Source organism: Poecilia reticulata, chromosome 11 (assembly GCF_904066995.2).
Source record: "Poecilia reticulata chromosome 11, P_reticulata-male-v2, whole genome shotgun sequence".
In the NCBI taxonomy this organism is placed as follows: Eukaryota; Metazoa; Chordata; class Actinopteri; order Cyprinodontiformes; family Poeciliidae; genus Poecilia; species Poecilia reticulata.
Window position 1 is genome coordinate 4,432,876 of NC_088840.1, and position 206,508 is coordinate 4,639,383.

General features: G+C 38.8%; 2 protein-coding genes and 1 long non-coding RNA gene across 5 annotated transcripts in view; 2 read left to right on the plus strand and 1 right to left on the minus strand.

Annotated features, from left to right (window-relative positions):
- Nucleotides 1–2,131: 2,131 nt before the first annotated feature.
- khdrbs3 (KH domain containing, RNA binding, signal transduction associated 3) lies at nucleotides 2,132–160,041 on the minus strand. 2 transcript variants are annotated; one of them, XM_081612273.1, is made up of 11 exons: nucleotides 159,552–160,041; nucleotides 93,102–93,220; nucleotides 77,206–77,322; nucleotides 66,623–66,769; nucleotides 63,651–63,790; nucleotides 55,235–55,415; nucleotides 38,917–38,999; nucleotides 16,957–17,009; nucleotides 12,149–12,291; nucleotides 7,889–7,943; nucleotides 2,132–5,932 (listed from the first exon to the last, which is right to left on the minus strand). In XM_081612273.1, the coding sequence occupies exons 1-9, from the start codon at nucleotides 159,640–159,642 to the stop codon at nucleotides 12,200–12,202; spliced, it is 1,023 nt and encodes a 340-aa protein (XP_081468399.1). In that variant the 5' UTR covers nucleotides 159,643–160,041; the 3' UTR covers nucleotides 2,132–5,932; nucleotides 7,889–7,943; nucleotides 12,149–12,199. The 2 variants fall into 2 exon arrangements, with proteins under 2 accessions (XP_081468399.1, XP_008419576.1); XM_008421354.3 differs by having other exon boundaries at nucleotides 8,263–12,291.
- Nucleotides 81,893–88,984, plus strand: LOC145553602 (uncharacterized). Its single transcript, XR_014089653.1, has 3 exons — nucleotides 81,893–83,754; nucleotides 84,636–84,737; nucleotides 88,847–88,984. It is a non-coding gene; the product is annotated as an uncharacterized LOC145553602 (long non-coding RNA).
- Nucleotides 160,042–199,120: 39,079 nt separating the features above from the next.
- The window catches only part of LOC103472013 (CMP-N-acetylneuraminate-beta-galactosamide-alpha-2,3-sialyltransferase 1-like), a 7,736-nt gene continuing 348 nt past the window's right edge, over nucleotides 199,121–206,508 (plus strand). Inside the window, exons 1-8 of one of the 2 annotated variants that reach the window (XM_081612641.1) lie at nucleotides 199,121–199,280; nucleotides 204,085–204,144; nucleotides 204,280–204,724; nucleotides 204,814–205,010; nucleotides 205,103–205,282; nucleotides 205,819–205,864; nucleotides 205,951–206,070; nucleotides 206,325–206,508. The exon at nucleotides 206,325–206,508 is cut by the window's right edge and continues 348 nt beyond it. In XM_081612641.1, coding sequence (XP_081468767.1) covers nucleotides 204,107–204,144; nucleotides 204,280–204,724; nucleotides 204,814–205,010; nucleotides 205,103–205,282; nucleotides 205,819–205,864; nucleotides 205,951–206,070; nucleotides 206,325–206,492 — 1,194 coding nt within the window. In that variant the 5' untranslated portion in view covers nucleotides 199,121–199,280; nucleotides 204,085–204,106 and the 3' untranslated portion in view covers nucleotides 206,493–206,508. Of the gene's footprint in view, nucleotides 199,281–199,305; nucleotides 199,575–204,084; nucleotides 204,145–204,279; nucleotides 204,725–204,813; nucleotides 205,011–205,102; nucleotides 205,283–205,818; nucleotides 205,865–205,950; nucleotides 206,071–206,324 lie in introns of those variants that run through there. The other variant, XM_081612642.1, reaches the window with a different exon arrangement.

The following is a 206,508-nucleotide window of genomic DNA, read 5'->3' on the forward strand; positions in this document are numbered from 1 at the left end:
GCGTTCTGAGGGGAGTATTCAGTGCTGGTTGGACGATGCTCTCCTCATCCGATATGAGCTGCTCCTTATTGGGATCGGAGATCTGCCAACCCTCTTCAGCTCCTTGGCCAGCATTAAACCTACTGTTCTGACCATTTATCACCTTTTAACATTGAACTGAGGCTGTGCGCCTACGCTGAGCTACTACTGGGCACAACAACAAGTCACTAAGGCCGGTCCATTCAAACTGTGTCATTATGTTGATATTGTAAGTGGCAGTAATAGGTAGGCTCTGGGTTGTTAGTTGGAGTGTTTCATGTAATTCACTGCTCCTGCTTTTATTCTCTCTTCTCTTTAGCCTGCTCAGGTTCATACCCTGCTTAAAAGCCAACATGAGGTGTTTTTCTCAGATATCTTTAGTTTGTTTCCAACCAAATCTACCTCGTGTATGTTGGCCAAAAGCTCTCAGCCTTATTCGGCCAAAGCACATTACTGTAGCAGTAGGACGACAGCAGTCTTCACACTTTCTTGTTCTTGATTTGAGGATGGCAGTGTGCTGAAAGTAGAGAGCGCCAACAGATTTGTCCGTGTGTTCACATATCGCTAATCTTCTAACATCAATAAAAGAATCTCAATCAAAATTAGAGCTTTTATATTTACTAAAAAATGGGCAGTTCTTTAATTTGCTCATGTCCACACTAAGATCTGTTCCAAACTAAGATTTTTCTTTTGAATTTCCACCTTGTGTCCACATGCAGTCAGAATATCTGGCAAATGAATTTATATTTTTAAAGGAAATCTGTTAATGTGTTTACATGCCAACTGGATATCAGGAGATATTTTTTAAAACAGATTCAAAAGGTTATAGGCCCATTTAGGACAAGCCAACACCAACTGTAGGGCATTTTTTTATCCTATATTTCACACTTGATTCATTTATTCCTGATTCTGTTTCCAATAAATGTCATTGTAAGATGAAGAAGTTAAGCAAGTGTAAAGAGAATCAAGCTACAGCTGTTTTTGGACAATCATTGCCTAGAACTACTTTGGCCATGCTGTCTATCTTCTTTCTTTGAATTTAAATGCAGCTGGACTTGAAGCTATCACCATGTCGTATCTATGCAAAGCCTTTCTGTATCAGCATAGCTATTCCTATTTAGAAATACTGAGAAAAATATTGTTTATAAAAAATGTCTGGACCTGGTGCTTAAATTTAAAGGTAAATGATGGCTAAAAGTCGACCAGAAGAAATTCCCACATACCAGTTCAAAATCATGGTTAACAATTCTGGTGAGTTTTTTAATGTGCACACCTTCTGTGGTGGGATGTAAAGCCGACTGGCTCTGTTTCACAGAAAGCCCTACAACTCTGCTTTTATGACTGGAATAAAGAGCAAACTGTACCCAGCTTTTCTTCTTAACACATCAGAACATCAACTCGGCTCGTAAGTGCTTATTGAGCCTCAGAGAAGCTTCAGCACAAGAATATAGCAAGTTATACCCCCACTTGAGATCTACAATCCGAAGGTAAGCCTTTACGAGCCCAGAGGTCTGTTTACAGTGTTTAAGAGCTGGAGAACAAAAGCCGACTGAAGCCGTGCCGTTTCCCGAGCCGTTAAAGAGCCGAAACAGGTGAAATCAAGTTATCCAGCGGCTTCAAAATGTAAATAAATCCTTAATTTCTAAGTCAGTCCTAACTGCTTTCTCTAGCAAAAACAAAACAACACTTTTTGTGTCTGTTTTTGTTTATATCTGCGTACGTATCGGCGGCGGGGGCTCCGACAGACGGACTTTAATCTTGAATTTCACACGGCCGACGGAAAAAAAAAACATCAAAGCGGAACGGCCTGGAGGATGGAAGCAGAGAGAGAAGAAGAAAAGCCCGAAGACGTAAAGAAACGGCAGCATTTACATGAGGAGAGAACCGCATCCAAGACTGCGGCGGCGGGCGGAGGGAGAACATGCAATATTTAAAAGGTTGGAGACGGAGGCAGCTTCAGCTACGCAAACTCATTTGATCTGCAACTATTATTCCAAGGGCGTATCAAGGTAAATAATATCAATGCAGCTGAGGGGGTTTGAAGTGAAGGAAAACACATCGACTGCCGTTATATTTAGTGCAGACTTTGTTAAGAAGTGTCAGAGCCCAATAATTCAATACACAGGAAAAATGTTTATTATTATTATTATTATTTGCTCCCCATTGTGACACACCGTTATCAGAACAATGTTACTTTTTAATCAGCGGGCATGGAAACTTTATTACTGCAAAAATGTATTTTCAAAGCTCAGACAACACATTATATGAACGGTTCAGAGATATCTAATCATAGACTTGGCATACAGTTTTATTGTAATAACGTCTCTATTCTGATACATTTATATTCATTTTCTGCACTTTTTTGATTTGAGCTGTGGAGAAAAAAAAATCAATTTCCCAGAAAAATCAGGAATTGTTCAATGGTATCAAATATGAGCTGGACAGATATCTGTGTTCTGTGCTGCTGCCATTGATCGGGCCTGTTGACTAGAAGTCCCGTAGTGATCGATCCCTCTCAATCTCAGCAGCCACTTTGGAGGTGGCGCAGGCTGACCTGTGCTCACGTTAGCACCGGCTTTCAACAAGGATTCACCATCGATTACCCATGTTTGAATCTCAGCCTGATGAACAGATTTCTGGTTAATTACGGCCCAAAAAGCAGGAGGTGTCTGCTTTAGAGCCTGACTCAAAGGAAAAGTCAAAGAATTAAAATACAGCAGTGGTTTGTTTTTTTGTCTTATCCACTTCGACTTGCAGTCTCTCCCTGTACACATTAATAATGATCTGGAAACAAAAAAATAATATTACTAAATGAATTAATGTAATAATCATGCATTAATGTGCACCCACACAATCTTGTTTGTTGCCATGGATTTGAGAGTGTGTGTGATTTGAGAGGTGTTAACCTGGATGAACCTCAACTTTCTATCTTTATGACATAATGATGTACTTTTACAACAAAAAACAGAAAAATTGGCACTTTTAAGGAAATTTTATTTCCCCATGAAAGTAGGACCTTTAAAATGTTCATGTCAGAAAAACGTGAACATTTGATCATAAATCAAATATGGCCGCCATGCGTTTAATGCACTCTGTGGCTGAAAGTGCCAAAAATGAAATGTTTTTTTGTATTTCTGATGGTTTGGGTCTATTGGCTACACCTATAAGTTTAGTATTACATTTATCTACGAACATTAGAGGTGTAACGATACCTAAAACTCACAAGACAAGACACGATATTGAGTTCAAGAGAACAAGACAGAACAAGATGTCTGTCTTTTTATGATTTATTTTTATCTCTTCAGAACTTGTACGGCATGGTTTTCAGAACAACATTTACCAGTTACTACTGACAATGTTCTCTGTGATCGTGACGTATCTCCATGTACTGCTAGATGTCCCACCATTGGCTGTTACGGTGTTGCTTTCTGCTTCCTTCAGCGTCTGAACAACTTGTGCCACTAATATATTGTTCATGTCTTGTTTGTCTGTCTGTTCCCATTAATCGTTCCTACTGGGAACCTAAAATGCTGCCAAGCAAATGATTTCAGAGTAGTTTGGGCAACTTCTACTAAAACATCAGGCGAATGGTTATTGCTAACAAGATAGCATTTACCTCGACGAGAAATACTGTCATGTTTTAATATCATGAGTCTTGTTACATCCCCAATCAGCATTTTCCATTTGTGTTTAAAACATGAATAAAAATGTAATTTCCTATTGTTTATAAAAGTGAGCCTGGCAACAACTGGAACATGTTGTTTGGGGAATGATGTCATATAAGTTACAGCTTCAGAGGCTAATACAGCACAATATTATTATACATGATTATTTTTCATGTGTACACAAACTTAAATGTAGCCGATAAAATAATGATAGATAATTAGGTATTTATATCTCTGGAATCAGGGCTGACCTTTCCTGTTGTACAAGTCTAAGGTCAGGAGAAAGGAAGCTTAAATACCTACAGAGCCCACACATCCTGGACACAAACTGTTTAAACTTTAACCTTCATTTTGGCACTATTTGCAAAAACTAGCAGCCACAGGGACAGTTTCTTCCCCCAGGCTGGCTCTGTGATGAACACAATAAAGACCTTTCAGCCTGACCAGTCCAGCTTTTCAGGTGTCACTGACTTCCTGTTGGGGTGGAGTTTCAGAAAGACCACAAGTTTCTTAAAGAGACAGAGGCCCAACTTCAAGGCATTGAAATACAAAGTTAAATTTCTTTTAAGTAATTTTTGATACATAAAGCATATTTATAAAAACTGACGTTAACATTATTTGATTGTGCTATAAAATGGCATTATATGCCTGGAAAATAGATAACACTACCACTTTAATGGTTGAACAGTTTGCTTTTATGTGGTTTTATCAGTACATTTTTCAATAATTTGAAGTTATTTGTGATCTAGATATGGCCCAAAATGAAATCCTGCAGTAGAGGAACCTAATGGAACCTAGCAACTGGAGGATTATGTATCTGTTAAAGCGAGTCAGATTAATTGTTATTCAGCAATTATACCAGCTGAAGATGGCCCTTATAAACATCTTACTTCATGTGGCAATGGGGAAGTAAAGATGAGTTCATATCTGACTCACAACTGTAAAGAAAACAAGCAAACACCATCACAACAGGGCAGTGTAACATCTTCAGCAAAAGTTGTCCCTTATTCATCAAGTTCACCACTGCTTTAGCATTTTACCTCAGTCTAATTTCAATGCTGAGCTAAGCAGTCTTATGGTCTGTTAGAGACACATTGATTTGTACTCTGGAGCTGAAATTGACTCGTCTCCTAGCCACAGATCACTACATCCTCCTTTGTATGCATTCTTAATCAAATAAGCTGTTCTTTCTCTATTAACTCGGACAAGTTACTTCAGATAAGCCTGTGTCTTTAAGCCACTTCAGAGTGGGAATCAGCCCCTGGAGGAGATGAGAGTTGACTCCGGCAGGCCGACATGTGAGCTTTGGGTCGCCGTGTTATTGTCTGAGGCTGCGCCCGGGGCTCCGCCGACAATCGCTTCCTCTAATGGAAAACTATTGTCTGCCTTTGAGAACTTACAAGTGTGTGGAATAGGGATGAGTCCGTCTGGACTTACAGAGCTCTCTCTGTATCGGCGGAAAAGCTATTTCAGAATTGGAATATCCACCGAAGTGGAGCGTGATTAAGCGATGCGTCTGGAACGGGGCGCCGTCTTCTGTGAGGACGGGAAGGAATCTCCAACATCGTGGTGACACTCAGTAGAAAAGAAAACAGTTAGCTAGTCTGGCAGCTGAACTTTAGCTCAAAAATGTCTAAAACTGTCACAGAAAGGCACTTTTTGAGCTGTTAATTCATTTGGGCACACCGGATTGAAATTATTGACAACAATGAGACAAAAACAGAAAATCCCTTTAGGTTGACGACGCTCCTCCCTTGGCATGCTGCATTATTCATGAACTCATCCATCCAGGCAGGCAACAGTTAACGTCTACCATAAAAGGTTCACACATCTTCTCTACCGCAAACAGGAGAGACGGGTTCAGGCTCGCAGTCGATCCAGAACAGTTCTGCGTGTGTGAAGAAGTTACGCAGAGTCAATGATGCTCTGAAAGAATTTTTCTTCTCTGACTCCCGGAGGACGCTGAAGTCCATTCACAGCTTTTTTTTGCTCCTTTCTCCAGAGAACGAAGAGGTGTGATTCATGTGATGTAGCTTCCAACCCTGTTGTCTGTGTCTCCAAACAAGTCGCTCTCCATCTTTCTTTGAAGCCATGAAGTAATGACCACCGTCCACTTTATAAATGTTTAAAAAATAAAACAAACAAAAAAAACAACAAAAAAATGTTGGTCAAGCAAAGATCTTCTGTGGATTAGGACGCCGATTCGATCGGACAATGCTTCTAGAAAGACGCGTCCGTTGTTCTTAATCCTGTAAGACAAAGACAAAACAAAGAGAGAGAACGTTGTGAGACATTTTTGTTCATGTTTTTAGCTAATGCAATCAGTCAGGCATTGCATTTCTTCACTTAATGTAAGCGGAGGGTGTCATCTTCACAATGTAAAGAAGTTGGAGACCCTGTTGTGGTTCAGATAACACAGAATGTTCTCACACAGTAATTGCATTTGCACAAAGAGGCAGAGAGTCCAGAATCCCCCTGAGGACATTGTGGAAAGCTACGGTGGGGGAGGGGGGGGGGGGGGGGGGAGGAGGGGGGATGAAGGTTGAGCTTCGGAAAGATTTCAAAAGTTGTGGGAAAATATTTCTAAGCTTTAAACATCAATTTGGAAAATGCCAGGTCGCCTCAAAGTCACATTAATATTTTATTTGTTGTATTTAGCACTCTTAAGGTTGCTAAATGGAATATATCACTGTATTAGATCCTTATCTGTGATGTTTTACAAACATACTTTAAACTGTTTATGGAAAAAAAAAATCCTCCCTTATTTCCTTGATTAAACTCCATATAGTTTATATTAAATCTCTAGGTGACAGTTGAAGTTATAGCTCATTTCATCTCTGAAACTTTTAAAGGAGTCTTACTTTGAAGATCAAAACATTATTTTTTTTGCCTTCATTTCACACCAATTTAACTTCCAGTACATCATCAAAAGAAGTTAACATGAAGTGCACAGGAACAAAATGTCCGTAGACTCACTCCGATGTGCATCCTGTTTAAATTCCAAAGAACTGCCTCGATTTTCTCCATAGTAGGTCTATAAGGGACAGTTTGGATATTTTGAATTGAGGTCCATCAAAGTTAGTATCAATAAAAGCTTACATGTACAAAGAACAGATGTCATTTCTATGTTAAAATTTGTAGAATTGAAATCAATTCAGACTAAATATGTTATGATACATCAGTGTGTTTCTGAATATTAACTGTCTGCAGATGAGATGCTCGCTCAGTTTGTTGCTACTTTCTCAGTCAAACCATGTTCATATCTCTGCTCTAAAGTTACAATGCATGAGGCTGTCGACTGCAGCTATGGACGATGTTCAGCTCATCCAACATTATGTGAATGTGTAAAGGTTTATTATCTGCTAATATGACACTGCATCCCATGGAGGTGATCATCATATCAGGTTTTTTTTCTTTAGCGATGCACCGATCTGATATTGATATCTGTATCAGTCCTGATATTTAAAAAAAATTCTCGATCACGTATTGGTGACAATGTCCATTCAGTCTAATTCTAAACTTTGTGCTCTGAGTTACGTAAAGATTTATTATTTATTTTACATTATATTTAGGATTCCTAGTAGCACTTTCTGAATCATTTGAAAGAAGTTTGTTGCAGTTTATTTTTTACACCATTAACCAAAGTAGTCAACCTATTGTCTTTAGTTTCAATTTTACTTATTTTAAGTTGGCTGTTCTACTACTAATTGCACAGACTGAACAAATGAAAGTTGTTTTTGCATGTCTGACCAAGCTTGTGAAGCTATTGGTGTGTTTATGCTGTACTGGTGCTGAGTTACTAAAAGCATTTATCATTTCGTACATTTATGACTGTGTTCAAAAATAAAGCATTTTAAATCAATTCAACTGTTTTCTGTATCGGATCTATATCGGCTGATACTAAACCTCAGATATCAGTATCGAAAGTGAAAAAAGTGATTGGTACATCCAGTTTTTTAAAATAATTTTTCTCCTGACTGCTTAGAAATATAGGACACCTCTGTAACCAAATAGGGAACTATTGAGGACAGTAAGCTCACAGAACCTTCTTCTACCAATGGGTAATTAATTTGATTTATTTCATTTTTTTTCTTTTCATACTGTAACACAGAGACACTGGGCTATGTTAGCTAAAAGGTCTTATATCACCAGAGTTTATACCAGCCCAAACCCACACATGATGCACAGTGCAGCTAACAACGCACCTTCGGCAGTAGGAACGTGTTTGGACAGACAGCGGTGTTCAGCTGTGACCTCAGCCTGGAAGGAAAAAAATAAACACCATGAGCAATATTGTTTTCAGCCAACATCAGAAAACACAAGCCATGTTTTTAGTCCAGTTAACAAAAAAATGCGTGTTTTATTAAAATCTTAGAACAAAATGATTTCACAGTTTGTTGAGATATTAAAGCTATTTAACATTTTTTAGCTTTGTTTTTTTCAGAAATCTAATTAATTCTAGCTTCGTGGCTGGATGACGAACTTCAAAGTTACAGGAAAACATTTCATTGAAGTTTAGAATTTGTTTATGAGTAACTATGTTGAGGGGGGTGAGGTTAAACTGGGTTAGGGTGTTTACCTTGTGGGGCGGCGGTCTTTTTAAACAGCTACTGCCATCCTCTCTCTGCGGAGGTCAGCTGGGGTTCAATTTAACGTGCGGGGTAAAGGCAGGATCTTTAAAGCGACTGGGAGAGGGTCACATGAGCAGGAAGAGCAAAAACAGGAAAACAAGAAAGAGAGAGAAAAAACTCTACCCCACCAATCCTCCATTTTTTTTTTTTGCGCTGAAGCCAACGTGGCAAGTCGGGCAGGCTTTAGATGAGCCGTGTCTGTCGGGGAGTAAACACTCAGAAACGTTATTGTGTGTTTACTGATGATGCGTGACGCGATCAGGCGCATCAAATCGTATCAGCAAATACGAGTTTGAAGAGTTGTTATCGCTTAAATCCTCTCGGTGGAAGACGACGCTATGAAAATGTTTGAAAAACGTTATCAGATGACCAAGACCATCTGCAAGGTCGCCAGCGGCCATTTTGTGTTTGTTTGGACTTCTGGTCATGCCATCTTGATATTTGTGTTAAATTCAAAATCTGGAAAATGTGACGCTTTAAGCTCTTGTAATGTTATCAAGGTGTAAAAGAGCCGCTTAGTTCATTTTGAGCTTTTCTGTGGTGCGAATGTTTCAAACATCAGGGGTTTTCGTTGGTTTTAGTTTAAATTATAAAGCGCATTTAGCAGTGTGTAATTATTCTCCTCAACACAAAGGTTTTCTTTCAAAATGTTTATTAGCATCAACAAAGAAAGAATTATTAAAGGGCTTACATAAGCTCACAATCCATAGAGTTGAACATATCTCCAGAAGGATAGGTGGAAAGGTGGATGATGAGATTGAAACTCAAAAACAAGTGTGGAGAAAGGTAACGGTAAAGTTCTGGTCAAAGGTTTACACACACCGATTACGTACATGAATGTCGTAATTGTGATTACTTTTGCCTGCTGAGGATAATTGCAACTTCACTCAGTTTTGAGAAGGATTGGGAGCGAGCACAAATATAAATTTCCCTCATCCACGTGTGATTAAAGTTACCCATAAAAGCTTAATTATGTCCATACACTCCCATTAGATTTGGTTAAATGTGTCATAGCAAGTGGAAGAGAAACTACACAGTTTCGTGACCAAGCTTCTGGCATAATTCTGCCTAAATTGGTTGAATTCATTCTGATTGCCCTCATTGCCCTGCCCTGCCCCGGCTTTTAAGCACATTACATAAATCCGTCAATGTGGCAAAGGTTGGGGCCAATACAAAGCTTAATAGCTGTTTGGGTTATTGTCCTGTTCCAACAACCAACTATGACCAGGTTTCAAGCATGTAGCAGCCAAGATGAAACTGAAGAACTTGTCAGTTGTGTTTAGTCGTCATTATTCCAATAGTCTGTACAACAGTTTGTGAAGTTTTCTTTGTTTTGAATGAATCACATTGACTCTTATTATTAACCATGAAACATTTCTCTAGACAGCCTTTGTCTTGTCCATATGGCCAACTGTGAAGAGATTCTTCTAAGTCCATGATAGAATTGCCTTCATTGTGGACATTAAGGTTCCATCACATTATACTGCATTATTAGCTTCATAATGTTCTTGGACATCCAAATTAACATTCTTCCATCTGACGGGAGCTGCTTGGCTCAGGTGGTTAAAACTTAGACATGCTGTTGGTTCATTACTTATTAAGATATAGGGTGCATTCAAACTAGCTCTGATTAATCTGCATTAATCGAATTCTAGTTTGTTTGCCCAGAAAGTCGGGTTCATTTGGGGAGGTGGGAATGGGTAATTGAACTCTGATGTGGACCAAAAAAGCAAACAAACTCAGGTCTTCCTACAAACCTGGGTCTCTGTTCAGTTTGAATGCATATGTGAATACCAAGTGAACCAAAGACTGCTTCAAAAGCAGGAAGAGGACTATAACACAGGGCATTCTGGGTAAATACAACCAAAGCAAATGTGTGAGTCTAACGCTTGGGGGAGAAATGGTTTGTGTTCTTTCGCCAAAGACAAAAATAGAAATCTTACAACCATTAAAATCTCCTGCCACTCCATTTTTGTTTACATTTCTTGAAGAAAGCAGTTGTACTCGGTGTCTTCTTCAGAGCTTTTCATGTCGTTTGCCTCAGTGGTTCTCGGTGCAGTACCACCACAGGTGAGGAGGGGACCAGGTTTTTCAATTGGTTTGGATTGTTTGACACAAAGCAGTGTGAAAAAATATCATCAGCTGAAAATGGAACAAATGTTGCAACTTTGGTCCCCAATCAAGACAAATCTACCAGTCTATTGGGTGTTTTGCTGAACCAAACCTCACAGAGTCAATCAGCACAGCAGAACAAATCTCCAAAAGTCAGGAAATTACACAAACCTTTTTGCAGTTTACTAATCAGATCTTGGTATTGTGAACATCAGATATTGTACAAAGAGTCTGAACTGTTCTTGTTTGCTACATAGACAATATCTGTTGTCAGGAGTCAGGTCCTGTAATTAGGTTTTTGACATTAGCTGAGATAAGAAGAATTTTCTTGTGCCTTGTGAAGAAAACACATCTTACAATCTAGCAGCTGCTCTAAAATCCATATATGCTGTGTTTTTCTTGCACAACATCATGTTCCAGCAGGTCAATGAACCCAAACACACATCAAAACATATTTTGGAGCTGATAAAGCAGGCTAACATGTCCCTGACTTTTCCCTATTCAAGAATTGCGGACTGTGCTTGAAAGCCAGGTCAGTCCCAAGAAACCTATCAAGTTTTTTCTTTTCTTTTTTGGTGGCACTAATGACCTTTACTTGTAGTAATCAAACAGGAAATGGGCAGAGAGAGAAAGGGAAGAAGACATGCAGTAAAGGTCACAAGGTCAGCCAGTGTATATGGGCCCCCAGTGTACCACTACCTCATGTGCCAGAAACAAGTTCAGGCAGAATCGTGGCAGAACATCTATAGGTTCTTTACCACCTGTAAATCTAAATGTAACCAAATTACATGAAGTATCTGTAACCATCTGAGCCTGGATATAATTTAGGACATTTATGCCTAAGATGAGGGAATGTAAACTTTTTACCAGCAATGTATCACGTTTCATATTCTCTAAAAGCATAAAAACGAGGAGCATCACAAATGCTCAGCAGGAGCATCTAAAAAGAAAGGCAGACATTTGAAAGCTCCCAAAGCTTTTGGTAGCTACGGTGGATCAGCATACAAAAAGCAGGCGCAGCTATTTCTGAATGGACTTAAGGAGATGTTTGGGGGCAAAACCAATGATCACAACTACACAGGCTTCTTTAAACAGCTGGTAACGTCCGCAGTTGCACACCATGCTTCTATAAGCCCTTTAACACCAACTGGACTGTTATTTTACATTAAAAAAGAGGAAGAAACAGCAATACAATGTGTATACAGAATGACTTATCTCTTCTTTTTTTTCAGTTTGCAAATGTTTAATTTACAAGGGACACAAAGTTCACCAATTATCCTTCAGGAGAAAGTATCTACAGTACTGCACTTTCCTAGAAACTAATCTACTAACATTTCAGAGGTCTAAAGAATAGAGGGTGATAAATTAAGTTGCACTGTCAGCTGTGTGGAAGCATTGTATCCAACAGCTTACAGTGGCTCACTAATCATTACCAAGTAAAATAGCCTGATACAATGACATTCTTCACAATCACATAGCTGAGAGAGAAACTTAATGTACTATGGAGTCTTTTTTTTTTTTTTAGCCTTAACTTTCTGTCGATTCTACTGCAGAGAGGGCGAATAGCTTACCTAAACTGCTTTAAGGTTTTTTTCTTTTCCAAGTCAAGAGTATGATTTTCAAGTTATAATACTTTCAGTTCAGAGTTTTGTTTGTCTGTTACGTCGCAGATTCGGTTTTCAATTCTAAAAAGATGGGAGCGTCCATAAAAAAATCCATTACTTGGGTTGAAACCGCCATGAGGCATCGGGGGGTGCGGCTCGTAAAAACAGTTCAGTATCTGGAGTATGGCTGATCCCTGTACGCTCCCTTGGCCGTCCGCGCCGACGGAGCCTTGCCGCGACTGTTTGCCCACTCTTCCTGACCTGATCAGGGGAGAACACAGGATAAAAAGACAGAGAGCGATTAGAGACGCCACACTTTAATTGAAACGACACATGCAGACGCAGCAAATACTTCCTAAATATTTTTCCATGTAAAAATTCCGTGCAATGCAAAAAAACACAATCTAACCAAGCATCTACTTTCTAGTAATATACTTGAAATAAGACAAATGTCACATTTTTCCTCACTACTAAATAATTAAATCAGATAAAAACTTTTCCAAACTTTCCCTGTTGTTCAGTAAATGTTCTCCCTCTGCTGATGTTGAAGCAGGAATTTGGATCTGCCTGTAAAAACAAAACGCTCCCGCTCCGTCAGAGCTTTCACCTGGAAGAATCCATCCAGGTTAATTGAATGTGAGGATCAAATGGCTACTTGAAAAGGGCCCGTTTAGCGACTCCCAGAGAAAAAGGTCACAATTACCATTAGCTCAAATCAGGTCTTGCTCGCCACCCCCTGCTAGTATCAATGTGAAAGTGCTGCTATTGACGGCACCCTTTGTCTGATCTCCAGCCAGTGCTGAGACTTCCCCGGAGCTGGAGCTAACAAAGGCTGGTTCTCTCTCTTTTTCTTTTTTTCCCCCAGTGTGGAGGCTCTCTGTTGCCAGCACATAGCCAATACCCCTTAATTAAACCTGTCACCCTTCCACTGACACTCACTTTGAAGAAACACACCAAGGTAACCTTGTGTTTTGAGAACAAGAAAGCCCATCAGTGTTGTTTATCTGCTTTCTCTGAGCTGTTGCCTTCCTGTCTGTGTAACCCGCGCAGCATGATGATGATGATTATTATTATCATTATTAGCGTTTCATGTTCACAGGTCGGCATCAGTCTAATAAGTGGAGGGTGCTTATTTCTTTCACTGGCACAGTCAGAAAAGTTTAGAAAGTTTTAATGGGTTTGACTTGCCTCTGAAAGCACGTTCGTGGAACAAACGCGTGAAAAGCAAAAACGAATACGCGTCATGGATCACTGCCGGTTTTACCCGGCTAACGCTGAGCTAAGGTGGAGGTCGGCTTTTGGTGTCATTACTCTGTTTGTCAGCAGGCTTACAGCCAAACATACAAAGGGCGAATTTCAACAAACCTCCAGCAGAAGCTCAACCCAATTAAAGGAGATTCCGTAAAGTTGGAAGTGAATTCCACTGTCCTCTCCAGGTTCACTTCCAGCTTCTCAGCTAAACAAATACACAACCAAATACATACGCTCTGTTGCTATATACAACACCTTTCTAATGTATTCATGTCCTGTTACAATTAACATAAAGAAGATTGTAACTGGTAGGTGGACATAAAATTCAAAATTTATATTTTATAAATTAGTATGTATGTCCCTAAGAGTCTCATTAAAAGCACTTTTTAAAATTCACCTTAAAGCAAGTATTAAACATACTGTTATGAAGCCCACATTTCTGTTTTTTTTAAATAGTTTTTTATTGGTCTCATGTAATATCCTAATTTTTAATTGTGTATTCATTAGATGTAAGTAGAAAGTCATCATCATAATAAGGAGAAATTATGTATCCATTTTCTCTTTTCTCTATACCAAAAACTAGAAGTTTTCAGTCTGGTACTATGGTCTCAACCTTTACTGAAGGACAGTTTTGTTTACAGAGACTTAAGAATTTATTATATTAATTATTTTTGATGTTTCATTTTTATTTTTTAATTTTTAAGACGTCTTCCAGTTCCAGTGTAAAATTTTACTGGAATTTAAGGTTTATTGATCTTTGAGAATGTGTCCTTGCATTATCATGCCTTTACCATTACATACTTTAAAATGTTCTCAAAACAGCAAAATTATTGTTTATCGCAATAACTTCTGGCACAACAAAATTTGTTATAACAGGTCTGTGCAAACTTTGTAGACTTTGTGCTGTAAATTACGTTTGTTGTTTGTGCTTTGATTTTAGTGTAGATCTACATGTTTCAGATTGCTAATCTGACAGGTTTCCCCCAGAGAGGGACAATTTTATTCTAAGAGTGGCTTTGTGTTGGTCTGTCACATAAAGTTTAAATAACATGTATTGAAAATTTGTTGTAATGAGAAAAAAAATTGAAGGGGTATGAATACTTTTGGAAGGAACTATGTATTAAAAACTTCACTATAATTCAATGCAGCATTATTTTCCACCATCCTACCATTTTTTTTAAATTAAACTTAGCCACGTAGGTTTTGTCTAATCCTGCTGACACTGAAAGCATCCCTCCGCCTTGGCATCTGTTTAATTGAAACATTTGTCTTTTTTGCATCCCATATCATGAATAATACATTTCAATAATCCAGTTTAAGAGCTGGATCAGGACGGAACGTCAACACGGCGTTGCTATAATGCAGTATTAGAGAATTAGGCTGCACTCACTACAAGCAGCTTCCAAAACAAGTCAAGTTCACACTAAGGCCAGATGTACAGCACAACATAAAAGATGCATCGACCTGCTGCTCCACAGCTGCGCGGTTACAGCGATGTAATTCCGCTGTCATATGGATGCAGTCGGCAGCAAATCTGACCTTGGCCCGCATCTTACCGATCATGTCAGAAAGCTGACATAGGTTTGCTGAACACTGCCTCGGGGAGGTTGAGCTCTGCCAGAACTTTGCAGAAAGTGCAGCTGGTCCAAACTCGCTTCTGATTTGATTGTTCCAAATCAAAAGCAAGAAGAAGTTCATTAAAGTATTCATTTTGTCCAGCAAATTAGGTTGAAACCGGCGTCACGGTAATGAAGTGATATTTATGTTTTTGGCTGGGAACATTGGGGAATGTAAATGGCATTGAAGCAGAATCAGCTTTGCATAAAATAAGGGACAAAAGTTGTCCACATAAAACAAATATTGGCCTTTGGCCCCCCACAGGCCAAATCTGGCACTTTAGTTGTGTTCGACCAGTCAACGTCCAAAATGTGTACCAAACACGCAAAAAGTTAATACTGTCCTGAAGCCATGTTAAATTAGTTTAATATTCAGAATCCACATATAGTAATTAAAGCTACATTATGCAGCTTTTATTAAAAACTATTTTTTACATATTTGTTAAAATTATCATCACATTGGGACAAGATAAGACAGATAATCTGTGAAAACAATTAAATCCTGCCTTCTCCCATTGCTAACTACATAAATACATCGCTCAGTCAGAAGAAACCAATCAGAGCCAGGAGGCGGGTCTTAGCTCTGCCAATCACTCTTGTGTTCACAGAGTCACACTTGTTCTCTGCTAAACTACAGCCGGTTTACCACAACATAGCCTGCCACAAATGCTGCAGAAATGACAGTTCAATAAAAATATTTAACAGAAGATATTTTTTTCCATCTTTAAAGTGACTGATTTAATTCAACAGAGGTCCAGTCAGTTGGTGCTACTTGTCTCATTATGAGTATAGATCACCTGAGTGATCTATACTGAGTGATCTATACTCATCACTCAAATTTTTCCTATTTTAGCTTCGCTTCATTGTTAAATCCAGAACAGAACTTTAAATTCTCCTGCTCACATCTAAACCGGCTGACCTATTTCTAGGTCAGCTGGTAGAAATTAGTAGAAGCTAATTTCTACTGTGTTGATAGAAATTAGCTTAACTTTGACCATTTTTTTTCTTTTGTCAAAAAAAAGGAAAAAAAAAATCATGATAAAAATAATAAAAAGGGTAAAACATCCAAAGAGGTGAATATTTTCTATAGGAACTGCATAACAGAACGGCGGAGACCAAAATATGTCCACGTATTTAAGTGGTTCAGTCAAAGACCAGAAATAAATCAGCAGACAGGCTTGAATTTAATAACACTCTCTATCCAATCGAACTGAGCTGGAGTTGTTTTACACAGAAAATTAGGTGAAATCTTCATTTTTTAAGAATTGCCAGAATGATACAGACCTATATATACAAAAGCATAAATAAACACTTGAAGTTGAATTCGAAGTGGAAGTAGTTTTGCAAACACATTGACTAGGAAATAAAACTTCTACACCCCACACTTTTCAGTTTTTGTACTCATAGAAGAAAATACTCCAACATGACTAAATATAAAAAAAGCCCAATTTGTAAAAATCGTTTTGCAAATAAATATAAAGACCTTCTAGAAACCAGTAAACTCTGCTCCTTTATTTCCTCCTGTAGCTGCAGAAGGATTAGGGATGATGTAAAGGTTATCCTCTATTTTTGTTTTGTTTTGACGTTTTTCTCTACAGAGCTGAGAAAAAAAAAAATCAGCATTTAACCCCCGGAAATCTTCTGCAGGTAAGAGAAGTGATTTGGCCTTATCTCACATGTTTACCCCCAAAACAATTCTCAAAAGAGATGCTGGAGTGATGCAAGAAATGTCAGTCAATATTTACAACGCTGCAGTTATAAATATACACTCCTGCACCTTAAGCCTCCACTCTTGGTAATTGTTTTTAATTTCGAGCAACACTGCTTCCACCTAATTATCTAAATGAGCTGAAGAGGTTCTGATTAGTGACAAATGACTTTTAAACACGCTCAGTCTGAATGTGTCTGAAACAGCACTCTATTAGCCAGGTGCTATGGCAACTGAGATAAAGCCAGCAGACTCAAGTGAGGAAATGAAAAGAGATATTGTTCTGACAATTGACACTCTATATATATTTGTTATGCATATATGCAGTGGAAAAGGAGATCTGCGACTCACCGTACGACTCATATGACTCCCCGCTGTGTCCATATTCATAGTAGTCATCTGAGCTGGAAGCAGACAGGAAATGGAGGTGAATATCAGGAAATAGGGCACAGAACAAATGTAATATATTGCAATTTACAAATAATTTTCATCTTCCCTTACTATGAGGATAATTAATTGTGCAGCTGCATAAAAAAAACCCAACTACTTTACGTCACTTAAAACTTTGTAAACGTACAAGAGAATTTCCTCCCCATAAGCTTCTACTTCCATATTGCTACTTATGGAGACGTATGAGGCGTGGCAACATTAATATAAAGTAAAAAAAAAGAGATGGGGCACGAGTTGCATAGTGGTTTATTTCTCTGCTTGTTTATTTTATATTTTCATTTTTGCGGTCGTCGGTGAGGCGGTGACAGAACAATCCTGCGTCAACATCACTCGGTAACAGCGCTATCATTCAGGAGAGGCAATTCATCATAAGGCTGCCACTGAGCCGACAGCAGCCATCACAGCTGGGTCCTCTCCGCCTGCCTGTCAGTCACACTGTCAGCGATAGCAGCACCTCTCTGCTCCCCAGATTAGAGAGCTGAAAGCGTCATTCAAACCCCCAACCCCCCAAACGCCAAGTCGACACCGGCTGACTGCTGAGGGCAAAGAGGTGACAGCTGTGACACCGCAGAACTAACAAATTATTATTATTTTTCCCTTCCTCCACGGTTAAGTAGCTGTTTTTAGGACTGTGAACCTGAAAGGCCAAACGGCAATAAGAGGCTGAAGAGAAGCTGCTTTTCTCCTGCAGGTTTTTTTTTTTAAATTGGGAAATACATGTGTGAGAATTGAACGTCATCTGTACGTCATAAGTGAAATATATAATACACAGGCCAACCAATTTGTCGGCCCAGATTTCCTTAATTTTGGGAGATCAATGATCAGCCGATGCTTACACGTGAAGCCGATCCGATCTTTTCCACCGATCTTATCTACATCAGCAAATGTCTAAAAATCAACCACTGTCCTTTATTGCTCTGCTGTGAGAAAGGTTAACAATAGTCACCCAACTGTTAGCATCTCAGTGGGTGAGTTAGCAACATTCCAGACAAAAGAAATTAGAGTCGGCCAAAATCAGAATCGGCAGGTCAGGCGTTTTAAAAATTGAAAATTGGCAATGGGCAAGAAAATTTCAACTGGTGTACCCCTAGTATTTGACAAAACATAAGACCAGTTATTTACATTTTCTAATGAATGAACCACAAAGTGAAGGCATTTTTCACAACAGCCGTGTTTCATATGTTGGTATTTGAGTAAATATGTAATTGAAAATTTTTTTTTGGAACCGCCATTTAGCTCATATAAAGTTTATTGACTCAAAATGAATCCAACTTACTTAGCTCATCAATAAATTATTGAATTTATGTATTAAAAATTACATTTTACAGTTGAACAAACACTAAGTGCTGGACATTTTGTACTTTTGCAATTTAAGTATTTTTTGTATCCAGCTTTGTGGGACACATTGGAGCCGTCAGCCACAGGATATTTCTTGCTCACTAAATGTTAATTGTTACCTGACTGTGGGACGTTTTGTTCACCTTTTTAATGCCAGTCTTTTGTTTCTGTTTGCTAACAGACTGCTGAACTGAAATGCAGTCGTGTGACTTGAATAACTTAAATCTACCAACAGGAGTTACTTCTGTGCAATCCGGGGTCATTTTTTCAAACTAGACAAGAGCTAACTAGTCCAAACAGGCATCAGAATCACAATCAACTAAGTGTAATATAAATTAATGATATACAATTTAATTCAACACATATATAAATACTTTATTAATTCCAAAGGGGAAATTAAATGTTGCTGTAAGTCATGTTATTGAATTTTCTTAGAATTTTTGTAGATTCTCATGTCTGTGGGCAGCAGCAAGGCTTTCCTGTAGCATCCAATGTTACAGCGGTTCTGAAGAAGCCTCTGACTGACACACTGTATAACAGTCTCATGAAGAGGATTGTCAGTAATATTTTTCATTTGGAAAAAATCTTCATAGTTTCCAGAGCAGTGTCCAGAACAAAACCAGCCTTCATTAGCAGATTGTGAAGCTTCTTTTAGTCATTTGTTCTGATGCTGCTACCTCATTAAATCACATATGAGATTTGAGCATTTCATTTTAATTTACCATCATTATTCATAAAATAGAGACAAAGGTATACCCAAAGCTCCAGTACATGAGTTCATAGGTTCAAGACGAATTAAGATGGAATAAAATGGCAGCAGCGGGAACCAAATGAGGGCAAAATCACCACATTGGTTCCAACATTTGTTTGGCTAAACAAAAACAAGCTCAGCACCAAATAACACCATAAAACAGCAGGGTTTTTCATCATCTTTCAACTTATAATGCAAGATCCTACATAGGTCACTGAACTCAATAACTAATGATGTGAATCAAGTAAAAACAGTGCTGTTCTCCTGCCAAGGTATCATCGTAAAAAACAAGACCAGCTCCCGAGGCTCCTTCAAGAGACAGGAGAGGAAGAGATGGAGAAACATGCAAATGTGTGTTTCAGCTCATCACGCTGCTCACCCAGAGAGGAGACCTGACAGGATGCTCAACAATTAGATCTCACATTCAGCTAAAATGGAGTAAATTCCAGAGTAGTCATTAAAATGAGCATCATCTTCATGAGCGACAGTAAATCAATTTGTTGCAATTCACAGGTGCTTGCACACATGTATTGGAGAATTCTCAGCTTTCCTCTATACTACACCTCTGTCACATTCTATAAAGCTATAATATAGAGATCCAGATTTGGCAATCCAAACCAAGATGCTGCACCACACTGCCATTTGTACATCATTTATGTTGCCGTGTTTAGAAATGGAGCCTAACTTCCTGTGAGGAAATGATTTTTTTCGGCCTGCATGTTGAAATGTCAGTAATGGCTGTGCTGGGAGCTTCATGCCTGGACGTATTCTAACCGTCAAGAAAGTGAACAGCAGAAGCTGTTAGGCCCCTCTAATTTCTGAGGTGACATTTTGTCAATATTGCAACATAACTTCTCGCCGTAGCAACTTTCTCCTTTCAATTACAAGTTGTGAGGTGAATCCTGAAGATCAAGGAGTCCTGGAAAATCCTGTTTTGGGAAGCTAAAAGCTTACAGTCTAATTTGAGAACCTGCTCACTTAGCTGCTCAAACCATATCAGTTGTTTCCGCTTAGAAAAGTATGTTTTGTCGTTCCCTTTGTGTATGATGCTATTTTAATTTTAAAATGGTTGATAAAAATGTAAATACATTTCACTTTGAGATAGGCCGCAGAGAGACACAGCAAAACAGCAAGTTAATATAGCTAGGCAAGCTAATTCAGCTTCATCATTTGTCTGAGAACCCGAGGCAAACTGGGTTATCCTCTCCACTTAACTCTTTATTTACATGTTTGAGTTTAGCTACCCTATGTCGAAAGCTCTTGTATCTGTGATCTTGTTCTTTCAGTCATAAGCTAATGACTTATGATGTCTTATGTGAGGTCTAAAACAGACAGATTGGTAAATCAAGAACTTCACCAATTGATTCTGTTCTCTCTTCACCATGCTAGACCTGTTGACAGAAGACAGTCCTTCATTTTTCTGCTCAGTCCTACTATCACTCACAATGAACTTGTGATGAGTTCCTCCTTTGCAAACTCAAAGTCATCTGCGTAAACGTTTAGTTTTGCTGTTTGTCTGTTGAAAGAAACTACTGCCAGAACACCTGACCATCTCTCGTCAACAATCCACTGGCAAAAAATACTCTGGCACAAATAACCTCGACAAGCAAAACAAACTAGGAAATATGTGTACATACCCACAAACTGTGAAAAACTTAAAGAAATAAATAGTCTTGACCACCTAAATGTCTCACTCTCATACAGCACACAAGTATAGATGAATTAACATGTAAGTTAAGGGAGTACAGCCGGCAGCACGGACTTGTCTGAGGAGAGACGCCTGTGGTGGATCTCAGGAGAGATATCATCCTGTCATAGGTGTGAAAGAGCTTTGCCTTTCTAAATAGGTCAGCTTTTGATTTGACATTCATTACCAGAAGGAGTCTGCTGCTTTGTGTCTCCCCAGGCCAAGAAAAAGAAAAAAAGATTGGTCAAAGCCAGCACGACGAATAAAAATCTGACACCTATTAGAAATGTGTGTCTCCTTTATCAGACGTGTTAAGTCCAGGCCAACTTTTCCTCAGGTAACGCATCTGTCATCCGGGTAAATGCTTCATCTGAAGCCCTGATGTTGCTGTTGGAGGGCGCCACGAAACAGATGGCGGTGTTAAATCTGAATGATGTAGAGCACATCCCTTACGGACTTTGCTTTCTAACATCCTCATTACTCTTCCAGTCCTCTGTGAGAAATCTGAAGAAATCTAGCAGGACATTTACGGGAGGCTTCAGGTGTAATGTAGGATTGGTCTAACACGGCGAGAGCAGCTTCTATTTTGTTAACCCATTTTCTGCATTTTTACAAACTTTACCTCTTCATCCCCATGAATCCCAAAGCCAAAAATATCTCCTTGACTGTGTGATCGTATTTTTTTCCCCCTCTATTCATTCTCGGCAGAAATATTGGAGAAGTAAAATGCTGATGAAAACTGCCCCACACTGAATGCTCTGATTATACCAGCTCAGTGATTTCTGCCACAGATAACATTACAATGGGAAATAGAAAAAGGCAAAAGAAAGAAAGAATGCTACAGTTTATTCCCCTTCACAATTTTGCCTGAAATGAAGCGCATGTAATTTCCAAAGATAACCTTCGTTATGGATACACTGGTGATTGCTCAGTGTGCTTGCTGATTGCCGGCATGTCTCCAGCGCTGACCCCCTACTGGAGAGACACAAAGAGGGACAAAATGGCCCATTGCAAATGAATTGACTTTCCAAAATAAGTCTCCCTTCCAGCTTTGTCTAGAAGAATTGTGTAATTTCAAGTTTTTTTTGGAAACTTAATGAAATCCACTCTGAAGGGGGGAAAAAAAGACTCCCTCTGCCAATGAATCTGCAAGATCAGGGGACTCATCTTGTTTTCCATGCAGATTTAATTTACAGAGTTATGTACATCTGTTCCCATCACCTCAGATTGGCTAATTACCCCCACACAACACCCATCATTCATCTTTATGAGCTGTCTACCTTGAAAACACAATGTGTGTGAAGGCACCACGAGGCCTTCAGAAGCAAGATTGAAAAGGTTCATCTTAAAATGACAAGATTGAGAAAAAAAGCAAAACGATTAAACTGTGTTATTGATGCCGCAGTAAAACACTACAAAGACTTCAGTTGTTTTATCACTGACATTTCTGTTCTGTGTCTGAGTGACAGGAAAAGCCTCAAACCGGAGACATTAGTGAGAGGTCCTTTGATGCAACATTAAAACAAAAGGAGAGAATAAACTTTAAAATACATCTAACAGGGAGTATCAGTTTTTTTAATAAAATGTTGTCCTTGTGGATAATGATTGATTACTACAAAACATCCTACTTTTTGGGTGCTTTCTGTATTGAGAACAGAGAGGTACAAAATGGCCAAAACAGCAAAAGGGCGAAAGAACGAAATGACTGGAACCGTTTTGAAAATATAGAAAAGTGCAGGAATCCCACAGACCTGCAAACCCACCAATACAACTGCATATCCTGCTGAACATCATAAAACAAAGAAAGCAATACGTATACAAGACGGATCATGCTCTTCACCTCAGATCCTCTGCTTTCAGAAAAACGTATTATCACCCGCTCTGTTCGGAACAGCAGGAAGGAAAAAACGACATTATGGGAGCTTTGTTTTGGCAACGCTGCTTATTTTGGAGGTGATTCCAATGTGCTACATGATGAAAGTTAGGAAACCATGCCACTCCCCTCTACGCACGTCTCCTGCACCAGGGTTTACTAATGCCTCTGCATGTTTCATCTTTCTTTTATAAAACATTGCCTGTGGACCTCTGAGATGCAGCCTGCAGGGTAACATCGCAAAGCAAGATCAACGAGGAACCTTTTAAAGCGTCATTTACGAAATAATGCTTTGATCTCCTCATCTTGACCTCTCCAAGTGTCCTTTGCTGCTGCTGCCTCCCTACAGAGGCATCCTCCCTTCATCTTTGCTAATAAAATTAAGGACGCTCTCTACACCAGAGACCACCCTCCAGCCTGCTTGACCTTAGAACCTGATTGGTTACGCCAAACCGAAACTCTCCGCTGCCTCTCCCAAATATACGGCTTTCGTCTATGAGCACAGCGAGATGAGGATGCGATGTGGAAGCTCTTGGTCTGCCTGCCATGGCTGTCACGCCGAGGTAACGTTCTGAGAGATTCCCCAAGGCGCCTGGCGCTCTTCTGAAAAATGGAAATGTCGTGAAATGTCTTTAGGACGTCTAAAAGGAGCCTGTAAGCTCAAGTCTCATGTCTTAATGTTGCGAGGGCCTTATTTGCCTTTCAGATTTAATTACGTCTAAATGACTCAAGCTTAGCTGTTCTGTTTGACACCATGTGTACAGTACAGTGCATACTTTGTCTCGTTTCATTTGTCAGGGTTTGTTCTTTATGCCTCTTCAGACAGTGAGGTGTCATAGAACGTTTTGTAAATGTTAAAAGCAGAAGATATAATTGTACCATTATCGCAGTTGGAAAACGTGCAATAGACGTGCTGTATGACAGACACTGTACACATGATGAACCACATACAAGATACATTCCAGGTCTGTTGTGAGAAGGGATTCTACAGACAGGAGTGTTTATTTATTGGAAAATTCATAGGATGTTTATTTCACAAGAGTGTGACACTTTTAGATATAAATATTGATGGAGGTATTTGAAAGGAAATGGAATATTTTAAAGGTGTTGACTCAATTTCTTGAGGTCTTACTGTAATGTCTGAAGGCTGGTCAGTCCTTTTATTTATTTTTCCCCCTAAAGAAAATTCATAAAAAACTGGATGTTGCTAGACAACAGGTCCTATGCTTATACATTCATACATCAGTAGACATCTTTCTGTGGGTGTTTTCTTGAAACACCATTTCACATGCTTTGAAAGAACCCAACACAATGCACATAGGACATAAATTAGCTCATGGCGATACTTCTCTCAAATAAAACAATCACAACACCAAACCAAAATCATATCCACTGCCCTGCAGACGACTGATCTTCATATTAGGCTTTTAGAGTGCAGCTTATTAGAGTGCTGAACAACTTCTAACCTGATTTTGTAGGTTATAAGAATGCAAAAATCCTATAATTTATTCTAATCCACAACCAAAAATATGTCCTAAATGAGCAAGTGACAGAGGAAACAATCGAAACGTATTGTGCTTCAAAAGTTGACATCCTGCAGGACTAAAGGCATTTAAATAGTGACTCCTACTGTTTGGGAGGAGAACTGGAGTTTGTCAAGTAGAAGCAAATCACATTAAATAAGAGTTTGCAGGTTAAATACAGTTGAGACCAGAAATTGACATCCAACGAATAAAAGACACATCCACCTTTTTGTTTCATTGCTGGAGCAAAATCAGCAAAATACAACAAAGTCAATGTTTTGGTGTATGTGAGCAAGTTCTGTCATGAGAACTGGACCAGAACCCCAGCAAACTACTGGTCAGAAGATTGTGGAAAAAAATTCAAAACCTTTGACCAAAATCATACTGTTCTAAGGCAATGCTACAAAATACTGAGAAAATGTGTTTAAACTTTGTATTGTGAAGACATTCATAAAGAAATCTCTGACATATTCTAAATACTGCTCTATTTCCTTCTTCTCCCCTTAGCCCTGAGTCACTAAGTATTTTTTATTATATACTGTAGTTTCCTGTTTGTGACTGTGACTACAATGTGAGCAAAAGTAACATTTCCTGTTTGTGCCCATAAACTTAATGAATAAAGTTGGTTCTATTTCTTTCTTTCATTATTGCGGTATTTTGCAAACAGAAATATTATTGGTAATTTTAACTGATCTTAGACAAGAGAAATTTGACCTGTTCTAATTTCAGTCAGTGAGAAAAAAAGGTAAAACTTCTAATTTCAGCTGTATTTTTAGTGAATAATAATAATAATAATAATAATAATAATAATAATAATAATAATAATAATAATAATAATAATAAACATTGACACAGCTTTGACTCCAATGCAATGGCTGGTGGGTGAGACAACAGCCAGGCCCATGCTATTATTTTCATTTCATAGACTGGCTCCATAAACTCTAAACTTGATTGTAAGAACATCCATTTAGAAGCTAATCAGCTAATTCAGAAGCTAATTTCATAAAAAGTTGCTTTCATGCTCATTTTAAAAATCAGATTTCTAAAATGAGCATGGTAGACAATTAAACTTTCTATTCTTCCACTGGGGAAAAAAACCCACTGAGCAAATATCGACGTTAAATTATGTTTTATAGTTGTGAATAGGTAATGCTAAAGGGTTGTAGCTCCTTTCTGATATAAAATAAAGATAAAGTTAAATCTTCCAGTGAACTAAATGAGATCAAGAAAAAAACCTTTACATTTCTGATGTACATTGAGCAAAGCAAAATCTGCTGAAAACTGAAGAAGTTATTAGTCTATTTACCGTATGCAGAAAAAGTGATATACATTATTGTGGTAACAAATCAGTAAATTTGAGGTAATTCAAACTAGTTGCCAACACTTCTGGAATTTTCTTTTCCGGATTTTTCAAAGCTGTCAAACCCTAAAAAAATTCAAATTTTGTATATGTTTGATAGTTTGCTTTTAATTTGTAATCTGTTAATCAAACAAAATTAATATATACACAAAACAAAAAATAAATCAGGTTGTTACAAAATGTATTAGGTATATTTCATTCCCAGAGTGAAAACGATCAGATGAGCACCAAGCACCAACAATGTGTGTGGAAAGCAAGGAATCAGTTGTCGACATTTTTAGGCACAATAGTGGATAAAAATCAATAAAATGCATTTCTGCTACGCTGAATCAATAGATCTAAGAAGATAATGCCTCACCGTATGTAGCAGGATTGTACTGAAGATCTGCAAGTGAACGACACATCACCCTTCTGCAGCTGCTTTCCTTACATCAACACAAATGTTTTTCCAGTTAATTATCGTATCTGGTGCGGCATCAAAACCAGTTGGGGAGCCTGCGAGCCTTCAGCCTTCTCCTTTTTCCTTCCTGCTCACAAAAGGCAGGCCTGCTCCTGGCGGGAGCCACCAGGGTAATACCATGACAGAGAGACTGTAAATTGTTCAGCTTGTTATCCTGCGGCAAGTGAAATCCTGCCACGCAGTCGGGAGCTCAGGCTGGTGACTGGGAGCTCCTTAGGCTGCCAGAAACATTGTTAGGAGACTTCAAGTCCACATACGTATACACAAACACACTCGCCTACACACACAAATACACACACACACACGCACACGCACGCCCACGCACACACACACACGCGCACGCACACACACGCGCACGCACACACACACACACACACCCACACACACCCACACACACATATATATTTATATACTCTCCTCTGGGCCCTGCTGCAGATGGGACCTGCTATGACTGTGCTTGGGCTTGGAGAGAAAATGACGTCTATCTTTGTCCGTTGCAAAGTTAAAAACAGCTGTGAATATATAACTGCATCTACTATAGGGATTCAAAGTTTTCTTTTTAATAGACTTAAAGACAAAAACACCATTTCCATAAAGTATACTGACATGAAAATGCAAATTCTCACTCTTATATTGTGCTATGTCTTGACTAGGGATGCACCGATCCACTTTTTTCACTTCCGATATCTGAGGTTTAGCATCGGCTGACACTGATCCAATGCAGAAAAACAGATGAAGAGAGTTAAATGTTTCTTTTTAAAATACGGAGACTTGTACTGAATTACAAATTAATCTGATAACTCAGCACCAGTACAGCACTTCAATACACCAACAGCTTCACGAGCTTGGTCACACATGTAAAAGCAACTTTAATTTGTTCAGTTTGTGCAATTATTAGTAGAACAGCCAAGGTTAAATCAATAATAAAGAAATAGACAAAAACAAGAGGTTGACTATATTGGTCAAACATGAAAATAAACTGCAACAAACCTTCTTTCAAATGGTTCAGAAAATGCAATTAATAATAATAATAATAATAATAATAATAATAATAATAATAATAATAATAATCAATTTAATTTATACCGCACTTTTCATTAATAAAAATCTCAAAGTGCTACGTGGTGCAGCTAAAAACAGATAAAATCAGCAATCAAAAACAATAAAAAAGACAGTCATTTAAAAGTGGAGTAGGCTTGTCTAAAAAGAAAAGTTTTCAAGCCAGTTTTAAAATCAGACAATAATTGCGGGGCTCTCAAATAGTCCGGGAGAGAGTTCCATAGACGAGGAGCAGCCACAGCAAATGCTCAATCACCCATAGTCCTTAGTCTTGATCGAGGAAGGTGGAGAAGATTACAGGCTTGGGATTGTAAGGGTCTAGAAGTTGAATGTGAAGTAAGGAGGTCCTTCAGGTAATCCGGTGAGGTTCCATATAGACAGTGATGGGTGATAAGTGCTATTTTATACTGAATCCTATAAGTTACAGGAAGCCAGTGAAGCTCGTAAAGAGTAGGTGTGATGTGATCAAATTTACGAGCTCTCACTAGGATCCTGGCAGCACTGTTTTGAATGTACTGAAGCCTCTGAAGGTGTTTTCTGTGGACTCCAATAAACAGCGAGTTACAGTAGTCGAGCTTGGAGGAGACAAAGGCGTGGATGAGGGTCTCAGCATCAGAACGGGAGAAAGATGAACGAATTTTGGAAATATTGCAAAGATGAAAAAAACTGGTTTTAAACAGGTGCTTAATGTGATTTTCAAATGTGAGATGGGAGTCCATTTGAACTCCAAGATTTGTAACAACGGAGGAAATGGGAATGTCTTGTCCAGAGAATGAAAAACTCGTCAGAGTCGAGGATTGAACCTGATGAGGCATTCCGATCAGTATGGCCTCGGTTTTGGAACAGTTCAACTGAAGAAAGTTATGGTTCATCCAAGTCTTAATCTCCTCCAGGCAGGACGTTAGCGCAGTAAGTGGAGGTGAAGTAGAAGATGATCCCATTCTAATGTAAAGTTGCAAATGGTCCGCATAACAGTGAAATGAAATGTTATGCCAATTAATGATTTTACCTAAAGGCAGCAAGTAAAGAGAGAAAAGCATAGGCCCTAGAACTGACCCCTGCGGGACACCACAGGACACACTAACGGCCTGGGACTTGGAGTTGCCGAGGCAGACCCATTTAGGAATTCTAAATATAAGATACAGATATTAATATCAGATTGGTGCATCTCCACTCCAATCCAGTAGATGGATGGCCTTGTTCACGTTTTCCTTTTCTTTTTCTTTTTTTGCCCCATTTTAAAAGATTGTTCAAAATTCGCCTGACTATTGGACGGGAACATAGCTACTGACTTCAGTTAAGGTCAGTATTTTTAATTTAGCAATGACAAAAAATAGAAGTCAAAAGTGGCGCATGTGTGAAAATTCATGTGAAAATTACTCCAGTTCAAACAGATCTCAAAGGTCAACATCTTAATGATTTCTAAGAGTTTCAGGAAAATCTCCAGTGCTTTGACAAGACAGAAGTAGAACTTTTGAGAGGCGAAAAAACATAAAATCAGCAGTCAAACATGGTGGTGGTGTAATGGTGAACTACTTTGCGCCTTCGGGATCTGTACAACTTGAGATAATTGATAATTCCCTGTTCAAACCCTGGGAAAGGAAATCTGTCCATGAATTAGTGACCTCAAGCTTAGACACAGTTGGGTTAATGCAGTCGGACAACAATCTGAAACACTCCAGAAAGTGAACGGCTCAAAAACACAGAAGGAACTATGTAGTGTCGTAGTTACCTTTTTCCACACAAATCAAAGTTAGTTTAGACAGGTTTGTGCTTTTAATAAATCAAATCATTATTCAAAAACAGCTTTTCAAAATTGATTTTGGGGTATTTTTTTAAAATCAAATATAAATACAAAATCAGAAGAAACCTGTCAGGGAGCAAATACTCTCTTTACGTTCCTGTACGGCATACTAGCATGTTTTACAATGTTAATAAATGGCACTGCTCATAGGTTTAGAAATGCCTTGTGTTCATGGGTAAACAAAGGTAATGTGATCACTCCATCTCGACTCATCAAAACTGCATGAAGCCTCCGACGCGCACATGCTCAATGTCAGCCCGCAGTAACAGTAGCTTTCCAAGCAAATCCAAGATAAAGGACACAAATAAGAGAAGAAGTAAGTGAATCAGTCGTTTCTGGAGGCAAAAGCTTCTATGTCTGGGCCCTATTAGTCGCTTCGTCTCCCGCCAGACAACAGACATGAAAATCTCTTTAAGTCCACCCAGCCTCCAGCATCTACATGACAGACTCTCTCTTTTTTTCTTTTTTCCCTCCCGCGCTCTCACCCAACCTGGCAACCGAGGCAGTGCCCGTCGTTATTCACGGGGTCGCTTTTTAAAAAGGAAAATAGCCGCCGACTCCCGAGGCAGAACCGAGTTCTCCATCTACACCCTAACCCAGCACCGACACTTCTGAGATAAAAAAAAAACTTTTGCCGATTGGGGAGGCGGAAGGCTGCATGTGTGTGTGTGTGTGTGTGTGTGTGTGCGTGCGTGCGTGGGGGTGTGTGCGCGTGTGTGATATTGACCAGAAGAAAAAAAAGAGAGATGGCAGAAAAGATGGATGAAGCCTGGGTGACATACAACCTGACACCTCTACAAAAGCAAACATCGACCACCCTCCTCAACAAAAGCCAGAGGGACAGAATGATGTTGCCGTTTTCCTCCTGGAGACATTTTTCTTTTCTTTTTTAAAACCAGCTGCTGCCAATTCAGGTGGATTTTTTTTATTTTATTTTTTTAACATAGTAAATGTGGCAACAAGCATTCTTCTCTTTGACGTCCTATAGACTGGCATGCGTTAATGTCCAGCACATTGTGTGCTGATAGAATACAGTAAGAGACAAAAGCCTCTGACCTTGTGCGGCTTGGAGAGTGTGATAGCTGCATGGTTATAAGACAGATCGATATTCTGCTTTTAGCTGCGCACGGCTCTGTGTTAAAAGCAACCGCATCCCATTGTGGTAGTTTATTTCACAATGACATGCCAAACACAGTAAGCACAATGCAACTCAAGTCGGATCATTTAAATGTGATCCAAGTTAGGATATTTTCATCACAGTGAGAAGGAGCCGTGACCACATCACTGACTTAGATTTTTTATTTAAATTCAAATTTTAGCTTTTTGGAAGCAACAAGGCTCAACTTTTTGAACCTCTTTCTTTCTCAGATATGTGAGGTGACAATGTAAAATTAAATTTTTTATTGAAAGATAAAATCTGTGACCGACTTGCCCCTAAAACAAGGATTTCTGATTTGACTAGGACTTCGGCTCTGGGACTTGAGTCCAATGAACAATCTTTATCTCGCGTAATCAGGGGTGAAAGTGAGCTGCTAAGTGTTGATTATCTGACTAGATGATTAATGTTTCCCTATTTAAGTCACTGTAGGGTATACTAATGACTGGTTGTCACAGTAACAATATGCAAGTATGGGTTTTCCGTAATGTTTCTTGACAGATCCTCCCTGTTCTCCAAAAATAAAACCAGGATTAACTGATTTTAAGTTAATCTATAATTTTTCTTTGAAGGTAAATAAATATGAACGTTTTTAGTGGTTTCAATGACATATTGTATTAATTTTTGCACATAATTTAGAGAAGTTATTTAAATATCCAGAATAAAAAAAAATCTAAAGTGTTTATTGGCAAATTAAGGCTAAAGAAAAAATAAAGTGTTCAGCAGCAGTGCAGTGTCATAAATCCAATTTTAGAATGTTTTTAAAAGACTTGAGACTTGACTTGCACTTCTCTCTCAAAGACTTAAGAACTTGTGAACATCTATTTTGTGAGTTGATGAAAACAAATAACTAAAACTCCTAATAACTTCACCTAAAAGGACACATATGTAGTTCCTGTGCGTCACCAACTGACTTCTATTGTTTTCTTTTTTTTAACAGTCTTGAAACTATATTTAAAATATCAACGTTACGTGATCATTGTTATTCACTCGAGGCTAAATGCCATGAATGAATAAAGCTCCCTGCCCTAAACTGATCTGCAATGAAACACTTCATCCTTTGAGACACATACGTATACCGGAATGAGGATTCAGTGCGCGCCTTTAGGCTGTTTAGAAACTCTTTAAGACTGAAGTTAATGCACAGAAGGAAAAAAACAAAACAAAAAATAACCTCATATAAAATCAGAATGGAAAAAAAACAACCATGAATTTAGGAAATCCAAATCTGCTGGACGTGGGGTTATGTGGTTCTTAGCAGAATTAGCTATGCCCTTTTAATGTTTCACATTTTGTCACATTACAATCATAAACTTCAATACATTTAATTGGGGTTTTATGTGACAGATTAGAGGACAAAATATGACTTCTGGATACGGTTAAAGACTTAGGGATGATTAAATCTGTTTACAGCCTACAAGCAAAACGTATAGCAACATATGCTAGTAAGGAGTGGCATGAATGAGGCCATAAAAAGTTTTGTTTGCGGTTTTCCAGAAGAAACTGCACTTAAAGATGTTTACTTAGGGAGGGTTAAAACAAATGGATGGCATATGTAAATTTTCGTTTTTATAAGCAAAAGAATTTCAAAACCATCTTATTTCTTCCACTTCACAACAATGCAGTAAATTCTTAAGGAAATACAACAATGTATGTGACTTTAATGTGAAAAAATGTGAAAAAGTTAAAGCCATTTCTTTTAAAAAGCAAAATATACAGACCATGACACAAAATCAGCAATAGACGTCAGGTTTTGGTGGCAGAAGGATAGAAGGTTTCTGGTTCACATTTTGGCTGGGACTTTGACTGTACAAACCTATCAACATTCAAATCACATCTAAAAACACACAACAACTTTTCTGTCCTCCATTTATGACTGTTTGGTTTATTTGGTGTTCTGTTTCTAATTGTACTTGATTCTTGTAAAGTGTCTGAGTGTTTAGGAAAGCTATACAAATTAAATGTATTATTATTATTATTGCTATTATTAGCTGGAATACCTCAGATAACTGTTGTTTTTGGCAGCGGAGCACCAGGTGTGATACAAGCTGACAGTAACAGCAGTGAGAAATGTTGTGTCTCAATAAAGCCAAATATTTTTCAGGTGAAAGTCAAGAAGACTTTAAAGGTGACTTTAAAGTCTTTTTTTTTATTTACCTTTTCTTTTTGTAATCTGCACTGCGGCTGGCAGGCAAAAAGTGCTTCAGCATTGACTGGAAGAAACCGTGATTTAGATTTCCAATTTTAAATCCTTTTTAACAGCCTCATAACTTTGACAGACTATTTTATTGTATAGTTTGGCTGCCAGATTTCTTATGTTTTCTTTCTAGCATATAAAAGCCAGTTTTCATTTCCATTCTTTGCTCTGAAATTACATGAATCTGTCAATGTGTTGTGCAGCTAAAATACTTCTTTTGCAAGATGCCTTTGCAGGTAAAATGTTCTATAGTTGAAGTCATGTTAACTAAATAGATGTCAAACAAGTTATCTGATATTTGATGTGGGACTTTTAAAGAAATACAGAGATTTAAGGAAGGAATTTTAACATTTTGGAGCTGACCCAGTTGGATTCTTTACTTGAACCTGATTAGGGTGATGGCAAAGAGTCCTTCCAGCCTCCTAAAGCTGATCACCAAAGCTAAGATCATTAATATACCATTTAAAACATGAATACAAGCTATTCAGAAAAGGTTTGACTACTGTAGAGTTTTCAATTAAGTATTAAAGAGGGTAAAAATGACTGTTGATATGCCATTCTCAATACAGTATAAGCTTTTTTTTAAATTTAAGCTCCTTTTTGTCATGTCGGTTTTAAGGTTGCGAACCCACATGCAAGAACACAGTCAGACAGAGCGAGTCAGAAACAATAATGTTTATTGAAGGATCAGGGAGCTGGTGGCGAAGCCGAATCGGCGGACCGGTTCTTCTACTGCCAACGGGAAAAAGCAGGGTTAGCGAGAACTCAGCGGAGTTTCTCCAGGAAATGACTGAGGTGAGCTTACTTGGCGTGGAGGTATTAGGGGCGAAGCGGAGCGCGAGCCGAGTGTCCGTTGACGAGCGATGCTTAGCTCTGATGTCGGGCACGGCCTGGAGCCTGATCCGTCCAGGCGGTCCTCCGGGAAGTTCGGGCGTGGGCCTCCTGGCCCGTAGCGTCCCGAAGGGGAAATCCCGGGGAGGGATCGACGAGGGGAGATCACGCACACACACACAGGGAGTGGCGTCTGACCGGGAACACCGGCAGCGTCGGGAAATCACACAGGAGGGAGGTGATCCACAGCGGGGAGACAGACTTACACGAATGCGGGGGCAGCTGGTTTCCGGGAAACAACTAGAAGACGGCGGGAGAATCGTGGTAGGCAAACACTCAGGCGGTGAGACGGAGTGTAGCTGCTGCTTATATCGCAGGTCCACGCCCTCTAAACCAGCTGCAGGTGTGTGTCCGGGTTGAACCAGGACACTTCTCAGGGGTGGAGCATGGGTGACATCTGCTGGATGTCTTGAGAAGTGGTGGTTCCAGGGACAGGTGGAAATAAAACTAAGGAAAACAAACTAAGAAACTAGGAAAAGGGGAGGACAAACAGACCCTGACAGTACCCCCCCCTCAACGGACGCCACCTGGCGGCCGAACAGAGGACGGGGTCTGGGAGTCCCTAAAGTCTCTAATAAGGGAGGGGTCTAAAATGAATGATCCCGGAACCCAGGAACGTTCCTCAGGACCATAACCCTCCCAGTCGACAAGGAACTGGTGACCCCGACCTCGTCGCCGAGTGGCGACAATCCGGCGGACGGAGAAGGCCGGATGGCCATCGATGACCCGGGCGGGTGGAGGGGGTTCGGCCGGAGGGCAAAGTTCACTGGAGAGCACTGGCTTAATTTGGGAAACGTGGAAGGTTGGGTGGACACGCAGAGACGGGGGAAGGCGGAGGCGTACAGCTGAGGGGCTAATGACTGCCAGCACTTCAAAGGGGCCAATGAACCTTGGAGACAACTTTCTAGACATAGACTTGAGGGGAATGTTGTGTGTGGACAACCATACCTTTTGTCCCACTATATAAGCAGGTGCAGGGGTTCTACGACGGTCAGCCAGGCGTTTATTGGTAGCGGAGGTGTTGTTGAGGGCAGTGATAGTGTCCTTCCAAATCTTATGGCTTCGTCGGATGTGGTGTTGTACCGACGTGATCGAGAGGTTCTCCTCGTCAGAGGGGAGGAGTGGTGGTTGGTAACCCAGGACCACTTCAAACGGAGAGAGACCTGTGGCTGCAGAAATGTGGCTGTTATGTGCATACTCGACCCATGGGAGGTATTGGGCCCAATCGTTGGGGTTCGTGGAGGTCAGGCATCGCAGAGTCGTCTCTAGCTCTTGGTTCATACGTTCTGTCTGGCCATTGGTTTGTGGATGGTAGCCAGAAGTGAGGGATACCTTAGCCCCCAGAGCCGAGCAGAACTGACGCCAGACCTGTGATATGAACTGGGGGCCGCGATCCGAGAGGATTTCCTGCGGGATGCCATGTAGTTTAAAGACATGTTTAATTAATAACAGGGCAGTCTGGGCAGCCGTGGGCAGCTTACGTAGGGGAACAAGGTGACATGCCTTGGAGAAACGGTCGACGATGGTGAGGATGGTGGTCATACCTTTACTGGTTGGGAGTCCGGTAACGAAATCTATGGCCACGTGGGACCAAGGGCGCTTAGGTATGGGTAGTGGTTGTAGGAGTCCTGCGGGGGGTTGATTGGATGACTTGTTCCGGGCACAGATTGGGCAGGCTGAAACAAACTCCTTGACATCCTTGTGTACGGAGGCCCACCAAAACCGTCTGTTTATTAGCCCAATCGTGCGGCTAACGCCGGGGTGACCTGAGAACTTAGAATTGTGTATCCACTGGAGAAAACGGGATCGGACAGAGGACGGAACATACACCTTACCCGGTGGGCAGGACTCTGGGGCTGGTTCTGTTTGCTGAGCTTGATGGACGATGTCTTCGATCTCCCAGGTGACCATTCCCACGGTGCAACTGGGAGGCAGGATGGGAGCTGGGACCACCTCAGCGTCATCTGGGGAATAGACTCGAGATAGAGCATCGGGTTTAACATTCCTTGAACCTGGGCGAAATGTGATAGATAGGTTAAATCGAGAAAAGAACAGAGACCAACGAGACTGGCGGGGATTGGATTTCTTGGCTGCTTGCAAGTATGTCAGGTTCTTGTGATCGGTCCAGACCAGTACGGGGTGTTCGGCGCCCTCCAGCCAGTGGCGCCACTCCTCCAAGGCGAGTTTAATCGCGAGAAGCTCTCTGTCGCCCACGTCATAATTCCTCTCAGCTGGTGAGAGTCTACGGGAAAAGAAGGCGCATGGATGGAGCTTATGGTCGTGGGTAGACATCTGGGAAAGAACCGCGCCGACCCCGGTGTCGGAGGCGTCAACTTCCAGAATGAATTGCTTCTTGGGGTCAGGCTGGACCAGAATGGGAGCGTGTGCAAACCGGGACTTGAGCTCCTCGAAGGCGGCCTCCGCTTGAGGGGTCCAGACGTATTCTCTCTTGCTGGAAGTGAGAGCGGTGAGGGGTGAAGCAGTCTGACTGTAATTGCGTATGAACCTCCTGTAGAAGTTTGCAAACCCCAAAAAGCGCTGTAGTTGTTTGCGGTTTTCGGGTTTAGGCCAGTCGAGTACTGCCTTGATCTTGTCCTCGGATGCTCTAACCTGTCCTTTTCGAGGATGTACCCTAGGAAGGTTACTGAAGGGCGGTGAAACTCACACTTTTCCGCTTTTACATACAGCTTATTCTCCAGAAGGCGTTGGAGAACCAGACGGACATGTTGTTTGTGCTCCGCGAGGGATTTGGAATATATCAGGATATCATCCAGGTAGACGAACACAAAGACATTGATGAGATCCCTCAGGACGTCGTTCACCAGGGCCTGGAAGAAAGCAGGTGCGTTAGACAACCCAAACGGCATGACCAAATATTCATAGTGGCCCATGGGGGTTTTAAACGCCGTCTTCCACTCATCACCCTCCCTTATGCGAAGGAGGTGGTAAGCGTTCCTGAGATCTAGTTTTGTGAATATGGTTGCTTCTTGGACGGGCTCAAAGGCTGAGGATAATAATGGCAACGGGTACTTATTCTTGATGGTGATCTGGTTGAGTCCACGGTAGTCAATACAGGGCCGGAGAGAGCCATCCTTTTTCCCCACGAAGAAGAACCCTGCTCCGAGGGGAGAGGATGAGGTGCGGATAATCCCTGCAGCTAGAGACTTGTTTATGTACTCCTCCATGGTTTGCCTTTCTGCTCTAGAAATGTTATATAGCTTACTGTTGGGTAATGGGGCGCCAGGCAGTAGATCGATGGCACAGTCATACGGTCTGTGGGGTGGCAGAGACAGGGCTTTGTCCTTACTGAAAACAGGAGCTAGATCATGGTACTCACGGGGAATGGAGGAGACGTCAGATGGGTCGATCTCAGCTGGCTCTGTAGGCGTAGTGACGACTGGAAAGGCGGAATGAAGGCAGGTACTGTGACACTTTGTGGACCACGACTCAATCTTGGTCTCGGCCCAGTCTATGTGCGGGTTGTGCTTGTATAACCAGTCGAAACCAAGGATGATGGAGGCACTGGCGGCAGGAAACACGAGGAAAGTAATCTCTTCTGTGTGATTACCTGAAGTGAGTAGACGCACTGGCTTGGTTTGATGGGTGATCTGTGGCAGGTTCCCTCCGTCGAGGGCTGATACCCGGAGAGGAACTGGAAGCGGCTCGATTTCAATAGACAGTTGCTCGACGATGTCTGAATTAATGAGGTTCTGTTCACACCCTGAGTCAATGAGGGCTGATAAAGAATATGGTTCGTTAATGATTATGGAGACAGGGATGATTAAGCGAGATCTTACTGCTGTAGTCTCCGGCAGTCTCCCCGTCCTTACTGCCGGACCTGCGGGTTTAAACGTATTGGACAGTTAGCGATTACATGATTGGGTTCACCACAGTAAAGGCAAAGCCGGGAGCGCATCCTCCTCTGCCGCTCCTCTGGGGTTAGCTTAGCGTGTCCCAGTTGCATGGGTTCTGGTCCTGTAGATGAGGGAAAGGTGGGTGGAGGTTGGACAGTCGACTGGTTACTGACCTGTGCGGAGCACGGAAGGGCGGTGCGGCGGGATCGCTCACTCATCCTTGACCGAATCCGGTTGTCTAATCTTATGGCCAAGTTAATAAATTCATCCAGAGACTCTGGTTCATCTAGAGTAGCCAGTTGGTCCTTTATCTGCTCATTTAACCCATGAAAGAATGCGCTTTTAAGCGCAGCAGGGTTCCAGCCTGAAGCAGCGGCCAAGATTCTAAAATCGATGGCAAAGTCTGACACAGTCTTCTGGCCTTGCTTCAATCCGTGTAGTTCACGGGAGGCTGAAGTCTTCTCAGCCTCTTGACAAAACACCTGCTGTAACTCCTTCAAAAACTCGGGGAAGGTACACCCATAGTTAGAGGCTGAAGAAAACCGGGCTTCGGCCCACTCTAGGGCTCGGCCCGTCAACAGGGATAACACGTAGGAAATCTTAGCACTGTCATGCAAAAAACTCTGCGGTGAATGATTAAAGATGATATTGCATTGGAGAATAAACCCTTGACCTTCCGGACGTCACCTGAAAATTTCTCTGGCGCTGAGGGTCGGACGTCCGAAAACATGGAGCGGGCTGGTGGATCCGGAGCCACTGTCGGGGAAGGTTGAGAGCTGGGAGCCTGCTGAACTGAATTCCGTAGGAAAGTGGTTAATTCTGTTAGTTTATCGTTAGTCTCGGCTTGACGACTAGCTAACTCCCGTAATGCGGAGTCATGTGACTGGACTAGCGCGTGTTGTTCGGACAGCGCCCGTCTGATAGCGTCTGCTGAGGTTCCGAACTGGCCTGAGTGTTCTGTCATGTCGGTTTTAAGGTTGCGAACCCACATGCAAGAACACAGTCAGACAGAGCGAGTCAGAAACAATAATGTTTATTGAAGGATCAGGGAGCTGGTGGCGAAGCCGAATCGGCGGACCGGTTCTTCTACTGCCAACGGGAAAAAGCAGGGTTAGCGAGAACTCAGCGGAGTTTCTCCAGGAAATGACTGAGGTGAGCTTACTTGGCGTGGAGGTATTAGGGGCGAAGCGGAGCGCGAGCCGAGTGTCCGTTGACGAGCGATGCTTAGCTCTGATGTCGGGCACGGCCTGGAGCCTGATCCGTCCAGGCGGTCCTCCGGGAAGTTCGGGCGTGGGCCTCCTGGCCCGTAGCGTCCCGAAGGGGAAATCCCGGGGAGGGATCGACGAGGGGAGATCACGCACACACACACAGGGAGTGGCGTCTGACCGGGAACACCGGCAGCGTCGGGAAATCACACAGGAGGGAGGTGATCCACAGCGGGGAGACAGACTTACACGAATGCGGGGGCAGCTGGTTTCCGGGAAACAACTAGAAGACGGCGGGAGAATCGTGGTAGGCAAACACTCAGGCGGTGAGACGGAGTGTAGCTGCTGCTTATATCGCAGGTCCACGCCCTCTAAACCAGCTGCAGGTGTGTGTCCGGGTTGAACCAGGACACTTCTCAGGGGTGGAGCATGGGTGACATCTGCTGGATGTCTTGAGAAGTGGTGGTTCCAGGGACAGGTGGAAATAAAACTAAGGAAAACAAACTAAGAAACTAGGAAAAGGGGAGGACAAACAGACCCTGACACTTTTGCAACTTTTTTTGTCTAATTTCCTTTCAGATACAAACCTCTTTGTTGAATAAATCAAAATCCACCAGAAGTGTGAATAATTTTGGACGTAACTGTACATCCTGAGAACAAATTATAATGAAGATAATTTGATTTAAAAAATGCAGCAACTTACTTTTGTCCTTGATTACTGTAGCTGTTGTCATAAGACTCGTACCCTTGGTCATCGTAAGCGGTTCCGTAGCCGTCGTCATAATCCTGAGGTAACAGAAACAATATTGACCTAGTTAGAAAAAAACAGCAACCTGGATTTGAAAAGAAGCTCAAATCTCCATCTGAGTGAAAAGAAGTGACAGCAGTGGTACATATACAGCTTTGTCACTTTGCATCTAATTCTACTTTTAATGCAACACTGACATATCTTAGGATTCTACCTTCAATTAAAATTACGGCTAATAAATAATTTAATTGCATTTTTAATTCATTTATAGATACTGGTATCTATAAAAAATATTATTGCAAAAATATTAATAATAATTCTTGGTTTTCACTTTTTTTCCCTCCACAAATCAGTTATTCAAAATCTGAAAATTGTGCAGAGCACTAAAGTTCACCCCCTTCATTAGTAAACAGAGTCTGTTTGTGTGTGACTTAATCTCATTATAAGCCCAGCTGTTCTGTGAAGGTGTTGGAGGCTTTTTGGAGAACACTTGTGAACAAAACACATCATGAAGCAACGCAGCAGACAGGTCAGGAATAAAGTTGTGGAGAATCTGAAGGCAAGGGTTATGTGTGTGAAACAACGTGACACACGCAGGAGTAGGCACTCTGCTCCAAAATTCTACTTTTGCTCTGAATATTTGGTATTTGGTGAAAATGTAACTGAACAACGCCACCACCAATTGGTGAAACACGGCGGTGGTAACATCATGCTGTGGGGATGCTTTTTCTATTTCTTCACCAGGGGTTTTACATTGTTAGATTGTTAGAGCTAATTACCTGGAAATCGGGAAAGAATGAGTCTGAATCTGACCTGGGCTACAATAGAATGGACAAAGTAATGGATAAATAAAATATCTTTGCTCATTAGCAACCCATATCCAAATTTTTCACAACAGTCTGAATTCCGATCTTTTCACCCCCCATAAAACTCACTCTGATCATTTTCAAAGTGTCTGAACAGTGATGTAAAATTTTATTCAACTTTTATGTTGTTGACATGAGACATACATCATGACTCTGCACCAGAAAAAGCCCGGCAGGAAGTGAACGTTGACTAAAATAAAATCATGACTACGACATTATGAATGTAGTCAGTTTCACAGACGTGTATCACATCACAATCCCACCACTCATGGCTCTGATTTTAGCAAGAAGTTGGAATTGAGAAGCTGCTGTGTCAACGCGGTCTAATAGAGAATCATTGGGAAGAGTTGTTGATTAAGGAATGAATGAAAGGCTGTTCTACAAAGTATTGACTAGGGCTGAAACGATTCCTCGAGTGATTCGAGTACCTCGATTATTAAAATTCCATGAGGAAAATTTCTCTGCCTCGAAGCTTCATTAAATTATGTTTTATTATGTAGCGCACCATGTCATGTCTGGATCGTCACTTGTGGAGGGCAGCACTCTTACTTCCGCCTATGAGTTGTTGTGAAGTCCTAGCAGCATGATGTTGAATTGTGCAGTGTTTTGTCAGAGTTTGGGGGACAAATAAGGATTGTTGAACTTTGTGGTGCGATGGTTGGACTACGACAGCTTTTCTGGCGTTGGAATCGCCTCATCACGGTTTTGGAGCAAACGGTGAGCGAGAAAGAGACACAGAGAGAGAGAGAGATCCGATTCCTCGGATAATGGTAAAAATATTCTATAGCGTACTCGATTACTAAAATATTCTTTTACAACAGCCCTAATATTGACGCATTGAAACTGAATTTCTTTTCCTTCCACTTATACATAAAGCATTGTTAGAAAAACTGTCAGTGTCCCTGGGTCTACGTTACACCAACACCTCAAAAGACAAGCCTTAAACATCTGCTTGGGGTTTTTACAGTCACCCTCATCCCTTTGCACTCCAACAAGAAGAGCATCAAAGTAAGTCAGCCATGCGCCTGCCGTAATTTGGGATAAATGGGACTTATGTTCCACAAAAAGACATCGACCCCTAGTGACACATTTCTCATACCCCACCCCGCTCTCATTTCTAGGCTAATTCATCTGCCCCTTATTTGTATCCTCAAAGCAAATATCTATAAGATTTAGCGAGAAGGAGAAACTGTTCATCACTCACTTATTACAAAAGGTTCTAATTCCTGATTAGAAGCATGCACTTGGCAAATGAAGGCATTTGAATCCAGTCTTTTATCATTAATCCTCTAAAAATTGAGAGTGTGGAACCCGGATGTAGTGTGACTTGGTTCAACAGTTGCTCAGATATTGTTTTTCAAATTGGAGAAAAACAATATCTGAGGAGTGCTCTCCTCGTGTAGTCTGTTACCTAGAAACCAGCTTAAACGACCTGGCAGTCGTACTGAAAGTTTGCTTTCGGAAGTCACTAGATGATTTATTTATGTCTTTTTTTTTTGCTGTTGCAATGTACATAATTACAAATACCTTTACCAAATAGCTGTGTGTTATTCTTTGTCAGAAAAAAAGAAGTTTAATCAAACATTTGGTCAACATATTGTGATCACCATTTTGAACTAAACAACTTCTTCAGAGTTTACTGAAACTGTTCCTCAAAATAAAACAAGAAATAAGATGATGCCGTATAACAATATCAATGTCAACAGGCTGTGTTAATGAAGCTTGTTCTCACTAGAGAATGAGTTTGTTCTATTAAGCTAACATTCACCTTTTACATACCAAGTAGTTTGTTAAAGCTAATGTTAGCTATATGTAAAGTTTTCATTTTGACTAAAGAGTTGGTCATAAAGTCAACATTTACAAATCATACTTCTAAACTGTATTAAAGTTGAGTGTGAACTTCCTTTTTCAATTTCTTGATGATGATAATTGAGATTTTTCTAAAACTGAATGATTTTTATGTTCAGAACCTTATCCATTGAACTATGACCAGGGCTGAAAGTAAGGGGGTACGGCAGGGTACTGCGTACCCCTAAAAGATTTAGCAGGGGTGCGCAGTACCTGCAAGAGAGGGGAGAGGCTGTCTACTGTAAAACATGAATGGGTTCACTGTGCAGCCGTGAGTGATTAGTTTTTCAAGAACAATCTAAAACACGACTTAATCAGTTAATAAATACCTTTTTTCTCATTTCATATTGTTTCTGAACTGTTCGTGCTTTGCTAGAGCAGCGGTGCAACACGTCGATCACAGAAGGTTTTGAGTCGATCTCGGCATTAGGTGACAAACTGAACGCAGCCAGGACGATGAGACCAGCTCGTCCTCCTCTGACTCGCTTAAAACGTTCGTAACTTTATGAAAGAACAACAACAAAAATCAACAAAATGTGTTCAAATTAATGACCCAACAACAATAATAATCTCAGTAATTATTGTTTCAACAAGGTGTTGCGCAATTCTGTGCGTTTCGGTTCCATTATCAAAATAACCAGCAGAGCAGGAGTTTAAAATTATAATCAACCACCGCTGTGTTCATGAGAGGCTTATTAATGATTGCAAAATAAATATCAAGCCTGAAAACCTGATATCGTAACGGACTGAATGTTATGTTTTTAATATAATATCGGGTCGGCTTGTGGAGCGCAGGAAGTTGCCATGGCAACGGGTGTGCTTAAATGACAGAGAGAGACGGAGAGTAAAAAGGTGCGAGTGGTTTAGTCTTGATCACCTGTTTGTGTTGTTTTACCTTTTTTACCTTTGTCTTGGTGCATCACAGCTGCTGTAGTTTCTGAACATTGAATAAACAACAAACTTGGACTAATTACCTCGTTCTTTGAGGATATGTCATTTACAACAAACATCAAACACGGTAAATATGTCTCATTAGGTCAGAAAATGTGATTTTCTGGATTTTTTTCTATCATTAAGTGGGAGAACTTGCACAATTGGTGGCTGACTAAATACTTTTTTGCCCCACTATATATATATATATATATATATATATATATATATATTTTTTTTTTTTTTTTTTTTTTTTTTCTTTTTGTCATAGTACCCCCAAGAATTTAAAACTACTTTCACCCCTGACTATGGCTTTGAAGTATTCAAACACATACTTTAACCATGTTGTCTTAGAACAGCTTAGTGTTGGATGGGTCAAAATAAAGGCTTGCATGAGGTTTCATATGGGTCATTTCGAGAGCCTTTGAATAGAATAGAATAGAATTCTATTCTATTCTATTGGTAGATGTGCCAGTGTATATTTTCTCTACAAAAAGTCTATCTGGAGATTGTGTGATTGGCGGCTTTATTAAATCCAGAATCAAAGTAGGCAGGCTAAATTGATATAATAATAACCTGTTTTTATATGACCTTCACCCACTTCGATTATTTGTTTGTTGTGTGTGTGTCTGTTTGTATTTGATTCTAACTGTACAGTATGAACTACAGTTGAGGCTGTGAAGAACAACACCATAAATGTGCCAAAATGCATGTTAAATCAAGACCATCAATAATCCTCATCCCATATCTGAAATCGACTTAAGATGCATTAAGTTTGCAGAAGTAGAGGTAACAGCAGATATTCATGATGCAAAAATTATAACAAAATGCTACAAAATATCAAACTGAAAAATGGTTCAAACTGTTGTCTCGTGTCACAAATGTAATTCCATGTGGAATTAAAATGTGTGTTTTTGTCAAAGGTATGCCTGGTGTTATTTATCTCCTTTAAAAAGTGCCTTGTTTCAATCTATTTTATTAAGTCAGCTCTATTATACAATACCTTTTGCAGCCTGGAACCAACAAGCATGGCTGTGAATACTGAAAGATAGGAATCACAGAGGTTGAATCAAAAGTAAGGTTGTGTTACTGTAGGCGTATTTTATTTTTTAATTACATTTTCCAGACAAAGGAGCCGATTCTGAATGTCTCTGTGCCTTTAACGTAAAAAACAAAAATGTAAAAACTAGAGTCTCTAGCTGTGGCAATATTACAGAGGACAAACATAATCAACAACCTAACAAAAAACAACTCTCTTCCTAAAATAGTGCTAATCCATTATCACTATTTTAGGAAGGGAGTTAAAAAATAAGAATTTTAAAACTTCCATGAGTCATTGTTTCAAAAACATTTGTATCAAGCAAGAGGCCCATCACTATTCTATATTTATTTAGAGGCATAAAATAGTCACTAGTGTCTGCTAAATAAGCAAGTCAGTGAATAACTAGCACATAAGATCACTCACAATTGACCAGCGAGCCTTGAGAAGTATGCTGCATGGCCAAAGCTCTGTATAGAAATAGACTACTTTTAAAAAATGCAACAGTAATGTCAAGTTTCTACAGCTCATTAGATGTAAAAGTTTTTCTGCTTCATTACCTTATCCTTACATAAAGAGGCTTTAAGACAGACAATTAGTGACAACATATGAAGTTTCCAGTCTGTCCAAACAATAAGTGAGAGCAAACTTTACAAAGACAATCGCAAAGTTTAACATCCATGCTTCTTGGCTGCAGATGTACGTCAGTTGATGTGTTAAACTCAACATCAAACGTCTGATTGTATTTAAAAGTCAGCGTTCGGGTGCTTAATGACGCTCTGTCATAAAAACGGACGAGCTGAAAAGGTGGGGCTAATTAAAAATAATGAGCTGCGTGGGCTGAAGTCAGTCCACCAACCTGAGCCACTCGTATCAGGAACCTTCATCTCTGCTCTAATGGCAAGCTATTTCAAGTTTGTGGTCCGAGTATCAGGTCATCGGCGGGGATCCAGCAGGGGTCCTGCGACAAAGGTAGTGTTTCTACGCCTTCAAACTGCCGGCTTTCATTTGATTTTAAATTGGATGCGATGAAATCAATTTCCCACAGCAGCAGAAAAAAAACACAAACCTAATCAAATGTGACTGTTTCATACGTGCATTATTACATTCCTGTGCAGCGAGCAATGTCTTTGTAATTTACTGAAATAGTGTGTATTGTCACAACACAAACTTCTCTTGTTTCGTCTAATGACAGCATCATTAAGAGAAAAATGTTTAAAGGAAAGATAAAAGGAAAAAAAACACCATTTTCGCTCATATTTGTGTTAACCTTTCAGTACTCGATTTCTATAATGTACTATATAGAAGAGTTCCTTTCTTGCAATATGACACATCACAGCTACAAACTTTAGTTTAATTAGATTTTTTTTACAGACCACCACAAAGTAGCAGACAACTTTTAAGTGAAAAACAATACAGGTCAGTGCGGTGACCAAGAACCCAAAGGTCACTCTGTCAGACCTCTGGCTTTCCTTCGCAGAGAGAGGAGAATCTTCCAGAAGGACAACCAATGCACCACCTGTATGGTAGAGTGGCCAGATGGAAGACACTCCCTAATAAAAGGCCCATAACAAACCATCTGGAGTTTGTCTTGAAGGATTTTCAGACCAGGAGAAACAAGATACTTTGGACTGATGAGACAAAGATTGAATTCTTTGACGTCATGTCTGGAGGAAACCAGGCAAGGCTCACTGCCAGGCCAATATCATCCCCACAGTGAAGCACGATGGTGACAGTTCATGATATGGGGATTTTTTACAGGAACTGGAAGTCGGTATAGAAGGAAAGCTGGATGCAATAGCATCCTAGATTAAAACCTGCCACTGTACATTCTTGACCTCCAACAGGGGCGATGGTTAATTTTTTATCCGGACAATGACCCAAACACATGACCAAGATCTCAAGGGAGTGGTTTCAGAACCACTCTAAATATTCAGTTCAAGTTGCAAAGACTAATACTTGTTTTTACACCAACTTTATGAAGACCAAAATTGTACTAAAAGTATGGCATCTAGAAATGATTAACATTGACTAAAACTAAAAGGTATTTTTCATCCAAAACACTAAGACTGAGTCTAAAACTCAAATGGCTGCCAAAAAACAACATCTTGACGTCAAAACAATCAAACTTTCCCCACATTGTCATACAGAAGTATTTGTGTGTAGAATTTTGAGGAAATGTTAATTGAATAAAATTTGGAGTAAGGCTGCAACATTACAAAATATGGAAAAAGGGAAGTAAATGGACTGAACTTATATAGCATTTTTCAATCATTTTGACCACTCGAAGCGCTTTACACTAGAGTAGCGGTTCTCAACGAGGGCTGATGACGTTGCTGTGATTCACTTTGTCTGGTATTTTTGTACATATGTCAAAGCAGCAAAGGTGTTTTATTTCCGTTTGAAAGCTGCAGCTTCCATTGAAGGCTAACAGAAAATTGCTCTTATAAACATGTAATTACTAAAATGACGATACCCTCACTTTGTATCCCTTTGAAAAATGAACCCATTTAAATAAAGAAATCCCTCCACGGGTGATACCACGATAGAGAGCGTTCATTTTATAGTGTTAACACCGGTGCTGTAAGTGGTCCGGTATGAAACGGGTGTGATGGAACAACGGTACCACAGCACTTTTAAATTTCAATAATCGGAATACCGCAATTGTTTCCGTTGTTTTAAAAAGTTTATGTCAGTCTGCCTTTTCCCTGTCGATACGTTTCCTGACCGCTGCACACCATAGGGAGTTAAAAAAAACAACTAAAAACGAGGCGCACATTGCGCAAAACTCTGAAACAGGAGAAGTGGGACATAAAACAGAGCGATGAACTAGATGTGAATTATGGCATAAAAACAGAGAATCCGACGCTGAACAGTGAAAAATCAACACGCGTGACGATTAGGAGTCGCAGCAGGTGCTGAGTGAAGATTACTGATGGTGAGCGTCATTAAACGATCAAATAGATCTAGCAAAAGGAAAGAACAAACCAGATTTCTTATTTGTAATGTCTGTCCAGTAAAACTATTAATCTATAAATCAATAGACAGGTCTATATAAAGATATAATCCATGTTTCTGTCTCATATTTGTATGGCATTAAAAGGACCTGGAACTTTTGTTTTTCCACTGAAAGCTCTGGTTTGCACAATAAATGCCATGTGGGTGAAGTTTTATGGATGATGCTCTGATGTCCCATTCTCCTGAAGGCAGCACAGAGCTGCACCACCAGAAACCGACAGAAACATTGAAGAAAAGAAGAGTTATGATTAATGTAGTTACAGTTCTATCCATGATTTAATGTTGCAGAGCTCAGTCATTTTACAAATGGTTCAAAGTTTAAACTGGCATTGCTGCACATCTTTTATCTGCTCATTTTGTGGAATATTTAACAACTAGAAAATGGCAAAGAACAACAATATTTTTTCCACTGATTGACTGCTGTTAGTCCTACCAATTTTAAGTTGAATGTCCAGTCATTACATTTTTCTTAGACACCTGTGAAAATAATTTCTATTTCCATGGCTTTTTTGTTCTCTGGGAAATAATTTTTGATGATAAATACAGAAACAAGCATAAAAATCAAAACATCTACAATAGTGATAGTAATATTAATGATAAAATAATAGTCAGTGCAAAGTAGCCTACAAATTCTTTGGTGGGGGGCGGTGAGGGACCTGGATAAAGGCTAGGGGGCGCTGGGCTGAAAAAAGGTTGAGAAACACTGCACTAGAGTCACATTCACCCATTCACACTCACAAACACTCACACTTATACGCCGATACGCAGATCGGTAGGCAGTTTGGGATTAAGTGCCTTGCCCAGGAGCACACCAACATGTGGAAGCTGGAATCGAACCTACTTTACCCACAGAGCTTTCCAGATGCATGATACATTGAAATTTGTCACTGCAAAGTGACAAAATGAGAAAGTTTAAGGGGTGTAAATACTTTTTGCAAGTTTTAATTCATAATGAAGGGATTTTTGCAACTTAATCTTGACATTTCAAATTATTTTATTTACTTATAGCCATGTTCTACAATTGATTAAGCATATGTTTCTCCTTAGAAGTGAGTGTTAGGGAATTTCTTCTATTCAGAATAAGCTGCAATGTATTTATGTAGGGCTTTTACACAAAGAGCATTTAGATTAGCATTTCATTTATACATTCAGTGACACGCTTACTGTGTTTGGTGGCAAGCAGCCACACACAACACTGCAGAAGCCCCGGGTTATTGAGGTTCGCCGTTTTTCTCAAGGACACTTTGACATGAGGACAGGAGCAGGGATTAAGATGGCAAACATCATCCGCTCGCTTTCATGTGTGCGTCTAGGTTTTATGAGTTTAGTCTGGGTGTCACATCAACAGCCGCAGAGGTGCAAGCACACATCTTCATAGCTGGGTATCAGAACATGAGCAAATCAGAATCACTTACACATGACACAACAACAACAAAAAAAGGTTTTTACTGCTACAGGGAGAATTTATATTTCATAACAAGCCACAGTCCAGAATTTTGACATGAGTTTAGTTAACATTACAAGATGAGAATATGATTTTATCTCAACATTAGCAAAGCATTTTGGTAGTAAAAGACATCCACATTTCCAACTGGTAGACGTGACCCATTAATGTTTTTTATTCTTTACATTCCTACAGTCGTTTATAAGGCCTTCTTTTTTAGGTCTGGTTGGGATTTATAGTTTAATTTACCTCCTGTAAGGTTGTTAGCACCTTAAAAGTCAATGAGGCCATATGTGTCATTGACTTACCCAGCCACCATGTGTGAGTGATAGAACCTCCATTGTCCGGATTCAGTCAACTTCTAATATCAGTGTTGAAGCGAGGCTTTTACAAATGTGTCATATTTTACTCAAAAGCAGTAAAATAAATAAAAAAGAAAAGCACAAGTCAGCTGAGCTCAGGTCACCGTTTCACTAATGTTTGTCAAAGAAGAGGAATGCATGAATTCTACCATACGGCGCATTGCAAAAGAATTCACACTGCATGACAGTTTTCGACGTTGACGCAACCACAAACTTCAACATAAGTTTGAGTTATTATCCTGTGACTCGCCTACAAAAAAAGCCAGACTTGAAGTGATTGGAGTGTCTCTGAAAGCCATTTTGTTAGTCTTGCCACTGATCCACAATTAACAACTATGGTTTTGCTAAGATGGTTTCCACTGTGTGAATATATGCATATTAAAATGTATTTGGTGTTTTAACTATGAAAACAGGCAGGTTTTAGAGGAAGTCTCAAGTATGGAGAATTTAACTATTTATGAGCTTTGTGGATTCTAACCTCCACAAATACTGAGAGTCCACAGTAGTATATACACAAGAAGGTTTCTATCGGGATTAGTCTGCCACTGTCTAGTGGCCAAAGTGTGAACAACACTTGGTTGGGATTTTTCCACTGTTATCCCAACACATGGGACGCGATGGCAACAAAAGTTGAATATATTGTCATCAATGAAATAATTTATGTCTTTGAGACTGTATGGTTTGTTTACTTACCGTTATGCCCATATGCCAATTTTTAACATGCCTAACTTTTTATTTTTATTTTATAAAAGCATAAATGACTTCAGGCTGTAAGGGATTAAGATTTATTTTAACAATATTGTATTGTAGTATAATAGTATATTGTCATATTCCTCAATGCATATGCCATTTAAACATGGCCGACACAAACTATTCAAGTGTTGGTTAGGCAGGTAGACATCCTAATAAATTTTTAGTGCAAGCCAAGGTTCATTACTTGTATCCAAGCGCTCTTTTCGTCTCACTGGTTACTCAATCCGAGTTCTGTCCAGTTGCATTGGAAGAGGGTAGCTTGCATTCAGTGCCACATTAAACTTTAACAATGGCATGTTATTGCCATTTGTGTGAGCAGCTACTCTATAATTGAGTTACAAGCAAGCTGAGTAGAGACACATGGCTGGTTTATAAATCACAGTGGCACATTCAAAGTTTTTCTTTCGCCTTTCCACAGCATGGAAAAAACCCGTTTTAAAATAGAGTGCAGACAGCAGCCGCGGCGCGAGCCGAGCTATTATAACATCTGATGTGTTTGCATTGGGACACCATTTACTCAAAATATCTCGGAGCAACAGCAATGTGTTTCCAGCACTAAAGAGGATTATTGTGACAGTGAGAGGGGTTGAGGGGAGGGGTTGATGAGACAGAGAGGGGAGAAGGAGAGCAGCCCCTAAGTGACTCTTTCATTTGTATGCCAGTGCATGGCTGAGAGGCGTGTTGTTAAAAGATAAGGACTGGCCTCTGAGGCCGCTGAAGACTAGCAGAGGGTCTGGCACCGCATGTTACAACAGCAGTATCACAGCCGCTCCACTGTGCTCTACAATACCGCTGTAACAGATAGGATGCCACTGACACTCGGCGCGGGGTTTTCAGGCACCGGATTTGCTCCCTGTAGCCTGTGCTAAATCCAAATGAGTTCAGCAACTCACTGTCCTCACATCATAGATGTATTATTATGAATCGTACACGCTTGGTAGTCGGTGATAAAAGCTCAAAAACGGAAGACGGGGGGTTCAATTGCAAACAAAGTGAGCAAATTAATCAAATGAAAAGGAGAAGGAGAGAGCTGTACGTCCCAGATGACTAAATAATGACACCATCTGCGCAAAGAGAAATGTCTTAACTCGCTACAGCTCTGCTAAACAGAGCTCTTAGCTACTTAAGGACAAGGGCAGGACAACCCCCATGAGATGCTGCTCTGTGGAGAACAAATAATCCAGCAGTTTCTTGCCTCAGCCATCAATCTTGATCTACATTTTCCCCATAGTAGCTACGTGTCATTTATTCGGCTCGTCTTGCCAATGTATTTCAAAAAGCTGAACAGGCTGGAATTTGCTTGAGCTTTTCTGCTGTAGGGGTAGAAATAATACCCACGCCAAGAGACCGCGGAGGCCAAAAAGCCGGCCCCATGTATCAAGCTGAAATATCGCTTCCCCGCGTAATGCTTGACAAATGTCTTTTCTCCTGCTATTTTACTGCCTTTTGCTTTTGATGTTAGCTAGGTTGTAAATAAAGTCTCCTGATGTCTGCCAAGTATTAATCCATGTCATTAATGAATTAGCCCTGCGGAAACGCATCTGCACACTGAAAGGCATCAATCATCACCTTCTGTCTTGCATTGTGAATCTTTAGGGAGGCCTGGGGGCTAGCCAAGCTGACATAGTCAATGAGGAAAGAGCATTCCCACCAACACCTGTGCATAGATTACATTTGGCAGTTGGAAGAAGAATTATAAAGTTTGAAAGGGTGTAACGATTACAAATAAGGCTGGAGTAGGACCCTAGGTCTTGGGGTCTCTATGACAGCTATTAGACATGTTTCTGCCAGGAAAGTAGTGTCTAATCGGAAACTGTAGCTTGTCAAGATTTAGGAGCTTTATCTAGAACTACACTGTGGTGTGATGAGATCAAAAGTCTTTTAGATCATACTTGTCAATCTGTGAGGCACATTTTTTATAGAACCAACACTGATTGGTAGTGAGGGGGTTTAGCAAGACCTTTTAGTTTTCTGATTCCTCCTCAGCCGCTCGTTACACACTCGTAACAAGCATAAAGCCAAGGGCAAGGAGGGATTTGCTGAACATACACAGCAAAGACAGCAGGAGCAAAAGCACAGTCCGCAGGTGCAAGGAGAGCAGAACCACCTGATGAGCTTTCAGGGTCGGTCTAATCTGGGAAATAGGTTATCTGCCAGACCCTGATGCAGATAACAACATGCTGAGGATGGCAGACAACTTTTCTTGTATTTTAGTAAAATACTCAGGCCTATGCAGAACCTAATGGCAGGAGGGTCTATTAATTCTGATTGTTGGGGCAAAGGTGTGTCTAAAAGTTGCAGTTCATTGAATCTTGAGAACTAGAGTTAGATAAACCTGATCTAGTCAGTGTCCAGACTGCCCAGAGTTTTCTAGCATTAAGAAAGTAATTTAACATTGGGGTTGATTGCATGAATCAAACTCTTGCTTATATTAGTCTGTAGAAGAGCAATGTCCTTTTTTTGGACAAAAATTGTCATAGTTCGTAGTTTTTCTCACCAAATGTAGCATAGCAAAAAGTTAGACAGATCTCTGTAGGAGATTATATTGCCTTCATCTTTGACTTTCTTTCAACAGTCTGAACTAAGGTAGCCACCATGTTGGTTCCAAGTCAGTCTCTAATTATGAACAATTAACTTTCATTTCACTAGTAAATAAATAGGTGTTTGGTCAAGAAAACTGGCCAAGAGTCCAATCTAGAAATGGCTTACCCCAACAGGATCACAGAGAGAAGTCTTGTGACCTAAGAAGAACAATTATTAGGCCAACTAAAGCCATTTACAATGGTTTCTGCACTTTGGAACAGAGGAGCAGCTGATCAATGAGTCTCACACAAGCAGTCACATGGGTAGAAAGTGTAAAATACAATTTGGAGGCAGGCAAGATAAATATTAAACTGTCTGGCATCCAAAGTGAGGTCAGGGTTAGGTCAATAAGGGTAAAGATTTATCACATGTATAAAGAAAATGTATATTTCAACTTGTTTTTTATTAAAATTTAGGTTATCATTACTTACTCCTGGAGTGAAACTGAAAATTCTGAGAATATCCTTTCACATTTCATGGCTGATTCATCAACATGACTTTGAAAGGTTGTACTAAAAAGATCTGTAATGGAAGCATTAGCAAATTGTTGAAGTGACTAAGCTCTAGTAGAAAATCCTGATAAAAATAATTAATTCCTTTCAGCAGTTTTTACAAATCACCAGCTTTTGTCCATTTTAAAAAGGTTTAAGTCTTATCTTCACTGGCAGGTCTTGCTCCCACACCCACTGGCTGCAGCTTCTTCATTTCGCTATCTAACATATTTTCCTAACCATTACATCCAATATAGATTAAAATGACGTCAAGAACAATGTCGCTGAGAGATGAATTCAATTAACAATGTTGAGATCTGTACAAAACAGAAGCATTGGTGGGAAGAGCTTCAGGGGTAGTAATGGATTTATGCCCCAACGTCAAGCACATTCTCACAACTCTTACAGAGGATTACCATATCTGGAGGATTTAGCATAAACAATTGCAGCCCACGTGCGTCACACACTTCTCAGTTTTCTCACTCTGAGGAATTAACCTTCCATGTGAACAAAAACAAACAAAAAAACAAATTACACCTACTCTATTACAGATAGCCTCTGCTCCTGCTATGAAGCTCCCTTACGTCGTGTCCCATATTGACAGTTGTACAGGTAATATGTCATGCAGCCTAATTTCCAAAATGAGAATTACATCATGTTTAATCCTTCTTCAACAGGATTAGCAGCAGGTAAGACAGAGATCTCAAGCACCTAATGAATTATATTAAATGAGATTTGGCTGCACTCACGGTTAACCACTGTAGACTCACAGGAGCCTCCAAGTCTGGATCACAGAATAATAACATCTGACTGAGTTTAAGTGAATTAATAAACTCAAACCCATCCAAAATGTGTACCAAAAATATTCACCCAACATGATGTTTTTGTTGCATTTATGCTTCACATTTTCTTTGAATTTTACCAACACAACATAAATAAATCTCTTTTCTCAAGCAGGATGGCTTAATAAATTACACAACTATATCTACTCACTTTCTTCTTTCTAAAAGCAGGAGCTGCTTCATCTCCACCCAGTGCAGGAATGCATCGCTCAGTCAGAAACAACCAATCAGAGCGAGGAAGAGAGTCAATTATGCTCGAGTATGCTTCTCAATGTGCTAATGGAAGAGAAACGGCTTAAACAGTTTATTAGCCGTCACTGGTGGCTATGCTAACTGGCTTTAGCATTCATGGTACGCTATGTTGTGGTGAACCAGCTGTAGCTCAGCAGACAGGAAGAGGGAGGGTGTGAGAACCGTGTAAGAAACAATTTTTTTTAATAAAGGTCACATACTGCAGCTTTAAGAGGAAAAAGGCACTTCCACATGATTATGAGAATTTGGATTTGATGACACTGTGCAGGAAAAAAAACAAAAAAGAATGACAGCAATAAGTATGAGAGCAGCTATTAGGCTTTGACAAATCAAGGATGGAAGGGGGAATAAAGCAGCATCTCAGGAAGAGTCTATTTGTCTTCATATGATGGAGAGCCCTTGTCCTCAGATAGTGATGTATTCATACAGCACAAAACAACTCATTCAGCAAGTAATTTGCAGTGATGTGGTGAGATTTATCATGTGGCAGATGTTTTGGGGGACGGCGGGGTCTGCCCCTCCCCCCAAGCAGACACACAGGTGCAGGTGTCAGGGGGATGCAGTTTACAACTGTGACAATGATGGCAAACAGCTGGTCCTGGAGTCGTTCCCTATGACCTCTACGCATTTGAATCACAACCCTTTGAATAAACCTGTCACATGTGGTTAGGTTTGGGCTGCCGGGGCAATTTCCCAGCGCCGGCCACCTCCTCTCTCCCTCCTGTCTGCTAAATGTGCTGCGCTGGTGCCGGTTTCTCCAGGGAACTTGTCCTGACAGTGCAGCGGGAGACTGTTCGTGTTGCTGACGGGTTCACAGTTGAGTGCAGGTGAGGTGAAAGGCCGCATTGCCACGGCGGCTACAAAAACCACCGACACGTTCTTTATGCAACACGTTTTACCTAACAGGACAATAAGTGAAATATGGTGATGAGTTTGGGGGCACGCGCCTTTAAAATTGACCTCTGTCTGGCTCATAATAGATAACCTACAGAAAACCTTTCACCCACAATATACAGACATAGTTCCTCATAATGAGTTGTATGTAGTACGGTAGTTTCCACAATAAATCACCTCCAGCATCAAAATTATCAGCAAAGTAACAAACTAATGCTTTGGTTCAATCACATGACACTGCAATGATGCCATGTCAAGAAAGAGCAGCTAAACACATCTTTACATATGTGTACAATATGAAAATGATTATGTTGACTGTAACATCTCTCTGTTGGTGCCCAAAAAGAGGTTTTTGAAAATCTTTTAACAGCAATGGAACAAGTATGACAGCATAAAAGAGCCATTGTAGAGAGAGAAAAAAAGCAGTTAATTTCTGCCAAGAAACTCTAACCCCTAATTTGAAAAAATTCTGAGTTTGACTAGATTAAATTTTGCTGGAGAAACAAAAACTCTGAAATGTCTTATTTTAACATAAAATCTTTCCAGAAAAAAACTGGGAAATTTCTGAGTTTGAAACGTCAATAACTTTACAGGCTTCCAAGATTTTTCTGGAAAGTTTTTGAGGTTAATCTCAAAATTTCAGGGTTTTTTTTCTAAAAAGTTTGTGACTTTTGAAATCCATACATTTTCAAGATTTTTCTAAAGAATTTCTGAGATTAATTTCAAAACATCTGAGTTTTTTCTTGCAAATTTTCAACTTTTGGAGCTCAGAAATTTCTGGGGTTTTTTGGCCGAAATTCACTCCCTATTTTTCTATCTACAATGGCTCTAATTTGTTGTCATAAATAACAAATTGTCTCATCTCTACTTTAGAGATGAGTGATGGCACTAAAGTAGAACTAGCTGCTGTTTCCCAAAATCAGAGCTTATTTTGGCTGTCAGAATACTTACATATTCACCGTATGTGTCCTGCACTATGGGTGGAGCTGCCCTGTAGCCAGCAGCTGGTGGGGCGCCTCTGGCTCTTTGGACTCCTCTTCCTCTAGAGGATGGGGCCCGGCTGGGCGGAGATCCTCGGGGCGCTGCTCCTCGGGGAACTGCTGCATGCAGCGGTGGAACTCCTCCACGACTCCTGACAAGACAGGCAGAAACCTCCATGTTTGAATAAAGAAATTAAAGATGTCAGATCAGAGAGATGATATACTCTGAACTACTGGAGAGAGGAGGAAGCAAACAGAAGCTTCCACATTAATCTGCAGCACCTTGGTGAATTCCTCTTCTAAAGCAGTGGCACAAACATTCAACCTTTACTCAGAAAAACAAAATAATCTCATATTAGGAGTGAATTGTTTTAAACAAATTACAAGTGGCACGACTATTAATGTTCCTAACAAGACTGTGGGAAAGTAATCTTAGATTCTAGCAAGTCCAGGAAACAGCAACAATATGTTTTTAAAAATTTTACTTAATTCTTTTACCAGGACGTTTCTTGAGATGTTTATTTTTCAAAGGAGACCTGCCCAAGAAGCACATCAATGTATATTGTATAAAACAATAATAAAAACATATTTATTAGTCATTTGAAATGGAAATTATTATTGAAATAACATTTTACATATTAGCCTTACATATATATGCTTACTTTGACTTTCTAATAAAGAGCTACAGGAAAATTTAGAATAAAACATGCTAAATTTAGTAGTTTTAAACTTTAGATGTTTATTGGGTTATTATTTAGGCTATCCGCACTAGCCCGAAACGTACAGCTTAACAGAAATGGGCTTGTAATGTGTCAACTTTATTTCAAAATTTTGTGAAATGGAAGCTTTAAAGCGTAAATTTAAGCTCGGAAGACTCCAATCAACTCGCCGGCCTCTTCCATTACCACGCCCACGCTTCAATCAACAGCACTGGAGCGCAGCCACTCAAGCCAATCACCTCACAAGAGTTCCTTCAAAAGCGCCAACAAAGATGGGCTCTCCAGCCTTTCAGCCGCGCTTCGACCCACCTCCTCCCCATCTCCACCTCCATCCGTACAAGCACCTGTGTTCCCTCCTTCCTAGGCTCTTCTCCACCACCAGTGTCCAGACCTGGGGGAGAAGACCACCCCGAGCTCCGGGCCGAGCCGATCATCAAATCGCTTGATGATGCTCAGCACAAACATCTTCAGCCAGGCCCGAGCGCCAAAAAAGAACGCAGTCTAATAAATCTTTCTAACTGATGGTTTTTCTCTGTGTGAGTTTCTCCAGATTGAAATGATGTTGATGCCCTTGGAACTATTTCCAAAGAGCCAAACTTGTCTTTTTTATATCGAGAAACATGTATTTGTCTTCTTCTGTAGCTCAGCAACATGTGAGGGAGGAGAAGCAGCTTCATTATGTCTAACAGTTTTGAAGCTATATTCCAAATTTAGGTACTTCTTTTAGTACTTTGTATAAATTCGTCAGATGAGACTAAATTTTAGCTCCGGATGGATCTTTCTTTAAACAAAAAGATGTTGACATGAAAATTTAAGGCCAATCTCAAACATGATGGGTGACATAAGATGCTTTGGGTTGGTTTCACTTCCAAAGTTCCCAGGACCTTTATTTGTGCGTTTGACATCAATAACTCATTGAAATGCTGGTAAATTTTATAAAACATCTGCTGGCTTCTGCAGTAAACCTAAGGTTGGTCACAACTGAGTCAAAAGGATAATGACCCACAATATTTGGGTCTGAAAAACAAATATTTCTTGCCGGATTTTTTCCCCCCCTCACTAAATAAATACACTAAATAAAAAAATTGGTTTTCTGTCAGAATGCACTACCGCCTTGAGGAAAACATTTATTTCAAGACTGTTTACACGTCTTTACCAGAGGTGTCAATGATTCGAAGGGATCTTAACATGGTATCCAAGGCATTAAAAGTTATAGTTATAATTAGCGCATATTCAAAATGAAATACCCACTGCGTCCCACATATTCTCAAGGACATTCTATAATTTATCTATTCTGCTGTCTTTGCTGCCTCCTCTACTTCCACTCGTGTTAGTGATTTCCTGCTTTGGCCGGAACGACTCGACTAAATCCAGAAGCGATGAATATGATACGGTCGGCAGGCAGGTTATAGGTGTAGGAGGAGAGAAAGGAACAGCGCAGGCGGAGGGCATGTTCCTCCAGTCGAGAAAAAGTGAGTCATATCCATTACTCAAAAGCCGCCATGTCTTGTGGCTGAACTGCTTTCCTGTCTATTAAGAAAAATGTAGATGGGGAAAAAAACTGTTATTTCTATATGCTTTATGTTCGGTCCTTTTTCTCTGCATCTCATGTAAAAAGTGAAGCCTTCAGGGTTGGAAAGTAATTTAAAAAGGCATCAATATCAGCACTAATTAATGCTTCATATATTCAAATACAATACTATAAATGAGAATATGGTCTTTTTTACATTCCCTCTTTTGTTGATTTTGTGTATTTTTCTGGACATTTTGTCTTAAATTCAAAATATCAGACAAATTAGAAATATAAGACAAAGATAGATCAAGTAAATATAGAGAGCAGTTTTAACATAATGTCATTTATTAATAATAACAAAAATAAAATGTAATAAACCTGACTGTGAAAAAGTAATTTATCTATGTCAAATCCTTAATTAATTTCAACTAACCTAATTTTTGAGGAAATTGAGTTCAATTTCACAACCCTCAGATTACTGCCCGACCTGGTGAATAAAGAAACCATCTTAAGCAGAACCTGTATGATAACATAAAGCAGGTTTAAATATTGCTAAAAGCACCACATCTTGATGATCCAGGACTTTTGTAAAAGTCTTCTGTGGACTGATGAGATACAACGGGAACTGTTCCATTATACTTGGAGAAAAACTGACACTTGATCGATGGCATAATGGCTTGTTGCTGTATTAGCTTTAGCAGTGTTGGTATGAAGGTTTCCACTGTGCGTACTTATGCATACTAAGGTATACTGGGTGTCTGAACTATTAAAATAGGCAGTTCTAAGCATTTCAGAGAGGGTCTCAAGTAAAATACAGTTGGGCATGGACTCTAACTTTTCTTTTCCCCTTTAAAAACAAAAGGCAATTTTCTAATGATTTTATTTATACTCATTTCATTTTTGTCTGATGTTTAATTTGTTTGATGACCTGGACGATCTAAGTATCAAAAAAGCAAAAACAAAAGACAAATCTGTAAGGGGGTGAATTATTTATTATTAATATTAATATTAATGTTATTATTATTTATTTTTTTCTGTCTTCATTATTTTAGTGAACAAAATAATGTCACTCTTGAGCACAGTCTTTTAATGAAGAGAACAGCAAATGCAAACTGCTCTGTTCGGGAATCAAAGGACTCCTGACCTTGTGGTTTATTAAAACGTTGCATGAGCTCTTCGCCTCAGCTGTCTTTTGAAAGCAATCGTCTGATCTGAAGCAGCAGCAGAAAACCACCAAGGTTGCCATCTAGACAAATTGCTTTCTATGTTTTCAGCTGCTCTCCATGCGTCTGCGGTGAAAGATCCCAGATTTGGCCTAGGAGGAGCTACATTGAGAAAGAGAGAAACTCTGATGTAATGTCTGATGGGGACGGCAGGAGATGTGGTTAAGAAAAGCAGCAGCTCCTCTTTAAAAGGAAGGACTTCCCTTTCAGTCACAGCCCCGGAAAGAAGGGCAGAGATGAGAAAGTCTGCATTCAGAGCTCTTGTCTTGATCAAAATCGTGCATTAGTGAGCGTGAAAACTTCCTGCGTGGGAGCCTGCAGGACCACAGAGTTATAACACTTAAATTAGGCATGGTAAATGGTAATTACAGCATAATTCAAAACACTGCCAATTATGCTGTAACTCAGAGCGGGACGAGCACTCCGTCTTATGACCTTGTTTATCTCTAAATCATATGAGGGAGAAGTTTCTTTCATAACCAAGGAGAGTAAACAAACCCTTCTTTTTACTTTTTTTACTTCTTCAAAGCACAGCAGCAACACAGACAGCAGAAAAATTGTTAGACTGCTTACAGAATCCGGAATTACCATGGATACATTAAGATGTGAGAGGGTGAAAACCCACAGAGAACTGTTTTGAATTCATGCAAATGCAGGATAGTTTTCTAACTTTGTATAATCAGCTGTTTATTAAGATTTATTTTTATGAATTTTTAACTAAAACATGATATTTACAGGATATCGATAACAAATTGTGATGATTAGTAAACATCAGTGATACAAACTGATGCAAAGCCAGTAGTCCTGCTCCGTCAATTGTTACTTTACTAATTTTAACACATTTTTCTTTTATTTTATAAAACCGACACAAAGTGGTGCATAATTGTAAAGTAGAAGGAAAACACACAGACACACACACGTATATATATATATATATATATATATATATATATATTTCTTTTTTTATTATTATTATTTTTCCATTTCTTTAATGGTAAAACTATAAAGTCTAATCTTCTTTAAATTGATTTTGAAATATTGTGCCACCCTATTGTACAGTTTTGGAAGAAACTAAGAGACCACTGCAAATTTATCAGTTTTGCAGTGGTTTTACTTTTTATAGATATATGTTTGAGTAAAATTAACATTGTTCTTTTATTCTATGAACTACTGACAATATGTCTCCAAAATTACAATTCCAATTCTGCATTTATTTGCAGAAAATAATAAATGGTTAAAATAACAAAAAGATGCAGTGCTTTCAGACCATAAGTAATGCAAAGAAAACAAGTTCATATTCATTTAGAAACAACAACACTAGTGTTTTAACTCAGGAAGAGTTCAGAAATCAATATTTGGTGGAATAACCAGGAGGCTTAGGGTTCAGTGTAGTGGGTTGAAAGAGCTGCATAGTATATTTTAAGGGTAATAAGGTATAAAGGGTTGAACATTTATAAAAATTCATACCTTTCAGGTTATTTGTGGAAAAAAAGTCACTATACAATAATGCACAGCATAGAAAAATGTATACTTTTACAAATAAGCATAGTTGGGAAGACATCCCAGGAATGTTGACATTTTGACTTTACATTGAGTCTAGTTTTGAAGGAGGTGACGGTTGGATGCCAAAACACATAGGAAGAGTGAATCATTTCTCACACATACAAAACCTCCCACATGACGGAAGATTGTTAAATTAATCTGCCCACTCAAGTCATCGAGAACTTTGCAGTATCTATTTCAGTGTTACTGTTCATAGTTCTGTTCCAGATTATGGTTTTATAGCTCCTGTTGCCAACAAGCCAGTGTTTTGTTTGTTGCTGTGTCTATGATTAATTGATACAGTAGGTAAGTAAACAGAAATCATTAAACTGTGGTGTTTGGTGAGGGGAAACACATTACCAGATATCCCCAACAGAAAGGAGAGCGCAATCAATCAACCAAGCAGTCAAACATACCATCCCTTATTTTGAAAATACCAACTCTTTGTTAAGAATCACAGCAAAAAACAAAATCAAGCACCTGGCAAACTGTTCAGTATTTTAAAATTAGACATTTTTTGGCAAATCCTTTCTCAATAAGATATACATTTCAGTGTTTTAATTTCTTTAATTTGGATTAGTGAAACTCTTTTGATCACTTGTGCCTCGTTTCCTTTGATTTTGTCTAAAGAAACGGGTGTGAAAATGTCTAAAGCATAGAAATGGACCAACTCTGTTGGTCCATTCTACATGGACCAACAGAGAAACACAACAAGCTGGACCTGAACATTAGCACTTTGCTCTGGATTTGAAACTTTCTGACTTTGAGATCACAAAGTCACCCTGAAATGTAAAGAACATCTCCAACTCCGTCAATCTGAGCATTGGGGTCCCTCAAGGTTCTGTCCTCGGACAACTGCTGTTCATACTACGAGGGAAACCCTCTATGCAATTTTTTCATTTGTTTACACAATGGAAAAAACTGTGTAAACAAGTACTTGAAGAAAACATTTTTATTGCTTTACTTTAATACAATTGTCATATTTAAAAGTTTATGTACAGATATTGGATATGAGCGGAGACCAAAATTAATTATTTGATTATTTTTTTGTGATTAATGTGATTTTTGTGAAAGTCAATGCAACAGCCTCATAAAATAGTTTGACAATAAAAGTATTTGTAGGCTAGTTCTGCTCATGCATTCGTGCCTCTTCTCTTATTTTTCTTTAGCGTAGTAACTGAAAGAAGATCAGCAGCAGGAGAAATCTTAGATGTAGCGTGTTCAACAGCTGACCACAGCAGGGACCTGAAATTAATAATCTCAGGGTCACATACAGCTTGTTAAGGAAAGCTGCTTTCACTCCCACTTTTATGTAAAACCATATGTTCAGGGTTTATTCAGAACAGAACTCATTGCCTGAATTTATTAAATAATAAATTTAATGAAGTAGCACCAATGAGAAACGCGTCACAGTCCAGTTTAAATGTTAGCAGCAGAGCTTTTGTTTTGAATGCGTGCCAGTCATCTCTGCCCCATACCTCCTCTTTGTGAATCCTGCTGAAGTCTGCACCCAGTCAGCACAGTCTGAAACAACACCACTCATCTTTCTGCCTTTCAGAGGAAGCCGTTTGATGTCATTCATTATTGTAATATATGCGAAACTGCTTCTAACATTGCTCTAAACAGACAACCCTTTGTCTCAATGTTTTTTTAGCCGCTTTTTCCAATTAAAGGAGTTATGACACACTTCTTTCTCAATTTAGACTGACAGTATTGATAGCTTGGTATAGGGATCACGGAGTCATTTTTAAAATAGCCATTATGAACTTGCAGAGATCAAATTATTTCATATTCACAGAAACACAACAAGTCAAATGTCAGAAAATCAGAAATGTAGATGAACAGAGTTATTATTTTACACAAGAACTTGGAGGGTATTTTCACAACGGGTCTCCACATAATGCATATGCATTGGTGAAACAAAGACTAAATGCGTTGTCTGTCAGACTGATGAATATTGGTATGTTCAGACAGGAAATGTACAAAAATAGTTTATGGGAATCACAGACTGTCTATGAGAACATAAATATTCCTCATTCTGTTACCTTTTATAAAAATAAATAAATAAATAATATATATATATATATGTGTGTATGTGAGGGAGGGGGGCGGGGGGGTTGCGTGTGTGTGTGCCCTTGTAGAAATAAAGAAAATCAGATGTAATTGGGGGAAAAAAATCTGTGAGTAAAATTTTGGAAATTTTATGCAAAGGAAGGCTGGAAGGCAAAAACTTGTTTCCTTGATGACAGCCGTACCTTTGCTTTTATTACTGCCCCAGTAAAACAAAGATATCCAAACAATTACAACAATTCCAGAAATCTAGTACAGCTAGATCTTAAGTAAGGGAGTGAGGACACAGGAATGAGCTTAAATCCAAGATTTATAAATTTCTTTAAAAAATACTTTTCATAATCTTGATTATTTCTAAATCTGGGACTCATTTTACATCAAAATAAAACAGAAAAAAACATTTGTACAACATTGCCTTTTGGTGCCCAGCAAATGTATTCACACTTCCAATGACATAATTTTAGTGGGATTTCTTGTGGCACAACAATGCAATGTAACACATAAGTATGAAGTGGGAGGAAAATATTTTGTATTTTTTCCACAACATTTAGCAAATAATAAAAAAAAATGTGGCATCCATTAATACTCAACTTCCTGAAGTCAATACTTTGTAGATCCACCATTTAATTGCTTTCCTGTTTCTGTCATGATCCGTGTTTCTGTGTGTTTATTTTTGAGTTTTTCTTTGTGGTCCTGTTCCCTGTGAGTCCTGTCTCTGCGTCTTCCCCGTTGATTGTCTCCCAGGCGTGTCTCGTTCCTTTAATTACCCCGTGTGTATTTAGTCTCACCTGTTGTCTGTGTTCTTCGTCGGATCCTTGTCTAAGTTTCTGTAACATACGCCCACGTCGTCTTTGTTAGTCAGTCTGCCCGCACAGTTGAACTGTGAAGTCCTATGCTGGCATTAGCTCATCGTGTCAGTCTTTGTTGTCAGGGCTACCGGTATTTAGCTGCATGCTACTTCTGTGCTGTGCCGCCTGTTTTTGGACTGTTTGAGCATCTTTATCATTAAACATCTTCATCATCCTACCTGGGTCTCAGCGTCATCTCCTCACCATCAACCACACCTCCATGACAGTTTCTGTCCTCAGGAAGTCAAAAATGATTCAGCCAAATGATTTAATGTATGTTCAGATTTACAACGTAATAGATTCATACACAACTTATGAAAGAATGTATGTACAGATCATTTCAGATACTTTTCATAGTTTTTACATTTACATCAACTCTTGTTTCCCAGTAGCTCCTTAATGGTAAATAAAACACATTTCCTAGCTGAAGCTAGGAGAACATGCATCCAGATGCACATTTGGAACAGGTTACCTTGGAAGCCCTGGAACAGGTGTCCCCCTGCCACGGGCTGCCGACTTGCCCCTGACCGATGGCACCTTGGCATCCTCGGAGCCACCGTTCAGGTATGTGAGCTCCTGCAGCTGGGCTTGTCTGATCTCATCATTGTAGTCCTGCACACACAAGAGAACCACACATAAACACACGCACACACACAGCAACGGCAACAGACTCGCTTTCAATTACACTGTATTAAATTACGTCCTTTATCTCCAGGGCTACAGCTCTGGGAATATCTAATTAATGTACTTTACAGTACTGCCGTGACTGCTGTTCCTGAAGCAGCAAAACATTCAGATCTCCTGCTGATAAAACCTTAGGACCCCATTTAGCTTCATCTTTTCACGCTGTTGTTTTTCCCCTCTAAACTAGAACACATTAATTAATATTAAAATAGGTCTTTAATCACAAAATACAGTTGTCATTTTTCAATGGATGGGATTTTTTTTGGGAGCAGAGACAGGCAGCAACAGAGGATGGGTCGTTGGTGGGGTCTGCAGGATAATAAATGAAGGTATGCAAATTATTATAGCTCTGAGCATGAGAGACATCATCAATAATAAATAGAGGAAGAGTAAATAAGTTCCATTCTGAGGTGGCTGCCGAAGAGAGGTTGTCCCAGGAAAAGAGGTTCCCTCCTGCCCTCTGAGTCTTACATCTGCACTGCACTGACGATCTTTCCTGACGCCAATTCTCTGTCTCCATGGCAATCCTCTAGTGACACAATGTGTTTATTAGGTCCCTATGCTAACTTGGCTAATTTACCAAGTGAATACCTAATGATCATCAATCAATAAGCTGATCTTGAAACCATGAAATTAGGAATGAGACAATACATTCAGCTTATGAAAAGTTTGCTTAGGTCATATCTTCGTGTTCTCATGTCTGTCTAAATTCTTTTTTTTTTTTTTAAGTATGAATAAATGAAATTTTTGATTGCAGGTTTGAAATTTCAAACTGTGCAGTTAAGGTTTGGCCAGTCTGTGTTTCGGATTTGAATTTGATGTAATTACATGCAGGTAAGATTACTTAGCATTCATTTGCAACAAGTAGTTCCAAAGATGATAAAATATTTTGTAGTGTGTGTATGTGTACTTATGTTGTCAATTTAGGACATTTTCTTATAAATTTACACACCGTCTAAATATGAATATGCCTCATCAGGGACAAAGTAATCTTTCAATGCAGTCCCCATTTTTTGAGTTGAGTGTAAGAGCTCAGTTAAACTTAAGATTAGGTTAGAGTTAGCAATAAACTGATAATAATTTGGGGTAAAAGAAGTTGTAGGGTTAGGCATAAATGGAGTAACTTAAATGGATGGAAATCAATGCAATCTCACATTGTGTGTGTGTGTCTAACTTTACAGTTTTTGTGGCAGAATTGCTCCACCCAAAAGTGAGAAAATGTGATATTCATCCATTTTGCTACAGAATTAACTTCTTAACAACCATGCAAGCAGCAATTAAGACAGGTAATAATAATAACGAGGCAAAAAAGACAAAAGATAGACCGGAATAAAGGGCAAAGGCAACCAGGTAACAAATAATGATTAATGAACAAAACAAAAATTTTATAAAACTTGATTTCATAAATGTGTTAATACATCAGGAAAATAACTTTGCACTGTGAAAATTGACACACCAGTCTCTGTAGTTCCAGGTCAGTTTTACGCCCATTTACTACTCATTACCATTTTGTCCTTTTCTACATTCATGTTGAACCATTTTGTACCCATGTACTAATTTTTTTTTGTAGGTCAAGGGTTTTTATGAATTATGGAATTAATTTATCATAGAAAGGACAAAAATCACTTAACTGAATGTATTATGGCCTATTTGTATTCATTTGCCTTTGATCCATATTTGGGTCAGTTACTGTGACGAAAAACATCGTTATGGCCCAGAACCAAACCAAAATAGCTCTTTAGTTCATGGATGCTTATTGCAGCCATGAAAACCTATTTTGTTACAGAAGAGCATGAATAAATAATAATACATAACTATAAAATCAATAGTAGCAACAGCTGTGAAATGTCCCAGGGTGTTCATTTGGTACTGGAAGAAGTTAGGTATGAATAAACCAACATGGCAAAGGAACAAAATGACCATCACTCGGGGTTAGAGCTCTGCCAGCATTTACAAGCCATTAATATTCAGTCGTTTTTTTCCTTCCATGTAACCAAAATGCAGATACACCAATTAAAAGTGGTAGATATTAATTATAGACAGAGTATTATAATCTAGCTAGAACAAAGGTTGTTTTTAGTCAACATAACAATTCAGCTGAAGAACTACTTCCTGTCTTACTTTAAACAAAAGGCTTAAACAGACACATTGTACAGGGACAAAGGATTCACTAGGGAATCACAATAGCTGCTTAAACCTTATTTGAAAAGACAAAGTCACTTGGTGACAGCTACTAGACAGCTCTTCATGAGGCAGATTTCACCTCAACAAGAGATATGATGACACGTAATATCATAAAATTTTGTACTGTGAAATTTTGTTACACTCAAATTTAAAAGCCACTATGAAAACATCAGGACTGGCATTTTGTCCCCATGTTTATGAGAGGCCCCTATAATGCATTCTCAGGAGTTGCATTATATCTTAGTAAGATTTTGTGTTTTTGCAGTGTTAAATTTCAAAGGGTACTCCCTCAAGTTACTGCAAAATTTGTGTTTTATTATAAGGTGATATATATGTAACTAAAAAAAGTTAAATTAAGTAAATAATTTTATCCCCATCATGAATAAAAACAAGAACATGTACACACAAGGACAAAGTGAAAAAAATCATTCAAATCAATCGACTGCAAATTAGTTAATTGGAGCCTAAAGGAGATTGTTGACAAGAGGAGAAATAAAAAGAGAAGTGTGTTTAATGTGTGTGTGTGTGTGCGTGCGTGCGTGTGTGTGTGTTTTAGACATCGTGATGAGAACATACTGGAATGAGAAACTTCTTGATCTCCTCTAGAGCGTGGCCCATCCTGGCGTAGGCCTCAGCTGGCGGAGCGAATACCTCGATGAGGACATGTAAGTCTTCATTCAGATGGTGATATTTGGCCTCGCCGCTCTGCCTTAGCTCTTCTTCCTGATGGAACATGACATTATTTAGTGTAAAAAGTAATGTTAAAAAAGGATTTAATGGAACAAATTCTTGGACTTAAGAACAGTATGTAAAAAGTGTCACACGGAAATATTTATATAAAAGGATCTACGGCAGATTTTCTGTAATAAGACTTGATGCGTTGCAGTTACATGAGCAACAGCAAAAATACTGATGTGTGTTGTGGCAAAATTCTGCAAACAGGCAGTCCTTAACAGCTTTTCAATTGCATCTGTCATGTTTAACTGATCGCTGTCGTCGCCACAAAGCTGCCTCGCCTCATAATGGATCGTGGCGAGGAGGTAAAGTACATGCTTGCATACCCTTCACCAAGATATCTGCTCTGTTTGCTGCATTTCAGCCCATCTCTCTTTGAAATCGCTCAAACTTCATTAAAATAAATTAAGTCGCTCTGTGAGAAAAGGAATGTACTGATTTAAATATACTAGGCTACAATATTGATTCTTACCCCCCAAAAATCAGTGTCTTAAGACAGGTGATGATAATAATAACGAGGCAAAAATAACAAAAGATAGACCGGAATAAAGGTCTATCTTTATTAGGCACGACATGACTACTCGTGCATGTCGAGTAGTCATTTAAAAAAATCCTTAACGCGGAAAAGAAAGAGCTGTTGCTGCTTTGTTTTGTTTCCTGAGACAGTTTGAATGAATGCGGTCTCATGGGAGTTTGGCTTAAACAGTCAAAAGTAGCTTATTGATCCCTAAATTAAAGGTAGACAGGGTTACATAATTTACAGTGATGTCCAGATGTGATCTTGCATCTTTTATAGATTTCATCATATAACTATTACAAACAATATATTTTTTTAGAATTTTGAATGGGAGATAACAACAATTAGTGTATAATTATAAAGTGGTAGAAAATCCTTAAATAGTTTTCAAATGTTAGATAGAAATATGGCTAAATTTGTTTATTTACAGTGTGACAAGTGTTCTCCCCCCAGGAACGCTGATCAAAGTTTAAGGGAGAATGGATTGAGTTAAACGTAGACAACTCTAAACATACAGAGTCTGAAAATAAAGTCTCTGGCAAAAGATTTGATGAAGGTCAAATCGATAGAGCAATGGAAAATATCATGAACAAAAATGTAATTCTCAAAATGTGTGACTCATATGCAAAAAGACTTGTATCTGTGCCTGCAGTAAAAGGTGGTTCTACAAAGTATTCACTCAATACAAATGCACTTATTTGTGCCGCCTTTAGAAAACTTCTGTCATTTTCCTTCTACTTTAAAAATAATCCACTGCTTTGTGTTGCATAACACCCCAATAAGCAAAATGTTTGATTTCATGTGGCAACATGATAAAATGTAACTGCAAAAACTTAAACTCTTACCAAGTATTTTTAGACTGGTTTCTAGTTCAAACATCTTAGTACACTTGAAATAATACAAAACTAATTTACAAGTAGCATTTGAGCAAAATAAAGGAGCTTGTTTTAAGTAAATCATTCTGTAATATTAATGAAAAAGTACTAGCACCACTAAATTCACTTTACAAAAGCTCTTATCTATTGCTGAAAAGTTACTTGTTAATTAGTCTTGTCTAATTTCAAGTGTAGTAACATATTTGCACTAGAAACCAGACCAAAAATACTTGGTTAGATTTTGTGTTTTTGCACTGTCAAATTTCAAAGGGTACTCCCTCAAGGTACTGCAAAATTTGTGTTTTATTATAAGGTAATACATTTGTAACTAAAAAAAGTTAAATTACGTAAATAGGTCATTTTGTGTGGCTAAAAAAACCCACAAATAAATTCAGATTTGATCCTTTGAGATGACTTTAAGCTGTAACATGGTGGGTCTCCACAGGTCACTCAAGCTCACCAGATGCAGTCCTTTGTTATGTTGTTGATGGTGAGAAATAGGACAGCAAAAAGCCCTCCATCACACAAATGAAACAGGTTTGCTGTCCCAGTTTCTCCATTTTTAACAAAAAAAGGGAAAGAGTCTTCTCTGGGGTCTTTCCGGTGGCAGCAAGTTCCCTTTCCCCTCCCTCCCATCCACCAGCATGCTAACCCGTATCTCTGATGTCACCTAATTATAAATAACCTTCTTTTCAGAGAGCCGGTGGTATGTTAATGATATGTTAATTCCCCCCATAAATCTGTGCTTTTACGAATGCAAGGCTCCTCTGCGCTGTAGCCGTGCATGTCGGTGTGGAACGGGGAGTGTGAGCACGGTGCTGGAAAGAGACAACTGCTCAGAAATCTGTCTCATCTCTTCCCTTTTATGTTTTTTTTTGTAATCTGTGCTGCATTTGCATGAACAAATATAGGAAAAGCAATCTTTATCAAGTTCTTTCAACTAGAAAATATACATATGAGGACAATTGAGGAATTTAACGGCTTTTTATTTCACCCAATGTTTCGTTTATACTGTCTGAACGTGTGGTTCAGTGATCAGCAAAGTGGAATATTGGGGATAAAACAAAATGTGCCAATATTATTTACATGTTATTCTGTAAGAAGATTTCATACATGCTGTGGACTCTCTCGGTTCTGATAAGAGTGATCCATCATCCAGTGTCCAGAGCTAAGCAGCCTATGGGAAGGGATTACAGCTGTCTATTTTTCTTATCTACTGGCAGCATCTTCCTTCTGTTTACTTTTTTTTCTCTGTAAATCTGCTTATGAAAAGCTGTTCACCCTGGAAACGGGGCAGCAGAGCGCTCTGGATGCACTGCAGAGCTCCGGTAGCCAGAGCTTTGAGGAAATGAATCATGTTACGCTTTAAGGATTTAACTGGAATTTAATGATGGATATTTTTATTACCATGACCGTGATAGACGATAGTCCTACTGCAAACCTACCGTACTGATCCAAGTTATTCAAGATCAAGTGCATAGAATACATAGGATTTATTTTCTGGTTTTTTTTTTGGTCCTGGTAAAGTTTTCCAAGTCAAATCAAGTTCAAGTTGAAATCAGTTCAAAATACTTTAACCCTTGTGCGTGCGAGGACTGAGGCAAACGTACGAGGACTAAGGAAAATGATACAAGTGATACGGGTGTGGGGTCAGTTAGACCCCATTTGTAAACACAAGGGTTAAGTCATAAACACATAACACAATAACCAATTATGAAACAATAAATCAATGAAAATTACATTTGATCAAATCCCATAATCAAAATAATCAAGCAAATACACATCACATATATTGATAAATGTTCCAGTTATGAATAAATGACAACTCTAAGCAGGTGGGTTTTTAGCCTTGATGTAAAGGAACTCAGTGTTTCAGCTGTTGTGCGGTTTTTCTGGAAGTTTGTTCCAGATTTGTGGTGCATAAAAGATGAATGCTCCTTCTCCATGTTTGGTTCTGGGGATGCTGAGCAGAACCAGAACCAGTAGATCTGAGTGGTCTGGAAGCTTGGTACAACATCAGTGGTTCTTTATCTTGGTAATAAAATAACATTTATTATAACTGTAAAATGACAAAAATTAAAATAATACCAAATAAATAAACTGTGAGGAGATTTAAAAGACTTCAAAACCCGATCAATCAAAACTGCCCTCATCAGATCTTTTTCATAGGCTTCAGTTTGGAGTGTGCAGCTGTGCCACTATGTTGTCAGACTTTCTTTGAATACTTTAAAGCACTCTTTTTCAGCTGCATTCTTTTTATTAGTGATTTCAGCTATTGCTGATCCAACAAGAGTGTAGAGCCACAGGGATTTGTTGCAAAAAGTCTCCACACACATTTCTGGTTTGTACAATTAGGGTCAGAGGGGAATAAAGCATTAAGCATAAAGAACAAAGCATTAAAACATGTTTACATGCATTTGTTTCTTTGCACTGGACCTAAACATTGGATTGAAAATACACGAGCAGAAAACTCAATCGAGAACAGATCTGATATGCAGATGAGAAACTTTGACAGGCGTGAAGAAGTAATTTTGCACAGATGGCAAAATAAATGACAGACAAATGACGAATATTTTCAGCTGCAATCATTTATATGACAACTGATTGTCTTTCTCAATCACAGCAGACCTGGTAGCAGCTTTAACGTCTACAAATTTAATTCAGCTTCAATTGTAGCGTAAAAATCACATCAAACCTAAGCAAAGTAACTCAGAGCTTCAAATCTGACATTTAATTTACTTGGAAAAGGAAAAAAAAGACATCAACTTATAAGATGGTGTCTGCGCCATTTTTATTTAACTCCAGTGATTTGTGGTCACATCAAATAACCAAACATGCAGTTTCAAATGGAAAAATTAAATCGGAGTTGAAAATACATAATCTACAATAAACAAATCATGTGAATTTTTAATTCAACAAATCCATTCAAATTATGCCAGACCTAAAACATTAAAATGGTTTCCCCATTTTTCTTGTTAAAAGACAGACATCCAATGTCCTTTGAAAAAAAAATGAAGTGTTTATTTTCAGTGATAAAAATGGGATTTGGGTCAACATCTTTCACTGAAAATGCTAAATTAAGCCAGTTTTTTTTACTCATGTTAGAAGTGAAATAATCTGTGAGTGGAATAAGATTTTTCATCGATATTCAGTTGTTACTGACTCAAAAGAAGCTCTTATGCCTGACAGAAAAGTTACTTCTATGTTTGTTATTGTCTTATTTACAGTGTAATGAGATATTTGCATGAGAAACTAGACAAAAATACTTGGTAAGATTTTATATTTTATGTGGTGTGAATAGGTAGAAATTTTATTTACAATGAACTTAAAAAGAGATACAAAGGTGCGTAAATTTTTGTTGCACCTACTACTTTTTATTGGAAGACTAAGTTGTCGGTGATAATTTTGAACTAAAATAAAATAAAGTTTCCATTTGCATCAAATACTGGTGCTGGGGGATTTGCTTTATTCAGTCTCAAATTGCAGTCAAATCCAGCCTCACTCTTGTCACCCCTGATGTAGTGAATGATGTGATTGAGTCTTTTAACTTGCTTGGATCAGTAATGAGTTCCCATTACTGGTCTGAAGGCCAGCACACCCAGGGCTTAGACGTGTCACGGTGACATGATGTCATAGCGACTCCAGTCACACTGCACGGATATGCCAGATTGTCTGATTTTGTTGCTGCAGAAAAATCATAGCAGAGAGATTTGACAGAGATATCAGTCCAACAATAAGTGGATGTTGGTGCGATTATTACTGGAGTCAAACTGAAGAGAGAGAAAGAAGGAGGATAAGAAGAGAGGTCTGTGCTTGCAGCCATCACAAAGTTTTACTAGTAAGTGTTTGGCATTATTTTATATTTGTTGGAAGTTGTGTTTGGTGGTAACAGAGCTCAGTTAGGTGTCATTGTAACTGTCACACTCACTGACCGCAGACCATCACTGTAAGCTTGTAAGATTTTCTTCCATGATGAAAGATTTAGCAAAGTGCATGTAAACATGGCTTGACAAAGGAAACATGAAATGGTGGACTTAACGGTATAAATAGGCCTGGAACAATAGCAAATTGTCCAAGTAATTATTGCGATAAATGATAATACTGTTGCTTTGAGACCATTTTCAAGTAGTGTATTGATAATGTCATAACAATCAAAGTTTGCCTTCTCAAAGATTAAGAAAGTTTAATTTTGTGAAGTACACTTTACACTGGAACTGGAAAATATTTTGAATATCCCAAATAAAACACAACAACCAAAAACAATACATAAAATGGAAATAAAAGACACACACAACCAAAACCCTAAATAAAATGCTGTCTTTAAAAAATGGTCCAACCAAGTACTGGGTTTGCAAATTAGCAGGTTAACAGTTGTTTTGTTTTCAGCATGTAACATTGTTTAACGTGCTGTTGTTTATTAAATACATTTAAACTGAAAAAGTATCATAATGTCTTTGTAAACAAACTTGCCCTTCAAAAAAATATTAATAATCAGAATGGAAATTATCACGCTTATTTTAATTTATCATTCAATTATTTAGATTAGTAGTCCCCAACCCTCGGTCCGTGGACCAATTGGTACCGGGCCGCGCAAGAAATAGTGAAATAGTTCCGTTTTATGTATTATTTGATTCTGGAGGATCTTTTATTTTGAAAATCCTTTAACCGGATTCTCTCGGTTACCAACACTGAGGCCACAAGCAGCAAAATGAGTAAGAAACAGATCAGATGTCTTTGGAAAGTTTCTTTGCAAAGGGGAAAAGGCCCAGAGAAGAGACAGGAGAATGGATTTATCCCGGACCGGTAGGTGAGGCCCACATTACAAGCCCTCTCTGCGTAACATGCGGCGACCGGCTGCTAATGAGGCAATGAAGCTTCAAGCTGCTTCGCCAGGTAGAGACCAAGCAGGCTGTGCATATAAGCAACACTTCGGGTGTTATTGTCTCTCATCATCACTCCCAGATGGGACCGTCTCGTTGCAGAGAAACAAGCTCAGGGCTCCCGTTAGTCATTATCGTGAGTTAAAATTTTCACGAAAGTAAAATGTTCATTTTTGTGGCGCTTCTGTATCTTATTTTGAAGGGATATATAAACGTTATCATAGCGACCAGAGTCAGAGCGTTTGGGCTGCGTCTTAAGTCTTAAGTCTGGTTTAGACGGAAAGATTTAAGAATTGTCGGCCGATTCTCCAAACCTCTGTGACCACAGAGCTGATAAAAGTCCAACAGGTTCGATCGGTTTGTGTGTCCAAGGCAGGAGCAGCACGAACCGATTCCAGTCACGAACGTCCCGATTCCAGAGGATAATCCAGTAAAACCCCCAACATAGCGGGAATTTAGAATAAGCAAACACGGATGACGATGCAGAAGCAACAGTGATAGTTTGTGGAGTCATTTTAAGAGATAAAGCGGTGGATGAAAGAGACGGGAGCAGCCGTTCTATTTGCTGCACTATGATTTGGAGGTGAATATGTTTTTTCATAGTTAACATTTTTAACTGAATAAACATAATAATGACCTTTAAATTCAATAATAAACATTTCCACATATCATCTCCGATATCCACCGGACTCAGTTTGCGCGATATGTCAGCTGTTAAGGATTCCCCTCTGTTTTTACGTCACCGCGCTTTATGATTGGCTACCTGTCACATTCAGCAGGTTGTATTCTCGTTCCCAGACAGGAAAAACCCCACAGGTTGTGATAGAAACTCCAAGACAACCCAAATTGGGTATATTCAGGATTTAGCGGGAACACAAAGACACCCCCCCCACCCCCCACCCCCGGGCCGCAGCAAAATTTTCCAAGTCTTGACCGGTCCGCAGTAATAAAAAGGTTGGGGACCACTGATTTAGATAACTGCTCATTTTCTACAGGCTTATGTGTAATCATACAATAATGAGACATCCGTACAGTGTTAATAATAGTATAGTTAAGAGCTAGTTACTACGAATTTCTACGGTACATTTTACATATGTTCATCATGTCATTCCTTTAAAGTCCTTCTAAAGTCCTCAGCTTGTTGGGCTCCTAGTGTTCATGTCTGAAATGTATAGCTGAAAACAGTCTAAACAACTATGAATAAGTGTGGTGAGTTTATTCCAGATTTTATGCTAAAGAACAAAAAAAGAAACTGTCTTCCTGTTGTGTATGACTCTAACCTGGAAAATCCCATGAGTTGTCAAATGATAAACTGAATTAGTTTTTATTTGACACCAAACGGTGCACAGCACGACTCCCTCTGATTTCTGGGACACTTCTACCAAACGCAGGAAGTAATTCTCCAAAAGAAACACCTTGCAAATTAAACCTGATGCAGGACTTGCTAAAAATGAAACAAAGAAATTTAATTGTTTTATCTTTCCAGGGGAAATTAAAGAGGGAGCACAGCTCCCGAGGAAGGGGAAACGGACGAGTTAATCATGTTTCTAACGAGCGAGCCGTTATATTACCCTGCTCTGGAAGTGGCAGCACTATCGAGCCGCCATAACCCGGCGGGGAGACTGCGTCTACGAGCCGTTAGACCTCGGCGTGCCGCCGCACCTACAAGGTCTCTCAGCGGTAAATATTTGCGCAATTATATCGAGCAATTGTCTTTGGCATGTAAGAGCTCAAAAGGGAATGTGCAGAACAATACAGTGCTGTGCCTTTAAAGGAGTCAGACTGCAATTATATTTCCTCCTAATGGGATTCACAGGATGAAAACTGTCATTTAGCTCTTTTCAACCAGTCAATAACAACCAAGAAAAGTGGTAGACTCTTAAGAATTTATAATTAAAGTATATAAGTCAGGAGAAACTTAGAAAGCAACAGTCTTGCTTAGGTATTCTGCACTTTCAGATGGCCTTGCATCTAAAAAAGCCTTTCAGTGCTTCCTTTGCTCTGCAGTGGCCCAGTTTCCTAACCTCAGCTGGAAGTGGTACAAGCTGAAAACTACAAGGGCACACGCTGCGATGCTGCAAAACAGACAGCGTGTAAACCAGCCGAACATAAAGCAGGGGCATCACTCAGCTTCCACCCCCAAAAAACGGCGACTGCACAGAGGGAGGGTGGCTGACGGCGGCCGTAAATCTTGCAGAAGCAAAGCTCGAAAAGGAAGGGCCCACGTACTGTCTTCACACATCTCCTTCGCTATCAGACCATCGATAGGCGTGATCAGAATGAATGTGCTGTATGATAGCAAATCGCTCCTGACAGAACATTGGGAAGTGAGGGGAGAAGCCAACAAGCAAAGGGAAGTCGATTTATTCCCAGTTAGACCGTTTGAAGCGCAATCAGTTTTGCAGCTAAAGATCCGCTGTTGGCACCGTTTGTGTCTTTCCTTCATGTGCCGACATGATGGCAGACGATGGAAGTCACTCAGCTGGTTTGTGTTTGAAATTTCAGGCTAATATCTATAGTCTCGGTGCTAAAGAAGATCTTCCCCAGTCTGAATTCACATAAAAACAACAGCAACAACAACAAAAATAAGACATCAGTCAAGGTAATGTGTTGTTTTTTTGTATCCGAGCTGACTGCGTGCGCTTTGCTCTGTGACGGAGCGCTTGGCTTTGAAGGATGTCGGGCGCGTTTGGTGATCCCCGGGATCCTTCTTATTTCCATAAACTTTTGAAATGTTGTTTTTAAGCTGGAACAGTTTTTGGCAAAACTCTTAACACGCAGCCGATGGATCCTGAGAGACGTCAATCAAGGCGCCGAGGTGACCGGAGACGTGGAGATGAGAGAAAGACACGTTGAGAACGGCTCCTTTCAAGTTACGGAGAGAAAATGAGAAACAGCCCAGACTTGAGAGATAAGGAAGATTAAGGGGGAGTTTATTAAAGTTTTCGTAGTTTCTAATTGGAACTTAATTAGCATAATTTTCACTATGCGCTGTCAGTATTTAAAAGATGCTGACCTAAAATTTACTTGAGACTAATTTCTCATTAAGAATTGTAAAATTAAGAAAATATTAAAGTTGACTTGTAACAGTTGCTACGAGTTGACTGGTTGACCTTTTAGCTGTTTTAACTGCAGTCTACTCTACATACCCAGAATCAGAACCAAACACACAGAGGCAGCATTCAGCTTCTATGCACAACAAATTTGGAACAAACTTCCAGAAAACTGTAAAACAGCTGAAACACTGAGTCCCTTTAAATCCAGGCTGAAACTTCGATTAGTAGAAAGTGGAAAATTTGTCAACATATTTAATGTGTGTTTGCTTGATGATTTTGATGATGGCATTTTACAAAGTGTAATTTTATTGCTTGCTTCATTGTTTTTATGATGTGAAGCACTTGATGCTGAAATTTAATATACAAATGAACCGAACTTAATTTTAACATTTTTTACCGACTAAGTAAGTTAGAGAGAGTTCTTTTGAGAAACTCAATATTTTTGAGAGAGAGTCTGGAGAAACAGACTTAAGTTTGATGTTTTATTTCTGAACTAAATATATTTTCCAATTCAGCAGTTCAGATGAGAATACTTGGTAATTGCTTTGCTGCTGTCAAACCGTTTCTTATCTTGTATATTTGAGTTTATTAGACATTTTTGTAGAACATCACGTCCTGTTGATGTGCTCCCTTTTGTGAAGTCCATGTGTAGTGGGATAAAGAGTATTTAAGGTGCATTTTTAGCATATTTAAAGTTTGGAGTTGGATATTATTGAGAAACATCAGTAGTGGCTCTCATACACAGAAACTGTCATAAATAACCTTTAATGCTATGATTGTTCATACTGTCTATGAGCAGTCATCTCCCAAAGAGCATTTCTTTATAGAGAAAAGGACAAATTCTAACCTTTTAGAATTAATAACTTGATGTTTTACTGTATAATTTCAAGGGTGAAGACAAGCATGATATGCCCAAAAAAGCTGTGCTGGAAAGCTTATATCTTACTGGAAAAAAAAGACCTCTTGAAGGAAAGCAAGTTAACAGCATAAAGTCATCTCACCTTCAAACCTTGGTAAGAGTGGGTAACAGAGCACGAAATGAAATATACAGGTGAAAGAGTCAAAGCAAAAATGAAATACCACACTTCAGGGTTACCTTCTCTTTGTCTCTCATGGATCCTTTTCCGAGAATCGACATCTTTGTGAGGGTGTCCTCTTGTAGTCTCTTTAACGAGTTCCCACGTGGCCCGAGGAGCTTGCCGACAAAGTTAAACTGCAACAGAGAGAGAGAAAGAGAGGAAGGAAGAAAGGAGGGGAGAAAAAGAAAGAAGAGAGAACTGGGATCAGAGTCTGTGTGTCTGAGATAAAAACAAAGCAGAGATTTGTCTTCTGTCTGTCAAATGTGGCAAAAAAATTAAAAAAGACTGACGCTAATGAAAACTTTTCATTTGTTAGTCCTGTTTTGTGTTTTGATAAGATCGGTGTGGAGGGATTTCTGAGGTGTTTCATTTCGGGTTTTAGTGTCACTTTGTCATCAGTTCTGATCTCTAACAGCACAAAAGTATTTTATGGCTTATTCACTTCCCTTAACTCCTGACAGAATAAGATTTCACTGACTTTTTGTACTGCAGCAATGTTTGGCTTTAGCTGTGTTAGCAAGATACAACTATTCATTTAGAGTGGATTGCAATATATTGAAACCACTTGAACTGTTTTTGTTATCACTTGAAAATTGTCTCAAAGCAAAAATATTAGTGTTTATCGCAATAATTTCTGGGGCAATTTATTGTCCGGTAAAATTCGTGACAGGTCTACAAGTCAATGCTTATGTTCCGAACATGACAAATGGACTACTTATGACTTTCTACAATTGTTTGCTAAAGCTCTAGGAGATTAAAACTAATTAGATGGCTCCTGAAGATCATTGGTTGCACTAGGTTTTCAAAAAGGATATGAAGACTTTTTCCAAGACACTGAAAAGACACTGTGAAGAAAACTGAAGCATTTTCAGCTTGTTATATTCCCAGCAGTGTTTCTCGCTTACAAAGAAGTCTGGCTGCTACCTGGGAAGCAGAAACCAGGACAAAAAAAGAAAGTGTTTGGAAACGGCTCATCAGGGAGTGAGGGGACATTGTTCCGAGAGATAAAGTACATTAAAAACACACTGAATATGAACCTGACTGGAGACCATGTTTTCTGTGTTTCCTTGTTTTTGTCTCTGTTTTGTTTTGGAGCCTGGGAATTATGGGGATCCAAGACAAATCTCCCCATGGAGAAAATAACTTCCAATGCAGCAGCATAATTAAGTACAGGCATCAGTTCACCTGTGTTGGTCTAACCCACTTTAATACATTGACTCAAACTAGTTTTAAAAACCTAATCATTTTAAAATGTCTCTACAGGATCTACAGGATAAATAATTTATGCCAGCAGCACTTTGCAACACAAGCAATTACAATCTGTGTGAGAACCGTCTTTTGTTATAGAAGACGTAACATGTGTAGTCCAATCATTTTTCTTGCGGGAAACGGTTCAAAACATCCTCCTTTGTCGTCACCTGCTCATTATGAATTATTCCATACATGAAAACATAATTATTCAACATTTAATACAGTCAATATGTCCTTTAATACAGGACATATTGAGACTAAAGAAATCAAAATCATGAATAGCTGGGTCCAGTTTTGGTCAGTAAGCAAATGTAACAAATTTAGATTAAAAGGTTTTGAAGTGAACTTTTTATTATCCATCCATTTTCTTGACACCCTTGTCCCTTGGTGGGGTCGGGAGGGTTGCTGGTCCCCATCTCCAGTTAATGTTCCGGGTGAGAGGCGGGGTTCACCCTGGACAGGTCGCCAGTCTGTCGCAGGGCAACACAGAGACACACAGGACACACAACCATGCACACACACACTCACACCTAGGGGCAATTTAGACAGACCAATTAGACAGTCATGTTTTTGGACTGTGGGAGAAAACCGAAGTACCCGGAGAAAACCCACGCATGCACAGGGAGAACATGCAAACTCCATGCAGAAAGACGCTGGGCCGGGAATCGAACCCAGAACCTTCTTGCTGCAAGGCAGCAGCTCTACAAACTGCGCCACTGTGCAGCCCTGACTTTTATGATGATTATAATGATGATGATGATGATGATGATGATGATGATGATGATGATGATGATGATGATGATGATGATGATGATGATGATGATGATGTCGTCAGAAACTGTTTTTGAGGATAATCAATGAATTAGATCATTTTCTTGAGGTTAGACAAAAAGTACAATTTTCTTATTTTCTCAGAGCAACTCTTGCAAACAATCTGAGTCAGCGTTTTGTTTTCGGCTGAAAACTGGAGTATAAAGATGTTGGGCTAGCCTTCCAGAAGCTCCCTAGGTGGGTGGTTGATGAGCAGACCTTCCTCTGTGCCAGCCAAACTCTACCTGAGGCTCATCAGCTACAAGAAAACTTCAAACTGAATCTATGTTCCAAATTATTACAACGGACAGAACGTAGTGACACTATGACACAGTCATAGTGACTTCTAGATGCTGCAACATCTCAGCAGGAAACATTAGTTTTTATCGGTCCTAAAATAAATCCGACCTGACTAAACCCGTAAACATCTGACCCCAATCCAACCAGACTAACACCAAAGACCCAAGTCCGACGTAAACCCACATATTATTTGAAACTTTTACCAGTTATCTACAGACTTTGTTCTCTGCAGCCTGATTATTGTAACTTTCACAGTTTTTAGCTTTTGTTTAATGTCTTCCAGCTCCATTTTCTCGCTTGGGTACAACAAACAAGAAAATGTATCTGTTTGATGCTTGCTTATCAAGAAGGGTAATGGCATGAAAAAAAATGATTATAAATATCCATTTTATGAAAAAAGCTTTTTCATACTTCAAACTTGATGTTGAAAGTGAAGAATTATAACAAAGGCAGTGTTTAGTAATGCCTCAATTTAAGTTTGCTTTTTAATTTTCTTTTTTTACCCCCATACTTCAAACTTGAGCTTTAAAGTGGCGTTTGAATTGTATTGTATTTTAAGGAATAAAATGTTTACTTTTTCATTCTTTTACTAGCTTAAGCAGCTACTACAGAATGGGAAACGTTTTTATTCAATTACTAAATTAATCATCGGAATAATAGATTACTCAATTACTAAAATAATCATTAACAACAGCCCCACATTTAATTAAAAAATGTATATAGACTCTGGAGAGGTAAGTAATCAGAGTTACTTGAGCTGCAGTGTGAGGTTTCTACAGTCATTGATCTACCAGGAATCTTTCATGTTTCCCTCAGCTTTATAGAGATGCTATTGTTTTATAGGTGGTTTGATTCAGCTCCTCATCTACATCTCCTCTACATTTTATTTAGAAAGGGAGAGCTTAGTGGCAAACTCCTGCCAGCATAATCGCAGTGCTCAATACTGATGCACCGATCTGATCGTTTTGGTCCCAGTATCAAAAACAATTCTAGATCGGGTAGCGGTGACAGTGCACCCAATCAAAAGGGGTAGATCTGTCTGACATCATGCTTTATTGTTAATTTAACATTATATTTAGGATCCCTAGTTGTATTTTCTGAACCATTTGAAAGACGCTTTGCTGCAGTTTAATTTACACAAGATAGCCAGCCTTTTGTTTTTGTCAGTTTCGGTTTCTTTGTTTATTTTACATTGGCTGTTCTATTTCTAATTGCACAGATGCTACTGGTATATTTAAGTGTTATGTACTGGTGCAGAATATCAAATACATTTGTAATTCAGTACATGTATGTCTGTAAAAAAAAAAAGAAGAAACATTTTATGTCAATTCAATGCTGTTCTTCTGAATTGGACCTGTATTGGCCAACACAAAATTTCAGATATCTGTATCATATTGGAAGTAGAAAAGTGGATAAGTAGATCATAGTGCTGAGTTTTAATCCCAGTCAGACTGAACTCCAGCGTTTTTTCAGCTTTTGAAATTACACCATGTCAGGTGACCGGATGAGGTCACACACAAACATCCTTTGGAAACAACTTTTGGGATAAAAGTCAGATTAAAATCACCACAAAAAACAAAATGAGTGGTTCCTCTAATGCAGTGGTTTCCAAACATTTTCTGCGCCCCCCTATGGATTACAACTAGCTGTCTGGTTGAATTACGTTGGGGGGAGGGGGGGAGGAGTATTCTTAGAGACTCCCTGTCCCTAAGAAGGTTTTTCTTCTTTTGCCCCCTTTGGGGGCAAAATTAATGTACATAGCTGGACATAGACAACTCGGTAGCCTACAGGCTGCTTGTTAAACTTAAGGTGATGTATTGATTTTAGCTACTCATCTTTTAGCTAACTTTACCTGCATCCAACAGCTTTACTCAACAGTCTGATAGTTTGGGGGGAAAACTGTGAAAAGTTCTTTGTGTTTTGCTGGTTTGCTGCCATGATTCTAACACACCTGCATAGCTTTGCGCAGCAGCAGGTCTCCTTCACTGCCGCACAGGTGTAAACCCAGCGCAAGCGTCGTAGCGCTCATGTTACGTTTAAAGGCTCAGAAAAACAGGTTACCACATGTTAACAACGGATTAAAGTTTTAACTGCTGATAAAAGTGACAGAGGACACAGATATGGAAAGTGTGGAAGCCCCTACAATAACAAATTACCATAGGAATAACAGAGAGTTGGCCATTGTAAGGTAAAAACTGAGCGCATACAGTGTTCATGTTTTTTATGGGGTTTTTTAGTCATCCAGACGGCTTCCCGCGCCCCCCCTGCAATGGCACGGCGCCCCCCCTTAGGGGGGCGCGCCTCACAGTTTGGGAACCTCTGCTCTAATGGATTGCACTGGGTTAACTCGGGGAATCTCATCTGTCCGGGTATTAATCAACTCCAAACCTCTTCTTTGTTCTGTCACAATTATCGATTTATTTAATTTTGATTATCATGCTCCAAACTTTGTGAGGACTGACCACCTCGCTCACCCGCTTCCTCATACACACAAAGCCAGCAGCCAGTAACGTTCCCATTCATACTTCATGACAGTCACGCCCACATCGACACACCCACCACCAGGAGTCAAAGCCGCTGCTCCTGTCATATCAATAATTACTTATTTCATTCATATGGCTCTTATACAGCCTCAGTGAAAACGTGTTTATTATTATTAACTCTTTAGTGCAGAAAACTGATTGAAAATCGATTTATTTACTGCATGTTTATGTCTGTTAAGTCTCAGATGGAACGGCACTGAAAGCAGCCATTTAAATCATTCAGACGAACTCAATAGAGAGACAATCAGATGACTTATTACCCCGCGATAATTGTCATGATGTGTGGTTGTGAGTGGTGAGGGAGACGCCGGTGAACCCAGGTAGTCATGATGAAAATGAAGTTTAATAAAGAACCAGGAGAACAACTTAAAATCCAAAAATCACTGGCAGCACAGGGGACAGAAACAGACGTTAGACGAGGCCCCAACAAGAGACAAAGACAACAGGTGGACTTAAATACACATGGAGGGTAATCAGGAAACTAGACACCGCCGGGATCAATCAGGACAGAGACTCACAGCCAAACAGGACTAAACACAGAAAATCTCAAAATAACTATACAGAAAAACACAGATCACAACCATAATAACTCAGAAATAGTCCAAATTGTTTGGATGTATTTTATTTCTTTCCTACTTACGGAAAGTTTCTGTTTATATCATAGGTGGTGCCTTTCTATACTAAAGAAAATGATATTAATCGTCAGATATTTCACAACGAGATATTAACATTCATGGAAAAACCTTATATAACCTTGTGTTAAAGCAGAAATTACGGCGGCCACCGTAAGAAAGGCTTACAGTATCAATTACGCCGCATGAACTGATCAGTAGATTATTGTGAGGGAACGCAAAAGTTTTGAGAGGGGACGCAAAAGTATGGAAGAGGATTAGGGCCACTGGAAAAAAACATAAAACAGTTCTTTAATCTCAGAATCCTGAGATTAAAAACAGAATTGTAAGAAAAAAAGTCAGAATTCTGAGATTAAAGTCAGAGTTCTGACTTTTCCTCAGAATTCTGAGATTAAAATCTGAATTTTTTCTCAGAATTCTGGGAAAAAAGTCAGAACTGTTTTATATTTTTTTCCAGTGGCTCTAATCCTCTTCCGTACAAAAGTATTGCAAGGGAACGCAAAAGAAAAAAAGATCCCCATGTCCCCTGGAGGCAGGCACGTGCAGAGTGGGGGCTGGGGGTGCTTGATCACCTGCCCTTTTTTCTCCTTGCCCCCAAGTGCCCTTTTGGTCTTTTTTTTTATTTTTTGTATTATTATTTTCTAAGCCCTCTTGTGACACATAACATGTACTAAAATTATTATTATTATTATTTTTTTTTTTTGTACAACATAATAAGCCGGTCATCTTGTTACCTTTGACCTTTTGCCCGTGATGCATGACGCAGTTGCCTCTCGCACAGTGAGATGAGGCAGCTAACTGGAGCTCAATGTAGCGAACGTTCCAGATTACAGAACAGTTTTTGGTGAATTAAAAAAACGTTTTTGGTGAGTACTTGCTCCTTGTCAGATGACGGAAAACGTTGAAGTATCGTTTCTGCTTCAGCTCGGAGTCGCGGTTTAAGCAGAGAGGTAATGAAATACAACAGACACTAACAGGCCTCTGCATCTGCCTTTCTCTGAAGAACTACTGAGCTGGAGGAGACAGCCAGGTGAGGAAAAACTGTTCTTATCTATCGATCAGACAGACATTAGGGTGTTGTTGTTATGCTATTAGCTAGCTGCTAGCTAACGACTTTGCTAGCAAAGCTAGATAACTAAAAAGCTTCTTCCCTGTACCGTTAATGATAGCGGTCATTCTTTAGTATTTATTATGCAATAAGGGCACATCGCCCGTCCAAAACTGATCATCTCCATAATGGATATATGTCCGATCTTCTAATTTCCTTTGCTGCATGTTGTACATTTCATTTATTCTGGCGTTAGGTAAATGTATCTTGAAGGAAAATAACACTTAAATAAAAGTCCAACAAGGATATTAATTTAGAATGAAAAATAACTCACCCTGAATTACCACGATAGATATTAAGTGTGTAATTAATGAAGGGGAAAAAACTCTACCCAGACTTTAAGTTTAGGGTCTAGTTCGCAGAGTATGAAGTTAAAAATTGTTTCCCAATTATTCAATGGAGAAAAAAAACTAACCTCATTTAAGTAAAATAAAATTGTAATCAAAACATTTGGAATTGTAATGATTCCTTTTTTAAAAAACAAATCGTTTTGTTTAAAAAACTTTTTAATTAAATAACTAATTTTTGTCTTGTCAACATAAGTTATTTGCCAAACATAAACTTTTATTTGCACACATCAGAATCACAAGCAAAACTTTGAGTCAAACAAAACCTTAGAATATTAAGAAAAGATTTCTGACATGCATAAATAAGTTTGTTTTGCAAAAAAAATTCACTTCATGAGACAAATGTGTGATTTAAATGTTTAAAAAAGTTTTTTAAGCAAAACTCAGTAGGCTTTTCTCATGGTGACATGCATTAACAATTAAATATTTGCTTTTGCTTTTTTCTTTTTTCTGCAGTTCCACCTTAAAGTTTGATGCAGCTCTGCTTTCCTGAATGGACCATCTTCATCTCCACTGCAGCAAACAGGCATCTCTTTTATAGATTACAGTCACTAAAAGGTTGCATTGTGCCCTTGTTTATATTTTTAATAGTGTAATTATGTAAAGACAAAATATGTCTGGTGGTCCAGCTCTGATTTACATATCTTGCTAAATTGCGGGTTTGAATATTGCAATACTTTCCTATAACAAAATAGACCTGCAGAAAGAAATTACTAATACAATATCTTACATATGCATAGTTGTATGCTCTATGTAGAGATTCTCCTTAGCTTTGATTGTATATCTCACAATTTTGTAATTTATCATTGTTTATTAAACTTTGAAAGCTGAGAGGCTTTGTTAATATTCTGTCCTAAGATACGGTTGGATGTGCCCCTTTTCTTTTTTTTTTGAGCACCTGCCCCTTTAGTGGTCTCTGCACGGCCCTGCCTGGAGGGCTCTGTACAAAAGCGCTTAGGCATCAGGGGTTATCAGGAAATGTTCTGAGTTCAACTTATGTCCAGTGCATCCATCATTTCCACCTGGACACAGTCTTGATCGCCGAGCTGTGCTATCCTCAAACAATGGTTTGCAAGGGCTAGATTGCACCACGGCAGATTCTTTTCTTTTTGCCCACCGCATCCCGTCCGCCTGACAGGCTGCGGATGGGATGTTGTGCCCAGGATTGTTTGTGGAGACATCTCAGCCTGCTGACTTCCAGCGGCGAACTCGCCGATGGGTAAAAATGCTCGAACAAGCAGAAAAGCTTGTTTTCTGATGGAGAACAAAGCAACACCGTGCTGTTCCCCGCATCACAGCGCAGGAGCCATGTCAACTACACGTCAACTTGGGAATAAAAATAAGCACTTTTGGAAGTAAAGGAAAACAGAAAAAAGATGGTGAATTTGAAGGGAACACAGGCAGATATTCACTCTGTTTGCAATAAGTTTCCCGTTAAGGGCACCGAAACAGAGACTGTGAAGGGAAAAGAGAAAAAAAAAGAAAATGTCCCAGCACTCTCGGTTTGAAGTTCCTCATTACTCTGCACAAACCAAGCGATCGGCTTTAATGCTGGGAAACTCTCCCTCTGATATCCTCTGAGTAACCTACTTTATTATTTACACAAGTTCATTATGTCTGATCTTATAAATGAAGTGCCTAATTCAATATTTCAGAGTCTTGTTGCGGCACCATCCCAGCGGTGTCGAAACGCTTTGCAACAACTACCAAAAATACAAAGTTCAATCTACTCTGGGCTTCTTTTTTTTGTATTTAATTAAAAATATTAAATAATTTTATAAGGATTTCTGTTGTTTTTTTGGGTTCAGCAATAAATTTAATGAGCAACGTTTAAATGAATGGCTGTGCCAAGATATGTTTTGGAGTAAAAAGTGTGTATATGTGGCTCTTCTTACTGTTATATTTAATTAAAACACAGACATTAAAAGATATATATATATATATATATATATATATATATAATGTATGTACACTGAGCTAATAATCAATAAATCAAGTAATCGCATGGCAAATTAAAAGAAACTCAATAATTTCCATTAGCATAATTTATCGTTTAGCTCCTTTTCTCTCTCTTTATACCAAAAACTGGATGATAAAAGTCTTCCGTTTTGTGCTTTGGTCTCAAATAGCTCTTTTTTCTTGAAGGACAATTTTGTTCATTTTATTAAGTTCTTTTTTAATTTTGGATATTTTAAATGTCTTCCAGTTCCGGTGTTAAATGTTCATTAGCATTTAAAGTTTATTGATCTTTGAGAATGTGTTCTTGCATTTTTACAGTAACTTAATAATGGTCTCAAAACAACATTAGCGATTATCGCGATAACTTCTGGAACAAGCAGAATTTGTTATTATGACAGGCCTGTTGTATTGCACCGTTTTGTTTTTAAGATTATATAAATGTGCAATTATGTTAAAATCTCAAATAAAAAAATAAATAAGAATTCTTTCTAAGTCAGTTCTTAATGTTGTTTAGGACCACACATAAATATTCACATGCAGCCCTTTAGCTGTTTTGACATCAGCAACAGATTTAAAGGCTGATGCCATTGATGGCAATAAACAGCGCAACGTGTTGTTGTTGATGACAACAATAGCAGTTATTACCCTGTATACGACTAAAATAGATTATTGATTATATATTATTATGGTGGACCGAAATTGGAACAATTTGAAATATTTTTGTGCAGAAATGTTAATATTTTTTTTTCCATTTTCAAGCTCAAGTCAAGTCTCTAATGAGAGGAAGAGTTTTCTAATCCAGACAGACTATAGCAGCGCATCGCTGCAGGTTAGGAATCAAAACCTTGTTCTGTTTTGTCCTTAGGCCTAATTTAACACATGAATATTTAACATTTGCTCTTTAGTGTTTTAATGTTCTTCAGCAGTTATCTTTTAACCTTTTAATATTTGATTGAACAGGCAAAACCTGATATAAGCTGCTTTAAATCAGTTTAAGAATTGATAAAGCATATTTCCAGCATTACGTATATAAAAGAAGAAAAAGTGAATGAGGGAAATTAGAACCGGTTTTGTCTGTGCTTTTCCTTTGATAGTATCTGTTTACGGATGTGTTCACACTGTCCTCCTTCAGTTAAGATGTTTTAATTTTCTCCTAACTCTGAGTCAGATGATTAGAAAACCATCTTCTACATTTACATTCGACATGAACAGATTGTTATGCGTTATTAACTGTCTGCTGTCTTTAAACGTCACGGGCTGATAAATTAACACAGCTCAGCTCATCACCTGTCTGAGCTGCAGTCTGTTGCTTATAAACTGATTTACTTTCACTCCTGTTGACATGAGATGATTAAAAATTGAGTCTCAGAGAACGAGTCTAAGTCAAGTGTCAAGTTTTTTAACGCAGACGTTCAATTCCAGGCCAAAAATCTTCGTTTTTGCAACTGGAACTGAAACTCCAGTCACCATCTCTGTTATTGTGTACCGCATATAGCAGCATTGTTGTGATGTACAGTTGTTGTTGAGCAACGTTTTACCTGCAGTGAAACATAGCCAAAATGATTTTTTATCCTGGTTTTCATAAAATGTCTTCTAAATCTGAAATATTATGTAAAATCGACTCTTTTGACATAATGTTATAATGTTATTCCCTCATCAAAAACATACAAGGAGTTTTGCTTTGATTCTTTTGTGAATGTTTGAGAAATCCTTGAGTCTCCCGTTGTAGTCATTTGGGTCTGTAAAATGTTGTGCGTTCATTGTGTGTCTACGTTAACGAGAGTCGATTTTGCCACTTCGGATGAAGTATGTTAGAGTCTTAACCCCTGAAACGAGATCTAGTTACACCCTTGCAAAAACCCAAAGGTATAGAGGACAGAGTTTAAACGAGGACTGTTACAAGACAGTATGATGGTTAAACAGTCTCATAAAATATAGTTTATGGAGACTAAGTGACGTATGAGAAATGGCTGAATCTTTAATTCACATCTAATTCTATCCATAAGGTGCCTTCAGAACGTTACATCTCCCATGGCAACAGCTCCTTACTAATACTGCGTTTGTTTCACTGATAATTTAGTGACATGGACAAATGATGTTTGCCAAGAGCTCCTTTCAGTTTCCGGATATTTAAAAAGAGATCATGCAGATTTGCGCTGTATTTGTTTGATTAATGGCAGTAAATGTCAGAGAGTAGGTTTAATCTGAACATTTGAACACATCATCCAGTAAGTCAGCATCAGCACACACCTTGTTCTATAGACAATCCTCCGAACACGCCAGTCTTTTTTCCACAAAGGACTGTAATCCCTGCCTTTTTTTTTTATCAGCAATCAAAATCTGCCGTGATTGATGCGTTAGGTTTCTGCTATCATGAGGGATTATGTGATTCACTAAAACCTGCCAGGGATTTTTTTTTATGTTAGAGGATTGGGCTTTCTGTAATCACCAAAATATAAGCGGATGTGTTTAATCACAAGTTGTCTCCTGCTGCTCTGTTGTGAAAAACAACACGGATGCAAATGATATACAGGAAAACAAATATATACATATATTCATATAGATCATTACAAAAACATTGGCAAAAGTAAAAGAGCTGCATGATCACTCACATTTAACCTGAATAGGGGTGGGCCTGCCGGGGAAAGAAAAGGAGCACATCTGACATCTTCTCATCAATTGCTGAATATATTTTTGCATCTCCCCAGGAAGGCACACTCGCAAGGAGTAATTGTGCTGAGGACAGCAGGACCAGAGTGACGGCAGAGGGATAAATCACCACTCCAAGAGCAGAGAAAACCCACGGTCGGAACAGGAAATAAACCAGTGGGACTCCGTGTAACTCACTAATAGCTTGTTGTTCTTTCAGTGTAAAGGCTGCTCTTCAGGAGAGATCCAGGGAATGTAGATACGCTCCGACAATGCAACCGAACTTAAAAAAGGCAAAATGGTCTTAGTTCCTCAACAATAGTCAAAATTGGAATTGCGTTGCAAAGGTGGTTAGAATGCAAGTGTAGACTCGTTAAAGAACTATTTATTCAAAACAATATTTTCACAGACTTGACCCCAAACCAGAGGAGGCAATCCAACTTTTTTGGTTTTCTGGTTCATGTCAGATCCTGGTTTTGGTCCAGTGTGTTGCAGCCATTTGTTCTTCTCTCTATTGACAAAATGAAGAAGCTGTTTTCATTTTCCAGCAGGACTTGGCACCTGCCCACATGGTGTCAAAGTACCAAGACCTGCTATGATAACTATGGTGAGTGTTGGTAGGCTGTACTCTCAAAGACCTAATTTTCATTAGATGTTTTTGTATGGAAAAGTGTATTTATTCATTTATTGATTTGCTCTTGTGTATTATTAAGATTTTTCTTTTACTTTTGGGATAGCTGTAGACTGCAACTACCAAAATATGTAAAAAAAAAATCAGCTTACAGAAATGTACCACTATAATATTTGAGCTTCACTTTTTGAGTTTAATTAGTTAAATAAAATCAAACTTTTGATTATGTTCTACTGTACTGAGTTTAAATGGTTTCTGGATATGTTTTTTTAATGGTTTAAAGAATTTAATATACACTCTAGAATAAAATACAAAAAAAATAAAAAAAACATTCCTATGTCTTTAAAAGTCTACAAATTCATCCCCCCCAAAAAATCAACTCTCTATTTTATCACACAGTTGGCAGCCGAGCACGAGCCGCATGGTGTCCTTGCCCGCTTTGTTTTTGATAAACAGCCATGTTTCTAGAGGATAGATTTAACTTCTTCTAAATGGCTGTTTGGAAAATGCCAGTGCCACTTCAATGCCAGAAGCCAAGAGGTGATGCTCACAGCTCAGGAGAAAAACCTATTCAAGTCAGACCTATCCCTCTTGCCGCCGCTACCTGTCAGAACGAACAAATTGAATTTGTCTTCCTTCGGTGGCTTGTTGAAGCTCTAAACAGCGTATTAGTGGCCCTACTTATCAAAGCTGTCAAAGCAAATCGGGTTAGCAGTGAACCTAGGAGACCCAGATCAGCCTCAGATAACACTGCGTGTCGCGCAACAGTCATTGCTCATCAGGATTAGTTCGGACAATTAATTTGAGCTCCACAACATGTTGAATGCGAGTGACTAAAGGGCCATCATCACCAAGAAACAACTAAACTGTTGACTTTGAAATTATATTTTTGGAATTATTCTGTTTCAAGTCGGTCCTCAAGCCAACAGTGATGAAAGTACGGGACCAAAAAAACAGTGCTGGGAACACCTTCGACAGGAAAAAAGATCAACAGATTAATTCCCCAAGTCTTTCTGCCCTTTATCTATTTTAGCAACATAATTCAGCATAGCATATATATTTTTGCTAGATTCGAATGGCAGTCTTGGCAGGGGGCTAGCACATTTTAATGAGGAACCAACATTACATTAGGACACAAAAATAAATATTAAAAAGAAATCCATATTCCCTGACACACTGCCAAACCTTCTTTGGCAATGACATCCTCTGATGTATAAATGGATTTAAAGTTTGTCGTCAACAGACAACTTTTACACCAGGCAGGTTCGTACTCTCTGAATGCCTTTTGAAAATCTATTTTGGGACTTGTTTACAACCAGAGTGTGCAGAACACAGCACAGGGTTGCTAACACAGTTCAAACAACAATGGCTTACATCCAGTCAGGAATCACTGTAGTTAGATGTATCAAAAGAAATGATCAACTTCAGGTGTTTGGTTGGATATCATCATTGTTTCGATAAAACTGAACTACAAAGGGTCTAGCATTTAAGTCACAGTAAAGTTGTCTTGTCTGTCCATAAAATGATCTGGTGGTGCCTGAATTTAGTCATATATGATGATAAAGCAAACCTCCCAGTCCAGTTTTTGAAGCCTAGGAATGGAAAACGGATTGATGGATAAATTATGTAAATAATCTGATAAAGAAAAGAAAGAAAAACAGATCAGACTGAAGCCTCTGTTGAAACGTTTTTGTCTCTCACCCTGTACGCATCATATGTGTTTGTAAATATGAAGAACTGAGACACATCTTGTAAAATCCCATCACATCACATGCAATAATTCTGTATGTTCTTCATCTCAATTCATGAGAACTATCTTTATTTTGGATAGTGCACATGAATTGAGATGAAGGGTGTAAGCTAGTTTTCCCTCCCTTTTTTTGATGTTCTCAAATGTTTTTTTTTAAACTTTTATTTAATATAAAAGTGGAAAATATATGGTGTGATACATTACATTAATGAAAGGAAAATAAAATCATAGAATTAATAAAGAAAAGAAAACAGAGGGTATTGTATCGCTAAGAATGAGTATTATTAACCGTGTCTGCATGTGTATAGACATATGATGGATGTTCTCGAATGTTTAATGTTCTCAAAAAGAAAGTAGGTCAGGAAGCTGCTTTATGGAGCCACTCTGAGCACCATCATGTCTGAATTTATTTACCATTTCAGTAAGAAAATTCAGTAATGGTTGTTAATTTGAATACAGTACCAAACATGCAAATGTTGGTATTTAGGAGCCAAAGCAGTGAAATGATGCATAATTAACTCTTGGTATGTGTACAATATGCATCAACAGGCATTACTGGGATATAAATACGCCACCTTGACCGTGTGGCGCAATAGTCTACAGAAGGTTCAGTAAATCATTTATAGGGTCACTGATGTGACATTTGAGTAACTCCCATGCAATAAACAACAATGCAGCAGATGTGTAATATACATGGAATGTTAAGACATTTTTGAAAAATATTTGTGGCAGGCTGGCGTAGCTTGTGGTCAAAATGTGTTCATGCAGACAAAAAAAAATACTGCAGTAATTTACCTCAGGCGGTTTAATCTTTCTATGTTACTGGCAGATACCCAATGATGTGATAGTGGTAGATGTTATCCAATTACTTTATTGCAACTGTAATATTGCTAACTTTTGCAAACTAATATGCTATACTGAGGGTGGTATAGCTATGCTCTGCATCCTATTTCAGTTATAATGAGGAGAGGATATCTACTTTGGAGACCTAGCCTAGAGCTAGTGATACAGGTTCAGAGTTTTGTCCATATGCGTCGTTTCCCTCCTCGTTCCCCTTCACTGACGTACTGCAGGTTACTGCTGTCTGACCCCCTGGAGAACTGAGGTGAAAACTTGAGTGATGTCCCCTGTCTAAGAGCAGCCCTCTCACTTTTACACCAGCCTTCCCCATCGTGCTCCCAGTGGGAAATCCTTGTCATGCAATAAGCTTGTGGGCCTAAAGAACTCCAGTGCTTGTGAAAGCTCTTCATGGCGAGTGAGGTTTAAGTGCTCTCTGTAAAATCACTGTTGTCCCTCAAAATGCTCTCACGTTGCAAACGGTTATTAGAAAACAGAACATTTTCAACCCGCTACTAGTGACAGATTGTGTTGGAGGGTTTTTTTCTTTTTGCTAACCAAGCTTATACTATTTTATTTAAACTATAAAAATATGTTTCAGTTTTAGGAAAAAATCTACTTGACAGATAAGGCGAGAAAACACCTTTGAGTCTTGTTCTTTATTTACAGCTGCATGTCAACTAACTTTAAAGTAGGCAAAAAAAACCTTTGTCCAAGGTCACATCATGAGCTTGAACATGATGTGACATACTCACATCATGTACCTACATGATGTGTAGATACTCATGTAGATACTCACATCATGTTTCCACATGATGTGAGTGTTTAAAAAATGTCTGCAGTTTTTCAAGACGGGAAGTAACATCTTAACTCAGTTGTACCCCAGTTCTGTCAGCCGACAACGTTGCAGACGTGCTGCATCTAATGAAATAAAATATCGTCAGAAAGTGTCAAGTGGCTGTTGGGAAGAAGGTGGAATCAAAAGCAGACCTGCTTGAGCTGGCTTCATTATCTAAATATAACACAATCCAACATTCTCCATCTGTACACGTCACTTTGTCGGAGTCGTCTCTGGTGGCGCTGCAGTGTCACTTACCTTAGGAAACTGCTTGACTGGTATTAAAACTTTCTGGCCCAGTTTCATGTTCTTGTTGATGACAACGTCAATGAACTTCTCCTCCTCCTTCCCCTCATCTCTCTGGATTTTTTCTATCTCTAGAAGTAAGAAAAAAGGAAAGAACAACCATCACTCGAGAGTCAAGACTTTAATTTCCACTTCACGTTACCAACGAAAATTCTGACACTAAAACGTACACCTTCTATTGACCATTTGAACGTGTCCACTAGCACATTGAACACTCTAGAGGTGTACCTTTTTGAAAATCTTAATGTTGCCCCATTAGCCATCTGATTTAAGACATGATGTCCTACAGACTGCAGATCACTGTGGGTGATCTGCAGAAAATGACCAGCACAAGAAACTTAGCGTCTGTAAGGTGTCTAGTACGAGTTGGTGACAGCTCTTTAGCGTTCAGTCTGGCATCAGAAATTAAAAACTTAATGTGAATCAGTTCTAATAATTTATCTGCTACTAGTGTCCATCCCTGTAAGACATCAGCCAATCAAGACAATATATTTTTATGTCCTAATTGTAAACCGTTAAGAGGCCAATAACAATCTAAACCCACATAAGGTTGGAAATTGTTTTTACTAAATCTCAATTGGCTGCATATTTTTTGTCATGTCCACAACTCAAACCACAGCTCTCCTTAAGTAGCGTGAATAGACTAATTTTATTACCAGAACCTTGACAAAATAACCAAGAGTCTATAAAATAACTTTCTATAGCTTCTTAAAACTTTAAAGGAAGTGTTGTCACCATGCCCACATAGTGTGGGAAAGTGACTCAAATCACCAGCTCCTTTATGTAGAAGTTTAGGTGTTTGCACATTATGTTGCAAGACATGTTACCTGGTAATCTTCTGTCAGTTATTGAGGTACTGGTGTACTCTATGGTCTGAGTCTTCAAAGTATTTTATTGAATTTACTGGATTTTATTTGGAAGTTAAGGAAACATGCTGGCTAGAACTCTGAGCTATTGAGCAACATCTGATAGGTCTTTATATTTAGCTCCGTCCATCATCCTGTTAACTGTGACCAGTTTATTTGTACCTGAGAAACAAAATGATTCCCACGGTACTGCTAAAGGTTTTGTTTTCAGCTACCATAGCACTAAGGATCTCTACTATGTTGTCATTGGCAAATCTGGTTGCAGAAAAGAAGGTACACAAGCAAAAACATTGCATGAAGACAAATTTTAATTCAAAGCACACATAGGGTGTCAGTGAAAAAACAAAATGAATGGGAGGACACCGGCGCTTGCACCTCCAGGCTACCAAAACTACTGGCTGTCACGCTGCTTCTTTCAGTAGAGGTGGGACTTTGATGTATTGGGAGACGTAACCTTGAACGTTTAATCAGATGGATAACATCTGTGTTTCAGCGGCAGGAAAATGGTTTTGCAGAGAGGGCAGCAGGAAGGAGCATCCAGGTCCCAGACAAAGACTCCAGGCTAAAAGCCTAGCAGAGGGAAAGGGTGAGGCAGAGGGCAGACAACAGTACAGATTTACTTCCTCTGGGTAAAATGATTTTCAAAAAGGTGAAGAAAGAAAGAAAAAAGAGCCATTGCACTGTTTCTTCCTCCCTTCGTTCAGGTTTTTGAAGCCTGCCTCAGAATCAGATATGAAGTTGAGTAGATTAGGCTCAACCTGCACGCAGGTTCAAACAACACGAGAAAATAGTCCACATTTTTCAATTAAACAAAGTTGAGCTTATCAACAGAGCCAACCGGAAACTCAGAGGGCAATTGCGACTCCCTCAACAAAGCTCGGCAGCACTACATTAGCAGAATGTAATTAAAACCTTTGATATGAGTTTTAAGCAGGATAAAAGAAGTATCAGTGAGATGGAGATATCTTTAAGCCTCAGTTTCTCCCAAGGGGGGGCAGAGACAAGAACACGTTCTGAAAAAAGACAGCATTAATATTAATGCATCGCCTAGCAACATGCCAAGACAGAGTTTCTTTCCCTCCACCGGGCGTTGTCCTCAAAAACAGTCAGGGCTCTGATGTGCTGAGAGATTGTGACTGAGATTACGCTTTAGCTGGGAATGCTTCTCGTCTCGTCTGGCTCGCGGCGCATTTTTCAGCCTTAAAGTTCCTAAAAACATTCCAATGGTGCACGGAATCAGCCTGATCTTTCTGGAGGATTACTGCTCACAGTTTATGAGGGAGAAAGTGTGACGATCCAAAGTGGCAGCCACCTCCACCTTACAGTCATTACCATGTGCTCAAACAAAGGCGATTAGACATACATTCCTGACACAAGCACAATGCGCCTGCTGTTTCTTTTCTTTCTCCTACGGGTTCCTACAGACTCCTCCACTCCAGCAACATTTGTCTGTTTCAGAGGTAAAAAATAAAAAAATCAATCTTTATTACATTGGCTTCGCAGAAACTTGGTTCTCTTTGAAAAATTTTTTATTTCTTGACCATTTCTTTTTGTGTAATGGTCCCGTTTCTCGTTGCAACTCCTCCGTTCCAAAGCAACACTGACACGAGAAGAAACTGGAAGAATGAAACGAATCCAGGAGAGCGAGGAAGCTTTTAATGTCAATATCCGTCTGTTGCTCAAATGCAAATGGAAGCATAAAGACACTGTAGTATCCTGGTCATTTCCTGGAGAGACAGGAGGGTTTTACTCTATAGCCACTCAGCTTTTATAATGTTAAGTATGAAGTGTAAGTAGACACTTTTTTAGTCTGATGGGGAAAGTAGCTGCTAAAATATGTTGACTCAAGAAGTCTTAATTCATTATGCCAGCAGCAAATAAGACTGATTTAATTAGCATAAAACAGACACAAGAGCTTGAATGAGATCAGACACATGCAAGAGTATGAAGGCAAAACCTTCGATTCTAACACCTTTAAATCCATAGAAAATGCAGATAAAGAGGACTTTCCCCTTACAGGTTTCTAAAGTTCCTGGTTTTTGCCACACTCCTGTTTCAGACCCTCAAATAAATGTTAATATCAGATAAATTAAGCATGTCAACAGCTCAACCAGGAAGTCACAAAACGATTCAGAGCGACAGCTGTAGTACTGTAGAGTGAATATTTCCTCAATTAAGGTTGATGTTCATCATTCCACAGTGAGAAAGAACCTGGCAACCTGGCCTCCAAGCCAGAATTTATTCATTCCTTTGCTTTGTAAAAGGGTTACCTTTGCTCCCTTTTGCCGTCTTTGGGAAAATAAAACATCCTAATAATCCGAGACTTTTAGGAAAATGCTCTGTGGACTGATGAGACGAAAGAGGAAGTTTTCAGAAAGTGTTGTTTCAGTAAACAATACCATGTGACAACAAGAAAATCTCGAAGAAGAATGTCCGACTATCGGTTGGTGACCTCAAGCTCAATCGCACTTGGAGTAGGCAGCAATACAATAATCCAAAGCACACCAGCAAGTTTCTCTCAGATTGGTTCAAAGCAAAGGTTTTGGAGTGGCCTAGTCAAAGAAAAATTTGAGATGCAGCATCAGCTTTAGGATGCAGATGTTACTCAAAAACCAACAAAATTGGCTGGATGAAAGTAATTCTGCAAAGAACAGGTCAAAGTTTCTCCACAGGAAATTGTGAAACTATCCTCAGCAGGAACCAGGATGGATGAACGGATGGTTTAATGTGGTACTATTTTGATTTGCCTCAAGGTTTTATCTGAATATTGTTTTGAAATTCTCATCAAATCCAACAGATTCAGTTCTCATGATTAACTCTACAATGATACTGAGACTGCTCATCCTTACTGCGGCATGTGACTTTTTTAAATAGATAAAATAATCCTTAGTTTTACTGTATTGTTCTCGGTGTAGACAATATTTTTCTGCTTAGTAATAAGTTACTGACAGACTGCTAAGCACATCTGCTGCCCGGCACGTTTTAATTATGCCCACTGGCCTCCACTGATTTATTACTTGCAGGGCCGTGCAGAGACCACAAAGGGGCAGGTGCTCAAAAAAAAAGGGCACATCTTACCACATTCTAGGACAGAATATTAACAAAGCCACACAGCTTTCAGAGTGTTCAGAGTTTAATAAACAATGATAAATTACAAAATTGTGAGATATACAATCAAAGCTAAGGGAAATCTCTATACAGAGCATACAACTATGCTGTAATGGATAGTGAATCATTTAAATTAAGTTGCCTAAATTATTCAAATTTTTAGACTATTTATTGTAAATTATTTAAAGGTTGTTGCAGATTGTTTAATAATATGTGTCTGTTTTGATGAGCACTGGTGGTTTGTATTTTGTTTTAATTGTATTTGCACTTTGTAAAGTTGTGTGTGTGTGTGTGTTATGTACCTCACGGGCTGCCGTAGCTAAATGAGGGCAGGCCCTATAAAAGCTGGCAGAATTATTGTACCTATGAACGACTTGAATGCTGTCAAAGGTGCTTGGCACTATCAACACTTAGCGTTCCCCGGTGAAAGCAGCGAGGTACGTTTTATTTTGTTGTTTTGTAAGTTTATGTTTATATTCTAATATTTGTATATCTGTTTAGTTTTCACAGTGACTGAAGTAATCATGGTGACTATGATGACTATGGTGATCAAGATGATTGAGTTGACCGATGATCATCAAAGAAAATGAACAAACCTTGAAAATCACCCGTCGAGACCGCGCAAATTAATTCAAGTGCTGGGGAGCTGCTACAGTGAAAACTCGAAGCTTCTGTGTGTCGCCTTCCATTGACGGTGAGACGTTTGGATCGGACATCGGCCGAAGTTTGACGCTGCTTCGTAGTCGACGCCACCATGAGGAGCTGTCTTCGCGGTGGATCCAAGTTTGCATCAGAAACTGATTCCAACAGATGATCGCTCGCTCGGTGAGAAATTGACTGATCAAACAACGCGGAAACAACTTGGAGATGATGTCACGTGACTCTTATTGGCGTTTATGAAATTACGCCGAATTACTTGAAGGGTAACTGGACTAATTAAAAAAAAATTAGACTGGTGTTTTTGCAAGTAATTTTGAATGTAAGTTTAATTTCACTGTAACATTTAGGTCATTGTAAATAGTTAAGATGTCACTGCCAAGTGAAAAAGGACTTTCTGCTGAAGATTTGTGTGCTGAAGAAAAGCCAAAAGGACAAGAGTTGGTTTCAGGTCCTCGCACAAGAAAGTTAACTGAAAAAGGAGAGCAGTACAGAGAAGCAGAATCTGCAAAATAGACAAAGGCATTTCTTAAATCCTATGTATCCTGGAAACAAATTGCCAGAGAAGCCAGGAAGAAATTAAAAGGTTTCTGTTCTCAGGAGAATCTGGATGAAATAAATCAGCAAGTCCAAAACGGTCTTGATAAAGTGAAACAGAATTATGAGTTTCTTTAAATACTCCAGATATTGTGCAGAAACTAGATGCCTGTACTATATTAACAAATGAGCTTTATGATCTTGTGTGTAAGCGTTTGGGAGTATTGTCTTTGTGTTCCCGCTAAATCCTGAATATACCCAATTTGGGTTGTCTTGGAGTTTCTATCACAACCTGTGGGGTTTTTCCAGTCTGGGAACGAGAATACAACCTGCTGAATGTGACAGGTAGCCAATCAAAAAGCGCGGTGACGTAAAAACAGAGGGGAATCCCAAACAGCTGACATATCGCGCAAACTGTGTCCGGTGGATATCGGAGATGATATGTGGAAATGTTTATTATTAAATCTAAAGGTCATTATGTTTATTCAGTTAAAAATGTTAACTATGAAAAAACATATTCACCTCCAAGTCACAGTGCAGCAAATAGAGCAGCTGCTCCCGTCCCTTTCATCCACCGCCTTTTCTTTTTGTTACGTCTTTTATCTCTTAAAATGACTCTACAAACTATCACTATTGCTTCTACATCGTCATCCGTGTTTGGTTATTCTAAATTCCCGCTATGTTGGGGGTTTTACTGGATTATCCTCTGGAATCGGGATGTTCGTGACTGGAATCGGTTCGTGTTGCTCCTGCCTTGGACACACGAACCGATCGAACCTGTTGGACTTTTATCAGCTCTGTGGTCACAGAGGTTTAGAGAATCGGCCGACAATTCTTAAATCTCTCCGTCTAAACCAGACTTAAGACTCACAACCGCAGCCCAAACGCTCTGACTCTGGTCGCTATGATAACGTTTATGTATCCCTTCAAAATAAAATACAGAAGCACCACAAAAATTAACATTTTACTTTCGTAAAAATTTTAACTCACGATACTGACTAACGGGAGCCCTGAGCTTGTTTCTCTGCAACGAGACGGTCCCATCTGGGAGTGATGAGAGATGATAACACCCAAAGTGTTGCTTATATGCACAGCTGGTCTCTACCTGGCGAAGCAGCTTGAAGCTTCATTGCCTCATTAGCAGCCGGTCGCCACATGTTACGCAGAGAGGGCTTGTAATGTGGGACTCGCCTACCGGTCCGGGATGAATCCATTCTGCTGTCTCTTCTCTGGGCCTTTTCCCCTTCGCAAAGAAACTTTCCAAAGACATCTGATCTGTTTCTTACTCATTTTGCTGCTTGTGGCCTCAGTGTTGGTGCGCAAGTAACCGAGAGAATCCGGTTAAAGGATTTTCTAAATAAAAGATCCTCCAGACTCAAATAATACATAAAACGGAAATATTTCACTATTTCTTGCGCGGCCCGGTACCAATTGGTCCACGGACCAGGGGTTGGGGACCACTACTCTAAAACAGCCAAGAAAGTCAACTGCAAGAGCTTCAACTATTCTACCACCTCAAGTTTGCTCTGAGATTCCAGCAGTAAACTTGGCTGAAGCCTTAACGAGCTCGTTAAGTTTAAGTCGCCTTCCTGTACCTGCCATATTCTCAGTTGACCCTTTGAAATTTGTGGATTTTAAGATATCATTTACAACTTTAATTGGTTCAAAATCCATCTCTGCTGGGGAAAAAATGCTATATCTGAAAAGTTATCTCTCTGGAGAAGCCCGGAAGGCTGTAGAAAGTTTCTTTTACAGAAGCTCTGAGGACGCATATGAAGGTGCCTGGTCAGTTCTTCAGGAGAGATATGGAAACCCATTTGTAATTCAGAAAGCATTTAGGGATAAACTTAAGTCATGGCCAAAGATTGCACCAAATGATCCATTGCCTCTCAGAGATTTTGCTGAATTTTTGAAAGGTTGTGAAGAGGCTATGCCTCAAGTAAAGGGACTGTCCATCTTAAATGATTGTGAAGAAAATCATAAAATGTTGAAGTTACCAGACTGGGTTGTACCTAAATGGAGCAGAGTTGTTGTTGAAGTACTTGATGCATGTGGGGATTATCCATCTTTTGAATGTTTTTCTAGATTCATACAAAAGGAAGCACGCATACCATTTAATCCTATTGCTTCTCCATTTTTGTTGAAGTCTAGAACTTCAAATGATCCTTCCAGAAAAGCAAAGGCTCTTAGTACCAGTACGGAATTCAAGAAACTGTTCATGTTCTGAAATCTAAACTGCCTAGTTTGGTTTGTACAGACATGTCGCACAGTGTTGCTAAATGCCCTAAATTTGCAGCTAAATCAATGGAAGACAAAAGGTAATTTATACATCAGAACCATCTTTGTTTTGGATGCTTGAGAAAGGGCCATTTATTGAAAGCATATGTCAGATATTTAGATATTAGTAATTTCTTTCTGCAAGTCTATTTTGTTATAGGAAAGTACTGCAATATTCAAACCCGCAATTTAGGAAGATATGTAAATCAGAGCTGGTGGTCTGGCTCTGATTTACATATTTTGTCTTTACAGAATTACACTATTAAAAATATAAACAAGGGCACAATGCAACCTTTTAGTGACTGTAATCTATAAAAGAGATGCCTGTTTGCTGCAGTGGAGATGAAGATGGTCCATTCAGGAAAGCAGAGCTGCATCAAACTTTAAGGTGGAACTGCAGAAAAAAGAAAAAAGCAAAAGCAAATATTGAATTGTATTGTTGAATGTCACCATGAGAAAAGCCTACTGAGTTTTGCTTAAAAAAACTTTTTTAAACATTTAAATCACACATTTGTCTCATGAAGTGAATTTTTTTTGCAAAACAAACTTGTTTGTGAATGTCAGAAATCTTTTCTTGATAGTCTTAAGTTTTTGTTTGACTCAAAGTTTTGCTTGTGATTCTCACATGACGTCGTGGGCAAACTATTTCTGATGTGTGCAAATAAAAGTTTATGTTTGGCATATAACTTTTTAAGTTCACAAGACAAAAATTAGTTATTTAATTAAAAAAAAGTTTTTTAAACAAAACGATTTGTTTTTAAAAAAGAAATCATTACAATTCCAAAAGTTTTGATTACAATTTTATTTTACTTAACTTAGGTTAGTTTTTTTTTCCCATTGAATAATTGTGGAAAAAAATTTAACTGCATACACTGCGAACCAGACCCTAAACTTAAAGTCTGGGTTGAGTTTTTTCCCCTTCATTAATTACACACTTTATATCTATCATGGTAATTCAGGGTGAGTTATTTTTAATTCTAAATGACTATCCTCGTTGGACTTTTATTTAAGTGTTATTCTCCTTCAAGATATGTTTACCTAACGCCAGAATAAATGAAATGTACATCATGCAGCAAAGGACATTAGAAGATCGGACATATATCCATTATGGAGATGATCGGTTTTGTGCCTCCAGAGGGAAGAAGCTTTTTAGTTATCTAGCTTTGCTAGCAAAGTCGTTAGCTAGCAGCTAGCTAATAACACAACAACAGCCTAATGTCTGTATGATAAAAATACTGACTCGATGGATAAGAACAGTTTTTCCTCACCTGGCTGTCTCCTCCCGCTCAGTAGTTCTTCAGAGAAAGGCAGATGCAGAGGCCTGTTAGTGTCTGTTGTATTTCATTACCTCTCTGCTTAAACCGCTACTCCGAGCTGAAGCAGAAACGATACTTCAACATTTTCCGTAATCTGACAAGGAGCAAGTACTCACCAAAAACGTGCATCATGGGTTGTTGTCCTTTTGGTCTTGCATCAGAGGAGAATATTTGTCTTCAGTGGCCAAAATAAAATGAACATTGACCAAGATATTTGATGTGTATTGATGATGGCACTCTTCAAAATGTAATGTCTGTTACTGGTTTTCTCAATTGTAGATTGCTTTTTTTTATGACTTTATATTTTTGTGATTTTATGAACTGCATTGTTGAAATGTGCTACTGAAGTAAACTTGATTAATTGTCTGAAATTGAGTCAGTAAGAGGAAAAATCTGACATCTGGGATTACTTTGAGATTATCCTCACAATAAAATTCTTCTTAGATAATAATTAACCCTCCACCTCCCAATTTCTCACCTTCTGCAAAGTTCCACTATTATTTGTAGTTTGATTAGCAAAGATATATCAGTCTTTCACAGCAGAAACAGATTTAATGGTGTTGGAGAACTAAAATTCAACATCTAGGCAAATATAAGGGATCAGAGCCAATTATAAATTCAGGAAAAAGTGAACACCCCAACAGGCACTACACTCCCAAGACACTAAAACATTAATGTCTTTATTGTCAAATCAGTCTGACATAAAAGAAAACCCAACACAACCACTGACGTTCAACATAAACCAGGATTAGATTGGCTACAAATCATTTTAATAATTAAAACATATGACAATTAAATATGGTTTCATAGATTCTCCTGTTATTAAATATGAGTGATGAAAACTTTGTGACAATATTGCATTTATTGATTCTTGGAAGTATGATCCAACTGAGTGACAAAGCTGTTAGTTTCACCAGCAGATGTCCCTAGTGAGTCCTGAATGAAGCATCGAGTAATGAACCTTTTTGCAAAGCAAAGGGCTGGAAAGGTTCATTGCTTCATGAGGCTTCATTTGCCCATCACTACTGACAAGTAGCAAGTCTACTCCACTTTATTCACCAAAAACGTTTTTTTTAAATAATTCACCAAAAACTGTTCTGTAATCTGGAACGTTCGCTACGTTGAGCTCCGCAGTTAGCTGCCTTATCTCACTGCGCGAGAGGCAATTGCGTCATGCGTCACGGGCAAAAGGTCAAAGGTAACAAGGTGACGGGAGGGCTTATTATGTTGTACAAAAAATAATAATAATTTTAGTACATGTTATGTGTCAGAAGAGGGCTTAGAAAATAATAATACCAAAAAAAATAAAACAAAATTAAAAATTGACCATAAGTGCACTTGGGGGCAAGGAGCAAAAAGGGCAGATGCTCAAGCACCCCTTACCCTCCCTCTCTGCACGTGCCTGATTACTTGTGAGCTAGATGTTATTGAAGGTGAGTGGAAATATGAAGCAAGCCCCGTTTGTGAAAGATCACCTTCTGTAACACCTCATGTAACATTACTGTATGGATCCCTGTGAGCGTCCTGGGACACATGTTGTACCTACCACAGATCCCAGATGCACAATCCTGTTATTGATGAGTCACTCAGCAATAATCCACAGCCCTTCAACGTCTTCTTCAGTGTAAACAACCATTTCATGCAAAACTAGTTTTGAGATTTATGGGTGTCTGAGCTGTTGAGACATTTATTTATTTCACATTGGGTTTCTTTTACCATGGTTGGATCCAGTTTGATACAGACTTCCTTTTTAATTGGTTGTTAGCTTGCTGACATAACATTTTTAAAGAACACTTCTTCAAAACAAACTCAAAATAGCCTTTAAGAACGCCTTAAACTTTATTCTGTAAGACCTGTATTCGGGGTTTCCAGCAGCTCATATAAGATTCTGGACATTTGAAAGCAAAAAAATTGGATAGATATTAAATATATCTTCTGGAAAATAGCCTTATGAATAGAATACAACAAGCCTTCATTGTTTGCAATGGGGAAATTTAGGATGCTACATTTGGCTTCTAATTTGGCAGTCTGGTAAAGGGAACCTTCACTGTATTTTTATTTTTATTTTTTTTAGATTAGCTCCATTTCAAGATCTACACTCACTGTGCTAAATACAGATTCATTAAGGTACAATTTCTGTTGTGTGGTGCAAGGACATGTAAATATAAAAAACAAGGACTTTGGTTAGGTGTCAGTAGGTTTGTTTGAAATCTGAACCAGACTGAGTTCAAACTGATTGGACAGGGGTCAAAAAGGAAAACCAAATATTTTTTGACTAAGTGAGCATTTCTCTTGGTTCTGTCAGTAATTCAAAAACCAAGATGATCAATGAGTTGGAATAGAATTCAACTTTATTGTCATTGCACACGTCACAAAGCAACAAAATGCAGTTTGCATCCATCTAGGAGGGCTTAGCTTTAGTGTAAATGGTATGGTAACACTTTATTTGAAGGGGGGTGAATAAGACTGACATGACACTGTCAAACATGAATAAGCCTTCGTGAATATTTATGACTGTTGTCATAAAGCGTCACTCGATAAATTATGACACTTTTAATACAAAGTTGACATTATTCAAAATGTCTTTGTTATGACAACTTGACATTAACCAAGAAATCATTACTGATATAAATTTGTTATAAAAGTATTACTGATTGCACTTTAAAAATTAGGTAACTTTATGTTATTAAAGATAAAGTTTAAACAGTAATGATTTCTTGGTAAATGTGAAGTTGTCATAACAAAGGCATTTTGAATAATGTCAACTTTGTATTAAAAGTGTCATAATTTACCGAATGACGCTTTATGACAGTCATAAATATTCATGAAGGCTTATTCATGTTCATGACAGGTGTTATGTCATGTTTATGAAAGTGTCATGGCAGTCTTATTCACCCCCCTTCAAATAAAGTGTTACCAATGATATTAACTGGAATTAATGGAAAAATCCCTCAACTAATTCAAAATTTAGAGTTTTAGCTGCAATATATTGGGATAACAAATGCTTTGTTTTCTTTTTTGGAATTATCCATTATTGGAAAATGATACAATTCAATTCCATACATTTCCAGGCTCTGTTGGTTCTTTAGCCATAATGGTACTAAGAGCAAAAGCAAACAGGCTGGAGCCCACAGCCCAACAACCTGCTGGGTTCCTCATGTCTTACTGATGGAACAAGAAACACACTCTTCTCTTTTAGAACCCATAACCAACAATCCCGAAGCAGAACTTGCAAATGTTCAAAGTTTAAAAGTTTTTTCATTAATTTCCATTCAGTTCTGTGCACACAAAAATTTTCCCTGAAGGTATGGAATATTTTTCCACTAACTTAGAAAGTCAAGGTTGGAACTGTATTATATTTAGTTAAATTGGCAATTAATTCATGGAGAACGAAACTGCAAAGATAAAAATAAAAGTCTGATTTTTCCATTTAAAAAGTGATCATCCATACTGAAGATGGAAAGAAATATTGCAATAAACACGGCACTCATTTCTGAATATTCTAAAAATCCACCTTCCTGGTTGATGGCAGGCCACAACGGGAGGCCATCCCAGCTGTCTGCCTTCCTATTAGAAATGGAATCACTTTAAAGCTGCCCTGTGATTAGGCCTTGCCATTTAAAATTCATAAGCTGGGGAGATTTCGTGGGATTATGCATGACTTCGGCTGCCTGCTGCAGAGTGGAGCTAGGAACGGAGCCCACAGGATCATTAAGTCCAGTAAGTCCATGTTGAGAGGGGAGCTACACATAGATGCTATGTAGACATTGTTTTTTTTCTTGCATCAGGACAAGAAGAAAAAATTTAAAAGTAATATGTCAGTTGATGAAGAAAAATAGCACAATATAAGCATATAGTATCTTTTTTCCCCCCTTTTTTCTTTGTGTTTAAGATTTCTGCTTGCAAAAATGCACCTATATTATACATTTTTTTGCATTGTGGATACTCCTGTGTAAGATTTGAGGAAAACTAAACTGCTAAACTAGCAGCCATGGATTTTGATGTAAGCCTGGTTGTTTTTTGTGCAATCTATGACTTAAAACCCCACATTAACACAACACAGACTCTAAATGGTTAACCTGTTACATTATTTTCTTCTGTGAGTAAAAGCTGTGGATAAGGCCAAGGTGATTTTGACATGACTGGAAACGGTGTTTTCCTTCAGAGAGTGAACAGAGCTTCTCTTTATGACCTGACATTTAGATCCAATTTAGTAGAACTAAATGGCTCTGTGAAGTCTGTGTACATAAAACATGCTTCAGACATGTTTTACGATTCCGTTTCATGGTGATGGCTCAACCTACATGTATTCCCTCAACCACATTACAAATGCACGATGCTACTTCCAATTTTTTACATCTTTGAAAAACCTCTCAACAGCAGTAACTGGAGAAGACAGCATAAAATAACCGAAAGCGCTCGGTTTCAAATTGAAAGAGAAACATTCGAATATTCAATTCAGCGACACTGACATCATTTATTGCGCTGCTGTATAATATAACATTATACATCCATTTAGGTTACGTTCTCCAGGGGAAGGCAGCTCAGATTCCTAATCATAAAGTGCTAAAAACTTGTTTTCTATATTCGCTTGAATTTGATGAGTGCTGCTACGTTATAACTTGCACCACTTACTTTCCAGGATGTCTGTTTTGCTCTGCATATAGAGAAATATTTAGCTTTAAGAGCAAAATGGAGGACAGGCTTTTGTCACCATTTTAATCCATCTGGATGCTAGATACCAGATTCTGCTGAAGACTACAGTATTTTTCTGCTGCACATCAAATAAACAAAATACTCTAAGAGGAAAGTCATGTTGTTTTTCTCATTTTGTGCTCTCCATCTCAGAGCATATATGCTGATGTAAACAAAATGAGGATTTGAAGTCACTGAAGTGAATTACTGAGATTTCAATGCATTAATATTAAAAGATAGAAACATAAAAGAAAAGCATTTCTTTCATTTGCTTTTGCAGCCTTTTTTCACAACTACGATGTTGGTAGAGTTAGGTAAAAATAGTTTAATAATCAAATTGCTTCGTTTTAAAGGGGTAAAAAACAAAAGCACATAGCTTGACTGTTCAAGAATGATAAAGATTTGGCTCGCCAATAAAGGTGGTTGATGCAGGTGACTTTTTAAAAAGGTTTTAGGCCAAGTTTTTAGCAGACTAATTAAAATCTTTTAGAAATTGGAAGGTTTTAAGATAGTTTCTGACTTAAAAATTCTGCAATTTTTACAAAAAACATACTTAAGCCTCATTAACCCTCTTGCGGTCTTGAGAGACAGGGACCAAAAGACTCGGTGAGCATTTTATCCTGTGCGTGGTCCGGTGAGGTTGCACTAACCCTGCGTGTGCTTTTATTAGTTTTTTTGTTTTTTGTGTGTGTTTGGTCTGACAGGACCGACAGTTGTCTGACTGTGACATCTGCCGCGCTTCTCTTGAGAGTTGCGCTAAGCCTGCGGGAGAGTTAAACTTAGCTAAATACAGAAAGTGCTTGATGCTCAACAAAGATTTTTTTTACCTGGATAAAAGGAGGAAGCAATCAGCCTGAAACTGTTGTTTTCAAATGAAACAACAATTAGCAAGCTGTCTTCACAGATAATACCCCAATGTCATTCTTTAAATGTAACAAAAAAAATCTTGCCAATGAATATTGTATGACTGGGATGCTTGTGTTTCCCATTAAATGATACCTCAGTGGTTAAGAAACATCATTGTGAGTTGGAAAAAAAAGTTCAGTAGGTGGGTTGTATTCATGAAAAATGATCTTTTTTATGTCTAAGAATACATAAAATTACTTTAATCATAATAATCAGCATCTTATAGTGTATTTTCAGGAGAATAAAAATTTTGCTTTTCCATTTTGAATAAAAGCAAATAGATTACGCTGCACAGTTTGGTTTTCAGTTCTTGTGTTAATACAATGAGACCCATGCTTAGTCTGTCATCAAAAGGTCAACTAAACTGTTTCATTGTCACAAAGCTGCATTTAAATGATTAGATCTAAATTTATTGCGGCTTTAAAACATTTTTAAAAGCATTCTGTCAAAAATATGTAAGAAGAAAACATGATGATTTGGCTGGTTTCATTTAGACCGATGGATGAAGAGAGTGATGAGGCTTTCAAACGGCACGGTGAGTGCCAGAAACAACTTGCCTCACACACACACACACACACACACACACACACACACACACACACACACACACACACACACACACACACACACACACACACGCACACACACACACACACACACACACACGCACACATCCTATTAGTGTGACCACATGCATTTACTGTAACTCCTGGTTTGAAAGGAAAAGCCTACAATAGAAGAGAAAGTAATAAATAAAAAAAAAAGAAAAAGAAAAAAGAGAAAAACGTCTCGACTCGCCCCTGTCCTGAAATCTCAATTTCACTCTGGCTCTACCACTGCCTTGACAAGGTCAGCCTGGCAGCAGGAATTCGTCTCGCCCCCTAATCTGGAGATTACATTCTCAGCGGCCGGGCAAAGCCCTTCCTCTCTCCCCTCCCTCCGCAGCCCCTTCTCTCTTTCTGCCTCTCTGCCTTCAACCCTGGCAGCTTGGCGCTCCACTGCGAGGTAACGAGCCAAGACCTGCTTACAGTGTAGAGATAATGTCCGCGGATTAAGACGGAGAGCCCCTTGAGTGGAGCCTTTTTCATTCCAGTATCTGGCCTGTGAAGCGTCATAAATACACCCAGTCGCTCTTAGGCTCTACTCTCTCGGTGCAAGTCCTTCTGCTTATGAAAGTGGATCTTATGATCCAGATCCACCAAACGCATTGGTAATGGCTACACTACGACAAAAATCACAAAACTGGATTTTTTTTTCCCCAGCAAAAAAAAAAAAAAAAAATTCAGGAACTTTTAAAATGTTATTTTCAGACTCAGAGTGAAACACCTCATTCAAGCGGTTGGATAAGAACATTAAAGTTTTCCTATAGACCCCCCTGGGTGGCTGGGTTCTTCAAAGTGCATGAGCTGGAATTTTAAGTTAGTCTTTTAGTATCTTAGGGAAACCTTTTCAACTGTAAAGATGCCGCGGTCTCCTGCCTGGCGTGAAATCCTCTATCCGGTGTTATTTGCTTATCATTGGGGCGCATTTATCAGCGGGAGACGGTTTAATTAAGGATTCTCTTAGACACAGGGCTTCCAACATGCAGCAGGATTTACTATCTGAATTCATCCCCTCCTTATCTGTGATATCAGAAGCAGCTTCATTAACCAGGAGCAATACCAGAAATGTTACAGAGAAATTTTTTAAAATATTTTCCTAATCTTATTGTCCTCAGAAAAGTGTTCCAACCCCTTTAACCGTTTTTAGGTTCTGACTCACTAAACCCTGTATCTGTAAGTTATGTCTTGGAACAACATGAGTGCTGCTTGCTTTCAGTCCCCTTAACAATAAGTCAAGTGCACACAGTCCCATTCTTAGGAAACAAAGTCCACCTGTAAGTTGTGGAGACATTTGTAGGGTTAGGTTTAAAAGAGAACATGTTTAGCTTTGAACATCTCCAGGAGCTTTGAACAGGCAAAAATATGGTAATTAATTGATTATGGTTGAAGAACTGTAGATTCACAGCTTGGATTTAAGAATCTATCTCCACAACAACTAAGAGTGTTTTCCCAACCCAGAATGCCCTGCGCTATAGTCCACTTCCTGCTTTTGGAGCGGTTTCCCATCTACTTGGCATATGCATTCGAACTGCGATGGAATGAATAGCCCCAATAATCAGATTTTAGTAAAAGATATATTTAGAACGACCCAGTCAAAGTCCAGACATAAATCTGATAGAGAATCTGTAGCAGGGCTTGAAAATGTATGCTTAAAAACAAGTCTCAAAGCAATCTAACTGGAGTTGAGCTTTTTTGCAGAACTGAAAGAACCAAAGTTCTAATCTCTAGATTTGCCAATCGGGTAGAGATGTACACAACAAACAGGTGTAACTGGAGAGAAAAGAGAGAATCCAAACGCACATCACACTTTGCCTGTTTTATTTATAAAGTATTTGAAATCAATGTACCACTTTACTTTTACCTCACAATTATGCTTTTGTGTGGGTCTTCCACATAAAATGACAGTGAAACGCCAAATGTTTTCGGCTGAAATGTGATAAAATGTGAAAAAGATTCAGGAACCGTGGTAATACTTTCACAGAGTGTCGCAATTCAGGCTGAAAACCTAAGAAAAGAAAAGGAAAATGTAGGACAATTTGCAACCACTGACAATGCCGACAGAAACCGTCAAAATTTAACAGGAATATTTTAAATGATGAATGTTAGATGAATACAACAATAAAAAAATAAAAAAACTAAGATTGTTTGTTATCTAGTTTCAATTCACTAGTTAAGCGAATGTGAAATAATGTTTTGAAGAGCAGCAAGAAAGGAAATGAAATGAGACAGTTTGGTGGGAAATAAATCTGGCTGTTTAGTCGGACCAGAGAGTGGCAAAAACTGCCTGCATTGCATGCAGCCGGTTCAATTAGCAGCTGCCCTAACAGGAAACAAAGTCAAACTACAGTAGAATTTATGTTTACCTCAGGGAATGTGTGGTTTATCATTTTAAAACTAAAAAGGCAGGAGATAGCCTTTTGCTGTATGCATATAAAAATGGTCTAATAAGACCAAACTTTTCCTCTTCTAAAGAAACACTTGTGTTCGCTGAGCATTTTGAAGGAAACAAATGAGCAACTCCTGTGCCATCGCACCTTAATAAATGTTGAATGTGTTTGTGAATATCCTCGAACGCCATACAGTACAGCTATATAAAGTGGATGTAAGCACTGCAAATTTCTAAAACAGTCAAAGTTGTATAAAGATGCTGAATATGGTATGAGCTCTATGTAGGTCAATAATATTCTGCCATACATAATTCAGTTTATCTCTCATTATAAAATATTCTGTTTTCGCACAATAGATAAAAAAAGGGTGAAGCTGCTAAGAAGTTCCCTAAAAGCAGCAGGACTCTATTTCTGGAAGAATGTTTGTGAATTGCAGATTATTCGCTGAAGATGCTGGAAGAACGGAAAAGATGCAGCAACTATCCCTAAAATAAAAGCAATGATGAACCGTTAGCTGAGTACATGGCCGGAAAGCTGTGCTGAAAAATTCACTTCATTTAGTTGTCAGATTTTTGGTTTGGCTTGGTTCTGTCAAATTTCTAGCACACTCCTTCCAGGCTTCCATACTATATTAGGTTATAAGCTGACACGGTTGGAGCACAAAAGATTTCAAGGTATAGTTTTTCCTGTGAGAAACATGTTTTAGAAGAAAATCCATCTAGTGTTGTCTAAAATGTCAGAAAATTATATTTTCCATTGTAGTTTGCCGCTTACAAGTTTAGATTTGTTTAAAGTAGGGGATCTATTCAGACTGAATGAGCTGTCAATGTCTTACCTCCAATAGACGGCTCTTTCAGCTCATAGTCAAAGACCAGAGTCAAGAAAAAATGTGATATAGCCACGTTAAACCAACTCCAAAATTATAATACCATAATAATATATCCAAACTGTCATGTACCTTAAACTGCGTGGATGTTCTATCTAAAAAAAATGCAAAGCAAGACTTTAAAAAGGTAAAGTTTCAGACATTTTCCACCATGCCACTCCAATAGTTTAAATACCATTTAGCTGAGATGGAAGTCCAGTGGATTCACCTGTTAGCAGATTTTTCTGTGGAACAAAACTCCTAATTATTTGCAGAAAATTAGCCTATTTGCAGATTTTTTCAGAGAGGAAAAAGGAATATGTAGTTTGAAAAACTGAAGTACCTAGGCAATGCTACTTGATGCGCTATTAGCTAGTGTTTGCAAAGCATCCAAACCAGGAGCGCAAATCATTTTCTTTTACACCAATTGGCTGTAACCCAATAGCGGAGATAAGAAACACAGTGGGTGTTAGCTTCTGTGGCAGCACTAAGATGGTTTCCACTAATCGTATATTTGGTGTTTGATCTGTTAAAATACACAGGTACTATGACTTTTAGAAGGCGTTTCAAGTTTTAATGGATTTCAGATATTTGCAGGTGACTATTTGCAGGTGACTGCAAATATCTGAGACCCTTGGTATTTTCATCTCCTGAAAATACCAAGGGTCCACTGCAACTTATGCTAACTTCCTCAACCTGTTGCTGAGTTGTCACTTATTTAGATGGAGATAGTTTTTACCAAAACCTTCCCTTTGACTTTCTTCATCAATAGAAAGTCAGAGTTTTTCCACATAGAGGCAAAGCAGACTTAAAATTTGTATTAAGACAAAATGGTGGTGATAAAAAGTATTTCCAAAACAATATCTCAATGGTCGATCATTGCATATAGTCATAACCAATATCCAAGACATCTTGGCACTACACCGTTTACATTAAGTAGTGTAACTGCTAAGCTACAATATAGTGTTCAGAAACATTTTGAAATGCAAATTCAACATGTATTTGTTCTATCATTTGCAAAAAATAAATAAAAATCTATGGTACCATCAGTTTTTGGGGTTTGCACTATCACACTGTCTCCAGTACACTATTATTGATGCAGGTGACAGACATAGGAGGAATTGTTCAGGATTTTTGAAGTGGCGTTGTGTTGAATGGTTACAAGCAGTCAAACTCTTATCATTTTCTTTTTCTCTCCATCTAAATCCCAGTTGGTTGGTCTTCAAGTCTGAAGTTACCAGCTAGTTCAAAAACAGCCAAGACCAAATTTTACTTTCTCAACATAAAGAAACAGCCAGTGCAGTATAAAAATAAAGAAATTAACAATCATTTAAACTGTTTTAAGAAGCTTCCTACCTCCCTTTTCTGTGCACAAATGTGAGGAAGGGTTATTTTTATAGGTTTGTGAAAATAATGCAATAAAGCACTCTGACGTTTTTGAGAATTGGGTTGCTTTCACAGGGCCCCTAGCTGTTAGTATAACCCCAACTAATCTTGATCTATTTTATATGGAAAGGGAAAAGAGAGTTATCTGCTCTCTACTGACAATAAGATAGAATGAATTAAAATCTTACCTTTGATTGTCAAAATTTATGTAGCCTACACCAGAATACACTCACTGCTCCAATGAGTTCATATGTCTGCTTGTAATAACACCGTTTTATTGCAGGGTAAGCACTTGTTGGTCACTGCCATTTAATTTTTAATAAGAACCCTGTGTGATTTTAGAATGTTTACCGTTCTTATGAAACCTATTTAGTGTCCATTGCTCATTCAGATTCAAATCTAAATCAAGTCGTTTCATTACTTTGAAAAATAAAGCAATACATTTTGGTGGCAGAATGATCATATTAACAAAAAACATCTGCCTATTAACAATGAATCATACTACAAGCTTCATAACAAAACTTGTTTTTTGTTTTGTTGAGAGTCTAATCAAAGAACGGGAACACAATAAACACACTTTTTTCCCACGATTAAAAAAAAGATGGCATCTCCATCCCTTCTCCTAATGAAGTCTCATATGGAAATGTTACGCTGCGAAGAGGACAGGAAGAAGGGAGGAGGGATCTGCAGAGGAAAATGAAAACTGCACATCTTAATGTACACCATTATCTGGAACTCATCTCAGTCTGCATTATCAAAAGACACCGAATCATCACAACGCGGAACGTCGAAACCAGCTTTGTACGTTTTTTTTCTTCTTTTCAATTACTCACTGCATGTCAGTTCACGTTGGAGGCAAATCTTCGAAATGTGTGCAAGTTTCACTTCTAAGCGTTGGAAACGCCACACGCACATTGTGTGTCTTTTTTTTTTCTTCTGGCAAACAGAGAAATTCATTTCCACACTAAGTCAGGGAGCATTAGCGAAAGCATGAAAAGGGAGAGTAAGAGTTTATGATGCTATCGCCTGCGTAATGTTTGCTAGGACTTTTCAACATGGTGTGAAGGGAGTGCGTTAGCGTTTAGCAACACATGTCCTTTGATTGCAACGAGCTCAGTCAACCTTTGAAGGGAAAAAAAAGATCAATATTGCAAATGAAATGAGATGCTTGATGTTCTCCAGCAGTAAAGTGTTCGTTTTTTTTTGGGGTGGGGGGTTACAGAAACTAGCATCATCTGTGAAGGATCGGCTCAGACTCTCCCTCTGTTGTTTTACAGCCACAGATCATTTGACAGTTTTGTAGCAGGGATTAGCAGGCAGTCACTGAGTGCACTGTCACACAATAGATTTTCTTGGTCCACTATGTTCTGTTAATTCCTTTATGCACTTTTACGGGCTGATGGAGCAGCAGCACTTTTGCTGAAAAAATGACTTCAGAAGGGAGTTTTGTGGAGCTGTTAAAAGTGGTCAGTATGCTAACTGGAGTAGAAACTTTAGATGAAAAACAATAACCTACACTGAGTGACCTATAGATGAACTAACAAAGTACATCACACTACACAGAACATTTATAGGGTAAGACATGGTGTTGGCAGTATTATGATGTGAGAATTTTATTTTATTTTTTTAAATAAATTTACATAAAAATGTCAAAATTTGCACAGAAACATAAAGACAGAACCATAAATAAATTGTATAGACAGCTTATCAGCAAAAAAAAAAAGTTGATTTGGGGGTTAGTTGCATTTTAAATCCCAATGCGCCTCCTGGTGGCAGAAATTATTCAAAATCGAAAAATGATTATTCACTGCAAGTGCTTCAAGCACTTATGTTATCATTTATAATAACATTGGGGTAAGAATCTTACAAGGTTTTTCAAAAAGGGAAAATAATATAATTAACAAAACCAAGAAAAAGTTTGTTTTAACACTTTTAAAACAGTCATAATGGTTTTAGAGAAGGGTAGATTTTTATTGAAACATTTTTAAGGACATAAACCATCATTGAAATTGCAGTTGCTGTTTTTTTTTGTTAGATTTTTTTATTTTATTTTTGCTTATCATAATAGCATTTAGTGAGCATAAACGTTACCTCAAGGCAAATCAGACAATCTGAAGTACTGAAGTTGGTGTATTTCTTTGCTTTTGTTTTCTAGTTTATTTACGTTTTTCAGTGTTATTCTGTTGTTTCACATGATAAGTAATATTTCTAAATGTTTCAGTTCATAGTAGGGACATGTGTCACAAGTTCTGCCAGAGAAACTAGAACTGGTTATGTGTGCTGATAGCTTAGCACACTGCCAGAGATCTGAATAAAAATATATGAGCTGCTTGCATAAACACCTTGTTTTGAAGTAATAAAACAATGAGCCTCAGTGTTATATGAACAATCTGCCAAGCAGCATGTAGTAATGCCATCAACCTTTTAGTAACTCAGCAGGAAGCAGAGAAAATGTTTTTCAGACTCATTCATTTATAGGTAGAGATAAAAAGTGCTTGTTTTTCCATCTTCTTTTGGAATATTAAACTGCAGGCACCTTTACTTAAAATATAACATCAGAAAAATAAACCTACCACGTACTTTACTCTTAATTCCAGTTGTCAGCTACAAACACGGCTATGAACGTAAATGCATGATCTCACGCTCACCTTGCAAACATTAGTAGCGAGTTGCTAATACTCTGCTGATGGGAGTATCTATTCCTGTAATGGGGTGTGAATATACCGCTGACCTGCTACACTGCAGCGGATGTGCTCCTGCGATACAAGCAGCATATGTGCAAAGTTAAATAAGACAATGGATCAAAAGTAAAATGTCTCCATTAAGCTGAGGTTAGACATTCAGAAGCCCAGCCAGATGCCTGGAAAGATTCCTCTTCCTGCTGCCGCTCGGGGAGCAGACCATGACGAGTTTTACAGTTATGAGGGAAAACCTAATGAGTCTCGGAGGGCTCGGAAGAAGGAAGGCTTGTTCCATAATTCCTTGAAAGAGCTGCTTGCACAGATGATACGCCTCCTGTGAGTGGGAAGATTTCCAAACTTGCTCATTTTCTCTTCTATTATTTCGTTTAGGACCTACATTGCTTTGCTCTTGAGTGAACTTTGCATAAAGTGCGAGAACACTTTTAGGGCCATTAAGAATCTAAAACCCCTTTTGTGGCTCCTGTTTTTTATTTTTAAGCATTTAATTATTTAATTGCCCATCAACTTTACTTTGCAAACTTACGGAAATATATTATTTTTCTGCTGACCTGTGGAAGGTCATCTTGACTTCATTAGATCCATGAATAATTCTTCAATCTTTGATGCGTTCTTAACTGAAATGATTGAAATGATCAGCTGAAATACGGCATCCCATAGGTGACATATGTTTAGGGTAGTGGCAACATCATGCTTTTCAAATTTCTTCATAAGAGTTCTCAAAGTTGAAGTAAGTAAAGACGGACTGAATTATATGCATGCCACAATTTTCTTTCTATTTCTTGATTATAAAGGTGAACCACATAGACGCATAAAAAAAAGGAAAATCTGAAGTAGTGAGAATACTATTGCAAGGCACTGTATGTGTGCAATTAATTTTTTTCTTCTTCCACTTTAAGTTTGACAGTTTATGATCTGGAAAATTGTATTTTCTAAGTTTTAAAACGACCAGGCATGACCTTTATGAATGATTGCATTTATAGGCAATGTATATGCAAAAAAAAAAAAAAAAACTCACTAATGACTCCAGGAACTAATTAAATAGTTATGTGATATGTATATCCCACATTTCTTTTTGCTGGAACCTTCATTACATGACTGTCAAGAGTTTAATTACGAGAAGGAGATTAAACTGATTTCCTGGATTATCAAATATTAAAGCAGCCAGTGTGACCATTTCTCTTGGCCCTAATATTTCCTAATAATAACTTAACTTCTGGGAGATATTTTTAGTCATGTGCCGTTTGTCTAGAGGAAAGTTAGGCTCAAAATAAATACATAAAAAACAGGCAGATTGGTAAAGTTTTGAACTGGAGCTAGATAAGTATAACAAGGTACAACAATAGTTGTATCACTGCTGACTTGGACACAGTTTGGACAGCAGTGGAAAGTCCTCCAGTGCCTACGCCGTATCCCATGACAACATATAGAATTACAGTTAGCGATATTGTTGAGCGGGCCTGAAACCGATACACAGGTGATCTCGTATATCCGGGCGTGCACGTGCACACACGCACGCACACACACACACACACAGAGAGAGAGAAACAGAGAGAGAGAGAAAGAGAGAGCCTTGTTCACTTTTACTTCTCCGTGCACCCGGCTCTGGGAAATTAAGGCTACTAAGAATGGCACACAGGTGCTAAATTTAGCAGGAAGAGCCAAGGTGTCAGGCCATTACTGGGGCAGGAAACTATGGAGGTGAGGAGAGACGGGGGCAGAGTTGAGGGGAGGAGGAAGGAGAGACTCGGTAGCAGCAAATTAAGATGCTAAACATTAGCCCATGAATCATTAATTCAAGGGTGGAATTACATTCATGCTAATTATGCACTGTAAGAAGTTAAGCAGCTTCATTAATATGACCCTAAGTTGTTTTATTTGCAAAAAATGGAGGATTAGATTCCTATTCTACTCAGGCTTTTTATTTAACAAAAGTACAGCAGTTGTGAAATTAAAGTGCTGTGAGTATTATTATGCCATAGCATTACTTTGAAGGATTTTCATGCACTTCTGTCGAACAAAATAAATACAAAAGGTCTATGTTTATGGAATGAAAGACTTGCTATTTAAAGCTGGATTTTTTTCCTCCCCACTGATTCATGTAGATGTTATATGTGATACACTATTCACCTGTTCCGGGTCTACCAAATCTTTTGTCCAGTATCAAATAAAGTCAAAGTCATGCCTCATAACCACGACATGAACTGTTTGGATAGACAGGGACTGGATTGTACAAAGTAGGAAATGATCTGGGCCTATTTGTCTCATAAAGCACCTTAAGTCGAATTTTGCTATGAATTACTACACAAATAAACTAAATATTGAAAGACATTACTGTGAATTTAATTGTTGAAATGACAGGAACTAAACAAAATGATTCAACTGAACTGATCTGAATTAAGATGAACTGAACTGGGTTATATTAAACTGCTTCATTAAACAGTAAAGCAGTTTAGCAGCTGTTAAAGCAGTTGTCTTCAGTCTGGTGAACACATTGATAAATTGAGTAAAAATTCAAACTAAACTTAACTAAATTTCATTGAATTCAAATTCTAAAATACTTTAGGATTTCCAGAGGCAAATTAAATGTAACTCATGTTATCTTCAAAGAGTTGTTGCAGATGCTGCTGGCTGTGGCCAGGATGATCTCCTGTAGCAGTCTGAATTACAGTGGCCTTTTAAGAACTCTCTGACTGAAGACGCTGTTGCTGTATAACAGAGATTGTGGAGAGGGCCATGTGTAGCTTTCTTCATTACTGAACAGAATAAAAATTAATCCGCTTAAATTAAAGTGAACTTAACTGAATTATCAAAATGAGTCAAACTGAATTAAACATATTTCTATTGAAAAGAACTGGATTGAATGAAAGTCTGGACTGAATTAAAATGGACTGCATTAAGTTCACTTAAACTGAACTGAATTAAATTAATTAGTTTAGTTTAATGAAAACATAATTTTTCAGTGATGTACAGTGCAGGCCTGTCAAAATCAGCAATAAATCAATTCATAAACTCATAAAGCTCAACGATTTCCAATTGCATGATTTAGCATTGTTCTCTTTTCTCTCTTGCTTTGGTCTCAACTAGCCTTTATTTTGAAGGACAATTTTGTTTGCAAAGACTCCATAATTCATTTTATTTGTCGTTTCTGTGGTTTTGTTTATTTATTTTGGTTATTTGAAATGTATTCCAGCTCCAGTGTTAAATGTTCATTAGAATTAAAAGTTTATTGATATTTGAGAAATGTTCCTGCATTATTATTACCATTACATTACTCGAAAACTATCTCAAATCAACAATATTATTAGAATAACTTCTGGGACGATTCATCGTTCAACAAACTCTGTTCTCATACAGTGGTTTGTATGAGAACCACTGTATGAGTGGTTCTCATACCACTCATAGAGTTGTATGAGATGTAATAATACAATAATGTAATGTAATAACATTATATTATTGTAATGTTATTACATTACAATAATTGCATTATTGTAATGTAATTACAATAATTACATTATTGTAATTCCAGGTTAGCTGGATAATGGTGGGACCAAACACAAACAAACTAAAAGCTGTAGGTCACTGGTTTGATTTCCTGACCAGGAAAACGGAGAATAAAGAGGGCGCTATGGGGCTAGTGAGTGATTAGTACAGTCCTGCTCTATTCTTAGTGTGAGGTAAGGTGCCCTTGAGCAAAACACAAATCCCCCCCCAGTTGCTCCCTGGGTGCTTTACCCAAAACTACCCACAGCAGTGGTGTTTAGCTTAATTGCCTTATGCTCATAGTGTCTGCACATTTTTACACCAGTTTAGACATAGAAGTCAAACTTATGTGAATGTAGCTGCTGCAAGCAAAATGCAGATTTGACTCTTTTCTCTTAGTTGGCAGAAAGTTGGCAGTAGCATGACACTGAGCATTTATCTTCAGTTTAAGTATCAGAAAGAGAGTATTTATTGAATTTTAAGCCTTTAATTTAAGACTAAAGCTTGACGTGTTTAGAATTTATCCAGCACTCGCTCAAAAACCTCCACACACACACACGCACACACACATTCTGAGTTTGTTTGTTTTTTTCAACAAATGTTCAACCTTTAGCTTTCGCAAACCATCAGGGTTAGCATAAAAACAAAAAAAGTCCAGGGAAACCCCAACTTATGCATTATGAATACATATACCACTATTCTCAGATTCAGTTGCCTTTTGCCTACCAAAAAAATAATCATATGGTGTTTTATAATGCATGACCTTTAATGTTTTGTTAGTGGCGAGGTCGGCTGCGGAGAGGATCAGCTCTGTTAAGTGATAAAATCCAGGGAAGCTATTAGTCGGACAGCAAGTCTGTGGAGGCAGAGGGAGGAATGCTGATGGAGGGATGGAGAGAGGAAGGTGAAGGAGTGGCTAGCAGGATGCAGCTGGGGCCCCGGCTGTGCTGAACGGGCAGCAGCCAGGCCTGATGGATTACACCGGCCCTCTCCTGGGTAAACGGACACCGCTGCCCCTCCCCTCTTAACAACGTCTCGGCCTGTATCGTCATTGAAACGTCTCCAAAGATGGAGGTGAACACGGAGCTGAGCCACTTAATCTGCAGAGGCTACACTTCTCCCACGAGCAGGCGGATTATTCCAGAGACCCAAAGATCCCTCCCCTTTCCTAACTGAGTCAGATATCTTTTCCATTTGAAACGACTTGCCTGCAAAATGCCACTATCACCTTTAAGCCGAAGACGGAAAAACAAGACGATCCACTTGTTCATTGATTCAGTCAAGACTAATTGCCAGGAAAAGAGGCCATATTGTTTTCATAGAGATCCTTTTGTTGTCATTAGCAGTGCTGCTGGCAGCGCGGTGACTCCCGGGCCGAGGGCCTGGCATGTGGTTTGTCAGGTTGTGACATCAGAGATCGCCGCTGCTTCCTCTGTCTGCGTCTGACCGATGCGTTTCTCTTGGCTGCCGGAGCCCCTTCAACGAGGACTGTGTTTAAAAAGGTCACGCTGCTTAAGAGTGTACTCTCGCTAAATAAATAATGAGGCCTGGGAATGTACAAGAGCAAAGCAGTGCAAATTAAGCCCCTTCACCCATTAAACACACTGGGATGCACTTTCACATTTCCTCTCAACAGGGTGGATGTCGAGGAGCCGTCCTCGCGTTTCGCAGGTACAAACCGAGTCCTCGGAAAAAGCCCTTGACATTTTCTGAACTACTTCATCAAGCTTTGAAGCCAGGTAATCCCCCCAGTCATGCTTCTGTCAGAGCGTTCGCCTGAGATGCAATCAACACAAACAGCAACTTCATCCATCCCCCATCCAACACTGCAACTCTAATACTTTAATTAGAGACTAGATGTTCTATAAGGGTTTTTTAGAAGTAAAATGAGCAGTGGAACTAGATCATTTACCCAACAGCGACAGTGGTCCATAATATTTTGATTTTATATTAGGTTTATTGGCAAAATACACAAACTGGTAAAGGGCAATGTCACAAATTTCACTAGTAATGAGTACCATGGTCTCAAAATTGTTCATTTCCTTCATCAGAAGCCCCTTTACTGCTTACCAGACTAACCTTTTGCTGAATTGAGCCAGACCAACTTCAGGTAGCATTCCTCACAAAATTGTATTTATTTACCACTTGTCCCTTAAACATATTCATAATTTTACATCTTTTTCTTAAATTTAATCAAAATGTTTCAGCATAAACATTGCTTTTGTAAATTATTATCCAATTGACACTTAAGTTCTTAAAGCAATACAGTATTGGACTCTTGGGAAGGTGTTTCTGCAACAACATTTAAAAGTAATTGGTTGACTTTATTTTATTTAGGAATAGCAGCAATAAAAGAGGGACGGATACAAATGCAAGTAATTCTTTTTAGATTCTTCTTTTTGTGTTGCTCTCAAAATATACTGAAATGCTTAGTTGTATTGGGAAAATATGTGAAACATTTCAAGGCACAGTAGGTACAGTAGCTAGGTCTTTCAAAGGCAGAATAAGACATGAGTAAAGCCTCCCTACATCCTGCTCCGATTCTAAGAGATTCAATCAATGGAGAGCTTGGCCTGGCTGTGAGCTCTCGCTGTAGGAGCAATAGTATCGGCCGGTTGATTGTGTGTCCGTTGAGTCACCTGGCCCTCCGGTGCCAAGCACTCACCAGATTCTTGAGAAGCACATCCAACGACCTGAAAGAGGATACATTGAGAACCACAAAGCAAGGGCAGCTTTGTGACGAGAGCAATGGGAAGTAAATGAGAAAAAGCATCGGCGAGAAAATCTGCCTCTGTGAGTCTCATTGTGCTAGCCCGTAGTTCCTGAAGGTCTTGTTCACCCCGGGGTCAGGAGTGGCCTCTGGGCTTGTACTTGCAAGGATTCTACATTTAATCATCCAAGTAGGAGCTTAACAAGGAGATCCCTTCACCGTCTTTATTAAAGATATTGAATTACGGAGAGATTTTTATTTCTGCCATGGATTTCCAACCCCGCACCCTCCCTCTTTATCCTACCCCATAGGAGGCGATATGTGTGATCAAGTAGCGAGTAAACTGATGGAAAATAATGACTTAGTGTTGCCGGACTGGCCTTTGGGCAGAGATTAAGGAAATGAAAAAGAGTTCACGGAGTTATTCATGCCTCTCTCCCAGTCTCATTATCGACCACACACCAGAGGGGATGACACTTCAGCTCTCAGCACCTGCGTCCTCACAGCCGCGCAAGCTTTGCCTCGGCTCCCAAACAACGTCAGGATGGAGAAAATTAAAGCTGTAACTGAAAGAGGCAGGGGGGTGGTGGTGGCAGGAGGGAAAAGCTATAACAGAGGTGCTCGGAACAAGTCTGAGCTCAATTGACTGACTGCTTGAATGCCGAGTGCACGTCCACAGAGGATGTTGAAGCATGTTGCTGCACAGCGGCTTCGCTTTTCTACGTCACGTTGCAAATGTCGGTGTGTCTTATTGGGATTCTTTGTGACAGAAAAATAACAAGCAGACGTTGTGAAGTGGAAGAAAAATGATACATGGTTTTCAAATTATTTTAAAGGTCTTCAATCCTGCTTTTTTGCCACATTCCTCACTGAAAAATACTGTAGGATTTGATTAGGACCAAACATGGACATCAGTTCTCTTATCCAGTGTATTGTCGCACAACAGATTTTTAATTGACTTTAGATCTGGGTCATTTTGACACATTGATTTGATTTGATCTAAACCATTCCACTGCAGCATTGGTTTTATGCTTAAAGTCTTTTTCAGTCTTCAATATGTTTTCTTCCTGGTTTGTTCTGTATTACACTGAAAGTTGTAACATTTTATTTAATTGATGTTAAATATATATATTTAATATCAAAAACCTTGACCACACTTGCCTTTGGTCAAGGTTTTGCTAACACTCAATTAAACTAAGTCAGTATGCCAGTATATATTTTTTACATTTCTTATGACTAGAGCACACTTCCACTGTTTCGATAACCAATTGTGAGGTCTGGTTTTGATAAAACAATACTCATAATGATGGCAGAAATTATGGCAGAATTTCAACACCTGGAGAAAGGTAGGCATGGAATGATACAAAAAAATGACAATGGAGCGAAATGACCAACACCTGTGCTACTTTGTGTGAGGGTATCTTCAGTTCTAATACACAGAGATGAGATGAAAGATTTGCTAGCTGGTGGGATTTGAATCTCAATCTGTCACAATACAAGCAATAGCCAATCAACTAATCACAAGATAAGTTAAAGGGTGATTGATCATTTCCATTCTGATGAATATTTTTTGGAGGCCAATCTTGTTTAAAGACTCGACAAACCAATTTATTTATCCTTTTAGGTATGTGTGTTTTTTATTTCCGTTTTATTTTTTGTTTCTGGTCCTTATTTTTTGTGATATTCAAAATATCTTCAAGTTCCAATGTTAAATGTTTTTCACAAAATTAAACTGTGTTGATCTTTGAGAGAGTAAAGTTGCATTATTATGCTACTATCATTATGTTATTTGAAAATTGTCTCAAATGAACCATATTATTATTTATTGCAATAATTTCTGGGACAATTTATCGTTCAGAAAAATTTGTTATCGTGACAGGCCTGTCTGTAACCCTCGGAAATGCCCAGAATCTGCACAACCAACCAACCGAAACTTAGAACATACACTAGAGTTTGGAGATAAAATGTAATGAAGTTCAAGAAGTATGAATACATTTAGAAAGGAATTGTATGTAGACTTTAACTGCACTGAGTATTTTTTAACAAGTATGAAAGCATTGTTTTAGTGGGTTTGTTTACATACAGCACAGCAAAATGACCTTTGACCGAGCACCTTCTGCTCCATCATTTCAGCAAGCAGAAATCTTGAGATGTCTTTGCGTAGGCTGGCTTGGTTTAAGATTGAGCTGCTGCGTCTACTCCCCCACACGGCAGAAAGTCTTCTCCCGCCGCATCTGTAGCTTCAGTTTACACATAAATACTCCTGGTGTGTGCTGCGTTGTGGGGCGGCATCCGTTGTGATGATTGTAGTTTTTGTTCCGCAAACATTTGTCAGAGGCAAAGCAATTCTGGAGGCAGACGGCTTGGTAACTCTGAATGTGTGTGGATAAGAAAAGAAGACAGAGAAAAAAAAGAAAAAAAACTGCTGGGGAAAGGGGCATCTGTAGAAAACTTAAATGGTGCTCAGAGATATAGAACTAGAAAGACGACAGCTGGATGAACATTAGCTTCATGGAGGCTGTTTCCATATGCAATGCATTGTAACACTGCGGGTTTTGAGTGAAGTATTAAAAATGCCCTACTGACACGTTGTCATCACATGAATACGCATTACTGAGAGTGCTGATGGTGCACTTTTTCCTTGCAGTGTGAAATAAGCAAGGATGGGGGAGGTCATAGCTCCTCAAATTAAACCTCTAGCACCAACAAAGGATCTAATTACATGTGGTGAAAAAAAACAAAACAAAAAAAAACAGGACAGCTAAAACTCACACATTCAGACAACCATCTCTGGTTTTTATGTGGAATATTTTGTCTTCCATCTTCCTTTTCTGGAGGGTTCACAGCCTTTCAAACTGACACCAAGAAATGCAGCAGCTGTTTGAAGTAAAAATAATCTGATCTACCTCCCTGGTCTCACAGTGGACTGTGAATATTTGTATTCAAATGTGAATATTTCTCCTTAAAAACAGCAATGTATTTCTTCAAAGTCAAAATTGTGGAAACTAATTTAGGATGTGGCTAGATATGTCCTTTGCCCCAAGTTATGGTGCAGTATTTTATTCATGAAGAGCTAAGCTTTTATGTAGGGAAAACGTGCTAAAGTCCTGATCATGATTTCACTGAGATTGATGTGTTTGTCCAATCGCCTGCCCCTATTCAAACTAATGTTATTGTTTAGGGGATGAATGGGAAATATGTGCTGAAAATATTAGCTATAGTAACTTCAGCTGGAACTGGATACGGTTCACACAAAATGGATGTGATTCATTTTCTTCATAGATTTATGCACAAAATTAATTTGTTTTCCTAAAGAGACAGGTTTTGCTTTAAAAATTGTGATTTTCATTTACACCTTTATCAGGCTTGGCCCAAGAGAATCATAAGATCTACTTGGATAATGTGATTTTAATTCACTCTTGTTCACTAAAATAATTTCAATGTATCTTTTGCGGACAGACATACTCCTTAAAAAAGCCAAATGCAGTCAGACAGAGAAATGTATCCAAAAGTGTATCTCTCTTTTTTGAAAATCAACTTTTTCTTGGTGTGTGCATGTGTGCGTACAAATATACATCCACATGTCTTTTTTTAATCCTACTCAGTTGCACACTGCTTTGAATATAAGTATGCTATTTTTGATAACGACATAGTATTTTGTTATGCTGAAAATGTGCCCTTACTGTACAGTGTCTCATTTTTATTTGGGGGTTTTTATATTTTTATACTACATGTTTTAACTTCAGCATCGCTTTTCTGCTGGAGTACCTGAATTTCCCCCACTGAAGGGAAACGCATTTTTTTCTATTTTGTTCTACTGAATTAGTTTGAAAAATGTGTAAACTTGACATAACCTAAAATGAATCATATAGTGCTTATGTTCCATCTCGAAACAAATTAACAATATTGTGAAAATCTTTTTCTAAAATTGTGATATCATTTAAGTGTCTGTCTTGTGACCTTTGGCAAAAGACTATAAAAAATGAGCACTACAAATTGAAACCTTTATGTAACCAAGCCGCCAAGGTTACTTAAAACAGAATGGTACAACAGGTGTTCCTACTTACACCACACACACAAAAACAACAAAAAAGAAAATCAATGGGTCTTTTAGTTCCACATCAAGTGCTCTCAAAATAATTCATCCATCTTCACATTTCTGAAAAATTATGTCAAGTAATTGAAAACAAGTATCACTTGAAATCCCTGAAAACCACAAAGAAGAGCAGTCAATGTGTCCACTCTGAGAACCTCTGTGGCGCATGCTGGAGTAAGACTTACTTCAGTGGAAGTACTTCAGCTGCCATCGCTCTGTTTCTGATGTTGCCTGGATACGGCAGCTCCAGGCTGCTACAGCTTATTTGAATTCAGAGGTTAACCATCTAACTTGGACAACTTGGCTGAGTCGCACTGTTTTTTTTTTTTCTTCATTCATTCGTAGAAGGCTTATACATGACTTGCTTTATTTTAATAAAACAGTCATTTGCAGTCTATTATTTAAACAGTGGTTCTCTGGCCCCCCTTTTTGAATTTTATTTTGACAAATGACATAACAGTTCGCCCCGCGGGTTGAACCCGGTTCTACAAAATACTTCAGGTATTTAAGAATGTGCACTTGCAAACATTTCATTTCACTAAATGTGCAGCTCCTTTGTCCTACTGACGCTTGAAAGGAGGTGAGGGGAGGAAATGCTTCGGGTGTGAGGGATTTATTTGTCCATGCATCAGCATCTGGGCCGGCCCTGGCAACAGAGAGGCGGCAGAATTCGTAGCCCCGACACAGACCTCCATCTCCCAGAGGCGGCAGCAGCAGCAGCAGCCTGTCAGGAAGATGAAAATATGCCTAGCTTCATTTAGTGCTGTGGGGATCCTGTGGAGAAAGGGAACAGGTAGAGCTAATGGACTACTCCAGGACGCAGCGGGTCTGTCGACTCAGCAACGCCGCCGGCTGTCTCTGCAGCTTGCACCGTTTTTATGACAATTTCTCAGAGGAGACGGCAGGGGTTTGGGGGGGCTGTCAAGAGGGGATGGAAACAGAGGAGGCGTCGCCACGGCGGCGGCCAGGTGGTGCAGGATTTACTGTAAACAAATCAATTTTCAGGGAATTTCCTTTTTAGCATGAACTGTTGATGCTGCACCATGGAGCCTGTTTGTTGTTGTCGTTGCAAGAGTTCGAAATAGTTTGTTCTTTTTAAAAATTCAATTCAAATGTGAAATTCAAGGAAGGGGAAGTGAAATTGCAAACTGATCTGAATTACTTCATAGTTCATACACGTGCAGTTCGTAAAGGTTGCGTGTGGGTTTCGCTGGTTTTTCTCTGTTTTGTAATCACACGTCTCTGCCTCTAAGCAGAAGCTGATCTATCACGAGCTGTCAGTCCTCCAGAGCAAGTCAGATCCGAACAACGGCTCCGCAGATTGACAGAGAGGAAATTAAACTGCCACTTGTAACATGCTAAGCATATTTGGCTGTATGTTTGTTATCCACTGGCACCATGATTCAGGCATGAGACTTGGAACTGGAAGAAACAAAAACAAAAAAAGAAAAATACAAGCTGCTGTGCAAACTGGCGGCTTGTGAAAGTGTAGACAGAGCTTCTTACATTAAACTAGTGTTGGGACTAGATTAAAATTTCTAATCGAGCTAACTGCAGGATATGTAATTAATCACAATTAATGGAATTTTAACCTGAAACAATATTTATTTAGAAAAAAAGCAACATCTTCAATTCATTGACTAAATAGACATATGAGTTCAACAACAAAGATATTTATTGTTTTTAATCTGTTATTTAGATTAAACAACCATCATATAGGTACAAAGTGTTATTCTACATATTCAGTTTTCAAATATTTTAGGAAGCTCTGACTATTTATGGAACTTCTTGGACAAATTACTTCTTTAGAAAGTAATTTGTGTTGCAACATGTTTAGCATTGAGATGCTATTTTATGCATTAATAGCTTTGATGATAGGGTAACTCCTTTTAGCACTATTTGAACATTTATTAAACAAAAATGAACCCCTAGTGGGCAAAGAGAAGCAGCTTTGTCGTCCATCGCTTCTGTTAGTGGATGTACTTTGTGCGTCAAATTTACTGCCGTACCAGAAACATGCAAATAAAACGTTTCCAGTCGGAACCTTTGTATGTAAAAAAGAAAAAGAAATCTCATTCATTGGGTTAAAGTTTTTCATGCAATAATATTGGTGTAATTAATTTCAATTAAGGCATTAAGGTCACAGCCTTAATTAAAACCAGAAGCTTCAATGTGATAGAAATGTTTTGGCTCAAATGATTATACCTTGCAGAAATCTGTTAATTTCCTATTCATTGTGTGTGGTTAATAAAGAGGCACATTTACAAAAGAATGTGCTTTGGTCAGATGTGGCCAAATTTGAACTCTTTGGCCTGAGTGCAAACTATTGTGAATACAAAAAGCAAGCAAACACAAAAAGACTGCACTTCACCCAGAACAATGCAGATTTACATATTAAAATAGCCTAGTCAAACTTCATATGCCCAGGTATTTCCAGGGTTTAGGAAAAACAGTTGCTTGAGGCCTCCTCAAAAATTTTTTAAAACTGACTGCTTCAATAGGTCAAACATCAAGTATACCCTAATATACATTAATACACACAGTGGATGCCGTCTTGGAGCTACTGCAGAAGCTAGTAACCGCCATCATCTTTTATCTTTACTCTTGGGGACTACAGCCAACGACTGCCAAGAAATAGCATCAGCAAATAGCATGTCTGGTAGCATTACACATTGGAATTTAATTTTCTGCATTTTTTCAAATATTTTACTTATGCTAAACGGTAAAATTTGTGAAGAGACAAATTTTCTGCAAATAATTCAAGGTTTTCTTTCACACCTGAACTGTGACTCAGCTGGAGTCCAAAGTTCATCCAATTGCAAATCAAGCAAGAGTGTAAGATGCTTTCTTACCAAACTAATTGATATTGAACATAAAATCATTTTTGTGTGTATATGAGCAAAACTGGTAAAGATACAGCAGCAGCTGCACCAGTAAAAGGACATTCTATGAAGTATTTAATGAGGGGAGGTTGAGATAAAAAATCCATGCAACGTTTATTTAAGATGGTAAAAGCTACGTATACGTATAGTTTTCCTTGCAGCACAAATACGTGCTCCACAGAACTGTAAACGCTGGAATAAGACGGATTGTTTCCCAGCGGCAGAGCATGTAAAACGCCAGGTAAGACATTCCTATTAAAGGCATCTCTCCACACCGTGTCCTTTATCTTGAGAGATGTAGCTCTGGGTATATTGTCTGACGGTAATCTTTGACAGTGCTGTCAATGTCAGCCCCTGCGCCGTGAGACGTGCCAGCAAATAAGCTGTGAAAATGAGAAAAACAAGGAGAGTGTGAAGGAGGGGAGAGGTGGGGGATGCGTACTCTTTTAGGGTGACTGTTTCTCGACGTAGCACGTAGAAGACGCAATCCCAAAGTGAGAATCCGTTCTCACACGGTGGCACAGGCATGGATTAATGCCTCGGCGCATCGCCACCCACGGCACATCATTAGCGCCGCGGTCGAAGAATATAGGAAGCATCTGTCCATCGCGGTCATCGAGGTTCACCCAGTTCGGATCTCACCGAGGAAGCAAACATGAAATACGTTGGTTTTTTAATGGCTTACTTAAATCCACACAATAAAAGAGAAAAAAGAAAAACATCTGGACAGCTTCCAGATAGCAGAGCGGAGTGTGACTGAAGGAGAGCTGGCAGGCAAAAAACCTCCATTAAATGACGGCTGTGAAAGCCTGAGTGTTGAAGCGCGGACATGACAACTGTGGGCAGGTGATAATAGGATGTAATCTCGGCAGCGAAAGGTCACGCACATGTTTCACGTTGTTAACCATGCAGCTGCATCACTATCTGAAAGTATAGCAAGCAAATACAACACCCTCGACGTCTTTAAGACTCCATAGAATACTGAGGAATCTTAAGTGGTAGACAACTCATTTGCAAGGCCAAAACAGTAGCCGTTGTTCGAAAGAGCACACCGCATTGCCTCAGGACTTACTTCATTAAACATTCTTGTAATTGTTGTGATTACAACTATTTTTCCCAGAACTTCGATACTTGTGCAGGCCGCCCACATAAAAATAAACTATCATTGCATAATTTAAAAAAAAAAAAAAAAAACATGTTATCCATCTCCACCTCTTTCAGAATGTTTCACTACGTTCCTTTCTCAATGTGAATGCCTGTGGCGAGTTAGAGAAAGTCTTAGCTTAATTTTTTTTTTTTAATCTGCCTTGTGAGTCCAAGGTATTTTACGTGTTATGAGAAGGGTACGGCCCTATTCTCTGAATTGACATGGAGATCAACGGCTCAATCAGTCGCTCGCAAAGTGAATTCTGCTGGAGATAAAAGAACATGCGCTCCAGGAAAGAAGGAGGAAATCCTCTCTGGGTGAAAAACGGGGATTAATTTAGGCAGCCATAATTGTTTTAGCCGCTATCGACCTCCATCAGCCAATTAAACGGAGAAGAGATTAAGGATGCTACTGAGAATATTTTAATTGTCAGTTCCTTGAAAGGCGATTTTGATGACAGATTGAATAAACCTTGGCTGAAATGTTCTGAGAAACAGAAGAAGGGTTTTTAATGTCTTTGGGGTTTCAGTCGGGTTTTTGTCTCTTGCTTCTTTTTTTAAATTATGTGTCATTCTGCTCATGTCTCCAAGTCCAGAGTGTTCAGTCCTGCTGTGTTTTAGTAAAGTTACTTTAGACCTGTTTCTTTTCTTCTGTGCTGTAAGTTTATTTTTTAACATTTTCCTTTTGTTCGTTCTTTAGTTCTTCCTCATTTTTTACTTATCTAAATCTGTTAAAGCAACTGACCATATTTGATTTCCAAACTCACTTCCCCTTTTAATCTTTGTTCTTGGTCAGAGATTAAACGGGTCTTACAGGACACCTTTTCAAGTATGAATTTTTCAAGTGAATGTTTTTACCTTGGAACAAAATGGAGTCATTTTGGCCCTCTTCCTTTCTTATTGTTGAACCACAAACAATGACCTTAAGGTGCTTTAGATGTCGTCACAGGTTCTCTTGTGACCTCCTAGCTTAGTCATTGATCCAAGCTAAAACACACTTCAGGGTTGCATCCTTTGGTTAAATAGGATATTTACCGTTACTTACAGCTTACTCCTTTAATTTGATTCCAGTGCTTAAGGCCATTCTCAGTATTTTTATATGGGTGTCTAAATCTAAACTAAGTTGTACTTGAACAGCAAATTGAAAGTGAGGGCACTTGGCATGAATTTTTTTTCTCTTGTCAAACATGCAAAATGTCTTATTATCCTGCTTCTACATACACTTTGTTCTTCCTTTCTGCTCTTAGCTTCTGTGCTTGGTCCCAGCAGACATCTACTAGTGCTTTGCTCCGAGGAGAGAGAACCAGACGTTCACATCTCATTAATTATGTCTCGGTTGGAATATCAGTCCAGAGCTTCGAGCCATTTGACTAAGGCAGACGTAATGAAACCCTGTGCACTGAAGCTAAACCAGAGGGAGCAGGGCCACTGGGCAGGGAGGGTGATGCTGCGTCGGGGTAGGGCCTGCATGTGAAAGTAAAGTCTGCTATCAGGTTTCAGTGGTTTGAAACTAAAGTATGATGGCACACATTAATAGGGAAGGTATACTTTTTAAGTTTTAAGCCTGTAAGACATCCTTTCAAGGAAGTCATGACCCTAACCCAAGAGATGACAGCCAAGGCAGTAAATACTTGAATCAGCTGAATTGCTAAAAATGAAAACAGAAGTATATAATGTCAGCGTGTGTGGTATTTAAAGAAACCGGAGAGCAAACGTTATCAATAAAAACTCCTCAATGCAAAGCAATAAGAAGGTTATGGTCAATTAGATGTATAAAGTAACAGCGGTGACATTCAACTTGTCACAGAAGGAGAGGGCCTGTCCCACTGGGACAGAGGGGACAGACAAAGTTGAGAGCCACTGCGCCGACCACATCTGCCAGCAGAGACTACAATGTTTTTGCCTTTGTGCAAATTGAAGAAACATAACCATAAATTTGCAAGCGGCAGATCGATGCGGCCCAGCAGCGGCCAAGTCCCGAGAAACATATCCAAGGGAAACCATTCGATAACTCCGATCAGAGACGGAGAGGCAGCCCTGCTATTAATCCTCCGAAAAGCAGCCACAGGCCAGGGGCCAATGCGAACAATCTCGAGACATTTAGTGACAGATTCTACCATTAGAGCTTGTGCTGACGTTAATACCTAGTAATCAGACTGATTCCTTGGAGTATAATTGGTGCAATCATGGCCGGTTATCAGATGTTGTCCATTAGAGTGGTAACTTTACAAAAAAAAGGCAGTGCCGCATTGCTTTCTCCAACATCAATCTGCACACTACTTCACCAGAAACAGGGAAACATATGCAGTAATTCATCTCATATTGCTTACATGACATCGCATTGATCGCCTGAGCTGAATTTCCGACACTCCCTCCACGGGAAGACTGAGAGCTCCCTTCTTTCACAGCTTGCAGTGCTTTTGCATATCATAATATTCCAGTAATTGTGAACTAAAACTATTCTTAGTTAGAGACAAAAAGGAGGGCCACTCGTTTTCTTTTAATGACAAGGACGGGCTTTATTATTATGCTTAATAGTAATGTTCCCATTATGCACAGCAGCATCTCCGGAGACAAACCTCAAATATGGAGCTACTCAATCATGACAAGAGGAACCAATGTTGAAATGAAATGGGTCATACGATACTTTAAATAAATATGATAATGAGGTAGACACTACCGATAGCCAGGGGGTCACTTGCGTTGTGAAAAGAGAACATTAGGTGGACTGGAACTGAATGGTACTACTTTAGGGTTTGGGTGGGGAGAGTGGAAAGTGGTTTACCGGCTGCAAAGCTTGGAATGAGTTTACCGACTTGTGATTGGCTAAATGTAGTCTGACAGAAAATGGACAAAAGAAAACATTGTCTATGTAATAGTCTAACTCTGTCTTATGGTGCCTTCTCGTTTCGTCCTAAACTTGTATTTTATGGAGGCTCAATCTAATCAAGCAAAAGAATCAGCTGGCAGGACATATACTGCAAGTTTGGAAGTTGTGGAAATGTAGCACGACTAAAGCGACTGTTGAAAAAAAGCCATAAAAAAATCAAGTTTAAAGTTTTCTTGAAATATGGGAAGAACACAAGTAGATTGGACCATGGGAAAACTGGTCTGAGTCGTTGAGAAGAAGGTCAAGTTGCTTGGTGTGGAAAGCTGCTTAACTCTTGTGCGTGCGAGGACTGAGGCAAACGTGGAAGACTGTGGCAAATGATACAAGTTTTACGTGTGTGGGGTCGGTTGGACCCCATTTCTAAACACAAGGGTTAAAGGACTTGCAATTGTAATTTCAGCAAACAGCAGTTTAAAGCCACAGAGCTGCATTTCCATTGACCATATAATTTGACAATTCTTTCAATGGAAACACAAAAATTTTGAAATAAAAAAACAAACAAACACGTTTTTCAATAAAATGTTTTGCCACTAGAATGAGGTGTTTTTTTTTATTTATTTATCTAAATTGGTTTATTTGGCAAAACTGTCATGGAAGTACTTTTTTTCATATCACGAGTCACATGATCAACATAGCAACATTTGGTATTTGGAGATTTCAGCAATTTACTAGTGGTTGTGATCATTAACTCCTGTGAATATCGTAGGGTCATGGCTTCTAGATTTTCATTTGTAAAACATTTTAAAAAGCATATTTCCTGTGTATTCCACTTGGTTTGGTCTATTACATGACACAATGGAATAAATGAAATATGTGGGGGAAAATGCTTTCAGTAGTCTAATTTTAACCAAATATAAAATATTGCATGTTTGTCTCCTAGATCAAACAGATGCACTTTTTTTTAAGAGGATTTCAAAATCGCCACATAAGATCATGTTCAAAAAGTCAACCGCTTTTCTTTCCTTCAGTGTAAAAGAACTGCTGCTCCAAAGCCAGCAGGTGAGACGTGATTATATCTGAATAGCAGAAAACTTTCCGTAGGTTTTGATTGTTACATAAGTGGCACTTTTCTGCATACTGAACAGCTTCCGTTAAAAGTGAAGTGGAAATCCGCTGAGGGCCCCCGCTGCTTCCTGTAACAGCCACCATAAAGGACAAGAGTATGGTAGAGAAACATCACAGGAAGGAGTGCAGGATTATGACTTTAACTCTGAAGGAAAGAGCTTGAACGGAGCGTGTTGTGAAGAACGAAGAGGAGCAAAAGCTGGGTGGCTCATCGGAGTTAGACTCTTCCCTCTCTGTGGGGGTCACAATTATTTCTCGGTGGGTGACCTGTGGAGCTCAGTGGGGGCGATGTGACACCGACAGTGAAATCTATGACACATGTTTTGCAATATGCCCTGCATAGATCCTTCTGCCTCAAACACAACTAAGGAAATGTGTTTCCATAGGACTGGCAGAGATATTTAACACTTTCCAATCGTTACATTCTACAAAATTTGATTTACTAAACATCCTTCTCATTTTTATTAATGACTGTAAAAGTCCCTTTCAAATGTTTGTAAAAAAAAATCTTTTAAAAAGTCCGCTGTCAGCCTCTTTGAAGAAAATGAATCAAACTAAAATCCACTTCTAGGTAACATTAGCATAACATGGCTACCATAACAAAGCATCATCACTGAGAGGGAAGCATTTCACTGACAACTAATTATTATGTCCAAACTTTTTGCCATGAGGGCAAATATTGTAAAGGTGAAAGCACTTAGGGGACCACAAAAGTTTCTTAATGTAAACAAAAATGGCAAAAAATAAGTACACACACACACACACACACACACACACACACCCCCCCCACACACACACGCACACACACACACACACACACACACACACACCCCCACACACGCGCACACACACACACACATACACTAATAGATACATAAATATGTCCAAGAATTTGCTGGACTGCCAGCAAATTCAAATCTTGTTTCAAATGAAATGTCCATTTCTGATGTTTGTAAGGCTAATTAAGCAGAGTGCCAATAACTTAGATATAGAATTTTCTTTTATTACTGATGGAAACTTGAGATGCAACACTGAGATATTTTCTATCTTTTTTGTAGAGCTTTGATGTCCTGTCAATCCTAATTTCAGACGATATTTGTAGCCTTCCTGCCATGAGCTGTTATCAGTCACCAAATTTTTTAACATTTATAATTTGTACAGTCTTTAGCATCTTACATTAGCAACTACCATATGAAAAGATGGATTGGTTTAAATTTTAAACATTCCACTGATGTTGAAAATAGCTAGCTTTGTGTTTTTCTCACAGTAGGAACTTCCACACTGAGGAGTGTTGTTCCTGCAACATCTGTGCACGCCGGTATGAGGTGTTTACTAACTGGAAACAGATAAAGAGGTGAATTTCCGCATTCACTGGTCAGGGCCTGTCAAGATAAACGTGACATGAATTCCAAAATGGACTACAAACAGCTCTGTGTGTGCATTAGAGGATTAGGGTGCAGCTACAAAGGCGGCATCAAAAACCATCAAGTCTGAATGTAAAGCTTGGTTTGTTATGAAGATTTATGGATGATAATGAAATTATCATCCAACTCCATATTGTGTAAGGCTCTGTACACACATCCTAAATCATTTCAGCAATTCAGAGCTGTACAGAAAATTATGATAAAGAACGCCCAGCAGGTGCTATAAATCCTCCTTTATTTCCACAGATGTGTCTGAACAGAAGTCGGGTAAATAAAGCGGATCGGAGACAGTGACCTAATACAAAGAATGCAGTGAGGTCCCCTTTGTTTGTGTTTTGTTTTGTAAATCAATGCACTCTCCCTCCATTGATCCTGAATCCGACGCTCCTCCGGCATGCAGGTGTTTCATTTATGCCGTAAGGATTTGCGCGCTGGGCCAGCATTTTCTGACTCTGCTGTGATGTTTTAGCCCACTTTAGTGCCCTTCAAACGTCAGATATGACTGTCACTGCAGACGGATCTTACCCACCTTCTCACCCAGACAGAGAAAGGGATGGGAAAAAAAAAAGTCTTCAATTCCTGGCTCTGAAACGCAATCCAGTCTTCCTCGTGTCTCCCTGGATGTGGCACTCTTATCAGCTCCTCCAGGATGAGGAGCTGTCAATACAACAACCACAGAGAAAGAAAACCGGCCTTTTCTCCTCCCTTGCTCCTCGTATCAACACCCCACATCTTCACGCTGTACCAGCACCGGTCAGATGGCAATTAAATCCTCCCGTGTCCCCCAACCCACCAAATCCCTCTGAGGAGGGGACGGGCCAAACATGAACCACAGATCTATAAACTTGATTTCTATCCATTCACCTCTTTCAGCCTCCTATCGACACGCCGGCTCTTGTGTGGACAGCCGGCTCGCTGTAATTACAGTCGTCTTTGTCAGAGGTGCATTGAATATGACAGAGAGGAATTGAGCTGTGATGTTTGTGATCCAGTTGCTAATGAAGGAGCCGCAACTATGCAGACAGCAGATCTAGCTCACAGAAGCCTCCGTGGCAGAACACTGTGAATCATCTACAAGCTATGTGTTTGCAGGACTGAGCCAAACCAAATATTATAGCGATAAAAAATATCCGTGTATCATGCTATGCATATATTAGTAAGTTTTTAATCCCTACACAAGATAGAAGTATCAACACTTGGAGACATGTGCCATTTCAGGATTAGCTTCTTTTTTTTTTTTTTTTTTTTGGAGTCAGTCCCAAATGCAATATCCACAAGCTCTAAATACTCACCAGCACATCAAATGCTGGAAAATCTTCCAAAACGAATTAGCTTCCTACAACTCAACTAGAACTTGCTTTTGGCTCAGCTGTTTAGTCAAATTATAGGGAAAGTTCTGAAAATATAGCGACTGTATTGGTTTGCTGTGTCCTCGATAGTTGGTCAAAAAATAGATTCCGGCAGCTAGACGTGGGATAGTTACTGGTATCAGTAGATTTTCTGTCATGAATTGTTTCAATGAGACGTTACAGAAGGTACCAGAGTCCAGTCTCTTCTCCAACACTCCTCGTTACCATGACACCTCACCAAGCCGTGGTGAATCCCCTCACCATGGCTTGGTGAGGGGATTCACTCCTAACAACTAATATTAGCTTTTTGTCACTCTATGCATTAGGAAGTTTAATACTTTCCTCAATAAGTAAATATATTTATAAATTTGATGGGCAATTACTTTAAATTCTAGCTTAAACTTATGTATTTAAGCAAAGTTTAGATAAATAAAAGTTACATGATTACATTGCCTATAATAATCAACATCTTACATTGTATTTGTTTTATATTGCTTCACTTTAGATCACACTTTGTTGCTTTTAGTTAATTTGTGTAAATAACACGAAACTGTCGCACATTTATCTTGAGAGTCTGATACCAGTCAGACTCTGGCTGGTATCAGAGTCTGACTGATACCAGACATTTATCTTCTTCTAATTGAAGAAGATAAATGATCTTCTTCTTCAAGATAAACGTTTATAATGAAAAAAAACTGCAACAAGGCTAAAACAGTGAACAATATAAAGACTTACTCATACCATTGACTACAACAATCCAAGAATATTGGCCACTAGTATTGCATTGAAAATCTAGAAAAAGATTTCATAACACTTTGCAATGGACTTTTATGGAGTATTTTCTGCAACTTCTGCATATAAGTCTGTGTGGACGCGTAGTAGAAACTAAGAGTGGTGGGACAGTGATGTGACACGGGCCACAGACAGACTTTTTTCATAAAATCAGAATGTCGAGGAAGATCTTTGACTTAATTTGCCTCTCCTTTAGACTATCTTGACAGAACACTCACCTCTGATGACAAAAATGTTGGCTAAAATGTGACACGAATGTGTTTCCCCAAAATAAAACCTCAACATACCAATGTGTGACTGTAAATCATGTCATAAATACAAAACAAGTCCAACTTCCCAGACCTGATCATTTTTATATGATAATACTGGTAAAACTGCAACAAGGCTAAAACAGTGAACAATATAAAGACTTACTCATACCATTGACTACAAAAATCCAAGAATATTGGCCACTAGTATCAAATAAAATGGATTCAAAAAATAGGTGAGCCAATACCATTCATTAGCAAGGTACATTTCCCTGTTCCTTTCAATCAACGCAGGAACTAATTAAGCTCAAGCTCCCCACAGTCTTCAGTAAACATTGGCAAAAGTTTAGGTACTTCTTTGGCAACATTTTTGCTGCTGTGAACAGATAAGTATGTAACAACAATCCCATTTTGCAAGCAGATAAATGAAATCCTTCGGTTGAATTCCTAATAAAGTTAAAAAGTCCACTTTGTGAACAGATTATTCCTGGGAAATCTTAGGAAAGGGTTAAAACCCATCTAATGGCTGCATAACTCTGTTTTCACCCTGATATAGCTTGTTATGTCTCAAGCAGCTCACCCATTCTGGCAGTTTAGCCAAAAAACGGTGCAGCAACGTCAACTTTGCTCTCCAATTTGGAGAAAGTGGGAATAATTACCAACATTTTGACAACTGTTACAGCTTTGGACTGAGTTGGCTGTCGATAGTTTGTACTTTCAGTCTGAAAGTCACTTTGCAGAGCCAGCAGGATTATTCTGCTACAGCCAAACTCAACAGGAAGTCAATAAAAAATGTCTAATTAGGTAATCATTTCATGTAATGTAGTCATTTCCAATTGCAAGACTCAGAAAATATCGAAGTATTCCTCAGAAACTGATACAGACAGCGTGCAGCTCCTTATGTCTGAAACAGTTGTCTGATTCTGAAACCACTAAATACTGTAAAAAGGACATTCATATTGAATAACTGCTTGTATTCATTACCGTGGTCATGAAGTAATTTGAGGATGGGAGGAATTGAGATGCATCAAAATGCATCTTTCGACTCTTCAAATTGATTTTCTTTTTTTTTTTTTCTGCTGAAAGCTTTAATATCTGGTTTTATGGGTTTTTTCCCCAATCAAAAGGCTCACAGTTGTGAAGCGCAGCCTACATTTCTGAAGTCTGTGTGCAGATTTTTCTATTTATTTGGGTTACAGGATTCCAAAGGTCCTGACCAAACCTTCAGTGTTGCCACATTTTTTAGAAAGTGTGAGTTTTTCTTTGGTTGTTAGGGTACTAAAAGCACTAGATGGAAGATGATTTTTTTCTCACTTTTCGTTTAAAAAAAAAAAAAAAAAAGTTAAATTCAATTTGACTTTTGGACATCAGTTGATCAGAATTTCTGCTGGACAAATGGAATATTCAACATCAGGAAGGACTGGAAAAAATTGCAAGTTAACATAAGTCAACTTGTTTATCCAGCTTTTCTTGTAAATTTTAACATCTTATTTTTGTTTCACAACCATGTGCCACTTTTTGTAAATCTATTTCATAAAAGTGGAATAAAAAAACTGACATTCAGTTCGTTCAGGTTAATCAACAGATCTGTGAGGCACTGTAGATCTATTCAAATAAGTCCTTTTTAAACACATCTGCTGACTGTAGTGTTTTCGCAGTTTTTTTAAACTCCTACTTGAGACCTAATGAGAGTCTTTATCTTGATTAATCATTAGCAGAAATTAGTCACAAGTAGTAATTAGCTGAGTTGTTTTACGAGAAAATTATATAACGCGGCTAAACTTTATTTAGCTCAAGTTTATCACTGTCCCGGAACGTCATACGTCCACATGCCTATCTTCTCGATTCTTTTTTTTTTTATTTCAACATCAAATAACAGAAAAGAAGACTCGGAACCAGTTGTGAAGGAGGGACAAATATGTTTTTAAAGCTGAAAAAATGACTATTTAAAACTATTCCTCAAGATCAAAATTGCCTAAAAAGAGTCAAAAGGTGATGTTGCTGTTGTTAACAGTTTCTAGGCTGTTTAAGCAGCACCTCTGGGCTAAAAAAAGGCAACTATTAACTGATTTTTCTGGGTTAAATAAACTCTAATCCTGGCCAACGTTCATTAGCCATAAAAAGAGATGTCAGTGTTTGCACTGATATCTCCTTCTGCAGTTAGTGTGACTGCTGTGTGAAGAGAAACAAAATGTAAAAGGCCAAACCGCAGCATTTTCTCACTACTGAGCTATTAAAACACGATCACATTGTAAATCTGTCAACTGACTGCTGAGAAATACATTATTTTTAGAAAATACTTTTTAGAAGAAGTTTGGGGACTTAGCTGTAACTAGTGTAATTATATTTTTTCCCAAGTATTATGTTCCAATATTAAAGATTTTGTTTCTCTCTTTTTTTGTTTTTTTTTTGGATTATGTCCTAAACAAATAGAAACCGTTGTGGGATGTCTGCTGGCACACAAGCTGTTCCTTTTTCATTAATGATTTGTATAATTAAAAACCCCAGACTATTACTTTTATTGAAGCTTCACATCCCTCACAGCGAGCCAGAAAGTCTTTGTTTTCTTGTTGCTAGATGTATTTACTGAAAAAGCGAAAGTATAATAAAACCTCTCCTATGTACTAATGATGGCTGCTGAGAGTGACAGAAATTTAACAAGCTGGGGAAATGAGAGATCCACTTCCAGGTCAAGCTTTAACAAGCCTCTCATTCAGCAAAATCCTAGGTCAACCTCTAGCAAGAAGTGCTGCCAAATGACACGGCGAAGGAGCCATAAGTGAGTGTTGGAAAAAAGAGAGAGAAAAAAACAGATTTCATTACCAGAGGAGAGAGAGGATAATGGGGCTTGTTGTGCGACCTCATGTTTAAGGCTTCGCTATGAGACTTAACGAATGCTTTAACAACCAGCTGGATCTTTACCGACATATACAGCATGTTATCATCAAAAAACCAAGGGGTTCAAAACCTGCCTTTTAATAGAAGGCACAAATTGTTAATGAAGCTTATGTGATTTTCAACAATGCTTTTGGCAGGAGAAGAAACAAGGACAAGAAACAAGAGGGAGACGTCCTGTAAAATCTACAAAACTGGGCTTTAAAAGAGCGTTCCACAACAAGACGGAGGGAATGAACATCCGACTCTCCTCCAACTCTCAGGATAACTCTTCCCTGCTCCAAAAACCCAGAAAATGCACTTTACTTTCATCTACTGATATCCCAGCGCCCTCGCTCATTAAACATTCATGGCCGACGTCACCGAAGCCCCGTCTCTCCCTCCCTCTCTGGCTGTGTTTTCAAAAGGTGAGCAGGACATTTAATACTCAACCCACCGGAGAAGATTAAAGCTGTTAACAGGCACTGATGAAAGAATGATGACATTTGGGAACATTTTTGCCTCCTCGCTTTGTATCAAAATAATACTTCAAGCGAAGGTAGAGGAATGCAGGGAGAAAAAAAAAACTAGATTTGGCACCTGTTATGCTCTAATAACAAGGTTCCTTTGGAGAAGACTGAACATTTTGAAAGAAATTTATTTAAATTGGGCATAAAATAGCTAAAGTGGCAAGGATATGTTTTTAGTCATAGTACAATCCAGACGGAAGACTTTCAGCTAGTTTTACTGGAACATCTGCTGCTTCAGTGTGGTCAACTACACCGACACCACAGAGTGTCGGGAGTCTGGACAGGGAGCGACTCTAACCTACATTCCTGCCATCAGAGATCCAAGGACCGTGAATTCATTTAATCACATTGCATTCAATGCTGCAAACAGGAGTCCTCAAAGTGTTTTAGTCTTTTTCTGGAAGAGAGTGACATCCAGTGCCAAGGCTTGCAGAAGTAAAAAAAAAGGAGAGGGTGGGATGATAAGGGCAGACAGGATCCAAATTGATCAGAGTGTGATACGCATAATTACTCAGTCCGCCTCCATCAATAATTACTTCAGTCTTATTTTTTTGCAGTTACAGCTGTAAGCCCTTTGAGGTATGTCTAGAGCAGGGGTGGGCAACTCCAGGCCTTGAGGGCCGGTGTCCTGCAACTTTTAGATGTGTCTCAACTTCAACACACCTGAGTCAAATAATGAGGTCGTTAGCAGGACTCTGGAGAACTTGACTGCACTTGGGAGGTGATTCAGCTATTGGATTCAAGTGTGTTGGACCAGGGAGACATCTAAGAGTTGCAGGACACCGACCCTCAAGGACCAAGATTGCCCACCCCTGGTCTAGAGAGTCACATTTTTTACCAATTTTTCTTTTGCTCAATAGTCTAAATTGTCAGATTGAATGGTAATGCGATTGCATTGTTTTGTTCGCAGGGAGGTGTCCAATTCTCCCACTCAGCTCCTTCAGACTAGCCAGCAGCAACTAGCAAACACCTGGGGAACTGTGAATAACTGAGCTAATTATTCAACCTACTTCTTAGTGTAACGCTGGTAAAAATGTTAAAGGGTTAATAGAGGAGCCATGTTGTGATGACTTCCGGAAGGCAGAGTTTCAGAAAGGGCAGGAGTTTCTTAAAGAGACGGAGACCTAATTTCATGGCTGGAGAACACATAATACAGCCACTTTAATCTTGCCATATTTAATGCTGCATTCAGGAAGAAAAGGATTTTCAGACACAGTCAACTCCGCAGCATGTCAGGCTCTTGTTGGAAGTGTTCGATATCTCATGCTTTTAGGATTAGACTTACAGAAGTAAGAAAGAAGACTGCTTAGAAAGTGGGCGCTTTAATACTTCCAAGATTAGAGGAATGCGAGGGACAGAGAGTTTGCTAAAGTGTACAAATCCTACCAGCAACAAAAAATATTTTAAAAAATCTTTAACCTTGGATATTTCTATCATGTCATGCTGATGTTTAAGGGGTGCTCCAAACCATAATATTGTACCTAACGCCTTATTTACCGAGAGCGCAGCTGACTTACACCATCTGTTTGGAGAGCAACAGGCGCCGACAGACGCACTGCCAGCAAAGAGGCACAAGGTCCCCGGGCTTATCTGGGAAGAGGTGTGCCGCTGCTCCTCGGCACCGGCGAGGTGGAACGATAAACATAATTAAATTGAGTTGGATTACATAGAATGGATCGGATCAGTTGGGAAGGCGGAGAAGCTAATCCAGTGCAATCCTCTCTGTAGAGCCGCCAGCCACACAAAATCACATAAATGGAGAAGGTGGAGAGGAGAGGCGGGGGATCAGATGGAGGTGAGGCTGGGGGACACGGAAAGGACCTAGTCGATAAAGAAATGGGCTCCAAAGTCAAATCCGGATGAGGAGTGTTGTGCGGAATGAAAAAAGGAACTGGGTCAAACGCTCATTTTAAAAAATGATCATAAAAAGGCGTTAGTGTACGTGAGCGGCTCGTAGGAATTATTGAGCAAAGCTTTGTCTAAAATGAATTTTCATAAAGCCATTTATCAGGAGGAAATTAAACATATTTCAAATGCGTAGAAAAAAAGACTCCCAGTCTACCTTCACCAACCCCCCAAGGTTGAATCTTCCTCTTTTGTTCCTGATTTTGGTGCAATCCCCTTAAAGATAACCTTTCCCCAGGGAAAGACTCTCCTACCAACCGTCACCTATCCTTTTTTTTTTTTTACACCTCCCTCCCTTTGTCTCTCTGCCAGAGCAAACAGACAGATCATAGAACACAGCCGGGTGTTTTTCACAGGTTCTCAAACTAATCTGGTGTAATCCCAGTCTGTCCGTATCTCATCTTGAGCAGCGCATCATCATCCGGTAAAACGATGAAGTCATCTCAGCGGACGGTGACGTCGAGGCCTCCTGTCATCTGATCCATCATCTTCTACAGATGAGAACGGTTTGTGTGGTTATGTTTCTTGGGTTTTTACCTAAATGCTATCACAGGTCATTGTAGGGTCATTGTAGAGAGATTAAAACCCGGCATAAATTAGCCTTAATCTCAGAAATGTTTTAGAAAATCACATGTAAATTTCTACGTTTTAAGTCCAAAATATTTGCTAGGAAAAAAAATGAAATTTTGAGAATAATTTCAGAAAAACCTTTGAGAAATTTTATAAGTTTCAAAAGTTAAAACAGAAAATTTCCAAAAGTTGGTCATTTTCAACTTTTGGAACTCAGAAATTTTCAAGCTTTTTCTAGAGTGTTTTGGTGGAAGTTCATTCCTTTTTTTTCCCTCTATCTACAATGGCCCTACAAGGCATCATAAAATGCAAACTTTTTCTTGAAAAAAAGAGAAAATATACACATCAGCACCAGAATCTAAAAATCTAAACCGTGGATCAAAGAGCTTGTATGCACCACATCTCTAAATGATCTCTTTACCGGAGAGGCAGGATATCAACTTTCAGAGTTCTGCTGCCTTAACAAGTGCAGTTTGCATTATTAAAGCGGCTCTGGCTGGACGCTTTAATTGAGTCTCCTCATAGATGGTCGTCTTCGCAGAAGGGTGGGAGCAAGCAGGCCGTCGGCAGTGTCTAAATGCAGGAAGAGGAGGAGGAGGAAACCTACATCTTCTGGTGTTGAAATATGAATGCAGCACTTGTAGTGAGCTGTACGCTCAACACGGAAATTTGGCAGCAGAGCCCAGAAAACACTTTGCTTTAGGTTGAGGCTAGAAGGACTGGCAGAGGTGTGAGGAAGCACTGATCAATAGAGGAAAACATGCTGGAGCAAACAGCTCAGGTTGCAGATAGCAGCTGCAACTGGATTTTCAAATAAACTGTTAAAAAGAGACATTCTTTCTCCTCACTCCATTATAAATGTGCTTAAAACTTTGTCAGTATTTTGCCAATGTTGAAAAGACGTAGATTCACAATTGCGATATTTCTATTAAATACGAAATGTAACTAAAACCACCCACAAATAACTTTGTTCATGCGACAAGCCATAGGAAAACACGCTGCACCGTCATCCTCCTATCACTTCCTGTCATCTTCATTGTCTTTTCTGCAAGTAGCAACATCCCGTTATTGATCACATGACAAGACAATGAGGTGGAAGTTTGCTTCCAAAACCTTTTCTCGAAAAACATGAGTTTTTCCAAAATTGGCATGTTTCCACTGAGCAAATTCATTTTTGTAATTCCAATTTGCACAATTTTAAGGTCAGTGGAAACGCAGCTATTGTCGAATACAACAATGATTCTAAACTTCACATGCTTTAGGTTAGTTAGGGTCACCAAAATTATTTCTACTTGCTAAATTCCAGAATAAAGAAAAAGAATGTCAGACGTTTACTTACATTTTCTTAGTTTTTGGGAAAATTGTCTTTTAAACTGGATGGCCCATTATTCCTGACAGAACTGGTGTGACCGAGTCAGGCAGCTATTTAGCTCTGTCCACCCATTTCCTGAGAGACTGAGACCTCGGATTCAAAACATTGACTTTATAGTCCATAACTTACTTGGTTGTATCATTAAAGTCATTGTCCATTTGGAACAGTCATTTGTGCCCAAGCTTTACGTCTGGGCTGATGTCTTTAGATGCTATGTGACGTCCTACAACCAATCGAAACTGAGTTTTTAATGTGGCTTTAGGAGTAATGGCTACTCTCTCACTGACTGACAATCAGCCCATGATGGCAGCAAATAGCACAGTAAAGCAAATAGTAACCTGTAGTAAGAACAGCATGGCGTTTTATGTTTGATCTAATGTTGATAGAGAACAGAACTACTCTTCTTCCTGAACGGTATGATGCCTGAACCTTCCCATGGTGTTTATACCATGGGAAGGTATAAACACCATGTATAATTGTATAATTGCTCGAACAGATGAATTGCCACCATTAGTTATCTGAAAAATTGTACCACAGGATTAACTAGGCTTATGAAAGACCACAATTCTCTTCCTGATCTTTTGATTTGTGATTTTGCCATAATGTGACACAAGGAAGCAGTGTGTTTGAGGTGTCACCTTAAAATATATCAATAGATGTGACTCCAGTTGGCACAACTATTGTGAATTAGAAAATTACAAAAGTCTAATTGTTTTAAGACATAGTTCTGTTATTATTCTGATTTTCCACAAATAGAAATTACTTTGGTAGTCCTAGCCAACTTAAAACAAGAAATGTTTCATAGAATTTAATAGATCTTTTTGACAGAGTATCTAAATATATGGTTCAAACGTTTTGTAGGAACTCATTAGTAATACTTTGAGTAAAAACATACATTTTAAGTTCCTGTGATCTTCTGTTCAGCATGTTAGGCAATGACGACAACAGAATTTAGGCACCCAGAAAGAATAGTTCAATTTAGCTGTTCTTGGTCCTCAGGCAGACCAGTGTTACATATGCAAATGATTCAATTTACAAAGTTCTGGAAAGCTTTGATTTACTACCACAAGTGGATCAAAGAATCACTCCAGCTGTATTTGAATCACAAGTGGAAGGACTCCTCCAAGCACATTCATGTCTACTGACACCTTTATTGGGCAGTTTTGGTCTTTATTTACCCAGTAAACGCATAGAAAGTTGGATTTTTTTTTAGCCTAGCGTCCATACTTAAGTAACCAACCAAACAAGTAAGTAAGTAATCCCCTTTCACAGGTCAGAAACTACAGATTGCTGGCCAAAATACAAAACATCAAAACACAGGAGATAAAACAGAAGAAGAAATAAAACAGCATACAAGAGACAAAAACAAAGTAAAAATTAATAAGAAGCCAAATGAACAAATGTGTCTTCAGCTTCCTTTTAAAAGTAGAGAATCAAGACAACGCTAAATTAAAGTTGCTGCTTGATTTGAGTTATTTGACTGTTAGGAGGAATAATTAACATTTCAGTTTCATCACAACTAACCTGCAGTAAGTCGTCACTGAGCCACTGTTTGACATTACTAATGCAGTTTATCAAAACGGACAACTTGCGGTATTCAGAAGGTAAAGGAGCAATATAGCTGAATATCATCAGCATAGAAATGATAAGACATGTGAAAACTGACTTACTATTGGGCCAAAGGGGAAAAGATGCAAAATAAAGAGTATAGGCTGAAATACTGAGCCCTGAGGTACCCCACACAGCAGGTACTTGGATTCTGACATTATCTGATTTACAGAAAAACTAAATGCTAGGAGATTAACCACTCCAATGAAATGGAGCCTGATAGACCGACTCCATTCCATAGCCTGTTACTCAGCCTTAATCAAGATACTGAAAGTCAAACTCCATGGACCTATTTGATCAACCACAACCTAATGTATGGATTTTTAAAAATACATATTTTATGTTTATATTTTAACTGGATATTAGTGTTGCCTTTTCTACGTCTATTGAGTGAAATTTTGCTCATGGATTTAGTGTAACTGAGAATCTGACAATCAGTCAAGACAGTGACAGAAAGTCACCAGATACATTGCTTCATACTTCATAGAAACATGGCACAGTTTTAGTGTAAAGCAACAGCTCACCACGTTCGGTCTACAGATGTCACAGTGGCTTAGTGTTGGAACCTCTTGGTGTAAGAGGGCAACCACCCACTGTGCAACAATTTCCACAAGAGTAAATCCAGTATACACAACTCAGACACTTTGGTGGAGTGTCTGTAATGTATTGCTATATTTAGGTTCTCCAGATTCTAAACATGTTACGTCCTTGCAAAGTGAATTATTTACATACCCATCACTGGTCTGTGTGTGTACTAAACTATGCCCAAACTGGGTCAGTCCTTCTTGCTTGACCTGATGCTTTAGTGTTGTGTGAAGTAGCCGTGTCTTCATGATGTGGAACAAAAGAATAACTTGGTCTTTAATGCTAATTTTACTATAATTCAGTTTTTGCAACACAAGCATGCAGGCAGAACTGCTATCTGAAACATTTGTTCTCAAGTATACGGACTACAGTATCAAATCTAAAAATCCAGAAGAAGTGAGGCAAAATTAGCATTTTTGTTTTTCCACTCGACATGAATTTAAACACATAATTTACTTTTCCTGTATTGTTTCCATCCAATCAGCTACTTTAAAAGTGAACTACTAGTAAAAAATCTCCAGCTATGCATACTTTGATGGTAATCAGAAGAAAAAAAATTAATAACTGGACTCTACACTGGGGAAAGGGGATCAGACAAGATGAGCTACCAGTTTTTCTTCCTGGGGCATAAGAAACTGCCAATCTCTCAGAGCCTGCGGCGTCTCAGAGACATGCAGAGAGTGCCATTTTGCATCAGATTCACACACGCCAACAACAATCAATGGAGATAACAAATTTTCTTTGAAGAATGTTTATTTATGGAAATAAAATACAGTCACTCAATGGTGTCGAGTTCAATACCATAGTGGAACAGCAATCTTTGAACGGCTATGAACCTGTAGGTATACAGGCTTGCAAAAGTATTCACTTTTTGTCAAAATGTTTTGTTACACAAAGGAAATCTCTTCATGTTCCAAACTACACACCACTTTGGGTTTGTCTATTACACGTAACGAAGCAAAATGTATGAAGTTTAAGCAGTATAAATACTTTGCCAAGACATTGTGCAACAAAAATGTATCTTTCTCTGCTCTTTGTTGGGTGAATTATCAAATATGAGTGTCAAAGCCATATTTGGAAGTTGCTTTCTCAAAAAATATCAATATTATATAGACTGGCTCTATGAAACACACATAAGGCCTGTAAAAGTTTTCTGATTGGATTTTGAGTCTTAGGAAATGAGAACTATAACATTCAAGGTTCTCTGTTGACTTCTGCTGGTTTAACAAGCTGCATTTGCTGCTTCATTCACAGTTTTGTTAGGATTAGTATCCAAAGGAAGTTATCATTAAAAAATTTAGCACATTTAAAAACCTATGAGGTATCACACTGATTTAATACATTTATCTGTGAGACTGACTTCTGAAATCAATTTCAGTAAAAACCTGAAATGGTAGGAATGAAATAACTCTGTCAGATGGAATTCATAAGAGAAGAATAAATAATCTAGAAGAATTATTTAAGGGTGTAAGAGAAAACGGAAGAGCTGTGTAAAAGAAGATCTGTCAGATCATTACAATTTTGGATTTCGGTTATTTATTATCTGGGTGGACTTAGAATTCAAGGTTTGTTTACAGTCATACTATGTCAGATTTAAGCACCTCATTGATAACCAGTATGTTAGTTTAGCTACAGGTAAGGTTGGAAAACTCTGGGAATCCTCAGTCTCAAAGTTATCCCATCAATTTCCTGGAATTTATATGAATTAACAGAAATATATATTTACGATGCCTAAATAACATAAATAGAGCCCATTGCTTACTGCAGGAATATTACAGCCACATGACCTACATGACCTGTCCAGTCCTCCATCACATGAACAGATTATTTCCAGAACCCTCAACTAATGGGGCCTAAACTAGGAGAAGACTAGACTACTATAAAACAGCAATGTTTTTATCACATTATTGGCTAAATATGATTCATTTGGGGCAATACTGATTAGCTTACAAATATTACATGGATTTATGCCTATGACCAAACAAAATGTTTATTTTTAGGTTTACAGGGTTTCCCTCAGAGCATAATAAGCCTGACAGGCAACCAGGCTTTACTTGTCCCTCCACCAGGCTAAGCGTTGTTTGTTTATTATCAATTGAGTTTTTAATACAGCAGTAATATTGACAATATAGACGGGTTAAGCTAGGTTTATAGTTAAGGCACTGAACTGGGAGCATCAACTACACCGTCGCTGAACCTGCTCCATGTTATGATGCCTCAGTTGTTGACTGGTGTTTTTCATAACTTTGTATTTTTGTGTTTTTATGATGTGAAGCACTCTGAACTGCCTTGTTGCTGTAATGTGCTGTACAAATATACTTGATTGATTGATTCAGTCAATTTAACAAATTACATAATTAATTCACAAACACATGCTCTTACAACTCTTACTAATGCATGCGTGAAAAGGAAGAAAGAAGAAGAAAAAAATCTTGTAAAAACCTGTCCCCACTTCACAGAATCAATTTTCATGGCCATATACATTAAAGTTTCTGTTTTGGACTATTTCTAAAATTCCCCCAGCATAATCTTTAATCGAACGTTTCCGCCTGTTACAAACAGCGCCAAGAAACAGTCCGGTAAAAAGTAGATCTTCTGTATCCGAGTGGCGAATGAGTGAAGCCCTTTTCTCCCCAGCTCTCTCATGCTGCCATAATGACCGAGAACATGCACCCTGCATTAGCAGTGAAATCAAAGGACCCATTGCAGGGCTTGTCGTATCTGGAAAAAGGGAATCTGTCAGGTGTTTTAGCTGGAGTCTGCCTGCATTAGCGCTGCCCTCCACTTCACCCCTGCAATCCAGCGGGAGCTGCTGCGAAGGAGACAGAGCTCTGCAAACACCGCACAGCAGTCCCATCCCCGCTGAGCAGCGCTCCGCTAATTGTCTAAATGCAAAGTGTGCCTCTGAAGCTGCTCCTCTCACAGTTCACTCGCGGGTTCAGGTTAACCTTATCTGCAGGTCGAATCGGGACTCGGGTCACGGCCGCTGACAGATTCGGGGTTGTAGGTGTGTTTTAACCTCCACCTCATGGTGAGCCGAGTCAAAGTGTGTTTACCCAGCGGTATAGCATTATCAATGCTAAGCATTGCTTCGATGGCATAAATGTCTGTCTTTGTTCTCATAGGGGCAAAAACTGATAGGTAAACACGCTGATGAGATGGAAACATTATCAGGTTGTTTTTGTACCTACACCTTTGCAGGGGAAAAGTATTTGTTTTTTTTCTTTACTAGTTCATGTTGTTTATGTAATGCAAACGCAGCTGGAATCCTGCTGTGGACTATCCAATTAAGAAGCACAAAACATGGAGCCTTACGTGTTGGAATTCACTTATAGGGTTCAAACTGGGCCACAACTCCTAAACAACAAAAAAACTTTTTTTATTTATTTTAGCTAAAAGACAACTTTTTGCTTGTAAAAAGAAGCACTGCTAAGACTGTGATGATACATAATGCATTTTTTTTACCTCAAGTTTGTGCAAGTGTTTACTATTTTCTGAGTCAGCAGTTGAGGAACACAAGTCATGCAGCACAGGAAAGTGCTTTTCTGGCAACTGAAGCTGGTCAAGGTTTCCAGTCGTAATTTTTAAAAAAAACATAACCACAAATAGACTTTTCTTTTACTATTTTTCTTTATGGTTATTATGAATGTAGCTGCAGCACTCGCTGTTCGGGGGAGAAAAAGAAAGCTGAGCAATAACTGACATTGCCACCTGGTAGGGAGATTCTCCTTCAACAAATTTAAAAAATACACTTAAATGTTAATGTTTTGTAGCAGTTTGAGCAAATCCTATTCTGTTAATTTTCACATCCAGAAAAATGGAAATGAAAGCCAAAAATCTCTTGCGTATCTGACATGTATTTCAATGGCAAACAACAGAAAGCAGATTTAGGTAACTAACACTTCAGTTTATCTGATACTGTCACCATAACAAATTTTGCTTGGCGATAAATTGCCCCAGAAGTTATTGCAATAAACAATAATATTGGTGTTCTGAAACCACTTTCAATCAAAATGATGGTAAACGCACGATAAATCAAGAACACATTCTCAAAGATCAATACACTTTAAGTTCCAATGAACATTTAATACTGAAACTGGGAGTCATTTTAAATATCAAAAATAAACAAAACAACTGAAACAACAAAATAAATGAATTATGAAGTCTCTGTAAAGACAATTATCCTTCAAAAAATGAGGTTAGTTGAGACCAAAGCACCAGACTGAAGACTTTTGCTATCCAGTTTTTGGTAGAAAGAGAGAAAACAGAAAAGCAACAAATCATGCAAATGAAAATTGAACTTGTTTTGATTTGACATGTGATTATTGCAACAGGCCTCAGCATATATAATTTAAGGTCCAATTTAACAGCGATCCAATATATGTTTTTTTAGACATGTCAAAAATTTATATGCAACTCAGAAACTACACTAGGCAGACACTATGTACTGGAAAAATGTATTTCCACTTAAATGCTTCCAGTGGCTCCAACTGAATGGCAGCCTGACCTATTTTCTGATTCAAAGTTAGCTAATAATTACCAGTCCACTTGGCAACCACCATAGACTGTAAGCATGGAACTGCCAGCCAACAACAGTCAGATGATTATTAAGCTTTAAAAATGGGAAAGGAAAACACCAACATGACAACAGTGGTAATTTATTGAGTCATGACAGCAGAAAGTAAATTTTACACCCTTCATCCCTTTGTACACACATTTGCCCACTCAGCACATTTTTAGACAACAGCATAACAGCAGCATTAAAACACAGAAACGTCCATAATCTGAACTATAAAGGTCTGTTTCTTATTCAACCTTAGGATCAGAAGCTCATAATCAGTTTCTGATTATGACCAATCAGAAGCTGTTCACTGATGATGCTATGATGCAAAATGAAAAAAAATAAATAAAAAACATGCATTATCATAGTTTGCTAGCACGAATAAAACTGTATCTGAGTGGTCCACATGTTCCTTACATAGTGTACTACATAATGTTTAGATGGTCTGTGTGAGCCTTCTTCAATATATTTTAGACAAAGCTAATGAAGACCAGCAGAAATACAGAAACATTAGAACGGTTATCTGTGTCAGCAATGCGCAACAGAAGGTCTGAATCTTCCATTTACTAGGAATTAAAAATTTGTTTCATCAAACAGGCTGCAGCAGATACACAATTCCCTGGAAAATTGAGAGGAAGAGGAGGCGACAGGACAGATGAGTAAGAGGTATGAGTAAGTATATGCAGTAGAAACTAAGAGGTAGAGGTATGAGTGAGCAGTGGTTATTTAAACTTTTTTTATTCCCTAAACAGCTCAGACAAACTGCAAACTTTGAGCTATTTTTCTCTTCAATGTTGGATTAGTTGTCTGTTTAAAGATTTATTTAAAGTCTACCATTCAAAGTGTGTGAATAAAACACAAAAAGAAATGTCAGAAATATGATGTGAAGTCTCCAAATACTGCAACAACAAATGGCCGATTAATCAACATTTCAGGAGCTGTTGAAGGTTCACTAAAAACTAAAGGCAGACACTAGGGAGGCAAGGGTCGTGACAAAGTTTCCATTTTTTAAATATTTATTTTCCAAGCTCATATTTTTAGATTGTTTTTTTGTCTATTTACGTAACATTCTCAAGGTTAGGCACAAGATATCTACCTCCAATAGGAGCATCAAAGTCTGGAGGCCTGAAGGAAAGACAAGCTGTGGAATGGCATGCAAGTTTTGGATAAGTAATAACTTTAGGACAAAAAACAAGTTATAGTGTAATTTCATTACAGATTTTTATTTTTTTCAGCTAACATAACAAGGAAAAATTATGAAAATTGAAACACATTTTCTAATTCAGGTCCTCCTCAATGGTTACTCAAATTTCCCATCATGCCTTTCTTATAGATTGAGGTAAAGTAAGATGCCAACAGAAAGTTTCGGGGAGGGGGGTGGGGTTCATACATGGCATACATATACAGCCAGCTGAAAGACTTCTGTTTGTAAAATTTTAAAGTTACATTTGGAAAGCTACAATTAGCATATCTGTTAAGCAGCAGCCTGCAGGCCAGCTGCCCCTGCAAACAGTTAATTACAAAAAGAAAGAAAACATTCTGGGGAAAAAAGCACTTACTACTATATTTTGTGTTCATTCCATACCTTTTGTATAATAGCAGATATCATTATCATATATGTTCCATTACTTTTGTCAGAAAAGCAACAGAATCATTTCTTGCAATCTTTAGAATTTTTTTGTAGATTGCTATTAATACTTCAAGGTGTTTAGTAGGAGATTTTTCCCCCCAGAATTTGATTCAGGTGAAGCAAAAACTTTAGAGTTCTGGGTGGAACATATTTACAGAAGGGCTTTTTTTTCCATCTTAAATCCAAAATGTATATATTGTTCATATAGATGTTTCAGACTGTATGTGCAAATCAATGATTAATTGATTGCTAAATTAGTTGACAATAACCAATTAATCTGATTAATCATTTCATCCCAAATGACGAACTGAATTTAAGGTTATCTTAAATGCAAAGTGTATATATTTTTGTAGTCTCAGCTACATTACTGCTCTGACTGTGTGTCAATGGCATGTTTTAAGTCTATATACTCAAGTTAACGATTAATCGATTACTAGGTCGATTAATCACTTTTAATCCGATTGTTTCAGCTCCAAATGACAGTCAGTATATATTCTTAGCAGAACTGAGCGCTTACTGTTGTTGATCTAATGTAATCTTTTCTGCTTTAGACACTGATTGTAGGCATGCAACTGAGATGAATGCAGGTGACCTACAGCTGCCTGAATGCCTCCCCACACACATACACACATATGCAGAGATGCTGCTCTGCTGAAACACAGCATGCCACGCTCTCTGCACAGACACGGCTTCAGGCACTTATTTCACAAAGTCAGCAAATGGACGTTCTTTTAGCCACATTACATCTCGCGGGTCTTATTGTCACAATCGGAAAGCGTGCCTCGCCGCATTTACTTTATTTTGAGTTAGTGCGAAAAAAAAAACTACAGCAACCTTATTTAGCAGTTAGGGGAAGAAGGCATGCAGCGGGTCAGGTCCTGTTTTTATTTATTTCCTCCAACAACAGCAAGATTAGTGGAGAAAAGCTTTTTTTTGGTCATAAATGAACATCAGTGGTTGACACGGGGGATATAAATGTTATTTACAGGCCTGCATGGAGGAAGGAATTAATTTAATGCACCTTATGCTGCACTGTTTTTTTTTCATACCTGAAAGCTCTTCATTAGTATGCTGCGGAGGTTTTTTTTTCTTTTTTTTTGCTCTCTCTTCTTTCAGTTTAAGATTTTTTTCCTCCAGCTCCATGTGCCTGCTGCCGACTCTATGAGGCTTGTCACAGAGCAGAGATACGCCGCAAGTGGGAGAGGGGATCTCAGAACGGCACCGAACTTATCAAAGCAGCATGCTTCGTCCCCGAGCTCCCAACACAATGCCCTGCTTCACTTTTCTCAATCCTCCTCTTCTTTTTTTTTTTTTTTTTTTCTTGAATGGAAGAAAAAAAATTACCCCAGGACTCCAGTCCTGGGGTAATCTCACTTTTGCTTATTTGCACACAAGTTAGCAGAGTAACCGGGCCACCGTCCCCTCCTACCCCTCCTGTTTCTTGCATCCCCAGCCAATTGCATAATCAAGGCCAGAACTCATCAGCGAGATGGCAGGAGAAGAAGCTCTATTAAGCCGCATCGTGTTCCATCTGCTGTGTAAGAGAGCGATAACGGTATTTACAGTTTTTTGGCCAAATTTCTGACTTCTGCTTACTTTAGGAAATGTCATGGATTAATTTCGACGCCGCGTCCAACTGAAGTGTTTGCCCTGAACATCCCCCCCCTACCCAAACCTCCAGTGGGAACAACAACTTTATTGAAAGGGAAACGTGAAGAACATGTGTCACGGATAACATTTTAAATTTAAAAAGGCAATGACTTCTCTCCTTTTCTTTTCTTCACTTGTTCTGGATCAGACTTGCTCCCTGGTATTTGATCTTTTTTTTTTCTTGTTCTGGAGGCTTGTCAGCAGTTGTTGGATACTGTTTTTTCAACACCGTTTCTGTCAGAGGATAATTTGAGCTTTTAGCAAAAACATACATATTAAAACCCAGATTTGAATAACAAATACCGATGTGATTTGATGTAGTTTTCTGGGTGAAATCAATCTACTTTTACTCTAAATTAATCAGCTACTGAAAGATGCATTACCCATAGTTTGTCATTTGGAACAAGACTCCCATCTGCAACTTATACACACACAGTCATTAGAGGCGTTATTGCAGCATGCACCCAAACAGAGAAGAGAGACATTCCTTTGAAATCTGGAGCAGCTTCATGTAATGCTTTTCAGATTTTTTCAATTTATCTGTATTTCTATACACTTTTATATGTATTCCTGGCTGATTATCTTTTTTATTATCATGGAAAAAATGTTCATTATAAGAATGAGTCATCCTGTGAGCAATTTTTCCTCTGTTGGTTCCAGTAAATGCAGAGTTCACACACCTATCAAGTATTTGACTTTCTCCTCAGTTTGTTATGAGTTCTATAGGAGTTTAATAATGATCTGTTCATGTCGTCCTGTCGTCCTCCAAGCAGAGAAACATGTAAAACACAGGACACCAGCACTCTCCTGCTCCAGTTCTGCAACTACTCTATGTAACTGTTGTAGTGAAGCAGCATATGTCCTAATGGGCACATGTTATTTTAGAAAAAGTAATTGTTTTCATAGGACTTTGACTGTGTACAGCAACAAACGCCACAAAATATGATAAACAATAGATTGTACAGTTAATTTCTAATGAAATGTCCCCGTTTCAAAACCTAATTATAGTGCAATACAGCTGGTTGATGCAAACCTTTGTAAGATGTGAAAAGTTCTCTATAAACTACATTTTTCTCTGATTTATGTGTTAAATAAAACTTTTCACTGATGTTTAATAGACATTCTGATTGTTTGTTGCTTATTTGAATGGGAACACTTGTTTAGTATAGATAATACCAAGCACTATAACATTTACAGCCTTAGCTGCACATCCCCAGACGGACAGTAGACTTTAAAAAATATTGAAGCAAGTTTATTAGAAATATATCCACCAAAAAATAAAAATACAATTTTATCGATTGGAATTATTTAATGTTTTCACTAAGAGTAAGCATTCATGTTTATTCAAAATTTTTAATCAAGGTTTCTTTTTTAATCGTTGTTATTAAATTACACAGATGCTGTGACTGGATATTTGTATCCAATATATATCTATTTTAAATTAAATTTATAAAAAGAAATAAAAACTCTGCAGCTGCCGTTTGAATCCTGCTTATTTTGATGTCAGAGAACGTGAACAACAGTTTTCACTGGCCGTGCCACAGCGGTACTCCCCACTCCTCTACCTGTTTCTACACAGTGTTAGTTAACTGGGCGAAGTAAAGAAATTATCCTATTTTCTCTTTGAAAAAAAAAAAGAAGAAAACAAAAACAATAACTTCCTTTTCAAGATCCTGCAGCTTTGGAACCATCGTTGACAACAAGCTGCAAGGCGGCATTGTGAAAAAACAAAATCTTACCAGGTATTTTTGGTCTAGTTTCTTGCACAAATATCTGACACTTGAAATGAGACAAAACTAACTTACAGTAACTTTTCATCAAGATACAGGAGCTTGTTGAGAACAATTCCTTAATATTAATGGAAAAAGTACTAGTTTCAGTAGATTATGTCACTTATAATAAGACACTTTTCCAATGATATAAGTGAAATAATCTGCCAATGGAGCTTGAACTTTTTCATCAATATATAAGGAATTATTGACTAAAGTCAAGCTCCTGTGTCTTGCTGGAAAGTTACAAATAAGTTATTTTTGTCTTGTTCCAAGTTCACCAAGATATCTGCAATAGGAACTAAACCAAAAAAACTTGATAAGCTTTGTGTTTTTGCAGTGAGCTGAAGATTTGCTACAATACATTCAACACAACAGGCGCCTTTAGTTTAGAACTATATCTGTATTTAGCTGCTGTTTGTGAAGTGCTGTTTAAATCTTTCATCACTTTTACATTATTTATTTATTTATTTATTTAAACTACAGTGTTGTTTAAAACAACCTGCTGGATTTCTGACTCACTTTGAATTAAACCTCATCACTTGGAACTTCAGAATTGCTCTTTGCAAATATGTATAAATGGAGTGAGTACAGCAGGAACAGATAATAAACAGAATGACCCTCAAAGTATCCATGTGTGTTACCTCACTCATTGTGTGTGTCTTTGTATCAATGTGAAAAGAATAAAACATTTGATATGGGTGAAATTGTCAACCAATAGTGAAGAGCGTTATGTGATATTATTATAGTAGCAACAGTGATACTTTTTAAAAAATTTATAATAAAAGGTTACATCAAGTTATAAATAGTCAATCACTACAATTTATCACAGTTTTGCTATTTTTATGTGATCATTTTGTATTAGACAGTTTTTTAAAATAACCTTTTCCCAATCTGGAAGCATTTTCTGCGCAAAAAGATGTAAAAAGTTTATTCTGCGATACCAAAAATGGATCAAACTAATGACTGAAGTTATGATGATGTTTTTATATTCGCAGTCACGTACTGGAGAACAGTGCTATTTTTATTTCTTTATTTTTAGTGATTATTCTTTTCACACACCTACATTTAGAAAAAAAATTGATAAGCATTGTATGTGTAAAATATACAAACATTTAGCATTTTAACATCTAGATAATGGTATGGACACCCAAGAAGTCTCCATGAGTCAGTTTCGAGGATCTACACTGCAAAACACAAAGTCTTTTAAAGTATTTTTGTCTAGTTACTAGTGCAAATGTCTCCTTACATTTGAAATAACACAAAACTGACTTACAAGCAAGAAATAGAAGCTTATTGTAAGTCAATAATTCCTGAATCTATATTAAAAAAATTATTTGTTACACTTACAGCAAGACATTTTTCCCATGTTACAAGCAAAAGAAAATCTACCAGTTTAACTAGTACTTTTTCATCACTATGGAAGAATTATTGACTTAGAACAAGCTCCTATATCTTACTGAAAAGTTACTTGTACGTTAGTTTTGTCAAAGATATTTGCAGTAGAAACTCAACAAAAACAGATTTTTTGATAAGATTTTGTGTTTTTGTGGTGTACAACTGAACTTCCAAGAGGTTTTGACTAAAAGGTTTATCACATGTGAACTGAATAATGCTGCTTCATCTCTGAACAGTGTGATGCACTTCTTTTATTGCTTTACTTCACAATGTTCTCTGTACTCCTTCGACAAAGCGAACGGGGCTTTCTCTTTGGCAGCTCTCTGACATTTCACACGACAGCTCATCAATTAATCGCAATAATGAACAAGATCATAAGAGAGATCATCGGCTACAGATGCCAGGCGAACATCCATATGGCTCGGGTCTGAAGGATCAGGCAAGGGAACGTGGCGATAAGTCATTCTGTTTGTGACTCCAGAAACTAAACAACATTAAATTCAAATTACGCCCGACTTTCCCGGGGAACCCTTTTATGGACCCCCAGAGGTCTCCATGTGTGAGAACTGGAGGAGACACAGCTGTCAGAATAATAACGGCGACAGGAGGCGTGTAGGGGGGGGATTTCAGAGACTTAATTACAGTGCAACAAGACTGCTGACAGACTACAACTCCTTCTTCTGTCGCTCCCAGAGCCACCAGCGGCCTGCTAGTCTCGATAAAGCCCACGAGTGGTACTTGAGGATCCACTTAGGTGATGTAACAGCCCACTGCAATGCGAGGGGTTCCACGAGGGCCTTTTGTCAAGAAATGATTGCAAATTTTCAACAGCTCAGAATCAGAGGGGCCGGGAATGTGGATTGAATAGAGTATCTGTGAACATAACTACAGCTGCTGCTTCTCTCATAAATGCATGAATGTCCTGTCTGACTTCAGATAAAAAGGGAAAAACACATAGCTTTAAATAAGAGGATTTTTTTTCCAACATCTTCCAAGACAGCATGGAGAAAAACGTGGCACTATATACTTTATATATATATATATTATATTAAAGTACTTTTCAAGACTAAAAACAGTCATTTTTAGTGAGTGGAAGAAACTTTTAGATAGCATCTCAAAATACAAGTATTCAGCCATGGTCTTTTTATGGAAACAAAACATATCATATTCCTTGTACTCCTCCAAACTAGGAACCCCTGGAAAAAACTAAATAGACCGAAAAAACACGTTCAATTTGTGTCACATTGTTTAACTTTCATCATTAGAATAAACAACAACCTCTATAAAGGCTACTAAAGTAGTAATTCAAATCTTTGTGTAGTAATTTCTTCAGCTTTTTCACCTTTAGCCACGACGCTTAATTACCGAGCTGTGTAAGGGAGACCAAGCAGAACATTCTTGGAATACCTCTACGTATGGATTTTTTTATTTTTATTAATATTTTATTTTATATTATTTTTAAACACAACGATTTGGCCCCTTAAAGAGCGTTAAAAATGAACCCTGTGATAACAGCACAGACGGTTTTCCCCCCGATAAGCTGCTAACCCCCTTGGTCCCTTACCTTGCTCCAGCAGCCGCAGGGAGTGCTGAAAAGAGGGGTCCAACGAGTCCTTCTCCGCCTGAAGCTCCGGTAAGTACTTCTCGCTCTCCATCTCGTCCACGGCTCTTCACGCTCCGAGTCAAACGGACAGCAGGTTAAAACACGACGGAAACAAAAGTTGCTCCAGGCTCCAAAGCAGAAACAAGAAGGAAGGGAAACAAATAATGGCTCCAAAGTTGAATTTATGTGAAGCGAACCCGTCAGCGCTCGCGCTAGAAGAGCATTTTCTTTCTTTCTTTTTTTTTCAGTCTCCGCGTGCGGCACGCGCTCTCGTTCTCTTCCAAACCCAAAAATGATCAGTTTTAACCGGCAGCAGCGGGTGTTACTCCATCAAAGTGTTGCTCAGACGCCACAGCCCAGTGACACAACATCACAGCGCTCCTCGCCTCTGTAGGTCCACGAGCTCTTTGAAGCTGCCTGTGTTGTGTCCGCAGCTGAAGTGAGGCGGAGGCGGCAACACGCAGCCTGTGGAAAAGGGGCGGAGCCACGCCGGGAGCTGTCCGCGGTGCTGTTCGGAGGCATTAGCATCTTATTATCAGTCACTCAACAAGCCCAGCCAGAAAGTCTCGGAAGGGGTCAATGCTGGTCAAGGAAGCTCGAGTCTCTTTTCTTTACGTTGCCTGTTTGCTTACCTTATCATATAAAGTGCCTTACGAAATTATTCATACCCTTTAACTTTTTGAGCATTTTTGCTATAACAACCACAATCCTCAAAATATTTTTGGGGGGTTTAATGTGAAAACATAAAATAGGAAAACGATACATTTTTTTTTGTTTAAACAAATATTATTTTCCTTTTAAGAATTTTTGTGGTGTCTTGTGCATCTGTAATCAGCACCACTGAGAAACATAACCGAACCACATTTTGCTGTGATTGTCTCTTTAAAACTCAAATGCGGCCTGAATCTAGAGAACACAGATTCTGCTATCCAGAGACCACAAATTTTGCTCATATAACTGCTCCATTGTAGGTTTGGCTCAATGCTTGGGATTGTTGCACTAAACAACAACCAATTAGCAAATAATGTAGCTATATTTAAACAGCTACGCTATATTATTTGCTGAGATTATTTCAGATTGTACTTACTGTATCACATTACTTTTGTATCTTATTGTGTACAGGTGATGAAATATCTCATGGTTAGAGGTATTAATATTTTCAAAATGGTGAATATTTATATATAGATTGATATCAGGTCCTTCTAAAAAAATTAGCATATTGTGATAAAGTTAATTATTTTCCATAATGTAATAATAAAAATTAAACTGTCATATATTTTAGATTCATTGCACACCAACTGAAATATTTCAGGTCTTTTATTGTTTTAATACTGATGATTTTGGCATACAGCTCATGAAAACCCAAAATCCCTGTCTCAAAAAATTAGCATATCATGAAAAGGTTCTCTGAACAAGCAGTTAACCTCATCATCTGAATCAACAAAGTAACTCTAAACACCTGCAAAAGATTCCTGAGGCTTTTAAAAACTCCCAGCCTGGTTCATTACTCAAAACCACAATCATGGGTAAGACTGCTGACCTGACTGCTGTCCAGAAGGCCATCATTGACACCCTCAAGCAAGAGGGTAAGACACAGAAAGACATTTCTGAACGAATAGGCTGTTCCCAGAGTGCTGTATCAAGGCACCTCTGTGGGAAAGAAAAAGGGTTCAGAAAACGCTGCACAATGACCAGACCCTGACTGGACCCTGAGGAAGATTGTGGAGAAGGGCCGATTCCAGACCTTGGGGGACCTGCGGAAGCAGTGGACTGAGTCTGGAGTAGAAACATCCAGAGCCACCGTGCACAGCGTGTGAAGGAAATAGGCTACAGGTGCTGCATTCCCCAGGTCAAAGGTCAAGCCACTTTTGAACCAGAAACAGCGGCAGAAGCGCCTGACCTGGGCTACAGAGAAGCAGCACTGGACTGTTGCTCAGTGGTCCTTGATTCGGAAATCAAGGTGCCAGAGTCTGGAGGAAGACTGGGGAGAAGGGAATGCCAAAATGCCAGAAGTCCAGTGTCAAGTACCCACAGTCAGTGATGGTCTGGGGAGCCATGTCAGCTGCTGGTGTTGGTCCACTGTGTTTTATCAAGGGCAGGTCAATGCAGCAGCTATCAGGAGGTTTTGGAGCACTTCATGCTTCTATCTGCTGAAAAGCTTTATGGAGATGAAGATTTTATTTTTCAACACGACCTGGTACCTGCTCACAGTGCCAAAACCACTGGTAAATGGTTTACTGACCATGGTGTTACTGTTGGCCTGCCAACTCTCCTGACCTGAACCCCATAGAGAATCTGTGAGATATTGTGAAGAGAAAGTTGAGAGACGCAAGACCCAACACTCTGGATGAGCTTAAGGCTATCGAAGCATCCTGGGCCTCCATAACACCTCAGTAGAGCCACAGGCTGATTGCCTCCATGCCGCATTGAAGGCTGCAAAAAGATTCCTGACCAAGTATTGAGAGCATAACTGAACATAATTATTTGAAGGTTGACTTTTTTGGTATTAAAACATATTTCTTATATTGGTCGGATGAAATATGCTAATTTTTTGAGACAGGGATTTTGGGTTTTCATGAGCTGTATGCCAAAATCATCAGTATTAAAACAATAAAAGACCTGAAATATTTCACTTGGTGTGCAATGAATCTAAAATATACGACAGTTTAATTTTTATCATTACATTATGGAAAATAATGAACTTTATTCATTATTTTCCACAATATGCTAATTTTTTGAGAAGGACCTGTATATTTTTTTATCCATCCCCCCTTTCAATCGGTCTTTTTTTCTATGTTGTAGCTCAATCCTGGACATTACACCTGTCATTAGTGTAAATTTAGCTGTAATGCTAATTAAACCCACTAGGCACTTAAGATATGAGAGAGCCTTTTCAATCTACAGTATATTGATTACTTCATTGATGGTGCTATTGCTCAAACAAAACTTTGAAATACAGCATTTTAAATGCAGCTTAATAATGCTAAATTCCTTTCACTTTGTGCACAGTCCCATGAACTCCTAGCTCCCTTTTTAAAATATGAAGTCAGTGTTACAAATTGAATTTCTTCATCTACTTCTGTAGTTACTTCAACACAATTGTGTATTCTAGACGTCTACTTAAGTATTCATTATCATTTATGTGATTTTTTCATGATCTTAAGTAATTCTTTGATTTAACTTCGCACAATCAAAATGTATGCACATAATTTACTACGCTATCTAAATGTCACATCATACCTATTAATATTAGTGCTACTCTTTTCATTCCTTAGTTGCCTGTCGTTGCTAAAAACCTTCAAACCCAAAATTAGAATTAACTTGTAATTTTGGTCACATATTGTCTATTATGACATATCAGTTGTAGATTAAACTATTAAGCCTAAATATGTCTTTTTTTATTACAGAATCTAGCTCGAGGTTAAGATTTTGTACTGTGTTTATCAGCCAAAATCAATGCGGCGTTATGTTTGGTGGTGATGTTTCAATGAACCACATGTAGTTCACACTTCGACCACTAGTTGCTATCAAAGTACTTCCTATTGTATCTTTAGGAATATATGTATTAAAAACCAACATTTGTGGTATTCATATACTTCTTTGGCTGTATTCACAATAAGCTAGGTATGAAGCTAATTAGCATCACTGATCCATAAGGACAGATATTATTAGTGAAACTTCAAAATATACAAATTTCAGTGCATTTCCCTATTTAAATCTGAAAAATTGTATATTTCAGATTTAAAATATTAAATATTTTAAATCTGGAATATTTCAGATTTGTAGCCCAGAATCCGTCAAACAAAGCTTGAAAGACCTCTATGGTAAATAGATGGCTATAAATGGTCTAAAATGTCAACATCCACAATTAAGGACAGTTCCAAAGACAATTCAGTAGACAGAGGTGTTTTTTTTTCTAAATAAAGAAAACTAAGTTTGAAAACATTCCCTTGCAAGACCTCATAAAGCCATCAACAGCAGATTACAATATGGAGGCTCTCTCCTGCTGTTGTGCACCATGAGAGCACAATTTCAGCTAAACTAATAAACCCAGTTAAAATACATTTTGAATCTCAGCCCCACTGGGAAACATTAGGTAATAATGCGGAATGATATTATATTTTATGTAGTACTTTAGAGGGTAAATCAAATAAAGTGCAATATTTAATTTAATCGGGAGAGCATCCAGAAGCAGGCTCCGGGAGGCCGACGGGCTGATTTAATCAGTCAGAGGGCAAGAGCTGTATGATGTTGTACATGTTTTCTTTTTTTTTTCATTATTAACTGTAAAGAAATCATTTATCAGTTTTAAAATGTGCTAATCTGGCAAGATAGTTGTCAAATATCAAATTAAACTAACTGATTTTTGCGACAAAAAAGTACAATAGTGACACGGTTCTTTACGAACAAATTTAAAGGGTTTCATTCTTTAAAAACTCAAAAAATACTTTGATAGTTTGTATTGTTATAACTTATTTAACGTAAAATTCTAGAGATGTTCTCCAGATAGCACAGGGCATCTGAAGGAACACTGCCAAGAAACATAGCAGTGAGAATATAAGTCTGTGACGAGCAACAGAAACACTTTGACTCACCAGGCATTTATTGTTTTAGTGCAAATAGAAGCTATTTTCTCCATTTCCTTGTACATAATTACAACCGAAATAGATACACAAGGTGCCGACTTGACTATGACCTCTGGTAACCACTGACAGACCCAAACAGCAGATTAATATTTAATCAGAAATTATTAGAGGTGCCTTCTTGGTAAATATGCCTTAGAAGTGGCCTTTGTTGATAAAAATCAGGCATGCTGTTCAAGCTTTAAAAAGGGAACAGTGGTACAAATAAAAAATAAATTAAAAAAAGACTTTTTTTATTGTATATATCCTCTTTAACAAGACATGTGCAGACTCACCCGTGTATCATTCGCCACATTTGGGCGGTTTATCAGGAAGCTCAGTTCACAAATGTTCTCAATTGGAAACTCAACACCAGGATTGTGATCAGTAACCACGCCAACGATCAGTAACCACGCCAACGATCAGTAACCACGCCAACGACCAGTAACCTTACACAATCGTATGCATTTTCTTCACTGTGTGCATTCACACACTAAATGCGTTACACACAGTACTGTGCATGTCATTGATTTAATGAGATACAAACCATAAAATGCAAATATCAAGTAATATTATGTTAGCAATAATGTCAGTAATCTCGGTCCACTCAGGTCTTTCATCATTGACACACATATGAAATTGGACAGTCCAGCCTTCTTATTTATTGTCTTCCTTACCTCGGCGTATGTCCTGTTGCCTAGCAATCATGACAGCACAACGCACAAGATGGTAAAAATTAGGATTAAAATAATTTTTTTTAATCCCTTCTTCTTTTTTAAAAAATTTTAAACAAGATATTTCAAATATATATATTTTTTAAAATGTCTGTGCCTAACAACACAAACACTACGTTTTTTTCTTTTGTTTTTTTTCTCCCACCTGATTTGAATATACTTGTAGGTGTCACCAATTTGTTAAACAAGAACAAAAATCTCCCTTTTGACCTGCAATGAATCTTGGGATTTATTAGGCTGTGAAGGATACACCAGACCATTAAATCCATAAAAAGATGAACAAATTTGTGGGAGGAGCCTTTAAATTTGGACGGCCTTCGTCTCACGGCTGTGACGAAATCGGCCTCCAAATGCTGCCTTCGAAGGATGCAGCCCTAAGTAGACTTCAATTTGACTCCAACTTGAGTAATTTTCTGGTTTTAAGCAAAAATAACTTCTCTAATGTCTTACGCAAGCTAGCTGTGCTACCTCCAACCTGTACGTAAGCAGGAAATACATTTTAAACCGTTTCAGTTGACCAAAATACAAAAGATACAATGTTCTACATTGCTGCATTATGTTTTTAAGTGCAACATTTCCGTTGAGATTAGACTCCATGCCCATCAGCAACATAAGGGTCATAGTCCCTAATTTTCCATAGGAAAGCACAAATGTCACAGCGATCAGTTGTGTTACAGAACATCTCAGGAGGCTCGGTAATTGTCCTCTTTAGTCTTTTAGGCAATTATAGAGGAGTGCATGACTTCTTAGGTTGCTTTTTCTTGTTAGGACAACCCTGTCAATACTTTTCAGGAAATCCATTCACCTTCCTACAGGTCAAGCATGTTTTCTCCTGGGCGTGTTTGCGAATTCATTAGAAAAGGAGCTCTGCCATCTGTGGAGCACTGTAATACAATGCTCTGGTTGTTACTTAGTGAGGCTCTATTTCTCTTAACAGAAAACAGACAGTGACATTTAAAGAGTTTATCCAGGCTGGAGACGTTTTATCTTTTTTTTCTTTTTCCTAAATCCTGTCCATAAATTAACTTTTTCTCCAGGAAGCACAAAATATATGTGGAATTGCATTTTGCTAGGAATTCAACAGATGGTAGGGAAACAGGATTTGTACACAATCTCCACATTTGTTTGAAAATCTAGAGAAAGAGAGAGAGAGAAAAAAGATAAGAAATCTGTCAATATATGTGGAAGATGCAGAGGCAGCCTCAGGTGGGCGGCTATCTGTAGGCTGATCAGCATTGCTTATATAATTGAGTTTTCTTTTTTTCTTCTTCTTCTGGCTCCATGCTATTTCAATAACTTCGAAGGAAATGTGACCTGGAGGCTAAAAGCAAGAGGACTGGATGTATTTGCATCTCCATTTATATCCTCCGTGAAGTTTCAAATTTGCCCTCTGTTATTTTGATATACTTGTGCACAAATAAACGCTCTAGGTGTTAATGTTGTTCCTCTTATGAATAAAACTCAAATATGTGCATTCTGGTGAGATCTGTAGGTGTCAAACAGACAGCAGAGAAAAGCAATAAAGTGGTGGAGACTGCCTCAAAAGGTAGCCATACTTTTTGAAAATTTTCAGATCCACAGTCTGCAACAGTCATTGTAGTTTAATAGGATTTTACATGAGACCTTCACTCTGACACCAGTTAATAAAAATCCAGGGCAACCAGTTGCTTTCAATGCAATCCCAGTACAAATGAAGCTGTTCTGTACAGTGATTGTAAGTATAACTCTATTGGAAGGAGGTTGACTGCAGTTCAAGGCAAAACTGAGGTAATTATCTTCAAACATAAAGAGGAATGATCAAGAGTCAACACAACTTCAGTTATTACAGCTAGAAACTAAAAATAAGATCTGAAATCCATCCATAGTGATGAACTCAGACCCGAACCTCTGGAGTAACATAAAGACAGTTAGAAAGTCGGCCTTCTATCACTTGCAGAGACATTTCCTGGATTGAAGGACTAATGTTCCAGTAAGATCTGGAGAAACTCATCCATGCGTTTAAGTTTAGTCGCATTCATTACTGCAGCAGTCGCTGTGTTTCCATTGAAAATATTATTGTGCAAATTGGGATTATGAAAATACATTTGCTTAATGAAAACATGCCAATTTCAGAAAAATTAATTTTTGGTTAAAGTTTTGTGCTAAGAAGAGATGGTTGTTTTTGGTCGTGTTGAAATAAATGTTTTTCGTAAAACTGCAATGGAAACACTTTTTCCATAGAACACTAGTCATATCATTAACAAACCGCATGTCATTACTGGAGGAACAGACGAAGACAGGAAGTAGTAGGAGGATGATGGCATGGCATATTTTTTATTGCATGAACAAACGTATTCACGTGGAATTTTAATTGTGTTTCCTATTCAATCTCTTTCCATCACATTTGTAATGAAAACATACCTACCGTCTTCACAGGTCTGCCTAAGTAGTCAGCTTCAACTTAAAGCCATAGCAACATATTGTGAATATTTTGTTGTAATGTGAACTGTTGGAACATCAGAAGGGGCATGGACATTTTTACAAGTTCAGCAGAGGAAGTACTTTTTACAAGTACTTTCTCTGCAATACTGCACATTTTCGTTTCAATTCGATACCAAGTAAATACACCGCCCGTATCGCCAATACCGATACTGATTCCAATACTTTTTCCTTAAGTTTGACATATAATCAAACCTCTGATCTTTAGGTGTTTCTGTTTTGTTTTTTGTTTGTTTGTTTTTTTGCCTTTTTTTTAATTACTTTTTTAAAACAGAAAAGAACTAGAGCAAAGTTGATAGGAGTGTAGAAAATACTTTAATAACACATCAACATGATAAACAGAGAGGATAGAAAAACAGGACATCATTATTTTTCTGAAATAATGAAAGTGCAAAAAAGAATCACAAGAGTAAATCAAAAAAATGTTGGTACAGTGGAGAAAGTACAATACAAAACTAAAATACATTTTAACTCACCATGATACCGATACCAATTTGGTATCGATATTTTGGATTGATATTTTTCCCCAAACCTCCCGTTTGAAGCGCGTAGGAGACTTTCTCTTGATCTGATTTGTCTCACAGTCCTGTCCCCTCCGCTTCCCAGCAAAAAGGAAACACATTATGAATCAGCTTACTTTATAATCTCTCCCAGAGACCATTAAAAAGCGGCTCAAACGCGCTAATCTCCCTTTCAGGAGAGCGACTTATTTATAGATACGCTTCCCATCTGTTGCTTCTTGTCTTCATAAATAACCCCTCCCGTCGACGTGGAGTTCAAACCTGTCGGCCAACGCGTCTTCCTCGAGACGCTCGTTGTTTTTCTGACACAAAGGCCTGTTTGTAAAAGTGGCCGCGACACGCATTTGTCGCGGTGAAAATCATTATGGTTTATGGCGTCAGCGTTTTCATATCAGTCATGGCCGAGCGCAAGGGCAGCAGCACGGGTGTAAACAAAGCGATCAGCGATACGGGTGTAAAAGATGACGAACAGCAGGCCATTACATTGACAAAGTGCTACTTTGATCACTGGAGAACGGCCGCCCACTCTGTCAACTGTACAAGCCCACTAAATATGATATTGACTGCAGGTAGAGATGGCCTGTTCAGGGCCTCAGGGTGTCAGGTGGTGTGTGTGTGCGTGTGCGTGTGTGTGTGTGTGTGTGTACTGTTCTGGCAGCACTCCTGAGTTCGTTTCAATCAAGACATCAAGATCGGAGATCCTCCTCGCAGTTACTCTGGGCTAAATGATTTAAACAGAAGCTGGCGCCTTATCTTCAACTCTCATAAAATCCGACTGGGATGAGGCGGGGGTCGCGTCACCTCAGGTGTGATTAGACCGCGATGATGCGGAGGAACACAATTCTGGGAGGAGGCTGAGTTTTACCTCCTACCAAAACGGTCGGCCCTGAGATGGCAGATGAGGGGCGATCTTAACACCTCAGAAGGGTGCGCCCTGTGTAACCGACACGTGTTTGGTGTGAGCTGGTAAATTGTGGGGAGAGTGACAACAGCGCCTCCTTGTGACCATGTGGGATTGTTCAAACAGAGAAAGGAAGATGATGTAAACTAGTTGAGGAGTTGAGGGAGGAGAGACAGACTTTCAAGGCAACGAGAAGCAATTTTACTTGTTTTGCATGGTTTATGCAGAAAGCGACTGAGTGAGTGTTCGCCACAAAAAGCACACACTGAAAAAACTTAAATGCAACCTTATTGTTTAGACGTCAGTTTCTGCACATTTCAGGCTTTCTGAGAATTGGTTTCGGAGTTTAAGAACATACAAGGTAATAAAGACATTCCAACTGAATGACCCACAGTGAGAGTGTGAGAGTAATGAACCTTTACTTCTATGGTCGTACCGTCAAGAGCATATTAATGACTAATCCAGGAGATCTTGTCGGGGTCTTTTTCAATTTCTTGTTATAATTCAGCGGATGAAGAAAACGGACTGATCAAATTTGTTCTTTATGAAAGCAAAGCAATGCAATAAATTATAAACATAACAGTAATTTTTATGGAAATGTTAAGATTTTGTGTTATAATTCTGACAACTTTATCTCAAAAACAAATTCTTCCAATGACACTGAGCTCACAGTTTTAACCAAACTACTCTATTACCGCTTGTTTTGATGCGAGACACAAACTCCATTAATGTTTCCTATAAGAAAAAGAAAAAGAAAAAAAAAACAGCAAGCGGCGTTTTCTGCAGCGGCACACTTTCACAACTCCAACAACAATAGAATAAAACCTAATTTCTCCTGCAGTCACTCTTGTCCCCCAAAGTGCTTCTAACAAGGCTCCTACTCTGACACATTGTTCTCTTCCTCAAACAGCCACACAAAGCTGTCTCGGTCACAAAGGGCGCCTTATTGTTGCTACTAAATGGAGCGCTCGCATCCATTCGACGGAATTATTTCACCAGTGCCAATCTATCAGCCATATTGATCACATATCATGGGCTGTGAAGTGCAGACTCTGGTCTCCTCTCCTGGAAGTGTTGTGCAGAAAAGAAACTCTAATGAGAAACTGTCAGCAGAGCACAGGTAAACAAATCAATGGCACCCAGCAGCTCTCCCAAGGTCGACCCACACACTTTGACTTTGTAAGTCGCTCTGCCCGAAGAAAGCACAATATGTGTCATCAGCATGAAGGCGGGAATTAAAAGTGGCAAGTTCATGTTCTGTAAAAAAAAAAAAAAAAAAAAAAAAAGAAGAAATGGATTTCACTGGTTTTTTTTGTGTGTTTCATTTTTTATGAGCTACACTAGTCGGTTCCTATAACTTTGATTTCTTCTTGTTTTCAGGTGTTGTAAATCAACAAACAGATCTGTACCTCGGTAAGAAAATCTATTACCATAAAAGGCTTAAATGCTCTTCATAATTTGCATCTCAATGCATACTTTCGAATAATTCTTAATTATTTGTACCTTAAAGTTTATGTTCTCACAGAACAATTCTGAGCTGATATCCAAAGGCTCAACAGAAACTGCAGCATACTGCAAACTCATTTCTGGAGTATTACACAGCATAAAACAAAAATCTTGCAGTTTTTAACACAATGCCTAAAGTAAACACACAGCATGTCACACTTTCATTATTTCATAAATTAGCTTTGGGCTCAAATAGAAATTTCAATCGAGTTAATGATTAGAAATGTAATCAAACACTTTTCAAAAAAAACCTTTTGCTGCTAAATTTTGACTGTATATGGATATTTGGAACTGCACTATAAAAAAACACCAGTTTGAAAAAATAAAAATAAAAACAATAAGAAACAGTGCGAGACAGTCAGCAATCATTTTTTCAGGGAAATGAAATTCAACAGCATTTATTGGAAATTTTCACAAAATTGATCAATTCATATTTTCCATCAGGCCCTGCTGCTGATCATCACACCATCTGTGCAAATTGTTGTTTGCATGAACACAAAGCAGTGGAAGCCTTTCATTTCTACCTGGCTCCAAACACAAAGTAAAATCATTGAGTCCTTTTCCCCCCCCTCTGTTTCCATTTGTCTGTAATGAGTTGGAGTTTAATAGGGCGGCCCGCATTAGCCCGTGGTATGTAGTGAATAAGTGTGCAGAGAGGGTTCTCTCAGTGCACGCACACACCAGAGAGAGACACAAGGTCAACAGCAGTAATTATTCTGTGGGAAGCGGGTTGGTCTTCAGTGGGTGATTTCATTTCCTGTCATTAGCCACAGCGATTAGGCACAAGAGCAGTGATGGTGTGATAGCATCAGCGAGCACCATGCAGCCCCAGGCTGCTCTCGGCGCTCTCCAATATTCTCTAAATGTCGTTTTGCATGGGTTGCACCTCCTACTGTGATCTGTTAGCCTGAACACATTTTGTTAAGACTCTCTCCACTTGCTACAATCAGTAAATGATCACATTAGCATAGATAGGTAGGGAGTTAAGGTAGGTAGGTGGAGAGGTAGGTATGAAGGTAGAAAGGCAGGTAGTTGGCAAGGTAGGTGAGTAAGAAAATAGGAAGGTAGACAGGTAAATAAGTAAATAGGTAGGCAGGTAAGTAGATATATATTGTTTTAATACATTATTTAGGTTATTGGATCATCAGAAACAATATTTCATGCTCCTGTAATCTGCAACTAACTTCCAGAAAACAGCAAAACTGAAAAAACACTGAGTTCCTTTAAGTCAATGATAAAACTCACTTTCTTAGAGTTGCCTCTGATTAGGAACTTAAACATTGATTAATATATTTTTGATAATGAATATTCTTGATGATGTCATGTTTGTTGCTTGTTTCATAATTAGCTCTTACATTACGTTTTTACCAAGAACTCCGTTGTTTCTGTAATGTGCTAAGCAAATAAACTTGACTTGCAATGACCACAGTTAATTGCAAGTCATGTAAAAAAAGATAATAATAATTAAAAAAAAAATCCTGAAACTTTGCAGACAACACTGTGGCCATGGAGAATCTTCAAATCCATTTCTTAAATAATCATGGTCATACTTCCTTCTTTTTACAATTATTTTGCTTGGAGACCCTGACTCTTTCTCCTTATACTTACCGAAGCTTTAGGTACTAAAAATCGATCCATATGATCTTTGGCACAGGCCTGGTGAAGTCGGCTAAATGTCCACAGTTACTTTTTCACGTTTATGTTTGCTTCTTCAAAAGTTCTGGCATGCATATCATTGCAAGTGAGAGATCCTGCCAAGACATGGACCTATTTAGCAAATCCAAAAGGTCAAAAGCACCGTTATCTAGTTGGGTGAAACCGGTAGAGACAAGCACCAACATGTCAGTCTCAGAAAAACAAAATATCTAATGGCAAAACTTTCTGCTTTATTATTCATTCTCCAAGTCTTCCGAATACTCAGAACAAATTGCATTGACAACTTGCAGGATTACATAAAGTCACCAGGGACTAATATGGACTGCAATATTCACAGCAGGAAATGCTAATGCTCCGACGTTTCATCCCGCACCGAAGAGGACAAGGAGGTCACGTCTTCGATCGCTATGCATGTCAATACTCATCACCGCGAGTCTGTCTGGATAATAGAGTCAGTTACTACAATACAGTGCTGTGTATTCATTTCAAGGGAGGGAAAATCATTGCCTGGAATTCTCCATTCAGCACTGCTAAAGTAGGAAGCATTAATCTGTGTGAGTTTCTCAAGTTACAGTGTGAAAATAAAAATAGAAATTGCAGCAAATGTTTTTGCTTTTCATCCTTGACACTTTTAAGAGTAGGGAAGTCTGTGTGTGTGTGTATGTGTGCGTGTGTGTGTGTTTATGCTGAATAGCACTGGCAAGCAGAACTGGATACAGCAGGGCTGCTTCACTGATTGAGCAAAAAGTATGAAAAAAATTCAGTTTGGAGGTTGACACACTCTAAATCATTGCTAACAAATCGATGTGTGGACTTGCCATTACCTTATTCAGCTGAGTAGAAACAAAACGTAAATAATTATTTTTGGACCTAAAGAGGAATGATTAAGAGTCAACACACAGCTTAAGGTATTACAGTTAGAACCTACTGATCAAGACAGAAATCTGGGTGAAGAGATGGACCTGAACTTTTGGAAACACATAAAACAATTAACAAAGTCAGTCTTCTATCAACTGAATAATATTTTGTGGGATTAAAAAGAACTAATGTCCCAACAAGGTCTAGAGAAACTCGTCCATAGTTTTATCTGTCAGTAGGGCACATTACCCCAATTCTTTAGTTCTTAAACTCTAAAATAATTGCATTAGTTAATAAATCACTGAATTACTTAGCATCGATATACATTTGGTGTTGGTGTTCCCGCTAAATCCTGAATATACCCAATTTGGGTTGTCTTGGAGTTTCTATCGCAACATGTGGGGTTTTTCCTGTCTGGGAACGAAATTACAACCTGTTGAATGTGACAGGTAGCCAATCAAAAAGCGCGGTGACGTAAAAACAGAGGGGAATCCCAAACAGCTGACATATCACGCAACTGAGTCCGGTGGATGATCGTGAAAACGGCTCTTCAAAAACTAAAATAAATCCTTATTGAGATATGCAGCAAGGCACAACCTGTACATTTTGATTTCATGTTTAAAGAACAAAATTATTAACTTTTTTCTTTTTTTTTAGCCATGTTTGAACTTAATTGTGTTTGATGAATTAATCTGAATCCAACATTTCCCTGACACTTCTGGGAGAAGCTACACTTTTGTTTTCTTTTTCAGCCCACATGCTGTTGTTTTGTGCTCATCACATGGTGGAGCGTCTGCAGCATGGAGTAAATTAATCACGCATTTTTTCCTAAATCATAAAACAGCTGCTTACTTCGTGACAGCATAGAGTGAGCGACACTGAGATATATGAGATTCGGTGTTTACATGAAAATATTGAATGCGACACACTCAACTCCTCAAGCTTCACTTATACCTCCAGCATGCCAGCTGTCTTCCATCCCTGAAATACATTTTCACTCTGACCTCTGAATCGTGTTAATTCATTCTGATTTAACCAGTAATTCCCAGTATTTTTATATTTTCTTTAGTGCTACCTTGTAGATGTTTTGGCCATCTTTGATTGGTGTAAAAAAAAATGCCATAAATAGATGATACTATAATACATTTTTTGTTTATAAGATTATTTAGATTGTCTTAATTACAGGTTAATGAAACTAAGATTAAAAACATCCATCAATTTATCCGTTCTTTAACTTACATTGTATTCATGCATTCAGGTGAGTGGCCTTCCTCCCAATATGACTCAAGAACAATAGCTGTGTTTCCACTGATCATAAAGTTGTGCAAATTAGAATTCTGAAAATAAATTTGCTTAACGCTGCAATTTCGAAAAAAAAAAAAAAAAAGTTTTTTAATAAAAAAGTTGTTTCCCTAGGATAAGGTTTGTTTTTGACTATCAAAATTTGTGTATTTCGCAACGCTCCAACGGAAACACTTTTGTTTTGTTTTTTTGCATCACACAAGTCTCGTGATCCACAACCGGATGCTACTATTGGCAGAAAAGACGAAGAAGACAACAAGAATTGGTAGTGTTAATTTTAATCAGAAGAGGAAGAATTAAAATCTTTTGACTCGTTTTATTCTCTCTTCTGCCCAGATTCCTTGATGACGTCACTGTATCAGCTGAATCATAAAGACAAAGACAAATGTTTTCAAAGGTCCAAACATAAACAACATTTATTAGACAAACAACTAATGAAACTGACAAAACTCAATAAAATCACAAACCAGCATCCAATTCAATATTTACCTCACTCCACAGACATCCACACACCAAGACAAACTTACAGGGAACCATTTCACCGACGCACCGTTCCCTGGAGTCAGCATCACGGGTAACCCCGGAGCGATCTGAAGTTAAGGTTACAGGTCCTATACTTTTAAAGGGAGGGCGTGTTTCTCTTCTCTGCTGTATTCAAATTAGGGGACTGTCTTTAGCTAAGTTCATTTAAATCTAGTTGACTATGTTCCAGTAAAAACCTGTTTTTAAGATCAAAGAAGTGTTATTTTCTTTAGAATAAAGACATATGTTTTTATGACCCTGTCCCAAGAGGAAGCTCTACTCTGTTGGCAGAACCAGATTGTTTTACACCAGCTGTTAAATCTTATCAAAGTGGTTAAAAGGTTAAACTCACACACAGAGCCACGACCCCCTGTGAATGCCTGCTCAGTCCACAGAGAGACTAGCTGGCACAAAGCTGCAAAACCTTTGTGCCAATTTTTGTCCAGATTTTTTCCTTCTGTCAATCTTAAGAGACAGTGTGAGCAGTGTGTTCCGCTCAAAAGAGCATCGGGACTGCTCTGATCTAAAATCAGGACAAGTCAGCGTGTTGGACTGTCTTTGCGTGTGTGGTGTTGAACGTGACGTAAACATGGAGGGGGAATCCAAAATACACAGAAGACAGTCTGGTGGCTGTTGTAGATATGTTGTTTTTATTCTCTGTTAAACATAGTCCACAATCTATCACCATTGCATTACTCAGTCAGCCACACTTGGTCTCAGGAGGGTTTTTCAGGAGGGCTTCCTTAATATCCATAAAGAAACCTTTGTTAGCTTCAAAGTGATTCACCGATCATTACCTCGTTTTTGTTACATGTAATAATTTTTGAAATGATTACAAAAATGCCTGTTATGTCGGACTCTAAACTATCTGAAGAAAAATTCTTAAACATTAAATGATTTTCCATCATAAGGTGCTTCTAGGCGTATACTGACTCATAACCAAAGGGCCTAGATTTGATCTATTTCAACCGTAGATAAATAGAGAGGTAGGAAGGGTGTTTCCTGCAGTCCTAGGACAACCTGGACAAAGGTTTCTGTTGTCCCTGTCAATGCAAACCTCCATTATCCTCTGTTAGCCACAGAAGAAAAGATGGAAGGTGCCAGAGGAAACAGGTATAATTGGCTCTCACTGTGTTCTGTTCCAGGCAGCGAGCGTCACATCGGTCTGCTGGAACTGGGAAACGTCTTCGTCAGCACAGGGTGGAGGGCAGCTTGTTATACAAGGAGCCGCAGTGAGTGACAGACACAAAGAAGCAAATTCAAACGACTGATGAGTATCTTTTAAAGTGGAAATGTTTGACACTAGCACTGGGCCCCAGGGGTAATGGCAGCTCGGAGCTTGAAAGTGTAGATGCAAGCAGCTCTACGTGTGAGTGCGCACACTCAGAAATCTCATAGCTCTTACATGTGTGAGATGATCCCACTCTGAAAACGCCATGGAAAAAAAGGGTAGTAATTTGAGAGAGGGGTCAGACTGTAACATATACCAGATATGTTACATCTGGTATATGAACCTTAATGTCTATTTGAAATCAAGTGGTAGAACTTATTGTTTGTGAAAAGAAATAACATTAGAATATTTAAACTTCATCCATCCATCCATCCATTCATTTTCTTTACACCCTTGTCGCTAGTGGGGTCAGGAGGGTTGCTGGTGCCTATCTCAAACTAACGTTCCGGGCGAGAGGCGACAGACTGGTGACCTGTCCAGTCTGTAAACTTCAAGAAAAATAAAAAAAGAATTCGGGGGTTTGGCGGTTCAGCTACTAAATCAGATACGCATACGATAGTTTTCGAAGCTTCTTTTGGACATGTCACATTTAATCCACCTTTTACATTATTGGTGTCAGGTAAGACATGCGTCATAATTCTGCACCAGAAGAAGCCAGACGTAGTAAATCCAGATGTGAACAATGGCTATAGCTAGCAGTGTTGACTCTTTGGATGGAGCTAATCAAACCTTCACCTTTTGTCTTGTAACAATACTTTCGACTTCAATTGCTCAACAAATTTTAAAATTGATCCATAGATGGCAGCATCCATTAAGACTTAAGACATTAAGACTTAAACAGTGTGCTGCTTCTACATTCTTTTTCGCTTTGGGGTAGTATGAAACCGTTCAAAGCCTGAATTGAAATCTACTACAAAGGTAGCCTGGTAAAAACCAGCCACTTGTACTACGCTTCACTTCGTCCAGAGCAGTGGTCCCCAAGCCCCGGTCCGTGGACCAATTGGTACCGGACCGCGCAAGAAATAGTGAAATATTTCCGTTTTATGTATTATTTGAGTCTGGAGGATCTTTTATTTTGAAAATCCTTTAACTGGATTCTCTCGGTTACCAACACTGAGGCCACAAGCAGCAAAATGAGTAAGAAACAGATCAGATGTCTTTGGAAAGTTTCTTTGCAAAGAGGAAAAGGCCCAGAGAAGAGACAGGAGAATGGATTCATCCCGGACCGGTAGGTGAGTCCCACAATACAAGCCGCTCTGCGTAACATGTGGCGACCGGCTTCTAATGAGGCAATGAAGCTTCAAGCTGCTTCGACACGTAGAGACCAAGCAGGCTGTGAATATAAGCAACACTTCGGGTGTCATTGTCTCTCATCACTCCCAGATGGGACCGTCTCGTTGCAGAGAAACAAGCTCAGGGCTCCCGTTAGTCATTATCGTGAGTTAAAGTTTTCACGAAAGTAAAATGTTCATTTTTGTGGCGCATCTGTATGTTATTTTGAAGGGATATGTAAACGTTACCATAGCGACCAGAGTCAGAGCGTTTGGGCAATGGTCGAGAGGAGATGAATAGAGCTTGTGAGTCTTAAGTCTGGTTTAGACGGAAAGATTTAAGAATTGTCTCCCGATTCTCCAAACCTCTGTGACCACAGAGCTGATAAAAATCCAACAGGTTCGATCGGTTCGTGTGTCCAAGGCAGGAGCTACATAAACCGATTCCAGTCACGAACATCCCGATTCCAGAGGATAATCCAGCAAAACCCCCAACATAGCGGGAATTTAGAATAACCAAACATGGATGATGTTGTAGAAGCAACATTGATAGTTTGTGGAGTCATTTTAAGAGATAAAAGACGTAACAAAAAGAAAAGGCGGTGGATAAAAGGCGACGGGAGCAGCCGCTCTATTTGCTGCACTATGATTTGGAGGTGAAAATGTTTTTTCATAGTTAACATTTTTAACTGAATAAATATAATAATGACCTTTAGATTTAATAATAAACATTTCCACATATCATCTCTGATATCCACCGGACTCAGTTGCGCGATATGTCAGCTGTTTGGGATTCCCCTCTGTTTTTACGTCACCGCGCTTTTTGATTGGCTACCTGTCACATTCAGCAGGTCGTATTCTCGTTCCCAGACAGGAAAAACCCCACAGGTTGCGATAGAAACTCCAAGACAACCCAAATTGGGTATATTCAGGATTTAGCGGGAACACCAACACCCCAAAAAGGTTGGGGACCACTGGTCCAGAGGACTGAAGCCTCAGTTATTCAGATATGATTGCTTCCTGGAGTTGTGGAGAGATTAGAATCGAGCTAAATTGAGTTGGAATGCAATGGCCAGGCTACTACAGAAGATTTTCCATTTAAATGTTTTCTGTCCTGGAACAAAACAATATTTTAAGACTACTGTTTCCATCCTACACCAGGTGTAGGATGGTGTAGGATCATCCTAAAACCATGGTGTATGATGGTTTTAGGTGTAGCCTAAAACACACCTGAAAAATTAAGAAAATTTCTGTTCTTTGGGGTACAACCAATCAGTGCCAAGTAAATGAATGGCACTCTCTTTCCAGTCCCCAGTTACAGTCCCCAGTTACATTCCACAGTAAAATCCACCAATAGGTCGATCCACAAATTCTGAAACACAAATACACGGTGGGTGTTCACTATAATTGGCAAATTTCCCAGTGGCTGTTGTACTCTTTCCACAAAGTTGTGGTTGAGGAATGTTCCAGATGGCAGTCGGGGAGAAAGCGTAGAAAAAGGGGGCTGTATGTGCAGAGATATAAACACATTCACCTATGGATAATAAGACAGAAGTTGAAAGGAATTTCATTGATATGAGTCTATATGTTTATCATATACTAGTTTGTGGTTCCTGTCTGATAGGGGTGGGTGATATGGACTTATGGACTTACTTATGGACTTTGTGGTGTGCTGTGGTGGCGCAGGGGTTAAGCACAACCCACATTTGGAGGCCTTAGTCCTTGACGTGGCCGTTGCAGGTTTGATTCCTGACCTGGCAACCTTTGCCGCATGTCTTCCCCTTCTCTCGTTTCCCACTTTCCTGTTAACTATCAAATAAAGGCCACTAGAGCCAATAAAATCTTTAAAAAAAAGGGAGTGGTTTTTACCAGGCTAGTAATCAGTCAACTCTGTGTGTTTTGTTGGTCAACCCAAGACATTCTCTGTTAAAACAGATGTTCCAATATTTTATACAATTCAGGAACAAATTCTGAGTCTCTTTTGAGTGCAGTTTCTAACTTTAGAACCCATGAAAGCAAGAGAAATCATAAAGGTGCACCACAATGGGCATTTTTAATGCCTCAAAAAAAAAAAATCCCATCCATCATCCCACCTCATGCCAAAGCTGAGCCTTTCTGAGCTCCTCCAGCAGCTGTCAGGCCGGACGAACGGTTTCTGCTCTCCATTAGAGCTGCCATCATCACTGAACGACTGGCTTTAATCACCTCAAATATCATTTCACACGAGGAACTTCAATCCCCTCCAGAGCAGCGTCGGAAGACAAAGGCACATCAAGAGAGCAGCTGGCAGCATCATGCGCTAGGACTTCTCAGAGAGATGGCTGTTTCCGCGTGAACCGGCTAAATGAGGAAAGATGAAAAGAATCAGGATTTATTACCGTTAAATCACGTCGAGTTTGTCCGCTTCCATCAAGGCAGCGCCGCGCGTCCTGCCTTTGATTCGCCAGGCGCTCTTGCATGCAGAACGCTTCCTTTGAGCCGCGGTTGTGATATGACCAAGTGATCCCTCTTGATGGAACAGATCAAAGACTCAATTTTCTGCTTGTCTGATGTTTCTGTGTCAAAAAGTGTTTGCTAGGCAGCTCTGCTCCAGCATTCTTGGAGGATGACCACCCACCGGAATAACTATGTGTCCAGATCCTCGCTTACTGCAGAACTCTGGGTGTCTTCCTAATGGGGTGTGTTTTACTCCTTCATAGGAACCACAGAAAATTTTAAGTAGCGCTTCCTTTTTTGTTGTTCTGCTTGAGATTGCTCTGTTATTGAGTTTTACACTCACAGAAGGTAAGATTTATAGGGAACTGGTGGAGGAAGTGACATTTCTAAAATGGCTCCGGTTTATCGAGAAAACTAGTTTTTATGGAGTCTGGACAAGTTAGAAAAATTGGACAAAGAAAAATATTCAAAGATCCCTTGCTTTTTATTCTCCAACTCTGAAAAACCTAAATAGCAGATGAGAGTTTTGCAAAGCGTTAACAGTCAAGTTGTAAAGTGAGGATTTTTCTGGGGAGAAAAGCAGTCTTTTATAAATGTACTAAAGTTAACTTTTCGATTTTTCCATCTATTCAGACTATGTGGCTTCATCAGAAGATGACTTAAGCTTAAAAGTTCTATAACCACGTTTAATGTGTTTTGAACAACTTTAAGGCATCCCAAACCGATGTTGTACTCGACGTCTTCCAAACATTCTAACTTGGCCCCTCCTCCTCTAAAAGCTGCTTTAATGCACCGTCGCATCTTCAGGACTCGCAGCGTGAGTCTCGCTGCTTCAGTGGGATTGAACATCGCAGGAAAGTGACATAAGTAAGAACTTCTATTTTTTCTCCCCCCAACTGATTCACAGCATTTACATTTTGGAGAACACACGCGTTCCTCTGCGCACTTCCACACAAACCCTGTTTTCTGGTAATTGACAGTTAGAGGAAACAACTAGAAAGACAGAGAGACAGTTGAGTGACGGGTAGATGGAAAGACTGGGGTGAAAAACAATGCAAATTGCTGATACTCACTGTGAATGCTCTTTAGACCTTTTAAGATTTGTACTAATTTGTGTTAAATTAAATTACCTTTTTGGGTTTGAGTGCAATATTTGAGTAAATTACACCATGAATTGATCATTGCTAATCTAATCTAAACCACTTTGTAGGCTTGACCCGGACTTTGTCGGGATACACCCAGCTCTTGACACGACATCAATACTACTACTTCTATTTGGTATTGGCCGTGTGTGCAGCACACTGACATGATTTGATGTTGTTGAGCCTCCAAATGCAGAGAAGAGGGCCGTTTGAGGATGGTGAAATAATATAAAAAACAGAATGAGCCAAGGAAACCAACTTAAAGACAATAGGAGGAGCTAACATTAAATGACTGAACCCAATGAGTAATATTGGGTCCTGATTACTGGATGCAACACAGGTGAGTAAAAGAGTTGAATGAAAAGAGGTGCACAAGAGCAGAAAACTGAGTCACCGAGGTAAATTTAAGAGTGCATTCACACCAGCCTTCCTTAGTTTGCTTTAATCAAATTCTACTTTGTTTGCCTAGAAACTCCGGTTTGTTTGAGGAGGTGTAATCAAATTCTGATCCGGACCAAAAAAAGTGAACCCTGGTCCACCTACAAACCTCAGCCTCGGTTTGGTTGAAAGGAACTGTGGTGCGTTTTGAACACATATGTGAACACCAAGCTGTCTGGAGACCGCTCTAAAAGCGGGAAGCGGATAAAATGGACAACAGCAGCCACAAGACTGGGAATCAGATTCAGAGCTGTATTTATTGCTTAAGGACATAGCAAGGTTTTAGACACAAACTACCTGAACCAAAGTTTTTAATCTTGTTCATTGTTACTTTTCCATGAAGATGTTTGCATAGGCTGGTGCAGACCTCTTTCCCCATGGCAGTTCCTTTAACCTGGAAAATTACATCCCATTGAATGGGAAATGAAGTTGAATGATTTCCTTATGTGGTCTCCCTCCATCCGGATTCTTCCAAAAGACGTTCCGGACCTCATTTGTAGTTTCTTCAGTAGCGATATTTGTGTGTAAGCTGTCAGATATTGATGGTGAATTTGGATGTTTTTCATTATCTCAATAAAATGACATGCATCTTTGATGTAACTGGTGTTTTTTAAGAAAATGGATTTAAATAAAAATCAATAAACTGAGCTGTCCAATACATCTCGGTGCAGCAATCTGAGACGATGGGCGTACCCGGGGGGATTTTTAAGAGGTACTCTCCATTTAACTGGTTCTTTCTGTATCTTTGGTAAAACGCAAAATAACCAGGGACTGGGTTCCAATGGTCGTAATAAATATGCCTTTTGTTTAACCAAAATAAAATTATTCTCATGCAAACTGTTGATTGTTTTAGGTAGATAGGCTTGGAAGGTTTCAAATAATAATTTTAGTCAGATAATTGTCTGTTACATTCCCTCAAATATTGCTGCTTGTCCAGAATGACAATTGTGCTCCCTTTGTCTGACCAAATAACAATTTGGTCATTCTCAATTAATTTGTTTAATGCTGAACATTCAGCTTCACTCAGGTTTGGTTCCAATTGATCTATTTTGAAATTGTGATAAAAAAAAATCAAGATGTTTCCTGATTAGAATTTTGGTTTTGGGAGGAAATTCTCACATGTTGGGAGTCCAGATAGTGAAACCCTGAGGTTTCCTGCTAGGATCAGCTTTAAAACAAGAGAGCCAATTTCATCCCCCTATATTAGTCTTAAAGGTCATGCCTGCTTTCCAGTTTTGCCCACTTGTCGGTGTTGGTAGGGACAAAGGTCAACCCCTTATTTAACAAGCTCAACTGAGCTGCAAAGCAGGTAAAACGAGCAGACAGATAAGCACTGTCTGACCCTCCTCCCATTATTTCTGGCTTATGGAGATATTTATTTTTTGCCAGGCTGTGCCAGTGGGCCAGGGTGGCAGCAGCTGTGGAGGAGGTCCAGTGGATCCCGTCTCGCTCGGTCTCAAAGCCTTCAATAAGGGCAGGAATAAATGAAACTGTTCAGATGCACTTTTCCCTCTGGCAGCTGTTGTTTATCCCAAAAGAGAGGATGAGCTTCTCCACCAGTCACCTGATGTGAGGCTTTCTGAGCAGGGTCTCAGGATGCTTCCATTTGGCCCCGGGGTTCCCATCGATCTGGAGGTCAGTGTCAAACAGATCCCTACTTGCATCCATGTCACCTACTGATTCTTGTCGTTCCTGGTGGTGGAGTTTTTCTCTGCGCTTCTTTGGAGACTCGGCGAGTGGAGTGTCGAGAAGAAGGCGAGGTTCGGCTGATCCCCCAGCTGCCTCATCCTGGGTTTCGTCCCCCTGTGGAGACCAGCCAGTAGGCATAGGATCGGTCATAGTGACCACCATGACTAAAGAGACGCAGGGCGAGCTACTGGGGGTTCAGGTTAAGGTGTGGCACTTCAGCTGGACTGGGCAGGTGCAGTCCGGTGTCCTCTCCTGCCCCAGTCCCAACTGCCCCCAGCCCAGTCTGTGTGGCAAAACTAGTCTCAGCCACCACTTGTCCCCTTTGTTCCCCACTTTGGAAGCGCTGCCAGACCTGTAGCAAACATCAACAAATCTTTCCACAGACACAGTCGTCACTTTCCCTGAAAAAAAAAGAAGGTAAACATTGCATTTGTTGGGCTCTGTACTAAAGACAATTCATTTCTGTTCTCGTTTCCTTTCATTAAAAATACTTTAAAAAAATATTTCAGTGCATTTTTGAACAATAAAACAATCTGTCCATACAAGCCCTCAGAGTCAAGGAGATAATCTGTCAAAAAGTTTTGTTGTCATCATTCTCTTCTTTGGTGTAAAAAGCAAAGTTTTGATGGCTACAACACACTCTAACAGCAAACTATTTCATTATCAACTCTTCGCTGCCAGCAGAAGCTAGAACCGCCTCGATTGGTGTGAAAATTAGACGGTACATGTCACCTTGTTCAAGCTCCGTTCATTTAGTTTGTCAGACGATATCAGTCCTACTTTGTTGGCTCTTGAATTCCACTAAAAGCCCGAAACAACACACCCTCCAAACTGCTGCTAAATGTGGAACAGCGGGATCCTTTTTGTACCGAGCCAAACGCGCCGCAGCTGATGCGGGTTTAGACTTTGACGACGCTGTAGGCAATGCGCCTACTCTAGTTCATCAGTACCGCTGGGTTGATGTGTGGTTTTAGTGTCACGCAAATTCAAAAAAAAAAAAAAAACTTCTTTCATAAATGTAAGCTGTTAGTCCTTAAAAAAAGAAAAAGTTGCACACCAACTTTTCTGAGCTCCAAGATTGATCATGCTCGTTTAGATCTCGGTCTGAAAATGACTTCGGCACGACTTCTGTTGTTTTTTTTTTTGTTGTTGTTTTTGCCAGTTAGTCGCTTTGATTCCTTGCACTCTGACAAAAAGCTTGTGAAGAATGCTGATGGGCTTCTACACTTCAGCTTGATTTCCTCAGTTTGTGTTAACTCCCATTTCTTAATGCACATGGTGGAAATCCTGAAAGCCTGTTCCTGTTTGTTTTCCGCTCTAAATAACACATCGCAACGGGAAAAACAAAAACGCACCATTCTTGACAACCCCCGCTCTGAGCTGTTTGGGGACCGACATGTGTGACCTTGAGTGTTTCTTCAAATTTGTGCTGTAAAGCTTAGTGTTCTGGGTAGAGATTTAACCACAATTACCTAATGAATTTGATCAAAAAGAAAGGAAAAGGCATTTTTGTTATTGAAGTATATATGATTTGTATGTGTGTGTGTTGCTGGTAGTCCCACCAGATGTATAACTTCAGCGTGATTTAAAGATGTCTGCTGAGCCTGTCTGGGCTCCGTAATAAAGAAGAAGCTTAATAAAAAAACAAACTTGTGTCCACAACTTGTGTAAGTTGTACCCATAACTTGTTTAATTCATAGCCACATCTTAGTGGGAACGACTTGTTTAATTTGTGGCCATGTCTCAAACTCGCAGAATGACATGTTTAATCTGTGGTCACTACCTTCCGTCTTCAGACCATGACTTTAGAACTTGCAAAAACAACTTGTTTTATTTGTGGCCATGTCTTGTTATAATTAAGTTGTTCCCACAAAATTAATAAGTAAGTCATCAAGGCTACGAATTAAACAAGTTGTTCTCATGAGTTATTAAGTTGCGGCTATGACTTAATAATTACAGATCTCTTCCATTTTTGTTTTTTGTCTCAATATTTTGTATTAAGTAAAAAAACGACTGAGCTAGTCGTTGATATATATAACGACTAGCTGAGTAAATACAAAAATTAGTTTTCAATTTATATACAGAGAACCCCTGCATATTTGTGGATTTTTTTTTCTGAGAGCATATCTATAACATTCAAAAGGAAATGCAAAGGTGGCTTTACACTCTATTGACTGGTGTTTGCAATGCAGTCAATGCAGAAATAATATTCCTTTTCCTTGTTGCCGATTGGCTGTATCCCTTAATTTGGAGCTAAGGGAAACCATGGATGTTCATTTCTGAGGTAGGGCTAAGACGGAATGCATATCAAGGTGTAATGGGTGCTTGAACTATTAAAATATGCAGTCATAAGCGTTTTCTGAAGGAGTAGTCGCAGATTTTAGCTATGGCGGTTGGGGTTGCTAACCCCAGCGAATACCAGTTGGTCCGCAATACTCTTGCTCACGTTTTCCATAATTTCTGGACCTCTTCAGATTGTGTAAGAAGAACTCTGTTTTCCTTTCACATCAGCAGACTGCAGCAATATTCTAAACTCAATGTTTGGACTTTTTACTGCGTATCTATTCAGAAACTAAAAGCCCTTCTTTCCTCTTTTCAAACGACACCGACACGAGTTGCCCGCATCTCTCTGAATATAAATACCCCCGTCTCCCTTCCAGCCCCGTCTCGGACGGACGATTAACTGTCAGTGGCGGCAGGTTTTTCCTGTCATGAACTGGAGCTCGAAATATCCATTACCTGTGTCCTCTTCAACCTTTGAGGGACAGAGGCCCATGTTGCTGTGTGAGAGGACATGGCTCCGGCACCAGGCGGCCCATCCTTCTTTGTCTCCGCGTGGCCTGCTGGGGCCTCTTAGGTGACAGCGTCACTCGAGCTGAGGTGGAGGGCTTCCTCCTGCTGGCTGCTTGGCCGCCTGCCCGCCCCCTCAAAGACCTGCCCCCCCCCCCCCCCCGCGTGCTCAATGGGCATCGATCCCCCCAAGCAGCGACACCGTGTCCCAAAGAGGGGTAAGCAGATACACCTTGTTGCCTCCAACAATCATTCTGCCCCTGTAGGGACAGGTCGTGGTAAATTAATAGGGCGCTGGCAGCGACTAGATATTGGTAATGTATTTGCTATTGATGGAGTGAGATAACATGAGTAGCTTCAGCCTTACTTAACACAAAACATAAATCCTCCAAGGCCATTCAAGAAGAGCGAGTAAACCCAAGTAGAGCACAGACATATTAATTCATTGGACTTGTACCTCAAAAACAGACAGAAGGCATTTTACTTATTGATTTTCATATAATTCACACCCTGTCAACTATGTTTAGGAGGCTACTGGAAGTAGAAGCATTGCAGTCATTTAATTTCCTTCAGTCTTCAGACAAACTCGACTTGATTTATCACCTATTAAAAGCCATAATAGTGTTTTATTCGCCAGCTTAGCCAACACTGGCTTTAGTTTGCTTTACAAGTGACACACTTTTACAGAAAGGAAGGCGGGTACATCCATTACTCAGTAACATACGCTGCCAAAAGAAAATCATCACGTCTCTTAACAAAATGGCAACACAGTAACAGATGGTGAAACTGGACAGTTCATTGATTTTAAACTCCATAAAGCGCAAATGTTCCTCTATTTGTATCCACTTACATTCATCATCACATCTCAGTTTGGAGTGATTCAACTGCGACCGGCTTTTGTAACTTGTTTGGGTTAAAATTAAAGATGGATATATACAAATGAAATGTAAGGAAGACGATTTGGGCCACTGAGGGAAAAATTGCCTTTTTTTTTGCCTACAGCTATTTGAACCTGGGAATCTAGTTAAAGACAAGAGTTCCTGGTACCAGAACCATTCCCTGTGTTGTTAATGTTGAGGTTTTGGGAAACAGCGTATGATCATTTTAAGGGTTATTGTATTTCTACCACTGGTCTGCTCTGATGTCCAGGTACCACAGACAACTGGACCTCCTTTCAGCAGACTGTCTTGACACCATCAGAAAGGCATCGATTTGACCTTGATCAGACTCCCAATGACAGATGGAAGTGAACATATCCGAGTTACAGGGAGAAACTTCCCAAAGAACCAGTCAGAGTGGACTACTTTTCTTTTAGGATCAGCTGAGAAAGAGTATGGTGTAAGGAAAAAAGCCAAGAAGTCAACAACTTTGACCAATGAGGGTCTTAATAAGTTAAGATTTTTATGGAAAAAATATTGTAACGATCGAGTAGATTAACGAACGACAGTGAAAGGTAAAAGGTTTCCTGACAGCACACAGGAACAAAAGTTTAACATTTTTCCAGCTTTCTTGTGTTGCATCAGGACCCCACGCGTGAACACCTATGTATATACGTGAAAGAGCAAATTTTGCAGATCGCTCAGCTGGATGAGGACAAGTGGACAAGTTCCATAGAACAAAGAATGAAGAGGGACGTTTCTAAATGAACACTTAAAACAAAATGACTTCTTTTAAACTTTCCTGAATATAAAAACATGGAAAACTGAGAATATTCAGACATGTTTGGTTTGAGACAATAAAACTTTATCTTAAACAACATGTGTACACACGGAGGTGGTTTTTGATATGGGTGACATGGACAGTTGCCCAGGGCGGCAAGAGGTAAGAGAAAGGGGTAGGGCGTTCAAAAAATAAAAAATAAAATATATATTATCCAGCTAGTTCGGAGTCAGTTGACTCCTAACTAGTTTGCTACTACTTATATGTATGTGTAGTGTGGGAAGTTTCTCTTAGTTGTTGTGTTCTGGTAACTTATGCAAAGGTTTAGTGCAAACCTTTAGAAGGAAGTGAAAGAAAAAGCATTTAAAAAGTCAATTCCAGTTCCGGAAAAGTTTGATGTCTCTGGAAAATAAAAAAAAAACTTCTTATTAATTTCTCAGTGTGCTGCAGCAGCTGTGCAGATGTTGGGTGCAACATCTGCCCGCCTTTCCTAACGGTTTGGTGGATATCTGCCTGAGTGCGCGGGATGACATGCCACTTTAGCGGCGTTATTTCTTATGAATCTGTTCACACCTCACAGGAGGTTCTGGCGGGAGAAGCGGTTCCGCTCCACCGCGCAGAGAAAATCGGTCTCTCTCATAATAGCTCTGGGCAATTTCAGACCACACAAAATGACAAGGGAATCAATTTCCCTGGTTAGGTTATAGATGGCTTTCCTTTGCATGCTCCTTTCGGCAGAAATAACTCTTGATATATGTTATGCAAGTCATTAGGAAATGGCCTAAAGTGTGACAGACTGAACGCTGCATCCTCCTCGTCAGAAGCATAGCAATATTATCGTAGATTCAGAATTTTGAAATCTGCTGAGCTTACTGTACGGCTTTGACCAGATTAGGTCTGAGCCGTGGAGTAAATGGATAACACCCAAATCTGCTCGGAATATGAAGTAGTGAATATTTACAAGCTTCTGTAAGAGTGGACTAGAGCGCAGCTGAGCGCATGGGTCTAGTCTGACCTCTAGTGGCAGACGTTACACACAGCATAATCAGTCTTATTTCTGATTAGGTTAGGTCAGGTTCCTCTTCCCCTTTCTCTGTCAAATTCTTATTCATCACTGGGATCAAATGCAGCTAAAGCATCAGGTTGCAGCTGATTTCTGCATGGTATGATTGCATTCAAGACTTTAGAAATAGAGTATATTGTAGCCAGCTTGAACTGCTAGCACGCTAACTCCATCTACACTGGTTATGAAGCGGTACAGCTAGATCCTGGACTTCTTGACAGGCACACCACAGGTGGTACCGATCAAAGATGTCATCTCTTTTACTGCGGTAGCCCCCTGGGATCTGTGCGAACCCAACCCAACACCCTCCACCCATCCCCACACCCTTCGCCCCCCAGAAACCCCCCGATGTGCGCCGTGTTCACCCACGACTGAACAGTCAATCAAATGCCATCGCTACATCAGAAAGAGAACAGATACTACACACCTCAATGTTACAACAGAGTTAGGGCCATGCCAAGAAAGAATAAAGTCAGAATATGTGAGAATAAAATCATAATTTCATCAGAACAAATTCGCATGAGAATAAAGTTGAAATAATACAAGAATACGGTCGTAATATTCCAATAATAAAGTCATGATATTTAGAGAATAAAATCATCTCATGAACTCTGATCAGCCTTCCTGTCGGTTCTGAAGAACAGCGCCACTACAGCATGACACCATCGTCATGTTTCATCCTGGAGTTGGTTATTGTCAGTTTTCTGATTTTGCACATGGGTTAAAATGATTTATTTCACGTGATCAACTAGTAATTTCTTACTCATGCTTGCCGTTTCCACTACATGACTTATGGCAAGCCCAAAATTGGACTTTTTATTGGACTACCTTTAAGCAAAGGCTATCTTTATTGCAGTCTTCCATTTCAGCCAGATTGTCTGCAGATTCTCCCAGCAGAGCTGTGGGTTTCTGCGGCGCAGGTCAGCCACATGAAATCCCAATAAAATGCATTCCTGTATGTGTCTGTAATATCATAAAATGTCAAAAAGTTTAAATGATATAAACACTTTTGCGATGAAAAGCAAAGTGTTAAGTATGTGCTTTTTATGTCAAATTACCTTATTTTCTATTACTATTTTTTTTTTATACAATTTCAGTTTCTCTCTTGACACTGGGTCTAAAATATGTTTCAGCTTTTATGTTGTTTTGGTAATTATACATGATGAAACACTTGAACTGATGTTAGATAAAGGTTGTTGCAAATGCTCTAAATGATTACACGGCATTTACCAAATGTGATTTTTATTGTTCATTATTTTATGTGCTTGTGGAATCATCAGTTGGTGTTTCCTCATATTTCTCTACTTTGCATTGATCAGTTTTGTCATTTCTCCTTAGATTTTACCTGACAGTAGAAACTTCTTTGTACCTTGAATTTACATTATAAACACTAAGTTCTTAAAAAGTAAGATCTATTCTGGAAATCAAAATCTAATACAAAATGAAAAAGTACATGTCTTAAAAAACTCATAAAACAAAGCTAGTGTATTATTTTAAATGTTTTATATTTGTGTTTGACATTACTGTGTTTGGTAGATTAACTTTTTTCATATTTCCACTTCTTTTTTTAATCTTTACTCCAAGTTTTTGAGGCTTGAAGGCCTCCTTGCCATCACCCTAATCTTTAGCTCCCTCAACAGATTCTCTATTCAAGTTGGGACTCTAACTATGACACTTCAAAAAGTTCACATTATTTCCATCAGAAGACAGAAGAAAAAAGGTTTTTAAGATTAAATGTTATTTTCAGTAAGGGTCTCTAGAGTTAAAATCTTCATAAAAGACAGGCAAAATGTACTGTGTAAATCCAGCAACAAAAACAAGAACTGTCTTTGAAAAACCTTCATGTATTTAGCCTGTTGAAATAGATGGGTGTGCTCAAGTCTGCTTTTGAGTAAAAAGTTGCTTGTCATCCATGTTTGTGGCCCGGTTGGAATTAAAGCAAAAATAAATAAATAAATAAATAAACAGCTGATAAAAGAAATTCACTGTGTTACATGAAACATTCTTCTACATTTAACACAGACAGACAGACAGACAGACAGACAGACAGACAGAAAGATCATTGATGTTTTCATCTTAAAAACTAAACTGTCCATCTGCATTAGGTTTAGCTGCTGATGTTTAAACTTTATATATGTTTGACCTGCAATAAAAGGGAACACACAGTCATTCCAAAGCCTGTAAATGGCCTGTGGTCCACACTTTCAAGACCCCTGACCTGAACATTTTACCAGAATAAGAAATCTATCGGAGGGGATAAAAAAAGTAATCAAATCAAAAAGCTGCTATGTCCAGGTTGCATTTGTGTGGACTGTCAAGAGATAAAATTCATATGTGTTGCATTGTAATGTACACTGATGTGTAGTGAAAAAATTTTTTGAAAAATACATTTTATTATTGTTTAATTTCCCTTTGGGATCAATACAATGTTTTTGAATTGTGTTGAATCAACATTTGAAGAAAACACAGGAAAACTGACATAACAACAGGACGTTTTTCCTAAATTATTAAAGGGAGTTTCTATATTATTTTGTTATTGTGGGCACTTACACAATTAGATTATTGCAATTTTTAAAACAAATAACAGTTCTAAAAATTACTTTAAATTGTGTTTTTTTTTAATTATTCCAACTATAACAGCTATTAACGGCGATGCCTCTAAAATAGTTCAATATGCGTACTTTTGATTACATTATGTCATATTTATAAAATACTTCGGAAATATTTCAACAATTATTCATGCCATATTTACCTGTATGATTTAAAATTTTGATGTAAAAATGCCCCCCAATAACTTTGTTTCTGCCAGTTATTGTTGCCAGCTCCTTTTTTAGCTATGTCTGCCCTTTCTCTTTCCATACAGCAGCGGTTCATGCATAAGAACGTGCTGATGCTGCTCGTGACAAGGTTAGCTAAAGGCTACACGTCTCACGCTAAATGGAAATGCAATTATTCTCTGCTGCGCCCGTGCTCGCTGTAGGAGGGGACTCTGTTGCCATGACGATGACGTCAATGTTGGTGTCGAGTAACCAAAGGTCAAAATAAAGACAAGTGAATGAAAACGGAAGGAAACTTAGCAGGCTGCCCAGAAAAGCTCGAAACAAAAGCGCCTCGGCTCAGACCGCGAACTAATAATGGCGTTGGATGTAGACGCCGTGTTTTTGGTGGAGACAGTCGCTTCTTTCCCGCCGCCGGTAAGAGAACGTCAGACAGCAGAAGGTTAGGGTCACAGAGGAGCTAACAGCAGCTAGCTGTAGCCGAGGTCGTTGGCTAACACAGGAGCTTGTTCTGCTAACAGTTCCCATGGTTTTCTAGCTTGTTTTGGCAGAGTGTCCAACAACACAAAGTTGTTCCCACTGGCTCACTAGCAATAGCATGCATCCTCCGGATGTTGACACTTGTTACTATAGGCTATCTCGCTGTTTAGGTTGGCTTTTTTCCACAGTATTGCAGTGCTTCAGGGTAGCTGGCCTGATTTCAGTGTTTGTTTCCCAGCTGTAAGTTGACTGTTGTGGTGTTGCAGTACTCTGCTCCTGCACTGTACTGCCGGATAACTGCGCTCCTAACTGCAGTGTCGCAGCTAACCTTAGCAGCAGCTGTTACAACTTAGGACACTGAGCTAGCTGGGGGAGGCTTTTCAAAGCAGTGCAGTGTGTCCTCAAAAGTTTCGCTTATCGATGACTTAACACTTTAATATTCATAAAGAAACCACGCACTTCCCATTTTAGCTTTTTTTTTTTTTTTTTTACTTTACTTTTAGTTTATGCTCACTGTGATGCATGTGGCATGTTTGAAGTGTACAAAAACTTGTTTTACAATAGTAATAATAATACATCAAAACATTGCTTTATGTATGAGGGTTTGGATAAATGAAATAATTCACTTTACACTTAATGTAAATCTACAGGCAGTCATTTACCCTATATGAACTGCCTTTACGTTACGCCTTTCCCTTTCTGCAGTATTTTCTTTCTTTTTTTTTCTTATGGCAACAATGTACCAACAAAATGTCAGATCACTAAGTGTCATTTTTTGAACAAGAGTGGGGGATTTAAAGCTCACTTTATTTCTGACATGATCTCGGACAGCTTTGTTAATTAGTTTGTCAGGTGATCTTTAAGGAAAGCTACTTAAAGAGATTGTCCCACATCGTTGAACAAGTCACGGTTCTCATGCATCACAGAGGAGGCGGAGGAAGAGCAGGAGAAGAGGGGGAAATGTGTGTTCTGAAGGTGAAAGATGTGAACTAGTCCACGGTGAGTGCTGCTACTTCGGGAAGCAGCATGAGGATTAGGCCACGTTCAACAGAAAGTGAAAATCCTTCATAGCGGTCGATGGCACGAACGAATGAAAAGTTAACTTTTCAAAGTGTTATATTCTTGATGGTATTATGAACCGGAACACCATTAACGCCATCATGATGCGGTATGCAATAATATTATGAGAGAAGATTGGTCTGTCTCCTTTAAAAAAAAAAGAAAAAAAAAAAAAGGTTGAAGTGAAGGGAGATTATTTCCCTCTGCATTCCATTCTGCAACTTAAACACCTCTGACTGCATAGTTGCTATGAGGGCAGAAAGAGATTAAATCTCCTGAGCCGTACCCCATTGAGGACCAGAACAGCAGCCTTGCGTGGAAGACGTTGACGGTGGGCAGCGCTGCAGGATGTCCAAAAACAAATAGCTCTGCTCACTATTAAATGTCTATTCATGGGCTGTGAGTTTTACTTTGTGAGCTGCTTGTTATTGTAAGATTGGGTCATGATTTGGATTTCCTGTTTTCTTTTTGCAGTACATGTGACATAGTTTCTGGAGGTCATGAATCGGTAGTTTGAGGCTGTAAACATCCCCGACTGGAAGCTGTCGATATGCAGAGCTTTCAGTCCGATGTTTGCGGCCGCCAGCTGCCACGGACGAGGCCCGACCAATTGAATATTCAGCGTTCTTCCAATGTCGCTCCGTAAGCCACAACTGTGCGGTTATGGAGGTCTAGATTCAACCCAAACTCAGTTCATGTAAACATCCTACACTCAGCTGGAATAAGATGCAAGCGGAGGCTGAGAGAAGGTTGTTTACTTGCACTGGCTGGGAGGGACGCGTGGACACGAGGACAAGCGAGCGCCGTCCTGGCATTTTTGTCAAGGGCAAACGGGACGAGAGCGTGCTGCGACTGAGCAAAACTGAAACCCAGCAGTCTGTGTGGTTGACAGTTTATATTTGGACAAATGCTGTTCCTCAAGTACATTAAATTTAGGTCTCTAATCTTTTTTGTTTTATTTTAAAATGTATTATGAAATGTGAAGTAGTCTTTGAAGCGTATAAGGTGAACCCACAGTGCTACAGCAGCTGCCAATAAACACAGATGCACCTTGTTTCCTTTGTGTTTTTGTTGTGTTTGCGCTGCCCTGATTTTACTCCTTAGGCAAAACAGAGGGAACAGTACACAGCGAGGCATTCCTAGTCGGCGGAGTCTGTGTTTATGCTGGCATATAAAACCATCCAGCCTGCAGGCCTTGCACACAGAACTCTAGAACACAGCTTTTCTTTTAGCTTTGGACTTTTTTGTTTTTTTTGCTCAGAAATGAAATTGTAAGTCTTTTGAGAAAACATGTGATGTGTGCATGTTTTTACCTTCAAGGTATAACAAGTTTCAGCTCATAATGTCAGATATTTATGAAGGCTCACTGTTTCATAATTTTCAATGCTTACAAAAACCTGATATCCAAGTTTCAAAATGTACCTTCAAGTGTCTGAGCTGTTCGTGGATTATGTTTGTTTATACGTAAACATTTGTGAAGATCATTTCTGTTAATAAGAATGTAAAGTGTCCGAAGTTACAGGGAACAACGAGGTGCATTTGTGCTCCATCAGATCTTCTGTTCCAGCTTTCATGTCGGCCTCTGAAATAGACATCTATAAATAGAGGCCCTGGTGTGGGTTCAGACTGAGCAGCCTCATTTCAGCTTTCATGTTTGAATTAGCTAGATTAGGTCGGCTCAGAAAACTTCCAACTTGTGTCATTTCAGTACTGACTGCAGCTTTAGTCACTGTTGTGGCATCATGTCACAGTGGCAAATCAACTGTTCTGGTGTTTTACATTAGCATGTCAATGAACGGATGTTTCATTGATCTTTCAACTGAGTTTTGTAACAAGTGTGTGCTGCCTTTAGCTATGTAAATGTTGGAAGAACTGGTTTAAATATTAAAATGGATAATGAAAAAGAAGTAAATGTTATTTGAAAAACTGATGAGAAATTCTTGAAGTTATATGTCCGTATTTAGGTGTAATTTCCACTGAAACGAGGCTTGTTAGAAGACATTTAGTCAGTACTGTCTGCCCGCCACCAGATGTCAGTGTTTTACTTCTCATGACATTCAAAGTAGCACAACTCGATGATGCTGGCGAGCTGATCTGTTTGTAACATTTTTAATTAAATGCAGTTATATCGTGTGATGTTGAATGTGATGAATAAATACAATATGATGAAAAATATAGATACTGTCTGGCTCACTTAAATTTTTAATTAAAAATGTATTTTTTCCACTTTTTGATATTGTAACCTAAATGTAATTTTGTATGTGCCTGTTGGTTAAAACTTTATAATTTATTTAATTTAAATATTAAAAAAATACCAGGTTGATGCACAAGGGTTATTTAGTTCTAATAACACCAGGTCTGGTGAATGAAACACTTTCATTCATATGTCTATTTTTTTTTTTAAATCTCGGACTAAAACAAAGAACCATTTAAATATTTGTATTGTACACATTCATTCTACATGTGGGTTACGGCACATATCTCATTGCTTTGAAGCCTTTCCCCTGTGGAGATGAACATAATGCTTAAAATCTGGTTCCTTAAAATAACTCCACCTTTTCTATAACTTCTGCAAGTTATAGAAAAGTTTTCAAAACAAAAGAAATCTTATGTATTACATTAACATGTTCCATCAGTTTATGGCTCAGACCCTTTCAAGTTATAATATAGCATGTCATTTGTTTGGTTGCATTTTTATGGATGCAGTTGAACCAGACGTTTACACACACCAAACAAAACGACAAGCATTTTTTTTTCTTTCAATGCAGTTAAATTTCCAAATCACAGGTAAATACCAAATATGACAAACCTCCATTTATTGGGTCTACTTCATACTGGTGACAAAACGGCATGTAGAGTGTAGCCTTTTAAATTTTACTCTAACAAGAAATAAAAACCTAAGGCAAACAACAAAAAAACTTCAAAGTTAACTTACATCAGTTCTCTTTCCTCCTCTTCACAAACACAGAACATCAGGTAGAGAGTTCCCCTTTTGTTACTGGAAATTCACAAAAAGCAAAATGTTATCTTAACAAAACATGTCAAACTTAATTCAAACCATGAAGGTATAATCAAATGATCTGTAACAATGCAGAACATAGACGATCCTAGGACAGAAAATATTTGCAAGATAGAACAAAGATGAGGTCAATTAAAAACAAGCTAAAACGTTAACTGGAATACTGGGACTACACTTTTAGCAAATGATGTTCTCACTCACTTTATCACAATCTCTCCAAGACTTATACAGCTACTCTACCTTCCTCCTAATCTGAGTATCCTGGTAGCGCAGTTCAATTAACCGCTACAAACATTAAATATGAACCACCAGAAGGCAGTGTTACCATTTATACTATTGTTTTCCTCCTAATTCTGTCCTGTAATTATGACATGGCACTTATTTTTGTTTTGTTTTTCCACTTAAAGCACAGTTTGGGACCATTGTTGGACAAACGTCCAGAATTGATTTGCAATGGTCTTCTTATTGTAAGGTTTATAGACATTTGAATAAAGTTATTGGTTAAGTTACTCTCCCTGCATACAAGATAACAAATTTCCTCATGCAACTGTCAATGAAATTCAATTTTGACACTTTGGATGAAGTATGGAGAGCCTTTCGCTCTGTGAAATGTAAGCTAGAGCAGACAAATAGTTGTGAAGTTTTGGGGGGGTGTCATGTGAACCAGCTCTGAGTTCAACATTTAACCTTTAGAGATAGTTTTTAGGGTTTTATTGTATCTTATTCTTTAAAATAATTGTATTGTTTATTCGCCAGTAATATTTAATATGTGGAAATAGAAGAATACAAGCCTTTTTTTTATTCTTTTTTTTTATTTACTTTTTTTAAATGCAATATCAAGGTATTTCATATAGGAGGATTATTTTTATTTTTTAATTGAAATGCAATTAACACATTTATGTGCAGGTTGTTATTGATGACAAACGTAAAAGCTGTTTCACTACAGAAGCAAAGAGTGGACATTTTCAGCAGCAGTTTGGGGTTAAATAAAGGAGTCATTTCAAACCACTGAAGCTTAAACTACGACTGTGTGGTCCTGTTACCACTGAAAAACTAGATCAATTGATGAGCTATGAGGACCTCACCCAATCTGCAGTCATGTCTGTTTAAAGTGGTTCCAGGTGTTTAATTGGGACCTATCTGCTAAGGTGCCTCCACTTTGGAAAGTTTAACCAAATGTGGGTTTTTTTTGGTCATTGTTTTTGTAACAGCCATCCATCCATCCATCCATCCATCCATCCATCCATCCATCCATCCATCCATTTTCTTTACACCCTTGTCTCATAGGAGGTTGCTGGTGCCTCTCCAGGTAACGTTCCGGGCGAGAGGCGGGGTTCACCCTGGACAGGTCGCCAGTCTGTCACAGCTTGTAACAGCCAGTTCTGCAAAAAAAAAAAAAATAAAAAATTATGTCGGGTCATGTATATTTTAATTTTAAGAGTAATGGGGAATTTCTAAGAAGCCAAATTTTGTTTATTTTTATTACCTGCACAGTTGTCTCTGATAAGAAAATGAGTAGGACTTGGGGGCAAAGTGATTCAGCAGACTGGAAGACTTCAAGTGAATGTGTTCTGAAAAAACGCATTTTCTTTCACAAGGTTTAAATGTATCAACACAAATAAATAATGTTAATACAATAATTAGTTCTTAAGTTAAATAGTTCATATTCATTCTTTTCTTTAAGTTAAAAAAAGATTAAATAATCCAGTCCGAGTTTTATCACTCGCCAGTTAAATCCAGTAAATTGTCAAAAAAAAAGAAAAGAAAGTGAAACAAAGATTACCGAATATGGAAATAGATTTTAATAGGGAATTGAAATTTGAGATTGTGGTTGCTCAGTTAAATATTAATGAAGGAAAATTGAAGGTATTTCGTTTGTTTGTTTTGTTTTTTTTATTTGAAAAAGAAAATACCGGGCTCATTAGGAGAATTTGAGGAATAACTATTAGGATCCAAGAGATGGCAGTACTGCAACAATAATGAATGCAAGATGCCGCCAAAATCTAAAGAAGAGGAAGGAAAAACTCCGTTCCGGGTTTTCTAAACAATCTACATAGACATAATATAAGAGTAGACTCCTCATGGACCGCTCTCGCCTATTGTAGCTGATGAGATTTAGGGCGGCCATCTTGGAGCGGTACACCTCTTCACTCATCTTATGTGTCTAACAGGCACAATGACGTATCAGCGCATTTAATCGATCATAACATGCTTTTTTGTTACTGGAAACCATATTCAAACATCTATCAAAGCTACATTTATAAACAATTGTATTTTTAAGTATGTTTTTAATGCATAGTTCAGCATATTTAAATATGCTTAGTGGCAATAACAATAGAATATTCTGATATTGATGTATTTTGAGCATATTTTATTTAGTAAGATCAATACATATTTATATATACAAACACAAATAAATATTGGAAACATTTTTATACATCTATATATCCATTTTCTTTCACCCTGCAGAAAGACCGGGCCGGGAATTGAACCCAGAACCTTCGTGCTGCAAGGCAACAGCTCTACCAACTGCGCCACTGTGCAGCCCTATATATATATATATATATATATATATAATATATATATATATATATATATATATATATATATATATATATATATATATATATATATATATATATATATATATATATATATATATATATATATATGTGTGTGTGTGTGTGTGTGTGTGTGTGTGTGTGTGCGTGCGTGTGTGTGTGTGTGTGTTTCAGCGGACGAGTTCTAGCTTCAGAGAGATTCAGCAGCTGAGATTGAGTCCAAAATCTGATGTGAGATTCATCCGCGCTGCAGTGAATCTGTCTCTCTTTAAAGATATCTCCCTCTTCTTCCTCATATTGTGTCTTTATAAAAAACCTTCAAAAGAAAAAAACCCGAAGATTTGGTATGTATGTTACTTTTGACAGTGAGAGAATTACCACCTGTGTAAACTTTGCTGGTGAATGTTATAATACATAATATAAGTTTTATAACATGTGTTATATTGTTTCATTTCTAATGTAGGCTCTTGTGTCAGATAATCTAAATCAATGTTAGATAATAATATTTTTTTTAGATTTACAGAATCTCAGTTAGCCTTCATAGCGGCTGAACCCGTATTACACCAAGCACTGTGGCTAATATTAGCTGGTATCTCGCTGGTGGACATAAATACAGTAAAGTAATATTCTAATCACAAAATATACACAATAATATGTCCATCTTACTTCTGAAATATTGTCTGTGGAGCCCTCACATCAATAGTCCATCGATCCGAACAACAATATCCCTCAGTGCTGTGGCATCTTCTGCTGTTTTGATTGAACAAAGTAGGAGGGTATACCGTTCCAAGATGGCCGCCGTATTTCCTGCGCCGGAGCAACCAATGCGGGGTTTACTCATATTATGTCTATGACAATCTACAAAGAAAAACCCAAACAACTATGCATGGCGTCTCATAAAGTTCAACTCCAACCTGCGGCAGAAAACGCTCAGACAAAAAATATGTGATTGGACTAACGGAACAGATGCGGGCGGTAAGGCATTTCACTGCTGTCCACCTCGATTTACAGAGAAGCTTCTAGTAGAGAGTCTATACTTCCTGAGACCACGTGTCGGAAATATGTACACTTGTTCAGTGAAGATCTAGCAGGCTGTCACATTGGGAATATAGTTTATTTTACTAGCGGTGAGAATACGTACACATACGTTATCAGAGTGTAAATAATTATAAAAAGAAATTCACATGGAAATAATAATATAGAAAGCTTATCTAACTTTAGCCATTTTATTATGGCTGCTCTCGTCCAGTAAACGTTTTAAACAGCGAGGTAAGACGTCATTGTGTTGATGGATGTTGAAAATGGTGGAGCATTTGTGCCGTCTGCTTTTAATTGTCGAGGCAGCTACTCTTGTGTCAAAGTAGCAGAGCCTGCTGTAGGTTCTGTGGTAACATTTAAAGGTTTTTGGAAACTTCATATACATTCACTTTACTACAAAAATGTAGTAAAGTGACTACTCTTAGTTGTAAAATGTCTTACTACACCTCCGAGTATGCGGTTTTCATTCTGAAGGTCTCAGAAATCTCTTTTGGTTACCTTTACTCTCACTTCAAGTATTAGTTTGTTGCTCAGTAGAAGTTGTAGGGCTGTTGTAAACTAATATTTTAGTAATCGAGTAATCTATCAATTATTCTTACGATTAATCGCGTAATCGGTTAAAAAATCTATAAATATTGGCAAATCTGGCGTAACACCAGCGGTACTATCGGATGTCAGTCCAATTTTTCATATTTGAGCATCCCTAACCACTAAGTTTATGTAGTTTAGAAAATTAACTTGTAACAATAATAGCTCACTTTAACCAGAAGAAAAGCTTTACAGAGATCTGAAATTATATAAAAATGTCTATACTCCAGTTTTTGGTTTATGTATTCATCTTCAGTGAGTTTAATAGATAAACTCTCACCTTGCCCCAAACCTGTCAAGCTTTGGGTTTGAGAATACGGGAAATGACACCTGGAGTTGGGGGGTTTGGGGTGGTGGTGGGGGGGTAGACATAGACGTAATATAAGGATAGACGCCTCATGGACCACTCTTGCCTATTGTAGCTGACGAGATTTAGGGCGGTCATTTTGGAGCGGTCCACCGCTCCACTCAGCCTTATATGTTTAGCAGACACAATGACGTATCAGCGCATTTAATCGATCATAACACGCTTTTTTGTTACTGGAAACCATATTCAAACATCTATCAAAGCTACATTTATAAACAATTGTATTATTTAAGTATGTTTTTAATACATAGTACAGCATATTTAAATATGCTTAGTGGCTATAACAATAGAATAGGAATGGAATATTCTGATATTGATGTATGATGAGCATATTACAAAGCACACAGCCGTTCATAATTTATTTAATAAATTATTTAGTAATATCAATACATATTTATATAACTATACAAACACAAATAAATAATGATTAATAATGACACAAATAAATAATGATTAATACTGAATAATATATATTGGATACATGTATGTCTGTGTGAATACACATCCATACATATATATAGATATATGTATGTTTTTCAGCCGACGAGTTCTAGCTTCAGAGAGATTCAGCAGCTGAGATTGAGTCCAAAATCTGATGTGAGATTCAACCGCGCTGCAGTGAATCTGTCTCTCTTTAAAGATATCTCCCTCTTCTTCCTCACATCGTGTCTTTAGAAAACTTCAAAACAAAAACGGGAGATTTGGAAGCTATCTTACTTTTGACAGAGTGAAAGAATTACATATAAATAATAGTCTTTACCACCTGTGTAAACTTTCCTGGTGAATGTTATAACACATAATATAAGTTTTATAATGTATGTTACATTGTTTCATTTCTAATGTAGGCTCTTGTGTCAGATAATCTAAGTCAAATCTAATTTTTTTAGATTTACAGAATCTCAGTTAGCCTTCATAGCGGGGCTGAACCCGCATTACACCAAGCACTGTAGCTAATATTAGCTGATATCTCGCCGGTGGACATCCATCCATCCATTTTCTTTCACCCTTGTCCCTCAGTGGGGTCGGGAGGGTTGCTGGTGCCTATCTCCAGCTGGCGTGCCGGGCGAGAGGCGGGGTACACCCTGGACAGGTCGCCAGTCTGTCGCAGGGCAACACAGAGACACACAGGACACACAACCATGTACACACACACTCACACCTAGGGACAATTTAGACAGACCAATTAACCTGACAGTCATGTTTTTGGACTGTGGGAAGAAACCGGAGTACCCGGAGAAAACCCACGCATGCACAGGGAGAACATGCAAACTCCATGCAGAAAGACCGGGGCCGGGAATCGAACCCAGAACCTTCTTGCTGCAAGGCAACAGCTCTACCAACTGGGCCACTGTGCAGACCGCCGGTGGACATAAAAATAGTAAAGTAATATTACTGTTATTAATAATGACAATATATACACAATAATATGTCCATCTTACTTGTGAAATGTTGTCTGTGGAGCCCTCACATCAATAATCCATCGATCCGAATGACAATATCCCTGTGCTGAGGCATCTTCTGTTGTTTTGGTTGAGCCAAGTAGGAGGGACGACCGCTCCAAGATGGCCGCCGTATTTCCCGCTCTGGAGCAGCCAATGCGGGGTCTACTCTTATATTATGTCTATGGGGGGTAGAGGCGATCGAACGAACGAAAGATGGGGGTGAAGGGGAGGAAATAGACCAGGGGACAGACAAACGTTAAGTCCGAGTGGGAAAGACGAACGAACAAACCTAATGTGGGAGGGACACGACTGGTTAGACCAGGAGCGAACGTAGGAACGGGGGGAGCAATACGGAATATTTACGGCAACTTCGTTCGTCACACACTCAAATTCATCTACCAGCCATGTACCGCCACGATGCGCTCCGCCACCCGTTTGTTGAGACCGGGATGACATTAAATTTATTGTGCGGTTCGTCCGTAAAGCTACACTTACACTGTAGGCATTAACTACTCAGCCGCCCGCCGTGTTCAGTCTATCCGCTCACCTGTATAAATACTCCTCAACGCTCTTCCCGCCGTGCGCTTTGAACCAGCAGCTGAGGGAAGAGAAAGGCTGCCGTGCTCCAGGCATCGCTCCCATCATTTTAAGGATGCTTGTTGGTCCCCCAAAAACGATGAAAACCCAGGTACTATCATCAATCAATAAAATCCCCACGAGCCAAACTTGAAGATTGGATGTCATGCCGCTAACACTTGGCTTTAGTCAACAACTCAGAGGCGGAAGTCAGAGATACGCGCAACGCAAATAATGTTCCTGCTGGAAAACTGTGCGCTAACTAATAAAACATAAATTAACAAACCTTCGAGGCAGGTAAATTTTCGTCGAGGAATTTTAATAATCGAGGTACACGAATTACTCAAGGAATCGTTTCAGCCCTAAGAAGTTGTACAACTAAGTTACGTTTTATTTTATTAGTTGTTAATATTACCAGAATGTTTCAGTATTGTTGAAATTGACATTAAATAGCCATGTCAAAATGTTGTTGACTGGAACTTAGTACTGCTGACGATCTCCACTGCTCAGTTGTTAATGAGGAGTGGTGAGTGGTTCGGTCGAGACCTTCTGAAGTCGACAATAATCTCTTTTGTCTTGTCAACGTTCAGGAACAGGTTCTTTATTCTGCACCAGTCTACAAGATGTTGCACCTCTTTTCTGCAGTTCACTTCATTGTTGTCCTGAATTAGTCCCACAATTGTTGTGTCGTCTGGATATTTCATGATGTGGTTGGTGTTAAACCTGGGACGACAGTCGTGGGTCATCAGGGTAAACAGCAGGGGGCTCAGGACACAGCCATGGTGGGAACCAGTGTTTAAAGAAATGACATTGGAGGTGTTATTACCCACACGGACAGACTGAGTTCTGTCAGTGAGGAAGTCCAGCAGCCAAGTTGCACAGTGGAGTTTTGAGGCCCAGACAGACCAGTTTGCATACCAGATCTTGGGAAATGATTGTATTAAATGCTGAGCTGAAGTCCAAAAATAGCATCTGTATCCAGGTGTATCAGGCTCAGATGAAGAGCAGTGGAGCGGTTAGGTTTGTATGCAAGCTGGAATGGGTCAAATGATGGAGGCAGTATAGATTATGTGATCCTTAACCACCCTCTCGGAGCACTTCATGATGATAGATGTTAATGCAACAGGTCTAAAGTCATTAAGACGCATGATGGTTGGTTTCTTGGGCACTGGAATAATAATAGCTAACTTAAAACATGAGGGGACAATGGTCTGGTACGGTGACATATTGAAGACGTCCTTGAGCGCATAGGCTAGCAGGTCTGCACATTCTTTGATCAGCCTTGCTGGAATGTTGTCAGCTGTCAGCTCTAAAAGTTGTTAGCCCCTCCAGGCTGATGGCATTATGAGGTACTGATGAGTTTAGCCATGTCTCACAGAAAATGAGAATGCAGCAGTTTCTTGTTTCCCTTTTGGTGATTAAATCCAGCTTCAGGTAGTCCAGTTTGCTTTCAAGGGATCATACATTAGCAAGCAAGATGGAGGAAAGCGACAAATTGAAAGGGTTAGCTTTTAGCGTAGCTGTTAGCCCTCTGCGACACCCTGGCTTTTGTTTTCTGTCACGTCTTCTCCAGTATCTCCATGGGCCTGGGCTGTTGGAAGATTCTGCTGCTGTGAAGTTAGCTTGATTCAACAGACGTAACTGATCTGACGTAGCAGTCCAAGGCTTTTTAACCTCTTTTCACCTTTGATATTTTGACAACTTTTTTTTTCTGACATGAACTCTTTTTAATGAAAGCTGTTTTTTTCACACCCTCTCACACTTTTAGGGTATATTTGTATGTGTATGGAATGTATTTGGAACTAAGAAGAATGTATTCTTTTACCAGGTAAGACATAAACTGTACTGATTAGAGTGTTGTATTTTTAGCTTTTTTTATTTTATAAATGTACAATAATGTCAGTAAATTTTTAGCTTTTTCTCATTATATGCTAATGTATGTTCCATCACACACTCTCCACAGACTGAAACTCTTTTCCAATGATAAGAATCCCACTGCCAGATGGAGTTTTCATTTAAAACTGTTGACGTTCCTGCTCTTTGTGACAATCATCGGTGTGTTTTTAAAGTCTATTAACTGCGAATGGCGCTGGTTTCAAGATCAAAGTCAGCATGACGGTCAGCATGACGGTCAGCTTGACGGTCAACATGACGGACAGCACGACAGTCAGCGTGATGGTCAGCACGACGGTCAGCGTGATAGTCAGCGTGATAGTCAGCGTGATGGTCAGCACGACGGTCCTCGCGATGGTCAGAGCGGTAGTCAGCATGATCATGCTGATAAAAGTCAGCAAAACCTGGATTTTTCTGTGGGTACTGGCTTGTGTCGTCATCATCAGAACAGTTCTGTCACGCCATTTTTGTCTGCCAAGACCAAACTCTCAGAGGATGCTTTCAAATGGTTTAAGGCAAGTGTTTACATGGAAGGGGACCTCATGTGTTAGCCATGGATTTAAATGGTCAAGAGATGTCTTTTCACTTTGTTTCTATGTTACAGCATATACAGAAGGAACAAGGCAACTTCAGTTATTTTGAAGAAACGATGAATAAGCTTTTTGAGATATTCCCACCCATTCCCGATCTTGGAAAACCGAAGTTTAACGTGTGCTCGACTTGTGCGGTGGTGGGAAATTCTCTTAATCTGAAAGGTTCAAAGTACGGACCTCTTATAGATTCCAAAGACGTAATTATAAGGTAAATATACAGTACATTAGGTCATTTTTAATTTACAACTTGATAAAAATCTGTAATTATCTTTAATGAATACACCTCTCTTTTGTAATCAGAATGAACTTTGCCCCAATCAAAGGCTTTGAAGAAGATGTTGGCACCAAAACAACGCATCATGTCATGTATCCGGAGAGTGCAGTTGACTTGGACAACAGTACTCATCTTGTGCTGATTCCATTTAAGATACTCGATCTTGAGTGGCTCATCAGCGCCTTTACAACAGGATTTCATGGAAAGTAAGTTGTATGCGTCTGTTTTGCTCATACATTTTTGGACAAGAAGTTGACCAATATTATCATCCTGCCAATAAGTTAGCCAATATGTACCTATTTTTGTTCAACTTTTTTTTTTCTTTTTTTCTTTTTTATTTAAGCATTCAAGTCCTGACGGCATATACTTTGGCAATTTTTAAATGACAAATCTTTGGGGACTACAGATATACCTGGTGGCTCCAAAGTTAGAGGCAACATCCTTTTCAGGACTTTAACATACACCAGGTCCTTTGTTGACCGTAAAGACCAAAAATGAGCAGTTTTGAAATTAGCCTTCAGAAAATGGTGTACTGTACTTGTTTGTCATCTTTTAACCAAATCCCCTTTTATTTTTGATCATTAGAAGCAGGTTGTTGTTTATTTTTCTATCACATGTTTGTGACAGTCCAGTTTGGTCTTAGATTTCTCATCAGTATATTAGCTGATTAGTAATAAATTTTCCAAATACTATTGTCCGTCTCAGCTTAATAATGGTATACATTTTATGCTGCCTTTAACAGATCCTATGCACCAATAAAATCCAGAATTCAAGCCAACAAAGATTTGGTAGGTAATGTAATGAATCAATTCAACTCCTATTTGCTTGCAAAGTTGTTAGTCCCATTAATTCAAAACCTTCTTCTTTGTACCAGGTGATTGTGATCAATCCAGCTTTTATGAAGGACGTCCATCAAAATTGGCTAAAAAACAAAGGAAGTTATCCTTCCACTGGTTTTATGACTGTGGTTCTTGCATTTCACATTTGTGATGAGGTAAATATTTATCTTTTTATACTTTGTGTAATAATCTGTTATTTTTGAATAGCATGATCCTATGCGATGGGCTTCTAGATAAGTACTGCAAATTGAATGTGGCTGTGTTATGTTTATGAAGTCCATCTCTTTGCTTAAGATGAGGCAAATTAGAGCATAGAAAATAACTTGCACTCTAAGCAAAGATAAAAAACACATTGGAAAGTTATTGTTTCTAAAATATTTACTGAGGGTTTTTTTTTTTTTTTTTCCAGATTAGTTTATTTGGATATGGGGCAGACCGCAAAGGACGATGGAGCCATTACTTTGAAACACTAAAAAACAAAAACTTCAAAACAGGACAACATCCTGGAAAACAGGAATATGACATACTACAAAAGCTGAATTTTGAAAAAGTAGTGAAACTTTACCCTGGGGTGTGAATTCTTCTCCTGAAAC

Excerpts from the sequence above, each read along its gene's own strand:
- khdrbs3 (XM_081612273.1), bottom strand. The coding sequence starts at position 159,642 with ATGGAGAGCGAGAAGTACTTACCGGAGCTTCAGGCGGAGAAGGACTCG. Across the intron at positions 77,323-93,101 it reads CAGTCAAGCAGTTTCCTAAG|TTTAACTTTGTCGGCAAGCT; the intron begins GTAAGTGACACT and ends TCTCTGTTGCAG. Across the intron at positions 66,770-77,205 it reads CCATGAGAGACAAAGAGAAG|GAAGAAGAGCTAAGGCAGAG; the intron begins GTAACCCTGAAG and ends ATGTTCCATCAG.